This window comes from Schistocerca americana, chromosome X, assembly GCF_021461395.2.
Source record: "Schistocerca americana isolate TAMUIC-IGC-003095 chromosome X, iqSchAmer2.1, whole genome shotgun sequence".
NCBI lineage: Eukaryota > Metazoa > Arthropoda > Insecta > Orthoptera > Acrididae > Schistocerca > Schistocerca americana.
In genome coordinates, this window is record NC_060130.1 from 893,686,798 (window position 1) to 893,975,155 (window position 288,358).

Sequence of the window (288,358 nt, forward strand, 5' to 3'; positions counted from 1 at the left end):
AGGAAGCACTAATGTATTCTTAGTGGTGTGGTTGCCTTCGTGTGTCACACGTTTCCCTTTCTGGCTGTGAACATTCCCTATTAAAGGGTAGACACAGATGGCTCTCTGGTAGCTATATTACTGTGGTATCTGTTGGCGAATGACGTTGAAATCATTATCAGTACATCTACTATCCCCCAGGTGGCATATGCTGTCATCGGATCAACATCAACGTCATCTTTCCAGGTGTACTTATTTTTTTCCGGCAGTGTATACACATACATGTCTCGCAAGCCACCATACGGTGCGTGACGGAATGTACCTTGTATCGCTATTAGTCATTTCCTGTCCTGTTCCACTTACAAATAGAACGAGGGAAAAAGGACTGTCTATATGCCTTCGTGCGAGCCCTAATTTCTTTTATCTTATCTTCTTGGTCCTGACGCGATATGTACGTTGGCGACAGCAGAAGCATTCTGCATTCACCTTCAGATGCCGGTTCTTTAATGTTTATCAACACTGTTTCTCGGAAAGAACGCAGTCTTCACTCCAGGGATTCCCATTTGAGTTCACGAAGCATCTCCGTACGATTCGCGTGTTGATCGAACTTACCGGTAACAAATGTGGCAGCCTGCCTCTCAAATGTTCAGATGTGTGTGAAAACTTATGGGACTTAACTGCTAAGGTCATCAGTACCTAACCTTACACCTTACAATCTCGGATTACCTAAATCTCGACAGCCTCTACCACTTCGAACCCCAGTCATTCCCAATGAGAATACAGTGGCTATGTTGCATTTTGTGACGTTGTTTACTGTAAAAACACGAATACTGTCATCGTCGCCTCCTTCTCTTGGCAATGAAAACTTTCTAAATCTGTGTTGTTTCACATGATTTAGGTCGCTGCTGGTTCTTCGTGTTGCGCAACTGACGCCAGCATGCAGCCAAGGAAATTTCAAATAATCATAGTCGACATTCTTTTAACAACTGAGGTGTTTGGAACATCAATAATGTTATTTTGCACATGTGTGAGACAAAACAACGTTTATAACTTAGCCATATGAATTACATATTTCAGAACAACAAGCAAGTTGCATTTATAGTCGTAATTACAAATTTTATTAATGATCTCCACATGTTGGCACATGTTTAGCACAGCGTGTTTCATACGACCAAGTCAACATCATCGACGATAATAGGCAGCGTATTCTGTTCTATCATAAATATTTGTATTTTCATATCACACAAATAAAGTACATTTAGGTACAATATACTAATACAAATAAATAAATAAATAAGCAGTGATTGTATGAAATACAGATAAGAAGATGACGTCCAAATCAAGAAGGGTTTCAGTCTTTCGAGTGTTTTTCCCTCTACTCTTAAGTCAGGAAATCGCGCCGAGTCTGTCAGGACGGGTTCCAGATATCCTCATGAGGGAAGTCACCACAGCATCATTAGATTTCTTTTAGTCAAATGAAGTCCAATATGATTGCTACTACTGCTCCTCTTGAATACGACAAGATGTACCAGACATTACAGGCTTTAGCAAAATGAGCAATTGTTTACCATCTCTACAAAACCGGTGTCCAGTGGAAGAACTGTTAAGAATTAAGTTAAACTAACTTCACGTCGAAGCAATGAAAGTGTTTGCTGGGATTCTCAAAAGTCACAAACGTGAGTTGTCCAACAGACATTGTTCCTGGGGGCTACCAGCTGTGATCTATAATATCTTTAAAGGAACGGAGGGATTCAGTACTATAAGCTAGTTTCAGTGCAAGATTCTCATTGCCCCTGGCTGTAGGAGCGATGAACCTTAATGTGAAACAGAAAAAATATTTATAACTCATATTATCTTCGAATATTGGTGGTACTGATAAGTGAGAGCAGCTCTCAGGAATTAGGCTGTGTGGCAGATGGCCAGGAACTGTCACTGTTGTCGGTTGAGCTTTCTCGAGAGATGCTTTCATTGTTTGTCACTCAGTTTTGCTGTTACCTTCTGCCTACTTCCTCATATCTCTCCAGACAGCTGGTAAACAGCATTTGTTGTCCTAACAGACTAGGTCGAAGAAACCTGATACTCAAGATTGGACAGAGCCTTCTTTTTCAACGAGGATGTTTTAATGACTACCGATGGTAACAAATCCACGATTATGAAATTCGTATGTAAATTGTCCTTTTTAGGCGAGATCTGCGCATATTATCATTCGCATTTCTTGTGGAAACACTCGAGGCTGCGCTGGAATATTTTCATGTAGCAGTCGAGGATTTCATCGCTGGGCAGCAACGAGCAGGCATCGGCGTCGGTGTAGGATCGACCGAAGCTGCGACGCCGGTTGAGATAGGTGTACATGAAGCCGATCGCAGGAATGCTGATGCCTAGCAGCATGAGAGGCACCAGAAGCGCGTACATGGAGCTGCGGTTCTTCTGCGGGAACATCCCGTCCTCCTTATGAAGGGGCTCGACCAGCTCCAGAACCTCCTTTTGCACTTCGAGCATTTCCTGGTCTGGAGCATAACTGTAGTGCGGCTTCTGGTAGTACTCGCCCGAGGGCGAGTAATGTTGTCTGTAGTAAGGTGTCTTCCTAGCGAAGCTAGGCGTGTAACCCACATCGACGGGCCTCGACGCATACTGGTACCGCTGGAAGCCTCCGGGGAAATGGTCGTCGGACGCTATTTCGTACTTGGGAGACACGACACTTTGTTGCAGCAACTGTGCCGGCGCATACTGCGAGTCGTACTTGAGTGGGCCGGCTGGCTGTCGCAGCGACTGGGGCGAGGCCAGCAGAGGGTTGTATTTGGCCGACACGGCGGGCTGATGCAACAGTTGCCCCGTCGACAGCAATCCGTCGTACTTGGGCGGCAATGCCACCTGGCGCAGTGGCTGTGAGCTGGCCAGCAGAGAATCGTACTTGACCGACCCTGTAGCCTGCCGTATGAGCTGTGGGCGAGACTGAGGCACCCGAGGGTGCTGCGGAAGTTGGGTATGTAGCTGCGCTGGTTCCGTATGTATCTGCGGCGAGGACTGCAGAGACTGATAGCGCAGCTGTCCAGGCAGGGGACGCAGCTTTGCCTGTTGGCCCTGCTGAGGTGCTGGTCGGTATACGGGTCGCGCCTGTTGCGCGTGCACCGCTACGCCTAGCGCCAGCCACACGACGACCGTACCTGAAACATAATAGTGTCCCGTATCATCGCTGCCACCAGAAATTTGCATCTACATCTACAGAAATGTTACGCACGCCCTTGTATAATGCAGGCGGATAATATATTTATTTTTTATTTTTATTTATTTATTTATTGTTCTGTGGGACCAAATTAAGGAGAAGTCTCCATGGTCATGGAACGAGTCAATACATGAAATTATAACACGATAGTAGAAACAGATAAAATGAAATATAAGACACAAATTAAGGCGACAATTCGTAAGTTTAAATAAAGAAAATCAACAATGTAACACTGGAATTTGCTTAATTTTTCAGCTCTTCCAGGAGCTCCTCGACAGAATAGAAGGAGTGAGCCATGAGGAAACTCTTCAGTTTAGACTTAAAAGTGTTTGGGCTACTGCTAAGATTTTTGAGTTCTTGTGGTAGCTTATTGAAAATGGATGCAGCACAATAGTGCACTCCTTTCTGCACAAGAGTCAAGGAAGTGCATTCCACATGCAGATTTGATTTCTGCCTAGTATTAACTGATTGAAAGCTGCTAACTCTTGGGAATAAGCTAATATTGCTAACAACAAACGACATTAAAGAAAATATATACTGTAAGGGCAATTTCAAAATTCCCGGACTATTGCATAGGGGTCGACATCTGTCCAGTATTATTGGTTTTCTCTTCTATTCCATTCGCGGATTGAGCGAAGGAAATATGATTATCTACGTGCATTTACACGTGCTATAATCTCTCTTCCCTTATTCTCATCATCTATTCGCGAGGCGGCCGGGGTGGCCGAGCGGTTATAGGCACTACAGTCTGGAACCGCGCGACCGCTACGGTCGCAGGTTCGAATCTTGCCTCGGGCATGAATGTGTGTGATGTCCTTAGGTTAGTTAGGTTTAAGTAGTTCTAAGTTCTAGGGGACTGATGACCTCAAAAGTTAAGTTCAAAAAATGTGTGTGAAATCTTATGGGACTTAACTGCTAAGGTCATCAGTCCCTAAGCTTACACACTACTTATACTAAATTATCCTAAGGACAAACACACACACACCCATGCCCGAGGGAGGACTCGAACCTCCGCCGGGACCAGCCGCACAGTCCATGACTGCAGCGCCTTAGACAGCTCGGCTAATCCTGCGCGGCCAAAAGTTAAGTCCCATAGTGCTCAGAGCCATTTGAACCATTTTCTCTTCGCGAGATAAACGACGGTAGCAGGATAGTGGTCACACAGACTTCATCGAATACAGATCGTCTAAATTTACTCAAAAGTTTCGTGTGAACTACGTTCCTGCATTTCCTTATGATCGTCCAACGATGATACTTTCCTATATACATCATCATCATCAGCGAACAATCAAATAGTGCTGCCGATGGTTTCTGATAAATCGTTTTGTTACTGAGATCATTAGAGTTACTATTATATTTGCCTGAGGTAGACCAATGTTATTTTGGCATCCTTTATTACCGTCGGTCAGAACAGCCCTGTAACAGCTAAAATGGACTTGGTGAGGCTGCTTCACCACCAGTCACGTAACTTGGTTCTGTTTACGGTTTTATGGCAACGCCTCTGTTGCTGCAATTCTAAGCATAGTCAACAATGGTTTACAGTTGCTGTTTGGTAACCTGTTGCACTTCTTGATTGAAAGCTCCCAATAGCACTGCTGACTGTTGGGATCTTCTCTCGCCTAACGGAATATAGGTGAGTAATGTAGTTGGTGCCTACACCCCCCCCCCCCCCTCCCTCCACCCCTGCTTTCCACAGATCGACGCCTCAACGTCCGTCTACCAAACCATCTTCAAAGACAACCTCTAAAGTTGCAACAGGTTCTTTAGATGAACATAGCATTTTAATGTGTCAGTATTCTGTTTAGCAATAATTCTGGAGACACAATTAAAGAAAAGAGTAACAGCACAATAACAGCAAATTAACAAAATTTCAGGATTATAGGAAGGTAAGAAACGACGATAACAAATTTGAATGGTTCTCAGCGTCGCATTTCTGCCAATTTTATTTTCGCTTCTGCACCACTAGTAACAATATGGATACGAAATCTGAACTGAAATTTTCCAGGAGGGCACTAACGAGGGCGTTTGATAATTTATAGTGACCTGCCTTATTCTCGCGACGAAGGGACGCCAGATGTCCAACAGCCCTCTACAATTGTCAAACAGATTACCGCTGTGATAAAAGATCCAGCTAGAAAACGTTTTATGAAAGAATTAATCGAAGGATGTCCATAAGGCACTATTTGCTTTCCTGTCTTTTAGAACGTTGTCATTGTCCTTGAGCCGTTGCTGGGGGAACTAGAAGCTAAGCGAGAAGCAAGAAGATGCACTGCTTACACAGACAACCTAATACTGAGGCGTAGCGGGATATTCAAGACGCAAATTAGAAGACAACTGCTAACACATTCTACAAAGGCTGCAAGCATAGCGTGCAGAGAATAAACTGGGGATAACCACATACAAGACAGTTTACTTGGTGCTTAAAAGGAAGCTGTCAATAAGCAGAAATCCTACAATAAAACGAAGTTAAGAACAGATAAAAGACAAGAACTCAACAGGTATCTGGAGTTGCTGTTAGACCAGAGATAAAAATTCCCTTCCTACATCCATCATGTCTGCCAAAAAGGACTTTACATAAAGAACAAACTAGTGAATATGGGGCAGAATAGGTTTGGACTCCAATTACAATGTATCAGAATATACTACGAGCTCATTCTGGTACCTGTTACAGGATACAGAACTATCGTTTGGGTTCATAAACTGCAACTGGTGAGACTAGTATAAGCCCTGTAACATTTGCAACAAAACGTGATTATTATTTTGTTTTACGGGAGCATATAGGACTATACGGGCTAGGATTCTACTGATTATCGCCGGCCGCGGTGGTCTCGCGGTTAAGGCGCTCAGTCCGGAACCGCGCGACTGCTACGGTCGCAGGTTCGAATCCTGCCTCGGGCATGGATGTGTGTGATGTCCTTAGGTTAGTTAGGTTTAAGTAGTTCTAAGTTCTAGGGGACTGATGACCACAGATGTTAAGTCCCATAGTTCTCAGAGCCATTTGAACCATTTTTTCTACTGATTATCCTAGGAAGATGGCTAAGTTCGGAAAAAAGATGCAGAATACTGGTTGAAGAAGGGAGAGGTCCAAAGTGCGAAGAAAAACCTAGGGCGTCCTGTGACAACTAAACAAGAAATTGAATCACAGCTCCTGCAGGAATGGTAGCATTCCCGGGACATAACAACAACAACAACAACAGAAGACGTGTTCATAGTTTCTTCCTAGACGTTAACGACTTGCTTGGTTTGAGACACATTGAGGCCTTGACTGGACACGAACCAAACCTGAAAATAATAAACCAAAGGCCTTGCAATTCATGAAAGGCATATGAGTGTGACTGTGAAGTCGCACCGGATCATATGGTGCAGGGACGCAACAGTGGCAGACAGTGACAGGAATTCCTTCCAGTGCACAATTCCCTATGAAATGAGAGAAGAAACGCTGCGAAATAAATTTAACGAAATAACAAATAAAGTTTCGTTGAAGGAGTTAGAAATCCACTAGGAAGAAAGAAGAGATGGAGCTGCCATAATAGAAACCCGGGCAACAGCCTTGTAAGAACAGGTCACAGCAAGATGAACAAAAGCGTGGGGCGACGAAGCAGTGGTGAAACAGCTACGGGGTTGACGTAATAACAAAGGAACACTAACACGAAGAGGTCGTCGCATGAAAAGTTCTGGGAACAAGGTTCTTCTGACCAGCTGCAACGGAGGACTTCTCATGGAAAGTCATAGAGCTGCGGTCACAGTGACCCTGAGCTGCCTGTGTAGGTAAGATAGATGGGACGCGTCCTGGAGTGCTATGTACAGAACCTGACGAAAGGGGAGCCAACACCAGCCACATCACGATAAGCAAGGACATCAGCCCGTCCGTGCATGACTGTCTGCTAAATTCCACTTTCCAATTGCAAGTGTGTACAAGATAATGCGTAAAGACCAAAAAAATTCTAGAAAAGAGCTTTAGTTTTTCTTTAAATGATGGTAATCGTTTAATAGTGGAAGTGTTACTAGTTTTATTTTATTTGAATTTGCTTTACTTATTTATATTTTTAACAATATTTTTCTTTGATTTAAGAACTTGCTAGCTGACAAATCTGGCATTGCCCGGGTATTGAAATAATGAACCGTGTTTGTAGCGAAGTATCGAAAAAACATTGAAAACATTGAAATTATGGAACAGTAGTACAAAGAAATATGCATAATGTACAAATGTATAGGTACAGTATCAAAACTAAGAAACTTTGGCTTTGCTGAGATATTCATCACATAATGGGTATTAAGTGATTAAACAGTCATTCCATTCGGAACTTATGTCCATCATCAACTCCAGTATATGGCGTGCCCTCAACAGGCTTGAATACGCTCTTGCATTCATTCTGACATGGAAGCGAAAATCCTCCGAAAGTCATTCTGGGGAATTTCTTGCTACGCCTGAAACACATCGTGTATCAGTTCACGGAGATTCCTGTCTGCAGACTGGTATGAATCCATATGCCTTCTTATTGCATCTCAGGCTACACTCCACACAACCTTCAGAAAAGAGTTTCTAACACTTATATTTATATTAGACGTTAGCAAATTGGGCCGGCCGGGGTGGCCAAGCGGTTAAAGGCGCTACAGTCTGAAACCGCGCGACCGCTACGGTCCCAGGTTCGAATCCTGCCTCGGGCATGGATGTGTGTGATGTCCTTAGGTTAGTTAGGTTTATGTAGTTCTAAGTTCTAGGGGACTGATGACCTTAGAAGTTAAGTCCCATAGTGCTCAGAGCCATTTTGTTAGCAAATTCCTCTTTACCAGATACGCTTCCGCTGCTATTAACAGTCTGCATTTTATATCCTCCCTATTTCGGCCATCATCAGTTATTTTACTGCCCAAGCTGCAAAAAGTATCTATTCCTTCTAGTCTGTCATTTCCCAACCCGATACTCGCAGCACCGACTGATTTATATAAACTACATTCCATTACCTGCGTTTTACTTTCGTTAATGATCATCTTATAAACTCTTTCCAAGACACTATCCATTCCGTTCAACTGCTGTTCCAAGTTCTTTACCCTCTTTGATAGAATTACAATGTCATCGCAAACGTCAAAGTTTTTATTGCTTCTACCTGAATTTTTATTCATTTTCCAATTTCCTCCTTGGTTTCCTTTACTGTTTGCTCTATGCACAGATTAAATAACATTGAGGATAGGGTACAAATCTGTCTCACTCCTTTCGCCACTGTGGCTTTTTTCTCGTGTCCTTTCTCATAGGCGCTCTCTGTATTTTGTCCCTACTATTTTCGCCATTTTAAAGAGTGCAGGCCTGTCAACACTGTCAAAAGTTTTCTCTAAACCTATAAATCTTACGAACGTAGTTTGCCTTTACATTTCTCGGGAACCGAAACGTATCTTCCCTGAGGTGGACCCCTACCAGTTTTTCCATTCTTTTGCAAATAATTCATCTCAATATTTAGAAACTATGACTTATTAAATTAACGGTTCGGTAGTATTTACACCTGTCAGCAATTGGCATCTTTAGAATTGGGATTATTGGATTCTTCCTTAAATCTGCGGGGGTTTCACCTGGTTAATGTATTTGTCATGCCTGACTCTCCCAAACATCTCACTAATTCTAAGGGAATATCGTCTACTTTAGGGACCTGATTTTTATGAGCTTTGTCAAATGCTTCTATCAGTATTATAGCTCTCGTTTCTCCATAGGTGTCATTAATTTTCAAATAGGTGGGCTCTATCTTTGCCCTAGTTATGCATGCTCCTACAGTCTTGCATTTGTCCTCCAATCATTCCTACTTAGCCATTTTGAACTTTCTGTCAGTCTCAGTTTTTAGACGTCTGTTTTCCCTTTCGCCTGCTTCGTTAGTTGCAGTTTTATGTTTTTTCCATTCGTCATTAAATTCAGTATCTCCTGTGCTATCCAGGGATTTCTGCTGGGCCATGTTCTTTTACATATGTGATCTTCTGCGTCCTTCCCAGTTTCATCTCTGAGAGCTATCCATTCGTCCTCTATTGTATTCCTTCCTGCTGTTTCAGCGCAACGTTGCCTGAAACTCCCAACAACCTCTGGTTCAAATGGTTCAAATGGCTCTGAGCACTATGGGACTCAACTGCTGTGGTCATCAGTCCCCTAGAACTTAGAACTACTTAAACCTAACTAACCTAAGGACATCACATACACCCATGCCCGAAGCAGGATTCGAACCTGCGACCGTAGCAACAGCGCGGCTCCGGACTGGAGCGCCTAGAACCGCACGGCCACCGCGGCCGGCAACAACCTCTGGGTCCTGCAACATATCCACGTCTCATCTCCTTAATATCCTACTTTTTTGCAATAGCTTCGGTTTTAATCTGCAGCTTATAACCAATAAATTATGGTAAGAATTCACACCGGCCTCTGGAAATGTCCTACAGTTTAAAACCTGATTACGAAATCTCTGTCTTACCATACTACAATCAGTCTGACACCTTTCAGTATCTCCAGGTCTCTTCCACATATAAAACCTTCTTTTATGATTGTTAAACCAAGTGTTTCGTGCAAAATTCGACTAGGCGGTTTCGCCTTGCATTCCTTTCCCCCAGTCCACATTCTCTTAAAACTTTTCCTTCTCTCTTTTTTCCTACTATCGAATTACGGTCACACATCACAATTAACATTTGAACTTCATTAACTATCTGAATAACTTCTTTCGTCTTGCTGTGTAATCTTTGAATCTCATCATCTGCGGAGCTAGATGGCATATAAACTTGTACTGCTGTGGTGAATGTTAGCATCGTGTCTATCTCGTCTAGGATATTGCGTTCACTAACCTGCTCGTAGTAGCGCAGCGGCAATCCTACTTCCTAATCCATATTAAGCTATTCCTGAGTCACCCCTATTTGATTTTGTGCTGATACCCTGTGCTGACCTTAATAGAAGTCCTACTTTTCACTAACTTCAGCCTACCCATTTCCCTTTCTAAATTCTCTAACCTCCCTACCCGATTAAGAGCACTGAGTTTCAACGTTCCGACCCGTAGAATGTCAGTTTTGTGTTTCTTGATGGCGGCTGCAGTTTCCCCTTGCTTCCAGCCGTTCGCAGTACCAGCATAAGAAGGCCATGGTGGCTAATGTCACAAGGCCGGCTCAGCCAATCGCCCCTGCAATTACAGAGAAGGCTGGCGCCCCTCTTCAGGAACCATGGGTTAGTCTGGTCTGTCTACATATATCCCTCTGTTCTGGGAGTGCCTACGTTACGGCTATATCGTTCAGGCATGCAAGCCACCCAACTTCGGCAAAGGTCCTTGGTTCATGAGGCCTGTTGGCACTGCTTCCTGCGATTTTTCATCAGGTCATCTAGGGACATATTGCGTCGATCTGGCCACCACAAACAGAAGCGGGACTCACCGATAAATAACACAGATGCCACTCAGTGTCCTAGTTGAGTCTGGCCCACCAGTGTGGAAGTCTCCGTTGTCTGAGTTGTCGTGTCGGCGGTAGACGAAGCATGGCAACTTTATGTCCACGAATCAGCATGGTTTTAGCAAGCATCGGTCGTGCGAAAATCAGCTTGCCCTTTTCTCACATGACCTTGTGGGTAACATCAGAACTTCACTGAGGCTTTTTGCGGATGATGCTGTAGTATATCGAGTGGTTGTAACAATGGAAAATGGTACTGAAGTGCAGGAGGATCCGCAACGAATTGACGCATGGTGCAGGGAATGGCAACTGAATCTCAATGTAGACAAGTGTAATGTGCTGAGAATACATAGAAAGAAAGATCCTTTATCATTTAGCTACAATATAGAAGGTCAGCAACTGGAAGCAGTTAATTCCATAAATTATCTGGGAGTAGGCATTAGGAGTGATCTAAAATGGAATGACCATAGAAAATTAATCGTCTGTAAAGCAGATGCCAGACTGAGATTCATTGGAAGACTCTTAAGGAAATTAAGTCCGAAAACAAAGGAAGTAGGTTACAGTACACTTGTTCGCCCACTGCTTGAATACTGCTCAGCAGTGTGGGATCCGTACCAGATAGGGTTGATAGAAGAGATAGAGAAGACCCAACGGAGAGCTGCGCGCTTCGTTACAGGATCATTTAGTAATCGCGAAAGTGTTACGGAGATGATAGATAGACTCCAGTGGAAGACTCTGCAAGAGAGATGCTCAGTAGGTCGGTACGGGCTTTTGTTGAAGTTTCGAGAATATATCTTCTCCGAGGAGTCAAGCAGTATATTTCTCCCTCCTACGTATATCTCGCGAAGAGATCATGGGGATAAAATCAGAGAGATTAGAGCCCACACAGAGGCATACCGACAATCTTTCTTTCCACGAACTATACGAGACTGGAAGAGAAGGGGGAACCGATAGAGGTACTCAAGATACCCTCCGCCACACACCGTCAGGTGGCTTACGGAGTATAGATATAGATGTAGATATACTGAGAACCATGGATGAAGGGCAACATGCAGATTTCATACTTCCAGATTTCCAGAAAGCATTTAACACGGTGCCCAGGTACGAGAATATGGAGTAAGTTCACAGATATGTCAGTGGGCGAAGACTTCTTAAATAATAGAACACAGTATGTTGTCCTCGACGGCGAAGATATCGTAGGGAGTGCCCCAGGTAAGTGTGATAGGATCGCTGTTGTTCTCTGTATACTTGAATGATTTGGCGGACAGGGGGGCAGCAATCTGCAGTTATTTGTTGATGAGGCTGTGGTGTACGGCACCGTGTCGAAGTTGGGTGACTGTAGGAAGATACAAGATGACTTAGACAAATTTCAGGTTGGTGTGATGAATGCCGGCTAGCCCTAAATGTTGAAAAATGCAAATGGGGATGAGTAGGAAGAAGAAACCTGTAATGTTCGGATACAGTATTACTAGTGTCATGCGTGACACAGTCAAACCGTTTAAATAGCTAGGCGTAACATTGCAAAGCAATATGAGGTGGAACGAGCATGTGAAAACTGTGACAGGGAAGGCAAATGGTCTACTTCGGTTTATTGGAAGAATTTTAGGAAAGAGTGGATCACTTGTAAAAGAGACCGCATATACGACGATGGTGCGACCTATTCTTGAGCGCTGTTCGAATGTTTGGCTCCCGTACCATGCCAGACTGAAGGAAGACATCGAAGCAGTTCAGAGGTGGGGTGCTAGATTTTTTACCGGCAGGTTCGAACAACACGTACGTGTTACGGAGATGCTTTGGGATCTCAAATGGGAATGCTTGGAGGGAAGGCGACGTTCTTTTCGAGAAATACTATCGAGAAAACTTAGCGAACCGGCGTTTGAAGCTGACTGCTGAACGATTCTACTGCCGCCAACATACATCGCACGTAAGAACAACGATGATGAGATACGAGAAATTAGGGCTCATACGGACCTTTCATAATGACCTCTCTAGACTCTGAGAAGCTCATCTACAGAAACCAGCACGGTTTTAGGAAACAGCGGTCATGCAATACACAGCTGGCCCTGTTTTTGTGCATGATATACAACAGGATCTAAATATCGACTCCCAGTCTGATGCCATATTTCTCGACTTTCGAAAGGCGTTCGACTCAGTTCCACACTGTCGCTTGCTCCAAAAACTGCACGCTTACGGTCTATCCGATGACATATGCGGTTGGATAGAAAGTTTTCTAACAGACAGAGAGCAGTATGTCATTCTGAATGTGGTGACTTCAACAGAGACAAGTGTATCTTCAGGTGTGCCCCAGGGCGGCGTAATAGGTCCGCTGCTTTTTACGACTTACATAAACGATCTGGTTGATGGTATTGAAAGCGGCATTAGACTGTTTGTCGATGATGCTGTAGTCTACAGGAAAGTAGTATCACACGAAAGTTGTGAACAAATCAGCGAGGATTTGCAGAAAATAAATGCGTGGTGTTATGACTGGCAGTTGTTTCTCAATATTAGTAAGTGTAACCTACTGCGTATGACAAGGCGAAATCCCCATTAATGTACGAGTACAAAATAAATGCCCAGTCTTTGGAAGCGGTTACATCCGTCAAGTATCTGGGTGTGACTATTCGAAATGATCTCAAATGGAATGATCAGATTACACAAGCAACGGGCAAGTCGAACTCTAGATTGCGGTTTATTGGTAGAATCCTGAAGCGATGCAGTCCTTCAACAAAGGAAATTGCCTACAATAGGTTAGTTCTTCCAGTACTGGTCGTTTGCATGGGGCCCTTACCAGTTGGGTCTGATTCAAGAGATTGAGAAGGTCCAAAGAAGAGTGGCAAGATTCGTGACTGGTACATTTAGCCATCGCGAGAGCGTTACAAATCTCATAGAAAGTTTGAAGTGGGATACACTTGTAGATAGACGACGTGCTAAACGGAAGGGGCTGCTCACTACATTCTCAAATCAGATCTTCGCCGAGGATGTAGAGCATATATTATTACCACCAACTCTGAAATCGCCTGATGATCACCATTCAAAGATAAGGGAAATTAGATCTCGTACTGAGGTGTTCAGACCGTCGTTTTTCCCTCGCGCGATCAGCGAGTGGGACAGAGGGGGGGGGGGGGGGGGGATATGACTTTTGTGCGAATTGTGACCTCAGCCACACACCGCTTGCTGGCTAGCGGAGTATATATGTAGATTTAGATGTATAGACAGTCGTTTTTCCGTCGCTCTATTTGCGAGGAGGGAACAGGAGGGGAAATGACAAGTGGTGATAGAGGGTGCCCTCCGTCACGCACCGTACGGTGGCTTGCGGAGTATCTATGTAGATGTAGATGTAGATGCTATTACAGTGTAGAGGGATTCAAAAGGCGCTGCCCACAGGGCAAATGAACAGTTACTCAATGTAATGGAAAGATACCCGGCCGCTGTGACCGAGCGGCTCTAGGGGCTTCAGTTCGGAACCGTGCTGCTGCTACGGTCGCAGGTTCGAATCCTGCCTCGGGCTCGGATGTGTGTGATGTCCTTAGGTTGGTTATGTTTAAGTAGTTCTAAGTCTAGGGGACTGATGACCTCAGATGTTAAGTCCCATAGTGCTTAGAGCCATTTGAACCATTTTTGAACGGAAAGATATCAGGTGGATTATACTGCGTGTGTCTACTAAGAATCGTTAGGCGCATTTTCTCTGGTCTTTCGCCACATATTTGCCATTTTGTATTTTCAGTGTGTAACTGAGTCCGCTAAAACCAATACTGCTTATCACGCCTTTCATGCGACGCCAAGCTTTACTGGAAAGCGTCGGTTTGTTCCTCATTACAGACAAAATGCTTTTTAAAATTGAATTTTAGGGGCATATTCGACAGAGTGGTCCCAAATTCGTCTGTTGCAATATTAGTTTCACCGGGGCAGTAAACACGAGGAATAATGAGTAGCTTACTTAAACAGGAGGAATTACGAATAGCCTACTCCAGCAGCCACAGCGCCGCCCTGGCCTGCGCTGACTGCTATCGCCCTGCAGAAGTGTGCTGCTCAGTCGCTGCTAGAGTACCGGTTATTCATCTCGTTTTATTGTCCCCGTAAACACATGTCGATAAAACAAATATCGTACTAGACTAATCTGGTAGCGCTCTATCGAATGGCCATGTAAAAAATGTTCAAATGTGTGTGAATTCCTAAGGGACCAATCTGCTGAGGTCATCGGTCCCTATATTTACACGCTACTTAAACTAACTTATGCTAAGAACAATACACACACCCATGCCCGAGGGAGGATTAGAAACACCGGCGAGAGGGGCCGCGCAGTCCGTGACATGGCGCCTCAAGTAAAACTCCGATTTAAAAATCATTTTGGTTGAAGTGGGAAACAATCCGTCGCATTCCGTCGATGCTGGGCGTCGTATGAAAGATGTGATGAGCAGAATTTGTTTGGGCCGACACCAGCTACACATGGCAAAAAACAACCTTGCAAGTATTTGCGGGAACACCAGAGAAAATGCGCCTGGCGACCCATACGGCATAAATTTTCCGGGAGGGGTGGTGTATATTCTTCCTGGGCAAGACCCTTACCCCCAAATTATTATAAGAATTAGGAAGTCCCTCACGGACGCATATGACCGTGGGAGGTCTCCAGAAGTGTGTGAATGGAGTATATAGAGATTCTCATATTGTCGATCTTGAGCAATACATAAAGATTCGGAAATTGGCTGAAATTGATCAGATGTCTACATCCCACAAGGAACTGCAGTGGTATGCATTAAGACGTGACTAGCGGGATGTAGGAGCTGTGGCAGAGGAACCTGAATATACTGGCAACGCTAATGGCATGGAGGTGACAGGAATGTCAATGGGATATCAGAAGCTTTAGGGTCGTCGTCGATGACATTTGTCAAGGACATCTGAAGAACAACTGTATTGCCATACCAGCGCATTCAAAGAGAATCTCAGTTGGATCAAATGACGAGCAGTGAGTGCTTTAGTAGGAGCAGGCCAGAGGTCGGAGTGACAGATAAAAGCCTTCCATTTCCTGTAGTCGGCAGATTCCGAGGGTCAAGGATGATGGGCATGCTGCATCTACAGCCGGGAAACTGTACAGTTCAGTTAGTGGAGCCTGTTCGCTGAATCCGAAAATTTCCTACCGTATCAGTGACACCTAATCAAGAAGTGTGCCTGACAAGTATATCTCTAATACGTACACTATCTTTATCATGTTCCTACTTCTGGTTTTCTTCTTTACATAGATTGGTTGTCATTAGTCTGATATCATGACAGATTTATATATAAATGTAAAGCGTTGAGTGGACTTATTGTAGTTATCTAGTTACATGTTCCGTAAGTCATTTGAACGATTCTTTTATCGAAATGATGAAGAACGGGTCAATTTACAAGATATATATGTATGGTCGGTGTTAACATTGATGATCACATTATTGTTTTAGTCTTTGTTAATAAATAACTCATCTCCTACTAGTAACGATTTTCTTTATTTTATTTTTCGCACGACGCGTTTCGGGAAATGATTCCCATTTTCAAGTGCGTTTTCTGTATTTGTTATGCCATTTCTATGTGATGTTGTCGATGTGTGAGAGTCTGCTTCATTTCGTTGATTTTACTGCAGTATATAAGAAAACACGCGATTTTTTAGTTGGTTGTCGATCTTTTTGTGAAGTTAGTGGCGAAATTTAGAAGAATTTGTACTTACAATTTCCTTATGGTCCATTTGTGCAGAGTCTCACGAGTCTCATACACACTAAACATCACACACAACTTGTGTACTTTTAAACATCGAAAACATTTTACATAAACAAAACAGTTACACAGTTACACTGTAAATTTGATTTTCTCATGTAGATTGTTGAAGTAATTTAGAATGTCTGTGATGTCTTTGGTATCCCCTTTCACTAACAGTATTGTGACATCTACATATCTCCGCCGGCCGGTGTGGCCGAGCGGTTCTAGGCGCTTCAGTCCGGAACCGCGCTGCTGCTACGGTCACAGGTTCGAATCCTGCCACGGGCATGAATGTGTGTGATGTCCTTAGGTTAGTTAGGGTTAAGTAGTTCTAAGTCTAGGGGACTGATGACCTCAGTTGTTAAGCCCCATAGTGCTTAGAGCCATTTGAATCATTTCCAACACATCTCCTATAAAATTCAATTTTCTTTAGGCAAGGTTATTGGCTGTTTAATTTTTGTTCTAAGTGTATTATGTATATGTCAGCTATGGTACCAGATAAACATGAGCCCATTGCTAGGCCATCTGGTTGTTTATACATGTTGCCATTAAAAGTGAAGTAGTTGTAACTTAGGCTTAGTTGACGGAGTTCCATAAATTCAACAATTTCTGTGTATGAATCGTGACTGGTGGGAGATGAGTTATTTATAAACAAATCTATTGTTTTCACAGTTGCAGGCATTCAGAACCATTTATAATGGATCAAATCAGATTGTTTTAATACTGCTCATGAACTACACTTGAAAACAATCCAGCAACATAGCGCCGCATTGTCAAGTTATTTTAAGTGGTGACATAGTTAATTTAACTTGATTCTTTAATTATGCACCCTACGTTTCCTCTGTCTTTTGTTTTGGTATTCTTTTCCCGTGTAATATAATTAATATTGTAGCGACCCTTGCTAGAATATCCCTCAAGTGTGTGGGACGCTTACCAAACCGGACTAACAGGGGATACTGAACGTATACAGAGAAGGACAACGCCAATAGTCAAATATTTGTTTGGCTCGTGGAAGAGTGTCACAGAGATGGTGAGGAAATATACTATAACCCCTTACGAGTCGCTCTCGTAGCGATCACAAGGACTTAACGAAACTAATTAGAGCACTCACGGAGGCATTTAAACAGTCATTCCTCCCGAGATCCACACGTGAATGTAACTCGAAGCCCTAATAACTGGTAAAATGGAACGTACCCTCTGCCATGGACTTCACAGTGGTTTGCAGAGTATAGATGTAGCTGTAGATATAGATAGATGGGAAAATGTAATAATTTAATTACATTTTTCCACAAATAGTTACATCCAGGTATTTTCATGAGTTCTGTATCTACAGCTACAACCTATACTCTGCAAACCAAAGTGAAGTTCATGGCATCACGTAGACTCAATCGTAACTAAAACAAATGTCAAACTTCTGTTCGTTGGCAGGATACCGGTTAAATATAATGAGTCTACCAAGGAGACTGCAAACAAACCACTCTTGCGACCCATACTGGATTACTGCTGAAGTGTATGGAACTCGACCCCCTGCCCGTTCCTTGAACCATGGACTTTGTCGTTGGTGGGGAGGCTTGCGTGTCTCAGCAATACAGATAGCCGTACCGTAGGTGGAACCATAACGGAGAGGTACCTGTTGAGAGGACAAACAAACGTGTGTTTCCTGAAGAGGGGCAGCAGCCTTTTCAGTAGTTGCAGGGGCAACAGTCTGGATGATTGACTGATCTGGCCTTGGAACATTTAACCAAAACAGCCTTGCTGTGCTGGTACAGCGAACGGCTGAAAGCAATGGGAAACTACAGCCGTAATCATTCCCGAGGGCATGCAGTTTTACTGTATGGTTAAATGATGATGGCGTCCTCTTGGGTAAAATATTCCGGAGGTAAAATAGTCCCTCATTCGTATCTCCGGGCGGGGACAGCTCAGAAGGACGTCGTTAACAGCAGAAAGAAAACTGGCGTTCTTCGTATCGGAGCGTGGAATGTCAGATCCCTTAATCGGGCACGAAAGTTAGAAAATTTAAAAAAGGAAATGGATAGGTTAAAGTTAGATATAGGGGGAATTAGTGAAGTTCGGTGGGAGAAGGAACAAGACTTCTGCCATTTGAATACAGGGTTATAAATACAAAATAAAGTGCGGTACTGCAGGAGTAGGTTTAATAATGAATAAAAAAATAGGAGTGCGGGTAACCTACTTCGAAGAGCACAGTGAACGCATTATTGTAGCAAAGATAGACACGACGCCCACGCCTACCACAGTAGTACAAGTTTATATGCCAACTAGCTCCGCAGACGACAAAGTGATTGAGGAAATGTATGATGAGATAAAAGAAATTATTCAGATAGTTAAGCGAGACGAAAATTTAATAGTCATGGGTGACTGGAATTCGACAGTAGGAAAAGGAAGAGAAGCAAAAGTAGTAGGTGAATATGGAATCGAGGTAAGGAATGAAAGAGGAAGCCGCCCGGTAGAATTTTGTACAGAACATAACTTAATCATAGCTGAGACTTGGTTTACGAACTATGAAAGAAGGCTGCATGCGTTTAAGAGACCTGGTGACCCTGGAAGGTTTCAGATAGATTATAGAATGGTAAGACAGAGATTTAGGAACCAGGTTTTAAGCTGAAAGATATTTCTACGGGCAGATGTGGACTCTAACCACAATCTATTGGTTATGAACTGTAGATTCAAACTGAAGAAACTGAAAAAAGGTGGTAATTTAAGGAAATGGGACCTGGATAAACTGAAAGAACCAGAGGTTGTAGAGAGTTTCAGAGAGAGCATTAGGGAACGATTGACAAGAACGGGGGAAAGAAATGCAGTTGCAGAAGAATGGGTAGCTTTGAGAGATGAAATAGTGAAGGCAGCAGAGGATCAAGTAGGTAAATAGACGATGGATAGTAGAAATCCTTGGGTAACAGAAGATATATTGAATTTAACTGATGAAAGAAAAAAGTATGAAAACGCAGTAAATGAAGAAGGCAAAAATGAAAAAAACGTCTAAAAAATGAGATCGACAAGAAGTGCAAAATGACTAAGCAGGGATGGCTAGAGGACATATGTAAGGATGTAGAAGCATATATTACTAAGGGTAAGGTAGATGCTGCCTACAGGAAAATTAAAGAGACCTTTGGAGAAAAGAGTAGGTATGAATACCAAGAGCTCAGATGGAACCCCAGTTCCAAGCAAAGAGGGGAAAGCAGAAAGGTGGAAGGAGTATAGAGAGGGCCTATACAAGGGTGATGTACTTGAGGGCAATATTATGGAAATGGAACAGGACGTAGATAAAGTGAAATGGGAGATATGATACTGAGTGACTAATTTTGCTGAGCACTGAAAGACCTAAGTCGAAACAAGGCCCCGGAAGTAGACAACATTCCACTAGAACTACTGATAACTTCGGTTGAGCCAGCCCTGATATAACTCTACCATCTGGTGAGCAAGATGTATGAGACAGGCGAATACCCTCGCCCTTCAAGAACAACATAATTATTCCAATGCCAAAGAAAGCAGCTGTTGAAAGGAGTGATAACTACCGAATTATCAGTTTCATAAGTTACGTCCGTAAAATACTAACACGAATTCTTTACAGACGAATGGAAAAACTGGTAGAAGCCGACCTCGGGGAAGATCAGTTTGGATTTCGTAGAGATGTTGGAACTCGTGAGACAATACTGACCCTACGACTTATCTTAGAAGATAGGTTAAGGAAAACCAAACGCCGGCCGGCGTGGCCGAGCGGTTCTACGCGCTACAGTCTGGAACCGCGCGACCGCTACGGGCGCAGGTTCGAATCCTGCCTCGGGCATGGATGTGTGTGCTGTCCTTAGGTTAGTTAGGTTAAAGTAGTTCTAAGTTCTAGGGGACTGATGACCTAAGAAGTTAAGTCCCATAGTGCTCAGAGCCATTTTTGAAAGGCAAAACCTACGTTTCTAGCACTTGTAGACTTAGAGAAAGCTTTTGTCAATGTTGACTGGAATACACTATTTCAAATTCTGTAGGTGGCAGGGGTAAAATACAGGGAGCGAAAGGCTATTTACAATTTGTACAGAAACCACATGGCAGTTACAAGAGTCGAGGGGCATGAAAGGGAAGCAGTGGTTGGGAAGGGAGTGAGACAGCGTTGTAGCCTATCCTCGATGTTATTCAATCTGTATATTGAGCAAGTAGTAAAGGAAACAAAAGAAAAATTCGGAGTAGGAATTACAATCTATGGAGAAGAAATAAAAACTTTGAGATATGTCGATGACATTGTAATTCTGTCAGAGACAGCTAAGGACCTGGAAGAGCAGCTGAACGGAATGGACAGTGTCTTGAAAGGAGGGTATAAGATGAACATCAACAAAAGCAAAACGAGGATAATGGAATGTAGTCGAATTGAGTCGGGTGATGCTGAGGGAATTAGATTAGGAAATGAGACACTTAAAGTTGAAGAAGAGTTTTGCTATCTGGAGAGAAAATTAACTGATGATGGCCGAAGTAGAGAGAATATACAATGTAGACTGGCAATGGCAAGGAAAGCGCTTCTGAGGACGAGAAATTTGTTAACATCGAGTGTAGATTTAAGTGTCAGGTAGTCGTTTCTGAAAGTATTTGTATGGAGTGCAGCCATGTATGGAAGTGAAACATGGACAATAAATAGTTTAGACAAGAAGAGAATAGAAGGTTTCGAAATGTGATGCTATAGAAGAATGCTGAAGATTGGATGGGTAGATCACATAACTAATGAGGAGGTACTGAATGGAATTGGGGAGAAGAGAAATCTGTGGCACAACTTGACTAGAAGGAGGGATCGGTTGGTAGGACATTTTATGAGGCATCACGTTATCACAAATTTAGTATTGGAGGACAGCGTGGAGGTTGCCATTGCCAGTCTACATTTTATATTCTCTCTACTTCGACCATCATCAATTATTTCGCTCCCCAAATAGCAAAACTCATCTACTACTTTAAATGTCTCATTGCCTAATCCAATTCCCTCAGCATCACCTAATATAATTCGACTACATTCCATAATCCTCGGTTTGCTTTTGTTGATGTGGATCTTATATCCACCTTTCAAGCACTGTCTATTCCGTTCAATTGCTCTTCCACGTCCTTTGCTGTATCTGACAGTATTACAATGTCATCGGCAAACCTCAAAGTTTTTATATCTTCTCCATGGATTTTACTTCCTACTCCGAAGTTTTCTTTTGTTTTCTTTACTGCTTGCACAATATACAGACTGAATAACATCGGGGATAGGCTTCAACCCTGTCTCACTCCCTTCCCAACCACTGCTTTCCTTTCATGTCCCTCGACTCTTATAACTGCCATCTGGTTTCTGTATATTTGTGAATAGCCTTTCGCTCCATGTATTTGACCCCTGCCACCTTCAGAATATGAAAGAGAGTATTCCAGTCAACATTGTCAAAAGCTTTCTCTAAGTCTACAAAGACTACAAACGCAGGTTTGCTTTCCTTAATCTATGTCCTAAGATTATTCGTCAGTACCACCTCACGTGTTCCAATATTTCTACGGAATCCAAACTGGTCTTCTCCGAGATCGGCTTCTACCAATTTTTCTATTCGTCTGTAAAGAATTCGTGTTAGTATTTTACGGACGTAACTTATTAAACTGATAGTTCGGTAATTTTCACACCTGTCAACACCTGCTTTCTTTGGGATTGGAATAATTATGTTGTTCTTGAAGGGTGAGGGTATTCGCCTGTCTCATACATCTTGCTCACCCGAAGTTATCAGTAGTTCTAGTGGAATGTTGTCTACTTCCGGGGCCTTGTTACGACTTAGGTCTTTCAGTGCTCTGCAAAATTATTCACTCAGTATCATATCTCCCATTTCACTTTATCTACGTCCTGTTCCATTTAAATAATAATGCCCTCAAGTACATCACCCTTGTAGAGACCCTCTCTATACTCCTTCTACTTTTCTGCTTTCCCCTCGTTGCTTGGAACTGGGGTTCCATCTGAGCTCTTGGTATTCATACAAGTGGTTCTCATTTCTCCAAAGGTCTCTTTAATTTTCCTGTAGGCAGTATCTACCTTACCCTTAGTAATATATGCTTCTACATCCTTACATATGTCCTCTAGCCATCCCTGCTTAGTCATTTTGCACTTCCTGTCGATCTCATTTTTTAGACGTTTTTATTCATTTTTGCCTTCTTCATTTACTGCGTTTTCATACTTTTTTCTTTCATCAGTTAAATTCAATATATCTTCTGTTACCCAAGGATTTCTACTATCCATCGTCCTTTTACCTACTTGGTCCTCTGCTGCCTTCACTATTTCATCTCTCAAAGCTACCCATTCTTCTGCAACTGTATTTCTTTCCCCCGTTCTTGTCAATCGTTCCCTAATGCTCTCTCTGAAACTCTCTACAACCTCTGGTTCTTTCAGTTTATCCAGGTCCCATTTCCTTAAATTACCACCTTTTTTCAGTTTCTTCAGTTTGAATCTACAGTTCATAACCAATAGATTGTGGTTAGAGTCCACATCTGCCCGTAGAAATATCTTTCAGCTCAAAACCTGGTTCCTAAATCTTTGTCTTACCATTCTATAATCTATCTGAAACCTTCCAGGGTCACCAGGTCTCTTAAACGCATGCAGCCTTCTTTCATAGTTCGTAAACCAAGTCTTAGCTATGATTAAGTTATGCTCTGTACAAAATTCTACCGGGCGGCTTCCTCTTTCATTCCTTACCTCAATTCCATATTCACCTACTACTTTTGCTTCTCTTCCTTTTCCTACTGTCGAATTCCGGTCACCCATGACTATTAAATTTTCATTTCGCCTAACTATCTGAAATATTTCTTTTATCTCATCATACATTTCATCAATCTCTTTGTCATCTGCGGAGCTAGTTGGCATATAAACTTGTACTACTGTGGTAGGCGTGGGCGTCGTGTCTATCTTGGCTACAACAATGCCTTCACTATGCTGTTCGTAGTAGCTTACCTGCACTCCTAATTTTTTATTCATTATTAAACCTACTCCTGCGTTATCCCTATTTGACTTTGTATTTATAACCATGTATTCACCTGACCAGAAGTCTTGTTCCTTCTGCCACCGAACTTCACTAATTCCTACTATATCTAACTTTAACCTATCCATTTCCCTTCTTAAATTTTCTAACGTATCTATCCGATAAAGATATCTGATATTTCACTCTCCTGTCCGCAGAACGTCAGTTTTCTTTCTCCTGATAACGACGTCCTCCTGAGTAATCCCGCCCGGAGATTCGAATGGGGGACTATTTTACCTCCGGAATATTTTCCCCAGGAGAACGCCATCATCATTTAACCATATAGGAAAGCTGCATGCTCTCGGGAAAAATTACGACTGTAGTTTCGCCTTGCTTTCAGCCGTTCGCTGTACCGGCACAGCAAGGCCGTTTTCGTTCATGTTACAAGGCCAGATCAGTCAATCATCCAGACTGTTGCCCCTGCAACTACTAAAAAGGCTGCTGCCCCTCTTCAGGAACCACGGTACGGCTAGCTGTATCGCTGAGGCACGCAAGCCTCCCCACTAACGGCAAGTTTCATGGTTCATAGGGAGAGGGAAAATATGATTCCTAAATATTGCAGCAGAATATACTAGTATGTATTTATTTGCAGTTATCTCCTGCGTTATAAGCTGAAATACTATCGACGTTCTGACCACTCGTATGTAAGAACTCTGTAATCAAACACGATAAGAAAATACCGGTTTTGTAATCTTATCGAGTAAAATATAGCAGCGACTTTGGATATGGACGCAAAGGTTCACGGTGGTGAAATGTTTGCCCGTAAGGCACGATTTTCGGTATGCTGTTACTTACAATGGCCATCCGTATTGCAGAACAATATATAGAAAGAGATCGCTTTTTGGAATTATTCCTGCAATATTTCATCAACATAGGACAATACTGCAGCAGTCTTTGGCAGATCCAGCTCCTTGTCTGCAAAAGCCATTTTCGTTAATTCTCAGTAACCTGTAACTGCAGACTGAAATTTCCGCTATATGTCTATAAGACTTGGTGTAGACGAGCTATTGCATTACTAAGTGAATAATAATCATTAATGAAGATAAAAAGATGATAGTCATTGTTGTGTTGTGTTTTTGTTGTAGTGGTCTTCAATCCAAAGGCTGCGTTGTTACTCTACCCTGTGCAAGCATCTTCATCTCCGAGAAACTACTGCAACCTACATCCTTCTGAATCTGCTTACTGTATTCATCCCTTGGTCTACGATTTTTACCCCCCCCCCCCTCCCCTCCCCCCGCTTCCCTCCAGTACTAAATTGGTGATCCCCTGATGCCTCGGATTTGTCCTACCAACCGATTCATTCTTCTACTCAGGCTGTACCACAAATTTCCCTTTTCCCCAATTCTACTCAGTACCTCCTCAATAGTTACGTGACTACCCATGTAATCTTCAGTATTCTTCTGTAGCACCACATATCAAAAGCGTCTATTCTCTAGTTGTCTAAGCTGTTAATCGTCCATGTTTCACTTCCATACATGGCTACAATCCATACAAATACTGTCAGAAAGGACTTCATAACACTTAAATCTATACTCGATGTAACAAATTTCTCTTCTTCAGAAGCGCTTTTCTTGCCATGGCTAGTCTACATTTTATATCCTCTCTACTTCGGCCAACATCAGTTATTTTGATTCCCAAATAGCAAAACTCATCTACAACTTTAAGTTTCTCATTTCCTAATCAAATTCCCTCAACATCACTTGATTTAATTCGACCACTTTCCATTATTTTCGTTTTGCTTTTGTTGATGTTCATCTTATACCCTCCTTTCAAGAAACTGCCATTCAACTGTTGTTCCAAGTCGTTTGCTGTCTCTGACAGAATTACAATGTCATCGGTAAACCCCAAAGTTTTTATTTTTTCTCCCTGGACTGGAATTTCTACTCCAAATTTTTCTTTTGTTTCCTTTACTGCTTGCTCAATATACAGATTGAATAACATCGGGGACAGGTTACAACCCTGTCTCACACCCTTCTCAACCACTGCCTCCCTTTCGTGCACCTCGACTATAGTAACTGCCATCGGATTCGTGATATTATTTTGCAACCGCGACTTATTAAGCTGTTAGTTCGGTAATTTTCGCACCTGTCAGCACCTATTTTCTTTGGATCTGGAATTACTATATTCTTCTTGAAGTCTGAGGGTATTTCACCTCATGGGTTTTCTTACGGCTGGCTCTCCCAAGGCTATCTGTAGCTCTAACCGAACGTTGTCTCGACTTAAGTCTTTCAGTGATTTGTCCAATTCTTCACGCAGTATCATTTCTCCTTTCTCATCTTCATCTGCGTTCTCTTCCATTTCCTTAGTATTGCCCTCAAGTACGTCTTTCTTGTATAGACCCTCTACATACTCCTTCCACCTTTCTGCTTTCCCTTCTTTGCTTAGGACTGGTTTTCCATCTGAGCTCTCGATATTGATACAGGTGGTCCTCTTTTCTCCAAAAGTCCCTTTAGTTTTCCTGTAGGCAGTATCTGTCTTAACCCTAGTGATATATGCTTCTACATCCTCACATTTGTCCTCTTGCCATTCCTGCTTAGTCATTTTGCATCTCCTGTTGATCTCTTTTTTTAGACGTTTGTATTCCCTTTCGCCTGCCTTATTTATTGCATTTTTATATGTTCTCCTTCCATCCATTAAATTCAATATCTGTTGTGTTACCCAACGGTTTCTATTAGCCCTCGTCTTTTTACCTATTTGGTCCTTTTCTGCCTTCACTATTTCGTCTCTCAAAGCTACTCATTCTTGTTCTCTTGTTCTACTGTATTCCTTTCCCCTTGGAAATATGGATCAGCTAAATACAAAAATTGTGAAATATACTGGAGCAGAACAAGAAAGGCCCAAATTCGAGTTAGTCAGTCAGGGCGGTAGAAGAATTAGGTCTTGAAATCTCAATTGTGTTCGTCGACATGTATGTCATTAAAGACGGATCAGTAATTTATTTGGAGAAGGATGATGAAGGAAGTCGATCATGATCTTAGTCAATGAACTATCGCGGCATCGATTGAAATTATTGTCGTTGAACGAAAGGAAAACCTAGACATGAATAATTGGGCGGAGACGTAAATTTCGCTCTTCTCCACATGTCCAGTGTCTTAAACACTGTACACGCTCTCTCGGTATTGTGACAGCGGAGAAAGCTCTCTTCAATTCATGGAATCTGCTGATGTCAATACTGTCTGCAACTGAGAACGATGCTCCTTCCATTACCAGTGTGAAACATACCAATGTCAGAAAAAGAAGCGCGAAAGAGCTAAACAGAAATTCTCGAACATTTGACATGTGGTTTAAAAAAACGCCAAAAATAGGAAAGAAATATGAAGTTCCTTTCTATAGAGCACCAAAACGTAGAGGTAAACGGGAAATCCTTCATACAATATTTGCGGATTGGCAAATAGGGTTTAACATACATTATATTTTAGCACATTTTACCCAAGAAGATGTACTTGAATTTAATGTCATAAAAATGAAAGAGGACGTAGATGAAGATGAGATGGGATATACGATAATGCGAAAACAATTTGAAAGAGCACTGAAAGACCTAAGCCGAAACAAGGCGCCTGTAGTAGACGACATTAAGTCAGTACTAACAATAGCCTTGGAAGAACCAGTCATGACAAAACTATTCCATCAGGTTTGAAAGTTGTGTGAGACAGGCGAAATACCCTCAGACTTTAAGAAGAGTATAATAGATGCAGTTCCAAAGAAAGCAGGTGCTGATAGGTGTGAATATTACCGAACTATCAGTTTAATATGTCGAGGTTCCAAAATACTAACACAAATTATGGAAAAACTGGTAGAAGTCAATGTCGGGGAGGACCAGGTTGGATTCCGGAGAAATGTAGGAACACGTGAGGTAATACTGACCCTACGACTTCCATTAGAAGGTAGTTTAAGGAAATGTAAAACTTCTTTTATAGCAATTGTATATTTTGACAAAGTTGACTCGAATACTCTCTTTGAACTTCTGAAGGTAGCAGGTGTAATATACACCGAGACGGCAGTTATAAGAGTCGAGGACACGAAACGGAAGTAGTGGTTGAAAAGTGAGTGAGACAGGGTTGTAGCCTATCTCCGATGTTATTCAATTTGGACACTGAGAAAGCAGTAAAGGAAACCAGACAAAAATGTGTAGGAATTAAAGTTTATGGAGAAGAAATAAACACTTTCGAAGTTTGCCGATGACATTGTAGTTCTGTCAGAGACTGCAAATTAGTTGGAAGAGCAGCTGAACGGAATTGACAGCATCTTGAAAAGAGGATATAAGATGAACATCAACGAAAGCAAAACAAGAATAATGGATGTAGTCGTATTAAATCAGGTGATCCTGAGGGAATTAGGTTAGAAACGAGACACTAAAAGTAGTAGATGAGTTTTGATATTTGGGCAGAAAGATAACTGATGATGGCCGAAGTAGAGAGGATACAAACTGGAGACTGACAATGACAAGGAGAGCGTTTCTGAAGAAGAGAAAATTGTTAACGTCGAATATGGATGTAAATGATAGGAAGTCTTTTCTGAAGGTATTTGTCTGGAATATAACCATGTATGTAAGTGAGACATGGACGATAAACAGTTTAGCATCTACGAGTATCTTTACCCTAGTGAAATGTGCTTCTAAATGCTTACATTTGTCATAGCCATTTCTGCTTAGCAGTTTTGCACTTCCTGTCGACCTATTTTTTAGAAGTTTGTATTTTCTTTCGCCTTATTCATTTCTGCAGTTTTATACTTTCTCCTTTCATCAGTTAAATTCAATATCTCCTGCGATATCCATGGATTTCTATTAGGCCTTGTCTTTTTACTTGTTTGATCCCCTGCTGCCTCCACTATTTCATCTCTCCAACCTACCCGTTCGTCATTTACTGCATTACTTTCCCCTGTTCCAGTCAATCGCTCCACAATGCTCCTTCTGAAACTCTCAAAAACCTCTCGTTCAGTCAACTTATCCAAGTGCCATCTTCTTAATTTCCTACTACTTTGCAATTTCTTCAGTTTTAATTTACAGTTCATATGCAATAAATGGTGTTTTGAAGAGATAAACGGTCTTGGCTGCAAAACAGGCTTTATTATTTTATATTATGCTAGCAACACTTTTCGCCTTATTTAAGGCATCTTCAGATTGGCTGGCACAACGGGTGTTAAACTTGTAGGCCGCCATCTATGCAAGTGTCTTAGCAGGCAAACACCGTTGTCAGCATTTTGAGAAAATTACATATGCCCAGATATAGTGTTGAGTACGCGGAATAAACCATGTAAGAAATGCCATTGTACAAGTTTACATTTTGGGATGCATTTCTGTAGGCCTGATCCTGTTTTTGGTGTCCTTTGGACTGCGCTATATACTCTACAAGAACACTGCGCGAAGTCTCTTAAAACTTGACGGCAACTACCTATTGAGGTCTTTTATGTATTTTAAACGTGACTACTCGTGTGCTCAACATTATTCTATATCAGCGTATCACGCAATGTTCTTAAAATGTTGACAACGGTGTTTGCCTTCTAAGGGATTTGGATGGACGGCATCCTATGTGATTAATACCTGTTGTGCGGGCCAATCTGAAGATGACTTAAACAAGGCGAAACGCGTTATTGGCAAAATATAAAAAAATAATAAAGCTTGTTTTACAGCCAGGACTATATATCATTTCAAAACATTTAGTACTGGTATCATACCACCATGAATTGGAAAAAGCTCAATAAATTGTCATAAGAGTTCAAATGTTCCTCTCAAAATCTGATTCCGAAAACCCAGCCGCACTATGAAGTTAAATTTAAGTAACGTGGTTCAAAATGGTTCAAATGGCTCTGACAAGGGAACCTCCCCATCGCACCCCCCTCAGATTTAGTTATAAGTTGGCACAGTGGATAGGCCTTGATAAACTGAACACAGATCAATTGAGAAAACAGGAAGAAGTTGTGTGGAACTGTGAAAAAATAAGCAAAATATACAAACTGAGTAGTCCATGGGCCACATAGGCAACATCATGCACAATGTGAGCTCAGGAGCGCCGTGGTCCCGTGGTAGCGTGAGCAGCTGCAGAACGAGAGGTCCTTGGTTCAAGTCTTCCCTCGACTGAAAATTTTACTTTCTTTACTTTCGCAAAGTTATGATCTGTCCGTTCGTTCATTGACGTCTCTGTTCACTGTAATAAGTTTAGTGCCTGTGTTTTGCGACCGCATCGCAAAACCGTGCGATTAGTAGACGAAAGGACGTGCCTCTCCAATGGGAACCGAAAACATTTGATCGCAAGGTCATAGGTCAACCGATTCCTCCACAGGAAAACACATCTGATATATTCTATACGACACTGGTGACGGCATGTGCACCACATGACAGGAATATGTTGTCGACCCACCTAACTTGTACACTTGGCGATTCTTCTACCTTTCCCGATTTAGGTTTTCTTGTGGATGTGATAATCACTCCCAAAAAAGTGATGAAAACATAAGAGTTTGTCACATAAACTGAAAATAAAAAATAAAAATTTTCACTCAGTGGAAGATCTGAACCAAGGACCTTTCGTTCCGCAGCTGCTCACGTTACCACGGGACCACGGCGCTCCTGAGCTCACATTGTGCATGATGTTGCCTATGTGGCCCATGGACTACTCAGTTTGTATATTTTGCTTAATTTTTCACAGTTCCACACAACTTCTTCCTGTTTTCTCAATTGATCTGTGTTCAGTTTTTCAAGGCCTATCCACTGTGCCAACTTATAACTAAATCTGAGGGGGGTGCGATGGGGAGGTTCCCTTGTGAACACTATGGGACTTAACATCTATGGTCATCAGTCCCCTAGAACTTAGAACTACTGAAACCTAACTAATCCAAGGACAGCACACAACACCCAGCCATCACGAGGCAGAGAAAATCCCTGACCCCGCCGGGAATCGAACCCGGGAACCCGGGCGTGGGAAGCGAGAACGCTACCGCACGACCACGAGATGCGGGCTAAGTAACGTGTAATTGTATCCCAATAACTTGCTGAAATACACGAAGTTGAAATATGTCTGGTTGTAGATATGGCATCCAAGGGTTCACCTAAGTCATACAGTTGGTTGTGTCACAGTTCTGAATAATATAACTCCTGTGGGGAGCATGGAGTATCCGGTTACCGCTGAGGCATAGAGAGGTACTGGTTTTGTCTTTCCTCTACCGTTCTCGAGTTGGATACGTTACTGAAATCAATCTGGCTTAAATACAGTATTAAATGAGACATACGGTAATAATAACAGAAAACGCAACAATCGGGCAACAAAATAACAATGCTGAAAAAGTTAACAAAACTTCACAAGTATTGTAGCATCATTTCGGTGACTGTGTATAAACCGTTAGCAGTACTGCAGATAACCCACTACGCTATCAATGGGCACATCACGGAAAAATAACCTCTTACTTTGCCTGCAAAAGTACCTAGATACAGGGACAGAAGACAGAGGAATGCTCGCTGCTCGCAAGCAGAGGGAGGCTAAGGACCCTTACGTCGTTCTAAATGAATGTCAGTCCGCCCAAGATGTTTATAAATAGCCAGGAACCCAATCCGGCCACAGAAATGCGGCCAGCGCACGAGGAGAGTCGGTGACACGACCGGTCGGGTTTCCCACCCGGAAGAAACCGTAGTCGGGATTCGGAACCAACAAGCGCGATGTCGCAATGCTAGCGTTCTGAAGGTCGTCCACTCGCAACTACAACCCAAGCTTATCACCTGACACCGCTCAAGGAGACGTTTTTAGATAGCATTTAAGTATCTGAGAACTGTGTAAAAAGTTAGAGCATACCTTCAGAAAAAGAACGCTTCCGTAGATAAGATGCTCTATCGAATTATACCTTGTACCTTCCTTATCAGAGTTACTTGCTTTTATATTAGTGTGGCATCTGTCAGTGCCTACAGGATAACTAATAGTTCTTGTTGTTAAACGTTAAAGCTTCTCGTCTAGCATTGACGATGTTTGTTAAAGATCAGATCATTAAAAAGTATGTATCAAAAAGTCTGCGGAACGCGTCAAATGCATTTTTTTTACTTCAGACTTCGTGAACAATAAACTTGCGCACTGTGTTCATATAAAAACATGCTACCGAACTGAAAGTAAAATTACATGTTGCGTTTGTAATCAGGTAGAATGTCTGGGCCAGGAACAGAAAACCACTTACTCCAACTGGCAATCGATGTCGAGTGCTCCGTGCAAGTGTCCAATCACTTAAGGGCGCGGACGTTTGCTTGGAAGTGCTTTCTAGAGCTACAATAATTCGTTTTACCGAATTTGTATACAGCCCATAATACAGTACTAAAGCATAGGGAAGATACAGTTTTCCTACTTATCAGGCAAACAAAGCCAAGAAAATCAAATAACTCTCCTCCATTAAGTGCAATCTTATAGAATCTACTGTTCTCTGCACCGCCGTATCGATCGCGATACAAGTACGTGCCCAGAAAGTACACTAGACTAAAGGCTAAAACTTTGTTCAATTCGTAAGGAGGCGCAAATTTAGTTGTGTACTACGAAAAAAATCTAGTGCTTAAAGATTGAAATAAAACACTGACTGGCCGTAAAATAGTTATTTTCTGTTTAACGTCTCCGTTGGGAGGTTGTTAGAGACATACACTCCTGGAAATGGAAAAAAGAACACATTGACACCGGTGTGTCAGACCCACCATACTTGCTCAGGACACTGCGAGAGGGCTGTACAAGCAATGATCACACGCACGGCACAGCGGACACACCAGGAACCGCGGTGTTGGCCGTCGAATGGCGCTAGCTGCGCAGCATTTGTGCACCGCCGCCGTCAGTGTCAGCCAGTTTGCCGTGGCATACGGAGCTCCATCGCAGTCTTTAACACTGGTAGCATGCCGCGACAGCGTGGACGTGAACCGTATGTGCAGTTGACGGACTTTGAGCGAGGGCGTATAGTGGGCATGCGGGAGGCCGGGTGGACGTACCGCCTAATTGCTCAACACGTGGGGCGTGAGGTCTCCACAGTACATCGATGTTGTCGCCAGTGGTCGGCGGAAGGTGCACGTGCCCGTCGACCTGGGACTGGACCGCAGCGACGCACGGATGCACGCCAAGACCGTAGGATCCTACGCAGTGCCGTAGGGGACCGCACCGCCACTTCCCAGCAAATTAGGGACACTGTTGCTCCTGGGGTATCGGCGAGGACCATTCGCAACCGTCTCCATGAAGCTGGGCTACGGTCCCGCACACCGTTAGGCCGTCTTCCGCTCACGCCCCAACATCGTGCAGCCCGCCTCTAGTGGTGTCGCGACAGGCGTGAATGGAGGGACGAATGGAGACGTGTCGTCTTCAGCGATGAGAGTCGCTTCTGCCTTGGTGCCAATGATGGTCGTATGCGTGTTTGGCGCCGTGCAGGTGAGCGCCACAATCAGGACTGCATACGACCGAGGCACACAGGGCCAACACCCGGCATCATGGTGTGGGGAGCGATCTCCTACACTGGCCGTACACCACTGGTGATCGTCGAGGGGACACTGAATAGTGCACGGTACATCCAAACCGTCATCGAACCCATCGTTCTACCATTCCTAGACCGGCAAGGGAACTTGCTGTTCCAACAGGACAATGCACGTCCGCATGTATCCCGTGCCACCCAACGTGCTCTAGAAGTTGTAAGTCAACTACCCAGGCCAGCAAGATCTCCGGATCTGTCCCCCATTGAGCATGTTTGGGACTGGATGAAGCGTCGTCTCACGCGGTCTGCACGTCCAGCACGAACGCTGGTCCAACTGAGGCGCCAGGTGGAAATGGCATGGCAAGCAATTCCACAGGACTACATCCAGCATCTCTACGATCGTCTCCATGGGAGAATAGCAGCCTGCATTGCTGCGAAAGGTGGATATACACTGTACTAGTGCCGACATTGTGCATGCTCTGTTGCCTGTGTCTATGTGCCTGTGGTTCTGTCAGTGTGATCATGTGATGTATCTGACCCCAGGAATGTGTCAATAAAGTTTCCCCTTCCTGGGACAATGAATTCACGGTGTTCTTATTTCAATTTCCAGGAGTGTATTATCTCAATTTTAGAGCGGCAGCTGCATGATTTAGTATACGTGTACAAAGCTCAAAGTCCGGGCGTCGATTCCGTTACAAAGAGGGAGGAAGGAGCGTTAGGTTAGAGATCCATCAAAGGTGAATCACTCGTTGTGATTGGATAATAGTGAACTTAGGTGTGGGTTTCTTCATTGACTCATCCGAGCAATTGCCTGAAGTGAGCTACGGAACCTTTCATGGTCGAAAGATTATTTGAAATCGGCTCCTCTATAAATTGAGTCGACTGTCTTAAACATAGAGACATTTAGTTCCGTTATATCCTATAATTCTAGCACGTAACAAAACTTTTACGTGTGACAGTATTCTAGGCATCTTCACTGCTGAGCCAAGGAAACGTACACCTGCAAAATATAGCGTAGGGCTCCCGCGAGCACGCAGAAGTGCCGCAACACGACGTGTCATGGACCCAACTAACGTCTGAAGTAGTGCTGGAGGAAACTGACACTATGAATCCTGCAGGGCGGTCCATAAATCCGTAAGAGTACGAGGGGGTGGAGATCTCTTCTGAACAGCACGTTGCAAGACACCCCAGATATGCTCAATTACGTTCATGTCTGGGGAGTTTGATGACCAGCGGAAGTGTTTAAACTCAGAAGAGTGTTCTGGAGCCGCTCTGTAGCGGTTCTGGACGTGTGGGGTGTCGCATTGTCCTGCTGGAGTTGCCGATATCCGTCGGAATATACAGTGGAAATGAATGGATGCAGGTGATCAGACAGGATGTTTACGTTCGTGTCACCTGTAAGAGGCGTATATAGACATATCAAGGGTCCCATATCATTCCAATTGCACACGCCCTATACCGTTACAGAGCCTCCGCCAGCTTGAACAGTCCCCTGCTGACATGCAGGGTCCATGGATTCATGAGGTTGTCTGCATACCCCTACATGTGCATCCGCTAAATACAATTTGAAATGAGGCTCGTCTGAGCAGGCAACATGTTTCCAGACATCAACAGCCCAGTGTCGGTGTTGACGGGCCCAGGCGTGGTATAAAGCTTTGTGCTGTGCAGTCATCAAGGGGACACGAGTGGGTCTTCAGTTCCGAAAGCCCATATCGATAATGTTTCGCCGCGCGGGATTAGCCAAGCGGTCTAAGGGGCTGCAGTCATGGACTGTGCGGCTGATCCCGGCGGAGGTTCGAGTCCTCCCTCAGGCATGGGTGTGTGTGTTTGTCCTTAGGGTAATTTAGGTTAAGTAGTATGTAAGTTTAGGGACTGATGACCTTAGCATAAGATTTCACACACATTTTTGATAATGTTTCGTTGAATGGTTTGCATGCTGACACTTGTTGATGAACGAGCATTGAAATCTGCGGCAGTTTGCGGAAGGGTTACACTTCTGCCACGTTGAACGATTCTCTACAGTCGTCGTTGGTCCCATTATTGCAGGATCTTTTTTCGGCCTCAGCGATGTCGAAGATTTGATGTTTTACTGTATTCCTGATATTAACAGTACACTCTTGAAGTGGTCGTACGGGAAAATCCCCACTTCATCGCTACCTCGGAGACGCTGTGTCCCATCGCTCGTGCGCCGGCTATAACACCACGTTCAGACTCACTTAAATCTTGATAATCTGCCATTGTAGCAGCAGTAGCCGAGATAGCAATTGCGCCAGACACTTGTTGTCTTATATAGGCGTTGCCGACCGCAGCACCGTATTCTTCCTGTTTACATGTCTCTGTATTTCAGTGAGAATGCCTATACCAGTTTCATTGGCGCTTCAGTGTATATAGCTTACGTGCTTTCCTTTTCAGTATTTTTGCATTTGTTTGATGTTTGCGAGTCTCTGCTTCACTTTTTTGCTCTGATCGGCGTTGATTCTCCATTACAAATTTTGGAAGGGTTTTCGGATGTGAGATCTGCTTGGGGGATAGTGTCGATAGGGTGTATCAAGTGAAACAACGGGGTGACCATCAGTCACATTCATGTTAAACTAGTGAATCATGCTGGGAATTTGAAGTAACAAAATAATGTATATGCCTCACCATTGGTAATTGAAGAGCAGACATGTAGACGAAGATCTAGCAAAAATCTATAAGAAGTTTACAGGTAATACAAGGGAAATGAATGGAGGCCTGTACAACATTAGGTGTGCGCTGTGCAGTCTGATAGGGCATCATGCGCCAAGCAACCAGTCTACGCCCAGCTTTTGTTCGGTATGTAGAAGATACGTGCACCTTGATCTGGACTGCAGGGAATACCCTTGGTTGAATTTGCGACGGAGCGGTTGAATATATCATAAGTAAAACATAACAAGTGTAGGTAGAAAATTTCCATTAGGATGATGTAAGCGTCGCATGTAACTTGAAACCCGCAGTGCCTTGGTGATTTTGAACTGCAGTCATGCACTGTGCGGCTGGTCCCGGCGGAGGTTCGAGTCCTCCCTCGTGCATGGGTGTGTGTGTTTGTCCTTAGGATAATTTAGGTTAAGTAGTGTGTAAGTTTAGGGACTGATGATCTTAGCAGTTAAGTCCCATAAGATTTCACACACATTTTTGAACATTTTTTGCCTTGCTGATTATCGCCAGTGCAAGGTGGCAAGGCCTCCAATAACTCTCGAGGGAGATTGGGATCCATAACTCGCTGGTTTCTTACTTGACTTATTTCGTGGTACTGAACAAAGGCTTCAGTGTTCCAATACAAGGATACATCCTACTGATCATTAGTTACTGAATTTGCGAGTATTTTATCTGTAAAACTCAATGCCGCATCCAGTGGGATGTTCACAAATGCTTTGATCCTACCATTTATTATGTGCGGGCCACTAAGAATCAGATAGGAAGAAGGTAAAATGAATGGTGACTGTGACAAGGGGCATTATACAAGGTAGTTATAGGAAATTTCAGGATGGTCAGCAAGTGCACCCCTATTAGTCATATAACGTACACGAAATTGAAGAGAACAGGACATGTGGAAGTGTGAACGAGAGTGAGGTAGCCCCTCAGAATGTGGGCGCGGACATGTCAAATGGTTCAAATGGCTCTGAGCACTATGGGACTTAACATCTGTGGTCATCAGTCCCCTAGAACTTAGAACTACTTAAACCTAACTAACCTAAGGACATCACACACATCCATGCCCGAGGCAGGATTCGAACCTGCGACCGACGGACATGTCCTCCACAATTTCTGACGCAGAAATCAGTGTTAGGTCCGATTTGGTCACATTTACAGATGCTCAACCGAGCGAATCCGGTACGTCTCCCGACCAATTCGACAGAGGAAAAGACAAGAATGACATACTGAAAAAATGATACAGGACATAAGACAGGAGATTCAAAATAAAGGGACAAGAGAGAGGAAGGCGTCGGAGGAAAAACTGTTAGTAAAGGTAGAATTTCAATTCACCTACCGAGTATAGACTGGGACGACTGTGGACCCACTGTAAGAGGGTTCGGACAGACAGTCTAGTGAAGTACTTTTCAACACGCTTTCCGAAAACTGTCTTGAGCAGCTAGCTCGACAGCCCACACGCAATGGAAATATTTTATATCTTTTAGCTACAAACAGGTCTGACTTTATCGACGGTGTTAGTATAGAGATAGGTATTCATGATCGTGATGTCATCATACAGACGATAGTTACCAAAGTTAATTAATCAACCAAGAAGGCTAGGCGAGTATTTTCGCTGGAAAGAGCCGACAGGCAGGTGTTAGCACCCCACTTAGACAATGAAATGACATCATTAAATTCCAGTATCATTGACGCAGAAGAATTATGGGTAAAGTCTAAACGGGCTGTAAATAGTGTTCTGTGCCTAGTAAGTGGATTAAGGACGGAAAACACCTACTGTGGTTTAACAAAAAAATTTGGAAAATGCTGAGGAAGAAAAGACTGTTGCACTCTCGATTCAAAAGGAAACGCGCAAATGACGACACGCAAAAGTTAATAGAGATTAATGCGTCAATAAAATGATTGATGCGTGAAACATACAACAACTTCCATGGGCATACCTTAGCAAAAGACATTGCTGAGAATCAGAGAAAATTCTAGTCCTACTTGAAATCTCTGGGCAGGTCGAAGGCTTCTGTCCAGTCACTCGTCGACCAGCCTTGGATGGCGATAGATGATAGTAAAAAGAAAGCCGAAGTTTCAAATTTCGTATTCAAGAAATCGTTCACGTAGGAGAATCGTACAAACAAAACGTCGAAACTTCCTGGCAGATTAAAACTGTGTGCCGGACCGAGACTCGCACTCGGGACCTTTTCCTTTCGCGGGCAAGTGCTCTACCAACTGAGCTACCCAAGCACGGCTCACGCTCCGTCCTCACAACTTTACTTCCGCCAGTACCTCGTCTCCTACTTTCCAAACTTCACAGAAGCTCTGCTGCGAACCTTGCAGAACTAGCACTCCTGGAAACATAACGGTGTTTGACCATCCGACAGATTACCATACGCAGGACATAGTAATCGTAATCCATGGCGTAGAGAAACAACTGAAAAAGTCGAAAAAAAGCAAGTCGTCTATTCCGGATGGAGTCCCACTTCGGTTTGATAAAGAGTTCTCTATAGCATTGGCCCCTTACTTAACTTGCATTTACTGCTAATCTCTCGCCCAGTGCTAAGCCACAAGCGATTGGAAAATAGCCCAGGAGACTTCAGATGGCTCTAAGCATTATGGGACTTAACATCTGAGGTCATCAGTCCCGTACACGTAGAACTACGTAAACCTAACTAACCTAAGGACATCACACCCATTCATGCCCGAGGCAGGATTCGAACCTGCGACAGTAGCAGCAGCGCGGTTCCGGACTGAAGCGCCTAGAAACGCTCGGCCACAGCGGTCGGCTTCCCAGGGGACTCCCGTATATAAGAAGGATAAAAGAACGGACATGCAGAGTAATACCTTTAACATCGGTTTGCTGTAGAATTCTTGAACATATTCTGAGTTCGATTATAATAAACTACCTTGAGACGGGAAAGCTTCTGTCCACAAATCATCACGGTTTTAGAAAGCATCACTCGTGCAAAACTCAGGTAGCCCCTTTCTCACATGATATCTTGCGAACTATGGATGGAGGGCAACAGGCAGATTCCATATTCCTAGATTTCCGAAAAACTTTTAATGTGGTGCCTCTCTGCAGACTGTTAACGAAGTTACAAGCATATGCAGTGGGTTCCCAGATATGACTGTGCCTCGGTGAGTTCTTAAGTAATAGAAACCAGTAAGTTGTCCTCGATCGCGAGTGCTCACCAGAGACAAGGGAACTGCCAGGAGCGCCTCCGGGGAAGTGTGATAGGAACGCTAATATTCTCTATAGACGCAAATGATCTGACAGACAAGGTGAGCAGCTATCTGTGGCTGTTTGCTGATGGTGTTGTGATGTACGGGAAGGTGTCGTAATTGAGTGACTGTACGAAGATACAAGACAACTTAGACAATATTACTAGTCGGTTTGATGAATGGCAGCTGGCTCTAAATGTATAAATATGTAAGTTAATGCAAATGAATAGGAAAAACAATCCTGTAATGTTCGAAAACAGCCTTAGTAGTGTGGTGCTTGACACAGTCATGTCGATTAAATATCTTGTCATAACGTTGCAAAGCGACATGAAATGGAATGAGCGTGAAATGATTGTAGTGTGAAAGGAAAAGATCGTATGGCATTGCTGGCCAGGATATCCCATTCGGGTTCGGCCGCCAAGTGCACGTCTTATTTCAGTCGGCGCCACATTGGACGACTTGCCGCCGATGATGAGGAAAATACAACACCCAGTCCACGAGCGGGAATCGAACCTGCGCCCAGTGCATGGGAGGCAAGCACGCTACCCCACAGCTAAGCAAGCGGACACGATTGTAGTGAAGAAGGCGAATGATCGATTTCGATTTATTGCGAAAATTTTAGACTAGTGTGATTCATCTGTATAGGGGACTGCATATGCAACACCAGTGCGACCCAGTCTTGAGAACCACTCGAGTGTTTGGGATCCATAACAGGCCGGATTAAAGGAAGACACCGAAGCAACTCAGAGACAGAGTGGTAGAATTGTTACTGGTGGACGCTAACAACACGTAAGTATTACAGAGATGCTTCGTGAACTCAGATCGGAATCCCTGGAGGGAAGGCAACATTCTTTTCGAGGAACACTAGTGAGAAAATCTAGAGACGCAGCATTTGAAGCTGACTGCAGAACGAGTCTTCTGCCACCAACGTACATTTCGCATAAGGACCATGAAGATAAATAACATAAGAAAACTTAGAGCTAGTACGGAGGCATGTAGACAGTCGTTTCTCCCTCGCTCTACTTGCGAGTGTAACTGAAAAGGAAATGACTAGTGGTGGTACAAGGTACACTCCGCCACGCACCATATAGTGGCTTGCCAACTATGTATCTAGATGTGATGTAGATGTAGGTGAGTGAACTTCACAGGTGCAGTAACAGATTAATGTGGCAGGGCTTCTGGAAGTTGCACTAGAAAGCTGCGTAGAGATTGGTTGGTTGGTTTTGGGGAAAGAGACCAAACAGCGAGGTCATCGGTCTCATCGGATTAGGGAAGGACAGGGAAGGAAGTCGGCCGTGCCCTTTCAGAGGAACCATCCCGGAATTTGCCTGGAGCGATTTAGGGAAATCACGGAAAACCTAAATCAGGATGGCCGGACGCGGGATTGAACCGTCGTCCTCCCGAATGCGAGTCCAGTGTGCTAACCACTGCGCCACAGCTGCGTAGAGAAAGTGGAGAAGTGGATACAGGGGATAGTGGAGAGAATAAGTGGAAAGTCCGGTGAAATTGAATGGAGCTTTATAAATGATAGAGCGCAGCAATCACTCGTCCTTTTTTTTTTTACAGGTTTTATTACGCAAATCCAGATTTCGGCTAGTGCCTAGCCAAAGAACTGTGACTGACGCCTGAACAACAGGGAACTATCGTACATCGAGACTAAAAAATACTACATTGATAATGGCTAGGTACTAGCCGTAATCTGGATTTGCGCAATAACACCTGCAAAAAAGAAAAAAAAGACGACTGATTGCTGCGCTGTATCATTTATAAATTACATAACAGTCGCTGAGTGCACCCACTTTCCTAATGAAAGGTAACCTGATGAATAGTATTTGTGTAAAGTGATAGGACAGTTGTAGATCGGCAGTCAATAAATGGTTCAATGAGAAGTCAGGAAGATGGGGTGGACTGAGATGGGCTTATGCAGGGAACAAAAGGTTCCGCTCTTGTCACTGAAAGACGAGACTTTCGATTATGAGCATCACATATCCGAGTTACAAGATCGTTAGGTATAACGGTAGAAGATAACATCCCAAGACCTAGATTGGAAAGTTTGATCAATCCTTCCCCTCTACATGACCAGAGGGATTTTATGAATGACTATCTCGATCTCGATGCTATAACAAAATGCGATTGACGAGATTATCCTGTGCGTCATACGAGGGGTTTAGGAGTGCGGTTTTGACCTGTTATTGGCCCAAAGAAAAGCAGGAAAGGGTCAGAAAAGAAATACTTGCCATACGCAACATAGGAGAGTATGGATTCTGCAGTCCAGTAAGGTTTTTGGAAGAAATGGTACATGAAAATCAGTTCCTCGATGCCTCCTTTTGTCCCTCTAGTATCATAAGTATATGCTATTAGAAGCTACCCATAAATTATAAGCGAGCTGTTGTGGATCACTGCAAGGATAGCCTCGAGGAATTTAGGGAAATTCAGCAAGAATTATGATGTACAAAGCGCAAGGAAGAAAATAGGAGTGGCATGAGGAGTAATCATCCTCACTGTGTAGGGTGGAGACAAAAAGGGGAAAGAAAGCACGATTTCGAGCGAACTACGGCGTGTGTGGGACGATGTGGCAATAACGGATGAGGACAGCAGGGGAAAGGTTAACCCTAAGCCCTGTTGCTACGTAAGTTGACATAATGGTGTTGGAAGTATTGAGTGTAAATATCTGGTGATCTATGTACATGTAAGTGCGCTTGAGTTTTTCATAATCTGTAGATAAGTTTAGTAAATACTATGAAATGTTTGTGTTATTGTCATAACTTTGTACATTTCCTTTATTTCTCTTCTTCAGTTCCTTGGAATACATTTTTCTTGTGTCTCCTTAGCTGTAAGGTGTATTTGCTTGATGGGAAGGCTGTGCTTAGAGCGAGTAGTCTGTATCGTATATAAGTGTTCATTGGGTTATTGTAAGCTTTTGTTTTCTTCTGTAGAGAAAGGGAGTTGTGAGGTATTTAATGTCCACGACAAATGAAAGATTGAGCCTTTTTATAATGAGTGGGACGTCGAACGTCGAGAGTATGTGTGGACCGTATTTTGAGAATGGCAAAGTAAGAATAGTAATGTCGAGGAGTTCCATTCTCCTTTTGATTGTTTTGATAGTATATGTAGTGGAGTAGGTGTCGCAAGGAAGTAAACGTATGGTTGAAGTTGTGGTTATGACACATTCGTGACGGATGATGAATTATTAGATAGAGAATCTCACGAAAGATGCGATGATTCATTATAGTGTGTGACAGAAACTTGTAATGAAAAGGTGAGAAGAAAGGTAGAGCACTAGACAGATAGTTATGAGTAAGGGACAAATTTTCGTTTGCACGAAGGAGTTTTGGTTCTAGGATCTTGTTCAGTGAGCCCGAAGGTGCATGAAGAGATATAATCAGCAAACAAGTTTCCTGCCTTGAAAATTAGTAGATGGGGATCGCGTACAGGTGAGAAGCGCACTGGAACGAAAGAGTGAAGTGACCAGCAACCGGAAACGGAACAAATTAAGATAACCTGAAGTGTGTACGAGCTTACTACAGATGTTCGATGTTTGTTCTTGTTGAGTAGATCATGGAGAGTACCACCATACTAAGGAGAACCAGACTAGATACGAAGTAAACTGTAAAATTTGGGTGAAAATGCTGTACTAAAGGAGGGAGGGAGAGAGAGAGAGAGAGAGAGAGAGAGAGAGAGAGAGAGAGAAAAGGACAAAGAGGGGCAATGCTACGATGTTCAGAAACCGACCGAAACACATGCCAGAGGTGGCAGAATGGATAAAAAAGGAAGGAAAGGTAATAATCAATCTAGGTATGGTTGAATAAAATTAAGTGGAATCCTAACTTATTTTCATATGGCAATGTATTTCGTGAAATTCCTTGAATGAAGTGTAACAGAAGATACTGTTGTGGATATTGTGCTAATTAAATTTGGTTTCGTTGTTTGTTCGAACTTTTAATTTTTTATTTGTTTATTTTTCGAGAAGCGTTTTGCAGGTTAGAAATAACGTGGAAATGAGAGAAAAGATGATTGTACCAAGGAAAATCCAGGAGAAGGAGAAACTCAGTATAGTATACAGTAAAAATTGGAGCACGATTGGGATACAGAATAATAGAAGCATGAGGAAAGCGATTTTATGGGCATCCGTAGCTCTTAGGAGAAATCTTAGTTGTATTTACGCATGTAGCATATTAGACTGTACGAGGTTGTTAAGGAAATAATACATACAAAGAGTGAAGTGGCCGACCGGTTCTAGGCGCTTCAGTCTGGAACCGCGCGACCGCTACGGTCGCAGGTTCGAATCCTGCCTCGGGCATGGATGTGTGTGATGTCCTTAGGTTAGTTAGGTTAAAGTAGTTCTAAGTTCTAGGGGACTGACGACCTCAGAAGTTAAGTCCCATAGTGCTCAGAGCCATTTGAACCATTTGTTAGGACCCATAGTGCTCAGAGCCATACAAAGAGTGAGGATCTAACACATTTTACTAACCACTAATGATAATAATCAAATAATTTTAAACGAGTTAATAAAAAAGAGCCTTTTTTGGAGTCAGCTTGATGCTAATAGAGCATGAGAGAACATGTATAAAATAATTTGAATACTCATTTTACGAAATGTAAATATGGAAAATAAATGAGGATGTTATGATTAGATTAAGAAATTGATAGTTTTCATTTTTTTTGTTATGAGTATTGAATTAATTAATTGACTAGTTAGAGGATACTACTCTTGTACATAAACAAATAGGACAAAGAACAATGTAACCACCGCTGTAAAATTAGAAGTGGGTAATTTTCGCTTAAGTTTCAAGTATGTTTTTATTGAGATGTATCCAATTTTTCCTTTGGATAATCTAGAGATGTGATAGCAAGTGTTACGATAAGACCCGTGCAGGCAAGACACTCGTGTGTAGCAGACACTAGAGCAGCAGACAACCAGATGACACAGGGAGCTAAAAGGGTCAGCTTCGCCTCAGTGAGCGTCACGAGGGAGCCAGAGAGCTGCTTTGGGTGCAGGCGATAGTAGGGAGCAGAAGGGCACTGAATGGACTTCGACCCCACCCTTCTGCCTTCTAGGAAAGGGCTACTCATGGAGACGTCATGCGATCTACGGGGACTGACCTCGAGACTGGAGTGGGCCGCAGGCGCTCTCCACAGCAAACCTCAGCTGGGGCAGATAAAGTGGCGAGCGCAGGAAGGCCACCACCGTACTGACCGTGAGCAGCAAGAAAAAGAGCAACTGTTTGTAACCATACGTGAGCACAGAATATGAACTGCGGCTCTCTCTGCATGGTATATCTAAGACAACTGTAAGGTGTCAGCCATCACTACAATGTACCATTTTTTCTGACAGCGACACTTTGGCCGTCTACCGCACTTGGTAGGACTGTGCCGGAGACAGTAACATCCCTTTTCTTTTCTATATGAAAAGCACCTAAGCAACTATATTCTCAGCCGTAACTAACGGGTCAGAGACAACCAGACTTTTCCCATAACGTATTGGCAGAATACCACACATGGTAATCCTGTTAACTACTTACTATGCCCCATGTGAGTAAAACAAGCATATCACTGTTGACAATGCAGTTTGAGAAGTAACTCCATATCAGTTGGTGCCAGCACCCGGCCTACCACTAAAGTAGGATCGTGAAGTGGAAAATTTCTTTCTGTGGAGAGACACACAGCTTCACCAATAAAAGAAAAAAAAAACGAAAAATGGTGCAAAATGGAGACTTATGTTCTGCGTGAATCACAATGTCCATGACCCTGCTACAAACTTGAGAGGCAATAACGAGTTATGGGACTCCACAACCTTACGAGAGAGAGAAAATGAACTTTTTGACAGAAACCTCCCGAGGTAGTGGAAGAGGCCACTGTATGAATTGATCTAATTCACTGACGTACCCGGTGGGTCTGTATCTGTAAGTGTCATGCGTGCGTCAGACTAAGGCGTGTAATAATGCAATGTAAATAGGTCTAAAACAAAACTATGAAATTGGTCATAGTGTAACACAATGTTTATTTTGCTGTGCTGTATCTATTATTATATTTTTCAGCAAACATTCACTAATAAAGACAATGGATCGACTGATTTTGTCATTTGCCAATAAAATGTATTTTACTGATTCTCTGTTTTATTAGTGTTATGAAATTTCGTGCTATTTTTATATGTAAGGTTAGATTGCCAGCCAGGTGGGTATTGAACAATGCATTGAAGTATTTGGTGTGGGGAGATGTTAAGAATTAGGTGGGACTGAATTGATGTGATTAAATACAAACAATCACAAAAAAATTGACTACATTTTTGGTTATTCCACATTTCACATTTTTACACTCAGGACCAAAATTCTTCTCTGCGTAAACAATTGTGTTTACTCAAAGGTTACGATTATTTTTCCTATATTCTAAAACATCGAAAAGTTAAATATTTATTATGTGTCATGCCATATGTGTTGTTGCATTGCGTAATCTAGATGTCAAGCAATGTTTCTAACTCTATATAATATTTTGTGATGTGACTTTGGATGAATGTATGAAGGAATGAATGTCAAATATTGTAAAGGTCAAGAAATAAGTGTAATTGGATTACAGGTGACCCATCAGTAGATTGAGTAGATGAGTGTTCCTGACATGTAAGGGTGAGCATTTGTTGCTTCACCAGAGTGAGAGAGATTTAAGATAGGGATCATTGTGACAGAATTTTGGTTGTATAGGTGAATGAAATAGGAGTTGGTTTTGCATTTTGAAATTTGTATATAAAAATGTTATTTAGTTATGCAAGCACGCAGAATGAATAAGCATAATGGTTCCATTTTAGTGTGGATGCTTTTTGCTAAAATACGAACAAAGAAATAAGCCAATCGGCAAATAACGACTTCCCCTACTTCCCTTTTTCCCCCCTTTTCTAATTAAGGGTACAGGAATTAAATTATAAAACTCGTTTGATGAGTGCCACACTATGATCTATCTAAACTGATGAATCAAAACATTATGACCATCTGCTTAATACCTTGTGTGACTGTCTTTGGAACAAAATACGTCACTGATTCTGCGTATCAGGGATCCGACAGTTTGTTGGTAGGTCTGTGGAGGTATGTGGCATTAGATGTCATGCAATTCGCAAAAATAACAGGCCGCTGATTTGCGTACGCGGTGATGGTGCCACATAGAGACCCAGATGGGTTCAATAGTACGTACGTCAAGCGAATTTGGTTGCCGAGAGATCAACGCGAGTTCACTATAATGCTCCTCAAACCACTGCAGCACGGTTCTGGCTCCGAGGCACAGACAATTGTACTGCCAAAAGATGACATCGCCGTCGTGGCAGACATAAAGCTGGTTGTCAGCTGTCAGCGTGTCTTCGATTACTACCACAGGTCCCATGCAGGCGCAGGGGAATATATCCCAAAGCATAGTACTGCTTCCACCAGCCTGCGTGCGTTGTGCCCTGCATTTATCGAGCTGCTGTTCACCTAGATGACGACGTTTATGGAGACGACCATTGACCTACTTAAACCTAACTAACCTAAGGACATCACACACATCCATATTTTACGTTTTAATTTTCTTTTATTTCCGATCACCCGGAATTAATGTTGTGATATTGTCAGACGATGTTTTTGTCCTTCTTTGAGTTTATGACTCTAATAAATTTGGATTACTCTCGACCACTCTTTAATTTCAGTAGCTAGATTAACTCCACTATACCCCCTTATTACTACTGATTGTTGTAAGGGCTATTAATTTTCCGACGTTGCCGTTGCGTGCAACCTTTCACTTCACATTTGAGTCTATGGGGAACTTCTGCATCTCGGTAGAGTTCTGCCGACACAGATCAGAGTGGCACCTACTAACAGGCCACGAGGTCAATGGGACCTTACAAGATCTGCTATACTTTGACTCAGAGTATCTCATAGGTCTTCAGTTGGATTCAGTTCAGGATGCAAACTGGCAATTCTGCAGGGGTGATGCCCTAGTTTTGTTGGTATTCATTCACCAAAACTGTGTGGTCGGATATTAGTATACATCAAGAGGAACTCAGGTTCATACCCACCACGAAAAAGGTGCAGACACCTTTGCAGTCTGTCATCTGCTAGAGATCAAATCCATCACAGGATTCCTAGGAAAAACATGCAGTTTTATATGTTCTTAGAAAACGGTACCGCCCCAGACAGAAACACTGATACCACCTTACTGGTCTCTTTCCAAAATAATGGCAAGGATGTAAAGTGTTCTAAAGGCATACTAGATGGACAGACGGAAAGAGCAGTCTGCAAACTAAACTGCCGCTCATCTGTGAACAGGATACTATCCCACTATTCCTGGATCCACATCCGTGTGGTAAAAATGCGTCTGGCAGGTCAATGAGTCTGCAGAAGTCGATAATACACAGTCTGATTCGTAGTGTGTGATATGCGGGCTGGTGAAAAGTCTCTAGGTAGGTCAGGTGCATTGTTGGTTTGACGTATTTGGGTTGTAATGTAAGATAACGACCCTCGCACTGGATTATAGTACGTAACTGATCTTATCGTTGGTGCCGTTGTATGTTTCCTCCCTTCTAAAATTTTATCCACAGATTGCAAACGATGCTATGAGCACATATCTCGCTGATTGTGGGCAACCTGCAAATGCCAGCGATCCGGCGAGGTGTAGTGTCATTTATGCGTATTCGCTGTGCCATCCTGCTTCCACACGACTCGAATACTGTGTGCCACTTGCCACAACACACACGCAGAATCACCATATCCCAGGTTTTAAGCAATTGCAGGCACACTAATAGTTCTCGTCCTGGAATGATATGTATGTCGTGTGTTTCCATGTTGTTCAGTGTAATCTACATGATGTAATATTTTTCGTGGCTCTCCAAGATAACTCAACTACCGAACATGAGTGTACATGTATATCTGGGCTTACCTGTCATCATAATTTATCATGAAACTCAAGGACCCCTCTCTAGAAACTTGCCTTCCCATCTTCAGGACATTCAAACAGTCTCTTGAGTACTGGGCTACGCTACAGGAACCCTCATCAGTGTATGCAATATGGACAACACATCTTCCTCAAACCCTATTGTGGACATCTGCCCAAAAGGATCTACAAAGTTCAGGCAGAGACACGTCACCATAGTGCTGTGTCTCACAGCCTCCTTCCTGCAGTCAGTGTTTTATCAGTCATCAGCGACCCCAGTGCCCTTACCGGCGAGCAAAGTGCACCTCTTATGGGAAACATAGACACAGGGCCGAAGTGTCTCACTCAATTTTGAAAATGTCAATGAGCTGCGTCCATTTGGATCCCTCAGACATGGGGGCGGACAACCTGGATGAACTGTGCCCATACATAGAATTTATTCAAACGGTGTTACTACACTCTGCAGAAAGTCTCTCTTTAAGTTTGAAAATGAATAATGTGCCCACATTCACGCACGTCAATACGAGGAGTTCGCCACAGTCATTATTGACTGGGAATCATATTATAGTGTTGGATCCCCTTCCTCCATCCCTTTGATACCCCAATGCAAAGTTGGTGCAATAACCTTCTAAAAATTAATGAACAATTCACGGTCAAGTACAGCATCAGTCACATACCATCACAACCAGGGTGTTGGTGGTGGATGCCCCGAGAGCTGTCAGTCTCTTAGGCATGGACCTCTTCAATGCACAGAGGTCAGAAATTCATGTCTCTGTTCCCCACAGTAAACCCTCTGGGTACAAACCTGTACCTCAAAGTTTTTTTTTAATTTTATTTTTTTAAATTCAGCTCTGTATTTTCACAACCCTCTTTGGGTGTTAGAGACTTTAAAATCCACCTGGCCCTCCTTGCACCGGCAACGCCACAGAGTTTCAAGGCTATAAATGTTCCTTTTGTGCTCAGGGATAAGCTTCGGGCGAATAACGGCGCCTAAAAGATAAGAGCATCCTCACTTCGTCCCTAACAGCTAATGGCCTACGTCCATTGTCATTGTTGTAAAACCAAATGGTGCCTTACACGCTTTTGGAGATTTCAAGACGACCATCAATGCCGAATCAGTCATATGTACCCAATACCTAAGGTGGAGGACATCATGACCCATTTAGCAGGCACAAACGTTTTCACAAAAACTGACCAGAGGGATGCATGTCTTGACTTCCACTGGACGAAGAATTCCAAATACCATCGGTATTTCAAAATTAGCTCGAGTATCTTGCTCTTGATGTACTGGGAACAGCAAATTACTTAGACAACATTACCATCATTGCAAATATGCCAAGGACGTGGCCAACAACTTGGACGCTCTATTCAAGGTCATCCAGCTAGCCAATCTAAAATAAAGAAGGGCAAGTATTTTTTTTTATCCTTATGTTGAATATCTGGGACACATTTTCAGTGCTTCTCACATCCACCCAGTGCCTCAGTACTTTGGGGCTCCTATCAATACCAACCAGTTGAAATCAGCATTGGGACAATTGAATTACTACCGACAGTTTATTCCACGTGCAATCGCCATTGCCAAAACACTATACCACTTACAGTGGAAAACCGTCCATTGGCAATGGACCTCAGTGTGTGACAAAGCTTTCAGAGATTTAAAGCAGGCTCATCTCCATTCCTTGCGCCGCACAGCATACGACATTGCCAAACCTCTTATTCTGGTAGTATATGCATCAGACTATGGGTTGGGGGAAGTCCTGTCCCACTGACAGAGGGATGGAAAGCGCAATCGCTATTATGTCCAAACCATCACCACTGCTTAGTGAACTTATAGCCAGATAGAGAAAGAAGCATTAGCCATCATTTTTGACCTTCGAAAGTTCCATGATTATGTGTATGGTAAGCATTTCACATTATTTACTCACCATAAACCTTTGGTTCCTCTTTTCAAGGCTTCATCCAGGATTTCCACCAAAACAGCACACCACCTTCAGTGGTGGGCCCCATTCCTAGCGAATTATAATTATGACATTCAGCATTGCTCTGCCACACAACATGTAAATGCTGATCTCCTTTCCTGCCCACCCATGGGTCATGAACGGCAGTTCACAGGGATCCCGAAGTATGTTTGAACCTGGACATCACTGTGAAAGATGCCATGCCGAACCTCCCACTGAACGCATGCCACACCACGGAGGACCCAACCATCAGTGAGATACTCTGCCTAGTATGCCATGGTTCGCTGGTAGACCGCAAACACATTCGGCAGCCAGATATCCAGGCCTACTGGCACCGTCAGAACAAGCTCTCAACACTATGTGATGTGCTGCTGCTCCAAGGAGAAAACGGCTGCGTCCAGGTGGCAATCCCTGCATCTCTCCAGCAGCGCATTTTGTCACTTCTCCACATCAGGCACTGGAACATGGTGTCCACTAAACGTCTGGCCCACCACAATATCTATTGGAATGGAATGGTCACTGCTGTTACTGAAATGGTGTAGTCTTGCACCACCTGCTAGAGCCGGCCGAAGTGGCCGTGCGGTTAAAGGCGCTGCAGTCTGGAACCGCAAGACCGCTACGGTCGCAGGTTCGAATCCTGCCTCGGGCATGGATGTTTGTGATGTCCTTAGGTTGGTTAGGTTTAACTAGTTCTAAGTTCTAGGGGACTAATGACCTCTGCAGTTGAGTCCCATAGTGCTCAGAGCCATTTGAACCACTCACCACCTGCTAGAGCAAGCACGCCACCCCTCCACACTGTTTTTTCCTTTGGCCAGACCCTTCCAGTCCTTGGCCCAGGTTGCATTTGGATTTTATGGAATCTTTCTTAAGCCATTTGGCTCATTGTAACAGACGCAAGCAGCAGGTTCTTATATGTTTCACACATACCTGCCACATCAACTAGTCAAACTATTCAAACCTTATCTCACATGTTTTCCATTGAAGAGCTTCCTGACGCATTGTCACAGACAATGTTCCCCAATCTGCATCTGCAGAATTTTCCACTTTCTGTGACAAAAGTGGCGTCGCGTTAGTTCACATAGCTCACTTCCACCCTGCCTCAAATGCTCTAGTGCAATATTTCCTCTGCACTTTTAAAAGCCAAGTGTCTGAACTTCAATGTCATCATCCTCTGGACGACGCTCCCACTTTTTTTCTGGCATCTTTCAGGTCATCCTCACAGGACGGATCGCCTCCTGCCGAGAAACTTCGTGACCAATCTCATCGATCCCAGATTTCTATCCTTCACCCCATACCTACTGGGTGGTCTAATTTAGAGATCCAGTGTGGGCCCACGCTCATCATTGGAAAATCTCTTTCCCCCAGATGTTCTTTCGGCTTGCCGATAGCCTGGACTTCCTAGTTTGTGGACGATGTTTATGGTCATCCTTCCAGATCAGTATCATCCACGTAAGAGTGGCCTTTGTCTCTTTGTAGGCACCATTTCACCACGGCTGTCCGCGATGTTACGTTTAGTCCAGATACCGCCAGAATTTCAAGGTGAATCTGTAAACAATTCGGACGCTTTTACCACAAGAAACGTACTGTCCCGATTACGTTCCAAGTACGTTTCCAATTGCCGCGCCATTTCACTCCTACACTGTGATGCACATGTTATCCTAGCAATAGTGTGTTTCCAGGAAACCTGGAATAAGTAGTCTCTTTTGACAATGCGCCACTCCTGTTGCGCAGTGATCTTACCTTGGGATGACATGTGGAACTTACTTTCTGTAATACTTACGTGAAAAAGACTGAATATCACATGTCGGAAAGCTTTTCATCTCTAAGCAACCTTACATAATGGTATCTTCAAGGTAGAGTAATGTCAGTTAATTAATCGGTTAGGAATGGTGTCGTTAATTTTCACTGTATTCTGGAAAACTCTGGCATTGTTTCGGACGTTCGCGTAATTTTGTGACGCCCGTATCAAAAGATAAGCTATCTTTTTTTTAACATGGACGAACGTGTTCCAAATCAGTATTCTGTGATTCTAAAGCATAGTCTTGTAGATTAGAAGCAAGCAAAGGAGATTAGGGTTTAACATCCCGTCGGCGACTAAATCATTACAGAAGAACCACAATCTTGTAATCGGGAGGATGGGGAAACAAATCGGCTGTGTCCAAGGTAGTTTAGGAAAACCACGGAAAAGCAAAATCTGGATGGCTGGAAGGAGATTTTAATCACCGTCCTTCCGAATGTGATCCGATGTCTCCTGAGTATATGTGAAGTGCTACATTATGAAATAATGTGTGTAGTGTGTGCAGCGACTTCAAGTCAGAAATGAATGAAGAGAGTGTAGCATTAGCCTTTTACACTATTGAATAATTTCTTTGCAAAAGACGATTGCACTATATGGATAAAAAGAATGAGATAGCACTGTTTTTAACAGACTGGCCTTCTTTTCGAGAGGATGGAGGTTCATTCTTTATCCGACCATCCTGTTTTAGGTTTTCCGTGGCTCTCCTAAACTCCTTCAAGCAAATGCCAGGATAATTTCCACTTTAAGGCCACGGCCCTGTCATCGGTATGTGCAAACGTATACCACTACTCATCAGTACATTTTACAATGTTTCGAGCGATCAGTGACAGTATCCCCTCATGATACTCTTCCTTCCCCCTTGACATGTAGCTAGAGATTTAAGTCTGTTTTGGCAACTTCTGCTTCCCAGAGGCAAGGTGATTCTACGTGATGTGACTTTTCATAGATTCTACCTGTTCCATATTATTCTGCACTGTGGTCCGTCAACAGGCCAGTTAAAATTTTCAGTATCTACGGCTATCTCTGACATCAATACATTGTTGCCCACGGCCCTTCATTCTTGCGGAGTCAGTTTCGCTAGTATCGAGACACACATGGTACACTCTTATTTGTCGGGATGTGAAAACCCCAGTGCCTGCAAGACATTGGTGACAGAGTGCGCTATGAGTCGGTTATCCACGGTCTGGATGCCACCAAATGTGCTGCTATTGCCTGTCTTGGCCATCTTTTAGATGAATGTCAAGACAATGGTTAATACAATGTTTGACTACATTCCAATTACGCGACACACCGAATTTCGCCATTTCAACTCCAACAAAGTAGGTGTGTATAATTCACTTGTTCATGAGTGGATAAAATGTAAATGTCGTTTTAATAGGGCCCCCCGTCGGGCAGACCGTTCGCCTGGTGCAAATCTTTCGATTTGCCGCCACTTCGGTGACTTGCTCGTCGATGGGGATGAACTGATGATGATTAGGACAACACAACACCCAGTCTCTGAGCGAAGAAAATCTCCAACCCAGTCGGGAATCGAACCCGGGCCCTTGGGGTTGACATTCTGTCGCACTGGCCACTCAGCTACCGGGGGCGGAGCATGAGTCGATTATTTTCATTCACATATTGTGATGATCACTATTCACCGCGGGACAGTACGCCTCCTGGTGGTGTTGAGGGTGCTTGATGCAGTAAAGAACGTATATAAGAGGGGAGGGAAAGAAGGGCAGGTTTTTATAGCATTTATGAAACGGGAAACTGGTCAGCTGTTTGTGTGCTACTGTCGTGAGCACCGTTGGATAGTGGTTGAGGGATAGTGAAACTACGAGTAGGCGAGTAGGTGTTTCACGTCCACATTTCATCATAGAACGTGGAGGTCGGAGCTTGCTCTGTCTGTAAAACAAGACAGGCGGTGATCAGTGGCAGATGTGACAACAGTGTGAAATACTGATGGAGGCACAAGTGTTTTGGAGGACACTGGTCAGAACCGATTTTGAGAATACATCAAATGTATTTGTAATTGCGAATATGGACAACCATCAGCAGTAGAATGGAATGACGGCGATGAAAATTGGTGACGGACCGGGATTCGAAGCCGGATTTCCCGCTTATCGCGAGTGATGTCCTTACCATCTGGCTATCCATGCACGACTCAAGGCCAGACCCAAACTTCCACACGTCATCAAACATGCGTCTACAACCTGTAATCGTACACCCAATACATATCTTCATGCACGTATGCATGTCCAAAGGGACTTTGCATCGTAATTCAGAATAACACAGGCACTGTAATATCGAATTTTGAAAATGGTGCTTACATACGAGGTGCGATAATAAAATAATGAGACTGATTTTCTTTGGAAGATGTGGCAACCCTGCAGGCTTGCGTAGGCACAATATCTTTGACCTTGGTCTATAAGCTGCTTCTAGTCCAAGCAGCACATCGATGCAACTGCTCAGTCGTGAGTTGTGCTGTAATAAGTTAACACGTGTTTGTGTCTCTCGTCACGGATATGGAACCGCATAATATTGCGCAACGGTATGTCATTTTCTTTTTGCGTGAAATTGGGTGAAAACACGACGACAACTTACGGTAAGCTTCAGACGGCTTTTGGAGAGGAGGTTATGTCAAGAACTCAAGTCTTTCGTTGGCATAAAATGTTTAGTGAAGGCAGAACGAATGTTGAAGATGAAGACCGCAGTGTACGACCATCAACCTCACGGTCGGATGTCAACTTCGCCAGAGTGCGTGAAGTCGTACGATCTGATCGAAGATTATCCGTCAAAATGATTGCAGAAGAACTGAACATCAATCGAGAAACGGTTCGTCTAATAATAACTGAAGATTCTGCATCACGATAATGCGCCATCTCAACTACTCTGTCAGTACAGCAATTTTTAACCTCAAAACAAATTTCAGTACTACCACAGCCACATTATTCACCAGATATCGCTCCATGGGACTTTTTTCTATTTCCAAGAGTCAAAACAGCGGTCAAGGAACACCATTTTCAAACAACACAAGATGTCCAAAAAGCTGTGAGGAGGGTCTAGGGCCGGCCGAAATGGCCGTGCGGTTAAAGGCGCTGCAGTCTGGAACCGCAAGACCGCTACGGTTGCAGGTTCGAATCCTGCCTCGGGCATGGATGTTTGTGATGTCCTTAGGTTAGTTAGGTTTAACTAGTTCTAAGTTCTAGGGGACTAATGACCTCAGCAGTTGAGTCCCATAGTGCTCAGAGCCATTTTTGCGGGTCTAGGAGGATATTACAGAAGATGAGTTCCAGAAATGTTACCATCAATGGCAGAAGCGCTGGAAAAAGTGTGTGCAATCAGAAGGGAACTACTTTGAAGGAGACAACACTAAACTCGACTAAAACGGTAAGCAACTTTTTTTTCACATCAGTCACATTACTTCATTGTCGCACCTCGTGTTGCCATGTTGACCCAGTGACGTTATCAGTTACGGTTGCAGTGGCCACAGTATCATAGAGATTGGACTGTGGGTCAATGGAAGCGTGTCGCCTGTTCGGCTGAAACACGTTTCTTTTTACACCAACTCGATGGTAACTTCTGAATAAGCTGTCATCCAGGTGAACGCCTTCCTGACATACACCGTGCCACGGACACAAGTAGATGGGGGCAGTTTTGTGCTATGGAGAATATTCATCTGGGCTCCCATGTGAGCTGTTGCACTAACCAAAGACACTATGACGTCTGTGGACTACGTGAACATTTTTTGCGGACCACCTGCAGTCCTTCACACTTAGCGTCTTCCAGCAGGACAGCTATCCATGTCATAGTGGTATGTTGGACATGATAGTGAACTTATGTTCGTGTCTTCGCCTGACCTGAACACGATGGAGCACATCGGTGGCGCTATCGGGCGCCAGTTCCGCGCACACGAACCAGCAGCTGGTACTTTACAGGAACTCCGTGACCTGTGTGCAGACATCTGGTGTCACATACCTACGGAAATACGAAGAACTTGGCCGGCCGCTGTGGCCGAGCGGTCCTGGGCGCTTCAGTCCGGAACCGCGCGACTGCTACGGTCGCAGGTTAGAATTCTGCCTCGGGCATGGATGTGTGTGATGTCCTTAAGTTAGTTAGGTTTAAGTAGTTCTAAGTTCTAGGGGACTGAGGACCTCAGATGTTAAGTCCCGTAGTGCTCAGAGCCAATTGAACCATTTGAACGAAGAACTTGTCAAACACAAGCAACCCAGAAGGGCTGCTGTAGTGCGGTCAAAAGTGAACCGATAAGCTATTAAGCAGGTGTCATTAATGTTTTGGCTTATCGGTGTACCTCTCACTTAATGACGATAAGAGAATCTTATGTGGAGACGCGTTGACAGTTGTTGTCCTCTCATATCAGCCATTAGCTGATTACTCAGGTGATGAGGGCGGGGTTATATTAACACACCATGTATAATCTACTACACCCTGTGCGGCGGCTTGTCTAATAATTATGTAAATGGAAATACTGTGAAAGCGTTTGGCCTTTGTTAGAAATTTTTATAAAAATGGGCTGCGTGGAGTTGCCGCACGGTTTGAGGCGCCATGTCATGGACTGCGCGGCCCCTCCGCCGGAGGTTCGAGTCGTCCCTCAGGCATGAGTGTGTGTGTGTGTTGTTCTTAGTATAACTTAGTTTAAGTCAGTTAAAGTAGTGTGTAAGTCTAGGGACCGATGACCTCAGCAGTTTGGTCCCTTAGGAATTCACACACATTTGAACATTTTATAAAGAAGTCAGGAGGAATGAGAGTAGCTATAAATTCACCGTAAGACAAAAAAAACAATGCACCAAGGAGGAATTATATGGATTGGACGGAAATCTGTAGATGCGATGTACATGTACAGACAAACAAATGATTACAATTTCAGAAAAATTGAGTGATTTAATCAAGAGAAAGAGCTTCAAAAATTATGCAATTCAATAACGTGTTGGTCCACCTCTGGTCCTTAATGCAAGCAATTATTCGGCTCGGCATTAAATGACAGAGTTGTTGGATGTTCTCCTGAGGGATAACGTGCCAAATTCTGTCTAAATGGTGCATTAGATCGTCAAAGTCACGAGCCGGTTGGAGGGCCCTCCCTACAATGCTCCAAATGTAGTCAACTGGGCTGAGATCCGGCGACCTTGCTGGCCAGAGTAGAATTTGGCAAGCGCAGAGACGAGCAGTAGAAACTCTCGCCGTGTGCGGGCGGGCATTATCTTGCTGAAATGCAAGTCCAGGATGGCATGCCATGAATGGCAACAAAATGGAGCATAGAATATCGTCAACGTATCGTTGTACTGTAAGGCTGCGGCGGATGACAACCAAAGGGGTCCTGATAAGAAAAGAAATGGCACCCCAGACCATCACACCTGGTTTCGAGGCAATATAGAGAGCGATAGTCAGGTTGGCATCCAATCGCTGTTCGGGGCGTCTCCAGACACGTCTTCGCTGGTCATTGGGACTCAATTCGAAGCGGGACTCATCACTGAAGACAATTATACCCAAGTCAATGATTCCAGGCCGAAGACGTTTCTCTATGTACATCACATCTACCGATTTCCGTCCCATTCGGATAATTTCTTCGTGGTGGGTCCTTTTTTTGGGGGAGGGGGTGAGGGGGGGGGTGGCTCACAGTCAAGTGGAACTACTTGGCTTTGAGCTACTGCGGCGGCGGGTTGTACGTCAGTGTCGCCTCTTGTTAACCCAAGCAGTATCTCCTGTTGCTCCAACAGGTTTGGTCATTCCGGTGGCTGACCTCTTTATCCAAGAAAAACCTGGTATGGTCATCGGGTTCCGAGCACGAGACCTTCGCTTCATAAGCAAGAATCAGTAGCCACTAGCTGGCGGAAGCGATGATTGATCACGGCACCAAAAAATGCTAAAGAAATTACAGAATGAATTTTCATTCTGAAACGGAGTGTGCGCTAATTTGAAACTGACTGACTGATTTAAACTGTGTGTCAGACCGAGAATCGAACTCGAGACGTTTGCCTTTGCCAGGCAAATGCTATACCGACTTTTTGTAATTCTAATTTTATTTTTTAATTTAATCGAACTTTTTAATTTTTTGGCCATTTGCATATCGAATAAAGAAAATGAGAAAAGGGGAATTATTAACTGTAACATTTCTCCAGAGAGATAATCAGCCAGTGCATTACTAAGCGAGTGCTTTACCGCTATGTCAACTTCATTTTTTTAAAGATTTTCTTCTAGAGATTTGCAGCTGTATTAAATAAACCGAAAAATAAGGACATAGAATGCACTTTTCCACAGTGCGACTAGAACTGACAACTCACACTAGGCTTGAATCATAAGAGATGTGCCAATGAGGAAACCTTTTCTTTTTTTTTTCGTCGGCGCTGGCACATAGACCATAATTTCCCGAATTATCACTCTTAGAGAAAGAAAATTCGACGCAAAGCAATGTCACATGTTTTTGTCCATGTATGGCTCAAAATGTGTAACCAAACTGAAGTAGTAAACTAAGGTGAAACAAATAACAGACTCCCACCTCCAACGGTGAAAGCTCTTCCTATTGACGTAACTGAAAACAGTCAAAATAGTGGGGTCTTTGGCGGCCCTGGAACATTGGGCTTAATTTCTCGAATTATTACTCGTAAGGAAAATAAAATTCAATGCTAGGCATTGTCACATGTTTGTTATGATGTATGCCTTAAGTTGTAAAACCGAACTGAAGCAGTAAATTGAGGTGAACTAAATAACAGATTTGTCACTTCCAACTGCGAAAGTTCTTCCTATTGACATAACTCAAAACGGTCACAATAGTGACGAATAAAATTATTAAACAAATATTCATTCGAAAATATTTTCACAACTTAAGGTTTTATACGTTGGATGAAATGTGACGCCTATAAGGTAGCTATAAGTTATATTTCTGTCGTCAAATAAAACAAAATTCGTCACCGGAGGAGTTTGCCATATTAGAGCAGTTTTCGTTTCCATACCAACACAACAGAGTTTATTGAGCAATAAGGGAAGAGAAAAGAATAGGAATTGCGGTTCCAAATAGCAAAATTATACAGCTTATGGTAGCCGACATAAGGCAATAGATAAAAATTTTGAAACCAATCCTTATCTCTGTTATTTTTCTGCAACTTAAAATGCTCAAAACATGTACTCTTCTAAGTTCGGCGTTTTGTTTGTTAGCACGTAAAACGCAAACTGTGCCATAAGCCACGAATAATAGTTATTCTTTGTGGACCGGTAATATTTCAAGTCGGGTTGTAAAACTTCAGTTATTGGTATATGACTTTCTGTGGTTCTATTTGTTAGTGATAATTTCTTCCTAGTTCAGTCCCAAATTATGATTTTATTTTCGCATAGGATCATATGCGCTACTGTTTCTACAAGCTGGTATTTGTCACATTATGGGGATGGTCTCAACTTTATTTTATATAGTCGTTCCACTGTGGGTATGTTTTCGTTTACGACGTCATACCACACAGTGCTTACTCTAGTTGGTAGAATTTTATTATTGATATTTTTCCAAATATTCATCCAGCTCCTCGTAGGATATTGTATCTCTATTGGGTTGTGAGGATGATTGCTCGTAACAAAATCATAGACGGTTCTGGTGGTGGACTGTGCCGGAGGAAGTTCTACATAGTACGAGGCCTGTTCAGAAAGTAAGCTCCGATTGATTGCCAAATTGAAACCACAGTGAACATCAGAAATGTTTTACTTGTAACAATTAGCTACACCTTTCAGCTACTTCTCTACGTAGTCGCCGTTCTGACTTAGACTTTTGTCATAGTGTTGTACCAACTTTTCAATAGCCTCATCATAGAAGGCAGCCGCCAGTGCTTTCCGCCAATTCTCCACGCTGGCCTACACCTCGTTGTCTGTGTCAAAATTTTGTCTTCAAAGACAGCGGTTCATGTGACCAGAGATGAAACTCAGGGGGAGACAATTGCGGACTGTATTGTGGGTAATCTCACATTTCCATTTGAAAACGATGCAGGAGCATCTTCATTGCCCCTGCAGAATGCGGCTGAGAATTGTTTTGAAGAAGAAACAGCACGACAGTTATGTAATGTTAGCTGCATAGCTTCAGGCAAAATTTCTCACCAGGCCCTCGTACTTGGCGGCAGACACTATTTTCTAGACATCTTTACGCACTCACTGCGAGCTCAGAAATGAGAAGAGCGACGTGATGCTAACTGGGGTTATACTAGAGACACTACCCAACACATCTGTGCAAAGATTTATCGGATTTTCATAGTCGTTTCCATTTCGCGACCGATCGGAGCTTACTTTCTGAACGCCCCTCGTACCTTCAACGTAATCTAGGCCGGCATATATATATGATATATTAATGGGAGCTGTCCTCAGGATCTAAGGAGACGTATAGAAGTTTCGTAATGCTCACTTTGGTGGAATGTGTTAGTTTGGTAGCACGAGTTAGAAACAGTACGTCACATTTTGATGTGACATCTTTAATCCAAAGCCTCCATTTGTGTGTCAGCAAAGTCGCCGTATGGGAGGATACTTTGAAGATATTTTGTTTCCACGCATACCAATACGCTTCAGCTAGTAATTTTAGCGCAATTATATGCGTTAACGGTAAGACTGCTGCCACACGATATATTTTGTTAAGTGTATATGTATTTATAAAATGGGCTTTCTGTAAACGGCCTAAGGATCGCAAATCATGTTCCTTCAACAAAGGCTCTGATGACATTAAGTTTCCGCTCCTACTTGTTCGTGGCCAAGAGCAAAATCCTGGCTGGATTCCCTCTCCAGTCACATCCAACCAATGCGCACCTTTCGTGCTACTGTAAGGACAGAGATACATCATTTTGGCTAACTGAAGATTTGGTATTGCACCTCAGGATCGCGGATACCTGTGTACCATACGTAGCGCTTCATCAACCTCACGATTCCAACTTGCAAATACGCTTATATAGTCAGCATAACAGGGACAGACTGTCTTGATTCTGAAGATCTGTAGCAGTTTTCGATGCAGTGTCGAAAGCAAGGGTTTTACCACGATCGCATATAATGTCATAGACAGAGGGCATCCTTGGCGTACCGATTGTTGAACTGGAAATATTTAAGTCTATTGTCCATTGACTTTAACCCTTGAAAAAACACCACTTATGCATTTACGGATGACGTTTATGAAGCGGTCGTTGAAACACATTTTCTGCATCGTGCTGAGTAAGAAGCCGTGATTGATCGTATCGAGCGCCTTATCAGAGTCTAAAAACACGAATGAAAAACTGCTGTCACTTATCCAGGTAACATTTATGATGTCCCTCTAATCGCATAAGGTATCTAACATTGATCTTTCTTTTATTGCACTAATTTGGTAAAGGCCTATGACATTATTCAGGAACCCGCCTGCTTAGCTGAGTGGTAACGTGTTTCCCTACCGTGCACAGGGGGCCCGGCTTCGATTCCCGGCCGGGTTGGAGATTTTCTCCGCTAGGGACTGAGTGTTGTGTCGATCTCATCATCACCGACACGCCAGCCCCCCATGTGGCGTCGCCTGAAATATGAAACTTTTCAGGATGGGGCCTCCCAGCCGACAATGCCACACGATCATTTTTCAGGAATCGCTTCATTGTACTATTCAGCCTACGAGTGAGAATTTTAAAGTCAGCGCTGAGTAGAGTGAATGGTCTTAAAACATCAATCCTCTTACTGCTCGGTTTGTTTTATCCTCTTGCTGCTCGGTTTTTTAGGAATGGGTACCATCATTCCTTCTGTGAATTTGGAGGGGGGAATAACACCTGCTTGGTTAAATATCATTATATTTCTCGATGAGTTAATTCCCTAAATGTCCCACATACAGACATGAAATTCCACCGAGTGCCCGTCAGCACAAGCTGACTCTTTCCTCGAAGCGTCTTTAGTTATGGTTTTTATTTCGTCCTGAGTAACGTTTTCGATTAGACTGACATTGTCCTTCTGACGTATTCCCTTTGTAACATGTGCTAAAAGTTCTTCACCGTCCCCCAGCCCGTTTATTAGTCTCTGTTTCACTTTGCGTGTCTCCCTTAATACGTGGAATAACGACGTATGTTCCTGCGTAAGCTCGTCCTTGCCTCGGGCTCGCGTACGCACCCCGTCCGGACGCTGTCGAACTAGAGCGGTTATTTTCCACTTAAAGCGTTTTAGCTTGATTGTGTTAGCCGACAGGTCATTTGGTTGTTTATAAAGGTCTCGCAAGCAGGGGAGTAATATTCCGCTGTTTGTTTGCGCCAGCCTGCCTGGGCCTTTGCATATTGTATAACGCATTTACGAATTAAAGGTTCGGTTCTGCGTGTTCGGTTCACCAAATCATTCTCTCCCGCTACTTGGTTTGTGAGCGTAGGCATTTTTACCAAGATTGCCTCATCTGTTGCTTGAGTTCAGCTTCCTGCAATAACGAGTCGTTAAGTTTCCACACCCAATGGCCGAGAAAAGCTTTTTGTCGGATGTATCTGAATGAGATCATGCAGAATGATCGGAGAAGTTTACAGGCCATATCTCACAATCAGCGACATTGCGCATTAGTTCTTTAGTAACATAGATTCTATCTAATACGCTCGATGACGTGCTGCTAACGTAAGTATAGCCGCTAAGGTGCAGGTGTCTTGTAGTTCTAATCCATTCTCCAATGTTATAGCTCTTGACAATAATTAAAATTAGGTGTCTGACCATCATAGCGTAACACAGTTAAAATCTCCGGCAAGTATGACGACCCTAACGTTCGTTATCAATTCAGCTATCCCATTCCGATAAAAGTTACTTCTATGCCGTCTTTGAGGAAAAGAAGGGTTTAACGTCCCGTCGACATCGAGTTCATTAGAGACGGAGTACAAGCTCGGATTGTGACAAGGATAGGGAAGGAAATCGGCCGTGCCCTTTTAAAGGAACCATCCCCACATTTGCCTGGAGTGAGTAGGGGAAATCATGGGAAACCTAAATGTGGATGGTCGGAGACGGGTTTGAACCGTCGTCTACATCTACATCGATACTCTGCAAATCACATGTAACTGCCTGGTAGAGGGTTCATCGAACCACCTTCACAATTCTCTATTATTCCAATCTCGTATAGCGCGTGGAAAGAACGAACACCTATATCTTTCAGTACGAGCTCTGAGTTCCCTTATCTTATCGTCGTGATTGTTTCTCCCTATGTGGGTCTGTGTGAACCAAATATTTTCGCATTCGGAGGAGAAAGTTGGTGACTGGAATTTTGTGAGAAGATTCCGTCGCAACGAAAAACGCCTTTCTTTTAATGATGTCCAGCCAAATCCTGTATCATTTCTGTGACACTCTCTCCCATATTTCGGGATAATACAAAACGTGCAGCCTTTCTTTGAACTTTTTTGATGTACTCCGTCAGTCCTATCTGGTAAGGATCCCACACTGCGCAGTAGTATTCTAAAAGAGGACCGACAAGCGTAGTGTAGGCAGTCTCTTTAGTAGACCTGTTACATTTTCTAAGTGTCCTGCCAATAAAACGCAGTCTTTGGTTAGCCTTCCCCACAACATTTTCTATGTGTTCTTTCCAATTTAAGTTGTTCCTAATTGTAATTCCTAGGTATTTAGTTAAATGTACGGGCCTTTACATTTGACTGATTTATCGTGTAACCGAATTTTAACGGATTCCTTTTAGCACTCATGAGGATGACCTCACACTTTTCGTTATTTAGGGTCAACTGCCAATTTTAGCACCATTCAGATATCTTTTCTAAATTGTTTGGCAGTTTATTTTGACTTTATTAGTTGTTAAACGACAGCGTCATCTGCGAACAACCTAAGACGGCTGCTCAGATTGTCTCCCAAATCGTTTATATAAATAAGGAACAGCAAAGGGCCTATAACACTACCTTGGCAAACGCCAGAAATTACTTCTGTTTTCCTCGATGACTCTCCGTCAAGTACTACGAACTGTGATCTCTCTGACAGGAAGTCACAAATTCAGTCACATAACTGAGACGATATTCCATAAGCACGCAGTTTCACTACGAGCCGCTTGTGTGGTACAGTGTCAAAAGCCTTCTGGTAATCCAGAAATACAGAATAGATCTGAAATCCCTTGTCAATAGCACTCAACACTGCATGCGAATAAAGAGCTGGTTGTGTTTCACAAGAACGATGTTTTCTAAACCCATGTTAACTGTGTGTCAATAGACCATTTTCATCGAGGTAATTTATAATGTTCTAACACAATATATGTTCCAGAATCCTGCTGCATATCGACGATAATGATATGGGCCTGTAATTAAGTGGATTACTCCTACTACCTTTGAAACGTCCCTTTAGAAAAATTAATGAATTACTGTGCTGATAAACATCTTATGTTATTTGATTTTCAAACAGCTGAGCAAAACTGAACGCACTCAGACATTCACTAAAGCGACACACAATATTTTTAGCGCAACGCAATCTGACTTTCAATAATCCACAGCACAGTCAGTGATTCTCATATAGAGCGCTACGTGGCGTTACCAACATAAAAACCTAAACAGTCTACTTACACCTTTCTTGAACATTGGTGTGACATGTGCAACTTTTCAGTCTTTGAGTACGGATCTTTCGTCGAGCGAACGGTTGTATATGATTGTCAAGTATGGAGCTAACGCATCAGCGTACTCTGAAAGGAACCTAATTGGTATACAGTCTGGACCAGAAGACTTGCTTTTATTAAGTGATTTAAGTTGCTTCACTACTTCGAGGATATTTACTTCTACGTTACTCATGTTGGCAGCTGTTCTTGATTCGAATTATGGAATATTTACTTCGTCTTCTTTTGTGAAGGCATTTCAGAAGGCTGTGTTTAGTAACCCTGCTTTGGCAGCACCGTCTTCGATAGTATCTCCATTGCTATCACGCAGAGAAGGCATTGATTTTTTCTTGCAGCTAACATACTTCACATATGACCAGAATCAATTTGAATTTTCTGCCAGGTTTCGAGACAAAGTTTCCTTGTGGAAACTGTTATAAGCATCTTGCATTGAAGTTCGCGCAAAATTTCGAGCGTCCATAAAAGATCGCCAATCTTGGGGATTTTGCGTCTGTTTACATTTGGCATGTTTGAATCGTTGTTTCTGCAACAGAATTCTGACCCGTCTTGTGTACCAAGGAGGATCAGCTCCGCCGTTTGTTAATTTGTTTGGTATAAATCTCTCAATTGATGCCGATACTATTTCTTTGAATTTAAGCCACATCTGGTCTACACTTATATTGTTAATTTGGAAGGAGTGGAGATTGTCTCTCAGGAAGGCGTCAAGTGAATTTTTATCTGCTTTTTTGAATAGGTATATTTTTCGTTTATTTTTGGAAGATTTAGGGATTACAATATTCAATCTCGCTACGATAACCCTGTGTTCACTAATCCCTGTATCCGTTTTGATGCTCATTATTAACTCAGGATTATCTGTTGCTAAGAGGTCAAGTGTATTTTTGCAACCGTTTGCTATTCGCATGGGCTCATGAACTAACTGCTCGAAATAACTTTCAGAGAATGCGTTTAGCACAATTTCGGATGATGTTTTATGCGTACCTCCGGAATTAAACGTGTATTTTCGCCAACATATAGAGGGTATATTAAAGTCACCGCCAACTATAATCGTATGAATCGGGTACGTGTTTGAAATCAAACTCAAGTTTTCTTTGAACTTTTCAGCGACTGTATCATTTGAACTGGGAGGTCGGTAAAAGGATCCAATTATTATTTTATTCCGGTTGACTTCAAAAATGGTTCAAATGGTTCTGAGCACTATGGGACTTAACATCTGTGGTCATCAGTCCCCTAGAACTTAGAACTACTTAAACCTAACTAACCTAAGGACATCACAAACATCCATGCCCGAGGCAGGATTCGAACCTGCGACCGTAGCAGTCGCGCGGATCTGGACTGAGCGCCTAGAACCGCTAGACCACCGCGGCCGGTGACTCACAGGAACTATCTACTTCAATTTCGCGGCAAGATAAACTACTTCTAACAGCAACAAACACGCCACCTACAACCGTGTTTAGCTTATCCTTTCGGAACACCGTTAGGCTCGTCGCAAAAATTTCGGCTGAGCTTATCTCCAGCTTTAGCCAGCTTTCAGTGTCTATAACGATTTGAGTATCAGTCCTTTCTATTAGCACTTGGAGCTCTGGTACTTTCCCAACACAGCTACAATTTACAACTGTTATACCGATGGATCCTGTATCTATGTTCTTCCTGTGTTCGGCCTGCACTCTTTGTGGCTGAAGCTCTTCTTGCGTTTTCGCGAGACACTCTAACCTAAAAAGCCGCCCAGTCCGCGCCACACAGCCCCTGCTACACGTGTAGCCGCCTCCTGCGTATAGTGTACACCTGATCTGTTCAGCGGAACCCGAAACCCAACCACCCTTTGGCGCAAGTCGAGGAATCTGCAGCCTACACGGTCGCAGAACCGTCTGAGCCTCTGATTCAGGCCCTCCACTCGGCTCTGTATCAGAGGTCCGCAATCGGTCCTGTCGACTATGCAACAAATGGTCAGCTCTGCTTTCATCTTGCAAGCAAGGCCGGTGGCCTTTACCATTTCTGTTAGCCGCTCGAAACCAGAGAAAATCTCTTCTGATCCAAAGTGATACATATCATTGGTACCGAGGTGAGCAACCACCTGCAGTTGGCTGCACCCTATGCTCTTCATGGCATCCGGAAGCACCCGTTCCACATCTGGAATGACTCCACCTGGTATGCATACGGAGTGCACATTGGCTTTCTTTCCCTTCTTGGCATCCATGTCGCCATAACGCGCCTAACGTTGGAGCTCCCAACTATCAATAACCCCACCCTCTGTGATTATCCGGATCTTGCAGGCTGAGAGGTTTCCTCTGAAACAGGACAGGCTACAGCATCTGGCTCAGCGACAGCGTCACCCACAGACAGCGTCTGCAACCTGTTTGTCAGACAAACCGGGGAGGCCTTAAGCCGTCGGCACACGGACCGTGCATCCGAACGTTGAGCGTTGAGCGTGCCAAGTTTCTGACGTCATAGCGTGGAATAGTACTTTCGGGAGTCTTTCCGAACGTGGAGAGCAATATCTGGCATGTCAGATATTCTGAGCGTGCGTCTGAGCGTTGACCAATGAGATGGCACAACGCCATCTACGTCACACGCACGCCGTCTCCCTTCAGTACAGAGTTGTGAGGCGCCATATTGGCATTCATTTCAAGCCTATATGTATATATGCCGTTTCTGAGCACCAGCAAATTGAGAATCACTGGAAAACCAGTTGTTAGGATGCCGGCACGGTAGCTCAGCATGTTCGGTCAGAGGGCTGCGTCCTCTCTGTAATAAAAAAAAACTGAGTTAAGGCATCAACGATCAACTTGAACGGATGTCTTGTGACGTCCGCCCAGATCAAACACAACGAACAATATCGAAAAAAAAAGCACAATGATGTGTTGGGGGCGGTGGTTCGCATCTTAACACTTCCAATTTTTTTCGTAACATTCGCGTTTTTATTAGGTTCTGATTCTCTATTATTAGTTTAATATAAGTATATGGTATAATATTTGATGTTATGTAAATATAAATTCACCTTTTTTTGAACGGTGACTTTGTTCGATTGGCTTAATCTACAGGACAGCTTTGCTCCTTTTTCTTTTACGCTTCGTAATTCACATGTTGAAAAGATTCTGCTACTGGGTAGGAACAGTGATCAAGTAAGACGACCTTGGGGTTTTACTAAAATGTGGGAATGATGAAATAATGTCTATCTTATGCGGAGAAGTATTCCAAATTTGTACCGCACTGTTTGTAATGGAACTTCTATAGGTCTGTGTCCTTACTGATTGGACATGGTACTTTCCTTTTCGTGGACGATGGAGGAAATGTGCGTTTTATTAGAGCTAACATGGGGAATTTTACGCGCGCCCGTTGAGTAAACAGTGTGATTTTACGAACTATTAACATCCCTCAACTGCCGCGGGAGTGCGTTGCGATCGCGTATACCACGTTGGGGCCCACGTACAGTATGCACAAGTCGCATCGTTCCTGAGCGTTCAGCAGCACATTGAACTTGGCACGCTCAACGTTAACGTTGGACAGAGCGGTCCGTGTGCCGACGGCTTTATGTGCGGCCGCCTGGGAAGTCTTTCGCCGCCTGCTACGCCCCGGGGCGACCTCCCACTCGACCACAGGTGAGGGATCAACCTCAGTGCGAGCAGTAACTTGGCTGTCCAATGGTGAGGACCGATCGGAGGACTCGGCTGTGCTGGACGTCCGTTGGATCCCCACGGCCGGCCCACAACAGTGGCGCCCATCCACTGCAGCCTTAAGGTGTGTAACCGAAGACATCACAGCCTGAAGTTGTGTGCGAAGTGCCACAAACTCGGCTCGCATCCGCACACAACAACCGCAGTCCCTATCCATACTAAAAACCGTGGAAAACTAAACTATGCAGATAAACGGATTATCGGCACGTCCTGCGCAACTCTACTGTAGACCCTGACGAAAACGCAAGATTAGTGTCTAATAAATTAGATTTACGCACAGAGATTCAAAAACCTAACTACTGAAGCACTCTGGTGAAACTAAATAATTCGCCCCTGTTTAGAAACTTGTAATATGTCATAAAATCGATTTACTTTCCGACGCAAACGAAAACGCGAGAACTGTGGCTATTCGTTATTAAATAAACACGCAGAAACACAATAAACTGAACTATTAAAGCACACAATGATATTATAAAATTCGCTCCTGGTTTGAACCCTTAAAAGTCACAAAATCGTTTACTCCCCTGTTGCTGCTTGTGTGGCGGACGACCACTACTGCATTCCTCCCGAATGAGAGTCCAGTGTGCTAACCACTGCGCCACCTCGCTCAGTTTATGACGTCTTTAGTTAGTCCCTGACGGCGCATATACGTTATCAGAATGAGGTCATGCAGTTGGACAGTTGTATCTCTACCCGTATCTAGAATAGCTTGAGCTCGACATGGGGTAACCTCTTTGAATAAAACTGCTGTTCCTTCTTTGTTTGCGATGTTGACTAAGGCGCCATAACCTGCTATGTCCGCTACTTTAGTTGTTACAACCTCTTGTAACATAGCAACATCTATATCAGCAGCATAAAGACAGTCTTTCAAACATTGTAACTTTACCGCCGAACTTATCCGAGGGAGGTTTACCGCAACCAGCTTGTAAGTCTGCATATAAATGTTTACTTTTGCTCAGTATCTTCCGACCAAAGCATGTTCGTATCCGGAGTAGACGAGGAAGATGTTACCATGTTTGTGTTTGTCTGATTGTCTAGGTCCATATAGACATCCTCATTCTGAATGGATCCATTACCCTCATTGCATCATCTACTGCCTTTTCGCCTGTCTGAGATTTCTTAAAGATTTCTTTGGTGCGTGTCCTTTCTCTTTCTTATTCCTGTCTCTTCCTAACTTTTTATTCTAATGGGCCGTTTCGTTTGTTTATATGACATTTTTTGAAATGTCTCTACTTGATATTGAATGGCCGACCCTGTCGTTTAATGTTGGGTTTTTTTGGTTTTTGTCCTCGTCAATTAGCAAGTTGCTGCCTACTGGTAACTGTGGAACGTAATCTAGACTGCAGGCTTGTGGTACCTCGGGACGTTTAACAAACATATTAGTTTCCTTTGCAGGTGTCTTGCTACTCTCTACGGTCTGGGTACTAGTCTCTCTTGCAGAGTCCTGGTTTCAACAGTATCGCGAGTGGACCGCTGGATCCCTTTCTTTCGCCAACAAGCTCTTCATTTTCTCCCCGACGTGATATGTCCGGTCCCTACCAATTTCCATTTTCCTGTGACGGGGCTGACAAAGTCTCAACGTACGTCAGTTTTTGGTGATTTCGCCCATGAATCGCGGAGGATAGGGCCTGTTTTTCCTCCGTAAACATTTTACAGGGGTGCTGGTAGCCGTGAGATAATCTGTGGATCTGCATACTATGCAAGTCCTTGGCTGACCATCATAAACAACTAAGGCTTTGAAACCTTGATCCATAACATACAACGGGAGATACTTATGAAGATCAGTTCTAACATTTCTCTCACTATTGTCAACATTGAAATTTTTGGTACCTGCCATTTCTCACCAGTAACCTGCTAAACCATGCTATAAGGCGTTAACGCTTGTTTAATTAGATCAAATTTCAGTTCAAAAGGGAAGTCGACTATGCTCGCAGATCGCAACTCTAAACCAGCGTAGTTAATCACAATTGAACTAGATTCATAACTGGAATGAAGCAAGCTCGCGGAACCGCGTGTTTGTGTGTCATAATCCGGGTACATGTATCAACGTCTCGCACTTTAAACATACACAGCATTACCAATAAAATCACACTGATACTAAACAAACTTCCTGGCAGACTGAAACCTATCGACTGGGCTACACAAGGACGACTCACTACCGCTCCTCAGAGCTATATTTCCGGGAGTACCATGTCTCCCACCCTCCAAACTTCACAGAAGCTGTCTTGCGTACCTTACGGGACTAGCACTACTGGAAGAAGAGATATTGCAGAGCGGTGTCTTAGCTACGACCTGAGGGATGTTTCCAGAGTGAAATGAAGTTTCCAAGGCAGAAGATGAGGTACTGGCAGAAGTAAAGCTCTTAAGAGTAATGGTAAGTCGTGCTTGGACAGCTCAGACGCGAGTCGCGGTCTCGCACACAGTTTTGATCTGAGAGGAAGTTACTAAACCCACTGCTGAAAATTTGATAGATGGTCTTTATTTTTGCCTCTGAAGGAACATGCGCACAAAAGACAAGGTTATGGGTCTTTATTTTTGCTCCTTTTCTAAGTATTATAGAAGAGACACACACAGAAAAATCAACAGTTACATTTGCAGTGGTGTTTCAAATTACCAGAAATGTACAAATAATTTTTCCATCAATTGTATGCTAAATTTAGGCTGCAACGGACGTACTGAGAATGTCCATTAGGATGGTTTTGAAGGGCTGAGCATTTGCTGAGGCTCCCATAATATGACCACACTCGCTTACGCTTCGCGGGTTTTGAGTGGATTACACGTGGCTATCGTTAACATGGGAAAACCGTTGAGCTCTAAAGCGTACTTCATCATCTGTTTTACACATATTTACATTGTTTTACGCATGCTTCTTTCCAAACGAGGAATCTCAAGGATGGGGTGATTTTATATTCAACAGGAATCGGACCCTAATCCCTGCTAGCAGTTCTGATTTTTGTTGTATCCATAAACCACTCAAAGCAAACACTAAGACACTGTAACCAAGGAGGATATGAGATATTCTTTTTCTAAAACAGAACCCCTGGTTATTTATTTATTTATTCGAATAACCCTTTTGGAATTTACGAACAAATCAACTTTGGTTTTGCTTCCATGTATTTAATTTTCGTTGCTTCCAGACTTCCTTCATCCTTTGGGGGTGTCGTTCCTTTTCTTCCTGGGACCACTTTCTTTTTTTGCAGACCTCTTTCGTTCCTGAAATACTGATTTTTGTGTTGTTTCTCTAAAAAGTATTCTGTTATCTGTTATGTGCATTCTAATTCCTGTGTTTTTCATATCTTAGTCAATTTCGGTGAACCATGTGGGTTTATATTTGTAGCTGTTTAGTAAACTGAAGATCTGCTTGGTAAGTCTGTTACTATCCATTCGGTATTCAAGATCCAGAGAATCTTGGTCCTCGCAGTCAGAGATAGAAAAGATTAATATGATTTTAGTAAACTGCAGGATCATCCAAGGCAAGATCCCAGAATTAGTATCGTTTACTGAAGGCAATAATGCACAGATAATATTGGGAACAGAAAGCTGGTTGAAGTCAAACGCCAATGACAACGAAGTTCTGAGTTCAGATCGGAATGTCTATTGTAAGGATATGTTAGTCGCGAATGGTGGTGGCGTGTTTGTTGCAGTAAAAAAATCGATAAAATCTAGCGAGGTTATCAAGGATTCCGAATGTGAATTAATCTGGATGAAACCGAGTATCACAGAACGGTAAAAAATGGTGATCGGATGCTTTTATAGGCCACCTGGGTAAGGATCTGTAGCTGTAGAGCGCTTCAGACAAAACTTGCAGAATATCATTAGTAATTTTCCTGATCATGCTGCTGAAATAGGGGGTCACTTCAACTTGCCAGGTATGGATTGGGAGTGTTGTACCATCAAAACTGGTGCCAGAGACAGGGATTCTGTGGCATTGTTCTGGATGTCTTGTCCGAAAATTACCTTGAACAGATAGTTAGAGAACCAACTCGTGAACCGTCCGCTGTGGCCGAGCGGTTCTAGGCGCTTCAGTCTGGAACCGTGCGACCGCTACGGTCGCAGGTTCGAATCCGGCCTCGGGCATGGATATGTGTGATGTCCTTAGGTTAGTTAGGTTTAAGTAGTTCTAAGTTCTAGGGGACTGATGACCTCAGATATTAAGTCCCATAGTGCTCAAAGCCATTTGAACCACCTCGTGAGGGTAACGTCTTCGACCTCCTGACAACAGACAGACTTGAACTTATCGAATCAGTTAACGTAGAGGAAGGTATCAGTGATCATAAGGCTGTGACAGCATCTATGACGACGAGTCCTACAAGGAATGTTAAGAAAGGTAGGAAGACATATTTGCTTAGCAGGGGTGACAGGATACAAATTTCAGAATATCCCAGCAGTCAGCATTAAATATCCGGTGATGGGAACGAAGATGAGGGGAACAAATGGAAAAAATTTAAAGACATTGTTCAATATGCTCTAAACAAGTACGTTCCGAGTAAGGTTTTAAGGAATGGGAAAGATCTACCTTGATTTAATAGCCGTGTTAGAAAAGCGCTACGTAAACAAAGAGCACTTCATATCAGATTCAACAGAAGTAAAAACCTAGCTGACAAACAAAAGCTGAACGAAGCGAAAATGAGCGTAAGGAGAGCAATGAGCGAAGCTTTCAATGATTTTGAAAGTAAGAAAATCAGTAAGTGGGTCAAAATCATCTGTTCATTCTCTCAGCGACCACACCAAAACCGAAACGGAAGATAACAGAGAGAAGGCCGAAATACTGAATTCGGTCTTCCGAAGTTGTTTCACAACGGAAGATCGTAGCGCTGTCCCTCCTTTCAATCGTCGTACGAACATCGAAATGGCAGATATTGAGATAACCGATCGCGGAAGTGAAAAGCAGCTAGAATCTATTAGTAGTGGAAAGGCATCAGGACCAAATGAGATACCTATTAGATTCTATAAATATTACGCCAAAGAACTTGCTCTCCTTCTAGCAGTAATTTATCGTAGTTCGCTTGAGCAACGAAAGGTACCTAACGATTGGAAAAAAGCGCAGGTCATTCCCGTTTTTAAGAAATAAGACAGATCCACACAATTATAGACCTATATCGTTGACTTCAATCTATTGTAGAATTATGGAACATGTTTTATGCTCAAGAATTACGACGTTTTCAGAAAATGAACATCTCCTCTATAAAAATCAACATGGATTCCGCAAATAGAGATCCTGCGAAACTCAGCTAGCTCTGTTCCTCCATGAAATCCACAGAGAAGTGGACAACGCCGCTCAGGTTGATGCCGTGTTCCTTAATTTCAGTAAGGCATTTGACACCATCCTGCATTGACGTTTAATGAAAAAAAATAGGAGCTTACGGAGTATCGGAGCAGACTTGCGATTGAATTCAAGACTTCCTTGCAGATAGAACTCAACAGTCGCTCTTAACGGAACAAAATCGACCAGGTGATGCAGTTGTGTCTACCAAAGTAGCAACGCCAGAAGATAGTAAGAATTTGCAGACCGGCCTGCAGAGAATTGATGAATGGTGCAGGCTCTGGCAGTTGACTCAGAACGTAAATAAATGTAACATATTGCGCATACATAGGAAAAGAAATCCACTACTGTACAGCTACACTATTGATGACAAACAGCTGGAGGCAGCGTCTACCGTAAAATATTTAGGCGTAACTATCCAGAGCGACCTTAAGTGGAATGACCACATAAAACAAATAGTGGGAAAAGCAGACACCAGACTCAGATTCATAGGAAGAATCTTAAGGAAATGTAACTGATCCACGAAAGAAGTGGCTTATAAGGCGCTTGTTCGCCCGATTCTTGAGTATTGTTGATCTATCTGGGATCCCTATCAAGTAGAATTGACAGAGGAGAAAGAGAAGATCCAAGGAAGAGCGGCACGTTTCGACACGGGATCGTTTAGCTGTCAAGAGAGTGTTACGGAGACGCTAAACGAACTCCACTGGCAGAAGTTACAAGAGAGGCGTTGTGCATCGTGGAGAGATTTACTATTGAAATTTGTGGACAGCACTTTTCGAGAGGAGTCGGACAACATACAGGGTTATTACAAATGATTGAAGCGATTTCACAGCTCTATAATAACTTTATTATTTGAGATATTTTCACAATGCTTTGCACACACACACAAAAACTCAAAAAGTTTTTTTAGGCATTCACAAATGTTCGATATGTGCCCCTTTAGTGATTCGGCAGACATCAAGCCGATAATCAAGTTCCTCCCACACTCGGCGCAGCATGTCCCCATCAATGAGTTCGAAAGCATCGTTGATGCGAGCTCGCAGTTCTGGCACGTTTCTTGGTAGAGGAGGTTTAAACACTGAATCTTTCACATAACCCCACAGAAAGAAATCGCATGGGGTTAAGTCGGGAGAGCGTGGAGGCCATGACATGAATTGCTGATCATGATCTCTATCACGACCGATCCATCGGTTTTCCAATCTCCTGTTTAAGAAATGCCGAACATCATGATGGAAGTGCGGTGGAGCACCATCCTGTTGAAAGATGAAGTCGGCGCTGTCGGTCTCCAGTTGTGGCATGAGCCAATTTTCCAGCATGTCCAGATACACGTGTCCTGTAACGTTTTTTTCGCAGAAGAAAAAGGGGCCGTAAACTTTAAACCGTGAGATTGCACAAAACACGTTAACTTTTGGTGAATTGCGAATTTGCTGCACGAATGCGTGAGGATTCTCTACCGCCCAGATTCGCACATTGTGTCTGTTCACTTCACCATTAAGAAAAAATGTTGCTTCATCACTGAAAACAAGTTTCGCACTGAACGCATCCTCTTCCATGAGCTGTTGCAACCGCGCCGAAAATTAAAAGCGTTTGACTTTGTCATCGGGTGTCAGGGCTTGTAGCAATTGTAAACGGTAAGGCTTCTGCTTTAGCCTTTTCCGTAAGATTTTCCAAACCGTCGGCTGTGGTACGTTTAGCTCCCTGCTTGCTTTATTCGTCGACTTCCGCGGGCTATGCGTGAAACTTGCCCGCACGCGTTCAACCCTTTCTTCGCTCACTGCAGGGCGACCCGTTGATTTCCCCTTACAGAGGCATCCAGAAGCTTTAAACTGCGCATATCATCGCCGAATGGAGTTAGCAGTTGGTGGATCTTTGTTGAACTTCGTCCTGAAGTGTCGTTGCACTGTTATGACTGACTGATGTGAGTGCATTTCAAGCACGACACGCTTTCTCGGCTCCTGTCGCCATTTTGTCTCACTGCGCTCTCGAGCGCTCTGGCTGCAGAAACCTGAAGTGCGGCTTCAGCCGAACAAAACTTTATGAGTTTTTCTACGTATCTGTAGTGTGTCGTGACCATATGTCAATGAATGGAGCTACAGTGAATTTATGACATCGCTTCAATCATTTGTAATAGCCCTGTATTGCTCCCCCCCCCCCCCCCCCTCCACATAAATCTCGCGTAGTGACCATGAGGATAAAATTCGAAAGCCGGCCTCGGTGGCCGTGCGGTTCAAGGCGATTCAGTCCGGAACCGCGTGACTGCTACGGTCGCAGGTTCGAATCCTGCCTCGGGCATGGGTGTGTGTGATGTCCTTAGGTTAGTTAGGTTTAAGTAGTTCTAAGTTATAGGGGACTGATGACCTCAGATGATATGTCCCCTAGTGCTCAGAGCCATTTGAACCATTTTTTTAAAATTCGAGAAATTAGAGCCAATACAGAGTCTCAACCGACAATCATTCTTCCCACGCACTATTCACGAATGGAATGGGGTTGGAGGGATCAGATAGTGATAGCGAAAAAACCCTCCACCAAACACCATTAGGTGGCTTGCGGAGTGTGATGTAAATGTAGATATGTGGCCATAAAACAGTAGTCTTCTTGTCCTCCTTATATCAGTTAGCTTTTCCAGTTTCAAACAGAGCTCTCTGTTTGATTTTAATTTGTATTTAACATTAGTATTACCTCTAGGTTCCAGCATATTCCTTAGAATTCTCCTTCTAACTTTTTCCAGTTTCTCAAGATCTCCAAATCTTATTAGTTTAAGCGTTTCTGCAGCATGCAGTGTTTCAGGCCTTATCACTGTATGATGGTGTCTTAGTTTTCTGTTCCAGGACAATGTTTTTTTATACTTTTTTGTCATTTTGAAAGGCCTTTCCATTTTATGTACTCCATTTTCTATGGCTATTTTTTCTTTTGTGTTGCTTGTTATCCATTCTCCTAGGTTTTTAATACAGTTTGTTTTAGATAGCGTTTTCTTATGAATTTTAAGATTTGGAGGTGCATCACTGATATGTCTAATGAAATATGTTTTTTCAAATGACATTTTTAGTCCTACTTTGTCTACTTCTTTCGGTAGTTCTGTGCTTTGTTCTTAGCCACTAGCAAAGCTAGACAATTTATGATGATTTTATTTTGTTTTCCTTCTAGTCAACACCCTCAGTGTCGACGGATTTTCTCTATTCTCTCACTACCTTCTCTAATGCGCAGTTAAAAAAGTAGGGGTGATAAACCATCTCCCTGTCTTACTCCTGCTTTTATGTCCAAAGGTTTTGATAGTTACTCACAAATTTTACTTTTGATGTTGTGTTTGGTAAAGTTCATTTAATTATTTCTGTTGATTTCTTGTCGAGTCCGGATTCCTTTAAAATGTTGATCAGTCAATTTCTATCAATTGAGTCATATGCTTTTTTCAAAATCTACAAAAGTTATCACATATTTCAAGTTTCTGATTTTCCTCATTTCTATTATGTTCTTTATATTTAGTATTTCCTCTGGACAAGACCTCCCCTTCTTAAATCCTGCTTGATACTCTCCTAGTTGTGGGTCGAGTATTCCTTCAGATCTCTTTAAAAGTGCCATGGACAAGATCTTACGTGTCATTGATAAGAGGGAGATCCCTCTATATTTGTTAGGATCCGTTTTCTTTTCTTTTTTATGTAGTGGATGTATTAATAACGATGTCCATTCTGATGGTAAGCTGTTTGTTGTCCAAATTTCATTAACGATTTCTGTTAGATGTAGAATAATGTTGTCACTAGAGTGTTTCCACAATTCAGCAACTATATTGTCTTCCCTTCATGCTTTGTTATTTTTAAATTGTTTTATGATTCCTTTGATTTCCTCTGTTGTTAGTGGCTTTGAGTCTGGGTGTATTTGGAATACATTATCAAAATGATATTCTTCTTTTCGTGGATCGCAGTTGTGTAATTCTTTGAAGTAGTCTGCAATTATTCTGCAGTTCTCTGTGTTATTACGTGCAGTCTTTTGTATTTTTGGATCTATAAACTGTAAAACTACTAATGTGTACTTCTTTAAACTATTTTCGAATGTTTTATAAATGTTCCTTGTGCTGTACTGCTGAGAGTGTGCCTCGATTGACTTTAGTTGATCTTTTATATGTTGTACTCTGACCTTTTTGGGACCTCTTGATGCATGTTTCCTTGCTTCTATGAAATTTTTCCTGTTCTTATCATTTTTACTTGGGTTCCAAATGTTCGAAGCTCGTTGTTGCTTTTTATTTAACTCATGATAATCATCATTCCACCATGCACGTTTCCATTTCTTTTTAAGAGGGATAGTTTCTTCTTTAATCTTAATAATATCTTTTTGAAGTTGTTCCAACACATTTAGGTATTATTTTTTCCAGCTGCTTTTTGTAATCATTTTCTCTAGGTAACTTTCGTTTGTCGAACTTTCTGGGTTGGTATTGGTTCTTTTTTTCCAAATATTGGGTTAACCTTGAATTTATTGACAGGGAGGTAATGATCTAAATCTAATCCGGCGCTCTTGACAACTGTTAGATTGAGTACCTCCGTTGCAGTGTGTCTGTTTACTGCAAGGTGATCGAGTTGTTTTTTACCACAAATCGGATTTCGTGATACCCATGTAGTTTGTTTCATAGGAAGTTTTTTGAAGAACATAGTTTTCAGTATTATGTTATGCTGCTTGCATAGGTTTACGAGTCTTTCTCAATTTGCGTTGGTTCCTTTATGTGCAGGGAATTTTCCTTACTATTGATCTGTACTGATGTGCTTTGCCAATTTGTGCATTAAAGCCTCCAAGTAGAACACTGTGTTTTTTGATGGAATGTGATCCAGGGTGTTTGACACAGTGTGCTAAAAATTTCCGTTTGCTCTTTCTGTGATCTGTTTTTCTGAGTGGTCAGCGCGGTGGTCTGTCACGCCAAAGGGCCCAGGTTCGATTCCCGGCTGGGTCGGAGATTTTCTCCGCCCAGGGACTGGGTGTTGTGTTGTCCCCATTATCATTTCATCATCATCAGTGGAAGGCAACGGGAAACCACCACTGAAATCACTTCCCTAGACGCTCATGCGGTGGACCTCTCTGACAAGGCTTCCCCCATGACAAGACCTACCGTAAGACAGAACACAAAGTTAAACTTTGTTTGATTATTTAAATATTAGCGTGGAAAGTCTTTCATTAATTGATTTAAATTCTGTTATTGAGCTTAATACGTTTTCGTTTACAATTAAATCTTTTCCAAATTGCGGTACGTTTTTGATAACTCTTTTTCCAAGTTTTCCCTTACATATACTGGATCCTTCTGAATCTAAAGGTTGTTCATCAGTAAATCTTGTTCCTTGCAGTGCTGTTATCATTATAGTTTTTTCCTTTAGAAAGTTTTAAGTTTTCCTGTTTTTAAGAGGGAATTTACATTAGAGTGGCGAGGTAATTTATTGTTTCGTTGTTTGATTTTCTGTGTTTGTTGTTTAAAGCAGTTTTCAGAATGCTCCGACTCATCCTTTGTACTATGTTATAGGCCCCATAATCCGAATGCCTACTATTCATTTCCTTGGAAACAGGAGATTGGGTGCTCCCTGGGATAAAATTCCTTACAAAATGCATCTTCATTGTTAACTGCTTGTTGAGTCCCCTAAAGATACTACTCAGGGTTGTTAGCTCTGAGGAACATGTTTCCAATATATTTTGGATAAATTGCAGCATCCGTCGTTGGTTGACTCTGAGCACTATGGAACTTAATTTCTGAGGTCATCAGTCCCCTAGAACTCCGAACTACTTAAACCTAACTAACCTAAGGACACCACACACATCCATGCCCGAGGCAGGATTCGAACCTGCGACCGTAGCGATCGCGCGGTTCCAGACTGTAGCGCCTAGAACCGCTCGACCACTCCGGCCGGCTCCGTCGTTGGTATTGATAGTATTTGTAGTATCTGATATGCATGCTTTGGATTGTATAGGACACTATGATGCTTATTATTGCAATGCTGAGCTTAGCTGGTTCACTGCGAAAGCTACAAGCTCACTGTACATTGGATCGGCAACTGCTATGGTTAACTGCTAAGTTTACAAGATAGACCCTTCTGTAAATTTAAAAATTATTGTATGCAGTAATAGTGAAGATATCTGTTGGAAGTAGTCAACACAGTACATGTTACACCTCATAGAATATGTTGTCCTATTATGATATGGGCCTACAAGGTTCCAATAATTTGGTATGTACGAGAATCTGTGTATTTGTATATGTTTTTTTCTATTTATTTTTGATGGCGCCTATAAACAGGGCCATATTTGTGTTAAGATCCTCATATCTGTTGGTTCTTGTGTATTTTTAGCACTGAAGATGGTCACACAGTGACCCAAATCGATCAGTAAAATAAAGGGTTTCAATGTTAACGACCGATGCTGCCATTTATCCAAAATATATTGACAAGAATACGGTCGCGGTGCATACGGCTCCCAGTGGAATTAGACATCAAGAACATGTTTCCAGCCGCATCTCTGGTGAAGAGACGCTGACCACTTGTTGCAAGTCAGACGCATTGTGGATTTTTCTCTTGTGCTGCTTCTTCCGCTAGTTCCGCCTTTCCAACAAAATCCATTCTTTTCGCCTTCACTATCGTTGAGGAAATTAGTTTCTGCAATGGTAAAAAAAAACAGGAATTTGTATTTTTGCCGTAATATTTCTTTAATATCCTATATGGGAGGTGTACTTCTTTACTAATGACAAAAAGTCTGACGATACGGCTACATATCAGCTTATTAATTTCGTAATAATTTATTGTACAATAATTATCATTATCATAATCAGTAGTGGATCCCACAAATTTCTGAATTATTGTATCTGGCAAATTATCATTGTATTTCAGCACATCTCTCCTTAAACATTAGGATTTACCTATATTACCACGTTGTTGTTGCGGTCTTCAGTTCGAAGACTGGTTTGATGCAGCTCTCCATAGTACTCTGTCCTGTGCAAGCTTCTTCATCATCGAATAATTGTTTTCGCTTTACAGTTTCACCTTACCTCCACCTCCTGCTACCCTTTCATACCAAACTGGCGGTTTCTTCGTGCCTTATGATGTGTCCTATCAACCGACACTTGGGCAATAAATTCCATTTTTCTCCAGTTTTATTCAATATCTTCATATTAGTTACAATGTACACCACATTTCAAAAGCTTTTATTCTCTCCTAATCTGAACTAATTTTCCCCGCGGTTTCAGTTCAATACAGTGGTACATTCCAGACCCATGTATTCAAAACAACGTTCCTAGCACTTGAATTTATGTGAGATGTTAACAATTTCTTCTTTTTCAGAAATGCTTTTCTTGCTCTTGCCAGTTCCATATAGTGGTACATTCCAGATACATATGTTCAAAAAAGCATTCCTAGCACTTAAATTTATATGAGATATTAACAAATTATTCTTTTTGAGAAATGCTTTTCTTGCTCTTGCCAGTTTGCTTTTAATTTCCCTTATACTTCGGCCATCATCGGTTACATTACTGTCCGAACGGCAAAAATCATCTACAACTTTTACTGTGCTATTTCGTAATCTAATTCCCTCATCATCAACTGATTCAGTTTGACTACGTTCCGTTACCCTTGTTTTACTTTTGTTGATGGTCATCTTATTATTTCTTTCCAAGGTGCTATCCATTCCATTCAACTGCCCTTCTAAGCTCTTTGTCACCTCCGACTGAATTACAATATCATTGTCAAAACTCAACGTTTTTGTTTCTTCTTCCTGAACTTTAATTGCCTCTGCAAATTTCCTCCTTGGTTTTCATTAACGCTTGCTCAGATTGAATAATAATGGAGATAAGCTACAGCCCTCTCTCATTTCCTTGTCAACCTTGGCTTACCTCAGTGTCCTTTGACTCTTATAGTTGACGTCTGTTTTCTGTACAAGTTGTAAATAGCCTTCTCTCCCTGTATTTTATCCCTGATACCTTCAAAGCTTCAAAGTGTGTAGTCGAGTCAACTTTGTCAAAAGCTTTCTCTCAGTCTACAAATGCTACAAAATAGTCTGTCTTTCTTCATCCATCTTCTAGGATAAGTCGTAGAGTCGGTACAGGCTATGTTTCTCCGGAACCAAACTTATCTTCCTGACGGTCGGCTTCAATCAGTTTTTCTTTTTCATTCTTCTGAAGGCAATTCGTGTCAAGATTTTGCAACAATGACTTATTAACGTGATGGTTTGGTACTACTCTCATCTGTCAGCACATGCCTTCTTTGGAATCGTACTTACTACATTCTTTCTGATCCCTCAGGATATTTCACATGTCTCATACGACCTGCACACGAGGTGGAGTTACTTTATCATGGCTGACTCTCCTAGCTCTCTCAAGGAACTCGGTAGTTCTGAGGGAATATCGCTACTCCAGGGGCCTTCTTTCCGCCGAGATCTCTTTGAGTTCTGTCAAAGTCTTCTCGCTGTATCATATCTCCCACCTCGTCTTCACCTACTTCCTCTTCTCCTTCCACAATATTGTCCTCAAATTTGTTGCCTTTATATAGATTCTCTATATATACCTTCCTCATTTCAGCTTACACTTCTGTGTCAGTACTGTCTTGTCATCTGAGTTCTTGATATTTATACAAGAGCTTCTCTTTTCTCCTTAGGTCACCTTAGCTTTCCTATAGGCGGGATATATCTTCCCCTAATTATGCATGTTTCTACAGCCTTGCAGTTGTCCTCCAGTCATTCCTGCTTAACCGGTTTGCACTTTCCGTCAATTTCATCTTTTATTTGTTTGTTTTCCTTTTAGCCTGCTTCATTTACTGCATTTTTATATTTTCGCATTTCTTCTTTAAATTCAGCATCTTCTGTATGAACCAGAGATTTCTACTGGGCCTTGTCCTTTTACCTATGCGATCATGTGCTGCCTTCACTATTTCATCTCCCAAAGCTACGCGTTCTTCTATTGTATTCCTTCCCCCTGATTCAATCTAAGTTTGGCACATAGTCACTCTGAAACTCTCAAAAACCTCTGGTTCCTTCAATTTATCCAGGTCCCATCTCCCTAATTTCCTAACTTTTTATAATTTCTTCAGTTTTGATCTACAGTTCATAGCCAATAAATTTTGAGCAGAATTCACGTCTGTCTTAACATTACACAGTCAATCTGAAACCTTCCAGTACCTCCAGGCCTCTTCCATGTATACAGACTTCTTTCATGAGTCTTAATAGCGCTGATTAAATATTATTCTGTGTTAAATTCTGCCAGTCGACTTTATCCTTCACTCTTTTTCCCTAGTCCATCTTCTCTTAAGATTTTTTTTTTCTCGTCCCTTTTCTACTACTGAATTCCAGTCATCCGTAAGAGCTAAATTTTCATCTCTCTTAACTACCTGAATAATTTCCTTTGTCTCATCATAGATTTTTTTCAGCCTCTTTGTCTTCTACGCAGCTAGTTGACATATAAACTCGTGTTACTGTAGTGGGAAGTGACCTGCATTCGTGTTTCCTTACTCGTTGTTAGACGATCTACTGCGTTATCCCTCTTTGACTTTGTGTGGTAACCCTGTACTGGCCTTGCCAGAAGTGTTATTCCTGCCACCATCCTCACTAGTCCCGTTATATTTAACCTCATCCTCGCCTTTTATCTTTTCAAATTTTTTAACCTACCTGCACGATAAAGGTACCTAACACTTCACATGTCCGAAAGAGCAGAACATATATAATGACGGCCAGTGATCACTTCAGTGCTCGAACTCTTATGGAAATCTGCGGAGTGCCGCGAGTAATGAGAATCATGGGAAACGAACACTATTTCAGTAGTGTGTGGGTAAGTTGAGAATTTGAGTCTGACGGGAGGCGTGCTCGGGTAGCCCGTGCAGCTGCGATGACCACTGAATCCGTATGGAGCAGTGATCGGCGCACCTGCCTAGTAAGCAGGAGACCCCTGTTCGAGTCCCGGTTCGGCACAAATTTTCAACTTTCCCCGTTGATCTAATCAATGCTCAGTAACAGCTAATGTCATTCATTCATTTATGTCTTGCACACAGTTTGGTTGACTATGAAGAGCGTCGTAGTGTCACAGACGTTATGCATCAGGTCATTTTTATACATCTACACATATACTCCGCAAATCGCATAGCGGTGAGCAGCGGATGGTATTTTAGGTACGATTATCACTTTCCCCATTTCCTGTGCCAGTCGCGATTGGTCCTCTGGAAGAACGCCCGTTGGTAGGCCTCCGGGTGAGATCGAATGTCTCTAAATTTACCCTCATATTCATTTTGCGAGGTAAACGTAGGAAAAAGAAATGTATTGATTGACTCTTCTAGGAATGTACGTTCTCGGAATTTTAACAATGCACCACACTGTGATGCAGAGTGCCTCCCTTGCAGTGCACACTGCCTGAGTTGGCTGAGCGTCTCTTTGACGGTTCCGCGGTTAGTAAATGAACCTGTAAAGAAATGCGCTGCTCTTCTTTGGATCTTCTCTATTTCCTCTATCAGCACCGAGTGAGATGGCACAGTGGTTAGCACGCTGGACTTACGTTCGGGAGGACTACGGTTCAAACTCGCGTCCGTCCATCCTGATTTAGGTTTCCCGTGATTTCCCTAAACAGCTTCATTCAAATCTCGGAATGGTTTCTTGGAAAGGTCGCGGCCGACTTCCTTCCCCATCCTTCCCTCGCTGTTTGGTCCCGTCCTTCAAATCAGCCAACTAGCCCACCTCTATGAGTCTTGTCCAGCACGCATCACAGACTGACGAACAATATTCAAGTATTGGTCGAAAAAGTGTTTTGACAGGTACAGTGGATGGACTACACTACCTGCGCACTCTTCCAATGAATCTCAGTCTGGCGTCTGCAGCTAATTTCGGATAAGGCGTTTAGAGCATAGTCAAATAATTCTCTGTACCTACTGCCTGCCTTAATGACACGAGTCTCTTAGTCTATAGCTGGTAATATTATACCATAGCCAGGAAATTTACGTCCGCAGCTCGTGGTCGTGCGGTAGCGTTCTCGCTTCCCACGCCCGGGTTCCCGGGTTCGATTCCCGGCGGGGTCAGGGATTTTCTCTGCCTCGTGATGACTGGGTGTTGTGTGATGTCCTTAGGTTAGTTAGGTTTAAGTAGTTCTACGTTCTAGGGGACTGATGACCATAGATGTTAAGTCCCATAGTCCTCAGAGCCACTTGAACCAGGAAATTTACGCGAAATGTTCTCCAAGTTTCCCCAAATGTTAACAGCTGCAGCCATTTCACAGTGTCTTGAGGTAAGTCGGATGGTAAGTTTGGTTCGGTCGAATCTTCCGCAGTATGAAAAACAATCTGAGCTCTACGTGCTATGAAGTCGTCAATCCAATCGCGTGTCTATTCCGATATCCCACATACACTTATTGTGGTACCTAGGCGGCGGTACGGAACTATATCAAAGACTTTCTGGAAGAGAAAAAACACAGTACCAACCTGAGCTATCGTCTTCTAGGTTTCATGAACGAACAAAACAAACTGGTCGTCTAGTGATTACCGAATAGGACCATAGGTGCTCAGTGCACGAGCCCCTAATCTTCTTCCAACCTACTTTTTGTAACGCAGTACCCAGGTGTGGAGTGCCACTGGAAGGTTTTTGAGAACACGACGAGTAGCCGAAAGGACCAAGTGGATGGCGACAAAAACCATACACACACCAGTAGGACAGACCGAGAGGAATCCAAAACAAAAATCGTCAATAGCATACGAAACCACAATAGCAAACCGACGGAAATAACCAGAGCAAGCAAGTAGCTATATGCGAATAATAACGTCGGCGATTGGAAATCTTCGGATACATGGACACAACTGTATTTGAAATGCAAACTTCTCGATTGAGTCCTAATCTTGTTGGGTTCAAATTACATCCGCGCGCACTTTCCTCCTAGCTCACGGCGCAGGAGGATCTTGCCAACCGACACAAAGTCTACGTCTCCCCCGGTGCTGCCGGGAAACCAAACAACTGTGAACGTCCAACGCTGGTGCGTTCATTTCGATACTGAGGTTCGACTCCGACGACGGTTTTAAATCACTGAATGTTAAACCTAGTGTTGCGCTCTACCAAAACTACGGTTCGTTAGTTTCAGCACAGTACAAAAATGACATAGTAAATGGCAGCATTGCTCGCAATGCTCGTAGCAGTGATAGGGAAAGAAATACGTTGAAGTGCCAAAGAAACCCGTCTAATATAGTGTAGGCCCCCGCGAGCACGCAGAAATGCTGCAACTCGACGTGGCATTGACTCGACTAATGTCTCAAGTAGTGCTGCAGGGAATTGACACCATGAATCCTGCAGGGCTGTCCATAAATCTGTAAGAGCACAATGGATGGAGATCTCTTCTGAAAAGTACGTTGCAAAGCATCTCAGCTACGCTCAATAATGTTCATGTCTGGGGAGTTTGGTGGCCAGCGAAAGTGTTTAAAATCAGAAGAGTGCTCCTGGATCTTCTGGATGTGTGGGGTGTCGCATTGTCCTGCTGGAATTGCCCAAGTCCGTCGGAATACACAATGGACATGAATGGATGCAGGTGATCAGACAGGATGTTTACGTACGTGTCACCTGTCAGAGTCGAACTAGACGTATCAGGAGTCCCATATCACTCCAACTGCACACGCCCCACACCATTACAGAGCCTCCACCAGCTTGAACAGTCCCCTGCTGAATGCAGGGTTCATGGATTGATGAGGTTGTCTCCATACCCGTACACGTCCATCCGCTCTATACAATTTGAAACGAGACTCGTCAGATGAGGCAACACGTTTCCAATCATCAAGAGTCCAATGTAGGTGTTGTTGGGCCCAGGCGCGGCGTAAAAGTTCGTGTAGGCTCCGAAAGCCCATATCGTTAATGTTTCGTTGAATGGTTCGCACAGACAGTGCTGATGGCACAGCATTGAAATCTGCAGCAGTTTGCGGAAGGGTTGCACTTCTGTCACGCTGAACGATTCTCTTCAGTCGTCGTTGGTCCCGTTCCTGCAGGATCTTTTTCCGGCCGCAGCGATGTCGGAGATTTGATGTTTTACCGGATTCCTGATATTCACGGTACACTTGTGAAATGGTCGTACGGGAAAATCTCTGCCTCATCGCTACCTCGGAGATGCTGTGTCCCATCGCTCGTAAGCTGACTATCACACCACGTGCAAACTCACTTAAATCTTGATAACCTGCCTTTGTAGCAGCAGTAACCGATCTCACAACTGCGCCAGACACTTGTCTTGTGCCGGCCGGAGTGGCTGAGCGGTTCTAGGCGCTACAGTCTGGAACCACGCGACCGCTACGGTCGCAGGCTCGAATCCTGCCTTGGGCATTGATGTGTGTGACGTCCTTAGGTTAGTTAGGTTTAAGTAGTTCTACGTTCTAGGGGACTGATGACCTCAGAAGTTAAGTCCCATAGTGCTCAGAGCCATTTGCACTTGTCTTGTATAGGCGTTGCCGACCGCAGCGCCGTATTCTGCCTGTTTAGATATTTCTGTATTTGACTACGCATGCCTATACCAGTTTATTTGGCGCTTCAGTGTATGAGCTTGACGAAGCACTGAAGCGATGCCTGATACGTTTTTGTTTTGCGTTGTTTTTAATTCTACCTTATCTTTTAGCATATTGCGTTTTCTAGTGCTATATGATAAATCTGTATTGTTTTTTATTTTTACTACAACGTATCTGTTTCACATTTCAAGTCGCCAGTTTTCGAATAAAACATGAATTAAGCACTGACAATTTCAATTTTGCTATAAATGTTTATTTTTAAGTAAGGGTGGTGGTGGTGGTTTAACGTCCCGTCGACAACGAGGTCATTAGAGACGGAGCGCAAGCTCGGGTTAGGGAAGGATTGGGAAGGAAATCGGCCGTGCCCTTTCAAAGGAACCATCCCAGCATTTGCCTGAAACGATTTAGGGAAATCACGGAAAACCTAAATCAGGATGGCCGGAGACGGGATTGAAACGTCGAGTAACGGGCAAGTGGATAACAATGTAGAATAAAAATGTTCTGTGAGCTACATGGCCCTTTATATGTCCTCGCTCAGTTTCTAGATGGTTCGCCGCTTCCGGTTTCTGGGGGAATCTAATAAGACACTGAACTCATACGCAAACAAAGCGACCGAAATGAAGTAACGCCCGATGGGTAGGCAACACACCTAACGTACAGGTAAGGCGGTTACGATATTAACTGGCCAAGGCCAGTAGGAAAACAACCGTTTGTTAGTCTACAGTAGCCTGCGGCAGTTTTACAACTATAGCCAAACCCTACAGCTCCCTTCCTTCCTTCCGCAGAAGCGCGTTATCGGATACAAGAAGAATGAATGCCAAGGGTCGCTGCGCCAGCTGTGGCACCGGCGCGCGCCACACAAACGGAGCTTACGTGCTGTGAGTACTGCCATAAGGCGGGCAACTGCGCAGCCGTTGGGCCAGGCTGCAGGCGCCACACCCGCGGCTACGCCACGCGATGGCACGCGTGCCCCGTTACACAAACAGCGTCCTCTGCCAACGCAGTTCAACCTCGCTGCCTCGGCTTGCTAATGACGGGGCCGACTAAGCCGGATTTGAAACTGTGCCGACCGTACCTCAACCCTGCAGGTCGGCAAATGGTCACGTCAGACACGTCAGACAGAACATGACATGTCCTTATACACTACTGGCCATTAAAATTGCTTCATCAAGAAGAAATGCAGATGATAAACGGGTACTCATTGGACAAATATATTATACTACAACTGACATGTGATTACATTTTCACGCAATTTGGGTGCATAGATCCTGAGAAATCAGTACCCAGAACAACCACCTCTGGCCGTAATAACGGCCTTGACACGCCTGGCCCGCATCTCGTGGTCGTGCGGTAGCGTTCTCGCTTCCCACGCCCGGGTTCCCGGGTTCGATTCCCGGCGGGGTCAGGGATTTTCTCTGCCTCGTGATGGCTGGGTGTTGTGTGATGTCCTTAGGTTAGTTAGGTTTAAGTAGTTCTAAGTTCTAGGGGACTGACGACCATAGATGTTAAGTCCCATAGTGCTCAGAGCCATTTGAACCATTTTTTTTTTACACGCCTGGGCATTGAGTCAAACAGAGCATGAATGGCGTGTACAGGTACAGCTGCCCATGCAGCTTCAACACGATACCACAGTTCGTGCAGATGGTTGTTGTCTTGCACACGTCCTCATGTGTTGACTCAGGGATCGAGACGTGGCTGCACGATCCGTTACAGCCATGCCGATAAGATGCCTGTCATCTCGACTGCTAGTGATACGAGGCCGTTGGGATCCAGCACGGCGTTCCGTATTACCCTCCTGAACCCACCGATTCCATATTCTGCTAACAGTCATTGGATCTCGATCATCGCGAGCAGCAATGTCGCGATACGATAAACCACAATCGCTATAGGCTACAATCCGACCTTTATCAAAGTCTGAAACGTGATGGTACGCATTTCTCCTCCTTACACGAGGCATCACAACAACGTTTCACCAGGCAACGCCGGTCAACTGCTGTTTGTGCATGAGAAATCGGTTGGAAACTTTCCTCATGTCAGCACGTTGTAGGTGTCGCCACCGGCGCCAACCTTGTGTGAATGCTCTGAAAAGCTAATCATTTGCGTATCACTGCATCTTCTTCCTGTCTTTTAAATTTCGCGTCTGTAGCACGTCACCTACGTGGCGTAGCAATTTTAATGGCCAGTAGTGTACATGCGTCCTTACAGATGTGTCCGATAGAACGGAAACCACCAATATCTGCAATTCTATGGGCGCGACGCCTATTTGATGAGAGTTTTAGTGCGAATGCACAGCCAACGTCCGAACTCCAACTGGAATCAGGAATCTGCGAGTAGTGCGTTAATGGGTGGATCCTTGCTGTGCGAGGAGCGCGAAGTTGGGATTTTTGGTCTGAGGGGAAGCGTGTACGGTTGGCCGAGGCGTGTTGCCGGCGCGGTAGCTCAGTGTATTCTATAAATAATAATTAAAAAAAGTGAACGAAGCATTCAACATGAACTTGAAGGATTGTCATGTGACGTCCGCCCACACAAAATGGTGGAAACAGGGGGAGGGGGGGCGGTTAAGGCAACCGTTCTTGAGAATCTGAGTGCGTGTCCGAGTCCGGTACTAATTTTCAACTCTCACCGTTGCCTTGTCACAATGCCCTGTGCGGGTGGGAGTCATTATTTCCTTCCTCTTTCCCATCCCGTTTTCTTTCCATTACTTTCATTCCAATTATTCATGTAAATTGTCACACGCCACAGTACTGTACACCAACAATATGATTATTTTCCTTCCGTCGCTTATAGGCACGTCATTGCAATTTGGTTACCAATGCGAGACGTGTCTCTACTTTTGATATCACTAGTTATACAGTGTGTAACATATACAACAGTGAAAACTAGCGCCGGCAAAATTATACGATAATAAAAGCAAAAATAGCAAGTCTCTTGTGGTAGCCATTTTCGTAGCAGTTGTATATAAATTTCAGTAGTTTATTGAAAATGCCTTTGCATACGGCACACTGCTTTTTTTTTATTTAACTTACTTTAACTTACACACTCAGACGCGTTTCACCTTTCTTACAAGCCATCTTCAGTGGGTGTTCTGCAGTATTACACTACTTTTTTGTTTGCACATGTAGATTATCGTTTGCACATATAGGTTATAGATTTAAAACAGTTGATGGAAGTTTTTATAATGAAATGAGAAGTTGCTTACAGATCAGCAACTAATTCATTATATGTAGGCCCAACAGCTTTCACTCATGCAACAAATAGATTGAAAGCTTGCAGTTTTTCTTGTGATCCCTGTTTTAGAAATATAGCACTGTAACTGCCATTTCCTGTGTGGAGTGTCATTCGTTTCTCTAACTGTCGCAACTCTCTCGGGTTTTGCTGTTTACACTGACTGATCATATAACAGACATAAATTTCAAATAGATAATCACAAATCCTATTTCTCTCCTAAGTGAATAAATGAAAAGTGAAACAATAATAATAATAATAATAATAATAATAATAGAAAAATGAATAAATAAATAATATAATAACAAACAAAGTGAGTACATACACACACACAGAACTTACATCCACACACAGATAGCCAAACAAAAAACAAATTAAAGGGAGACCTGAGAAAGTTGACAACACTAAAAGAAACGAATGACACTCTAGACAGAAAGTGGCAGTTACAGTGCTATGGCTTACAATATTCGAGTCGTGTAAGGCTAACCCCCGGCTGTGTGGTAAGAAGGTCTCTGTATCCAACAGTAGTTGTCGACTCATTTTTTTGCACTTTAGCTGAAGAAAATCTCTATAAAGTTTTAGAAATAACAGTGAACATAAGCTTCTGCATCTACCATCGCGGTCACTACGACAGTTACGAGTATATGTTTCGAATTGGTACGCGGGCTGTCGGAGTTTTGAGAATCAGATTTTGTATGCTGTAAAACGCCTTTCCTGTATAACCGAGCTAGGTGGCATAGTGGAAAGACACTGCGCTCGTTTGCTGGAGGACGGTGGTTCGAAGCACCGTCCGTCCATGCAGATTTAGGTTTTCCACGATCTCCCTAAATAACGTAAGGCAAATGCCGGGATGGTTCCTTTGAAAGGGTATGGCCGCTTTCCTTCTCTGTCATTCACCAGTTCTAGCTTGCGCTCCGTCTCTAATGATCTCATCGTCGACGGACGTTAAACCTAATCTTCGCATCCTCCATCCATCTCCCACTTATACTTTTTGACCACATGTGTCACAAAACTTACTGTGTAAAGATTTTATAAGCTATGTCTTTTGCCTGTGTGTGACACTATGTTTATTCCGCTAAATTTTTCTGACATTATCCTCCTTTACGGCATGATTTATTTATTTATTTAGATATTTATTCATACTGGCAAAATTAGGGTGACAACGCCCTGTCTTACATATATCCACGCATGCATCATTCTAGAGCTTTCTGAAAAGTAGTGACGCCAATGTTTTATGTGAAAACTCATCGAGTAATAAATTAAAACAGATATTCTTAACATTTTCTATCTTCTTTCTTCATGTCCTCGTATATGCCGCTGGAGGGCTCCGAATTGTAATGCATAATATGGCGGTGTAACGTAACTGTGTCGGTGAATGGGAAACAGCGTTCTGTAATCGAGTTCCGAATTCGAAGAGTTCTTCCAGACATGGGGCATCCTCTCCTTCAGCATGACATGCAAGACCACACATGAGCGCTGCGACGTCTGTAGCAATCCGATGTCTTGTGTTCATTCTCATCAGTCATCCTCCATACAGTCCCGACTTGGTCCCATCCGATTTTCATCTGTTTCCAAATTTAAAGAACAACTTTCAGGACTTCACTTTCATAGTGATGAAGTGATGCAAGCAGAGGTGAGGTTGTGGTTCTGTCACCAAAGTCAAAATTTTTACACTGAAGGTATCATCAAATTGGTCTCATGTTGGGAGCAATGTTTTCGTCGCCAGGGTGACTATTTTGAGAAATGTAGGCATGAAGAATAAAGATACAGAATGTTAATAACGTTTTTTATTTAAAAATCTTTAAGAGTTTTCACATAAGACATTCGGGGGCTTACTCTTCAGCACAACCCGGGAATTTGACAATACGGACATTATGATATCTACTTTAAAATTGGATTGTAGCATCTCGAAATAGTACTGTCATAAATAGGAAACAATAATAACAGCTATGACAGAAGAAAATCAAAATTTATATTTGCTTGTCAAGCTTAGAATTACACTACTGGCCATTAAAATTGCTACACCACGAAGATGACGTGCTACAGACTCGAAATTTAACCGACAGGAAGAAGATGCTGTGATATGCAAATGATTAGCTTTTCAGAGCTTTCATACAAGGTTGGCGCCGGTGGTGGTGGTGGTGGTGGTGGTTAGTGTTTAACGTCCCGTCGACAACGAGGTCATTAGAGACGGAGCGCAAGCTCGGGTCAGGGAAGGATTGGGAAGGAAATCGGCCGTGCCCTTTCAAAGGAACCATCCCGGCATTTGCCTGAAACGATTTAGGGAAATCACGGAAAACCTAAATCAGGATGGCTGGAGACGGGATTGAACCGTCGTCCTCCCGAATGCGAGTCCAGTGTGCTAACCACTGCGCCACCTCGCTCGGTAGGCGCCGGTGGCGACACCTACAAAGTGCTGACATGAGGAAAGTTTACAACCGACTTCTCATACACAAACAGCAGTTGACCGGCGTTGCCTGGTGAAACGTTGTTGTGATGCCTCGTGTAAGGAGGAGCAAAGCGTACCATCACGTTTCCGACTTTGATAAAGGTCGGATTGTAGCCTATCGCGATTGCGGTTTATCGTATCGCGAATTTGCTGCTCGCGTTGGTCGAGATCCAATGACTGTTAGCAAAATATGGAATCGGTGGGTTCAGGAGGGTAATACGGAACTCCGTGTTGGATCCCAACCGCCTCGTATCACTACAGTCGAGATGACAGGCATCTTATCGGCATGGCTGTAACGGATCGTGCAGCCACGTCTCGATCCCTGCGTCAATAGATGGGGACGTTTGCAAGACAACAACCATCTGCACGAACAGTTCGACGACGTTTGCAGCAGCATGGATTATCATCTCGGAGACCATGGCTGCGGTTACCTTTGACGCTGTATCACAGACAGGAGCGCCTGCGATGGTGTACTCAACGACGAACCTGGGTGCACGAATGGCAAAACGTTATCTTTTCGGATGAATCCAGGTTCTGTTTACAGTATCATGATGGTCGCATCCGTGTTTGGCGACATCGCGGTGAATGCACATTAAAAGCGTGTTTTCGTCATCGTCATACTGGTGTATCATCCGGCGTGATGTGTGGGGTGCCATTGGTTACGCATCTCGGTCACCTCTTGTTCGCATTGACGGCACTTTGAACAGTGGATGTTACATTTCAGATGTGTTACGACCCGTGGCTCTACCCTTCATTCTGTCCCTGTGAAACCCTACATTTCAGCAGGAGAATGCACGACCGCATGTTGCAGGTCCTGTACGGGTTCTTTCAGGATACAGAAAAAGTTCGACTGCTGCCGTGGCCAGCACGTTCTCCAGATCTCTCACCAATTGAAAACGTCTGGTCAATGGCGACCGAGCAACTGGCTCGTCACAATACGCCAGTCACTACTCTTGATGAACTGTGGTACCGTGTTGAAGCTGCATGGGCAGCTGTACCTGTACACGCCATCCAAGCTCTGTTTGACACAATGCCCCGGCGTATCAAGGCCGTTATTACGGCCAGAGGTGGTTGTTCTGGGTACTGATTTCTCAGGATCTATGCACCCAAATTGCGTGAAAATGTAATCACATGTCAGTTGTAGTATAATATATTTGTCCAATGAATACCCGTTTATTATCTGCATTTCCTATTGGTGTAACAATTTTAATGGCCAGTCGTGTATAAAACCACTCCGTCTACAGGCCACAAGTGGCCTATTGGGACCATCCGACCGCAGTGTCATCCTCAGTTGAGAATGCGGATAGGAGGGGCGTGTGGTCAGCACACCGCTCTCTCGGTCGTTATGATGTTATTCGTGACCTAAGCCGCTACTATTCGGTCGGGTAGCTCCTCAATTGACATCACGAGGCTGAGTGTACCCCGAAAAATGGCAACAGCGCATGGCAGCCCGGATGGTCACCCATCCAAGTGTCGACCATGCCCGACAGCCCTCAACTTCGGTGATCTCAGGGGAATCGGTGTAGCCACTGCGGCAAGGCCGTTGCCCCAGTAGTGTATATACTCGTAGAAAATCTGCAGATATAAGGGACACTCAGAAAGTAATGCAGAACTTTTTTTTCTGAAGGCAGGTTGGTTACTTCCCATTCGTTTTGCTACAAAACCCTATTTTTCAACATAATCTCCGTTCAATGCGACAGCCTTATGTCACCTTATTGGCAGGGCCTGTATGCCCGCGTAGTACCACTCTGCTCGTCGACATCGGGGACAACGTCTTGTTGCGTCAATAACCTCCCCATCATTCACGTACTGCTTCCCACGGAGTGCATCCTTCATTGGGCCAAACAGATGGAAGGTGCGAGATCAGGGCTGTAGGGTGGATGAGAATGAGAAGTCCAATGAAGTTCTGTGAGCTCCTCTCGGGTGCACAGACTTGTGTGAGGCCTAGCGTTGTCATGGAGAAGGAGACGTACGTCTGCAATTGTGTGGCGACGAACACGCTGAAATCGTTTCTTCAGTTTCTTGAGGGTAGCACAATATACAGGGTGTTACAAAAAGGTACGGCCAAACTTTCAGGAAACATTCCTCACACACAAAGAAAGAAAATATGTTACGTGGACATGTGTCCCGAAGCGCTTACTTTCCACGTTAGAGCTCATTTTATTACTTCTCTTCAAATCACATTAATCATGGAATGGAAACACACAGTAACAGAACGTACCAGCGTGACTTCAAACACTTTGTTACAGGAAATGTTCAAAATGTCCTCCGTTAGCGAGGATACATGCATCCACCTTCCGTCGCATGGAATTCCTGATGCACTGATGCAGCCCTTGAGAATGGCGTATTGTATCACAGCCGTCCACAATACGAGCACGAAGAGTCTCTACATTTGGTACCGGGGTTGCGTAGACAAGAGCTTTCAAATGCCCCCATGAATGAAAGTCAAGAGGATTGAGGTCAGGAGAGCGTGGAGGCCATGGAATTGGTCCGCCTCTACCAATCCATCGGTCACCGAATCTGTTGTTGAGAAGCGTACGAACACTTCGACTGAAATGTGCAGGAGCTCCATCGTGCATGAACCACTTGTTGTGTCGTACTTGTAAAGGCACATGTTCTAGCAGCACAGGTAGAGTATCCCGTTTGAAATCATGGCGGTGAATCGAGAAAGTACAGTACATACTGACGAAACTAAAATGAGCTCTAACATGGAAATTAAGCGTTTCCGGACACATGTCCAGATAACATCTTTTCTTTATTCGTGTGTGAGGAATGTTTCCTGAAAGTTTGGCCGTACCTTTTTGTAACACGCTGTAGTTCGGAGGTGATCGTTGCACTATGAGGAAAGACATCAGGCAGAATAAACCCCTTCAGAATTCCAGAAGATCGTCACCGTGACTGTACCTGCTGAGGGTGCGGGTTTGGACCTTTTCTTCGGAGGGAAGCTGGTGTGGCGCCACTCCATGTATTTCCATTTTGTTTCCGGTTCGACGTGATGAACCCATGTTTCATCACCTGTAACTAGGTTCGACAAAAATTTTTCACGATCAGCCTCGTTACGTTCAAACAACTCTGCACAAATGGGCCTTCGTTGCTCTTTATGGTCTTCTGTTAGGCGGGGAGGAACACAGCGGGCACATACCTTTTAGCGCCACAAATGGTGAACGTCTGTGTCAGCACTACCAACAGAGACGTCCAGTTGTGCAGCGAGGTGTTTAGTTGTGATCTGTCGATAACCTCGAATGAGAGTGTCTGCACGTTCCAACACTGCAGGAGTTAAGCTGTGTGCGGCCGGCCGGCAGTGGAAGATCGGACAAGTTTGCGTGACTTGTTTCGATGATGACAAACGTCTCGCCCAACGATTAACCGTTCTTTTTTTCACTGCCAGGTATCCGTAGACCATCTGAAAGGGCCCATGAATATCTGCGATACTCTGAATATGTTTTGGCGGAAAACCAATGACAGCTCTCTGGCTGGAACACAAGTCAGTTACAGACGCCATTTTGAAGGCTACGTATAGCGCCGCGACCAATCACAACTTCATGCAACTATAGGGACTGAAACGGGAATTCCTCATTTTTGCAACCGAAACTGGCAGAGAAATAAAGTGTTGCACCACTTACTGAACGCCCATCGTAGATTATACAGACTGGTGAGTGTCGCAGAAATAAATCCGGGGAAAGCGTGGGCCACGGGGATATAGACGAACGTGAGGAGGTGGTGGAATATTGGTTATGAAGAGAGTAGATGAAGCAAGGTGATGTAAGTGACTGAAAAATCGTATTGGAAGAGGAAATGAGAATTTGCTTCCATCTCAGAGCAGAAAATTTCTTGGGATAGGAACTGGCACAGGAAGTGTTTCAACTTTTTCTTGAATGTAGCAGGGTAATGAATATAATGTAGAGCTTCGTGTAGCATATTCCAGAAACGGACAACAACAATGGAGCGGCAGTGTGAGAACGTTTTCATTTTTAGACGAGTGCAGTCAGGATACTAGATAGTTACATCTTTGTTCTGCATTTGTGAAGTAATGAGAAATATTTGATGCCTGAGGCTAAGTACTGGAGGGCGTGCAAATTGAGACACCGAATAAATAGACACAAAATGTGGATGTCACATAACTATCCTCCCCTATCTGTGCTTCAAGGCCACTGACATGATAAACCAAGGTGTTTCAGACCTAACGCACATAGAAATTTACAGTTATGTCCACCACGTAGAGTTTCCTGTAATCGTCTTCTGTTGGATTTACGTTGAGGTTCTCACAAAATCGCTCCGCACAGATACGTGTAGGTACTTGGTGGTTGTAATTCTCTTCTGTGACAGATCAGCGATCGTCTTCTACTACATTTATGTTGATTCATCAGATGGGATGGATAAACTGTATAGTATCTTAGTGTTTTTTCTGAGGATTAAGCCATGTGCAGCCCCGATATATCACTCATTCCTTCCTGAATGTACTTCCATATCTGAGACAGGATACAAACACCAAAGGAAGACAGCGGGAAACTAGTTAAACGAAGATCTTGTTCAGGATGGCTGTGCAGGTTTCTCCCTTTGTCGTCACTTCGTTTTGGTTACGAAAGGTTCCACCTATATCTTTTTAAAAATACACTGTCTGACCAAGTGAAGCACTCAGAAGACACGGTCGGATGTCGGTGTAACTTCCTACATGTACACACCCTTGACGGGTACAGACAATTAGAACTGCAGTTCTCTGTAGCAGGTAGACGGCTACCAGAGTGCATTAGTGTAGTTTAGAGTTGATACCAGGACTGGTAGGCTATATAACAGGCGTGAACAGCATCAGATGTTGAGTGATACGACACCGAGAAGCTTCGTACACTTGTGAGACAGCGTTATCAATACCTGGCAGAGATTGAAAAGGGCCTCATTGTGGCTCTCCATTTGACCAGTCGGGCGAATCGGGCAATATCCAGATTTGTGAGGCATTCGCATGTGACAGTGGCCGGCTGTTGGACTGCGTGGGAACATGAGGACAGACATACTCATCGTAAAGGTTCCGCTCGAACACGTCTGACCACCACAAGGGTGCATCAAGCACATCGTAGCCCCTCCAGACCTGCGCCTGCCGTCCGTGATGAACTCCCTGTAACATTTTGCCTCATCCCACAGCATATAGATTAGTGTATTACCGTTCCATGTATAGGCTGCCTTTAACACCACAACACAAACAGCTTCGTTTGAAGGGGTGTCGTGAGTAGGATGCTCGACAGCTGATGATGCGTTGCATTGTGTTCCGCGATGAATCACTGTGCTGTCCTATACCGGACGACCATCGTCGGAGAGTATGGCGGCGATCTGTGGAGAGGTCTTAGGTCTTTGATGCTTTGGAGAAGGACAACGGAGGTACTCCTGGTACCATGGTGTGGGAAGCCATTAGGTATGATTTCAGGTCCCGTCTGGTAGTGACTGAGGAGACTTTGACGGCGCAACGGTATATCACGGACATTTTGCTTCCTCATGTGTTACCTCTCATGAGACAGTATCGTGGTGTCATTTTCCAACAGGATAGTGTTAATCCACAAATGGCACGTATCCCTATAAATAGCCTGTATGATGTTGAGTCACTCCCGTGTCCATCAGGACGGTCATATCTGTATCCGATAGAGCATCTGTGGGGCCATCTCAGACAACTCCGTTCTGTGTCAGTTCCCAGGATATCAAGGACCATTCGCAACAGTTGTGGATCGAGTTGGCTCAGGAGAGGATAAAATAGCTTTAGGGCACCCTTCAAAACGAAATCATTGTATGCATCCTGGCCAGAGGAAATTCAACACCACACTGATACACTAATGGCCATTAAAATTGCTACACCAAGAAGAAATGCAGATGATAAACGGGTATTCATTAGACAAATATATTATACTACAACTGACATGTGATTACATTTTCACGCAATTTGGGTTCATAGATTCTGAGAAATCAGTACCCAGATCAACCACCTCTGGCCGTAATAACGGCCTTGATACGCCTTGGATGGCGTGTACAGGTACAGCTGTCCATGCAGCTTCAACACGATACCACAGTTCATCAAGAGTAGTGACTGACGTATTGTGACGAGCCAGTTGCTCGGCCACCATTGACCAGACGTTTTCAGTTGGTGAGAGATCTGGAGAACGTGCTGGTCAGGGCAGCAGTCGAACATTTTCTGTATCCAGAAAGGCCCGTACAGTACCTGCAACAGGCGGTCGTGCATTATACTCCTGAAATGTAGGGTTTCGCGGTGATCGAATGAAGGGTAGAGCCACGGGACGTAACACATCTGAAATGTAACGTCCACTGTTCAAAGTGCCGTCAATGCGAAGGAGAGGTGACCGAGACGCGTAACCAATGGCACCTCATACCATCACGCCGGATGATATGCCAGTATGGCGATGACGAAAACACGCTTTTAATGTGCGTTCAGCGCGATGTCGCCAAACACGGATGCGACCATCATGATCCTGTAAACAGAACCTGGATTCATCCGAAAAAATAACGTTTTGCATTCGTGCACCCAGGTTCGTCGTTGAGTACACCATCGCAGGCGCTCCTGTCTGTGATGCAGCGTCAAGGGTAACCGCAGCCATTGTCTCCGAGCTGATAGTCCATGCTGCTGCAAACGTCGTCGAACTGTTCTTGCAGATGGTTGTTGTCTAGCAAACGTCCCCATCTGTCGACTCAGGGATCGAGACGTAGCTGCAAGATCCGTTACAGCCATGCGGATAAGATGCCTGTCAAAATGGTTCAAATGGCTCTGAGCACTATGCGACTTAACTTCTGAGGTCATCAGTCGCCTAGAACTTAGAACTAATTAAACCTAACTAACCTAAGGACATCACACACATCCATGCCCGAGGCAGGATTCGAACCTGCGACCGTAGCTGTCCCGCGGTTCCGGACTGAGCGCCTAGAACCGCTAGACCACCGCGGCCGGCAAGATGCCTGTCATCTCGACTGCTAGTGATACGAGGCCGTTGGGATCCAACACGGCGTTCCGTATTACCCTCCTGAACCCACCGATTCCATATTCTGCTACCAGTCATTGGATCTCGACCAACGCGAGCAGCAATATCGCGATACGATAAACCGCAATCGCGATAGGCTACAATCCGACCTTTATCAAAGTCGGAAACGCGATGGTACGCATTTCTCCTCCTTACACGAGGCATCACAACAACGTTTCACCAGGCAACGCCGGTCAACTGCTGTTTGTGTATGAGAAATTTGTTAGAAACTTTCCTCATGTCAGGACGTTGTGTGAATGCTCTGAAAAGCTAATCATTTGCATGTCACAGCATCTTCTTCCTGTCGGTTAAATTTCGCGTCTGTAGCACGTCACATTCGTGGTGTAGCAATTTTAATGGCCAGTAGTGTAAATAGACTCATAATGCCAAGTTCTCTGTAAATTTGACTCGATTTTGTATTCACTGGAATAATGTCATATAGTCATATACGCTCTGAACTCAGCTCACCCCTTCTGGGCGCCTCATTTTTTTGTCGCGCAGTGTATCTACTTCGTTATTCACATAACACACGTAACGTTCCAGCGTTACGCCGGTTACTTGCATAGCTCTATAATTTGAGTGTTGCATCTTAACTACTAGAGCTTTCGATGTCCGTACAGGAAAGTCGAAACACTTTCAAGCATTTGGGCGTGGTTGTCGTACACGCGAGAGCAGGCGAGCGCCTAAGGCTGCACGCGAGGACTTGCATTTCCGTGACGACCACTGGGCGGCCACCAAGGAAGTTTGTTTACCTCAGGCGATACGCCGCCTGTCACGCCCTTCTGGGCCTCCGTGAGCATATATACGAGAGTGCACACGTGGAGCGGATATACGAGTCTCCGTTTATAGTCTGACCTCTCGTCGACTCTTGCGAGCTACTCGGTTGACCGCGTGCGTTGGGTACTCCATTTCCGGAGAGGGAAAATGTATCTCGGTTCCACTGCTGCATCTAACGTAAAAGTTCAGAGGCGATCCATTAGTGTCACCAATAGATACCTCGTCTTCTCTCCTCGTCCCGTCTCACGCCCTCTGTTCATATACATAATATACACTAATACAGACTTGACAACATCTATAATTATAACAGGATTTCGCTGATACCTGTCACATTTTTTCTAATGCCATATTAAACAGAAGCGAATCCCAAGTAGACACACAACTAGGACAATGCCAGGAAGGATTCAGTGAAGGACACTCTTATACCGAACAAATACTCAACTTGAAGTCAGCGCTACAACAAGAGAAGATGGCTGGTAAGAAGTATCTCGTAATTTTTGTTGATTTTGAGAAAGCGTATGAATAGACTTATGGAACTACTCTGATTTAGATAGTAATGGACCAGAAGGCCCATAATCTTATACAGTCGACATTAAACACCACCAGATCACGAGTAAAGTTCAGAGGAACACATTCAAGAAGTTTTGAAATGAAGGCAGGAGTGAAGTTGAGAGATGGTCTCTTCCCTCTCGTTTTTAACTGTGCGCTGGAAAAGGGGTAGTAAGAGAGTGACTGAATGAGTTAGCTAGACAGGAACATCGAAATGATATCTTTCTGGGGAACAAGATCAGTGGGCTCAATACTGATTGTCTGGCATTTGTTGACGACCTGGCATTTCCATCTAATTCAACTTAATACTGTCTGACAACAAGCACCAAAGGTGGAGCTGAATCTGTCGCTCGAAAGAACGCAATACATCGCGAACATGAGAGCACTTTGCACCTGGAGCAGGGAAAAATTAAGAAAACCAACAAAATGGCTGGAATCCAATCTTTCCGAAAGAGCAGCATTATAAACTCTAGTAATCAAGCTGAAAGTGGCATAGCAACTTACCAAAAGCACCTTTAACACAAAGTGCCTTTCCCGTAGCACAAAAATGAAGCAATATCAGTCATTCGGCCTGAAGCCCTATATGTTACAGAGGGTCTAGTACTCAACAAGAAGCGTCTCACAGACAAATTTGAAATCCCGGAGAGACAGATAATGAGGAACATACTGCGACCAGTCAAGGAAGGTAATGAATATTATAGACGAGAAAACCAGTAGCTCTACAAATACTGTGAAAAATCCCAATCGTGGCTAGGAAGGGACGTCGAGCCTTGTGTGGACATGTCTACAGGATCCAATCTAGCTGGCTGACCACGTAGGTTCTCGCATAATGGCAAAAGAGGATGACCGAGTCACCAAGGTTTATGGAAGTTACGAAACATCAGTGGGAACTGCGAGGTACAGAAGGAGGGGAACAAAGATTGTACCGTGTGATGGACTTGTTGAGCCAAAATGGTCACATAATCCTTGGAAACAACACGATCTTGCAGAGTAACCATGGGGCCCATGGAATATTACGATATGACAGCCCAAATCATCGCCGAACCTATGCCATGTTTCATTCTTGGAACAGGAAGTCGGCCAGAAGTTGGAAACGGTGTGAAACAAGACTCATCCGACCAACCGATTTTCTTCCATAACGCTATAGTTCAAGTTTTATATCATCGGCAGCACGTTTTTTTGTTACGGGCATTTGCATCACTGATGAGTAGCTTTTGGAGTTTCAGCTCGTCCTGCAATTTCCTGATTGTGGAGCTCTCTTCGTGTTGTTTTGGTGCTGACAAGGTTCGCGAGTGCGACATTGTGTTCCGCAGTGACTTTTGCATCCTCTTATTTTTCGTCATAAGCCTCTGCAATGATCATCTGTCAATATTACTCAATACAAACTTTCGTCCGCGTTGTGTCTTAGCGAATGATGTCTCTCCCCTTCCGGAATGAGATTTTCACTCTGCAGCCGAGTGTGCGCTGATATGAAACTTCCTGGCAGATTAAAACTGTGTGCCGGACCGAGACTCGAACTCTGGACCTTTGCCTTTCGCGGGCAAGTGCTCTACCAACTGAGCTACCCAAGCACGACTGCCAGGAAGTTTCATATCAGCGCACACTCCGCTGTAGAGTGAAAATTTCATTCTGGAAACATCCCCTAGGCTATGGCTAAGCCATGTCTCCGCAATATCCTTTCTTTCGGGAGTGCTAGTCCTGCATGGTTCGCAGGAGAGCTTCTGTAAAGTTTGGAAGGTAGGAGACGAGGTACCGGCGGAAGTAAAGCTGTGAGGATCTCTCACCAATTGAAAACGTCTGGTCAATAGTGGCCGAGGAACTGGCTCGTCACAATACGCCAGCCACTACTCTTGATGAACTGTGGTATCGTGTTGAAGCTGCATGGGCAGCTGTACCTATACACGCCATCCAAACTCTGTTTGACTCAATGCCCAGGCGTATCAAGGCCGTTATTACGGCCAGAGGTGGTTGTTCTGGGTACTGATTTCTCAGGATCTATGCACCCAAATTGCGTGAAAACGCAATCACATGTCAGTTCTAGTATAATATATTTGTCCATTGAATACCCGTTTATCATCTGCATTTGTTCTTGGTGTAGCAATTTTAATGACCAGTAGTGCATTTTCAAGCATACATTTCTCGTGGCATTTCCAACACCTGTATAAGTAACTGCCAGAACCACAATTTTGATTCCATCAATTCGATTGGCCTCATTGTTTCTCTTTCGAATGATGTCCTGTTAGTCATTAACCTCCTTTTTCCATTGCACTAGGTCATCGGGATGCGCAGAATGCCTGGTATGTGAGTGAGTCAGCGCGGTGTGTGGGTCGTGAAGCGACAGGGACATCAGTGGCGTCGCGTGCTCGAACGCCCAGCACTTTGTGATATTCACAATAGCATCATATGACCGACATATTTTAAGAAACAACGTATGTACTTAAAAGGTGATCATATGGACATTTCTCAACAGTTTTCTAGGTAAAGCTGTTTGAAACCATCAGGAATGGCAACGATAAGTTGACAGTAAATTAGCATTTAGATCATTATTTTGGTTTACTGTCAGTGTCCATTTGTAATTCATATCAAAAATGCCACCACCAATTTCAATACATTTTGCAGACCGCTAATTGACTTGCTAATCGGTACTAGCGCCTTCATTCACATTTAACGTGTACACAAACGTTAAGAAAGAGAGCAAGGAAGTCCTATTTCACGTTTTTCAATCCTTAACCAACGTTACTAACAATAATCCAGTGAAGAAAGCCAGTATGATATGGGAGGCCATGTATCAACACTATCGCGATAAGCACGTTTAAGCACGAGGGCAAGGCAAAAAGTTTTCGGTCTGGCACGGAGATTGAACTGTTATCGATAAATCTATCGAATTCGATAAGATGAAATGAAAGACTGAAAGGATATTCACTATGCTATCTTTAAACGTTTGTTTATGATATAATGGAAAGTCTTGTACAATAAAGCATATCGAGTGTTCGTTAGCTCTGTGGAATAGCTTTTTCTATATTGATTTTTAAAGTTGTATTGTGTATACCTCATTCGATAAACTGGAATGATTTGCCGTCGTAAAATACTATATCTCGGACGGTTTATCGTCAACAGGATTACAGAAACAATTTCTGACGTTTATAAGGAGTCTTGTCCTTCATTGCCAACAACCAAGAAATGGGCAGCTGATCTGAAATGTAGCGGCACTTCTCTTAAAGGACGTCCCAGAACTGATGACGTTAAGTAAGTGTAAACTGCGGTTTAGAACAATTTTGGGTTCAAATGGCTCTCAGCACTATGGGACTTAACAGCTGTGGTCATCAGTCCCCTAGAACTTAGAACTACTTAAACCTAACTAACCTAAGGACATCACACACATCCATGCCCGAGGCAAGATTCGAACCTGCGACCGTAGCAGTGGCGCGGCTCCAGACTGCGCGCCTAGAACCGCGAGACCACCGCGGCCGGCACAATTTTGGGTCTACATCTACAATGATATTCTGCAAACAACTGTGAAACGTGTGGTAGAGGGTACTTCCTATTGTTCCAAATAGTAAGGTTTCTTTCTGTTCAGCGCACGTACAGAGGCCGGGAAGAAACAGTGTTTAAGTGCCTCCGTGCCTGCTGCAATTAATCTCGTATTGTCCTCACGATCCTTACGGGAGCGATACTTAGGGTGTCGTAGTATATTCCTAGAGTCTTCATTTAAAGCCGGGTCTTGAAACTTTGTACGTAGGCTTTCTCGGCGTAGTTTGCGTCTATATTCAAGAGTTTGCCACTTCAGTTTCTTTAGAATTTCCGTAACGCTCTCCTTGGGTGAAACTAACCAGTGAAGTTCCGTGATGTCCTTCTTTGTATAGTTAAATATCTCTTGAAACTTCCTGGCAGATTAAAACTGTGTGCCCGACCGAGACTCGAACTCGGGACCTTTGCCTTTCGCGGGCAAGTGCTCTATCATCTGAGCTACCGAAGCACGACTCACGCCCGGTCCTCACAGCTTTACTTCTGCCAGTATCTCGTCTCCTACCTTCCAAACTTCACAGAAGCTCTCCTGCGAACCTTGCAGAACTAGCACTCCTGAAAGAAAGGATACTGCGGAGACATGGCTTAGCCCCAGCCTGGGGGATGTTTCCAGAATGAGATCTTCACTCTGCAGCGGAGTGTGCGCTGATATGAAACTTCCTGGCAGATTAAAACTGTGTGCCCCACCGAGACTCGAACTCGGGACCTTTGCCTTTCGCGGGCAAGTGCTCTACCATCTGAGCTACCGAAGCACGACTCACGCCCGGTCCTCACAGCTTTACTTCTGCCAGTATCTCGTCTCCTACCTTTCAAACTTTACAGAAGCTCTCCTGCGAACCTTGCAGAACTAGCACTCCTGAAAGAAAGGATACTGCGGAGACATGGCTTAGCCACAGCCTGGGGGATGTTTCCAGAATGAGATCTTCACTCTGCAGCGGAGTGTGCGCTGATATGAAACTTCCTGGCAGGTTAAAACTGTGTGCCCGACCGAGACTCGAACTCAGGACCTTTGCCTTTCGCGGGCAAGTGCCCGCGAAAGGCAAAGGTCCCGAGTTCGAGTCTCGGTCGGGCACACAGTTTTAACCTGCCAGGAAGTTTCATATCAGCGCACACTCCGCTGCAGAGTGAAGATCTCATTCTAAATATCCCTTGTTGGTCCTATTTGGTATTGATCCCATACACTTGTTATATGGGTCGCACTAGTGTTTCGTGCTGATGCTGAGAGTTTAAGGAGACCAAACAGATGGGGCCACCAGTCTCCTATTCGACTCAGGACAGAAGCAATGAGCCCAATCTGTTCGCGTATACAAGGTGTTTCCGTAAGAGCGTGAAAAAATGTAAGACTGAACAGTCTGAGGTAGGAAACCTGGGGTCGGAGAAGCCAGCTTAAGTAGGTATGGAAGTAATCTTATCTACTGCTTTGTCTAGCATTACTGCTTTCCAGCTTATTTACAACTAACATGCATACTAGTTTACACGTACTGTGCTGTTTACGTATACATTCCTTGTCTCCTGCAAGGTGACTCTATTGTATCGTATTTACATTGTACAATGACAGAACATGCTATGAATCAGCGACAGGCCCATTCATTACTGAGTGCTGTTCAGAGACGTACAGAGTAATACGATCGAGCGGTACCGGTACAGTTTTGTAGAAGAACGTTCGTTGCAATTCTCTCCCTGCTGAAAGGCTGTACAGGGAATGATTTTCTAACAGGCATCATGCGTCACGACGAGTTTTTATTTCTCTCGATCGACGAATGCGGGAGAGTGGTTCATTGGAAAAAAGAAACGAGAGACATGGCGCCATGAGGACCACTCACACGCCCGATTTTGAAGAGGAGGTGCTGAAACGTGTTGCAGCGGACCCCACAACAAGTACTCCGTATTGCACGCGAAATGGGCGCTGCACATACTAGCGTGTGGTGGGTACTCCACGAACAATTACACTGATATCGCTCACAACGAATCCATGCAATGCTTGCGACTGACTTTGCACCAAGGGTTGCATTGTGTCAGTGGTTGCTCCAACAGTGGATTCGTCGACCAGATTTCCTCCAAGTCGTGCTGCTTACTGACGAGGCCTCACTTGACTGCGATGGTATTTCGAACAGCAGGATCAGCCATGTGTGGAATGAGGGAAACCCTCACGCTGTAGTTGAGTCACGCCATCAAGTAGGTTTTTTCTGTGAATATCTGGGCCAGCATTGTAAGCGAAAATCTCATTGGGTCATATCTTCTACCAGGCCGTCTGAATGGCTACCTGTTCTTGAGCTTCGTGCAAAGAGTTCTACCTGAGTTGTTGGAGAACGTATTCTTGGCTGTTCGTGAGAGGATGTGGATACAACATATTGGTGCACCGCCTCACTTCAGTGTGGATATCCACAACCATCTCAATGGTGTATTTCCTAGTTACTGGTTTGGAAGGGGAGGTCGTATTCAATGGCCAGCGAGGTCACCTGACCTGAATCCCCTTGATTATTTCCCATGGCAATATCTAAAGTCACTTGTGTATGAAACCCCAGTGGATACGGAAATGGAATTAGTTACCATAAATATAGCTGCCTGTGATATGATTCGAAACACACCGGCTGGTCCCGGCGGAGGTTCGAGTTCTCCCTCGGGCATGGGTGTGTGTGTTTGTCCTTAGGATAATTTAGGATAAGTAGTGTGTAAGCTTAGGGACTGATGACCTTAGCCGTTAAGTCCCATTAGATTTCACACACATGTGAACATTATTTTGAAACACACTAGGGATATTTGTTAGGGTGCGTCAGAATTTTGTTTGCCGATGTCATGCTTGCACTGAGGTTCATGGCCGTCAGTTACAGCACATTTTGTAAGACACAGTACAAATGGTACGTCCATTGTGTCAATGATGGTATTTGTACTTAACTGCAACTAATGTAAATAAGAAAGTACACAGTAATGTGGTATTATTCCTATTATCTCCTTAAGCTGGCTTCTCCGATCTCAGGCTCCCTATCTCAAATTGTTCAGTGGAGCATCCTCTATGTCTTGTTAAATTTTTGCACGCTCTTACAGAAACACCCTGTAGATCAAATTCTTTGTGCAAGTGTGAGAAATTGTTTTAAATGTTTGCGTAGCCTGTATCTGAGGCCCGGTATTAACCTAATGGAATGTGGGAAACCGCCGAAAAACGACACGCAGGCTTGCCAGCTCATCGACCCATTGTCGTTAATCTGCCGGGTGGGATTCAAAAATGGTTCAAATGGCTCTGAGCACTATGGGACTCAACTGCTGCAGTCATAAGTCCCCTAGAACTTAGAACTACTTAAACCTAACTAACCTAAGGACATCACACACATCCATGCCCGAGGCAGGATTCGAACCTGCGATCGCAGCGGTCGTGCGGTTCCAGACTGTAGCGCCTTTAACCGCTCGGCCACTCCGGCCGGCGGGTGGGATTCGATCCGGGGCTATATAATTCTTCATCCCAGCCGTTGCAGCTTTAAAGGCTACACGGGAGGGAGTAGTGTTTTGTAATCAATCTCGTTTATAGACTCATTGCATTATCTCAGTATCCTACAATGACCCCAAGTCCACCACCTGTTTTAGCTACGATGAAGTCTATGTGCTCATTACAGTCTATGTTCCCAGCACTTGTTATTTGTATAAGTTAAATGATACTATTGTGACAGCCGGCCGGAGTGGCCAAGCGGTTAGGCGCTACCATCTGGAACCGCGCGACCGCTACGGTCGCAGGTTCGAATCCTGCCTCGGGCATGGATGAGTGTGATGTCCTTAGGTTAGTTAGGTTTAAGTAGTTCTAAGTTCTAGGGGACTGATGACCTCAGAAGTTAAGTCCCATAGCGCTCAGAGCCATTTGAAGCATTTTGAACTATTGTGACAAGCTGACACTGTAGCCAAAGGATGCGACACTTTTACGTTTTATGAAGAGTAAAAACTTACATTTCTGAATATTTAAAGCAAGTTGGGAATCTTTGCACCACTCTGAAATCTTAGCAAGCTTTGACTGATTATTGGCGCAGCTATTAAAGGCGCATTAAATAGCTGGTACCGTATGCGTATCACAAGAAGGCGTACGGTACATTTTCCAAGAAGAATTAACAATAAGAAAGCTTTACACCGTGGCGCAAAAGTCATGGGATAGCGATATGCACATATACAGATGGCGGTAATATCACGTACAGGAAGTATAAAAGGCAAGTGCTTTGGAGGAGCTGTTACTTGTACTCAGGTGATTCATTTGAAAAGGTTTCCGAAGTGATTATGGCCGCACGACGGAAATTAACAGATTTTGAATGGTAGTTGGAGCTAGATTTCGTCAGTCGTTAGGAAATTCAGTACTCCGAGACCCACAATGTCAAGAGTGTGCCGAGAATACCAGATTTCGGGCATTAACTCTCACCACAGACAACGCAGTGGTGATGACCTTCACTTAACGACCGAGAGCAGCGGCGTTAGAATAGAGTTGTCACTGCTAACAGACAAGCAAAACTGCGTTAAATAGCCGCAGAAATCAATGTGGGACGTACGGCGAAAGTATCCGTTAGAACAGTGCGGCGAAATTTGGCGTTAATGGGCTATGGCAGCAGACGACCGAAGCGAGTGGCATTGCTAACAGCAAAACATCGCCTTCAGCACCCCTCCTGTGCTTGTGACCATATCGCTTGGACCCTAGACGATTGGAAAACCGTGGTCTCCTCAGATGATCAATTTCAGTTGATAAGAACTGATGGTAGTGTTCGAGTGTGGAACAGAACTCCACGAGTCCATGGATCCAGGTTGTCAAGCTGACACTGTGCAAATTTGTGGTAGCTACATAATGGTGTGGGCTCTGTTTACATGGAATGTTCTGAGCCCTCTGATTCATCTGAACCGATCTTCGATTGGAAATGATTACGTTCGGTTACTTGTTGAGCATTTGTTTCCAAGTAATGATGGAATTTGTATGAATGACAATGCGCCATGTCACCGGGCCACAATTATTCGCGATTGGTTTGAAGAACATTGTGTAAAATTCGAGCGAATGATTTGACCACCCAGATCGCCTGACATGAATCCCATCGAACAATTATGGGACATAATCGAGAGTTCACCCGTGCACAAAATCCTGCACCGGCAATACTTTCGCAGTTATGTACAGCTCTAGAGTCAGCTTGGCTCATTATTTCTGCAGGGGACTTCCATCGACTTGTTGAGTCCATGTCACATTGAATTGTTGGACTACGCTGGGCAAAAGGAGGTCTGTCACGAAATTAGGAGGTATTCCTCTACTTTTGTCACCTCAATATATGCTAAATGGGTACAACTTCGGTTTAAGACTAATCAATATGACATGTGAAAACGAATATATCTGTATATTGTAAAGCATTTAAAAAGGAATCTGCCTGATTTTGAGCGCCAACTAGCTACTGTAAACAGTATTTAGGTCCACCATTTCGTAGCAGAACGAAACAGTAATCAAACCACACAGTGAATCCCGACAGGGCTGTATAAAAACGAGGAAGTGACTTGTGTAGCGGAAAGATTATGGCCAGTTTTCATACGGTACAAAAGAACCCATATTTTTTTACCTTAACAAGACGAAAACCAGAAGTGGTAAACATTAACTCCCGAAAAAGCTGGATGGAAAATAAAAGTTAAAATGTGTGTGAGCTCCTAAGGGACCAAACTGCTGAGGTCATCGGTCCCTAGACTTACACACTACTTAAACTAACTTATGCTAAGAACGACACACACACCCATGCTCGAGGGAGGACTCGAACCTCCGGCGGGAGAGGCCGCGCAATCCGTGACGTGGCGCCTCTAACCGCGCGGCCACTCTGAGCGGCCAGTTCGTTTCCATAAGAGCTACTGAGCATAGCAAGTAGACATACGACGATCCTCATCATTTTCGGAAACACATTCCCAACCGGCGGGTAACCATAACGCATAAGTGATTAGGCTCCTGAACCAGTAATTTCCCTTGTTCTTTATATCATTTCTAGAGGATCAGTGGATTTACACTAAGGTGACAGAAGTCCAGGAATAGCTCCTAATATCGTGTTGGACCTCTTTTTGCCAGGTGTAGTGCAGCAACTCGACACGCCATGGACTCAACAGCTCATTGGGAGTTCCCTGCAAAAATATTGAGCCACGTTGCCTCTGTAAACTAAAACTCTGTCCGAACAGGCCTGGGAAGGCCCAACAGTACCGACCGGCCGCCGTGTCATCCTCTCAGCCGAGGGGCGGCACTGGATGAGGATACGGAGGGGTACGTGGTCAGCACACCGCTCTCCCGGCCGTCGTCAGTTTTCGTGACCGCAGCCGCTACTTCTCAGTCAAGTAGCTCCTCAGTTTGGCTCACAAGGGCTGAGCGCACCCCGCTTGCCAACAGCGCTCGGCAGACTGGACGGTCACCTATCCAAGTGCTGCCCAGCCCGACAGCGCTTAGCTTTGTAACTTCGGTGATCTGACGGGAACCGGTGTTACCACTGCGGCAAGGCAGTTGCCCATGTTGCCTCTACATCTGTCCACAATTGCGAAAGTGTTGCTGGTGCAAGATTTTGTGCACTAATGACCTCTCGATTTGTCCCATAAATGTTCGATGGGATTAATGTCGGGCGTTCTGGGTGGCCAAATCATTCGCTCGAATTGTCCAGAATGTCGTTCAAACCAACGGTGAACAAGTATGGCCCAGTGACATGGCATTACCATGGGGACATGAAGGCCATGAATGACTGCAAATGGTCTCCTAGTAACCAAAAATAACCATTTCCAGTCAATGATTGGTTCATTTGGACCTGAGGACCCAGTCCATCCCATGTAAACACAGCCCTCACCATTATGGAGCCACCACCAGCTTGCACGGTTTCTTTTTGACAACTTGGACCCATGACTCCGTGGGGTCTGCTCCACACTCTAACCCTGCCATTAGCTCTTAGCAACTGAAATCAGGACTCATCTTACGCTGCCATCGTCTATTCACTAGATCAGGAGAGGCGCTGCAGGCGGTGTCATGCTATTAGCAAAGTTACACTCACGTCGGTCGTCTGCTGCCATAGCCCATTAACGCCAAATTTCGCCGCACTGCCCTAACGTATACTTTCGTCGTACGTCCCATATTGATTCCTGCGGTTATTTCACTCAGTGTTGCTTGTCTGTTAACACTGACAACTCTACGCAAACGCCGATGCTATCTGTCGTTAAGTTAATGCACTCTCTTGACACTGTGGATCTCGGAATATTTAATTTCCTAACTATTGCCGAAATCTAGCTCCAACTACCATTCCCCCCCCCCCCCCCCCCTTTCAAAGTCTGTTAATTTCCGTCGTGCGGACATAATCACTTCGGAAACCGTTTCAAACGAATCACCTGAGTACAAAAAACGGCTCCGACAACGCACTGCGCTTTGATACCTTGTGTGCGCGATTCTATCGCCATGTGTATATGTGCATATCGCTATTCGATGACTTTTTGTTACTTTATTGTACACTAGGTAAGACTGAGTTTAGATCAGCATCTGGCCATCCAGATTTATGTTTAGCTTAAGGCAAATCTGGGGTAGTTCTTTGGATAGGATTCTGCCGGAGTTCTTCTTTGTACTTATCCTATTTTAGCTTATGGTTGGCGTTTAATGATCTCGTCATCGACAAGACGCTAAATTCTAGTGGCCAGCCCTCTTCCCTATACAGAGTATGTTCCTAAATTTCCCTTATGAACTCCTAAGACGTTCAGAGGGAATGGAGAATATAATGTTTTGAACAGAAACATACATTAGAAACAGACCATTTCTACTTTACAGAAACAAACCAAAGAGAAATATACTAATTTATTGTGACACCCGCGATTACTATATTTGTAACCAAATGTTCAAATGCGTGTGTTATCTTATGGGACTTAACTGCTAAGGTCATCAATCCTTAAGCTTACACACTACTTAACCTAAATTATCCTAAGAAGAAACACAGACACCCATGCCCGAGGGAGGACTCGAACCTCCGCCGGGACCAGCCGCACAGTCCATGACTGCAGCGCCCCAGACCGCTCGGCTAATCCCGCGCGGCATTTGTAACCGAGTACCAAGTATTGCAATAATGCTTCTAGAAACAAAGTAACTGATATCGTAATAAACCTTCTAAGTGGAACGGTATGCTGAGCATCAGTGGCGTAAGAGCACCGAGTGTGCAATTTGACACGCGAATACTCTGTTTCGTGTATACCTTAGAACCGGATATTGATACAGGGTTAGTTAGGTTGTTACACTTTAGTAATTATCAGAGTTACGCCAGCTTACTATTAGTCTTTCAATTAGCAGTCACGAAAGAGTGGAACACATTGTTTTACGTGACTGTTTTTTCCCGTAACACCGAAACTGTTTATCTCACGACATGGCTTCCTTGCAGATAATTATGTACATGCACCCTCATGATCCATGCGTTCTCATGCCGATAGTAATAACTGATCATAAACTTCAATCTGATCAGAATATTGCAGGACTCAGTCACTTGAGGCAGCTGAGTAACATGCAATTTCATCTAGCTTTTTTAAAAACAGTTAACGAGTATGATAATTCAGTGGTCAAATTGGAAGTGAAGAAGAGAGTTTTCAAGTTACATGCAAATTTAAACTTATAAGAGTGATAACTTGCATTACGAGCGCATACCTTAGCTGTGTTTCCCTTTGTAAAAATATGTACAGAGCCCTACGAAAATATTGTGTGTAATACAAAATTTGCATAGAACATTTTTAGCAGTTAAGGTCAATTCTCTTTTGGAGCGCTCTACACTAAAATTCTTTCTTCAGCTCCAACTAACTGGTATCATGCTTCCAAAATGAGAGCACTTGCCCTCGAAATGCAAAGGTACCGAGTTTGAATTTCAGTCTGGAGCACAGTTTTACTCTGTCAATAAATTCAACTGGCAACATGGTTCAGCATTTTCAGTCTTAACCTAGACTGGTAAGCATTTGGAAGGATGGCAGTTCATAATCCCGTCCAGCCTTCCAGATGTAGGTTTTTCGTTGTTACCCCTTAGTCGCTTAAAGCAAATTGCCAGATGGCTAATTTGAAAAGGGCTTCTTCGTCGTTTCCCTATCGGGGGCGGAAAAGGAAATGCCTCCATGTGCGTAGAATATTTTACATTTTCCTTGCGATGGTAGATACAGCACCGGTTTAAGAACAGCAACCACAGTCTGGAAGACATAGATTTAAACATCGTAAAGGTTTTATTATCTCTATGAAGCCAGTATATTTATTTATTTATTTATTTAATCTGATCAGATTAGGGCCATCAGGCCCTCTCTTACATGGGACCAGTGTTCCACACATGCAGCATTTCACACATCAGAGTAACATCATGAACATAGTTTAAATGAGAAAATTAGCTTACTCTAGTGACAATATGAATAAAGGCTAGTGACTAAGACCTAATAAAGTAAATGCGGAAGTATTTTTACAACAGTTGCTATACATACAGATTATGATAAAAGCAATAATAATAACAGTAAAACAAAAAATCAAATAATAATGATAAATATGACTAAGACCTAATAAAGTAAATGCTGGCAGTATTTTTACATCAGGTGCTATACATACAGATTATGGTGAAAGCAATAATAATAACAGTAAAAAAAATCAAATAATAATGACAAACATGAGAAAGATTCGCAATAGTAATGAAGGTTTGTGCAGATGTACATTAATATTTTGGTGTGTAAAGTAGATGTTTACTAGTATAGCGAGTTTTGGGTAAGGGAGGTTTAAGGAGGGGGAGAGAGGGAAGTAATGAGGTGAAGTGCACTCATGTACAGAGGAAGGCATTACTGTTGCTTAAGTAGATACGTCATTAACTGTTTTTTGAAGCCGGTCATGTTTTTAAGTTCTCTAACATAACGAGGGAGGTTATTCCAGAGTCGGGTTCCCGCTACTGTAAAGGACTTGGAGAAGGTGACTGAGCGATGCAGTGGAACGGAGAGGATTTTATTATGATGGGAACGTGTGTTTCTGTCATGTTGTTCCGACATGAGTATTAGGGACGAGGAGAGATATGAGGGACAGTGTACATTTATAAGGCAGTAGATGAGACAGAGTGTATGGAAATCTCTGCGTTTGTCTGCACGCAGCCAGGACAATTTTGCATATGCTGGTGAAATGTGATCAAAAAGTCGAACGTCACAGATATATCGGACGCAGGCATTCGTGACCAGTTCTAGACGTCGGGAATTTTCCTGAGAGAGGCCTTGTAGGATAATATCGCTGTAGTCAATGATTGGGAGTATAAGCGTTTGTACTAATTTCTTTTTCAGATCGAAAGGGAAGAGTTTTTTATATTTTTGTAGGACATGAAGGGATGCTGATGCTTTTTTGCACACTGCAGTTACGTGCTCTGTCCAATTTAGATTCTCATCTATTATTACTCCCAAACTCTTTGCTGAGGGCGAGAAGTTAATAATTGTTCCATTTAGGATAAGAGGTCGTACGGATTCCCGGACCTTTATTTGCACATTTAACAGTTGCATTACATTCATTAAAAAATTACACTTACGTTCATTGTTGATAATTGCATTGCCCTGCCTGAACGAAGACACTTAGCGAGGAGCAGTTGTTAGCACGCTCTACTCGCACTCGGGAGGACGACGGTTCAAACCTGCGTCCGACCATCCAGATTTAGGTTTTCCGAGGTTTCTCTAAATCGCTCCAGGCAAATGCCGGGATGGTTCCTTTGAAAGGGCACGGTTGATTTCCTTCCCCATCCTTGACACAATCCGAGCTTGTGCTCCGTCTCTAATGACCTCGATGTCGACGGGACGTTAAGCCCAATCTTCCTTCCTTCCTTGCTGAACGAAGACATGTTAGAGGCAACTCTGTCAAAAACAGCCGAACATTTTCCTACTCACTTTAAAGACGTCATGGACAAATAGGATGCATGTTGTTCATTCTGGCGGTTCTAGGCGCTTCAGTCTGGAATCGCGCGACCGCTACGGTCACAGGTTCGAATCCTGCCTCGGGCATGGACGTGTGTGATGTCCTTAGGTTAGTTAGGTTTAAGTAGTTCTAAGTTATAGGGGACTCGTGACCACAGATGTTAAGTCCCATAGTGCTCAGAGCCAATTTTTTGTTCATTTTTTTGCAGGAACTCAAACCATTTAACGTAAGCCTTATAACCTGCTCCTTCTTTTTAATTAAAAATTCTTGCAGTAATTTGGCCTTCTCAAATTCGCAAGCAATGGACTTGTCGGTTCTCACAGCATATGAGAGCGAACTTACACCCAAGGTAAGATGCCGGATCATGAGAAATCCTGACCGTGAGCCTACTGACACGGGTCCTATCTATCTCTCCCTTAGAACTGTTCATTATTCCCCACTACAATATTAGCATTAAATGTTTTTTGGAACCTTACGCTTATAAAAACAGCGATTGGTAAAATTATATTAAAATTATTTCAATAAAACAGTCCTGTTCATATGTACGTTGTATATATCTCGTTTGGTGACCGGATTCGGTCTTTTATAAGACGATAATCATACCATATTTTTACACCTTGATGACAGTAAAAGCCGGCGGGGTGGAGCACGTCGCTCTCAAGGCGTGCTGAGCACTGCGGAAATTATTTTCTTCTAGCGTAAATCGGTTCTGCATTAACACATTAGAATATCTACCAAGTTTCGCTGTCATACGGTAATTACAACCCATACTGGACCTCTATAAGTAGTTGCACTTTAATTATAACCACCCGGTGTGTGTTATTCGTATGCCAACGTTTATCTTACATGTGTCAATATTTTTAAACATATGTTGTCGCTCTTCGAACTTTAATATTTGGACTCGGGCTAATAATTCGAGGGTATTATATATGAAAAGAGATATACCGTGACAGACAGGGGCCGTTATTTAATACGAATTTAAAACTATGAGGTTGGAAAAATATTTACTTTCAATTGGAGTTACCCACACAGCTGCCTGGATTCTCCTGTGAGTATAGAGAGTCGCACAATGTTTTTATAGCATTTTGGTCTTTTTTGAATGCTTGTGTCGTCCGCCTGGAAAACATACATTTCACGTGGAAAGTGGAATACTTCTTTCCTTTTGCTCATTGTCGTTATCACCAACGTGCCCATCGTTTCGTTTCATACGAGACGCGAATTAAAAGACACGAAAATCCTAGCATATGTGAGTTGGGGTATACGTATCTTGTCTTACGTTCAGTATCCTAAATTTTACAAAACGTACGCTGCAGTTGATTCAGCTTCCTTTCAGAATTTTCAGGAAGGGTTAAGAAATTCAAAACTCCGGTGATCATGGTAACAAAGTCTTCGTTTTCTTTTGCTTTGTGAATAGAAATTGGTCCAACATCTAGTTGCCTAAAATGAACGATTGTTAAGGAAATGATTTAAAAACTTGAAGAAGGAAGAGAAGTAGCAACTTGTATTCTAAATTACAATTAGAAGTCGTTTACACCATATAGTAATCCATCAAAATACAACTCATGCATGTGGCACGGCAGTCCTAATTCGATATGGAAAGTGTTAATTAAGTCTAAGATTACACCTCTCTTTTACAAGGCTATTGAACACGCTCTTGTAATTTAAGAGAAACAAAAAGAAAGTAATTCATACATGCAGACATTTACAGACTAGCAGGTATCTTATGACAAGAATGGGACAGGTAGTCGATTATGGCCTTATAGTAGGAACCATCCCGGTATTTGCCCGTAATAATTTATGGAAAACACGGGGAACCAAAATCAGGATGGCTGGATGAAGATTGGAGACTCTACCCTCCCGAATAGAAGGCCACTCTGTTAAAACAGTGGGGTGGCCGAGCGGTTCTAGGCGCTACAGTTTGGAACCGCGCGACCGCTACGGTCGCAGGTTCGAATCCTGCCTCGAGCATGGATGTGTGTGATGTCCTTAAGTTAGTTAGGTTTAAGTAGTTCTAAGTTCTAGGGGACTGATGACCTCAGAAGTTAAGTCCCCTAGTGCTCTGATCCATTTGAACCATTTTTTTGTTAAAACAGTGCTACCTCATCCAGTTTGACCCTAGTGTACAATAATGTTTTAAAAATAAGTTATTTAATAATAAAAAAGGTTAATACTATACAGTTCATTCATTCCTTACTCCCAGTCACTACCAACACTACACGCACTATGCACTCATTGTTTCATAACGCTACACGCCTAAAAATTAACGACAATAATAATTTACTTACAGAAACAGGAATTAATTACTACAAAGACACACAGTGTAGAGAATAAAGGGAGAGTAGAAGCTTATGAACTAATAGTTCCTAAATAAGGAATTTGCAGTCTGTGTAGCTAGCCAGTGTGCAGGACATAATGACGAAAGTAACTTTCGCGTGATGTGTCACTACCAAGAAACAAAGGTCAATGAAGATTGGACCATACAGAGAAAGAACTGCTACAGTATAGTACAGAAGTAACTGAAAGAAATACACCATGAGACGATCAGAAATGATATTCTTATTCACAGACAATAATTACAGACAATAATTACACCGAAGCCACCACGAATCGTGGTGGTCACCAGAACATTACAAAAGGCGGGACATGGTTCGTAATAGTGTATGTGATCCCCACAGACGACAGTACACGCTTCGCAACGTGCTCCCATGATGGCCTCCGAGGTTACTAAGGAATTCTCGTGGCAGGGCGTTCCATTCCCCCATCAGCGCAGTTGAGAACTGCTGGTGCATGTGGACGTGCTGAAATTCGTCTCTCCAATGCTTTCCACACGTGCTCAATCAGATTTAAGTCGGGGAACGGGCAGGGCAGTCCATTCGCCGAATTTATTCTCGTTCCAAAAGCTCCTCCACCTGAACTGTTCGAAGAGGTCACGCCTTTTCATGCATAAAAAAATGAAGTCAGGGCCGAATTAACCACTCAAAAGACGCATATAGGGAAGAAGTGCAGTGTCACTATAACGTCCACCGGTGACTGTACCGTGCTAGAAGATTTAGATGTGAGAACGCTCATGCAACATTATGCCTCCCAGCACCATAACATCTGCACCATCAAAAGGATCATTTGACAGCGGTGGACGTACCCTCACATGGCAAGAGTTGGGAGTACGTAATTCAAACAGGAATATTGTCGAACACGATCGGGCTGAAGTTTTGCACACCAATGTGGTTAGGCTCATGAATGGGTGTCGCTTATGGAATAGCGAGGGCTTTCTTGTTAATTACAAAGTGCATACTTTACCTGAGTCCGTGTGTACAGGAAGGCCTTGTACCATTCTAGCTACAGCAATGAAAAGTAATCAGTATTAGGACGAACTCAATTTTGAATTGCACTTTCCTCCAAGGAAACGAAATGAACAAAGTCTGACGACATGGGTGACCAGGAAAAGAACAGATGGCAGAGGAAGCCTTAAGTTTTTTCAAGCATTCCAAAAACTACAATGAAGCAAGGTGTTTCACCAACTGGGCTTGAGGTGCGAAACCGTCGTGGATAAAATGAAAGTTTAATTGGTACTTAGATTCGATTCAATTAATTCTCTAAAGTTGCAGATGCCCTGTGTCTTCATGTCGATTATGTCGAACATACTGGATAAGAAAAATCGAGGTATGTTTATTAGATGCAATTTCACTTTTACTTCCTCTGTTTATTCTCGCTGAAAATATGAGGTAAACTAAAATATAGTATCAGAAGCACAGCTTTGGAGGCAAGATGCGTAGCCAGCGCTCGGCCAAGTTCCACACGCGTCCTCCGAGTACGAAAGTGACGCGAGATTGGCGTGGGTGCCAGAACGTTCACTTTCTGTTATTGGCTGGAAAGTCACTTTTATTCTGACTATATTTGCCTTAATTTATCACTTAGTGGCGTCTTTTTGCACGCACGCATCCATGCAAGCGCGGGCGCGGGCGCGCGCGCTCACACACACACACACACACACACACACACACACACATACACACACACACACACACACACACACACACACAATATTATTAATGATAATGTACTAGTATACGAGTGTCATCCTGAAAGTCATGAACAATCCGTTGTCACGTATGTTAATTTTTATTCTTTAGACACACCATGTGTAAAATGTTAATGTACATACTTTTAGGGAACTTTTAAGTAAAATCCCCATTTTTCGCAGGTTCTCCCACCTTTCTGTAAAACTGGAAATTTCCTTGCGGTACATGTCCATTTGGGTATCCCAAATACGATAACAGATGTCCTCCAGCGTGTCGTAGCGTTGAGATCGCAACTGATCGTTGACAGAACAGAAAAGATGGTAGAAGTGGAGTTCCAGTTCGGAAGGGTGTGGAAGTCTTTCCCACACAGATGTTCTAATTTTCTCTACAATGACAAGAGCAGTATGAGGTACGCGTTATCCTGCTGTAGGATGAGCTTCTTCCTAGGGCTTTTGTCGCGAAATGTACGACGGAGCTTCCAAAGTGTCGAGATGTAGCGGGCAGTATTTATGATATGCCCATGCTCAAGAAAAGCAACCAGAATGTAACCATCGGTATCGCAGAAGACGCTAGCCAATCGAATTGTCATAGATTTCTTTTCGATGGCGAATCCAAACGATGCCATTCCATACTCTAGGATATTGTTTCATGTTAATAATACTGGGATTAGCTTTATCGCCTGTCACAATACTCTTCAAAACGGCGTCTCATTTATTTCAAAATCTCTTAAGAGGACGTTGTGTAACAGTTCTTTTCTGAAGTTAGTGGTCGTCGGTCAATAAACGTAGAACCCAATGGGCACAAAATCTTCTGTAACCCAGACACTGAGCCATTTCCTGTAGTGTACATATATCCTATCGCAAATTTTGTTTGCAATTTCATTCACAATGACACGTTTGTCTTCTCTAATGATGTTGTCTGGGTGTTCGTGTTATCATATTTGAAGTGTTTCACTTGACTCCTAACACTGCTGGAGCCCATTCAAACATTCATATTCCGTATGCACACTGAATTTCATCAGCAGAGTTTACCAGGAATGAAATGACAGCACGTTGTCGAAAGGAAACATCGAGTGTCATTTTGAGTACCATCGGTTTTATTACACTGATGGGATTGCTGTTGCAAGAAAGGATTGCTCACAACTTTCTGTTTGACTCTCATAACAAACTGACACCAAGAAGAAGTACAACGTTTTCGGTTTCTAAACCAGTCGTAAAGCTATCGAATAAACTATTAGACAGAAAAAATTACACTACACAAAGTGATTTAGCGGTTGCAAAATAGTTGAAATGCTTATATGATCACAGGACAATCTTAAATGATTTTAATGTGATATCAATGAAGTCTCTGTTCCAGAGAAGCCGCTTCCTACATTGCCTAAGTAGACTACTGGCAATTCTGGGCGTACTGAGAATCGACTTAATATTGTCGTCGTCTAGCTGCGGAAGCAGCTCGGGTTATATGAACTTCATGTGTTTGGAATAGATCATATATTGCGTCCAGGTTCTAGTGTGTGTAGAGCAACATCTCATGTTGACTACGGTCCGAGCGTGAATGGTTCAAATGGCTCTGAGCACCATGGGACTTAACATCTGAGGTCATCGGTCCCCTAGAACTTAGAACTACTTAAATCTAACTAACCTAAGGACATCACACACATCCACGCCCAAGGCAGGATTCGAACCTGCGACCGTAGCGAGCGCGAATGGCACGATCTTTTACAGTACGGACTGACGAAGACTGTACAGCACGCTAGGAACTTCCTGGTGCCTATCATCAGACTACAGATGATGGAGACAAACACATTAGATGATGTGGTGCCACTTACCGTCAGCTCTATCGTATCAGATTCTACGGTCCCTGAGGTCAGTATTGATACAGTTACTGTTACGTGGCACAGTCCATGGCAACTTAATGAAGTTAGATTAAAAGCACAGAATCCTTTGAACATATTTCATCATCGAGTCTGATTTGGTGTGTCAACAGACCACTGGGAATATGAATTACGTAGCACTGCAATCTCATACGAGTCACGCATCAAAATGAGGGATACTCAAGTACTTGGTCTCGAGATTCTTAGCGTAATAATGAGGTCCACACTACATCACATAGTGTTACTAAACCTGGAGCTATGGTGTGGGCAGCAGTAACTGTTGACTGTTGGATCCCAACTGTTACGTACACGAAATGCTATCAGTTCACTTTTGCTATTTCTTGTACGCTTCTATTAGAATTCTGCTGCAAAGTAACATTAAAGCCGACAATTCAACCGTGGTACAACATGTTTTGTAGGTCAGTAACATATTCCACTGACCTGCACATGTGCTGAGAGAAATTGGGACAACGTGTACTTCACTGGCCACGTCTAGCAATCAGGTATTGCCGTCATTTGTAGAAAAACATTCGGGAAGATTGGAGAAATACGTTTTAGGATAACTGCGGCTTCATGATGGTACAACGCATAACAAACTCCTTGCACGTATGTACACTCGTGACGGCCCACACCATGCGCTAGAGGTTGTATTTGGGACTTCCATTACTGTTTAGAGTCCCTTCTTATCATTTACCCTTAGCGTTGCGTAGATTGTGTAATCATTTTCATAGTTATGCAGTTATCAAGGAATAAATTACTTCTGAAAAATATTTAACTTCTTTTGTTCCATAGTATACCTGAGGATTCGACAAGCGAGCGAAGCATGACATACTTATTTTTGGCTCATCGGGTCTTTTTATTATTACACAGAAAAGTGACAGTTTGGTTCTCTATTGTTTTTATTGATGTACTTCTATGTAATGGTGTTAGCAATGACGTATGAGAAGTCCAAGCGCCAGTATTTCGTTTTCAACTTCAGAGGATCGCTCTCTCTGCTACGTGGATTCAGAGTGATACGTGGTCACTCGAATAGTGATCGTCAACACCTACCATCTGAGCAGCATCTGGTCAGATGGGTAGTTTAAAACCATCATGAAGTTATGATGATTTATTGTAAGCGTCCATTATTGAGGAAATTTAAAGCTACATGCTGAATGAGACTCTCAACCACTATAGCCCATGGGATAGCAAAAGAGAAGCCCCACAATATATTACATGAACTTAACATTCCACTGACACAGAAAAGGTCTGCGAGATTTTGCCGGTGAGGCTATTGAAACTTTAAATGTGAAACCGAATTTCTGGTGTAAAGAAGATAGAACACATCTTTGCCCCGCACTGGAGAAATGCCACCACTGGTACTGTAGTTAGCTGGTGGCGATGGAGGTAAAGGCTGTACGACATTTATTAATGGGGAAGACAACCATACCCAGCTTCACATATTTACTAAGATGTCGTTTAACTGCAGTGAGGCACCCTAGTTTTGTGATTTGCACTGGATTCGAAAAAAAGTCTTGAATTATGTGGCATAGCCTGATGTCACGAATTTTGACACTGTCGTACAACAATGACCAGCGAAGCATCCATCGTATCCATTCAAGTGCTAAGCAAACGAAACGTAATGGTGGTAACTGTTGCAGTCGCACCCTGGAAGTGGGTTGTGAGTACTAAAACATGGGAAAATTCCTTCAGTAAGCGACAAAAATTTCAGGTTTTGAACAAGGTTTGTTGTAAACTACTCTACATTATTTTAAGTGAGCACTCTCCTGCGGCTCTATAAGTTTGCGGCTCACATAAAACCCCTTGGAAAGTATAAGGGTCGATCAAAAAGTTTCCATTCGGAGGCCGTGCAGTCCACAATCGCTATGCCAACTGGGCAAAATCGCCGTGAGCACTGAGGGAATCATTCCGCCGGCGCTCCAGGTTGAAGATGCCCGTTTGGTAAAACACAGTGTCGTTCTGAGTGAGGAAGTCTGTAACTGCCCGCTGCACACCCTCGTCCCACAGGAATCGTCGGTCCTCGAAGGCCTTTTTTAAGGGACTGAAGGCGTGATAATTGCACGGGGAGAGACCAGGAATACAGGGCGAGTGCTCAAGTGTCCCCCACTTGAGTTGGCATAATTTCTGTCTTACGACATTAACGATATGGGGACGTGCATTATCGTGAAGCAGCACCCTTTCTCGCACCATTCTACAACGGTGGTTTTCGACGAACGTGCTGCCCCAAACATATTCTTCATTCTCTGATGGACATCTGCCAGTGTTTGTCTTTCGGCAGCCACGATGGTTGTGTTTGGACGCATTTGGTAATAATGTTGCCACAATTCACGTTTCCGAATTTACCGCACGCATGTCAAAAAGATTCGAATGCCACACTGTTCCCTTATCTACATGTCGGTGCCTATATACACGCATCGGAGGCGCGCTACGGCAAATACGCTGCAGTAACGCCCTCAAACGGAAAATTTTTGATCTCTACTTACAAATAGTGATGCGGAATTGGGGACTGTTCCTTGAACATTTAAGTGACCATCGGAAACCGCCCAGAAATCACAAGCGTCGAGATTAACACTTCAACAGCTTATGAGTACAAACGGATTAACACTGCAATTCTCCAATGTGGACTGACGCGCGTAACCGAAGTTTTAAACTCACGCTAGTGCAAATAGTTCGAATCATGTTGGCGGAAGAATTTGTTATCTACCTGCATCTATAGCTACATGATTTCTCCTCAATTCACATTTAAGTGTTTTGGAGAAAGTTCATAGAATTTGGGTAAATGTGGGAAAGAGGTGTTATTGTATAGCGCTTGATGACCAACTGTGCACCAGTGCCTGTGTTAACAATAAATTGCCTCGACATTCAGCAGCGGAGTGAATGCGTGTGACACTCAGAGATCCATTTGTCAGATGGTGACGGTAAGTTCGATGGTCCTATTGGCGTAATTGCGAACGAGTGTGCTGCATGTGGCACCTGGTTTCATCCTCCCCTGATTCAACAAAAGCTTTACACTCTACACGCCTTCATCACATTCACCAACAATAATCATTCAAAAGTGGCTGGTGGGCTAAGTCGGTGGGTGTCAGACTATAATGGTTCAAATGGCTCTGAGTTCTATGGGACTTTACTTCTGAGGTCATCAGTCCGCTAGAGCTGAGAACTACTTAAACCTAACTAACCTAAGGACATCACACACATCTATGTCCGAGGCAGGATTCGAACCCGCTACCGTGGCGGTCGCGCAGTTTCCAGACTGTAGCGCCTAGTACCGCTCGGCCACCCAGGCAGGCGTCAGACTATAAATCCAAAGACCACGTGCTCAGTGCTCAGTCGGGTCTAGAAAATTTTCCGTTATATATCGCATTTTTCACTTGTGGCAATGATTTGCGTAAATGAAAAATTATAAACTACACTGTGGTTCCTAGTTCACGTTTAACTGTAGCTCTCTATATCACAGGCAAGTCAGATCAAAAGCCAGAGAAGGAAAGGGCCATGCTCACTAAAGCACCACAGCGTGCAAACTAACCAAGCTAACATTTGGGTCTGACAGCTTTACTTTTAAACACATAAACGTAATCTACAACTCTTTCTCTCTCTCTCTCTCTCTCTCTCTCTCTCTCTCTCTATTTCTCTCTCTCTCTCTCTCTCTCTCTCTCTCTCTCTGTCTCACACACACACACACACACACACACACTCACACACACACACCAAGAAGCGAAGGTGTCAGGTAAAAATTATGTTCAACTAGGCGGCAGAGCGAGCTGACAAGCATCATCTTCCTGCTGTATAAATCAAATACAACACTTCGGATGTGAAGCCCGCCTAGTACGACTCAGAGCACCAAAGCCTCCAGATCTCCCGATTGAGCGGAGTGGTGGTGTTATTCATGATAAACAAATACTTGTATGCTATGCGTGTGATGATAAATAACGCGTTACGGGCTCAAGGCAGTTATGGACACTGCAGTATCTGACTAGATATGGTCCAAACAGAGGTAAATAAACGAAGTGTTACAGAGGTTAAGAAAATGGAGTCACTCTCAACACAGGAGACTTCAAATTGCCTTACGGCCTTTCTGATTTAGGTTTTCCGTTATTTCTATAAATCACAGGCTGCTTCAAAACGACGACACTCGATTCCTTCTCCTGCTCTCATCCGATAGTAAACGCAATATTAATATAGATTCTATCTTTTCTTAACTTTAATGACGTTGAAATTCGTCAAGGGAAATGGAAAGTGTTCAGTTAATTTTCTAAGAGACTTTAATCTTTTATTTAAGAACAACAGAGACACTTCGATGTAACTTTTTTAACTTGTTGTAGTTGCATTTAATATCTAGAGGGTTGAAGGAACGACTAAGATTAAAGGAAGAAATCAGCGCCCAGATTCTTGCCTAGGTTTGCACTGTCGTTGGCTTAGGCTTAGTTGAGAACCTAGGTGCGTTTTGTGTCACTTTGTGTCACATAACAGCTATCCCATCAACGGGATTCCAAAAGAGGTAAGGGCTAGGGCAGTGAACTCATGTGTACCTGCAACAAACTGCCACGAGAGTCATCTCTGGAGTTGCGTTTGGAGCCGTCGTGTCTTTACATGTGCTATACCTTTGTAACGTACTGCAGACACGTCCGACATGCCTCAAGGAAATGCAACCAGCTGGCGTAACTAATTTCCGTGTTCATAGCGCACAACTAACGAGGACGCGCAAGCTCCTCACCTTTCTATAACTCATTATTCTTCCATTTTCAAGTTTCTGCTCCTCACCGTACTCTTATGAGTAATGTAAGTGATTCTTCGTACGGTTGGAAGTAAGAAGGAAGCCTAAATGCAACGTCCTGGCGACATTGTGGTCATTAGGGACCGTGCAGCAAGTCACATTGGTTAAGCATGCGGGGAGCAATCGGTCGTAACTTTATCATAGATACCATTGCACTGTTCACCGTAAGTAATTTAAATACTAGACAACTGATTCGTATTCGTAAAGAGTGTTGGCTAAAATCTTCGACACACGTCTTGCTTTAGCCGTCCTGTGGTTTTCCTAAGCACTTCAGGAGAACTGGGATGATTTCTGTAAAAGTTTATAATCAATTCTTTCTCTTACGTTATCCGACTGAGTTCCTCAGACTTGACTAGATATTAAACTCTAGTCTTTCTTCTAAGATCCTTGCAATGACTTAGGCAAACTACGGACAATCTACATCAGGATGAGCGGATGACGATTTGAACCCATCTCCTTACTCAAGCGAGTGTTATGTCTAAACCCACTGCACCACTGTGCTCCTAGTTGTGTTTGCATTAAGTGCTCGCTTATATTCCGTTCTTAATTGTGTTGTTCTCATTACATTGTTTATATTGTCCAACCACTGTTCCAGAATGAGAATGTACGTGGTCAGGTATTAAACCAATCCATGGTAGTCAAAATAAAAAAAAAAAAAATAGGACACACACAATGATAGCTACTCATTAAGTTCATTATTGTCGTGCTAATTCATAAAGAAAGCTATTTGTGTATTGTTTCATGTGTACAAGATGTCACATTTTCCTACTTTTTTTACGTCAACGAATTTATAATTTTTTAAAAAGTATTGTTATTACATTAAATGAGTTACTAAGTCCAAGCAAATCCGCTTCGGGAGCATGTAAGGTTTGCGGAAGATCTTACTTTGGTAAACATCGTTCGATTGGATAATTGATTTTTATATATTTCCCGTTACCTCACTGAACACATACACAAATAAATTAAGCTCGTCATGAACGATATTTGCAACTATGACATCAATCATTAATTGACTGCCTTCTGTAAAACAACTAGGCCTGTTATCGCTGGACAAAGACAGCGTCGAATCTATCTCAGATACTGAATGTGTGGCTTAGTGGTTTAGACAGTAGACTCGCCTGCGGGAGGAAGTCTCTTTCGTCCATTCAGGTTTAGATTTTCCGTGGTTGCTCCAACATCCCCTGGCCTAAATGCCGGATGGTTTCTTTCAAAAGGACACGGTCAATTTCATTTGGGACTCTGAGCTTGTGTTACGTCAGTACCGACAACGCCGTCGACGGGGCGTTATATGCTGATCTTCCATCGTTCCTTTCGCATTCGGGTGTTTACCAGCTATCGGAATTACATTTTTTTACCGTGATAACGGTGGTGTCACGGCAATGATTAGCGAATTTGCTTCTCGGGTCATGTCACCCGTTCAAGGAGGCACGGTACTGTAAGTATATAAATACAATTTAAACATAATTCAGAATGTTACATGGGCATGCGATTACTTACAGGTATTTTATAAAGGTCTTAAATTCTCTTTGTTAGGAAATCATCAACACATTGCATAGAATGGAAAAATCACGACTGGAAACAAAAAGATAATGAGATAATTTATCTATGTAAAAAGTTTAATGTTTGTTGTTGCGACAGAATATCACACTCGATTTTGTGATGCAGAGCGGGCGACTTTTGATATACGTTTGGTACGGCACATCTTAGATGTACTGACGTTTTAAGTCGCACGGCGTTAATTATCAGTGATTTTTCTATCCAGGTTTGTGATTTCTCACTGCGTATTTCGGTCGACCGGCTACGTGCATCTGATTCCGTTGTCCACAGTTTACGTCACTAAATCGACCATGTGGTTGGTTGAGGACGACGATTTCATAAGTGCCTAAAGATAGCAGCCGTTGAGATCGTCGCATTCATCACGAAAATTCTGCAAAGCGGCTTAGAACTCCAAGCAATACAGCTTGTTTAAGGGATACAACTTGTTTAAGGGATTATTTTAGAAGAGGTACAGAGTAGAAATTCCACACGCGAACAAGCGGTAATTCAGAGGAGAATGCTACTGGTATAGTGTTAACCGCTTCACGTTTCTATGAATCTGGTCTTTATATCGGAAATGCGGGAATACAAGCGAGAAATGAGAAGACTATTTAGTATTACACCGAGTCAATACGATTAAATTAAACACAAGACGTATTTAAAATGAACGTCTGACGTGGCTGTATTTATTGTGGTAAGTTACTATGGGACCAAACTGCTGAGTTCATCGGTCCCCAGGCTTACACACTACTTAATATAACTTAAACTACCTTACGGAAAGAACAACACACACACCCATGCCCGAGGGAGGACTCGAACCTCCGACTGGGGGAGCAGCGCGAACCGTGGCAAGGGGCCCAAGACCGCGTGACTATCCCGCGCGGCGACGTGGTTGTTTGAAGCCTATTATTCATTTATTTTCTTGCATCAGTTTACGTCTTCAAGGGTCCATGGAATTAATTCGTTCCAAGATTTTAGATTATTCCAGCATGGAGCTAGACAATTAAAGGCACATTTGTACGATATCCAGTGTTAATCTGAAGTTGTTACGTAGCTAGTTCTCCATGGTGAGACACAAAAGAAGTCACGGTCACTGCTGCTGCTAAGTAGTTTACGATTTGACGTCCCGTCGGCTACGAGGCCGTTAGAGAAGGAACATAAACTCTAACTTGCCGAGAATGTGGAAACAAAACGGTCGCGTCTATTAAAAGAATAATTCCGCGATTTGTTTTCGGTGATTTAAGGAAATCACAGGAATCTTAAAACTGGATGGCCGAACGATGATGCCTCGATCATGCTTATCCCGAACGTGAGTCTAGTGATACAAGGACGACGCTACGTCGCTCGCCGATTGATACTTTGGGTATAATGAATATGTTGGAACGTCATAAGGATTTCATAGAGCACTAATGCAGTGAATAGAGATAGTGTAATATATCCATTGACAGAAGAGTCAATACATTCCTTCCCGCTTCCCCCTCCCCCCGTCTCCCCTGCCCTGAGCCAAAAAATTACATTACTTTGAAAGACAGTATGACAAGAAAAATGTCACAGTAGTGTAGCGAGAATTAACAACAGGAAGTCTGGCACGATGCTGATCTTAGCATGAGTCAGATACGATAAAGGTGAACTCCTTTTTTGCCTAGCTCGACGAGAAAAATAAAAAGTGGAAGGCTTGCAACGGCGAGCTCACTGCGATGGCTCTCGGGACATGAGCTGCGGGCGGAGCAGCTGCCAGAGGAAAGTGGTGCCACTGACACACATACTCCTTGTTTATTTGTGTAAACAAGTTTTTGCTGCCCACGCTGCACCTACTTTCAACGGAAGTAATATGCTACGATACTAAACGTGCCGAGATTTGTCTGTTATCCGCACATAACAGACATTGCATTTATTTGTTGCTTATCTGACTTACAATTATTCCTGACAGCGACGTAAGTACGGAAAGATTAATTTAAAATTAATTTATGGCTAGAATTTACACCTCGAAATACTCGTGATACTTACTAAAGATAAATTGTTTTATGTACGGGTTTCAAGGTATCTGAGTTAAGATTAGAGATTCTAGATCGAAATAAAATTAATGCTTTATAAATGCAGTGCTGCAGGGAAACAAGAAAGAAAGAGGAGCTAGATGTCTGCGATCCGTTGATATCAAGGTCATTACACACAAGAACACGGATGGAAATTGGCTATGACTTTGTTTGAGGATTCATACTGGTATTCGCTTCAAGTCATTTATGACAACTAGGATAACCTGTATCCGACAGTCAGGCACAATACTGAATACGACACCTTCAATATCGCAACCTATGCGCCGACTCATAAGGCTTATGACGAAAGGAATACGATTAGACTGGATCCTACGATAAAGAACGATAAAGTCACAAACACGAATTGTTATTCTTCGCAACCAATGATTGCAGATTAAGTGTCTGACCACATCCACACGAACACTAAACAAGATTATTAACCAATTTCAGTCTAATGGGTTCAAATGATGGCTCTGAGCATTATGAGACTTAACTTATGAGGTCATCAGTCCCCTAGAACTTAGAACTACTTAAACCTTACTAACCTAAGGACATCACACACACCCATGCCCGAGGCAGGATTTCATACTGTAGCTCCTAGAACCGCTCGGCCACCCCGGCCGGCTTAATGGGTAACAGGTTCAAGTATGTCTTCACGGATCTACTTATCAGTTGTTAACGGTGGCATCTGATGACTTCCTTCTAAATCTACATCCATATATATACTCAACAAGTCACATTAAGGTGTGTGGCGGAGGGTACTTCGTGTACCACTGTCACTTCCCTTCATTTCCTCTTCCATTGGCGAATAGTTAGCTGCAAGGACGATTGTTGGTAAGCATCCGTGCGTGCACCGAGCCCGAATCTCTCAAAATTTACCTTCATGATCTTTTCACATACTTAGGAGGAAGCATTATATTGGTTGATTCATCTAGGAACGTACGCTCTAGGAACATTAACAGTAAATCACGCCGTGATGCAGAACGCCTCTCTTGCAGCGCCTGCCACCGGAGTTTTCTCAATAACTGTCTGACGCTTTCGTGCTTACTAAATGAAGGTGGAATATTGAAAACGGTTTTCCCTCAGAGCTGCGCTGATAGCTGATTAAACACCTATGCGTGGTAACATCTGTGAACCAGAATTGAGTCTGCTCTCATTATTTTCCCTAGGTTCAAATAGCTCGGAGCACTATGGGACTTAACATCTGTGGTCATCAGTCCCCTAGAACTTAGAACTACTTAAACCTAATTAACGTAAGGACATCACACACAACCATGCCCGAGGCAGGATTCGAACCTGCGACCGTAGCGGTCACAAGGTTCCAGACTGAAGCGCCTGTAACAGCACGGCCACACCGGACGGCATTTCCCTAGGCACATCGCGTGCTACAACATACAGCTTGTCGAATTCACTCGCAGGGAACACTTTCTTTCTTTGCGTTTCGAAGGCGTCAACGTCACTTCTCGTAAGATAAAATAAGGAGAAGGAACTTCCTGGCAGATTAAAACTGTGTGCCCGACCGAGACTCGAACTCGGGACCTTTGCCTTTCGCGGGCAAGTGCTCTACCATCTGAGCTACCGAAGCACGACTCACGCCCGGTATTCACAGCTTTACTTCTGCCAGTATCTCGTCTCCTACCTTCCAAACTTTACAGAAGCTCTCCTGCGAACCTTGCAGGGAACACTTTCTTTCTTTGCGTTTCGAAGGCGTCAACGTCACTTCTCGTAACCTTGCAGAACTAGTTCTGCAAGGTTCGCAGGAAAGCTTCTGTAAAGTTTGGAAGGTAGGAGACGAGATACTGGCAAAAGTAAAGCTGTGAATACCGTGCCTGAGTCGTGCTTCGGTAGCTCAGATGGTAGAGCACTTGCCCGCGAAAGGCAAAGGTCCCGAGTTCGAGTCTCAGTCGGGCACACAGTTTTAATCTGCCAGGAAGTTTCATATCAGCGCACACTCCGCTGCAGAGTGAAAATCTCATTAAGGAGAAGGAGTTTGGAGAAAACAAATACCACATCTATGATGTTACGAAAGGTAGAAGCCGATACAGCGCAGTGTTTTACGTTGTAAATTTGTTACCTGTGGTGCAACCACTTTCTACAGTTGCCACAATCACCATCTTTTTCCTTAACCGACAGGATCATTGCTGTTCTCTTCGTTCTCATCGCTCCTGATATTATGGAACTGTTCAAGTTTGGTGAAGCAGTAATAAGAGCCTGTACTCATAACCAGAAGTTCAATGATTCTAAACGCTCCTAAAATTACTTCAGACAAATATTAAGTGGCATTATATGCAAGCACACTGTCAGTTTCTTCACTGATGCCATCTGTCTCACCTGGTAATACGTTTTTACCGACTGCGTCATCTAAGACAAGTATGTCCTGAAAAAGCAAGTATATATCGAGAATGATAGTCTGAAAGTAATTTTGGGCCACATTTGACATCGTCATTACAGCCTAGTTACCTTGCGAAACAACATATTGCCGTAGACAGCTATCCTAATCACGCGAAAAAACCAGGAAGTCTCAAACTCGCGCTGCTTTCAGTATCTTTAGCGAGGAGCTGCGTGCGATCTGAGTAACAAAAACCGATTAGGTAGAGAGGAAGGAATGTCATGAGCTCAGATCAAGTGAGAAATGGAATGTAAAACCACAGATATAACCACTTTTGACAGAATTTTGTTAACAGTGAATCTAGTGTGATACAAAAGGTTTTCTTCGGTGTCAGTATTGCATAATTGCAACAAATCGGCTTTCGCAGTGTCTGAGACAGTGTCATCTGGTAAGAAGCCTTTTTTCTGTAACCCTTTCCTGAGTTCATGCAACGCCACAACAAGCGCCAGTTCAGAGTGACACTCAAACGGAGGTTGACTGCTTAGATTTTTGGTGGTCGTACGGATTTCTTCGCCCACATAGTGCAGATGGCTCAGGAAATATTAGGGCAAGCTGATTTCAATAAGTAAACTAGGACTCCGGGTTGCATATAGTATGTTAAAACACTTCGCAGTGTCTTACTGAGTGGCAGCGTAAGTCAGTTTTTGCCATGTTTCGTACACAAAATACTGAGATACACATTCTCAGTTCACCTCTGCTCCTTGACTGGTGCAAGCTACATGTTTGTCTGCCACATCCATCATCAGTATTATTTTCATCATACTACACGCACAACGGACAAAAATGGTTCAAATGGCTCTGAGCACTAAGGGACTTAACTTCTGAGGTGATCAGTGCCCTAGGACTTAGAACTACTTAAACCTAACTAACCTAAGGACATCACACACATCCATGCCCGAGGCAGGATTCGAACCTGCAACCGTAGCGGTCGCGCGTTTCCAGACTAGCACGTAGAACGACCTTTTTTTTTTTTTAAACTCATTTTGTTCGTTGCATCTGCTCGGGGCGGACGGCGTAAGACATCCGTTTAAGTTCGTTGTTGATCGATTAACTCAGTATTTTTTTATTACAGAGGGCAGCTAACCCACTGACCGAACACGCTGAGCTATCGTGCCGGCTAGCCACTCGGCCGCTCCGGCCGGCTCTCAACGGACACAATGTAGTCAGTTACATACTGAAGTTGGATAAAGATTCAGAGATTAACTCATAAGTTGAAGCAGAACATCTTTGAACGAATAATCAAAACAATCTACTAGTCAAGAGACGTCTTATCTCCGGATTACGCTTGTTCCTGTGTTACTCTGAAGCCTCACGTGGGCGTGATTCAGTTCTGCTGATTTTAGTGACTATTAAATAACGATTATGGCCAGACATTCAGAAACAAAAGATCAAATGCTGTCCGTCATGTTACGAAGGTGGATGTGGCATCACCACTCTTATATTCCACAGTTCACACAGCTGAACGCGAACGAAGACTCTGGGGCTGAAAAGAATACTGGCTTCCAGCTTATTTACATGTCCATCTCTTTCCTTCGGAGAGCTGACACCTGCCGTCGAACATCTCGCGCTAAAGCTACACTGGGAGATGACCCGTGTTTTGTGGGAGCCAGAGATAAACGTACACGCGGCGAGCCCACGGTGCCTACCTGGTCGCTCGCGCCGGCTGCGGACTCACCTGGCGCGAGAGGCATGTTGCGGCGGCTCGGCGGCGACTGGCGTCTGCCGCTGCCGACCATCACCTTCTCCCGGCTGACCCACTGGCCGCCACAGCGAGGCGCGCATTCCCGGAACAAGGCCGGCCGCGGGTTCACTGCCCGCCCTCCCCCTCTTTCTCCTACCGCTCTTGGGCCGTTGTCGATTTCCATCGGGCACCGTCGAATCCCGCTACGTACTTCTGGGAGGGCCTGACGAAAACAATCTGAGGAGATACCATTCACTAGTGTTATGGAGGAATGAGGTTCAAATCGCCGTCCGAATACACTAGATATCGCTTCAGTTCACACACGTTGAAGTTACACTACTGGCCATTAAAACTGCTACACCGCGAAGATGGCGTGCTACAGACGCGAAATTTAACCGACAGGAATAAGATGCTGTGATATGCTAATGATTAGCTTTTCAGAGCATTCACACAAGGTGGCGACACCTACAACGTGCTGACATGAGGAAAGTTTCCAACCGATTTCTCATACACAAACAGCCGTTGATCGGCGTTGCCTGGTGAAACGTTGTTGTGATGCCTCGTGTAAGGAGGAGAAATGCGTACCATCACGTTTCCGACTTCGATAAAGATCGGATTGTAGCCTATCGCGATTGCGGTTTATCTTATCGCAACATTGCTGCTCGCGTTGATCGAGATCCAATGAATTACCAGAATATGGAATCGGTGGGTTCAGGAGGGTGATACGGAACGCCGTGCCGGATCCCAACGGCCTCGTATCACTAGCAGTCGAGATGACAGGCATCTTATCTGCATGGCTGTAACTGATCGTGCAGCCACGTCTCGATCCATGAGTAACCAGGTCGGGACGTTTGCAAGACAACAACCATCTGCACGAACAGTTCGACGACGTTTGCAGCAGCATGGACTATCAGCTCGGAGACCGTGGCTGCGGTTACCCTTGACGCTGCATCACAGGCAGGAGCGCCTGCGATGGTGTATTCAACGACGAACCTGGGTGCACGAATGGCAAAACATCATTTTTTCGGATGAATCCAAGTTCTGTTTACAGCATCATGATGGTTGCATCCGTGTTTGGCGACATCGCGGTGAACGCACATTGGATGCGTGTATTCGTCATCGCCATACTGGCGTATCACCCGGCGTGATGGTATGGGGTGCCATTGGTTACACGTCTCGGTCACCTCTTGTTCGCATTTGAACAGTGGACGTTACATTTCAGATGTGTTACGACCCGTCGCTCTACCCTTCATTCGATCCCTGCGAAACCCTACATTTCAGCAGGATAACGCACGACCGCATGTTGCAGGTCCTGTACGGGGCTTTGTGGATACGGGAAATGTTCGACTGCTGCCCTAGGTAGCACATTCTCCAGATCTCTCACCAATTGAAAACGTCCGGTCAATGGTGGCCGAGCAACTGGCTCGTCACAATACGCCAGTCACTACTCTTGATGAACTGTGGTATCGTGTTGAAGCTGCATGGGCAGCTGTACCTGTACGCGCCATCCACGCTCTGTTTGACACAATGCCCAGGCGTATGAAGGCCGTTATTAGGGCCAGAGGTGGTTGTTCTGGGTACTGATTTTTCAGGATCCATGCACTCAAATTGCGTGAAAATGTAATCACGTTACAACTTGTACAGAAACCAAACTATATTAATAATAGACGAAGCACATGGAATGGAAGCATTAGGCTCTGTTCGACCAATGAGACAACGTTGAGGGCTGGTCCCGGCGGAGGTTCGAGTCCTCCCTCGGGCACGGGTGTGTGTGTTTGTCCTTAGGATAATGTAGGTTAAGTAGTGTGTAAGCTTAGGGACTGATGACCTTAGCAGTAAAGTTCCATAAGATTTCACACACATTTTTTGGAGAGCGTTGAGAAGACGCAGAAAAACCGGAATTGGCAGACACTCGAAGATAGGCGCAGACTTCGCGGCCGGGTCACATTAAAAGGACCACCGGTTATGTTCGACGTCAACTTGCGATAATCACTCAAAGACGGCATGTGGAAGTACTACCAGAAGAGGGTGTATAAAGCATGTCAAGGGGACGCGGAAAACAGTGCAGTTGTTGTCGTAATGCGGAAACGGAGTGATTTACACTATGTGATCAAAAGTATCCGTACACCTGGCTGAAAATGACTTACAAGTTCGTGGCGCCCTCCATCGGTAATGCTGGAATTCAGTATGGTGTTGGTCCACCCTTAGACTTGATGACAGCTTCCACTCCCGCAGGCATACGTTCAGTCAGGCGCTTGGAGGTTTCTTGGGGAATGGCAGCCCATTATTCACGGAGTGATGCACTGAGGAGAGGTATAGATGTCGGTCGGTGAGGCCTGCACGAAGTAGACGTTCCAAAACATCCCAAAGGTGTTCTACAGGATTCAGGTCAGGACTCTGTGCAGGCCATTCCACTGCAGGGATGTTATTGTCATGTAACCACTCCGCCACAGGCCGTCAATTATGAACAGGTGCTCGATCATGTTGAAAAATGCAGTTGCCATCCCCGAATTGCTCTTCAGCAGTGGGAAGCAAGAAGGTGCTTAAAACATCAACGTAGGCCTGTGCTGTGATAGTGCCATGCAAAACAACAAGGGGTGCAAGCCTCCTCCGTGAAAAACATGACCACACTATAACACCACCGCCTCCGAATTTTACTGCTGGCACTACACTCGCTGGTAGATGACTTTCACCGGACATTCGCCATACCCACACCCTGCCATCGGATCGCCACATTGTGTGCCATGATTCGTCGCTCCACACAACGTTTTTCCACTGTTAAGTCGTCCAATATTTACGCTCCTTACACCAAGCGAAGCGTCGTTTGGCATTTACCGGCGTGATGTGTGGCTTATGAGCAGCCGCTCGACCATGAAATCCTAGTTTTTTCACCTCCCGCCTAACTGTCATAGTACTTGCAGTGGATTCTGTTGCAGTTTGTAATTCCTGTGTGATGGTCTGTATAGATGTCTGCCTATTACACATTACGACCCTCTTCAACCGTCGGTGGTCTCTGTCAGTCAACAGACGAGGTCGGCCTGCACGCTTTTGTGCTGTACGTGTCCCTTCACGTTTCCACTTCACTATCACATCGGAAACAGTGGACCTAGGGATGTTTAGGAGTGTGGAAATCTCGCATACAGACGTGTGTCACAAGTGACATCCAATCACCTGACCACGTTCGAAGTCCGTGAGTTTCGTGATGCGCGCCATTCTGCTCTCTCACGATGTCTAATGACTACTGAGGTCGCTGATATTGAGTACCTGGCAGTAGGTGGCAGCAAAAGGCACCTAATATGAAAAACGTATGTTTTTGGGGTTGTCCGGATACTTTTGACCACATAACGTATCTGACGTTCAAAAGGGCACGATCATTGCCTTCACACAGGAAGGGGAGGCATTTTCGAAACGGCCAAGTTTGTAAACTGTTCGTGTGAGACCGTGGTTTAAGTATACCGTGCTAGCGTGCGTGAGAAAATAGCGCTATCCAAAGCAGGCGCCGATGCAACTGTGGTGCGCCATAGGCTACCTACATAACAGACGTAAACGACGACTGAGGAGATGCGTACAGGCGAACAGACATAAAACTGTTGATCAGCTTACTGCCAAGATGATCGAAGGAGCTACCAATAGTGTCTCCTCGACCACAGTTCGGTGAACGTCGCTGTGGGGGCCTCCGCAGCAGGTGCCTGGTTCATGCGCCCATGCTGTTCATCGGCGACGAAGGCTGGAATTTACAAGCCAATACCGCAGCTGGTCGTCCACTGAGTGCTGACGTGTGTAGGTGTCCTTTTCAGATAAATCACGTTTTTGCTCCATCGGGAGTGAAACGTCTCAAAGCAAACGCTCTGCAACAATCTTCGGAAGGATCCAGATCAGAGAAGGGAGCATTATGGTCTAGGGAATGTTTTCGTGGCATTCCCTGAATGATCTCATGATTATGGAGGGCACAATTGATCGACACAAGTATGTGCCTATCCTTGGGGACCAAGTCCATAACTACATGAAGTTTTTTTTTTTCGGCACGAAAGCATCTACACTACTGACCATTAAAATTGCTACACCAACAAGAAGTGCAGATGATAAACGGGTATTCATTGGACAAATATATTATACTAGAACTGACATGTGATTACATTTTCACGAAATCAGTACCCAGAACAACCACCTCTGGCCGTAATACCGGCCTTCATACGCCTGGGCATTTAGTCAACACAGCTTGGATGGCGTGTACAGGTACAGTTGCCCATGCAGCTTCAACACGATACCACAGTTCATCAAGATTAGTGACTGGCGTATTGTGAGGAGCCAGTTGCTCGTCCACCATTGACCAGACGTTTTCAATTGGTGAGAGATCTGGAGAATGTGCTGGCCAGGGCAACAGTCGAACATTTTATGTATCCAGAAAGGCCCGTACAGGACCTGCAACACACGGTCGTGCGTTATCCTGATGAAATGTAGGGTTTCGCAGGGATCGAATGAAGGGTAGAGCCACGGGTCGTAACACATCTGAAATGTAACGTCAACTGTTCAAAGTGCCGTCAATGCGATGAAAGGTGACCGAGACGTATAACCAATGGCACCCCATACCATCACGCCGGGTGATACGCCAGTATGGCGGTGACGAATACGCGCTTCCAATGTGCGTACACCGCGATGTCGCTAAACACGGATGCGACCATCATGATGCTGTAAACAGAACCTGGATTCATCCAAAAAAATGACGTTTTGCCATTCGTGCACCCAGGTTCGTCGTTGAGTTCAAATGGCTCTGAGCACTATGCGACATAATTGCTGAGGTCATCAGTTGCCTAGAACTTAGAACTAATTAAACCTAACTAACCTAAGGACATCACACACATCCATGCCCGAGGCAGGACTCGAACCTGCGACCGCAGCGGTCGCTCTGCTCCAGACTGTAACGCCTAAAACCGCAAGGCCACTCCGGCCGGCCGTCGTTGAGTACACCATCGCAGGCGTTCCTGTCTGTGATCCAGCATCACGGGTAACCGCAGCCATGGTCTCCGAGATGATAGTCCATGCTGCTGCAAACGTCGTCTAACTGTTCGTGTAGATCGATGTTGTCTTGCAAACGTCCGTATCTGTTGACTCAGGGATCGAGACGTGGCTGCACGATCCGTTACAGCCATGCGGACAAGATGCCTGTCATCTCGACTGCTAGTTGATATGAGGCCGTTGGGATCCAGCACCCACCGATTCCATATTCTGATAACAGTCATTGGATCTCGATCAACGCGAGCAGCAATTTCGGGATACGATAAACCGTAATGGCGATAGGCCACAATCCGACCTTTATCAAAGTCGGAAACGTGATCGTACGCATTTCTCCTCCTGACACGAGGCATCACAACAACGTTTCGCCAGGCAACGCCGGTCAACTGCTGTTTGTGTATGGAAAATCTGTTGGAAACTTTCCTCATGTCAGCACGTTGTAGGTGTTGCCATCGACGCCAACGTTATGTGAATGCTCTGAAAAGCTAATCATCTGCATATCACAGCATCTTCTTCCTGTCGGTTAAATTTCGCGTCTGTAGCACGTCATCTTCGTGGTGTAGCAATTTTAATGGCCAGTAGTGTACCTGCAGTAAAATGCAAAGTGTTCAAAAATGGTTCAAATGGCTCTGAGCATTATAGGACCTAACATCTCAAGTCATCAGAAGTTAGAACTACTTAAATCTAACTAACCTAAGGACATCACACACATCCATGCCCGAGGTAGGATTCGAACCTGCGAGCGCCTAGAACCGCTCGGTCACAGCGGACGGCAATGCAAAGTGTCACACAGCTCACAGAGTACGTGCGTGATTTGAAGAGCACCAGAATGTGTTTACTGTAGTCCTTTGGCTACCAAACGTCCTGCAGTTAAACCCAGTGGAGAATCTGTGTAACCACCTCGTTCAGACTGTTCGCGCCACGGTTCCTCGCCAGAGAAATATAGAGCAGCTGGCCGCGGCTCTGGAGTCGGCGTCGTTCCTCTTCCCTGTCGGTACCTTCCAGAACATCACTGCTTGCTTTCCTGCACATTTCACACCAATTCGCAATGCAAAAGATGGTTATCCAGGCTTTTCACAGGTGATCACATTAACGTGATTGGCCGTATATCTTGTGATAGCCTACTTACAAAGTTTCAAGAACCGCCATTAAGTTGGGAATGTAAAAATATACTACAACCCACTGTAGCTACCACTCCCATAGGGATCACGAAGACAAAGTTAGACTAATTACTGCGTGCACAGAAGCAATTACGCAATCTTCCAGGGGGTAACCTCTGCCATGCTCGTCACAGTGGTTTCCAACATATACAGGGTGGTCCATTGATAGTGACCGGGCAAAATATCTCACGAAATAGGCATTAAAAAAAAACTACAAAGAAGGAAAATCGTCTAGCTTGAAGGGGGAAACCAGATGGCGCTGTGGTTGGCCCGCTAGATGGCGCTGCCATAGGTCAAATGGATATCAGCTCCTTTTTTTTAAAAGTAGGAACCCCAATTTTTTATTACATATTCGTGTAGTACGTAAAGAAATATGAATGTTTTAGTTGGACCACTTTTTTCTCTTTGTGATAGATGGCGTTGTAATAATCACAAACGCATAAGTACATGGTATCACGTAACGTTCCGCCAGTGCCGACGGTATATGCTTCGTAATACATCACCCGTGTTAAAATGGACCGTTTACCAATTGCGGAAAAGGTCGATATCGTGTTGATGTATGGCTATTGTGATCAAAATGCCCAACGGGCTTGCGCTATGTATGCTGCTCGGTATCTTGGACGACATCATCCAAGTGTCCGGACCATTCGCCGGATAGTTACATTATTTAAGGAAACAGGAAGTGTTCAGCCACATTTGAAACGTCAACCACGACCTGCATCAAATGATGATGCCCAAGTAGGTGTTTGAGCTGCTGTAGCGGCTAATTCGCACGTCAATAGCAGACAAATTGAGCGAGAATCGGGAATCTCAAAAACGACGGTGTTGAGAATGCTATATCAACATCGATTACACCCGTACAATATTTCTATGCACCAGGAATTGCGTGGCGACGACATTGAACGTCGAGTACAGTTCTGGCACTGGGCACAAGAGAAATTACGGGACTAAGACAGATTTTTTGCACGCGTTCTATTTAGCGACGAAGCGTCATTCACCAGCAGCGGTAACGTAAACCGGCATAATATGCGCTTTTGGGCAACGGAAAAACCACGATGGCTGCGACAAGTGGAACATCAGCGACCTTGGCAAGTTAATGTGTGGTGCGGCCCCAGTTTATCGATGGCAATCTAAATGGTGCAATGTATGCTGATTTCGTACGTAATGTTCTGCCGATGTTACTACAAGATGTTTCACTGAATGACAGAATGGCGATGTACTCCCAACATGATGGATGCCCGGTACATAGCTCGCGTGCGGCTGAAGCGGTATTGATTAGCGTATTTCATGACAGGTGGATTGGTCGTCGAAGCATCATACCATGGCCCGCACGTTCACCGGATCTGACGTCCCCGGATTTCTTTCTGTGGGGAAAGTTGAAGGATATTTGCTATCGTGATCCACCGACAACGCCTGACAACATGCATCAGCGCATTGTCAATGCATGTGTGAACATTACGGAATGCGAACTACTGGCTGTTGAGAGGAATGTCGTTACATGCATTGCCAAATGCATTGAGGTTGACGGACATCATTTTGAGCATTTATTGCATTAATGTGGTATTTACAGGTAATCACGCTGTAACAGCATGCGTTCTCAGAAATGATAAGTTCACAATGGTTCATGTATCATATTGAAACAACTGAAATAAAATGTTCAAACGTACCTACGTTCTGTATTTTAATTAATAAAACCTACCTGTTACCAACTGTTGGTCTAAAATTATGAGCCATATGTTTGTGACTATTACAGCGCCATCTATCACAAAGCGAAAAAAGTGGTCTAACTAAAACATTCATATTTCTTTACGTACTAAACGAATATGTAACAAAAAATTTGAGTTCCTATTTTAAAAAAACGCAGTTGATATCCGTTTGACCTATGGCAGCGCCATCTAGCGAGCCAAACATAGCGCCATCTGGTTTCCCTCTTCAAGCTAGACAAGTTTCGTTCTTTCTAGTTTTTTAGTTTGACGCTTATTTCGTGAGATATTTAGCCCGGTCACTATCAATGGACCATCCTGTAGAAATAGATGTACAGGGGGTGGACGAAAATATGGAAACACCAAAAACACAACACATTTATATGACTAATACGGTGTAGGAAAGCAGTTGGCATTCAAAAGGGCTTCTAGTTGTCTCGGAGTGGATAAATACCGGTCTTGTGTGGTTTTTATGGAAATCTTATCTACTATTCTTCCTGCAAAACGTGGAAAGTTTAAATAACGATGATGGAGGTGGATAGCAATCACACACCCTTCTCTCCAGACTAGAACACAAAGGCTCAGTCACACTGAGGTCTGGTGACTGTAGTGACCAGTGGAGATGCCCAGTTCATTCTCGTGCCCACAAACTGAGTCCTTGTCCATGGGAGCTGTGTGAAGAGAACCGGCCATTGTGGCCGAGCGGTTCTAGGCGCTTCAGTAGGGAACCGCGCTGCCGCTACGGTCGCAGGTTCGAATCCTGCCTCGGGCATGGATGTGTGTGATGTCCTTAGCTTAGTTAGATTTAAGTATATCTAAGTTCTAGGGCACTGATGACCTCAGATGTCAAGTCTCATAGTGATCAGAGCCATTTGAACCATTTTGTGTGAACAGAGGCCCTGTTCTCTTGGAAGACAGCATCACCATTGAATAATGACCACTGCACTATGAAATGTGTCTGATCAGCCAAAATCATCACATAATCCTTGGCAGTAATGCAGCCTTGCATCGTAACATTGGAGCCCAAATCCTCACCGAATCCATGCCATGTTTCACTTTCCGGACGTAAACTTGGTCTAAAGTTAGAAACACTGTGAAACAAGACTCATCCGACTAAATGACATACTTCCATTGCTCCATAGCCCAGATTTTATGGTTTGGCCACCACGTTTTGCAGTTGCGGGCATTTGCGTCACTTATTCCAACTCGCACATCAATTCCCTCCTTTTTCGTGTTGTTTTGACGCTGATAGAATTCGCGAGTGCGACATTCAATTCTGCAGTAGGTTTGCAACTGCCGTCCGCTCATTTTTCGTCACAGACCTCTTCAATGACTGTCCGTCGTGATCATTCAGTTCACACTTTCGTCCAAGTTGTAACTTAGCGGATGATGTTTTCCCGGTTTCCCTGTGTTCTGGGATCAGGCAGGGGTACTGGTTGGTTGGTTCAGTTGGAGGATGGGACCAAATAGCGAGGTCATCGGTCCCATCGGATTAGGAAATTGTTCAAATGGCTCTGAGCACTATGAGACTTAACATCTGTGGTCATCAGTCCCCTAGAACTTAGAACTCCTTAAACCTAACTAACGTAAGGACACCACACACATCCATGCCCGAGGCAGGATTCGAACCTGCGATCGTAGCGGTCGCGCGGTTCCAGACTGAAGCGCCTAGAAGCGCTCGGCCACACCGGCCGGTTCGGATTACGAAATGATGGCGAAGGAAATCGGCCGTGCCCTTTCAATGGAACCATCCCGGCATTTGCCTGAAGCGATTTAGGGAAATTACGGACAACCTAAATCAGGATGGCCGGACGCGGGTTTGATCCGTCGTCCTCCCGAATGCTCGTCCAGTGTACTAACCACTGCGCCACCACGCTCGGTCCGTTTTCCCTGTATGCGGTATAAATCTTCGATACGTTGCCTCTTGAAAACTCCAAACACTTCGGCTGTCTTCTTTACGGAAGCGCCCACGATACGAACAGCAACAATTTGTCCACATTCGAATTCACCTAGCTCCGACGTAATTCACACATAACTACACAGAACATTATTCTGAGCACGACTGATACGTGCAACGTATTGAGGACACTGCTCAGTCACCGTCCGTGGTCAAATACAACAGCCGGCGGTGTGCGGTTCTAGGCGCTTCAGTCTGGAACCGCGTGACCGCTACGGTCGCAGGTTCGAATCCTGCCTCGGGCATGGCTGTGTGTGATGTCCTTACGTTAGTGAGGTTTAAGTAGTTCTAAGTTCTAGGGGACTGATGACCTCAGATGTTAAGTTCCATAGTGCTCAGAGCCATTTTTTTTCAAATACAACAGCGCAACATGCTGGCTGGGCTAGCATCTGCATTAATGTTCACGCATGTATTTCTTGCGGTTTTTCCACATTTTTGACTAACCCACTTAGCTGTTACTAAATACAGTTTTCTGAAATGCCTTCACCAAAGAAAACGAAATAAATATTCCAGAATTCGAATCGAGAACAGCTGCCAACATGAGTAACGTAGAAATAAATATCCTCGGAGTAGTGAAGCAACTCAAATCACTTAATTAAATCAAGTCTTCTGGTCCAGACTGTACACCAATTAGGTTCCTTTCGGGGTATGCTGATGCATTAGCTCCATACTTAACAATCATATACAACCGTTTGCTCGGCGAAAGATCCGTACCCAAAGACTGGAAAGTTGCACAGGTCACACCAATATTCAAGAAAGGTAGAAGGAGTAATCCACTACATTACAGGCCCATATCGTTCACGTCGATATGCAGCAGGATTCTAGAACATATATTGTGTTGGAACATTATGAATGACCTCGAAGAAAACGGTCTATTGACACACAGTCAGCACGGGTTTAGGGAACATCGTTCCTGTGAAACACAACTAGCTCTTTATTCACACGAAGTGTTAAGTTCTATTGGCAAGGGATTTCAGATCGATTCCGTATTTCTGGATTTCCGGAAGGCTTTTGACACTGTACCACAAAAGCGGCTCGTAGTGAAATTGCGTGCTTATGGAATATCGTCACAGTTGTAAGTAGGCTGTTTAGGTTTTTATGTTGGTGACGCCACGTAGCGCTCTGTATGAAAATCACTGACTGTGCTGTGTGCAGTCTGTGGCTGATTTGCATTGTTGGAATATTTGCTATTGTAGTGTTGGGCAGTTGGATGTGAACAGCGCGTAGCGTTGAGCAGTTGGAGGTGAGCCGCCAGCAGTGGTGGATGTGGTGAGAGAGATGGCAGAGTTTTGAGAGCGGACGATCTGGACGTGTGTCCGTCAGAAAAACGAAATTTGATTTGTAAGACTGGATGTCATGAACTGATGTGTATATATATATATATATATATATATATATATATATATATATATATATACACTCCTGGAAATGGAAAAAAGAACACATTGACACCGGTGTGTCAGACCCACCATACTTGCTCCGGACACTGCGAGAGGGCTGTACAAGCAATGATCACACGCACGGCACAGCGGACACACCAGGAACCGCGGTGTTGGCCGTCGAATGGCGCTAGCTGCGCAGCATTTGTGCACCGCCGCCGTCAGTGTCAGCCAGTTTGCCGTGGCATACGGAGCTCCATCGCAGTCTTTAACACTGGTAGCATGCCGCGACAGCGTGGACGTGACCCGTATGTGCAGTTGACGGACTTTGAGCGAGGGCGTATAGTGGGCATGCGGGAGGCCGGGTGGACGTACCGCCGAATTGCTCAACACGTGGGGCGTGAGGTCTCCACAGTACATCGATGTTGTCGCCAGTGGTCGGCGGAAGGTGCACGTGCCCGTCGACCTGGGATCGGACCGCAGCGACGCACGGATGCACGCCAACACCGTAGGATCCTACGCAGTGCCGTAGGGGACCGCACCGCCACTTCCCAGCAAATTAGGGACACTGTTGCTCCTGGGGTATCGGCGAGGACCATTCGCAACCGTCTCCATGAAGCTGGGCTACGGTCCCGCACACCGTTAGGCCGTCTTCCGCTCACGCCCCAACATCGTGCAGCCCGCCTCCAGTGGTGTCGCGACAGGCGTGAATGGAGGGACGAATGGAGACGTGTCGTCTTCAGCGATGAGAGTCGCTCTGCCTTGGTGCCAATGATGGTCGTATGCGTGTTTGGCGCCGTGCAGGTGAGCGCCACAATCAGGACTGCGTACGACCGAGGCACACAGGGCCTACACCCGGCATCATGGTGTGGGGAGCGATCTCCTACACTGGCCGTACACCACTGGTGATCGTCGAGGGGACACTGAATAGTGCACGGTACATCCAAACCGTCATCGAACCCATCGTTCTACCATTCCTAGACCGGCAAGGGAACTTGCTGTTCCAACAGGACAACGCACGTCCGCATGTATCCCGTGCCACCAACGTGCTCTAGAAGGTGTAAGTCAACTACCCTGGGCAGCAAGATCTCCGGATCTGTCCCCCATTGAGCATGTTTGGGACTGGATGAAGCGTCGTCTCACGCGGTCTGCACGTCCAGCACGAACGCTGGTCCAACTGAGGCGCCATGTGGAAATGGCATGGCAAGCCGTTCCACAGGACTACATCCAGCATCTCTACGATCGTCTCCATGGGAGAATAGCAGCCTGCATTGCTGCGAAAGGTGGATATACACTGTACTAGTGCCGACATTGTGCATGCTCTGTTGCCTGTGTCTATGTGCCTGTGGTTCTGTCAGTGTGATCATGTGATGTATCTGACCCCAGGAATGTGTCAATAAAGTTTCCCCTTCCTGGGACAATGAATTCACGGTGTTCTTATTTCAATTTCCAGGAGTGTACGTTCCAGTAATATGCAGCCGAAATTGCAGGACAGATTCTTTATCATGAATATGCATTCTGTCATTTACAATTAGTTATCTGCGGGAGTATACAGACCAATGCTTCGTTACACGTGGCAGAACGCTGGCTACGATATTGGTGAACCAGTGAACAGCTTCAAAAGTGTCATTGGCGTGGCGTTCAACACTGATATTATAGAATGTGTAAATACGCCATGCGATCAACTTGCATTTCTTCACTGTGCGTTTTGCTGTCATTCGTATTGCTCGGAGCATTTTATTGACATTCCGCATTTACATTTATAGTTAAGATTGCTGCATTGCGTATGGCGTCTACAATTACATCTACAGTGTTATCTAGAGCATGACTGCAGAGTTTTGCAGAAAAACGACACCCACCAGCACATTCAGAGGTACATAATGGTCCTGTTACCAAACGTTCATACAGATCTGTTTGTACGAGCCCAAGTACTTTCCTGGTAAGAGAAGGGATTGGTTTATGGGACACAGCCTGAGGCATCAAGGAGTCGTCAATTCGGTAATAGAGGGAAGCGTGCGTGTGTGAGTAAGGGGAGGGGATAAAAATTGAATAGGGAGACCCAAGCTTTATTACAGTTAACAGATTAAGGTCGATGTAGGTTGCAAACTTTATACAAGGATAAAGAGTTTTTCGCATGATGGACTAGTGTGGAAAGTTACTTCAAACCAGTCTAGAGACAGAGGGCTAAAAAAAAATGGCTCTGAGCACTATGGGACTTAACTTCTGAGGTCATCAGTCCCCTAGAACTTAGAACTACTTAAACCTAACTAACCTAAGGACATCACATACATCCATGCTCGAGGCAGGATTCGAACCTGCGACCGTAGCGGTCACGCAGTTCCAGACTGAAGCGCCTAGAACCGCTTGCCACACCAGCTGGCTATACACGCTTCCAATGTGCGTTCACCGCGATGTCGCCAAACGCGGATGCGACCATCATGATGCTGTAAACAGAACCTGGATTCGTCCGAAAAAATGTCGTTTTGCCATTCGTGCGCCCAGGTTCGTCGTTGAGTATACCATCGCAAGCGCTCCTGTTTCTGATACAGCGTCAAGGGTAACCGGAGCCATGGTCTCCGAGCTGGTAGTCCATGCTACTGCAAACGTCGTCGAACTGTTCGTGCAGATGGTTGATGTCTTTCAAACGTCCTCATCTGTTGACTCAGGGATCGAGAAGCGGCTGCACGATCCGTTACAGCCATGCCCTGTCAGTATCAGTCCAACACGAAGGGAGCTCCATAAGCAGGGAAGTGCAGGGCGAGCTGGAACTCCAGAACCATTCTTCAGTGATGCAAATGCCCGTAACAGGAAAACGTGGTGCAGAAGTCATACAACTTGGACTATGGAACACTGGAAGAATGCCGTTTGGTGTGATGAGTCTTGTTCCATAGTGTTTCCAACTTCTTTCCGGGTTTATGTTCCAAGAGTGAAACACGGTGGGGGTTCGGCGATGATTTGAGCAATCATACCGTGGTATGAAGCTATATCTCTAACGTCGATCAGTTGTAGAATTTTGGAACACGTATTATGTTCGAGTATAATGACTTTTCTGGAGACTAGAAATCTGCTCTGTAGGAATCAGCATGGGTTTCGGAAAAGACGATCGTGTGAAACCCAGCTCGCGCTATTCGTCGACGAGACTCAGAGGGCCATAGACACGGGTTCCCAGGTAGATGCCGTGTTTCTTGACTTCCGCAAAGCGTTCGATACAGTTCCCCACAGTCGTTTAATGAACAAAGTAAGAGCATATGGACTATCAGACCAATTGTGTGATTGGATTGGAGAGTTCTTAGATAACAGAACGCAGCTTGTCATTCTCAATGGAGAGAAGTCTTCTGAAGTAAGAGTGATTTCAGGTGTGCCACAGGGGAGTGTCGTAGAACCGTTGCTATTCACAATATACATAAATGACCTTGTGGATAACATCGGAAGTTCACTAAGGCTTTTTGCGGATGATGCTGTGGTATATCGAGAGGTTGTAACAATGGAAAATTGTACTGAAATGCAGGAGGATCTGCAGCGAATTGACGCATGGTACAGGGAATCGCAATTGAATCTCAATGTAGACAAGTGTAATGTGCTGCGAATACATAGAAAGAAAGATCCCTTATCATTTAGCAACAATACAGCAGGTCAGCAACTGGAAGCAGTTAATTCCATAAATTATCTGGGAGTAGGCATTGGGAGTGATTTAAAGTGGAATGATCATATAAAGTTGATCGTCGGTAAAGCAGATGCCAGACAGATTCATTGAAAGAATCCTAAGGAAATGCAATCCGAAAACAAAGGAAGTAGGTTACAGTACGCTTGTTCGCCCACTGCTTGAGTATTGCTCACCAGTGTGGGATCCGTACCAGATGGGGTTGATAGAAGAGATAGAGAAGATCCAACGGAGTGCAGCGCGCTTCGTTACAGGATCATTTAGTAATCGCGAAAGCGTTACGGAGATGATAGATAAACTGTAGTGGAAGACTCTGCAGAAGAGACGCTCAGTAGCTCGGTACGGGCTTTCGTTGAAGTTCCGAGAACATACCTTCACCGAGGAGTCAAGCAGTACATTGCTCCCTCCTATGTATATCTCGCGAAGAGACAATGGGGATAAAATCAGAGAGATTAGAGCCCACACAGAGGCATACCGACAATCTTTCTTTCCACGAACAATACGAGACTGGAATAGAATGGAGAACCGATAGAGGTAATCAAAGTACCCTCCGCCACACACCTTCAGGTGGCTTGCGGAGTATGGATGTAGATGTAGATGTAGATTCCATGCGCGTCATAGTTACTCTGCAAGGTCGCATTGCTGCCGAGGATTATTTGACCGTTTTGGCTGGTCAGGTTCTACATCTACATCTACATCTACATTGATACTCCGCAAGCCACCCAACGGTGTGTGGCGGAGGGCACTTTACGTGCCACTGTCATTACCTCCCTTTCCTGTTCCAGTCGCGTATGGTTCGCGGGAAGAACGACTGTCTGAAAGCCTCCGTGCGCGCTCTAATCTCTCTAATTTTACATTCGTGATCTCCTCGGGAGGTATAAGTAGGGGGAAGCAATATATTCGATACCTCATCCAGAAACGCACCCTCTCGAAACCTGGCGAGCAAGCTACACCGCGATGCAGAGCGCCTCTCTTGCAGAGTCTGCCACTTGAGTTTATTAAACATCTCCGTAACGCTATCACGGTTACCAAATAACCCAGTGACGAAACGCTCCACTCTTCTTTGGATCTTCTCTATCTCCTCCGTCAACCCGACCTGGTACGGATCCCACACTGATGAGCAATACTCAAGTATAGGTCGAACGAGTGTTTTGTAAGCCACCTCCTTTGTTGATGGACTACATTTTCTAAGCACTCTCCCAATGAATCTCAACCTGGTACCCGCCTTACCAACAATTAGTTTTATATGATCATTCCACTTCAAATCGTTCCGTACGCATACTCCCAGATATTTTACAGAAGTAACTGCTACCAGTGTTTGTTCCGCTATCATATAATCATACAATAAAGGATCCTTCTTTCTATGTATTCGCAATACATTACATTTGTCTATGTTAAGGGTCAGTTGCCACTCCCTGCACCAAGTGCCTATCCGCTGCAGATCTTCCTGTATTTCGCTACAATTTTCTAATGCAGCAACTTCTCTGTATACTACAGCATCATCCGCGAAAAGCCGCATGGAACTTCCGACACTATCTACTAAGTCATTTATATATATTGTGAAAAGCAATGGTCCCATAACACTCCCCTGTGGCACGCCAGAGGTTACTTTAACGTCTGTAGACGTCTCTCCATTGATAACAACATGCTGTGTTCTGTTTGCTAAAAACTCTTCAATCCAGCCACACAGCTGGTCTGATATTCCGTAGGCTCTTACTTTGTTTATCAGGCGACAGTGCGGAACTGTATCGAACGCCTTCCGGAAGTCAAGAAAAATAGCATCTACCTGGGAGCCTGTATCTAATATTTTCTGGGTCTCATGAACAAATAAGGCGAGTTGGGTCTCACACGATCGCTGTTTCCGGAATCCATGTTGATTCCTACATAGTAGATTCTGGGTTTCCAGAAATGACATGATACGCGAGCAAAAAACATGTTCTAAAATTCTACAAGAGATCGACGTAAGAGATATAGGTCTATAGTTTTGCGCATCTGCTCGACGACCCTTCTTGAAGACTGGGACTATCTGTGCTCTTTTCCAATCATTTGGAACCCTCCGTTCCTCTAGAGACTTGCGGTACACGGCTGTTAGAAGGGGGGCAAGTTCTTTCGCGTACTCTGTGTAGAATCGAATTGGTATCCCGTCAGGTCCAGTGGACTTTCCTCTATTGAGTGATTCCAGTTGCTTTTCTATTCCTTGGACACTTATTTCGATGTCAGCCATTTTTTCGATTGTGCGAGGATTTAGAGAAGGAACTGCAGTGCGGTCTTCCTCTGTGAAACAGCTTTGGAAAAAGGTGTTTAGTATTTCAGCTTTACGCGTGTCATCCTCTGTTTCAATGCCATCATCATCCCGTAGTGTCTGGATATGCTGTTTCGAGCCACTTACTGATTTAACGTAAGACCAGAACTTCCTAGGATTTTCTGTCAAGTCGGTACATAGAATTTTACTTTCGAATTCAATGAACGCTTCACGCATAGCCCTCCTTACGCTAACTTTGACATCGTTTAGCTTCTGTTTGTCTGAGAGGTTTTGGCTGCGTTTAAACTTGGAGTGGAGCTCTCTTTGCTTTCGCAGTAGTTTCCTAACTTTGTTGTTGTACCACGGTGGGTTTTTCCCGTCCCTCACAGTTTTACTCGGCACGTACCTGTCTAAAACGCATTTTACGATTGCCTTGAACTTTTTCCATAAACACTCAACATTGTCAGTGTCGGAACAGAAATTTTCGTTTTGATCTGTTAGGTAGTCTGAAATCTGCCTTCTATTACTCTTGCTAAACAGATAAACCTTCCTCCCTTTTTTAATATTCCTATTAACTTCCATATTCAGGGATGCTGCAACGGCCTTATGATCACTGATTCCCTGTTCTGTACATACAGATTCGAAAAGTTCGGGTCTGTTTGTTATCAGTAGGTCCAATATGTTATCTCCACGAGTCGGTTCTCTGTTTAATTGCTCGAGGTAATTTTCGGATAGTGCACTCAGTATAATGTCACTCGATGCTCTGTCCCTACCACCCGTCCTAAACATCTGAGTGTCCCAGTCTATATCTGGTAAATTGAAATCTCCACCTAAGACTATAACATGCTGAGAAAATTTATGTGAAATGTATTCCAAATTTTCTCTCAGTTGTTCCGCCACTAATGCTGTTGAGTCGGGAGGTCGGTAAAAGGAGCCAATTATTAACCTAGTTCGGTTGTTTAGTGTAACCTCCACCCATAATAATTCACAGGAACTATCCACTTCTACTTCACTACAGGATAAACTACTACTAACAGCGACGAACACTCCACCACCGGTTGCATGCAATCTATCCTTTCTAAACACCGTCTGTACCTTTGTAAAAATTTCGGCAGAATTTATCTCTGGCTTAAGCCAGCTTTCTGTACCTATAACGATTTCAGCTTCGGTGCTTTCTATCAGCGCTTGAAGTTCCGGTACTTTACCAACGCAGCTTCGACAGTTGACAATTACAATACCGATTGCTGCTTGGTCCCCGCATGTCCTGACTTTGCCCCGCACCCGTTGAGGCTGTTGCCCTTTCTGTACTTGCCCAAGGCCATCTAACCTAAAAAACCGCCCAGCCCACGCCACACAACCCCTGCTACCCGTGTTAATCATATGGTACAACGTTTGGTCTCCAATTGTGATGCTGAGTTCCAAGACGACACGTCCTTTGTTCACAGAGGTTGCATCCCCCAGACCTGGTTTTTTAGGGACGAGGATGAACTGTCACATCTCCCCTGGCCGCCATAGTCACCAGATCTCAATATTATTGAGCCTTTTTGTCTAATTTGGAGGAAAAAGGTGGGTGATAGCTATCCACCTCCATCATCGTTATCTGAACGTGTTTCTGTTTTGCAAGAAAAACGTTACAAAATTCTGTTCAAAACCACACTGGACCTGTATTTATGCATTTATCCATTCCGAGACGACTGGATGCTATTATGGATGTACCGTATTAAGGTAATTTGTTGTGTTTTTGGTGTCTTCCTTTTTTTGCTCACCACTGTTCCTCGATACAGAGGGTTTTCGACTGTTGTCCTACCCAGCACTTTCTCCATATCTCTCACCCTCTGAAAACATGTACATCTACATCATGCTCTGCAAGCGACCTAATGACGTGTGGCAGAGTGTACGTCTGGTACCACTAACTGATTCCCTTCCCTTTTCCACTCGCGAATGACGCGTGGGAAGGATGATTGTCGATAAGCCTCTGTATTGGCTCTGATTCCTGGAATTTTCTCGTCGTGGTCGTGGGTTATCGAGGGGTTGGCACGACACTACTCGCCAGCTACCACGGTTGGTGCGAAAAGTAGCAATTGGCACTAAACATAGAAAAGTGCGAGGTCATCCACATGGGTACTAAAAGAAATTCGATAAATTTTCGGTATACGATAAATCGCACAAATCTAAGGGCTGTCAATTCGACTAAATACATAGGAATTACAATTACGAGCAACTCAAATTGGAAAGACCACATAGATAATATTGTGGTAAGGCGAAACAAACGTTGCGCTTTGTTGGGAGAACATTTTGAAGATGCGATAAACCCACTAAAGAGACAGCCTAGGCGCTACGGTCTGGAGCCGCACAACCGCTACGGTCGCAGGTTCGAATCCTGCCTCGGGCATGGATGTGTGTGATGTCCTTAGGTTAGCTAGGTTTAAGTAGTTCTAAGTTCTAGGGGGCTGATGACCTCAGAAGTTAAGTAACATAGTGCTCAGAGCCATTTGAACCATTTTTGAGACAGCCTACATTACACTCGTCCGTACTCTGCTGGAATATTGCTGCGCGGCGTGGGATCCTTACCAGGTAGGATTGACGGAGGACATCGACAAAGTGCAAAGAAGGGCAGCTCGTTTCGTGTTATCGCTCAATAGGGGTGAGAGTGTCACTGATATGATACGCGTGTTGGGGTCGCAGTCACTGAAACAAAGGCGGTTTTCTTTGCGGCGAGATCTATTTACGAAATTTCAATCACCAAATTTCTCTTCCGACTGCAAAAATATTTTGTTGACACCCACTTACGTAGGGAGAAATGATCATCATAATAGAATAAGAGAAATCAGAGCTCGAACGGAAATATTTAGGTGTTCCTTTTTCCCACGCGCCATTCGAGAGTGGAATGGTAGAGAAGTAGTATGAAAATGGTTCCATGAACCCTCTGTCAGGCACTTAAGTGGGAATTGCAGAGTAATCATGTAGATGTAGACAGCGTAGAGTTTAATCGACATGGAATAATGTACCTGTGTCTGTCATCTCTGTCCATCCGAGTTACAGCCGTTGTTTCTGCTAGAGGTAGCAGCTCCGTGTAGTAAATTTCGCTCTCTGCCCACCGTCAAATCACCCAACAATATAATCATGTAATTTGTTACTATATTGCATAGATGCAATAAGTAAAACGTCATTATTCGCCATTTCAATGGCGAACACTGTAAATAAACAGCGTGACGCCGACGCCCTTGTAGGAGTTCAGCCTGCTTGCCGACCGCAGCTACATCCTCTCTCTATCTCGTCATTCGGCGGCAGTACTGGAGGGGCATGAGGTCAGTATCCCGCTTTCCCGGCTGGTAATCACGCCTTTCGAAACCAGAGCCGCTACTTGTTCCTCACGAAGCTGCGTAGTTCCAGTCCCAGTCCTCACACTAGGGAACAGTCGCCTGTGGTAGCTGGCATCGAATCCATGTTCTCCGTGTGGTAGCCAAACACACTGGCCCCACACCGACGAAGCCAAATAGCGTAAAAGAAGTTAAATTTGTAATCGAGATAGCGCCTAGGTACTGTAACATCCCCAGTCGTCACTGTGTACCGTTCACGAAAATCCCGCAGGAAATGACGCTGCGTGTTAAACGCATGACTGGTATGGCAGGACCAGGTGTCAAATTCTCGTCTTGCTACCTCACTATAGGTTCTGCGAGGATACCCTAAACCACTTGAGTCCAATGCCGGGACGTTTTTTTTTTCTCCAAAGCTGTGGCTAGTTTTTATTTTTCAACTCTGGTCGACTCAGCTAGTGCTTCATCTTTCACGAACATTATGTCGGTAAGACATTAATCCTTCCGTCTGACACTGCCCGTAAGATTTGTGAATTAGTTAACTGGGTCCGATGTGACCACAAATCCTGGAAGAGAGGAACTTTAAGATATTTATTTACGTTACTGCTTAGTTTTCCTATGTGAAAAGTATGACGCTTGCTTTTAAGCAGTAGTCTAAGCTAATGTTGGCGAATGCTGATCCACTTCATCATTGTGGGCGAAAGATAAACGCGATTTCACTTTCATGTGATTGAAAGAAAAATGGTAGTACTCTTTCTTTCCCGTTAAAGACAAAATAACAGTACAATTTTTGCCTATGTAACTAGCTACCCACTTCATCATTGTGGGCGAAAGATAAACGCGATTTCACTTTCATGTGATTGAAAGAAAAATGGTAATACTCTTTCTTGCTCGTTAAAAACAAAAGAATAGTAGAATTTTTGCCTATGTAACTAGCTACCAAGCGAGGTGACTCAGTGGTTAAAGCACTGGACTCGCATTCGGAAGTAACCGAGTTAAAATTCACAGCCGGCTATAGCGATTTAGGTTTTTCGTGGATTACGCAAATCAGTTAAACCGCATTATTCCTTTGAAAAGGATACGCCCGATTTCTTTCCTCGTGCAATGCTGCTCCCCATCTCTAGTATGACCCCGCAGTCGACGGGAGTTCAGAGGTTCATCTTCTTTCCTTCCTTAAATTTGTACTCAGTGGGCACCATCATCATCCATGTACCAAGACGAAAATGTAGCGAGTGAACGTGGTAAGGTAGTTTATATAACGTGCAACTGTGCCTGAAAGTTGCCTACGATTGTAGAAACATTATTATTCATTGACTCTAACGACTTCCTAACGACTACGGCCGAGATCGTTTAATCACATATATAAATGTTTGCTATTTACTGTTAAGAGATTTGAATCTCGTAACATTAAGGCGTCTTATATAGATCCTGCTATAGACCGTTGGAGTGTTTTACTTGCTGTGTACTTTGTAATCTAAGTAGTGTAGACAGACCTCATATATAGTGAAAAATATCGAACCAAGTTTTCAGCAAGATATTGTTTAACGGGAGAATTATTTTGTTGTTAGCTTACCACTCGTAACTTAATTATCTTTCAAGTTTGAAGCAACATCTCATTCTCTTTGATGGAACGATTTAGTTTTTCTCAGCATTTGATTGCTCGTGCAGAAAGGAGTTCAGTGATTAAGTAATTACCTAAGTTTCGGCCTTGTTATCTATTGTTTTCATTGTGGTGGACGTATAACTACACCGATACAATTCACTTAACTGTCAAATTTAGCTCATTAAATTAACTAACTATCGAGAAGAGCACTGTTTCCAATGACGCTATAATAACCTCCATCCTCTCCCCCCCCAAACACACACACACACACACAGCACACAAACAGGACTCGGACCGCTTCATAGGAGCTGCACAGCGATCAATAACGCGGAAAGTACTGATTTCAATAGGTGATTATTGCTTATTCTGCGGAACAAATACAGAAAATTACTGCGTTGCAACTGTAAACTAATTTTTGTCTCCAATTCGCACAATTACGTGTCGTTCAGAATTTTTAAAATCACTGATTTTTCGTTAGCAGCCCGTCAAATTCAATCTTTATAGTAGAATTCTCATCTGGTTGTTCACTTTAGAGAAATATGTAGTTACTCCATCATGTTCTTCTCGAAGTACATAAAACCAGTATTTTAGTACAACTTTCCATGATAAATTCGCGTCTTTGTGAGTATTCATTTATGACCGTCCCTACACTTCAGACATAGAGAAACTGACAACTGAACACACGCAGCACCCAAACCCCAAGCAGAATTTTTTTTTCCTTGAATTTACCACGAATGCTACAAGGTAATGGATAATGAAGATGGAGTGAGTTTTACGAGTACAGCTTTATCCCAGATCACTGATGACTCTGTTGTAAATAAAACGCGATGCATGTCTTTCTTAAATATTCGTTGCGAGTTTCAGCTTCACGGCAGACAATAATATCAGCACAACGAAATATTATATGTTTAAACGAGAGCCAAAAAATTCAGACATACGTAACTATTTTAAATAAATTAAATTACTTGGATAGCAGTTCCGCATTGCAGTAGAGCCATAGGAATGCCCTGCTCTCGAAGGGCGTAGAATGATTTCAAAATGACTTCACTCAGCGACTTTCTACTACCGATGCCTCAGTACGTATTCTGGGTGCTGGAAACAATCAAAGTAATTTTAATGATTTCGATACCTGTCGCATGTGGCATACTACAGTTTTGCAGTCTCGCGTACTAAATAACTACAAAATTACTAACAGACGTTCTGATGCCTCGTTTATGGATCTTCTGGAGGTGTACGAATTCCGTTAGCATTGAAATTTCTTGGGTTTATATGTATTAATAAACAGTTTTGTGTGCGGCATATAGCGTTCATTACACTGTAGCGTACATCACTGCTCATATGGTGGTTTAGAAAAAAGAAGAAAGAAAGATTAGAGTTAAAAGTATCGTCTAGATCGAGATGAGTAGAAATGAAACAGTTTACAGTATATACACTGTTGTTCTGACTGTTTCCCTTTTATGTTTAGAGTTAGGATGAATCTCTCGCCAGTTAACGAGAAATATACACTGAGCAGATACTAGGGTACAAACACCTAAGATGCGATTATAAGTTCGGGCTGAAGGCGAAATCTGTAAGTGGGATTCGTTTGACTAGGTACTTGTTCTCTCTATTGAGAAGACTTGTACAATGGGCTCGGAAGAGCCAGTGTGGGTGAAATGGACCTAACGAAAGTGAAGATCTGCAGTAGCGTTCGTTAAGGGCAGATTCGATTTGCGGTTTGCTATCACAACATTCAGTAAGAAAAACACATGAAAAACTTAAATCGAAACGTCTTGTGAACCACTTGTTGTAGGGACGTAGAAAGACTTCTACGGGACTGATGACCTCAGATGTTAAGTCCCATAGTGCTCAGAGGCATTTTTCTAATGACGTCAGTGACGATGGGACGTTCAATCCCAGTCTTCCTTCTTTATTTCCTCTCCTAGACACTTAGTTGTGAATTGCAGAGTAGTCATGTAGGTGTAGATGTAGATTAATAGCGAGGCTGATGAGGTTAAGCGAGGCTGGTAACGGCGGATTCAGTGTAGAAAGTGATGCCGGATTCGAAGCATACACCTCTCAAGTGTACTTCTTCCATAGTTCTGTTATCATTTTTATCAGTGCAAATGCAGCATCTGGAAACAGGAGCTATGTTGAGATGTTGAAAGAAATAGTCAGTGAGTAAAATAATATGGCCCTGGAAATCACATAAATTTCCAAACACTATTTTCAAACTATATTCCTGCAGAGTTCTCTACTAAGCAAATCAATTAATCCTATGTTCCAGGATATCTCAGACTTTAAATTTATGTCTGAAGCAAAAGGAAGGAAAGTCAGTCTTTAGCGTCACTACCAGCAGTAGTAATTAAGGATGGGAAACATAAGCTCGAATAATATAGATAACGGTATATGATGCAGTGGCTTTGTTGAACGAACCATGTAGCTACGTCTCTAAAGTGTTTTAGCTGATTTGCATAAGTCCTAAACCAGGATGGCTAGACGCGGATCAGGGCCCTACTCCTAAAAAATACGAGTTCAACCTCTTAGTCATTGTGCTGCCTTCCTCACTTCATTTCATGTGCAGCATAGAATGTAGAATCTAATAAGTGTTATTCACCTATCATAAATTGGGTGTGACACGAAGAAGAAGGAAAAAATCAATATATGGATAGAAATTTTCATGATTCTGTTCGCTATCAAAAAATGCAAATGGCTCTGAGCACTATGGGACTTAACTGCTGTGGTCATCAGTCCCCTAGAACTTGGAACTACTTAAACCTAACTAACCTAAGGACATCACACACACCCATGCCCGAGGCAGGATTCGAACCTGCGACCGTAGCAGCAGCGCGGCTCCGGACTGGAGCGCCTAGAACCGCACGGCCACCGCGGCCGGCTGTTCGCTATCGTTTTGTATAAAGCACTGCCGGCAATATTCAGTCATTACTGGAATAAGACCGTTACGTCTGCAGAAACAGTCAGAAAAAATGGCTAGACTTTTTTATTTGTATTGACGGCGTGAAGATGCTGATTCACGGATGAACGTAAGTTAGCGGACCGCTGTCGCGGCTCGTTGCCCCCGGGGCAGTCGCTGTAGCGGTACCTATGCGGGACCTCAATTTGGACAGACAGTTTTATGTTGCGGCACCTAAATTCCAGTCATCGTACTCTTTGTCTAAAGTGATCTCTTATGTCTGTTTCTGACTGTACACCAGGTATTATCGCAGGAATTACGTGGGGAAGATTACGCAGAGAAGTGCAGCTTAATGTCTTCGTAACTGACTTCCCTCGTTAACTTCAAGACGATCTTCCAGAGTCTCCGCCGCTGGCCTTCCGAGCCACCTTATCTGATGCATACAATATTATGATGAGATCGAGTCGCAACCTCTACACAATGTGTGCCCATTAAAATCAGTTTTAAGTATTCCAATTACTTCAAGCTTCACTCTGAAGACTTGCATTTTAACGGCATGGACAGTTGCTTTCACCTCTGACCGCAGGTTTGACATATTCCCTTCTGTAGTACTATCTATTTTCAATCAACTGCACGGCAATCAGTAGTCAGTTCGAGATCGTAATTAATTGACTTGTGCGATCATTAGCATCTTTCCTACCAGCCCACCATATCAGATATCCCAAGTTTCTTGTTAGATTAATAATGTCACAGGTTGCATTTGTTTATCTGCAGTTTTGTTGTGAGAAGATTAATGTTTCCACGGCTTGCCATTTGTTTGACGATAATTTTATTGGAATAAATCAGATTCATTGTAAACTGTGTCTCATTTAATAGTCATAAGTTTCCCCGTTCATTAGTTTGGACGGTACTCTTGCATATTTTATTTACGCCTGCCAGAGTTAAATTCACTAACCTGGAGCGTAAACCCACGATATATATAAAACAACAACCATCGCCAGAACTGTTATTGCTGAATTCACGCATCGCATGGTGACTGAGGTTCTACTTTCAATTGCCGACAACACTAGGCCAGAGGCCTGCTACAGTGACTTCATAACCGTGATTTACATCTAAATCTACATATATATGCTGCAAACGGAGCGTATTTTGTGTACTACTGCCTTATCCTTGGTTCACGGCGAGAACAATTATTGTTAAGTCACCATGGCAGCTCGATTTTCTCTAGTATTACCTTCATGAACTTTTTCGCGAGATATGCGTAGGAGCAAGCAAATTGTTGTGTGACTACACGGGAAGTACGCTCTCGGAGCTTTAAAAGTAAACCACATGGCAGCTCGATTTTCTCTAGTATTACGTTCATGAACTTTTTCGCGAGATATGCGTAGGAGCAAGCAAATTGTTGTTTGACTACAAGGGAAGTACACTCTCGGAGCTTTAACAGTAAACCACACTCTGATACAGAACGCCTGTCTTGCACCGCAGACGTTAAATCCTAACTTTCCTTCCTTCTCTTGTACCGTGTACCTCTGGAGTTTGCTGTGAAGCTTTCGCGCTTGCTAAATGAACCTGTAACGAAACGTCCTCCTCTTGTTTACATCTTCTCTATTTTCTCCATCAACACTGTCTGGTTTGGATCCCAGACTGAGACGAAATATTAAAGTGTTCGTCGAACGAGGGTTTTTTAAGCTACCCTCTTTGTGGGTGAACTACTTTTCCTGAGTAGTCTCCCAATGACTTTCAGTCTGGCAGCTGCCCTACCTGCAAATTAATTTTGTGTCGTCGTTCTACTTTAGGACGATCCGTATCCATATTCCTATATATTTTATGGAGATGACTGCTTCCAGTGATTGTTCTATAATAGTGTAATCATACAATGATGGGTCTTTATACCTAATCATGCACAATACGTTACATTTGTTAATGATGAGGGTCAATTGCGAATCCCTGCACCAAGCGTCGATCCTCAGCAGGTCCTCTACATCTACATCTGCACAGATGCTCCCCAGCCCACGACAAGGTGCGTGGTGGATGGTACCCTGTACCAATGCTTGTCATTTCCACTCCTCTTTCACTCGCAAATAGAGCGACGGAAAAACCACTGTCTATATGCCTCCGAATGAGCCCTAATTTCTCGTATCTTATCTTCATGGTCCTTACGAACGATGTATGTTGGCGAGAGGAGAATCGTTCGGCAGTCAGTTTCAAATAGTGGTTCTCTAAATTTTCTTAATAGTGTTTCCCTAAAAGATCGCCGCCTTTCCTACAGGGATTCCCATTTGAGTTCCCGAAGCATCTCCGTAACACTTACGTTTTGTTCGAACCTATCGGTAGCAAATTGCTGAATTGCTTCGATCTTTTCCTTCAATCCGACATGGTACGGATCCGAAACACTTGAGCAGTTGTTTCCTAAAATTCTCCCAGTAAACCGAAGTCGACCATTTGCCTTCCCTACCATAGTTTTCACATGCTCGTTCCACCTCATATCGCTGTGCAACGTTAATCCCAGATATTTAAACGACTTGACTGTGTCAAGCTGGACACTAGTAAGACTGTATCCGAACATTACAGGTTTGTTCTTCCTACTGACTCGCATTAACTTACATTTTTCCACATTTAGGGCTAGCTGCCATTCATCACGCCAACTGGAAATTCTGTCTAAGTCACTCACCTTCGACATCTTACCACGACATCATCAGCAAGCAACCGTAGACTGCTGCCCACCTTGTGTGCCAAATCATTTATATATATAGAGAACAACAGCGATCCTGTCACACTTCCATGGGGCACTCCTGGCGATATCGTTGTCTCTGTGATGAACACTCACCGTCGAGGATAACATATTGGGTTCTATTATTTAAGAAGTCTTCGAGCCACTCATATGAGTTCTGTGAACTTGTTCCATATGCTCCTACCTTCGTTAATAGCCTGCAACAGGGCACCGTGCCCAAAGCTTTCCGGAAATCTAGAAGTATGGAGTCTGCCTGTTGCCCTTCATCCATAGTTCTCAGTATATCATGTGAGCAAAGGACAAGCTGAGTTTAGCACGAACGATGCTTTCTAAAACCATGCTGATTCGTGAACATAAGCTGCTTAGCCTCAAGAAATTTTATTATATTCGAATTGAGAATCTGTTCAAGGATTCAACAGGAAACGGAAGTAAGGGATTTTGATCTGTAATTTTGCGGGTTCGATCTTTTACCTTTCTTATATGCTGAAGTCACCTGCACTTTTTTCCAGTCACTTGGGACTTTGTGCTGGACGAGAGATTCAAGATAAATACAAGCTAGGTAAGGGGCCAATGCCGTAGAGTACTCTTTGTAAAATCGAACTGGGATTCCATCCAGACCTGGTGATTTATTTGTTTTCAAATCTTTAAGTTGCCTCTCTACGCCAGGTATGCTTATTTCTATGTCGTCCGTAACGGAGTCTGTCCGATGGTCAAATGACGGTATATTTGTACGGTTCTCCTGCGTGGACGATTTCTTGAACATGAAATTTAAAACTTCGGTTTTCGTTTTGCTATCTTCAACTGCCACACTAGGCTGGTCAACAAGAGACTGAATGGAAGCCTTAAGACTCACTTACTGATTTTACACAGGACCAGAATTTTGTAGGGTTCTCTGTCAGATCTTTTTGTGACGGTGGTAGTTGTATGCTTCGCGCATAGATATGTTCACAGACGCACGAATCTCTACTAACCTTCGCTTGTCGTCGTTTGTGCGTTCCCCTTTTGAACCTAGAGTGCAACAGCCTCTGCGTCCTCAGCATCGTACGAATTTCGTTATTAAACCGTGGCGGGTCTTTGCCATCCTTTATCCACTTACTAGGCATGTAGCTCTCCAGACCAAGATTTACAGTCTGGTTAAACTTTGCCCATAATGCCTCTACATCCATCTTACTGGTACTAAGAGATGCAAATTCACTGTCTAAGTAAGATATGAATAACTGCTTATCTGCTCTGTCTAGCAAAAACACTCTCCTACCATTCTTGACTGATTTATTAACTTTCGTAATCATAGTTGCCATACTGACATTGTGATCGCTAATCCCTGTTTCTATACTGTCATTGTCGGCAAGTTCAGGACTATTTGTAGCTACAAGGTCTAAGATATTTCCATTCCGTGTGGGCTGCCGACCTAGCTGCTCAGAAAATTTTCAGAGAACGTGTTCAAAAGTATTTCTTCCTACGTTTCGCTACAATTTTCTACCGTAGCGACTTCTCTGTATACAACAGCATCATCCGCGAAAAGCTTCGTGGAACTCCCGTCGTTATAACAAGGGCACTTATATATAATATGAAAAGTTATGGTCCTATAACACTCCATTTAGGTACGCCTGAATATAATTTTACGTCTAAAGATTTTTCTGCGTTGAGGTAGACATGATGCGACCTTCTTGCTAGAAAATCTTCATTTCAGTCACACAGATAGTCTTATATTACGTACGCTCATATTTTATTCATTAGGTGGCAGTGTGAAATTGTAGCGAACGCCTCTCGGAAGACAAGGAACATTGCATCGACGTGGACGCCGGTATCTATTGCTTCCTGGGTCTCGTGGAATAACAGATCGTGTTTCACACAATCGTTGTTTCCAGAACTCATGTTGATGCCCATGGACATTTTCAGTTTCCAAATATATCATAATATGCCAGCACAAAAAACGTTCCTAAATTTTACAACAGAACGACGCCAGAGATATGTGTCCATAGTTATGTGCATCTGTTAGACAACCCCTCTTGAAAAAGAGAATGAGCTGCATTTTTTTCCAATTATCAGGAACGCTTCGCTCCTCCAGCGACCTACGGCACACTGCTGTTAGAAGAGGAGCAAGTTCTTTCGCATACTCTACGTACAATCGTTGTGGTATCCCATCAGGCAGGTTCAAATGGCTCTGAGCACTATGTGACTTAACATCGGAGGTCATCAGTCCCCTAGAACTTAGAACTACTTAAACCTAACTAACCTAAGGACATCACACACATCCATGACCGAGGCAGGATTCGAGCCTGCGACCGTAGCGGTCCCGCGGTTCCAGACTGAAGCTCCTAGAACCGCTCGGCCACAACGGCCGGTATCAAATCAGGTCCAGTGGTCTTTCTCCTGATGAGCGATTTCAGTCCCTTTCCTTCCCCATGGTCACTCACTTGGATATCTGCAATTCTGACGTTCGTACGACGATTTGAAGAAAGAGCTACAGTGCGATCTTTCTCAGTGAAACAGTTTGGGAAAAAAGATGTTTAGTATTTCGACCATCCTCTGTTTCTATGCCATTATGGTCACAGAGTGCCTGGACGGATGGCTTCGACCAGTTTACTGATTTAACATAAGACTAAAACTTTTTAGGATTTTCTGTCAAGTCGCTACATAGAACTTTACTTTCGAATTTGCTGAACGCCTGGCACGTGGCTCAATTTGGTTTCGTTCAGTATTTGTTTGTCTGTGAAGCTTTGGATACGTTCAAATTTGAAGTGAAGCAATCTCTGCTTTCATAGCAGCTTTCTAACACGACTGTCGAACCACGGTGGGTCTACCCTATCCCTCACAATTTTTTCTCGGCACGTGCCTGCCTAATGGGCATTGAACAATACTCTTGAACTTCGTCCATTGATGTTCAACATTTTCGATCCTAGATATGAATTTTTCGTCTTGACCGCTCAGCTAATATAAAATTTGTTTTTGTCGCCCTTGATGAGTGGAAATTTTTTACATTCTTACTTTCAGCTGTAGTGAGTGATGCTGTAAGTGCCTTAAGACCTGTATTCCCTGTACTTCGCTGAGTCGATAAGTTAGCGGCTGTCGGTGATCAGAAGCTCTAATATTTTATTTTCACCATTAGATTCTCTGTTTGCCTGCTCTATATAATTTTCGGATAAGGTATTTAGAACAGTTTCACATGGTTCCCTGCCACTGTCACTGCTCCTCAGGCATGGGTTTTATAAAAGTATCCGAGAACCATATTTAATCCACCTTTAACACTTAATTTCCCCAAATGATATCGCATGCGGAATCTGTGTTAACCTCACTAGATATTATCGTATTTTTACGGCTATAAACACGCTCTCACCACCGGCGTTCGATATATCTTTGCGATATACGTTGCAATCGGAATTTAGAATTACATTACTTTTCACATCTGGTTTCAGCCACTTTTCTATCCCTAGTACTACATGAGCATGGTGAACGAATTCTTATATAGCACATTTGCAATATTACTGCCAGAAGGCAAATCATAAATCGTAATGAAAATGTGTGACTCATCCGTGTATATCATGTTCCATCTATCTCCGCCTGGGTACCAAGAACTTGTAATCTTCTTCCCGATCAGTTTACGTTCGTTTGATTAGTCTGATCCATTAACAAAGACAGAAGGGAAATAAAATGTTATTGTCGGGCAGTCTTTTTCCTTTAGACATGCCTAAAGCTTGAATTTCGCGAATAAAAATGGGCGAACCAGCAAACAGACTTCATAAAACCGTACTGTACTATGCTGTAAGCAGGTCAACAAGCATACAGATTATTCTAAACCTACGTGCCCATTGACCAGTTTCTACGGCATCATATTACACAGTAATGAGAACCAAGCAATCGCTCATTCGCTCGAACATTGTATGGTTCGCTGTAGACGATAGGGTGTACATATGAAAACAGGGAAGCCCTAAAGGATGGGGGAAAAAAACAATGTATAGTCGCAACAGCAATGCGCCAAGCGGAAAACATGCCTAATAACGGTACCAGCATTCTTTAACGATACGGCGTGGCGGCACGGTTTCGAAACTTGCCTAGCTCTGCTGCCTCGTGCACAACCCAGCGCTCGGCGAAGCGGAGCTGTTGGACAGGACTAATCCGTTAATGCGAGGGTAATGCCATGTTCTCTAGTATTACACAGCTAAAGATCTTTCTGCAAGCTGTAAGCTATCGCAGCGACAGATGATGCTCGAAGGAGAACTTATTTACGTGTCACACCAACAGCAACTTCTTCGGAAAAAAAGTATTAACAGTGGAGTCAGTAAGAACGATTTGCAAAGAACAAAAGTGGGCGTAGTAACGAAATCATAGAACTTGGCGGAGATCCAACAGGAAAAACAAAGACAGGGCCCGATCTAAGCAAAACAGTATAAAACAGTTTATGTCAATGTTCGAGAAACAGGGATAACAGATACTCGGGAACGTAATAAGACGAATGTAACAGCAAATATCTCGGCAGATGACCAAACGGTAGTGGTGTAGGAAGGAAAAAATAAAAATTCCTTGATTGGGTGGCGAGATAATAAAGGACTCCATTGGCGATTACATCTTCTAACAGGACCGCAGGCTTTGCTCAGATAGCTCACGTGGTAAAAACATTGCTCATAAAAGATAAGCGTCTGAGATAGAGTCTCGATCTGGCTAACAGTTTTAATCTTTTGGAAGTTTCATTAAAGGACTCGTGAGTCGATGAATATCAGTATCACGACGTGAAAAGACATGGGGAAATTTGGCTGGAATATGCTTGTTTACAAAAGAACTGAATGAAGAGATAAACCATCTGTAGTAACCGCTTAGTTTTATAAGCTGTGCATCGAATCTCTCTGCTGGTTTTTTTTCATTCATTCCCATGTGATTATAACAACAATTATGCATGGTACGCCATGAAATTGTGTGATAACCGAGAGTCGTTTATGAGTGTAAACCACGCTTGTTTTGCAATAGTCACAATGAAAAAACAATGCACACGCAAAACTTCGGCGTTCATTACAAGTGCTGTATGATCCAGTAATTATTGTTTTCCATGTTTCTGTGATCAGTAGCATTATGATTCGTTCAGAGCTCCGTAGGTTACACATTATACTTGCCTCAAATGTAGATACAATAATGTAAATAAAATGACTGTAATGCTTTGATGGAAAGTTGAAGAGTATCCTTTTTTATTTCCAGTCTCCTTACGAAAATCCTGATTTTTCAGGATAAAGATTATGAAAACAATAAATGGATCATTAAATACTGACAATCTGCACCGTCATAATAAATTTGTTGTTAGAATTACGCGGGAACGAAAAAAAGAAGGGCTGGCAGGAAATTTCGATCCAAGGACCCCGCGCTTTTGAGACTAAGCGCTCACTCGCTCTGCTGCGAACTGTTTGAATACGTCGACCATACAAAGTATATAAGCATGCATAAAATTTTCAAACTCTATTTTTTCGAAAACCATTGCGTCTTCCTGTTTACATTATGTTGAAGTCCTAGTCGTGTCTTCCACATGGTGTCAGTATGAATCAAATCGGTGAGGGGAGTTTCGTGGGCTGTTCAATGTTGGAAGTTCCCCTCGCCGATTTGATGCATATTGACAGTGTGTGTAGAACAGGACTGGAACTTCAACTTACGTAAACAGGAGGTCGCAACTCTCAACCGTTCCCGAGAAAATCGAGTATCAAACTTTTACGCGATCTTACATACTTCGTATGATCGCTAGTATTCAAGGATGCCCCAGAAGAGCGAGTAACCGCCTAGTTTTGTAAGCTGTTGATCGAATCTCGCTGCTGTTTCTTTTTTTTTTTCTTTTTCATTCCCACGTGATTCTAACAACAGATATGCGGGGTACGCAATGAAATTGTGTGATGACTGAGAGTTTCTGTGAGCTGCGAGCTATTTCCGCAGCGGAGGTAACCACATCTCAGTACCTTTACATCTGAGAATCGTTGCATAACTCTGTTTTGTGTTGTAATTTTTGACGATTGCCAGTTAGAGGCTTGTTCTCTGCTGGGAAGGTATTTGGCTCTGGTTCAAATGGCTCTGAGCACTATGCGACTTAACTGCTGAGGTCATCAGTCGCCTAGAACTTAGAACTAATTAAACCCAACTAACCTAAGGGCATCATACACATCCATGCCCGAGGCAGGATTCGAACCTGCCACCGTAGCGGTCGCTCGGTTCCAGACTGTAGCGCCCAGAACCGCACGGCCACTCCGGCCGGCGGAAGATACTTACACAGAAGAACATGTAGTAAGTGAATAAACCGAATAAATCATAATTCCATTATTACTCTGTAACGAGCCACCGAAGGCCACGGATTCCTTGTACAAAAATATTCAGAAAATACCCTTGTTGCCTGAGCTTCAGGTTCACCCTGTGAGAACGTCAGCAGCGTCGACAAACCACCAGCCGGAAATTTACGGGTATTGCGTGAGCTGTCCGTAGACATCTGGTGCCACGTTACTCCGGAAATCTACCGTCACTTGTCGAATCCGCGACACCAAAATTGCTGCTGTACTGAGTTCCAAAGGTGGACTAATACGCTATAATGCTAGTGCTAGTAACGTTATACAGGAAGATCAGAAACAGTTTGTAAAGCTTGTAAGGGTATTGAAGAATAGTTTGTGCTGTGAAATAATGTTAAAAAAATAATTCCATACATTGCACCGTTTCCAAGCTAGCAGATCAAGCCGCTGCGCGCGAAAATTCAAGCGTCCCGGCAGATACAATTAGTAAAGGTTTTTTTTTAAATTACAGCTACCAGTCACAAACTTTGTCAACTATTGTATTACTTATTTATTTAACGACACGTTTCGGGGGTTAAACCTCGTCTTCAAGCTAAATGGCATTACAAAAACAACTTTACAATAAGGTCATACTGATGTTACATAGTCTTTTCGTAAATGTTGTGGTCATCCTGTGGAAGAAGAGAAAACTTAGTAAGAGGTGATGTCACTCTGTAAGCTGCACTGATGTTTGCACGAAAACGTTTTGTAATGGCCACTCAGTTTGTTCTTCTGCTGTGGCAGCTTTGTTGTGACCCATTGCGGTGTTTCCGTATCCGTGCCTCTCTTGGTCACTGTTCATAAATTGTCACTAACATAGTACGAGATTTTAAACATGGCTGAAACAGCAACTGTTGAAATTCTTCACGATAAAGGATGACCGCCAAAACAGTTGCAGGATAAAAATTTATTCAAATTCTTGACCAAGGTTTCGGTATATATAAATACACCTTCATCAGAAGCCTTTGGCACAATTGTTTTATTAATCTCCATTGCATGATGTAATTTTAATGAGTAACTAAACGATTTTGTGCCTGTATTACTCTGGTAATTTCACTGTTACTTAAGTTTTAGTGTTTCTCATTTCCGATGCTAAGGTTTTTCTAATGAAAGTGTCTTCCTGTTCAGGATTGTTTACTTCTGATGAAGGTATATTTATATATACCGAAACCTTGGTCAAGAATTTTAATAAATTTTTATCCTGCAAATGTTTTGGCTGTCAGCCTTTATCGTGAAGACTAACATAGTAGTAACTTGGAGGAAACACTATCACAAACAGTTCTGTAGTGCAGTGAACAAGAAGGCGGTCGAAATACAGCTGGTTTCGATTTGACTATCGATTTGTCGATCTATATGGTGTCAGATGTTTACATGTCTTCTGCACGTCTTGTTATCGTATTATTCGTTAACCTACATCTGTAATAAAGTAACAAGCCGTGCAGAAGACATGTAAGCGTCTGATACCACATATATCGACAAATCGATAGTCAAATCGAAAGCAGCTGTATTTCGATCGCCATCTTGTCCAGTGCACTACAGAACTGTTTGTGACAGTGTTTCCTCCAAGTTACTACTATGTTAGTGACAATTTATGAACAGTGACCAAGAGAGACACGGAAATGGAAACACCGCAACGGGTCACAACAAGACTGCCACGCCATAAGAACAAAGTGAGTGACCATTACAAAACATTTTCGTGCAAACATCAATCCAGCTTCCAAAGTGACATCGCCTATTACTAAGTTTTCTCTTCTTCCACAGGATGAACACAACAGTTACGAAAAGACTATATAACATCAGTATGACCTTATTGTAAAGTTGTTTTTGTAATGCCATTTAGCCTGAAGATGAGGTTTAACCCTCGAAACATGTCGCTAAATAAATAAGTAATACAATAGTTAACAAGGTTTGTGACTGGTAGCGGTAATTTAAAAAAACTTTTACATATTTCGTGAGACAGTCACGGTCGAGAAATAGTCAAAATGACTTCGAATAGTCAATAGGATACTATTAGTGTCAGCTGTTTTCATAGCGTAGGTGATAGCGCACGAGATTACACAGCCTTTAGCTAGGTTTCAGTCCTTACTACCGTCCGATGTCTAATATATCGCTCCCTTGTTTAAGGAACTAAATGAAGGACACGTTTGGCGACACACTCTGGAGCGCCGCTTGAAGTGGCGTGCGCAGTGGCCTGATTGACTAACTTCAAAGCTGATTAACTCGGAAACGGCGCAACGTATCGAATTTTTTCTTAACGATAGTTTCTCAGGAAAACATACCTTGCAATACCCTTATAAGCATAAATGTTTATTTAACACTACAACAGTGAAGTCATAGTCTCATTACATAATTTTTTTTCTTTAAAAATGGGGTTCCATTACCGGTTTCAACGAACTACGTCCGTCATTTTCAAATATAAAACATCAGTTGGAGAATATATAATGGGAATTATGACCATAAATCTTACAAAAATTGCGAGAAGTAATGGGACCAGGCAACCGAGGCAATGGTAGCACAACCAAGTCACTACAAATTATACTCATGCTTGCCCAAACGTTCATTCCATGTTCTAATCTAATGCAGAATAGATAAAAGCTACAGCAGGGCAAAAATAGCCAAGAATTCTTGCAAAGTGTCGTGCTGTGACACAACGATCGTATGACTCATATAAATTCACAAGTCTTAAGTGCATCAAACACAGCAAGCTTCCTTATGGAATACAGTATGTAATTTTACTATGTTCCGGAAATGGTTCAAATGGCTCTGAGCACTATGGGATTTAACTTACAAGGTCATCAGTCCCCTAGAACTTAGAACTACTTAAACCTAACTAACCTAAGGACATCACACACATCCATGCCCGAGGCAGGATTCGAACCTACGACCGTAGTGGTCGCGCTGTCCCAGACCGTAGCGCCTAGAACCACTCGGCCACTCCGGTTGGCGTTCCGGAAAAATAATCTCAAAACACACTGTACTTTCATGTATGAATGACATACTCTACATGAAAGTAAAGTGTGTTTTTGAGATTCTTTTTTAGAAACATAGAAAAATTATGTGCTGCATTCCATATGAAAGCTTGCTGTGCTTGATACACTTACGACTTGTGAATTTATATGAGCCATACGATCGTTGTGTCACAGCAGGACACATTGCAAGAATTCTGGGCCATTTTTACCCTGCTGTAGTTTTTGTCTATTCTACATTAGGGCATGGAAAGAACGTTTGGGCAAGCATGGGCATAACTTGTAGTGACTTGGTTGTGCCACCATTGCCTCGGTTCCCTGGTCCCATTATTTCTCGCAGTTTTTGCAAGATTTATGGTCATAATTCCCATTATATGTTCTCCAACTGATGTTCTACGTTTGAAAATGACGGACGTAGTTCGTTGAAACCGGCAATGGAACCCCTTTTTTTAAAGAAAAAAATTATTTAATGTGTCAAATAAACATTTGAGTTATATTTTGGTCACATTCCTTATGACAATTATGTCGGAATATAGAACCCTTAAAAGCATCTCAGACTCTGTCCACCGTGTATAGCAACAGACTGGGATTTACAGTCACAGCTATAAACCACTCACGATTTACCCACGTGGGTATGACCGACTAAAGACATTTTTTGCGGAATGTTAACACATTCTTTCACAAAGTTGACTATAAAAATGTAGGAAGATGAAGGAATATAGTTCTCGGATCTTTTAGACCAGCTGAAACCTAGCAGCTCCTTACTATGTGACTTCTATTATTTACAGAAACCGACACAAATAAACATTTACATAAAAAATGTATTTTCAGTTGTCATCATTTGTCATAGAGAAGCAGCGTTTGAAGACCACCGTGGTCCATAAAGTATTCGCCTCTCGGCCCAAGGGGGCGATCCAGCGAAAATTCATCGGCCCCAACAGTTTTCGTGAATAATGGATTATGAGCCACCACTGCGAACGTGTGAACGTGTTATCCAACCGGTTACAGCATAGCAACGAAGGCAGCCAGAGCCAAGGAAACAGTAGGTGAATGCCAACTTACTTCACGGTGTGCAGCCTCAGTGAAACTCAAGGTTGTCACATGGGTGTGATATGTATTTGTCCAAGTGAAAAAAATCACTAGCCATTTCATAACGCTAAGGGAAACGTTGCGCTGTGAAAATCAGAGATTGCTGTATTTAATACCGTTATAAAATTTAAAACACGGCACTGGAACAGCTGAAGCTGAGCTAAGAGAATTGACATTGTACTCGTCCTAGATAAAGTTCATTTTGCAATATTGTTACGAATGCTGTCAGGCTGTGCAACCTACGGCTACATGTTTACGCTGTAAATCATAGTTATGTGTTTGGCACATGATTCACTTAACTACTTTCAGACCTTCTTACAGCCAGACCAATATACTTAACATGTCTTTGTTGCAGAATTCTTGAACATATTCTCATTTAGAATATAATAAATTTCTTGGAGACGGGAAAGCTTCTGTTCACAAGCCAACATGGATTTAGAAAGCATCACTCGTGCGAACCTCAGCTTGCCCTTTTCTCGCACGATTTCCTGCAAACCAACGTTGAAGAGCAAGAGGCAGATTCCATATTCCTAGATTTCCGGAAAGCATTTGACACGGTGCCCCACTGCAGACTGTTAACGATGATATGAGCATACGGATTAGGCTCCCAGATATGTGAGTGACTCGAAGAGTTCTTAAGTACCAAAACACAGTACGTTGTCCTCGACGGCGAGTGTTTATCAGAGGCAGGGGTGGTGTCAGGAGTGCCCCAGAGAAGTGTGATAGGACCGCTATGATTCTCTACCTACATAAATCATCTGACGGACAGGGTAATCAGCAATCTACGATTGTTTTATGGTGACACTGTGGTGTACAGGAAGGTGTCGTCTTTGAGTAATTATAGAAGTAAACAGAATAACGAATGACAGCTTGCTATAAGTGTAGAAAAATGTAAGTTAATATAGATAAGTAGGAAAAATAACCCTATAGTGTTCTAATAAGGCATTAATAGTGTGCTGTTTGACACATTCGCGTCGATTAAATATCTACGCGTAATGTTCCAAAGTGATATGAAATGGAACAAGCACCCAACGACGATTGTAGGGAATGCGAGTGGTTGAGTTCGGTTTATTGGGAGAATTTGAGTACGGTGTGGTTCGTCTGTAAACGAGACCACGTATAGAACACTAGTACGACCCATTCTTGGGCACTGCACGCATGTTTGTAATTCCCACTAAGTCGCATTACAGAAAGACATCGAAGCAATTCAGACGCAGGTTGCTAGATTTGTTATCGGCAGATTTGATTAACATACGAGTATTACAGAGATGCTTCGTGAACTGAAATGGGAATGCCTGGAGAGGAGACGTTCTTTTCGAGCCACTGTTGAGAAAATTTAAAGACCGGCATTTGAAGGTGACTGCATGACGATTCTGTTGCCATTAACGTAAATTTCGCATGAGGACTACGAACCACACGGCGGGTTGCGGAGTATATATGTGGATATAGATGTAGATTTCTCAACCATTCCACTCTCGAATGGTATTTGGGAGAAATGAATCCCAAATCTTTCCATGCAAGCTTGATTTCTCTTATTTAATCACGATGGTGGTTATTCTCAAAGTATGTGGGAGTCTACAGAATGTTTCATAATTCGGAGGAGAAAGTTCACGTACTGTTTGCGATAGTACAAAATGAACTGACCTTTTCTACAGGAAAAAAATATATATGTGTTAGAATTCGAGAATATACCGTCTTTGTATTTATCGAAAAACTGACTGAAAAAATAGGTGATTTTAATTTAATTTTTAAGTTAAAAAATTAGATTAGATACTATGAGAACTGTACCAAACAAATACTAAGAAATATTTGTTTTCTGTGTGTAAGTGCATATGCATAAATCATCAAGAAATTTAAGCTTGTTTTCTTATTCGCTCCCCCGTCCCTTCCTCCCCCTGAAAAAAGTCAGAAGTATTGAAGTATCTCATTTTTGTGTATCTTTGGAATACTACTGAGAAAAACTAGGCAAAGCTTAGTAGTTGAATGTACAACAACCCTCGTTTCTAAGAAGCAGTCGACAGTGAGTAGATGAAAGCATTAAGTTCCCTGATTGTTAGCTATACGAAAGGCAATCTATATGCCGTAGATACAGAAAAGATGTAATGATAACAATGACTGAAATTGGAATCTAGATGTTATAGACAATTATGACAATGAAAATGTAATTGTAACATGGTGGTTATAGATGTGAAAGTGATGCAATCGATGTCTAAAGAAAATGTCCTGAAAAACTTTCATAATATATTATGAACTACAAATCTCAATGTTTTTCTTGTGATCTATACCTGGCATGCCCATTTCAACCTTCGTAGCAGACAGAATTTTCCAGCTCCTTCATTCGTGTATAAAATTACCCTGATTATATCACATATAGCTTTCAGAGAGTGCTTGCACAAAAAGTTGTCTGCATGCTGACAAGCGAAGTGTATTCCTGTTCCAACCTGTAAGGCAGATAATTGGGCCATTTCCATCACCACTGGATGAGAATGATTTTATGCCCTGATCAGCCTCATCATAGCAAGCTCTCTGACAGTTGTTTTAATTTTATGGCAGTAAAATACTGAGCTGTGATAGCTAGGGTAACACAAATGACTCAGAAGTTCTCTGATTGACTTGTTTCCAAGAAAGGGACGTGGGTTAAGAAGGAGTTGAAGAGTATGATTGAAAAGTAAAATACTGAGCTCTGATTGGGAGTGCTCAGTATGTATGTGTTGGCTTAGAAGCTGTCTGTTTGGTCTATTTTCAAGAAAGGGTTACAGATAAGGACAAGGGAAAGGTATGGCTTGGGAGTGGGGAGAAAGGGGGAGGTAAATGAAGAGAGAGGGATGAGGGAAAGGGGTGGGCATGGGGGCACGGAGAGGAGGAGGGAAGGGTAGGGGTATTGGTGGGGAAAAGGAGTGGCAGGGGATGGAGAGAGGAGGGAGAGCGATGGGGTTATGGTTACTGAAGGGGTGGGGTACAGAGGATGGAAGGCCTTCATAGAAGGTCATAGGTCAAGTATCAGATCTGATCTGGAAGTGGCAATGTATTCCTGACGAGCAATACTCCAAGCAGTCTTTCTACATCTACATCTATACAACGCAAGCCAACTTGCAGTGTGTGGCAGAGAGTACTTTGTGTAGGGTAAGTCCAGGAGAGTTCGGTCACATTCTTCTTTAGCATAAAATTTGTGTGTTCTAATTTTTTTACTTCTAGCAGCATGTGTCTTATGGCGTGTCGTATAAACCTAAGTACAATAGATTATTACGGCACTGCCAGTTAAAATACAAGAGATATGATACAATGAAAATATACATGAGTGGTCCATCTCATCCACAGGTGAATGGGTGATCTGCAATAGCGTATTGGGAGAGATAGACAATATAAGGATGGCTATACATGGAGAGAAGAGCCAATCAAAATTTCATATTTTTGCGATGACTACAGAATTATACTCTTAAGTATTTTAGCCCAAAACAATTTTGTAAGTTTATTATAAATCTTGAGTGAACATTGACTTTTCTGAGTTGCTGGGTTTGCTCAAGCATTACTCTGTGGAAGTAACCATAGCAGTTAGGCTTATTACCAAATGTTGACCATCGTGAACAGACAAAACACTGAATCCAATCTTAATTTTTATTAGTTTTGTAATAGATTTCATCACAGCCAACACATTCATCTGTATCTCATTCATCAAAGTTATTTCCGTAATCCACTACAACGTCTGCGTCTGATGAACACTGTGAACTACTTGTAGTATTTTTCTCATTGAGCTTATTCAGTCTGTTTTTCTCTTCACTATTATTTCTCTTTGATGATCTTTATATACTTTTTCTGTTTCCCTTCTTTTCCTATACCTCTTGTTCTTTACAGTTTCAATATTTTCAGCAGAGTTTAGTCCTTTTGATACATCTACTACGTTCCTCTTAAAATCCATGGCTTTATCAATTGTAGAAACAGGTGATATTTATTCCAAAAGATTTGTCTGTTTTGGCTTAGGAGTAATCAGTTTTGAGGTGGTAATCTTGAAAGTTTCAGGTTTAGTAGGAGTGGAGTCCCAAGTCGTATCAGTGAAGGAATTTGACTTGTTCAGATAGCTCTGCTCTTTTGCTGTTCTTGTAATCAGTAGGTCATTTGATGAGCTTTGAAGTGGTTGGTTGGTCTGTATAGAAGTTTCTAATTTGTTGATTGTTGCACATGCCTTGAAGGTAAATTTAATTGTACTCCATCTGGCCCACATGGAAAAAAGTAGTCTATCTCTCCCTATTGTCTGGGAGGGATGGACTAACCCCGCTTCTGTCTGTAGGCGGCGAACTCGGTGGGTATTTTAGGTTACTTTCATGCCTACACATACGTGAAGCTCGAAGTAAAAAAACTGCATCAGTTTTGTGGGAACTAAGCCATAACACTAAAATTATGCAAGTACTCAATAAAACCCTACGGCTTATCAAAACAGAGAATGTAATTTTTCTCCAGAACTAACATGAAAGTGACAGCAACACTTTTGCACCTTCACAAAAGATCTTCCTTGCAAGTAGCAGGGAGCTGCTCTCCCGCGTCACATTTGTGAAATATGCCACTGGTCTCGCTCACCTAGTGCTTCAACTCTCCCAGACTTACCCCATCATTGTCATTTCCACCCATTCCTGTTCAAGTTGCCCATTAGTTCGCGGGAAAAAAGAATGCCGGTTAGCCTCAATGTGGGCTCGAATCTCTCTGATTGTATAGTATGCTTTACTTGTGAAAAATGATTTGGTGCCTTTTGAAACAGATGTATTTTTAATAACCTTTTTCATCTTCTTGGGCTACACTGAAGAGCCAAAGAAACTGGTAGACCTGCCTAATATCGTGTAGGGCCACCGCGAGCACGCAGAAGTGCCGCAACACGACGTGACGTGGACTCGACTAATGTCTGAAGTAGTGCTGGAGGGACCTGACACCATGAATCCGGCAGGGCTGTCCATAAATGCGTAAGAGTACGAGGACTGGAGATCTCTTCTGAATAGGACGTTGAAAGGCATCCCAGATATGCTCAATAATGTTCATTTCTGGAGAGTTTGGTGGCCAGCGGTAGTGCTTAAACTTAGAAGAGTGTTCCTGGAGCCACTCTGTAGCTATTCTGGACGTGTGGGGTGTCGCATTGTCTTTCTGGTATTGCCCAAGTCCGTCGAAATGCACAATGGACGTGAATGGATGCAGGTGATCACACAGGTTGCTTTACGTACGCGTCGCCTCAGAGTCGTATCTAGACTATCAAGCGTCCCATATCACCTCAACTGTCCTGCTGATATGCAGGGTCCATGGATTCATGAGGTTGTCTCCATACCCGTACACGTCCATCCGCTCTATAAAACTTGAAACGAGACTCGTCCGATCAGGCAACATGTTTCCACCCATCAAAAGTCCAATGTCGTTGTTGACCGGTCCAGTCGAGGCGCAAGTCTTTGTGTCACGCAGTCGTGAAGGGTATACAAGTGAGCCTTCGACTCCGAAAGCGCATAACTATGATATTTCGTTGAATAGTTCGCACGCTTACACTAGCTGATGGCCTAGCATTGAAATCTGCAGTAATTTGCGGAAGGGTTGCACTTCTGTCACGTTGAACGATTCTCTTGAGTCGTAGTTAGTGGCGTAAGAACGGGATTCCGGCCTCAGCGATGTGGGAGATTTGATGTTTTACTGGATTCCTGATATTCACGGTACACTCGTGAAAAGATCGTACGGGAAAATTCCCACTTCATAGCTACCTCTGAGGTGCTGTGTCCTATAGCTCGTGCGCCGACTATAACACCACGTTCAAGCTCATTTAAATCTTGAAAACCAATCTAACAACTGTGTCAGACACTTGTCTTACATAGGCGTTGCCGACCGCAGCGCCGTATTCTGTCTGTTTACATACCTCTGTATTCGAATACGCATGCCTATACCAGTTTCTTTGTCGCTTCAGCGTATAATTTCATTATCTGATACCGAGCGAAGTGGCACAGTGTTTCGCACACTGGTGTCGCTTTCGGGAGGATGACGGTTCAAATCCACGTCCCGTGTTTTACCTAAATCGTTTCATGCAAATGCCAGGATGGTTCTTTTGAAAGGGCACAGCCGACTTCCTTCCCCATCCTTCCCTAATCCAATGGGACCGATGACCTCGCTGTTTGGTCCCGTCCCCTGAATCCACCAACCAAACAACCAACCAATCAACCAACTAACCACTGTCTGATAGAATATGCTGCTCTGAGTTTTTCGTTTGTTTTTCCTCGGTAAATGAAAGTCCAAAGTATATCTAGTTGCATGTTTAAATGAGGGACTGTTGTTGGAATAGCACGTTTTCCCTTATTTGCGCAACAGATTGGTAGATGCACTTACTCTGTGCAGTAAGTAAACCCATTTTTTAAAATAGCTCTTGTGAATGAGCCCGACTACTGTTTCTTCTTATTCTTCTTACGGCTCTTTTCTGTAGTTTAAAAACTATGTCAACCTATTGTGCCCTCGAACACCAGAAACGAATCCCACGCTAAGAATAGAGTGCATGTAGGCACAGTATGTCACCACAAGACATTGACTGTTACAATTTTATGCTAAAACCCTAAGCGCATAACATACTGAGTTCATCTTTTTTGTCATTATCTTTGTGTGCTAATTACATGCTTGCTGATAGTCAATTTTCATATCTGAAAGCTTTGTGTTTGTTGCAAAATCTATGGATTTATCATCTATGCTTAATGCCACGCAGTTGTTTTCTGTCTTTATACTGAAGAGCATACTGTTTGCTTTTTTTATGGTCAGTCTTAATTTGCCGGCCGGTGTAGCCGAGCGGCTCTAGGCGTTTCAGTCTGGAACCGCGCGACCGCTGCGATCACCGGTTTGAATCTTGTCTCGGGCATGGATGTGTGTGATGTCCTTCGGTTAGTTAGATTTATGTAGTTCCAAGTTCTAGGGGACTGATGACGTCAGATGTTAAGTTCCATAGTTCTCAGAGCCATTTGAACCATTTTTTAGCCTCAATTTATTACATACTGCCGAATAGTAAACATTCTTGAGTGTTTATTTTGCTTTCTCTCATAGTAGTTCTGCTTTTTAATCAATGACAATGTTGTTGCTGTCATCGGCAAACAGAACTTTCTCTCCACGTCTTATAGTGTCTGGGAAGGCATTGGTATAAATTAAGAACAGGATTGGAGCCTATACATTACCCTGAGGGACATATATGTTTATAAGCTTCTTGTCTGACCACTGTTTTACTAAAAATTCATCATTAGCAGGTATGTTAACTATCTCTATCTTTTGTACCCTGTTTTCCAGGTAAGACTGGAAACACTCTTTTGCTGTTCCTCTTACACATAATGCTTCTAGCTTGTTTAGTAATATTTTACGATAAGCTGCGTCAAAAGCTTGGACCAGTGTAAAAATTTTCCTGTAACACAGCCATCCTTGCGAAGAGCTTCACATACCATATTTGTGAACACTGTAATGACTGATTTCGTACTTCTCCCACTTCGGATATCAGACCGTTGTTCATTAAAAAAGTTGTTCCGTTGCAGGTCCTCGATCAAATTCTTGTCCTCAATAGCGTGTTCAAGTTGCCCTCCCGTTCATAGCGAATAGAAAGTACATTAGATGAAACTGAAACTAAAGTGAGTCACAATGCGTCCTCCTCTTACCTATTCATGGCTGTGTGTTCTACCTGGCGACCCTTTGGTTTATAGATAACTTAATAATACCATTATTCAAGCAGGAAAACGCGCTGCATTCTCTGATGAAAGCTGTCTATCGCATAACGCAAGATGTCTCGCGAAAGCATGCACGTTTTCACTCATTTCACAAATTAATTGATTTTGACCTTGCAAGCTAGTGTCTAAAGCATTTATTTGTCCCGTAATGTCCAGTAACAATGCAACGTCGGCAGCTCACTCTGGATCTTCTAATTTAGGGTCATGCCTTCTTTTGTTATTTAAAAACTCGTTTATTAGCATTCTCGACTCAAAAAAATCCGTTCAGTGCTTTGCCGCGGCTAAGTCACCGGACTTCGTTGTGACATGGGATGGTACAGGACTCGGCCCCAAATTCAACTAAAAGTACATGGAACTCTTAGTGTGTTAAACCACGGAAAATCAAATAACTGACTGCTTGAATATCCACTTGCATGACGTAATCTAATTTTGCCGCTTTTGCACAGAGTACCTCTTGGTGCAAAGTGCAATGAATGCTGTACAATGATTCTTCTGTGCGCCACAGATTCTTTCCAAGCTATCCAGCAAATCTCATTTGCTCTCCTTTCATTGCATGTGCTCAGTCTGTTGTCACCAAATATTCCCAGTGTAAACCAACAGAAGATAGCTTCTTCGATGGCCTTTACGCTGAAGTGTCAAAGAAACTGGTATAGGCATGCGTATTCAAATACACAGATACGCCAACAGGCAGAATATGGCGTTGCCGTCAGAAACTCCTATATAAGACAAGTGTCTGGCGCAGTTAGAACGGTTACTCCTGCTGCAATGGCAGGTTATCAAGATTTAAATGAGTTTGAACTTGTAGTCGGCGCACGAGCGATGGGACACAGCATCTCCAAGTTAGCGATGAAGTGGAGATTTTCCCGTACGACCATTTCACGAGTGTGCCGTGAATATCAGGAATCCTGTAAAATATCAAGTCTCCAACATCGCTGCGGCCGGAAAAAGAGCCTGCAAGAACGGGTCCAACGAAGACTGAAGAGAATCATTCAACATGACTTAAGTACAACCCTTCCGCATATTGCTGCAGATTTCAATGCTGAGCCATCAACAAGTGTCAGTGTGCGAACCATTCAACGAAACATCATCGATATGGGCTTTCGGAGCCGAAGGCCCACTCGTGTACCCTTGATAACTGCACGACAAAAAGCCTTATGCCCCACCTGGCTTGGCAACAACGACATTGCATTGTTGATGACTGGAAACATGTTGCTTGGTCGAACTAGTCTCGTTTAAAATTGTATCGAGAGGATGGACGTGTACGGGTATGGAGACGACCTCATGAATCCATGGATCCTGTATGTCAGCAGGGGACTGTTCAAGCTGGTGGAGGCTCTGGAATGGTGTGGGGTGTGTGCAGTTGAAGTGATATGGGATCCCTGATACATCCAGATACGTCTCTGAGGCGACACGTATGTAAGCATCCTGTCTGCTCACCTTCATCCATTCATGTCCATTGTGTATTCCGACGGACTTGGGCAATTCCAGCAGGACAATGCGATACCCCACACGTCGAGAATTTCTACAGAGTTGCTCCTGGAACACTCTTCTGAGTTTAAACACTTCCGCTGACCACCAGACTCAGCAGACATGAACATTATTGGGCATATCTGGGATTCCTTGAAACGTGCTGCTCAGAAGTGATTTCCAGCCCCTCGTACTGTTACGGATGTATGGACAGCCCTGCCGGATTCATGGTGTCAGTTCCCTACAGCACTACTTCAGGCGTTAGTCGAGTCCATGCCACGTCGTGCTGCGACACTTCTGCGAGCTCGCGGGGCCCCTACACGATATTAGACAGATGCACCAGTTTCTTTGGCTCTTCACTGTACGATGTACGCGATAGTGGTAGTACCCTTTAAAGCTATCATGTCAAAAAAAGTCCCCAGTTATGTGCAGATCAGCGTCCATGCCTCAGACATAATTGCGTAGGGTCTGACACGTCTGTGGATTTTTTATTTCTGCTGTGTTTTTTGTGGCTGGCTGCCGAATTTCTTATTGTCTGTTGGTGTTCGTAAGTTAGCGAAAGGCTATCCCTGTCACGTTGAGGCGGACGTTTTATGATTTTTTGTTTTTCTCTTTCCTTGTTATTGTTTACGTGATGCAACTTTACAGTGATACTCTTTGAACAAAAATGTATATAAACGTGAACGAGGAAATCATAATATTTGAATTTAATAAGAAAATTAGAAGATGACATGGTAGGGTAGAGAGGAAAGGTTTGTCCCACCACAGTAGGAGTCCGGGCGTGAAAGTCTCGGTATTGTTCCTCGAACCATTGACTTCCGGACGCCTTTCATATTCTTAATTTTTATAATCCCGACGATAAATTTTAAGTTGTACTTGTTCTGGCTATGTTATGTTTCTTGCTTGTTAAATGTATGTGCTATTGTAATTATTATAAAACTATTTATCTTTGAACAGATTTAAGGTGGTACTTTGCCGTGCAATCAGTTGCAATTATCTAAATTTATTATTTATGCCCTTTATATGTTTGAGACTATTACTAGGCTTATTTTACAGTTGTTTGTTATATCTACGAGGGGCGTTCAGAAAGTAAGCTCCGAACGGTCGCGAGATGGAAACGACTATGAAAATCCGATAAAGCTTTGCACAGATGTGTTGGGTAGTGTCTCTAGTATAACCCCAGTTAGCATCACGTCGCTCTTCTCATTTCTGAGCTCGCAGTGAGTGCGTAAAGATGTCTAGAAAATAGTGTCTGCCGCCAAGTACGAGGGCCTGGTGAGAGATTTCGCCTGAAGCTATGCAGCTAACATTACATAACTGTCGTGCTGTTTCTTCTTCAAGACAATTCTCAGCCGCATTCTGCAGGGGCAATGAAGATGCTCCTGCATCGTTTTCAAATGGAAATGTGAGATTACCCACAATACAGTCCGCAATTGTCTCCCCCTGAGTTTCATCTCTGGTCACATGAACCGCTGTCTTTGAAGACAACATTTTGACACAGACAACGAGGTGTAGGCCAGCGTGGAGAATTGGCGGAAAGCACTGGCGGCTGCCTTCTATGATGAGGCTATTGAAAAGTTGGTACAACGCTATGACAAAAGTCTAAGTCAGAACGGCGACTACGTAGAGAAGTAGCTGAAAGGTGTAGCTAATTGTTACAAGTAAAACATTTCTGATGTTCACTGTGGTTTCAATTTGGCAATCAATCGGAGCTTACTTTCTGAACAGGCCTCGTATTTGTATGTTAGTAGTGTGTATTTGCTTGTCTCCATTACGTTTCATGTGCGTATTGACTTTTGTGCATTCGTCTTTTGTCATCGTTTTTCTACCCCATGAAATCTGTTTTTGTGTTGTATATTTTGTAATCGGTGAATAGGTCGTCTGGTTAGGTACTGAGCGTAGAGTGCTGAAGAGATTGTGTCGTCTAAAGTGTTAAGTGAGTTTGACGCGTCTTCGTTATGCCCTAGGTTGCGTGTGGTGTCCTGTTTTAATGCGTTTCTGTGTTGTCCTGTTTACCCTAGATTAGTGAACAGCCTACAGGTCAGGTCGGTGTGTTCAGAGTTTCAAATTGCCCAGCGTGTACAGTTTGCGGCGTTACTGTGTAATGCGGGGTAAGTGCATGGGATAAGGGCCGTGTCCGGTCAGAAAGTGAACCATGCCACGATTGGGATTGGCGTAGTTCATCTTCAGCTGCTCCTGTATATCAATGAATGGTGCATACACGGTGCTCCTTACCACTAACGTCCCATTCTTGTTTTCAAGTCTCCATCCGCCAGAGTTTGAACTGAAGCTTGTTGTGAATTGGTACTCCATTGTCCTGTCAGGTCTGTCCATTTTGAAACAGTATGATGCTGGGCGACGTCCGATCGTTATGTCGGCTGGGTACATTCCTAGCACCAAATGCAGTGCTTCCGCTGATGCGGTACCAAACGCTGCAGATATTCTTATTAGCACATTCCTCTGCCTTCGCCTGACAGCTGTTTTGTTCATGGCGGGTTTTAGCTGATGTGCCCATGCATTCGAAGTAAAGCTCAGTACTAATTTGAAGGGTGCACAGTGGTACGTTCGTGTCAGTGTGGTGGATAATCTATAATTGGCCGAGTTGATTCGAGCTAGTTTGTGTAGTATTTTTCCTGCTTTATCTGTTGTCAGTTTTATATGTTCGTACAAACTATGCCTCTGGTCCAGGTCTATCCAAAAATATATTGCTATTATTTTACGTTTAATGACTGTGTTGACAAGTTTAATGCAGGGATTCGTTTTCGGTGATACTTTGATTAGAATGTATGTACTTCCATTGTTTGCGACTGTTAGCCAGTTCGTGTTGCACCACTATGTAACTGTGTGAAGCTTTCCACTTCTAGAGGGTCTCTGTTGTCACCTGATTCGACTACTTCACCCGCTCTCGTGTCTCTTTTCAGTACATGAAGGAAGGGTTCAGTGAAGATATTCCAGAAATTGGGCTCACAGATCGATCCTTTCGGACAATCCCTTGGTTATTTTCTTAATAATTTTGCGACTGCTCGAGCGCCATTCTAAGTCCATGTCCGACAGTAGTCTAGGAAGCTGTGCTACAGCGTCTCAAATACCTCCAGTTCTTTAAGTCTCATGAACATTTCAGGCCATCAGAGATTGTCAACGGCACCTATGGTAATTGCAGTTAAGTAGCTGAAATGGTTCAATTGGCTCTAAGTACTATGGGACTTAACATCTGAGGTCATCAGTCCCATAGACTTAGAACTACTTAACCTAACTAACCTAAGGACATCACACACATCCAAGCCCGAGGATTCGAACCTGCGACCGTAGCAGCAACGCGGTTCCGGACTGAAGCCCCTAGAACCGCTCGGTCACAGCCGCCGGCTAAGTAGTTACGTGTGGTTTCTGAGACTACTGTGAGTGCTCTGTTTATAGCATCATCGAATGGTTCGCCTTCTCCGAATCCTATTTACTGTGAGCTAAGGCCGTATTGGGCCTGCTTGCAGGCGGTCACGTAGGAGTCTCTCTTGAACCTCAGCTAATGTTTCCAGAACGAGATTTTCACTCTGCAGCGGAGTGTGCGCTGATATGAAACTTCCTGGCATATTAAAACTGTGCCGAACCGAGACTCGAACTCGGGAGCTTTGCTTTTCGCGGGCAAATGCTCTACCACTCACGACTCGTCCTCACGGCTTCAATTCTGAGAGGTGCCGAGTTCGAGTCTCGGTCCGGCACACAGTTTTAACCTGCCAGGAAGTTTCTTATCTAATGTGTTTATTAGACATATGGGTCTGTAAAGTCTGTCGACTCATTAAATGCGACAGAAAATGCTATGAAATCCTGGATTTTACTTATTACAGTGAAATGAATACCCCTAGCTGCATACAGGGCGTTGATATAAGTCAACGGGGACAGTTGAAAATGTGTGCCCCGGCCGGGACTCGAACCCGGGATCTCCTGCTTTACTTATTAATTGTCGATAAACGTCACCAGACGTAGCACTTAGGCGGCGACGTATAGCCCGCGGTGAAAGGCTGGTTGCTCCAGACGATTTACATTCAGTGGGCACAAAAGATCTGCAGCGTCATTGATGAGATCTGCAGCATCATTGATGCTCTATTTATGGACTCCACGTCAGCAAATGGTTTTCCAGCTCTTGCTATATTAGGTACAATCTTGTAACTTGCACGTACCGCTGGGCTGTCATTACTGTCGCCCTGAGATATTGAAGATACTGCTGCATAAAATACTACAGCAGTTAGATGAGAAACATGCCGAAAGAAAATTGTAGACTTCTCGTGACAAAAACAGCTTAAGTCAGATTCGCCAGGTTTCGTCTTTTTAAGATTAGTTAATTTTCCCATCCGTTCAGGATCTTAAATTAAGCTGTTCTCACCCTTTTGAAACATAATGACCTTCTATACCAAACTTCAGCTGACCAACGAGTATAGAGCCACATGTTAAACATATCGAATTTTCATTATTTCGCACAAAGAAAAGCTGATACTACCATCACATTTTAAACGACACCAGATATCCACTTCTCCGTTTCTTTTATTGGCAGTGTATTTTCTATTGATTGTAATGTAACGTACACTGTCAAGCGATCGCTTCTCATCATCTTCGGCATCATCCATCTCGGGTCAGCGCGGCGTATTGCTAACCGACGGGACCCAGGTACGAGTCCCAGCCGAGTCGGAGATTTTTTCCTCTCGGGGACTGGTGTTGTGTTGTCCTCTCGCTCGTGTCGTCAATACTGACATTCTACTATTGAGATGGCTGCATTGACACGTCCCGAAAGTCAATATTTTTTTTAAAAAATCTTCGCCATTTAAGAAAGGTATTACATTGCCGTTACCTGAGAGCTGTCCCCGTACCTCGGGGCCTGCCGTAGTCTACGCGAACGACGCGCACGTACATCGTTGTGTATTCACGAACCCAGGTGATCCCAACTGCGCGCAGACCCGAAATTTTACTTAGTCCTAAAGTGATCAACTGTGCGCGAGGTAGCTTTTCGAAATAGATCAACTGCGCGTGGTGATCACTTTTAATCAACTGCACGCGAAGGAAAACACAAGTTGGCATTACAGCATTTTCCTTCTCATTTTAAGAGGTTTATGACTGCCACCGCTACGCTAGACCAGTCATATGTATGATCTCTCACATAATTCACTAATAGCCTTCCATTTTGCACTATTGTAAGTTGTTTGTCTATTTAAGTAGCAATGTTTTCATTGTTATGACTGCTTCATTTGTATATAGAATGTGGGTTGAAGAATCGTTTAAGTAAACACGTGACTTGTTTTTACTGTGCACCTGCATGCTACTGCACGTTGTGTTTCTCTATCTTTCCGAAATTTCTTGCTTCCAACAACGATCAACTTATGGCCTCTTTCACTTGTCATATGCTTCAAAGGAATGTTGCAATCCATTTCTAACCTGCTGGTTACATACGAGGACTAGGAACTGGCACACACAGCTCGGCCTTTTTACCCACTCGGAGGAAGTGACTAATGATAACAGTTCAATGCAGACATTACAAAGTGGCAAATAAAACACTCGTGCGCAGTCGACCTGTTTATAACATACCTCAACGCGCGCTGTCGACCTGTTTGCTGAGGTAATGCTGAACCCGCTCGCTCACAGTTGGGCAAAAAGTAAATCTTTTAGCTTGCAACCGTGTACCCACCCCACGAGGCACGTGCAACGTTTGTCCGCCCTTGCCTTAGAAGAAGCGCCACACTCAATCATATCCGACAGCAGCTCACTTTCCTTTTGTGAAAAAAATCACCACTCCTTTCCATCTTGAGTCCTCCCCGGTAGCTGAGTGGTCAGCGCGGCAATCTGTCACGCCAAGGAGCCCGGGTTTGATTCCCAGCTGGGTCGGAGATTTTCTCCGCTCAGGGACTCGGTGTTATGTTTTCCTCATTATCATTTCATCATTAGCAGTGGAAGGCAACGGGACACCACCACTAGAATCACTTCCCTAGACGCTCATGTGGTGGACCTCTCTGACGAGGCTTCCCCCATGACAAGACCTGCCGTAAGGCAGAACACAAAGTTAAAGTTTCCACCTTGAGTTAAATCTAGAAGCTGAATGGTTGGTAAGAACATTCAAGGCTCAAACGGGCAAATGGACTCGCACCTACTACCATACACCGGGATGGATTCGAGGTGTCATATATCGTCACTACTCACAGAGATGTCAAAGATATGAATTGTTTTGAAGTAGGCGCGGGACAAGGGCACCTTGTGCGTCATCGTAAGCAACTCTGGCCGCCACAACTGATTGATATTAAGTAAAATAAATTCGTGTGACGTGAATGTCTGGGAGACACCGAAGGGTAGGTTCAGTCACTTAATTGGAAAGGTTTTCCATATTCTTCGCGTCCGCAGGTACCTTTCCTTCACGAAGTATAAGAGCTGTGTACTTAAGTGTATCTGTTGAGTGTAGGTGACTGTAATGGGTAGGTGTGTGTGCACGTGTATGTTGTGTTGGTCATGATGAGAGAGGGGAGAGGGTGAATCTCGGTCTCGGCACATAATCTACTCTCGAAGAGCGCCAAGTGGGTGGCCGAGCTTAACCTCCCCATCCGACGAACGAATCACCATCAACAGGATAGCATGACTTCGCGTCATGAAACACTGCGTAAGGATTTGGAGTTGAAACCAGGACATTTAGCGCAAAGATTGGTGATCACGGACTCCACGCCGCCGCACCTCCTGGCTCCTCTACCTCAGAGACAAAGGAGAAAGTGTCACCAGCGCGGCGCATCTGGACGGCCACCCATCCAAGTACTGGCCAGGTGATCTGACGGGAACCTCGGAACGACCGTTGACGCGCTGAGTGATGTTACGTCCCTGGTTTGATCTTGTCAAGACTCAAATAATCACTTGAGACTGCCATCAGTTCCGGCTATACCTCCCATCAGGCCCATGTCCACACTACCGCCATCCACACTTATGTACTCCTTATCTCCACCCTCGGAGAGGTATTAGCACAACCTCCGCACTCACTTTATGACCACTATGCCAGAACCACAACGAGCCATGGGCTATCGCAGCTTTTGGAAAATCGGAATGCGGCTAGCCGGATAAGATTTGAACCTTGATCTTTCAGAATGGAAGTCCAGTCTCTTAGAACATTTTCGGCAATTATTTATCATGGTAAGAACGGGCATGTGACTCTTATTACGAGATCGTAGCTGCTCTGCACGAGCTTATTCCTAGATTGCTGGCTGAAGGCTGCAAAAATTTATACGTAAGAGTGTTTAATGCTGGACTGAATAGCTGCATGTCCGGATCTTATCGTTTTCGAGGTCAAGATTCAAAATGAGTTGCAGTCGTTTCACCAAACCGAAGAAAATCTGCAGAATAACCGTGGAGAAATGAAGCATTCGAGGGCCGGCCGCGGTGGTCTAGCGGTTCTAGGCGCTCAGTCCGGAACCGCAGGACTGCTACGGTCGCAGGTTCGAATCCTGCCTCGGGCATGGATGTGTGTGATGTCCTTAGGTTAGTTAGGTTTAAGTAGTTCTAAGTTCTAGGGGACTGATGACCACAGATGTTAAGTCCCATAGTGCTCAGAGCCATTTGAACCATTTTGAAGCGTTCGAGGAAAGTGGTGACTATCTCAGCTTTCTTACAGGGTTGAAATGTACAGATGAAGACAAAAAGGTTTCGGAACCATGCTCAACTAGTGTTGAAATGTTATCTCATCCGTTACTCAGAGCTTCCGTAGCGTCACACCTAATTCCACTTGCAGCCGCGACCAAAAGCCCCGCAATGCAAATCACGCGACGAATTTCGCCGCAGATTCATTTGGGAACGTTTATTGGCGGACTCCGATTAATTTTCTACTCTGCTATGATGCCAATCATACTAAGTTAGGGTCGCCAGTCTCACTTTGAACCTCGAGATAGGGTTAAACTTCTCACAGCTCCGAAGTCAATAACTAAAAACCCTGTAGCAATTCAACTAATGTCAGAAATATCCCGAAATCGACCACTGCCAACAGTTCATACACCACCTCCAACTGTCCACCGGCAACGCCCACCTAAAATCAAAACAACAATAAAATAGGAATACATTTCACAGCCAGTAGGGAATGAGTCATACAAAACCATCACTCTCCAATTTGCATCGAAACAAATGAAATTTATTTGATTCGAGGAAAACCTCGCCTCCAATAGCTATTGGCTCCACGCTGTCCTCTGAGTCCTCTTTCTACCGAACACTACCACACTCACTAACGCAATACTCACCGAGAGCAGGAAAGTGCTTAATTCGAAATCCGCGCACGGGAGTGCACTTTAGAATATTTTTTAGGCAGTCCGTATCGAAAACGCAGCCTCATTGATCAAGAAAGATCACTAACTCCATATTTCGGAAATTAAAGCCCCTTTAAGACCCCAGCTCGCGTCAGAGAGCCCTATTGCTCCAATACGTCTGCGCCGTCTGCAGGTCATACAAACAAGGTACGAGTCATAAGCAATGATCTAAGATGAGCACGTATCGCTGGCTCGCCACACGACTGCACAAGAACTCTTGACACTCCAACTGCCCCTTCATATTGAATCTGGTGAACTACGATCACAATCATAGGTGGAAGCACAACTGCCCAAAAAACTTTTCCTTGGAGTTAAGCACACAAAGAATGCAATATCGGCGAACCTCTGTATTACAGCAAACCTGACTGGCACAGCCAGCTGTACTCATACAGCCAAGTAGCAAGCACGAACAGGGATGCCGAACACACAGGCCCTCACGACTCTACACAACGTGGCACTTTTTTCTCCTCTGCCCTTAAAATCGCTACCCTTCAACCGATTCTGTCTACTATCTCGTCCATGAGACAGTGCTAGTGAGAGATCGCACCCAGACGTTTGGACAACATCACAATCCCGCATACTCCTCGATTCGAGTACTAACCTTTTCGTCGAGATGACAGTAGAACATTCTGTGTTGGTCACTATGCTAGTGGCCGGCGGGAGTGGCCGTGCGGTTCTAGGCGCTACAGTCTGGGGCCGAGCGACCGCTACGGTCGCAGGTTCGAATCCTGCCTCGGGCATGGATGTGTGTGATGTCCTTAGGTTAGTTAGGTTTAATTAGTTCTAAGTTCTAGGCGACTGGTGACCTCAGAAGTTAAGTCGCATAGTGCTCAGAGCCATTTGAACCATTTGAACTATGCTAGTGCAGATATGGAGGGGATCCACCTCTCTGGTCCAGAGGGCCCACAACTTTCCATCTCTACTCCACGAGGGCTGCCGAAACTCCACGAGAAATTATTGAATCTATAGGCCTTCCAGCTAATCAAAAAAAATGGTTCAAATGGCTCTGAGCACTATGGGACAAATGGCTCTGAGCACTATGGGACTCAACTGCTGTGGTCATCAGTCCCCTAGAACTTAGAACTACTTAAACCTAACTAACCTAAGGACATCACACACATCCATGCCCGAGGCAGGATTCGAACCTGCGACCGTAGCAGTCGCATGGTTCCGGACTGCGCGCCTAGAACCGCGAGACCACCGCGGCCGGCTCCAGCTAATCGAAATCACGAGCAGAATTTAGGCATTTTTAAAGGCCACTTCCTGTACTTCTGCAACGTACTACTTCCTAGCAGAACCTTCAAAATTCACACTACAACGAGCTTTGGAAAACACTGGCTGTCTTGAGTAAATATCTCGCCTTGAAATCAGCCTATCTAGTTCCAACCACCGTCCATTTAGGAGGATTAGGGAAAGACTGGTTTTCCATACTGAGGCCAAACAAAACCTCTTCCTATTGCAGCAGGAAACTGGCCGAGGCGACTGCAACTACAATAGCAGCCAGAGTTAGCACACAGGGGTGGCCAGGAAATGATATGTTACACTGCTTTTCTTGCACATAAAGAGATATTCTCTGATTTTAATTACAGAGAAGTGAAAACCTAAATGAATTCCCATGAAATATGCAATTATTAAAGAATAATCTGGGAGAACTTATTTGTTACTACAGTTTGTGGGGCTGAAATATTTTGATGAGTAAAATTGTGTGGCAGATGATGACCTGTAAACATACATTTCGTGTGCTACATCTTCTCCAAATATGTTATTCGTTCACGACCGACCTTATATGATCCTCTCAGTGCCCTTTCATGCAGGAAACACTATTTCTCACCCTACAGTCTTCCAGGTTCATACAAACACCTCTCTGAAATGAAATTTTAAAGAAATACGTCAATGTACATACGAAGGCTATTATAGTAAAACTAAATGATGTGGTTTATATTTTCGCAGTATCTAATAGACAAAACACAAGCAATTACGTAGTCACTCCGCGAAATACAAATTGTGATATCAGATACTTGTTAATACAGTGAGTGTGGCAAAAACGTGTCTCGTGCCTCGAGAAATATTCTTTTATATGAATAAGAAGTACTGAACGAGACTACAATCAGATGATTTTACTCGAGAATGACGAAAGTGATAGAGATGCTCGTGACATAACTGCTGCTTGAAACACCTTTGTGCTGTCGCCCTGTAGGACACTGGTCTGCTGACCAACTGCTGCCTTATACTCTGCTTAACCCTGTAAGTCCCACCAGCTTGAAAAAAACAAAATTTTAAAATTTTTCACTTAATTAACCTTTATAATCCTAGTAAGCAACGAATGCGAGAAGAAATTAGTGAAAAGTAAACAAGCAATTGCTTTAATGAGGTGTTTTCAATTTGGAACCGCTAGTATACAGAGTTTTCAACCACCCATCATTTCATGTGATATATTTGAAGGTAAATTCGCATTTTCCTTGACAGAATCCCACATCTCGAAACTTCCATGAACTCATAGTGCCCAAAAGAAATTATAGTCCTAAATAACAAGCAAAAATGGACCTAAAATTTAATAAATTTTGTATAAAAACTATATACTTCCCCAGTGATTTCGTTTCGAAACGGCTTATAAAAGCAATAGTACAGACTCAAATTTACGTTGCAACAACTTGAGACATATTAACTTTCACTGTCAATGAACTCCTACATTCACATAGCACGATCTCCGCGCCGACTGTTGCTTTGAACGCAGAAAGTAACTGCTACAATGCACTGCATTCGTAAAAGTACCTCAGTGTACCGCTGGACGTCTCTGTCTAGCAACAGCATCGGTGGTTTCATGTTAAAGCAATGGTACATAGTAGAGGCATGTAATCTCGCGGCCGTTAATATGGATTTAGATATGGCGACCGCTGCTTAACGGCTAAATCCTTAGTCATCCTCACGTAGCAGAACGGGAGCCGCTAGTTAACTAGCACGTAGGTCCATAGTCGTCCTCACGTAGGAAATGTAGTCCATACCACTCATATTACTGAGGAAGTTCGTTTGCGGTACTGGGGATAAAATGAGGATTGTCAGACATTCTGTTCGCTCAGTCTCTAAGACACCTAATGTTGCGGATCAGACATGGTTTCTGCTTATATGTTACGAAAAACTCAATTTTCTAGATGTATAGCGAAATTATTAGTCCAGTGTGTGTATTGTAATTTGACTGCTCCTCGTTTCCTCATTGGTAAGTACGTCGACGAGTCGTTAAATTCTAATACTCATTTCAGCCTTTCACTTAAAATTAGTCTGCAGTAAAGTCAGACATCTACTTTTCCTTTGGGAATTCCGGGACTCTTAAAAGAGAAAAAAAGCAGTTCTTATGGTCGAAGTTCACCACTAAATTCATCTGCCAGACGTCCGCAAGACAACCAGGATATCTTAGCGTTATTGATCGTACGAAGCGTGGCAGGGTTACGCCAGCCGGAGCCATAAATAGCCGTTATTGCGGCTTGGGGTACAAAATGGAAATGATTTCGTCACGATATGCCTCTCAGCTCTAAGGAAAGCAAGACACGGCAAAGCGCACGTGCGACGTCGTTTACCGCGTTCAAGTTCCTGCAGTGGTGTGCAAAACGTAAGGACGAAAGTAACTTTCGCATGATCTGTCACTGCAAAGTAACATAGCTCGATGAAATTTGGGCCATACTTAGAAAAAACTACTACAGTATAGCACAGCAGGTAACTGAAAGAATACGCAATGTGACGAACAGAAATGACACTTTTATTTCAAAATAACAATTCCACTGATTGGAATACTCTCTTTCAAACTCTGAAGCTGGCAGGGGTAAAATACAGGGAACGAAAGGCTATTTACAATTTGTGCAGAAACCAGATGGCAGTTATAAGAGTCGAGGGGCATGAAAGAGAAGCAGTGGTTGGGAAGGGAGTGAGACAGGGTTGTAACATATCCCCAATGTTATTCAATCTGTATATTGAGCAAGCAGTAAAGGAAACAAAAGAAAAATTTGGAGTAGGAATTAAAATCCATGGAGAAGAAATAAAAACTTTGAGGTTCGCCGATGACATTGTAATTCTGTCAGAGACAGCAAAGGACCTGGAAGAGCAGCTGAACGGAATGGACAGTGTCTTGAAAGGAGGATATAAGTTGAACATCAACAAAAGCAAAACGAGGATAATCGAATGTGGTCAAATTAAATCGGGTGGTGCTGCGGGAATTAGATTAGGAAATGAGACGCTTAAAGTAGTAAAGGAGTTTTGCTATTTGAGGAACAAAATAACTGATGATGGTCGAAGTAGAGAGGATATAAAATGTAGACATGCAATGGCAAGGAAAGTGTTTCTGAAAGTATTTGTATGGAGTGTATGAAACGTGGAAGATAAATAGTTTAGACAAGAAGAGAATAGAAGCTTCCGAAATGTGGTGCTACAGAAGAATGCTGAAGATTAGATGGGTAGATCACATAACTAAAGAGGAGGTATTCAATAGAATTGGGGAGAAGAGAAATTTGTGGGACAACTTGACTAGAAGAAGGGATCGGTTGGTGGGACATATTCTGAGGCATCAAGGGATCACCAATTTAGTATTGGAGGGCAGTGTGGAGGGTAAAGATCGTAGAGGGAGACCAAGAGATGAATACACTAAACAGATTCAGAAGGATGTAGGTTGCAGTAGGCACTGGGAGATGAAGAAGCTTACACAGGATAGAGTAGCATGGAGAGCCGCATCAAACCAGTCTCTGGACTGAAGACCACAACAACAACAAATTACACTGATGTCATCATGATTTATGATGATTCGTTGGACTTGGGTCTTAATTGGGTGTATGATTACCATGGACGGTAACGCATTCTCTGCAATGTGATCCCAAGCTGGTGACAAGTTTGGTAAGGACATTCCACTCCTACGCCATCGTTGCTGAGAACTGCTGGCTTGTCTTTGGTGCATGTGAATATGCTGTAATACATCTACCCAACTTAAACTAGGGAAACGAGCAGGCCAGTCAATCCGCGGAATATCCTCTCGTTCCAGTCACTCCTCCATCTACGCTGTTCGATGCGGTCGTGTATTGTCATCCACAAATGGTTCAAATGGCTCTGAGCACTATGGGACTCAACATCTGTGGTCATCAGTCCCCTAACTAACCTAAGGACATCATACACATCCATGCCCGAGGCAGGATTCGAACCTGCGACCGTAGCGGTCACGTGGTTCCAGACTGACGCGCCTAGAACCGCACGGCCACACCGGCCGGCTGTCATCCACAGAAATGAAGTCAATGTTAAATGCACGCATGAAAAGACGCACATGGTGAAGGAGTAAAGTGTCACAGTAACGTTGATAGGTGATTGTACCATGTTCAAAGATCTGGAGGTCAGTACACCGATGCAACATTATGCCTCCCCACACCATAACACATGGACCACCAAAACGATCATGTTCGACAATGTTCCTGGCTGCGTTACGCGTTCCCACCTCTCGCCATATGAGGGAACGTCTCAAGTATGTGAAACGTGATCGCTTTGGTGGTCCAGGTGTTATAGTGTGGAGATACACAATGTTGCATGTGCATACTGACCTCCAAATCTTTGAACACTGGACACTCATCGGTCAACGTCTTCGTGACACTGTACTCCTTCCCATGTGCGTCTTTTCAGGGTTGTATACGGCCATGACCTCATTTTTTTGGATGACAATGTGCGACCACATCGAATGCGGAGACGGAGAAGCTCTTGGAATGAGAGAATATTCGGGAAATGGACTGGCCTGCCTGTTCCAGAGGCTTACATTCCATCGAGTACGTATGGGGTGGACGAGGAGAGTGTTGCAGCACGTCCGTCTGCACCAACCACCATCCAGGAGTTGTCAACAGCGCTGGTGGAGTTCTTACCAACCTTGTGGCCAACATGGGTGCGCGTTACAGAGCATGCTCTGTTCCCCCCCCCCCCCCCCCCCTCCCCCCGTAGTGATCGCACACCATACTAACAAGGGAACCTCCCCATCGCACCCCGCACAGATTTAGTTATAGGTTGGCACAGTGGATAGGCCTTGAAAAACTGAACACAGATCAATCGAGAAAACAGGAAGAAATTGTGTAGAACTATGAAAAAAATAAGCAGAATATACAAACTGAGTAGTCCATGCGCAAGATAGGCAACATCAAGGATAATGTGAGCTCAGGAGCGCCGTGGTCCCGTGGTTAGCGTGAGCAGCTACGGAACGAGAGGTCCTAGGTGCAAGTCTTCCCTCGAGTGAAAACATTACATTCTCTATTTTCGCAAAGTTATGATCTGTCCGTTCGTTCATTGACGTCTCTGTTCACTGTAATAAGTTTAGTGTCTGTGTTTTGCTACCGCACCGCAAAACCGTGCGATTAGTAGACGAAAGGACGTGCCCCTCCAATGAGAACCAAAACATTTGATTGCAAGGTCATAGGTCAACCGATTCCTCCCCAGGAAAACACGTCTGATATATTCTATACGGCACTGGCGACGGCATGTGCGTCACATGACAGGAATATGTTGTCGACCCATCTAACTTGTACACTTGGCGAATGGGTAAAAATATGCTTCTACCTTGCCTGATTTAGGTTTTCTTGTGGATGTGATAATCACTCCCGAAAAAGTGATGAAGACATAAGAGTTTGTCACATAAACTGCAACAAATGAATGCAACAGTTTCACAGTCACACAGTTTTCCCTGTGCTCTGTCAAAACATGTTTTTAACGTTTTCAAATTTTTCCGTGTGTAGACCGTCAAATCCTGCATATGTCCAATCAAATCTGAACATGTCCGGGAATTTTGGAGAGCGAAGTTTATTATGTGTGAGTGCTTGATCTTTGATAATTGTCTGAAATTAAAAAATTAAAACTTTTTACTCGAGGGAAGACTTGAGCTAAGGACCTCTCGTTCCCCAGCTGCTCACGCTAACCACGGGGCCATGGCTACCCTGAACTGTCACTATCCTTGATGTTGCATATGTTGCGCATGGACTACCCAGTTTGTATATTTTGCTTATTTTTTTCATAGCTCCAAACAACTTCTTCCTGTTTTCTTGATTGATCTGTGTTCAGTGTTTCAAGGCCTATCCACTGTGCCAACTTATAACTAAATCTGAGAGGGTGCGATGAGGAGGTTCTCTTGTAAGAACCGTGTCCCGCCTTTTGTAATGTCCAGGGGACCATCATAAACGAGGCGACTTCAGTGTAACTGTTGTCTTTGAATGAAAGTAGTTTCTGTTCGTCTCATTAATTATTTCTTTCAGTTACCTTCTGTACTGTCCTGTAGCTTTTCTTTCTATGTATTGTCCAAGTTTCACCGTGCTCTGTTACTTCGCAGTGACAAATCATGCGTAAATTTCTTTCGTCCTTAAGTTTTGCACACCAGTGTAGTATGAGATCACAGAAACACTAGTTTTGTTGTCAACATGTCTTGTCCACACAGTTGGTAGCATTTCCGATACATTTTTGAATTTATAACAAGTAACAAACGTTATCATTAAATAATAGCTTACAAACAAAGGTATTCTATTTGATCGAAATTGCAATTCTCTATTTTTTTTCTTTTTAGTATGATCTTATGCCCCTCGTCTTAAGAATCCGACCTGTTGTACATATCTGACACACACACGCTCTCTCTCTCTCTCTCTCTCTCTCTCTCTCTCTCACACACACACACACACACACACACACACACACACACAAATAGAGAGAGAGAGAGAGAGAGAGAGAGAGAGAGAGAGCTAGGGAGTAGTCATATTTTTGTGTAGGCAGCCACATCCAGAATGATACAGGACGACACAAAATGTGGGTTGCGGCATCAACATTTTAACAACACTATAGCAGACCAAGTTAGCTGTTAGTGTGTTACAAAACACAATAATTGATCTTTGTGGTTTTGCTGTCGGTTCCGCACCATGGTAAAGACATCTATGAACTGAAGCGATGTATGTTTAATGTGACGCATGAGAGAAATGTGAGAGGTATAAGTTTTTGTGCCCCTATAGCAACTTACTCTCAGTCTAGTTTTTTAACGAATTTGAAATCGACATTTCGATTATATAAGACGGTATCAGTTTATTATTGTATGAGTTTGTCTCGCTTGAGTGTCAGTACTTTAAGTACTGCCTACACCTGGCATTTAATTTATATTTTTGCCCGAAAAACTTTTGAAGATAGATAGATGTAAATAAGACTGAAAATTATTTCTTCTAAAAAATGATAACTGAAGTTCATATATGAACGATATTTTAAGTTATTTTTGCACGTCTGCTGAAAGTACAGCGTGAAAACATATAATTTATTGACTTTCGTAACGTGCCCATACACTCATCTCAGCACTGGAAATGGTAAGCGACAGTTTGTTTTGACAGTTCGGAGTGTACATTGGCTTAAGTAATATCTTGGTACGATGCTACATAGGATTAACAAAGATCGAATTTCGGTAGAAAACTAGTTTTACGTCCACAACATACTGAAACTAGTAAAATATTAACATTAATTGTCTAGTGGGAAGCAGTGTTTCCTATCCATAGTGAAAAAGAAAAACGTTGTGTTATTGCCGGATGGTAGCTGTTTTTATACAACGTAACTTCAAATGTTTTGTCCCATTATAAACAAAAAGATCTTTCTTGAGGCAAAGTTCGTCACAAACTTTAGAAACAGGCATACAGTACTGCGCAGCGCAGTTTCCTAATATGTGTCACAGCCTTTATTTACACGTTAAAACATGAACTGTAGTTTCATTCCTGTTCGCAGTTTAAATCTAATATGTGGGAAATTCTTTTAGAAGTTGTTATCGTTTGACAAAGTTTTCGAGCAGAAATGTGAATAATAGATACAATGTGATTAGTTTGTTAAAAGCTTAACTCGTCATCGAAATGAGACATTTGAAGTTGAATTTACAGCATTTATATTTTCAAAAGCGACTAAAGAGAAGAAAGTTTTACTGGCGAAACAGTAAAGATAAGATAAATAATGCGTATAGTTTGATCTCCAAACGAACAAGTTGAACTCGTACTGTCCTGTGGAAATAAATATACAACTCCAAACGAGTGGGAAGAACGTGCTAGGGAACTCTGACGGTAAATGAGGTTCACCATGTCTATTATCTCGCGCGCGATAATCTCGTGTTGTGAGCTCAGAGTTAACAGAGATTCAGTGGTGACGGAAGAAGCTGGTCTGACGGTACACAGATATTCTGGGACTGCTCTAGCGGACCCGGGGTGGGTGCTAGACTGTACTGGATCAATGTTCAGAGATAAGGAGCTTAACTTAGGACTCGCCGTACCGCCAAGTGCTGCGAGAAAATATTGCGTAACACTTTGGGCGCTGTCATTTCTCGTCCGTCAGCCACACCCGTGTTGGTAAAGCGCAAGGGTATCTCAATCATAACATAAGAGATGCTTTACGAGGATCATCCGTTATCATCGATTTAGCGTTGCAAGTGATAAGCAAAGTGGCGCAGCCACGTCAGGAAGCTGCAGAACTCTCCGGTTTTGCTCGAGACTTCACATGCTGTGTCCTGGTGACTCATCACAGACGACTTGCCTGAATGTTGCACTCCGGGGAAATATTGAGAGCGAAATAAAATATGAATAAAACTTACATGTGCGAATCATGTTAGACATGTGATTCTAAGGCGTTACTGATAATACTGAAGGAACATATACGCTGCCTGATCAAAAGTATCTGGACCATTATCACAGGACCCTACTGTAGGGTGTGTCCACTCTTCGTCTTTATGACTGCTTCAAATCTGCTGGGGACACTTTCATTGAGGTGTTTGAATGTCTGCGAAGGAATGGTAGCCCATGCTTCTTCAGAATCAGAAACCAGAGAAGTCGACAGTTTAATTCATCCTAGAGTTGTTCCATTGGGTTCAGGTCGGGACTCTTGGCAGGTCAGTCCATTTCAGGAATGTTATTGTCGAAGAGTAGGTTTAATTATGAACAAAAAACAGGAGCGCGGGTAAGCTACTGCGAACAGCATAGCGACCGCATTATTGTAGCCAATATAGACGCCTAGCTCAAGCCTACCACAGTAGTACAAATTTATATGCCAACCAGCTCCGCAGATGATCAAGAGATTGAAGAAATGTATGATGAGATAAAAGGAATTATTCAGATAGTGAAGGGAGATGAAAATTTAATAGTCATGGGGGACTGGAATTCGATAGTAGGAAAAGGAAGAGAAGGAAAAGTAGTAGATGAATATGGAATGGAGATAAGGAATGAAAGAGGAAGCTGCCCGTTACAAATTTGACAGAACGTAACTTAAGAATAGCTAACACTTGGTTTAAGAATCATGAAAGAAGTTTGTGTACGTGGAAGAGGCCTGGAGACACTGGAATGGTAAGACAGAGATTTAGGAACCAGGTTTTAAATTGTAAGATATTTCCAGGAGCAGATGTGGACTCTGACCACAATTTATTGGTTATGAACTGTAGACTAAAACTGAAGAAACTGAAAAAAGGTGGGAATTTAAGAAGATGTGACCTGGATAAACTGAAAATACCAGATGTTGTGGAGAGAGAGCATTAGAGAATGATTTACAAGAACGGGGGAAAAAAATACAGTAGCAGAAGAATGGTTAGCTTTGAGATATGAAATAGTGAAGGCAGCAGAGGATAAAGTAGGTAAAAGGACGAGGGCTAGTAGAAACCCTTGGGTAACGAAGAGATACTGAATTTAATTGATGAAAGAAGAAAATATAAAAATACAGAAAAGGAATACAAACCTCTCAAAAATGAGACCGACAGGGAGTGCAAAATGGGTAAACAAGGATGGATAGAGGGCAAATGTAAAGATGTAGAGGCGTATATCACTAGGGGTAAGATAGATACTGCCTTCCGGAAAATTAAAGAGACCTTTGGAGAGAAGAAAATCAGCTGTATGAATGTCAAGAGTTCAGATGGAAAACCAGTCCTAAGCAAAGAAGGGAAAGCAGAAAGATGGAAGGAGTATATAGAGGGTCTATACAAGGGCGATGTACTTGAGTGCAAAATATTATGGAAATGGAAGAGGACGTATATGAAGATTAGATGGGAGATATGATACTATGTGAATAATTTGACAGAGCACTAAAAGACCTAAGTCGAAACAAGGCCCCAGGAGTAGACAACATTCCATTAGAATTACTGATAGCTTTGGGAGAGCCAGCCTTGACAAAACTCTACCATCTGGTGAGCAAGATGTATGAGACAAGCGAAATACCCTCATACTTCAAGAAAAATGTAATAATTCCAGTCCAAGAAAGCAGGTGTTAACAGGTGTGAAAATTACCGAACTATCAGTTTAATAAGTCACGGCTGTAAAGTAATAACACGAATTTTTTACAGACGAATGGAAAAAACTGGTAGAAGCCAACCTCGGATAAGATCAGTTTGGATTCCGTAAGAATGTTGGAACATGTGAGGCAATACTGATCCTACGACTTATTTTAGAAGATAGATTAAGGAAAGGCAAACCTACGTTTCTAGCATTTGTAGACTAACAGAAAGCTTTTGACAATGTTGACTGGAATACTCTCTTTCAAATTCTGAAGGTGGCAGGGGCCAATACGGGGAGCGAAAGGCTATTTACAATTTGTACAGAAACAAGATGACAGCTATAAGAGTCGAGGCGTACGAAAGGAAGCAGTGGTTGAGAAGGGAGTGAGACAGGGTTGTAGCCTATCCCCGATGTTATTCGATCTGTGCACTGAGCAAGCAGTAAAGGAAACAAAAGGAAAATTTGGAGTAGGAATTAAAATCCATGGAGAAGAGATAAAAACCTTGAGGTTTGCCTACGAAGGTGTAATTCTGCAGAGACGGCAAATGACTTGGAAGAGAAGTTGAACGGAATACACAGTGTCTTGAAAGGAGTATATAAGATGAACATCAACAAAAGCAAAACGAGGGTAATGGAATGCAATCGAATTAAATCAGATGATGCTGAGGGAATTGGATTAGGAAATGAGACACTTAAAGTAGTAGATGAGTTTTGCTATTCGGGGAGCAAAATAACTGATCATGGTTGAAGTAAGGAGGATATAAAATGTCGACTGGCAATTGCAAGGAAAGCGTTTCTGAAGAAGAGAAATTTGTTAACATCGAGTATAGCTTTAAGTGTCAGGAAGTCCTTTCTAAGAGTATTTTATGGAGTTTAGCCACGTATGGAAGTGAAACATGGGCGATAAATAGTTGAGAAGAGAGCAGAAGCTGTCGAAATGTGGTGCTACAGAAGAATGCTGAAGATTAGATGGGTAGATCACATACCTAATGAGGAAGTATTGAATAGAATTAAGGAGAAGAGGAATTTACGGCAAAGCTTGACTAGAAGAAAGGATCGGTTGGTAGGACACGTTCTGAGGCATCAAGGGATAACCAGTTTAGTATTGGTGGGAAGCATGGAGGGTAAAATTCGTAGAGGGAGACCAAGAGATGAATACACTAAGCAAATTCAGAAGGATGTAGGTTGCAGTAGTTATTCGGAGATGAAGAAGCTTGCACAGGATGGAGTAGCATGGAGAACAGCTTCAAACCACTCTCTGGACTGAAGACCACAACTACAACGTTGTCCAAGAACCATTGCCTCAAAGATGGTGCTTTACGACAGGGTGCATTATCATGCTGATACACATACCGTTTCCGAACTGTTCCTCCATCGTACGCAGTACATACGGCTGTAAAATGTGTTCATATGCTTCCGCATGTTGTGTTTTCTTAAGCGCTATAAGGGAACCATACCCTAACCACGAAAATCACCGCCATACCTAACGCTACATCCTCCGTATTTCACTGTCGGCACTACACGCGATAGAAGGTAACTCTCTCCACTCATTCGCCAAGCACAGCCCTTCCATCGGACTGCCACAAAGTATAGCGTGATTCATCACTCCAAATCATTTGCTTCCAGTCATCCACCATCTAGTGTCGTCGGTCTTTACCATGTCTCAGGTGACGCTTAGCACAGAGTACAGTAATGTGTGGCTTACATGGAGCTGTTCGACCATGGTACCTCATTCTTCTTACCTCCGTATGCACTGTCTTTGTGCTCTCTGGACTGCTAGTAGAGTTTGGAAATCAACAGTGATTGCTTCTATCGACTTAATACGATTTTTACTGCCACCTCCGCAATGCTTGACGGTTCCTGCCCATCAGTACATGAAGTCTACCTGGTCTTGGTTCAGATGTAATTAGAATTATATATTAATATCTTCAACTGCCGGAACCGCGCTGCTGCTACGGTCGCAGGTTCGAATCCTGCTTCGGGCATGGATGTGTGTGATGTCCTTAGGTTAGTTAGGTTTAAGTAGTTCTAAGTCTAGGGGACTGATGACCTCGGATGTTAAGTCCCATAGTGCTCAGAGCCATTTGAACCATTTTGAACCTTCAACTGCTGACGGGCGTTGATATATACCAACGGGGACAGGTGAAAATGTGTACCCCACTCCGGACTCGAACCCGGGATTTCCTGCTTACATGGCAGACGCTCTATCCATCTGAGCCACCCAGGGCACAGAGGATAGTGCGAATGCAGGGATTATCTCGCGCACGCCTCCCGTGGGACCCACATTCTCATCTTATATGTCCACACACTACATTCGTAGTGTCCGTACCCAACACACTCATTACTCGTGGAAGACATTCTTACCAAGTACCGTAAGAGTTCGGGTAATATGTGTGCATGCGCACAGAAGAGGAACGTCATGGCCGGTATTGCCTGAACTATATACACTCCTGGAAATGGAAAAAAGAACACATTGACACCGGTGTGTCAGACCCACCATACTTGCTCCGGACACTGCGAGAGGGCTGTACAAGCAATGATCACACGCACGGCACAGCGGACACACCAGGAACCGCGGTGTTGGCCGTCGAATGGCGCTAGCTGCGCAGCATTTGTGCACCGCCGCCGTCAGTGTCAGCCAGTTTGCCGTGGCATACGGAGCTCCATCGCAGTCTTTAACACTGGTAGCATGCCGCGACAGCGTGGACGTGAACCGTATGTGCAGTTGACGGACTTTGAGCGAGGGCGTATAGTGGGCATGCGGGAGGCCGGGTGGACGTACCGCCGAATTGCTCAACACGTGGGGCGTGAGGTCTCCACAGTACATCGATGTTGTCGCCAGTGGTCGGCGGAAGGCGCACGTGCCCGTCGACCTGGGACCGGACCGCAGCGACGCACGGATGCACGCCAAGACCGTAGGATCCTACGCAGTGCCGTAGGGGACCGCACCGCCACTTCCCAGCAAATTAGGGACACTGTTGCTCCTGGGGTATCGGCGAGGACCATTCGCAACCGTCTCCATGAAGCTGGGCTACGTTCCCGCACACCGTTAGGCCGTCTTCCGCTCACGCCCCAACATCGTGCAGCCCGCCTCCAGTGGTGTCGCGACAGGCGTGAATGGAGGGACGAATGGAGACGTGTCGTGTTCAGCGATGAGAGTCGCTTCTGCCTTGGTGCCAATGATGGTCGTATGCGTGTTTGGCGCCGTGCAGGTGAGCGCCACAATCAGGACTGCATACGACCGAGGCACACAGGGCCAACACCCGGCATCATGGTGTGGGGAGCGATCTCCTACACTGGCCGTACACCACTGGTGATCGTCGAGGGGACACTGAATAGTGCACGGTACATCCAAACCGTCATCGAACCCATCGTTCTACCATTCCTAGACCGGCAAGGGAACTTGATGTTCCAACAGGACAATGCACGACCGCATGTATCCCGTGCCACCCAACGTGCTCTAGAAGGTGTAAGTCAACTACCCCGGCCAGCAAGATCTCCGGATCTGTCCCCCATTGAGCATGTTTGGGACTGGATGAAGCGTCGTCTCACGCGGTCTGCACGTCCAGCACGAACGCTGGTCCAACTGAGGCGCCAGGTGGAAATGGCATGGCCAGCCGTTCCACAGGACTACATCCAGCATCTGTACGATCGTCTCCATGGGAGAATAGCAGCCTGCATTGCTGCGAAAGGTGGATATACACTGTACTAGTGCCGACATTGTGCGTGCTCTGTTGCCTGTGTCTATGTGCCTGTGGTTCTGTCAGTGTGATCATGTGATGTATCTGACCCCAGGAATGTGTCAATAAAGTTTCCTCTTCCTGGGACAATGAATTCACGGTGTTCTTATTTCAATTTCCAGGAGTGTACTTATAACAGACACCATATCCATATAAGTATATGGTTTAGATGTGGTTGTTCTTTGCGTTTCCACTTTACAATTACATCACCAACAGCCGACTTGGAGAGGTTTAGAAGGTTTCAAATGTCCCTGATGGATGTGCTGCTCGGGTGACATCCAATGACTAGTCCACGTTCGAAGTCACTGAGCTCTCCTACCGACCCGTTTCACTGTTACTGCATCTCTACTGACAACACAATACTCCCCGCCTCCTTTTATAGCGGCAGCTGTGGCTCTCGTGACATCTAACAGTTACGTCAGCGTTACGTAGCGATGTCCGGATACTTTTGATCAATAGTGTCTTCCCAAGTGTCCATCCTGATTTGCAACTCCTCGGTTCTACGATGACAGTCTTACTTGTCTTCGTCAGATTCTGGGAGCGATGTTACTAGACGTGTGTTCCGTCTCGCCAATTTTTTTAAATTTTATTTTCTGCCGTTTAAAGTTGACCTGTCACCTAGTGGCTAAGGCAGGTTGTGTTTTCACAATATTAAATTGTACATGTACTTAAAATCAAGCTTATTTGTTCTCTCAGTGTTTTAACACATTTGCAGCTGCATATACTTGCAAACTTAAAACTAATTAGGATAATGAAATGTTTAAAATTAACAAGTTATGTGTTAAGAAGATAGGAAGCTAGGAAGATAGGAGAGTCTTTAGATTTGTAGAATGCCGTCACCGGTACTGTCCAGGAGCTAGTATTTCAAAGAGACATTGAGCCTGCAGTTCCTGGATAGCGAAGCACTGCTTTCATCTGGAGTTCCAAGTGATATGCGTCAAAGTCTTTGTTCCGCAAGACTTACACACGATTGTAATTTCACTGCACACAACCGACTTATTTGATTTTAAAGGTATTGCTGAAATATTGTTGTCAATACAGGCGTGTAAAACCTCCAAATACAGTATGATCAAAGTGTCTCATACTAATCCATCTCAGATAGATACTAAAAATTCCTAATCTGAAACAGAATAATGGAAAAAATATCCTAGTGTATTCAAAAGGGGAAAGACCACCGTTGACGTGTGCCATGCTGCACTTCATACGAAATATCAACCACGTTTATCAGTTGCAAAACAGAAAGACCTGTTGAAGATGTTGGCGTTTCTTCCTTACATGAAAAGAAGTTCTGCAACAAACTTGGCAACATCTGATCGCAAGAATGGAGTTGTGTTAGAAACAGAAATTAATACTGCGAGAATTTTTCTTGAATATAATGTTGTTATTCTCTTGTAAAAAAAGCAACAGGTATTAGAAATGGTTTTTAATGGATACAGCTTTGCTAGTTGAAATTTAACTGCAATATTTCTGTACTTGTATCGACAGAAATAAACCGTAGTGACTCAGGATTAATGGCACTTGAAAGAGAAAACATTCTTATTGGCACTTAGAACCAGTCAGTTGCCTGGAGTGTCAGCCAATACATTCTTAGCACATTACTTACATTACAATGTGTCTCGTTAGTTTTTACAGTGAGGAGGTGAGGAGCGCAATTCTCTGCTACCAGAATAACTTCTCAGTTGTTTGGATACAAGTAAGTTATGTACAAAGAGATATACATTGCTTTTTATTCTCCTTACAAACGTGAGATTTGGCAAATAAAACGTTTGATGTCTCCACCCTTCATTTATAAATTATACACAAAAACCCTCCTCGTGAATCAGTCTATATATTGGTGAAAACCGAATCAAAACCGTTGCAGTATCTCCTGGTTTAGTCTTCACACACAGACAGAAAAATGCGACGGAGACTAATTTCGTAAAAGCATCTCAACAAATCGCGGTATTTATTTATTTTTCGTGCTTCATGTTTTATTTACCCTAATGATAATTCGGTTTGTAAGTAGCCTGTTTATGTGTTTGTATGTTGGCAGCGCTATAGACTGCATTAATATTGCTGAGAGAACTGTGTGCTCTCGGTAAGAGGCTCCGTGGTTGGACGAACTAGCAGTTAGCAGTTAGCGAGCGAACGGCTTGGACATGTGTCCTTGGTGGAGACTTAGTGTTGGTAGGACATGCATTGTAAAATAAGGATGGATGTAGTTGGAAACGTTTGGGTAGAGGAATTATTGACAACTATATAATTTTTGGAACTGGATGTCACATATACAGGGCTATTACAAATGATTGAAGCGATTTCATAAATTCACTGTAGCTCCATTCATTGATATATGGTCACGACACACTACAGATACGTAGAAAAACTCATAAAGTTTTGTTCGGCTGAAGCCGCACTTCAGGTTTCTGCCGCCAGAGCGCTCGAGAGCGCAGTGAGACAAAATGGCGACAGGAGCCGAGGAAACGTATGTCGTGCTTGAAATGCACTCACATCAGTCAGTCATAACAGTGCAACGACACTTCAGGACGAAGTTCAACAAAGATCCACCAACTGCTAACTCCATTCGGCGATGGTATGCGCAGTTTAAAGCTTCTGGATGCCTCTGTAAGGGGAAATCAACGGGTCGGCCTGCAGTGAGCGAAGAAACGATTGAACGCGTGCGGGCAAGTTTCACGCGTAGCCCGCGGAAGTCGACGAATAAAGCAAGCAGGGAGCTAAACGTACCACAGCCGACGGTTTGGAAAATCTTACGGAAAAGGCTAAAGCAGAAGCCTTACCGTTTACAATTGCTACAAGCCCTGACACCCGATGACAAAGTCAAACGATTTGAATTTTCGGCGCGGTTGCAACAGCTCATGGAAGAGGATGCGTTCAGTGCGAAACTTGTTTTCAGTGATGAAGCAACATTTTTTCTTAATGGTGAAGTGAACAGACACAATGTGCGAATCTGGGCGATAGAGAATCCTCACGCATTCGTGCAGCAAATTCGCAATTCACCAAAAGTTAACGTGTTTTGTGCAATCTCACGGTTTAAAGTTTACGGCCCCTTTTTCTTCTGCGAAAAAAACGTTACAGGACACGTGTATCTGGACATGCTGGAAAATTGGCTCATGCCACAACTGGAGACCGACAGCGCCGACTTCATCTTTCAACAGGATGGTGCTCCACCGCACTTCCATCAAGATGTTCGGCATTTCTTAAACAGGAGATTGGAAAACCGATGGATCGGTCGTGGTGGAGATCATGATCAGCAATTCATGTCATGGCCTCCACGCTCTCCCGACTTAACCCCATGCGATTTCTTTCTGTGGGGTTATGTGAAAGATTCAGTGTTTAAACCTCCACTACCAAGAAACGTGCCAGAACTGCGAGCTCGCATCAACGATGCTTTTGAACTCATTGATGTGGACATGCTGCGCCGAGTGTGGGAGGGACTTGATTATCGGCTTGATGTCTGCCGAATCACTAAAGGGGCACATATCGAACATTTGTGAATGTCTAAAAAAACTTTTTGAGTTTTTGTATGTGTGTGCAAAGCATTGTGAAAATATCTCAAATAATAAAGTTATTGTAGAGCTGTGAAATCGCTTCAATCATTTGTAATAACCCTGTATATAAGGTAAAATCTGCTAAATACATTGTTTGCTCTTCAACAAAATCTATCTTTTGCTAACCATATGCCTCCTAGTAGTTAGAGCCTACAGTAGTTACAATCATTTTATTTAGTGGCTGTAGTTGATGCTTGCTGCAATTGCTGTAGTTCGTGTTATAAAGAATTTCTGTGAGGTAAGTGACTTATGAAAAGTATGGGTTATTGTTAGGATTTCTTCCAATTCAGGGCCATTCTTTTGTGTTAATTAATGGAAGCCATGTTGTCATTGTATAGCAGTCAGATTGCGTTGGGCTTGTATATTGTGGGTAATAAATGAATAGGTTAATTCTGAGTTGTCATTGTCAGGGAAAATTCCGTAGTTCAGTGTTGAAATGATAAAAATAAATAAACACTTAAAAGCTTCACCTGCAACGGATGGCTGCTGGCCATCTGTACGAGGACTACAGTGGGTCTGCACCTTTGGTGGCCCGTTAGTACCATAATCTCTACAAGGACTACAGTAGATCTGCACCTTTGGTGGCACATTACTACCATAACCTCTACAAAGACTACAGTGGGTCTGAACCTTTGGTGGCCTGTTACTGCCATAATCTTTACAAGGACTACAGTGGGTCTGCACCTTTGGTGGCCTGTTACTGCCATAATCTTTACAAGGACTACAGTGGGACTGCACCTTTGTTGGGCCGTTACTACCATAATCTCTACAAGGACTACTGTGGGTCTGCTCTGTGGTGACCCACCAATTCTAACAATATTCTTCAAGACTTCGACTGATTCTGCTGAGAGTCTGCTCTGCTGTGGCCCATTACCAGTCTTATGATATTAACTGAAATCTTTATGTCAAATGAGTACTGTGTTTCCCTGGGGAGGACAACACTACTTCTTCAAGACTGCATGGTTGTCCACTACTTACATGTGCATTTTCATATACTGCTCAGCCTTTGTGCATATAATTTCCGTAGACTTATTTTCTGCTGTATAGAACTGTCTGTAGGGACTGTGAGGAGAATTTTCACTTTATTGATCGACAGCATATTACTTAACCTTTGTACGCATCTGATCTATTTGATATTGTTAATATAAAAAAATTTAACAACTTTGTCTTGGCCACTGCCTAAAACACTTTGTAAAATTTTTTGAGGGGATCAGGGGGGCTATGTCAGTAGCTTGCTTACATGTTGGCAGCGCCCTCTGTAAGAGACTCCGTGGTTGGACGGACTAGCAGTTAGCAGTTAATTGTTTGAAGCCATGTTACATTGCATAGCAGTCAGATCGCGTTGGGCTTGTATAATGTTGGTAATAAATGAATAGGTTAGGTTTGAGTTGTCATTTTCAGGGAAAATTTCGTAGTTCAGTGTTGAAATTATAAAAATAAGTAGACACTAAGAAGTTTCACCCACTCAGTTATTTCAGTGGACACACACAAACAAGTTTCAGGTTTCCTTACGTCTTACAGAAAGAGCTACGGTCTTGTTGGTACTGGTGAATTAAGCACATAAGGAACCGATGTATGTCTTACATTGTTTCATCGAGACGTCGCAGTGGTATTTTTGTCTGCTCATAGGTTGGAGGAAAAGGTACAAACCTCCATGACGCTTCCGCTGTTTCGGTTTTGAGGAGTCGTCTTGAATTATTCCACACAAACCCTACGACTGTTCCTTCAAAGATTATATGGTCGATACTTCCGGCTGTACCTGTCAGCGCTGGCAATGACTGCTATTTAGTGACCCTACTGTCGGTATAGCTTCATCTACATCTGTGGTTCCCAACCTTTATGAGACTGTTTCCCCTGATTGCAATCAGATATTGTCTAGTACCCCCACCAACCATCAACAACATTAACGCCTAACCGAACTTTAGAATGAAAAAGAATCTTCTTTGAAAGCTTTTACTTTTTAAATGATATTTAGTTTTCGTAGGTGTCTTATTAAACCCCGAAATAATGATTGATGAATAATTGGTACCGCTTAATTCTAACAACATTCTTTTTTTTATATTTGTAGAAAGATGAAGTAATTCTCAGTGCATCGCGAGTGTTACCTACAACTCTTCTGCAGAAAAGAAAGCTAATTATCCACATTGATGGTAAATACTTATTACACAACGTGCTTCCTCTGCACCACTGTTGTTCGTAGTGACACTTGCTTTACTCACACCCTGCAACCTCATTTCATTTTAAAATCAATCAACTATACCTACTGCTTGTGTACTACTAGATTCCTGGACTCCTTACCCCCGAAATGGTAGAAATTGGAAGACTTTAGGCTGCCAATGCTTGGCGTCTGACCACTGCCGCACAGTAGTAGCCATTAAATAATTACAGCTGTACCGAGCGAGGTGGCGCGGTGGTTAGCACACTGGATTCGCATTCAGGAGAACCACGGTTGAAACCCGCGTCCGGCCATCCTGATTTAGGTATTTCATGCTTTTCCCAAATCGCTTCAGGCAAATGCCGGCTTTGTTCCTTTGAAATGGCACGGCTGACTTCCTTCCCCAACCTTCCCTAATCCGATGAGGCCGATGACCTCGCTATTTGGTCCACTCCCCCAAATTAGCCAACCAACCAGCCAATTACTGCTATGCTGAGATTTCAGTTAGCTCGTTTATTGTAGCGAAGTGAATAATGAAGCAGTTTCTGGTCCATTGTGGGAATTACATACATTTCAGAGAAGGTATATTCATGAGATATTTAAGCATTTGTGTATCAGTTTTTCTGTCACAGATGGATGATTCAAAGTATACGTGCCGCAGGTGGACTATGTGAGGAACAAGGAAGTTGATGTTCATACATTCGTTTCACAAGCTGTAACCCCCACCACATTGCCTCACCCATTAATGCTAGCAATACTGGAGTATCACGAAATTGTGATGATAATAATAATGTCTTTTTGAAAATAGTTGAGTTTCGAAACCCAAAAATTACTGATTTTTTTTGACCTCTTAGAAAATTTAATTTCACCCCTCCGGGGGTAATTACCCCCAGGTTGGGAACCACTGCCTTACGTTATTTGACTGTAATGTGATTCAGATTTATTCTCTTAACTCAGCTAAATACAAATAAAATTATTGCTTTTTTCTTGTGTTATTTAATGGGACGACAGTCTCTGGTTTTACGTTTACATTTAACGGTTTCACACATGTTCTACAGCCATCTTCAGACCACTGTTACAACGTATGTAGCCTCGTAACCCAGATCTGGAGATGGCTGTAGATCATAGCTAAAACTGATAACTGTAAAAGTAAAACCAGTGACTGTCATCCGGTTAAATAATAGAAGGAAAGTAGTTATTTTATCATTAGAAGCGTTCTGCAAAATGACAATTATGCCGTATTTCGCAAAATAAATAAAATTGATTTGTATCATGTATGTAACTTCTTTCAACAGCTCTATATTACGGTTTTCTTCATTATGCACTAAATTTGAAAGAATTGAAACGTTTGTGGAGAACTGAATGACTTTTATCTTCGAGTGAAGTGAAACACATAACAACGACATCTTACAATCTAGTTGTTTAAATTAATTTAAGAAAAGATGAAAACAAATGCTTTAAATTCTGGTGGGTAGGCCCTCGTTCTACAAAGTAAATTACCACTTGGCAGAAACGTGTGAATGTTTTTGTTTCCTAGTAGTAAGAGTGAACTAAAAAAAGGACTTTGTCAAAATGTTTCCAAACACTATGCACATTTACAAAACTATAGTTTTTTACTGCAGGGTGCGGCAAAAATACCTATAAGTGACGGAAGGCCGAAACTCCGACGAGAGAGGATTAGATAAACAAGATCTCGGTTACGAAAATGTTTTGAAGTCTTATCGTTTGTTGGTCAGATAATTAATCCTGCGCCGATAACGATACTGTGATGGAGTTTCCAAAACGTTGTCTAACTCCAGGTGAACTGAGCAGTTGTCTTCCAATTTCTTGGCGTGATGAAAGTAGTACGAAAGTAAAAAATAGGAAGGAAGATCAGCGTTGATCATCCCGTAGAAACCGAATTAATTAGGCACGGAGTACAAGATCGGATTTGGGAAGGTAGGGAAAGAAATCTACAGTGTCATTTTCAAGGGAAACATTCCAACATTTGTCTAAAGAGATTTAAGGAAAGCACGAGAAACCTAAATCTGAATGGCCAGGTGCAAAACTGAACCGCATTTCTCCCGGATGCGAGTTAAGTGTTTTAGCGATTGCGCCATCTCGATCGCTAAAGTAGCCAGATATATGTAATTATCGCTATTGTGAGAGTCATGATGGTCACCACCTGCACCGTTAGTACAGTGATGCGCATTAAAACTGCAACACCATGAAAATAGCATGCAACACGCACCAGATTATCACGAAGTGTGCAATATGTTTGGATATACAAATGATCAGTATTTCATAGCAACCACAGACAGTAAATAAAGAGTAAGCTTATCTACAGGGTGTTTCAAAAATGACCGGTATATTTGAAACGGCAATACAAACTAAACGAGCTGCGATAGAAATACACCGTTTGTTGCAATATGCTTGGGACAACAGTACATTTTCAGGCAGACAAACTTTCGAAATTACAGTAGTCACAATTTTCAACAACAGATGGCGCTGCGGTCTGGGAAACTCTATAGTACGATATTTTCCACATATCCACCATGCATAGCAATAATATGGCGTAGTCTCTGAATGAAATTACCCGAAACCTTTGACAACGTGTCTGGCGGAATGGCTTCACATGCAGATGAGATGTACTGCTTCAGCTGTTCAATTGTTTCTGGATTCTGGCGGTACACCTGGTCTTTCAAGTGTCCCCACAGAAAGAACTCACAGGGGTTGATGTCTGGCGAATAGGGAGGCCAATCCACGCCGCCTCCTGTATGTTTCGGATAGCCCAAAGCAATCACACGATCATCGAAATATTCATTCAGGAAATTAAAGACGTCGGCCGTGCGATGTGGCCGGGCACCATCTTGCATAAACCACGAGGTGTTCGCAGTGTCGTCTAAGGCAATTTGTACCGCCACAAATTCACGAAGAATGTCCAGATAGCGTGATGCAGTAATCGTTTCGGATCTGAAAAATGGGCCAATGATTCCTTTGGAAGAAATGGCGGCCCAGACCAGTACTTTTGAGGATGCAGGGACGATGGGACTGCAACATGGGGCTTTTCGGTTCCCCATATGCGCCAGTTCTGTTTATTGACGAAGCCGTCCAGGTAAAAATAAGCTTCATCAGTAAACCAAATGCTGCCCACATGCATATCGCCGTCATCAATCCTGTGCACTATATCGTTAGCGAATGTCTCTCGTGCAGCAATGGTAGCGGCGCTGAGGGGTTGCCGCGTTTGAATTTTGTATGGATAGAGGTGTAAACTCTGGCGCATGAGACGATACGTGGACGTTGGCTTCATTTGGACTGCAGCTGCAACACGGCGAACGGAAACCCGAGGCCGCTGTTGGATCACCTGCTGCACTAGCTGCGCGTTGCCCTCTGTGGTTGCCATACGTGGTCGCCCTACCTTTCCAGCATGTTCATCCGTCACGTTCCCAGTCCGTTGAAATTTTTCAAACAGATCCTTTATTGTATCGCTTTTCGGTCCTTTGGTTACATTAAACCTCCGTTGAAAACTTCGTGCCGGCCGAAGTGGCCGTGCGGTTAAAGGCGCTGCAGCCTGGAACCGCAAGACCGCTACGGTCGCAGTTTCGAATCCTGCCTCGGGCATGGATGTTTGTGATGTCCTTAGGTTAGTTAGGTTTAACTAGTTCTAAGCTCTAGGGGACTAATGACCTCAGCAGTTGAGTCCCATAGTGCTCAGAGCCATTTGAACCATTTTTTGAAAACTTCGTCGTGTTGCAACAACACTGTGTTCTAGGCGGTGGAATTCCAACACCAGAAAAATCCTCTGTTCTAATGAATAAACCATGTTGTCTACAGCACACTTGCACGTTGTGAACAGCACACGCTTACAGCAGAAAGACGACGTACAGAATGGCGCACTCACAGACTGCGTTGTCTTCTATATCTTTCACATCACTTGCAGCGCCATCTGTTGTTGAAAATTGTAACTACTGTAATTTCGAAAGTTTGTCCGCCTGAAAATGTACTGTTGTCCCAAGCATATTGCAACAAACGGTGTATTTCTATCGCTGCTCGTTTAGTTTTTATTGCCGTTTCAAATATACCGGTCATTTTTGAAACACCCTGTACATTTTGTACATAAAGAAACATTATGCACCAAGTTTATCATTCAGAAACGGCGTTTGACAGCCTAGTGCCCCAACCTCGATTAAAAGTTAATCGCGGTTAAATCGGATCTAATTCTGTGTCAACACAAGATTCTGGTGCACCGACCTTAGTTTAAGTTAAACGAGGGAGTTGACCGCCGTTAAATTTGACCGTAGCTTACTCCCGGTTTCCGCGAGACGACCAGGATTTTATAAGTGGACGGTATTAAGATGGCGGCGCGTTTCGATGTACTGAGACAGACTCAAAACATCGCACACCGTACCTTATACGTAAGATGAACCTAGAAAGTTTATTACTTCATGAATCAAATTTACCAGGAGTAGAATTAAATTGTCCCTTCATATGTGAACCCCAAGAAATAATGAGCAGATGGGAAGAATATATAGAATGGCTATACGCTGCAAGCAGCCGACCAAGTGAAGAAGACCTTTGGATAGAAGAAGAAGATAAAGTTACAGGTGATGACAAAGGAAATGCAATACTAACTAGTGAGATTGAAGAATCTATGAAGGAGATGAAAAATGGAAAGGCAATGGGAATTGATGAGATTCTTGCGGAACTGTTAAAGCTATTGGAGAAAGAAGGGAAAAGGGAGTTGATTGAATTGTGTAATCAAATATAGATGACAGGAAAATGGCCAAAGGACTTTACAGAAAGTGCCTTAATACCTATAGAAAAGAAAAAGAACAGCATAAAGTGTGAGGAACATAGAACAGTGAGTCTGATATCGCATGCAGCCAAAATCTTGCTGAGGACGCTTAACAGAAGGTTATATGGAAAGCTGAATTGGGAAATAGGAGATGAACAATTTGGTTTCAGGTGAGAAGTGGGAACTAGAGATGCCACTGGGCTTCTGAGAGTGATAGGGGAGAGGTACATGAAGAAGAAAAGGAAGGTGTATGTTGTGTTCATTGATCTTGAAAAGGCTTTTCACTGTGTCAGATGGGACAAACTGATGGAAATCCTAAGGAAACATGGAGTTGACTGGAGGGATAGACGGCTAATTAGAAATTTATATTTGAATCAGAGAGCAAGAGGAAGAATAGAGGTTGTGATGAGTGGAGAAATAGAACTCGAAAGAGGTGCAAGAGGCTTAACCCATTACAAGACCTGCCGTAAGGCAGAATACCATACTGGTACTAATCTTATGTGACCACACTGCCCATTTTTCTGTGACAAGGGGACCACACTACAATCGGATTTTTGTACTTTTTTATATTTATGGTACGCGAAGTTCAAAAGTCAAATGTACCTCTTCCGAAGTACTCCGATTTAACTCTCAAAAATTCTCAATAAGATCGATTTCTAAGATTTTCACCTAAAATAAAGCAGATTCTTTTGGACAAGCAGTGTGGCTCTGTGGTATTGAAAACATCGATCATGTGAACTTGCACTTTTCTCACATTACACACTGAATGCTTTGGATCAAGGCAATCAGGTAGATGCAGTATTTCTTGGTTACCGAAAAGCATTTGGCTCAGTACAACATCTAAACTTATTGTCAAAAGTTCGATCATATGGGATATGAAGTCAATTTTGTGACGGGATTGAGGATTTTTTGGTAGGGAAGAGACAGCATGTTATCTTGGATGGAGATTTATCGTCAGGTGTAGAAACAGACAATATTAATAGTAAGATCTGGATTTTGCAGATGATGCATTTATTTGTAATGAAGTACTGTCTGAAAGAGGCTGCATGAATATTCAGTCAGATCTTGATAAGGTTTCAATGTGGTGCAGAGATTACAACTTGCTTTAAATGTTCAGAAATGTAAAACTGTGCACTTCACAAAACGAAAAAGCATACTATCCTATGACTATAATATCAATGAGTCAGTGTTGGAATCGGTCAACTCTTACAAATACCTGGGTGTAACACGCTGTATTTGTAGGGATATGAAATGGAGTGATCACATAGGCTCATTCGTGGGTAAAGCAGATGGTAGACTTCAGTTTATTGGTAGAATACTGGGGAAGTGCAATCAGTTTACGAAGAAGATCGCTTAAAAAGTCGCTCATGTGACTCATCCTAGAATATTGCTCAAGTGTGTAGGACCCGTACCAAATAGGACAAACAGGAGATACTGAACATACATTGAGAAGGGGAGCACAAATGGTCACAGATTTGTTTAATCCGTGGGAGAGTGTCACCGAGATACTGAAGGAACTGAACAGAAAGACTCTTGAAGACAGCAGTAAACTATCCCGAGAGAGTCTATTAACAAAGTATCAAGAACCGGCTTTAAATGGTGACTCTAATATACTACAGTCCCTACGAATCGCTCACGTAGGAATCGTGAGAATAAGATTAGAATAATTACTGGACGCACAGAGACATTCAAACCATCATTCTTCCCACGATCCATACGTGAACGGAACAGGAAGAGACCCTAATAACTGGTACAATGGGATGTACCCTCTGACACGCACCACACGGTGGTTTTTAGAGTAGAGATGTGGATGCAGATGTTAGCCTCCTGTCGTGACCTAACTCGATGCAGAGTGTGTTTAAGTGTCGCCTGGGCCAGCGCATTCTTCAGATCTCCCAAAAAAAAAAAAAAAAAAAGTGTGAAATCTTATGGGGCTTAACTGCTAAGGTCATCAGTCCCTAAGCTTACACACTACTTAACCTAAATTATCCTAAGGACAAACACACACACCCATGCCCGAGGGAGGACTCGAACCTCCGCTGGGACCTTCTCCCACCAGTCGAAAACATCTGGTCATGAGTTGCTGACAGACTGGTACGCCATCTCTTGCCCGCCACTAAGACTGATTAATTCTGGCATAGGTATGAAGTAGCATGGTATGATGTTACCATATATGTCATACGGGCTCAGCTCACGTTGATGCCCAGCCGGATTAGAGGCACTTTTACTACCAGAGGTGGCAGCTCCGAGCACTAAATCACACACTCTGTATACTCCCAAACCAGTTAAACATTACTTATACTGTTCTCGGATATCCAGCCGGGTGCAGTCGTTTTCGTAGCACGATATTTCGACAGCGCGCTTTTTTCCAGTTGCTAGGCACCCTTCGTTGCTCCAGCGACCTATGATAAACTGTTGTTAGAAGGGGAGAAGATCTTCCGCATAATCTTTGAGGAATCTTACACGTATCTCGTCTGGTCCTGATGCCTTTCCACTACTGAGCGATTGTAGCATCATTTCTATTCCACTCGGTTATCTCAATATCTGCCATTTAGACGTTCGTACGATGATTGAAAGGAAGTACCCTGTTACGATCTTCCGCGGTGAAACAAGTTCGGAAGACCAAATTTAGTTTTTCGGCCTTCTCTCTGTTATCTACCGTTTCGATGCATTTATAGTCATTGAGTGACTGAATACCTGATATCGAACCACTTAGTAATTTTGCGTAAGACCAATACCTCTTAGGCTTTTTACTCAGGTCGGTTGATAAAATTTTATTTTCAAAATCACTTAACGTTTCTCTCATTGCTCTCCTCACTCTCATTTTCTCTTCGTTCAGCTTTTGTTTGTCTGCTAGGTTTTGACTTCTCTTGAATCTGTGATGAAGCTCTCTTTGTTTACTTAGCAGTTTTCTAACACGGCCATTAAGCCACGGTAGGTCTTTCGAATCCCTTGAGAACTTGCTCAGAACGTACTTGTCTAAGGCAAACTGAACGACGCTTTTGAATTATTTCATTTTTTTGTACTCCTCATCTTCGTTCTCAGCACTGAATATTTGATGTCAATTACTTAGATACTCTTCAGTTTTTATCCTGTCACTTTTGCTAAGCCAAACAATATTTTGGCGTTCCAAGCTTTCATAAAATTCCTTGTAATACCCGTGGAGTTGCTATCGCAGCCTTATGGTCACGGATAACTTCCTCTACGTTAATTGATTCGATAAGTTCAAGTCTGTTCGTTGCTATGAGATCTAAGACGTTACTTCTCGAAATGGTTCTCGGAGTAATTTTCAAACAAGGCTTTCAGAATAATGTCACACGAACCTCTGTCTCTGGCACCAGAGGAAAAATGCTAACATGACTCTCCCAATCTAAGCCTGACAAGTCGAAGTCATCCCGTATTACAGTGGAGTGATCAGGAAGGCCATTAACGATATTCTGCAAGTTTTCTCTGAAGCGCTCTACCACTATAGCTCCTCACCCAGGCAGTCTACCAAAACATCCCATTACCATTTTTGAACGACCTTTGATGCTTAACTTCACCCAGATTAATTCACACTCGGAATCCGTGGTAACCTCGCTAGATACTATCGTATTATTTACTGCAATAAATACAATCCTACCATTGGCGATTGACGTATCTTTACGACAAATATTCCAATCTGAATTTAGTATTTTGTTATTATTCTCATCAGGTCTCAACCAGCCTTCTGTTGCTAATATTATCTTGACATTATAAGCGTCAATATGCGATACTAATTTTGGGACCTTTCCTTGGATGCTCCTGCGGTTTTTAATATGATATTAATCTTTTCTATATCTGATCTGCGAGGACGAGCATTCTCTCATAACGTTATGGCTGATGTGTCTTCAATTTTTGCAGGCAATTCGATTCTGATCCAAAGCAGGGGTTCCTCTGAGTTAAAAAACCGCATGTGCACGCCACACATACTACACTGCTCTAGTAGCCACTGTCTGTGTTTACTGCACTTCTGATATACACTCCTGGAAATGGAAAAAAGAACACAATGACACCGGTGTGTCAGACCCACCATACTTGCTCCGGACACTGCGAGAGGGCTGTACAAGCAATGATCACACGCACGGCACAGCGGACACACCAGGAACCGCGGTGTTGGCCGTCGAATGGCGCTAGCTGCGCAGCATTTGTGCACCGCCGCCGTCAGTGTCAGCCAGTTTGCCGTGGCATACGGAGCTCCATCGCAGTCTTTAACACTGGTAGCATGCCGCGACAGCGTGGACGTGAACCGTATGTGCAGTTGACGGACTTTGAGCGAGGGCGTATAGTGGGCATGCGGGAGGCCGGGTGGACGTACCGCCGAATTGCTCAACACGTGGGGCGTGAGGTCTCCACAGTACATCGATGTTGTCGCCAGTGGTCGGCGGAAGGTGCACGTGCCCGTCGACCTGGGACCGGACCGCAGCGACGCACGGATGCACGCCAAGACCGTAGGATCCTACGCAGTGCCGTAGGGGACCGCACCGCCACTTCCCAGCAAATTAGGGACACTGTTGCTCCTGGGGTATCGGCGAGGACCATTCGCAACCGTCTCCATGAAGCTGGGCTACGGTCCCGCACACCGTTAGGCCGTCTTCCGCTCACGCCCCAACATCGTGCAGCCCGCCTCCAGTGGTGTCGCGACAGGCGTGAATGGAGGGACGAATGGAGACGTGTCGTGTTCAGCGATGAGAGTCGCTTCTGCCTTGGTGCCAATGATGGTCGTATGCGTGTTTGGCGCCGTGCAGGTGAGCGCCACAATCAGGACTGCATACGACCGAGGCACACAGGGCCAACACCCGGCATCATGGTGTGGGGAGCGATCTCCTACACTGGCCGTACACCACTGGTGATCGTCGAGGGGACACTGAATAGTGCACGGTACATCCAAACCGTCATCGAACCCATCGTTCTACCATTCCTAGACCGGCAAGGGAACTTGATGTTCCAACAGGACAATGCACGTCCGCATGTATCCCGTGCCACCCAACGTGCTCTAGAAGGTGTAAGTCAACTACCCTGGCCAGCAAGATCTCCGGATCTATCCCCCATTGAGCATGTTTGGGACTGGATGAAGCGTCGTCTCACGCGGTCTGCACGTCCAGCACGAACGCTGGTCCAACTGAGGCGCCAGGTGGAAATGGCATGGCAAGCCGTTCCACAGGACTACATCCAGCATCTCTACGATCGTCTCCATGGGAGAATAGCAGCCTGCATTGCTGCGAAAGGTGGATATACACTGTACTAGTGGCGACATTGTGCATGCTCTGTTGCCTGTGTCTATGTGCCTGTGGTTCTGTCAGTGTGATCATGTGATGTATCTGACCCCAGGAATGTGTCAATAAAGTTTCCCCTTCCTGGGACAATGAATTCACGGTGTTCTTATTTCAGTTTCCAGGAGTGTATTAAGAGGAACTCTGCAGTTCTCCACCAAATGGCGGAGGTCGAGAAATTCGCACCCGATAGCGTCGCAGAGTCTTCTGAGCCTCTGGTTTAGACCTTCCACTGTGCTCCAGACCAGTGGACCACAATCGAGCCTGAGTGCGATTCTACAAACGGTGAGCTCAGCCTGCAACCTGCGTGTGATTCTAGCTGTCTTCATCAAATCGGCCATTCGCCGAAAGGAACTGAGGATGCCCTCAGAACCCAAGTGGCAGGCGTCATTCGTGTTGATAAGTGCCACTATTTGCAGTCGATTGCACCCAGTGCTCTTGATAGCCGTCTGCAAGATCCCCTCCACGTCTTGGACGAGACCCCTGGCAAACAGTATCATAGTTTAAAACCTCATGTGGGTGCGGGTAGAAGGAACATATTGTTCACCAATGACGCACTTCCACTGATACAGCGACTGCTTGTGGATTGCTAGTGACAGGGAGATGCGAGAAGTTGGAGGCGTTGTTTACGAAAGTACCCTACTCCTCCTTTAGATATCTCTTTATTAACATCACATTTTTTAGAGGACGTAGCCTCATCTGATCGCTTAAAATACGGCTCTTGGATGATGATGTTGGTTTGTGATGCGCTCAACACCGTAGCCATCAGCGCCCACCGATTTTCCTCCCATCCGGATAATTGCTTCGTGGTGCGGGATTTTTTCTTAGAGTGTATTTACTTCTCGATAAAATTTATTGTAAATAAGTGTATTTATTTCAGGCAATTGCTCATTTCAAAAATTCAGTAATAGTAATAAGAACACTCTGCATGAATACTTAAAGTCACTTATTTTAGTCCAGTATGGTATCCATTTTTGACGAACATACATTTTCAGTAACTTGTCACAGGCCATAAATAGTTTAGCTACTAATAAAATACAGTTCCAGAACAGCCTTTACGACTTATTGGGACCAACTGCTTTCATTACATCTAGGAGTACTTTATAAGGAGATCCAATTGATTATTATTTACCATATCATATAATGAGAAGAAAATGCAGTAACCGACTTCTTCTCATCTAAAGTACATTAATATGACTGGATTAGTAAATATTTTTTATTGTTGTCATTCAACAATGCTTGGTTAATATCCTAGAAATTGTATTGTGTACTTTAAATTTGATATATACATGACAGCTATTGTATTACTTTGTAAATAAAAATCAATTTGAATTTTTTTGACAATTTCGGAGTCACGAGGACGTCCTCACCATAGGACCTACGTCTATGGAACGAACAACATATCTCATCTAAGGCGAACGGAATGGCTCTTCAGAGCTCAGAAATCACTGCAGCGTGCAAAAACATAAAATGGTCTCGCTAAAGGTAGTTAACCTTATCACACGTTCATACACTCCTGGAAATTGAAATAAGAACACCGTGAATTCATTGTCCCAGGAAGGGGAAACTTTATTGACACATTCCTGGGGTCAGATACATCACATGATCACACTGACAGAACCACAGGCACATAGACACAGGCAACAGAGCATGCACAATGTCGGCACTAGTACAGTGTATATCCACCTTTCGCAGCAATGCAGGCTGCTATTCTCCCATGGAGACGATCGTAGAGATGCTGGATGTAGTCCTGTGGAACGGCTTGCCATGTCATTTCCACCTGGCGCCTCAGTTGGACCAGCGTTCGTGCTGGACGTGCAGACCGCGTGAGACGACGCTTCATCCAGTCCCAAACATGCTCAATGGGGGACAGATCCGGAGATCTTGCTGGCCAGGGTAGTTGACTTACACCTTCTAGAGCACGTTGGGTGGCACGGGATACATGCGGACGTGCATTGTCCTGTTGGAACAGCAAGTTCCCTTGCCGGTCTAGGAATGGTAGAACGATGGGTTCGATGACGGTTTGGATGTACCGTGCACTATTCAGTGTCCCCTCGACGATCACCAGTGGTGTACGGCCAGTGTAGGAGATCGCTCCCCGCACCATGATGCCGGGTGTTGGCCCTGTGTGCCTCGGTCGTATGCAGTCCTGATTGTGGCGCTCACCTGCACGGCGCCAAACACGCATACGACCATCATTGGCACCAAGGCAGAAGCGACTCTCATCGCTGAAGACGACACGTCTCCATTCGTCCCTCCATTCACGCCTGTCGCGACACCACTGGAGGCGGGCTGCACGATGTTGGGGCGTGAGCGGAAGACGGCCTAACGGTGTGCGGGACCGTAGCCCAGCTTCATGGAGACGGTTGCGAATGGTCCTCGCCGATACCCCAGGAGCAACAGTGTCCCTAATTTGCTGGGGAGTGGCGGTGCGGTCCCCTACGGCACTGCGTAGGATCCTACGGTGTTGGCGTGCATCCGTGCGTCGCTGCGGTCCGGTCCCAGGTCGACGGGCACGTGCACCTTCCGCCGACCACTGGCGACAACATCGATGTACTGTGGAGACCTCACGCCCCACGTGTTGAGCAATTCGGCGGTACGTCCACCCGGCCTCCCGCATGCCCACTATACGCCCTCGCTCAAAGTCCGTCAACTGCACATACGGTTCACGTCCACGCTGTCGCGGCATGCTACCAGTGTTAAAGACTGCGATGGAGCTCCGTATGCCACGGCAAACTGGCTGACACTGACGGCGGCGGTGCACAAATGCTGCGCAGCTAGCGCCATTCGACGGCCAACACCGCGGTTCCTGGTGTGTCCGCTGTGCCGTGCGTGTGATCATTGCTTGTACAGCCCTCTCGCAGTGTCCGGAGCAAGTATGGTGGGTCTGACACACCGGTATCAATGTGTTCTTTTTTCCATTTCCAGGAGTGTATCTTCATGCATCACTGTAAGTAATTCGTGTTGCAGTGGCAGGGAGCATTAAGGGACCGGTGTAACCAGCCACAGAGATGCGAAGTGACAGGGTCTGATAGACATCAGAAGGTTTATCACGCCTGATTAGAGGAACTTAGGTTTATATTTTTTCTGATGGAAAATATGTTTAGTAAGGATTACGTAACGAACAACATTGCCTTCAACCATTTGTTGGTTTGTACAGTATATCCAGTGTGTTTTCATCTGCATTATGGAAGGATGTCTGATTCTCGCCGCTTCCTTCAGTTGTTATATAGCTTGTCTGAACAGAAATAGTCAGTATTCAGTGAGGTGACAGGAACGATATTTTGAAGCAAAAAAGTCTGATAAACATGGGCTCTAAAATGCATACCTTAAGAGCTATGAGCACTTAATCATCTTCGATACGGTGAAACAATTCTTTTCCATTATAAGCCCTTTGCTTTTCATATTTTGAGATGTCATCGTATGGGCACACACAAAGAAAATATGTCCAATAAACATAGGGCCTAAAGGAAGATACCTTAAGAGATACGAGCACTTGTTTAGTAGAAGAGATGTGTTTCACAGTAGTGAAGAGGGACAAGTCAGGTATGAATCTCAGAGCTCATGTCTACTAGACTTTTTTGCTTCGAATGGTCGTTCGCTGAATATTGACCATTCCTCCTGGAACAGCCTGTATACTGTACGGCCAACAGTCTCCAGACATCTGCTATTATACGTTCAAAAGATGTTACTCATGTAACTAATAGCATGTAGAGCTTCTTCTTGCCACCATTAGACCGTTTAATATCTCAGCAAGGCATTATACTAAGTTCTGAAACAGTGAAGGCTGTGGCTAAGCCATGTCTCCGCAATATCCTTTCTTTCAGGAGTGCTAGTTCTGTAAGGTTCGCAGAAGAGCTTCTGTGAAGTTTGGAAGGTAGGAGACGAGGTACTGGCGGAATTAAAGTTGTGAGGACGGGTCATGAGTCGTGCATGGGTAGCTCAGTTGGTAGAGCACTTGCCGGCGAAAGTCAAAGGTCCCGAGTTCGAGTCTCAGTCCGGCACACAGTTTTAATCAGCGCACACTCCGCTGCAGAGTGAAAATATCATTCTGGAATGAAGGAGTACTTTGTTCCCGTGTAACTACTGCTTTGAGAACTGAAGCATTGCCTTTCGGATACTGAAAAGATCAGAATCGAATATGTTAGCTTATAGTGGGAAGGATGCTTCTCTAGTACTTATATTCTCTTTAGAATGCGAGATATCGACCACCTTACGCGCTCTGGTTCCACTGGCGATACTTTTCTGTCTGAATACGGAGAACAATAGTTCCGAGAGAAGTGAACTGTGTTAAACAGGGAATTGATGTAAATAATTTTCAACAAAGGGGATTGATGTAAATAATTTTCAATTTCTTACTGATCCTATGGAGTATACTATGAGCTCTTTCGGCTGAGTGTGTACTATTCTAGTAGCGCGCTGTCCTTTTGCAAGTTCAAAATTTTAACTGTGACTTATCTGTTACATCCTAATTCAGATAATATCACGATTTTCTGTCCATCCTTTTTCTGATCAGTAAATGAATATTATATCAAGTACAGGACTCACAAGCAAAGCACACACGGGAGTGGCTAAAATCATTCTCAGATAGGTCGTGAGCCACACAATTTTGCGATGGTCCTTTGTATCTCTGACACAGGTGATGGGACGGCTTGCCGCCTGAAAAGCCAATAGTAGCCATAGAGAAGGTAATGTGAGTGAGCAGATTACTTTCATACAGGGCAACTGAAATGTATACTCACTCATTGATTGTCTATAGTTCACTGAAAATATTCTACCTTTACTCGTATAAGAAACTCGAAATATGAGTGAAGATCTTTGTGTGACGAAGCTCTAAGGAAAGTTAATATGTGCTAAAGTGTCACTGAAATTAAGAGAACTCAACTCAAGTGCGTTTTGGACAACAGTTTTAAAAAGATGCATCAAAATTTTTGTCGGCAATAACTTAAAAGCATGTACAGATTCTTAAGGTTTCCAGAAAGAGTGTTCTGTGAAACAACTGTCATCTAAAAGTGGCGCAAGGGTACATCTTCTGATCAGCCTCTTTCAATTGCCAAGGGAATCTTTATCGTAAGCGGCTAATCAAAAGGGGATTCAAAACAAACAACATTTAAAAAAACGCGAGGCACAATTTCAGTTAAATCTCACAGTGAAGTGACACTTCTACATCTACTGGGCTCCTCAGAATTATTCCGATGTTACTGTGAGAACTACCATGCGACGCAGTGTGGTTTGATAGAAGACTATTTGGTCTTTTTGGTAAATGGAGAAGAGCGTATGGTATCGTTGGCCGGGAGGCCCCATCTGCGGAAATTCGGCCGCCAAGTGCGATTCTTATTTCATTCGACGCCATGTTGGGCGACTTGCGTGCCGGTGATGAGGATGAAATGATGATGAGGATAACACTACACCCAGTCCACGAGCGGAGAAAATCTCCAACCTGGCCGGGAATCGAACCCGGGCCCGCTTGCATTGGAGGGAAGCACGCTACTATCCAGCTAAACAGGCGGACTGGCCTTTTGGTGTTTCTTCATGACAGCGTCACTGGTGTGACGAACCTGAATGTGCCTCAGGAATTCGTTAGGTAGTGGGTTCACGAAGTGTCTTGACTTGACGATATTTACTTACAGCAAAACTGAATCTGATCTACCTATCTCCGTAGCCAAGGCCGCTAACACACACCTGTGCAGTGGTGCCCGAATCGGTGGTACCCGTTTCGAATCCGGGTTGCGGAAGAAATTTTCACCACCAGTATTTGGCACTGAAGGCGAGGAAAGGTAATGGTGTAAAGTTTCTGATCACCAGTTATGTATTCAATGCCCTGGGTTATATTCCAATTACCTCCGCCGTTTCTCCAAAGTGAAGGCACTAGACATTGCTGATGGTGATCCATTCGTCGGATGGGGACGTTATCTGCTGAAATACGTAAGCTGAACGCAGCAGAGCATCTCTGGAATGGGCTAGAACGTCGGAAGCGTGTATGATCAATTCACTCAAATATACGGCTACAGATTTTCGTCGTTCTTCGTAAGAATGAGATCAAATTCCATCTTGGCCGTAACTGAACTTGGTGAAAGGCTTCTTTCGGAGTCCAGAAGCTGCTGTTAATACTTACTTGGCTGGCGTCCCTAGAACGAATAGCAACAAGTTGGTTGGTTGGTTGAAAAGAGGGGGAAGGGACCAAACGGCATGCTCATCGATCCCTAGCAACAAGTGTTTAAAGGATTACGGACCCATGGTGTGTTGTACATAAGCATTCGTGTTGTACGTATCAATCAAAGTGCCGGAACATTTTCTTTCTTTTTTTTTTTTTTTTTTTTTTTTTTTTTTGAGAATCCTGTACATTCATTTTTCTAATGGTGAAACTCCGTGTGTAAATTCAGAATAACAGCTAACGGCCACTTGAAATTATGTATATTTTTATTTGCTGTAACATTACCGATTCCGTCTGGATCCAGCTCATATTTGAATGGAAAAGTCGAGTTGATTTAAATGAAGTCTTTCCCTGTGTAATTTGAAATAAAAACCAGCATTCACAGGAAAAAGGCCTTTTTTAATGAAATTTTTAGCAGTTGCGCATCAATATATAAGAAGACTAAAACATATTATTTTATTTAGTTGTTTGTTGCTACATAGAGGCTTACAGTCCGAAGAATGGTTTCATGCAGCTCTTCACACTGGTCTATCTTGAGCACCTCTGTTCATCTTGGCAGGAACTATTGCAACCTGCATCCACTTTTACTCGCTTACAGTAGTCAAGCCTTAGTTTTCTTCTTTAACTTTTACTGCCCACACTTCCCTCAGGTTCCAACTTGACGATTTTTTGCTACTTTAAAATACGTCCAAGAAACCGATCCTTCCTTTCAGTTAAGTTGTGCCAATATACTTCCTGATTAAAGGAAGGGATCGATTCTTAAGATTCATGAAGAGGCATTACTTATTAATGTATTTATTTTAGTTGGCAATATTAGGACCTGTAGCCAATCTCTTAAATTTTTAACACATATTACGTTCAATTTGGCTCTGAAACTTCTACTATTGCTTACTACGAAATAGTTAGATGACGTTAGTAGTCTTTTGCTACACTGAAATATTTTGGTGAAACGCAATTTGATTGTTATAGAAGTGACAAGGCCTTACATGGGCAGCGCTCTGCGCTGAGGCGACAAAAGTCATTGGATAGCTATATGCTCATATACAGATGTGTATCGCGTACGCAAGGTACAGAAGTACAGTGCATTGTTGGAGCTGGGCGGCGCAGTGATTAGCGCACTGGAGTCACAATCGGGAGGACTGCGGTTCAATCTCGAGTCCGGCCATCCTGATAAAGGTTTTCCGTGATTTCCTTAAATCGGATCAGGCAAATGCCGGGATAGATCCTTTGAAAGGGAACGGCCGATTTGCTTTCCCATCCCACCCTAATCCAATGGGACCGATGATCTCGCTGTTTGGTCCCCTCCCCCAAATAATCGGAGCTGTCATTTGTACTACGGTGATTCATTTGAATGGGTTTTCAACGTGATCATGACCGCACGACGGGAAGTGATAGACTTTGAACGTGGAATGGTAGTTGGATCGAGATGCGTGGGACATTCCATTTCGGAAAACGTTATGGAATTCAATAATCCGAGATTCACAGCGTCAAGAGTGTGCCGAAAATACCAAAATTCAGACATTACCTCTCACCACGGACAATTCAATGACCGATGGCCTTCTCTTAACGACCGAGAGCAGTAGCGTTTGCTTAGAGTTGTCAGTACTAACAGACAAGCAACACTGTCAGAAATAACCGCAGAAATTAATGTGGGGCGTAAGACAAACGTATCCGGTAGGGTAGTGCGGCGAAATCTGGCAGTAATGGGCTACGGCAGCTAACGACAAACGCGAGTGCCTTTGCTAACAGGTCAACGTCGCCTGCAGCGCCTCTCCTGGGCTCATGACCATATCGGTTGGACCCTAGAAGACTGGAAAATCGCGGCCGGGTCAGATGACTACCGATTCCAGTTGGTAAGAACCGATGGTAGGGTTCGAGTGTGGCGCAGACCCCACGAAGCCATGGACCCGGATTGTCAACCAGACACTATACAAGCTAGTGGTGGCTCCATAGTAGTGTGGGCTGTGTTTACGTGGAATGGACTGGCTCCTCTATTCCAAATGAACCGACCATTGACTGAAAATGGTTTTTTTTTGGCTACTTGGAGGCAATCTGCAGCCATTAATGGACTTCAAGTTCTCGAACAACGATAGGCTTTTCACCGGCCATAATTCTTCACCATTTGTGTGAAGAACATTCTGGGCAATTCGAGCGAATGATTTGGCCACCCAGATAGCACGCCATGAATCCCATCGAACATTTCTGGGACCTAATCGCGAGTTCAGTTCGTGCACAAAACCCCACACCGGCAACACTTTCGCAATGATGGAAGCTATAGAAGCACCATAGTTCAGTATTTTTTCAGGGGACGTCCATCGATTTGTTGAGTCCATACCACGTTGAGTTGCTGCTCTACGACTGCGAAAAGAGGTCTAACACGATAGTAGGAGGTATCCCATGACTTTTGTCACCTCATTGTAGGTCGGCAACAATGTGCTTTTCCTGCAGGCGAATCCATTGGTAGTATACATTGCAAACAAGGCATGTGCTGTGCTACAAGGACGGTTGCGATAATTATAGTGACATCCTCTCTCATTTCACACTGCACCAATCAACCATAAGGTGAGGGCGTGCCGCCAAGTAGCACTTTCTTAATATTCCACAGTACTCTGTTGTGCTCCGTCAGAAAGTTAGTGCCGCATGTGAGATGATATTTAAAACGATGGTACTGATGTACATGGATTATTCAATCTAAGTTTTCACTTTAGCTCATTGTTTATAACGTTTTTAAGGTGGCTATAATTTCGTACCTTACAAGCACCCATCCACATACTTTGCCGTGACCTACAAACACAATTAGGTATCATGTGATAGGTCGTACATCGTATATATGAATATATAAAGGAGACAGACGTTGTCACGTATACCTTATAAATAATTGCTAACGTTTATTGCATGAAAGGTGACGGTGTGTCTTTATTATCATACTAGTAGAGGTTGGAACGACAGTGGAAATGAAACGGTAGGCGGAACTCAGGCCCTGGGTGGAAGGCCCACACAGGTGTGTTGGTCCTGCTTAAACACAGGAAGTAGCAAGACGGACGTTGGGACAGCTGAGCGCTGGGGCACAATATAGTCGTGATCGGCCGGCTGGTAGCCGGACGGGAAGGATTATACTTCGGAAACTACGAAAATCTTGGATGCAGCTGAGAGGAACGAGGAAGCATCGCCTCGGAAACCACGCGGGCTGGGCTATTTCCAAGGATTTTTACTCAGAAGCGTCCCATTGTATGAGTATAGGTTTTTCCTTGCAAACTTTCCGCGCTGGACGACAAAAGACTAAAATTGGTTGGTCAGCTTTCGGAAGAATCTGTAGAGAAGGAGAATATTCTATGGTTTCGAGAATATGATTCGTTTTCGGAATTACGAGGGTGGGGAGCCGAGCCTTGCTGGGAGGCCAGTGGTGGAGAGACGAGGTCTTCTGCTGTGAGTGCCCGTGTGTGATGGTCACTCGATATCAGCTTTGTTGGTACGGATGGACTCGCTGTCTTTGCTCTCAGGAGAGTTTATAAAAAATGGCTCTAAGCACTATGGCACTTAACACCAGAGGTCATCAGTCCCCTAGACTTAGAACTACTTAAACCTAACTAACCTAAGGACATCACACACATCCATGCCCGAGGCAAGATTCGAATTGCGACCATCGCAGGAGCGCGGATCCGGACTGAAGCACCTAGAACCGCTCGGCCACAGAGGCCGGCAGATTTTATAGTTAGAACAGTTAGGCACTGTACTGTTGCGAACCTATACGATTCTGGAATTCACCTCCGGGTTGTAAGTCGTCATTGGGTACGCAGCGTTCAGTAATTGAGAGCACTTACTTTGTCTATGCTTACGTTGAGACGTTATCTGAACTCCGTCCTTGTGGCTGGGAGTTCGCGTTTCTCGTCTGTAGAACACACTGAAGAGACGACAGTATTAGAGTATATTAGTCAGAGGACCGCCTTCTGCCGTCCTAGTGTTTGAAAGAGTTTATTTTTGGCTGGAGTTCTTCCTTCGTCGCAGACGAGTACGAGAACCATCACTTCGACGCACCGGACGCAGTACATACGGTGATATCGCAAATTGCTACCGCTTATTAGAGCTATAGGAGCTAAACAGCTGTGATCACGTTAGTTTATTTCCACTGAGGTTCCACACCACCGTAGATCATCTTTGAAAGTAGTGTCTTCTAGTGTTTGGTACATAGATGATGTCAGTCATTTATTGATATTAGACCGCACAGTCATAATAAGGGGCAGAGTTGGGCAATTGATTAGTAATTTTGCTTAGGAAATATAAACTTTGTAATATAAAGGTTTTTTTTTCAATCTACAATAAATATATAAGCAGGAACAAGGTTTATCATTTAGTAGGATTAGTTGCCTTCATCATTCTTTTATGTTTAGATTATAATTTATAGTATTAAAGAGATCCTAAGATATGCTTCAGGGAGTAGTCAGACAGGGCCAAATCTTCATTTTAGCGTTTATTATTTTCCGTTGCGCACATTCATTTTACACTCGCTTGGAGTAGCATATTGGGCGTTTACCACTGCTGGAGTATCTTGCAGCTGCAGTACAAGCACAGTTTCGACTTTAGACATGAAGACATGTAAGATATCGTAAAGTTTATCATATTCAAATTGCATATTACTAAATTTTACAACTTCCCTAAAATTTACATTTACCGGTACCGTACTTCCAAATATCCCTCTTTCTAACTGGTAAAGACAGATGTCACCATCCTTATGAGCATCTCAGTCTGAAGATGAGTCAGATCATCTTGCCACAGGTAACGGATCAAAAATAAAAACAACTAACGCAAGGTAACAGGCTGATGTTACCTTCTGTACGTACTGCGTAGCACTTTCGAAGTATAGATAATTTGATGCACAGTTTCGGCAGGATTACAGGGTACGGGTCACTTAACGTAAACCAGTATATTTCGTTCCTCAGCTTTATGCATAGATTATAGAACAGGCTCATAGCCTTTAGTCAGAATATCTCTTTTTCTAGGCAGCATTCCCTGTTAGGAAAGAACGTCATTGGCATGGGGTTTCAGAGATCGGTATTACTATAACATCAGGCCAAATCACCAGGTCATACTAATGCTCCGACAGTTCAAAGAAGAATCTACAGAAAAAGATCGAGAATTCAGATCAACCAAATGAGCCTAGTGTAACCTCCGCGTGACACAGTACTCGTTAAAGCCTGTGCTATGGTAAGTGAGCGGGGTTCATCTTATGAGAAAGGATTTTCGTATAGATATCGACCGCGTGTACCTGAATGGTGGCTAATCAGACTTACACCCACTCTGTAATAATGATACGTCAAGTAAGTTCGAAATGCAATTACACGTCAGGATGGACCAAAAGCAACTCTGAAGATGCTATCAATTTCTTAATAATACGGTCGCCAGCCTAATTAGGCATTAACTGAGTTTCTTCCCTGTACAAGTTGGTATATATTCATGCAAAACAACAAGTAGTAACACTGCATAATATAGTAGAATTTTAGAACCAGAAAATCTATTGAACTGATAGTCTCACGTCCTGTACTGATATGGAAAAACCATGAATACGTAACACTACACTACAATACATACTACAAAACTTTATACTGTCTATTAATCTGATTAAAATCGGGCATAGGTTACCCTAGGAATAGCACTTTCGAGCCACACACAAAATGTTAATTTTGATAAAGATAAAACACTTATAAATTTTGACTTTAACTTTTGCTCGTCAAACCAATTTAGAACACTTCAGAATTCAAGTGGGGGGGGGGGGGAACCTTGAAACTGTTATGATCGCTGTATTTAAAAAAAAAATTACTGAATTTATTATGCGTTCAAGATTTCCAGTATATAAGTTACTACTCTTTTCATCTTATTTACTGCTCATTTAAATACCTTTATATCTGTCTCGAAATAATAAACTTCATTACTATATCAATATTAAAGTTATCTTTCATCTTCGTTAGACCTTCGTTATTCATTTACTGGTTCATTAACAAAACATTTCTTTAAACACCATTCTAACATAGCTAGTTCTACAAATAATTATTATTAACACAAAATTTAATTTTTCATTTCGGGACACTCGGATTGCACAATAATTGGAAAGGACCCTGTCTAGGTTAGTTGTGAGGATCATTAAATGATGGGAAAGTTCTGGTAAAATTTAGGTTATTATTGCACAGTTCACTCTCTGATCCATACGAATACAGTACTAAAAGTTTCAACCTGCTAGTATCGATGCGGCGGTTGGCGGGCGGCGAGATGATTAGGCACAGAGCACACATACAACCACAGCTATGGCTCTTGATGTATCGGCACTTTAATTCTTCTTAGCGTCGCAATACTTTTCCATTTAGTGCCTATGGAATTTTGCCATGCTGTGTGGTCGTTGGAACAGCATACCCGAGGCTCAGTGAAGCTATGTCTTCCAGGATAGCCTCCTCGCTCCAGAAGGTGTTGCTCAAACCAGTGCCAAACTCCAACTACTATTGCTGAGCCCGTTGTACCGTGCAGTGCCCGTGCGCATTTTCCCGCGCTCGCCTGCCGTCCACCTTTTACCGCTCCCTGATAAACCGGGTATTCACCCGAGGTTTTGCATTCTACATATCCTAACACATTGCCTACGTATGGACCAGACGCACAGTTACAATTTTAAACATCTTAAGACAGTTTCAACATTAGTTGCATTTCAATTCTATTACAATATTGCTTGACATTTGACATAAACATTACTATTCACATTGAAACTTATTTACAGTTCTCTTAACATAATGACATGAAACAAAAAAGAAATGAAATCAGAACATCAATTACACAAGTTTATCGAAAAATCAGAAGAAAAAAATTACTAATATGTACAATAGTGCAGCTTCGTTGTTGTTACACTAGTACTAAAGCAAATAAACATTCTACTTAATTTATGCCAACTCACAGACGTCTCAATGGTTTTATATCGCTATTAGGTCATGAATTATTGTACACACATTTATGACTCACGGGTTCTTTCAATCCTGTCTCATTAAAGGAGGTTGTTTTTACTGCGTATATGCTATGAACTCTTCAGCTTCTATAATTAACATACCGCAGTCGATCTCGTTGCCAATGAGTGTCCCTGTTTGCAGACAGTTGTTGACGAACTCCAGCAGAAAAGTTCTGCGATAAGTCTTCTACGTTATAAATAAAGAATAAAACAGATTCTCTAACAGATTTCGCTTCACTTTAGAATCAAGTAATGTCAGTGTATTCCTCAAATACTAATTTGATCACAAATTGGCAGAGAAAATGCTGAGAGAATTAAGCAGTGAACTAACAATTAGAAAGTTCATTTTGGCGAGTAGAAAGAGCGGATAACTGGTAGCAGTTCCCCCACTAACTATCGTAAGGGCTCTTAGTCTCAGTCAATATTGCGGCTTTTAAGACAAGATTTAATTTGGTATAGTCAAAATACAGAAATATTTTTGGCCATGGTTCGTTATGCAGAGTGCCCACTATTTGACCCGAAACTATGCACTATATGGTCATGCTACATAAATCGCAGATAAGCCCATGATAACTGAGGCCAATAAGAGAAACCTCTAAGGAAACGACCCACTGACATATAGTCAGCAAATGGTTCAAATGGCTCTGAGCACTATGGGACTTAACATCTATGGTCATCAGACCCCTAGAACTTAGAACTACTTAAACCTAACTAACCTAAGGACAGCGCACAACACCCAGCCATCACGAGGCAGAGAAAATCCCTGACCCCGCCGGGAATCGAACCCGGGAACCCGGGCGTGGGAAACGAGAACGCTACCGCACGACCACGAGATGCGGGCTGTAGTCAGCACGCGTAAGGAAAATATCGTTCTTGTGAAACACACTAGCTCTCTGTTTAAACCAAGTAATGGAGTGCTATTGACAGGGGAGCTCGAATAGATTCCTTATTTCTAGATTTACAGAAGGATTTTGACACCGTTTCTCACAAGTGGCTTCTAATGAAATTGCGTGCATTTGGAGTATCGTCGCAGCCCTGCGACTGGATTCATGATTTCCAGTCAGAAAGATCGCAGTTCGTAGGAACCGACGGAAAGGAAATTGGAAATTTGTGGTAAGTTCGTATGGGACCAAACTACTGAGGTCATCGGTCGCTAGGCTTACACCCTACTTAATCTAACTTAAACTAACTTACGCTAAGGACAACACACACACACACACCCATGCCCGAGAGAGGACTCGAACCTCCGACGGAGGGAGCCGCGCGAACCGTTGCAAGGCGCCTAGACCGCGCCGCTACACCCTGCGGCCCCAAGGAAAGTTATCGAGTAAAACAGAAATGATATCTGGCGTTCCCCAAAGAAATGTTATAGGCTCTCCGCTGTTTCTAATCTACATAACCTGTTTAAGAGACAACCTGGGCAGCCCTCTTAGATTATTTGCAATGATACAGTCTTTTAGCGTCTTGCAAAGTATCAGAAGATCAAAACCAACTGCAAAAGGATTTAGACAAGATATCTATATGGTGAGAAAAGTGGCAATTGACACTAAATAATACAAAGCGTGAGGTGATCCACATGAATGCTAAAGGGAATCCGTTAAATTACGGGATAGATCACACAAATCGGAAAGCTTCCCACTCAATTAAATACCTAGGATTACAATTACGAACAACCTAAACTGGAACGATAACATAAAAGAAAATGTTGTATAGAAGGTGAACCAAAATTGCCTTTTATTGGCAAAACACGTAGATGATGCAACAGATCTGCTAAAGAGATTTTGCTGTCTTCCTCTGGAGTATTGCTGCGCGGTTTGGGTTCCTTACAAAATAGTACTGGCGGGGGACATCGAAAAATTTCAAAGACGGACAGCTCGTTTTGTACTATTGCGAAATGGAGGAGAGAGTCTCACGGATATGATACTCGAGTTGGGGTGTCAAGCATTAAAGCAATGGCGTTTTTCGTTGTGACGAGATGTTCTGACGAAATTTCGATTACCAACTCCGTCCAACGAATGCGAAATAATTTTGTTGGCGCCTGCCTACATAGAAGCCCGCATGAAAAGATTTAAGTGTTAATTTTACCGTGCGGTGTTCGGTAGTGGAAGGGTAGATAAGTACATCAGTGCAATGGCTGTATTTGACAGTGTCTGTAAAGATCGATGCATGCATGTCCGAAGGAACATTGCATCGATCTTTACAGATACTATCAAATACAGACACTGTAATAATATATTTCATACCAAAGCCGAGACAATCTGACGAGGAAATTACACTGATGAGCCAAAGAAACTGGTACACCTCCCTAATATCGTGTAGGGCCGCCGCAGAAGTACCGCAACATGACGTGGCATGGACTCCATTAATGTCTGAAGTAGTGCTGGAGGGAATTGACAGCATGAACCCCGCAGAGCTGTCCATAAATCCGTAAGAGTACGAGGGGATGGCGATCACTTCTGAACAGCACGTTGCAAGGCTCAATAATGTTCGTGTCTGGGGAGTTTAGTGGCAAGAGAAAATGTTTAAAATCAGAAAAGTGTTTCTGAAACCACTCTGTAGCAATTCTGGACGTGTGGGTTCTCGCATTGTCTTTCTGGAATTGCCCAAGACAATTGGAATGCGCAATGGACATGAATGGATGCAGGTGGTCAAACAGGGTGCTTACGTACGTGTCGTCTGTCAGAGCCGTATCTAGACGTATCAGGGCCCCATATCACTCCAACTGCACACGCCTTACACCATTACAGAGCCTCCACCAGCTTGAACAGTCCCCTGCTGACACGCAGGGGCCATGGATTCAAGAGGTTATCTACATATCCCTACACGTCCATCCGCTCGATAGAATTTGAAACGAGACTCGTTCGACCAGGCAACATGTTACCAGTCATCAACAATCTAATGTCGGTGTTGACGCGCCAAGGTGAGACGTAAAGCTTTGTGTCGTGCAGTCATCAAGGGTACACGAGTGGGCCTTCGTCTCCGAAAGCCCATATCAATGATATTTCGTTGAATGGTTCGCACGCAGACACTTCTTGATGGCCCAGCATTTTTTTCAGTCGTCGTTGGTCCCGTTCTTACAGGATCTTTTTCCGGCCGCAACGATGTCGGTGATTTGATGTTTTACGGGATTCCTGATATTCACGGTACATTCGTGAAATGGTCGTACCGGAAAATCCCCACTTCATCACTACCTCGGAGATGCTGTATCTCATCTCTCGTGCGCCGCCCATAACACCACATTCAAACTCACTTAAATCTTGATAATCTCCCATTGTAGCAGCAGTAACCGATCCAACAACTGCGCCAGACACTTGTTGTCTTATACAGGCGTTGCTGACCGCGGCGCCGTATTCTGTCTGTTTACATTTCTCTGTCTTTTGTTGCTTCAGTGTATGTCAGTCTAGCGCTACAGTCTGGAACTGCGCGACCGCTACGGTCGTAGGTTCGAATCCTGCCTCGGGCATGGATGTGTGTGATGTCCTTAGGTTAGTTAGGTTTAAGTAGTTCTGAGTTCTAGGGGACTGATGACCTCAGCAGTTAAGTCCCATAGTGCTCAGAGCCATTTGAACCATTTGTATGTCAGTCTCTCCCTGTGCGGGAATCACATAAATGTGCGAGCACTATGGGTAACAGCAGACACTGGGACATATGGAAGTTTGGGTCTGTCCGTGAAGCTTGCTCAGATTGCCGATTCGATTAAGCGACCACTCGCGTAGATTGGGAAATCCTGGTTCGAGTCCTAGTCCGACACAACTTTTCATTTGCTTCCATTAAATTGTATAGCCGTGAGGGTGCTGCATTTGCAATCTGTGAATACATTTAATGGTCGAGAAATAGTGTTAAGCTGGTTCGATGAAACCTCTGCCAGGCACTTCCGTGTGAACTGAAGAATAGGTATACAAATGTAAATGTAGAAACATGTGAGTTCAGATAAAAATTAAATTATATTGTATGTATTTTTGTGACATGTGAATGAGGCATGACACGGGAACAGGCATAGTACTCACCTAGTTGGAGATCTTTCTCGGCTTAATCAGCTGCGGGCCCAACACGTATTTCCAGTATCAGCGGAGTTCTATCTGCAAAGAAATGATCTGTTCCTCAGTATAGACATTGTTAATCAATGGATTTCGCAAAATGGCGGCCCTGAGTTCTAGTACACATTCTTTTCTAGCAATGTAACCACGATTTTGTACTTTTCTCATGTCAAAAATATGATTCCGTTGTTTATTTTTGTAATATATTTACGATCATGGAACTGAGTGAGCCAAACAATGACCTAAGGTGTCCTGACAAATGAAAATTTATTCCAAATCGAGATGCGAAATGTTATCATCTGGTTATCTTGAGCAGTCTCTTCAAATATTAAAGGAATTCAAGTAGTCCTTCAGCACTTCAGTTTTCCTCGTATTTACTCGAACAAACAACCAGGGAAAATTAGTGGGAAATTTAAGCAGTGTACCGTAATGACATGAGAATGCTTGCCATTGGTGGTCAATAGTCATACCGACTGAACTACCCGAGAATGATACACAAGTCCTCCTCACAGTTTCAGTTATGTCAGTAACGATCTCCTTTTTAAGAAGGAGAAGCTCTTCTGCTTATCTTGATGGACTAGCACTTCTGGATGATACGAATCACGAAAAACAGGCCGCACTTCAGCTTGGGGTTTGTTTTCTGAATGAATCATTCACTCTGCAGCAGAGTGTGTGCTCTTTTGAAACTTCCTCACAGATTAAAAGTGTGAGCCGACTCGGGACTCGAACCCGCTAGTGCCGCAAGTTATTCGAGAAAGCTTCTGTGGAGGTTGAAGAAAAATAGAAGGAAGGAAAATTAATGTTTACGTGCTGTCGATGTCGAGGTCATTAGAGACGGAGCACAAAGTCGGGTTAAGCAAGGATGGGGAAGGAAAACGGCCGTATCTCGTCAAAGGAACCATTCCGGTATTTACCTTGAGCGATTTAGGGAAATCACTGAAAACCAAAACCAGGATATTCGGACGGGCGTGCGCGTTTTCTGTTTTCCATTGTAACAAAGAGCGATATTTTGACAAATTTAACAAATTGAAATACGATGCTTTTTTGAGGATTGCTTGCTTATGAACCAAACCACGAAACGTAAATTGACATTTATGATTATAATAAGATAATGGTACTATAACGTATAACGTGGAGTTTCATTTTCGCTGGTGACCTCTTGGGATGCGTCCCCTAGTATGTTAAGTTGGCAAGAAGAGCGCGCAGGTCCGCATTGCACCTTATTGATCCGTGGTGGCAGTCTTAGGGAACGAGGTTATTTACGGAAATTATGTAAAATTTAAGTAGCGTTCATCGTCTCCGGCATCGATCGTGCAGGGGTGGGAACAGATTTGCGGCAGATGGGAGCTCTGTCGCCTGCGCCCGGGAGAAGCACGAACCCTTTTTCTAGCCTACTTCCGTCGCAGTCAACTCCAGTCATTTCATTTCAAGTAACTGTTCTATACATTACATCATTCTCCACGAGAGGAGTGCATCTTCCACCTTTTGACAAGGACCAGAGTAAATATCGCCTGTGATCGTTCTGTCGCAATGGTGGAGGCGGTGCAGTGAGTGAGTCTGCCAAAGCACCAGTCTAGATATCTCTCTGAGTACAAGCCCAGTGCAGCCTCTCTCTGTTCGTCACTGTTAATAAGAGCACAGGTGTTTTAACCTCGTTGTTTTTTCTTGTCGTTCAGTATGTGTAACCTGATTGTATTTATTAAAGATTGTACTTCTCCTGAGAAAAAATCGGTTATTGGTTTTAACAATACTGTAATATTCAGACACAGTAGAAGCCATTCGATTGTTAAGAAACATTACTCTTCGTGCCGGTAGGTCAGCGTGACAGTGAAAATACATTAAACTGATGATAAGAATGGATACAGAGTTTGCAGATATTGCCAACTCAATAATAATGCAGGAATGATTTTAGAAAGGGACATTTTTTTGGCAAGTGTGGTTTTCTGTTTGTATGGAAAACCAAGGTGTGATGCAAGAGCAACGAATGTTGTTAACAACTGATTCTGGTAGCAGGATGAAGAATCTGATCTGGTCTATCAAATTTAAGGACGCCAGGAGAGAGAGGAACTTGTCCTCTTATAGTGACAGCCTTCGTTGCTAGGCCTGATGTGACGCGCTTTCAACATGTGCTGGGATGTTGTCCATAAGGTGTTCAGCAAATGTGGAATGACAGCTGTTATTTTAACATTTGGTGAACACCTTATGGACAATAAACATAGGCCAACAGACAATAACTTTGAAAATTTTCAAATGCAGCAACAACCCCCTACAAAATCTAATAATTGAAGAAAATTACCAAATACAAAACGCCATAGTTGAACGAAAGCAAGTAATAAATGAACACACAGCTCTCTGCAATGGAACTCTGTTCTGTGCCCTCAAAGAATTGTTAGATAATACCAACCTATAGAACTTCCCCCCCCCCCCCCCTCACACGTACACACAGACACATACATACATATACACACATACACAAATAAAATTATATATATATATATATATATATATATATATATATATATATATATATATAATAATGCTAAATCCTCAAAGCTACTCTCTACCTCTCTCTCTCTCTCTCTCTACCTATTTCTTTTCACACAAAAAAAAGTGGTTCAAATGGCTCTGATGACTATGGGACTTAACAGCGGAGGTCATCATTCCCCTGGAACTTAGAACTACTTAAACCTAACTAACCTAAGGACATCACACACATCCATGTCCGAGGCAGGATTCGAACCTGCGACCGTAGCGGTCGCGCGGTTCCAGACTGTAGCGCCTAGAACCGCTCGTCCACTGCGGCCGGCTACACACACACACGTACGCACAAACAACCTTTAACATGAATAATTAATCGTAGGCGTAGCCATAACCGTTTAGAAATCGTAATTTTTACGTAAATGTTTAGCTTACATTAAGTTGTATATAGTTGACAAACTGTAAAGATAAACAGTCACTGTAAAAACGTAACACAGCAGGAAAACCACACCATGTGGCAAGAAGGTAGAAATACACAATTTTATGTGCATTTCAAAAACCTGTAGTTACGTTTTAGAAACTAATATTTATATGTATTTAAACAGTAAAGAACATTCCTTATGTTTAACAGCCATAATAATAATAAACCCACTGATGATACTGCAACTGCAGTGAAACATGTCTGGGACAAAAAATAAAATTGTGTTTTGCTAAAGGCGGACCCCACTCAGAAACATATGTTGTTGTTAAAGCAAACACAGACAAAAGAGCTTCAACATCAAGATGATTATCACATTTTAGCAGTTTGAGACTACATTCTAACGAGAGGGCAGCAGAAAATTTGAGCGTAGACCTGTCCTCTATTTTAGCTGATGATGAAGCGCGTGTGGTACAGATTTTAAAATTTTGTGAACTGTCCAACTGGCGGTTTTACTGTTTTATACAGTGTCTGGCGCGTCCTTTTTTTTGTTTAGTGATCAGCTAACCCTTATATCTGTGTTAGTCTCCTCATACTTTCTTCCGGAGCTCTGTTTCTTGCTTTTATTCTTTTTTTAAGAGCTGACATATGACAAGGTTTTATAGTATTTTTTCAGTTGTGTGTGTGTGTGTGTGTGTGTGTGTGTGTGTGTGTGTGTGTGTGTGTGTGTGTGTGTTTTTCCACAAGAGAGGTTTTAGCAAACATTTTATCTTTTTATTCTGCAATGTTTATTCGTTTTAGCTACATTCGTCTTGACAGGCTTTAGTAGAGACGCTAAATAGTTCCATCATTCATCCAGTCTGTCTTTTATTTGTCTCAATGTAATTAATACCATCCAAGAAAGTGACATGACAAAAATTATTGACACAATGGGCGTATATTACTTTTTTAAAATCTTAGAGTGGGATGGAAAGATACTCTTTCAGAACAAATTTTGTAAAGGGTAACTGCAATCAATTTACCTATGGTACAGAATAAGACAAATTTAAAGGAAATGAAAGCAATTTTATTATGCATTAATTACATTCTTGCAGTTGGCATATCTAATCCTTTCATTTGCAACAGATTGCAAATGCCACACTCAAGCGTTATTGCTATATTTGATAGTTAAGAACTGAAATTAACAGAAATGAGCTTCTCAAGCTGAAGAGTGTAATAAATCCATCACAACATAAATTAACTTCCAGAGTGGATGTAACAAAAGCATCACTACGTAAAACAACTGTCCAGTGTAGAGTGGTAAAAAAAAAAAACAAAACAGCGCTACAAATGGTTTAACCACCGAGTCACCTCCATCGATACATTCCCTAGGGGAAAAGTGAACTTATTTGTCAATTATTTCATCCCTGAATTACTTAGACATATAAAATATGCTCTGTCTCGATGACGCGTAGTATCAGTCACTTTTCTTCTTCAGCTAGCTTGCAGAAAGATAATTTTGTGTCGATGGGTGGCAATTATGAGGCTGTCAAATGATAACTGAAATAACACGTTATATATACAGAAGACCATTCCCAAAACCCAGCAGTTTATTCGCCCTGAAGAGGACCCCGGCAAAGACGATAGAAACGTCCGCTTTATATTATTTTAGTGTTTCATGATGACACGATGTAAAACCCAAAAGGATTTATGCAATTTCAGTCTTTCTCGGCGTATTCCACTGATGAATTCTTCTCGCCAGAAGATGATGGGTGCGAAACTCATTAAAACGTTGCGACAAGACGACGCCACCATTCGGCTGATAACCCGAAAAGAATTCATCAACACAAAAGGATTTTATTCGAATCTGTCAGAATGATCTAACAAAAACTCCATGGATAAAATGGGGATTGTGTGGGTGCCTTGACCACTTGACATCATTCCTAATGAGAACAATGGTTCAAATGGCTCTGAGCACTATGGGACTCAACTTCTGAGGTCATTGGTCCCCTAGAACTTAGAACTAGTTATACCTAACTAACCTAAGGACATCACAAACATCCATGCCCGAGGCAGGATTCGAACCTGCGACCGTAGCGGTCTTGCGGTTCCAGACTGCAGCGCCTTTAACCGCACGGCCACTTCGGCCGGCTAATGTGTGTGTGTGTGTGTGTGTGTGTGTGTGTGTGTGTGTGTGTGTGTGGAGTCGTGAATTCCGGGATGCTTACATGGGATGAATGGGGTCTCTGGTATATTTTTATTTATGTACACGTCAAGTTCCGTAGGACCAAATTGAGGAGCAAATCTCCAAGGTCATCCAACGTGTCAGTACATGAAATTACAACATAAAAGTAATAACAGACAAAAATAAAATGTTTATGAACCCGAAAAAAGTCAAGCCATAAGATTAAGTAGACGCAATCAACAATACAACAAGGATCAGCTTAATTTTTCAAGGAACTCCTCGACAGAATTGGAGTGACCCATGAGGAAACTCTACAGTTTCGATTTGAAAGCGCGTGGATTGCTGTTAAGATGTTTCAATTATAGTGGTAGCTTATTGAAAATGGATGCAGCAGTATACGGCACACCTTTCTGAACAACAGTTAAGGAGGTCCGATCGAAATGCAGGTTTGATTTCTGCCGAGTATTAACTGAGTGAAACCTGACAGTAACGAATATATATATTGTGAGGACAATTTCAAAATACCCAGACTCGTGAACATGGGTCGACAAGAGATTCGTGAACTTAAACCACTTATTTCCCGAAACCCCAGTTTCTGAGCCAAAAACATCCCAAAACATAATACCATACGACACGAGCGAGTGAAAAAAAGCAAAGTAGACTAATTTTCGTGTAGAACGATAACTCACTTCAGATACCGTTCGAATAGTAAAAATGACAGAATTAAGTGTTTGAACAAGATCCTGAATGTGGGCTTTCCACGACAGTTTACTATGTATCTGAACATCTAGAAATTTGAACTATTCAGTTTCACTAATCATATGGCCATTCTCTGAAATTAAAACGTCAGGTTTTGTTGAATTGTGTGTTAGAAACTGTAAAAATTGAGTATTACTCTGGTTTAGCGTTAGTTTATTTTCTAAAAGCCATGAACTTAGGTCATGAACTGCACACAATATCCTTTAGTACAAAGCTAGTGTCATCAGCAAACAGAAATATTTTGGAATTACCTTTAATACTAGAGAGCATATCATTTGCAAAATAAGGAACAGCAGTGGCCCAAACACTGATCCTTGGGCACTCTCCACTTGCCCGTACCCCACTCAGACCCTTCATCACAGCCATTCTCAACACTGTGAATAATGACCTCTTGCTGTCTCTTGCTGAAGTAAGAGGTGAACCAATTGTGAGCTACACCCCGTATTCCGTAATGGTCTAACTTCTGGAGCCATATTTCGTGATCAACACAATCAAATACCTTAGTTAAATCAAAAAATATGCCTAGCGTTCGAAACCTTTTGTTTAACACATCCAGTACCTCACAGAGAAAAGTGAAAATAGCATTTTCAGTTGTTAAAGGACTTCTAAAGCCGAACTGTACATTTGATAGCAAATCATGTGATATAAAGTATTCAATTATCCTTACATAGACAGCCTTTCAATAACTTTAGCAAACACTGAAGGCATAGAAATACGTATAAAATTGTCTATATTATTCCTTTCTCCCTTTTTATGAATCGGTTTTACTACTGAGTACTTTAATCGTTCAGGAAACGGACCATTCCTAAAGGAAAAATTATAAATTTGGCTAATTACAGGGCTATCATGTGCTGCTCAGTACTTTAATATTCCGCTAGGCACTCCACCGTATCCATGAGAGTCCATAGGCTTCAGTGATTTAATTATTGACTCAATCTCACCCTTGTCTGTATCACAGAGGAGCTTTTCAGACATCAATCTCGGAAAGGCATTTTCCAAGAGAGTTATATGATTCCCTGTAGAAACTAAATTGTTATCTAATTCCCCAGCAATGCTCAGAAAATTATTGTTAAATACTGTACATATATCTGATTTATCAGTAACAGAAATACTTTTACTATGAACTGACTTTATATCGTCGACCTTGTGCTGCTAACCAGACACTTCCTTCACAAGTGACCATATGGTTTTAATTTTACCCTGTGAATTAGCTGTTCTATTTGCGTACCACATACTCTTTGCCTTCCTAATAATATTTTTAAGCAATTTCAATACTGTTTGTAAGGGGCTACTGTAGCTTGATTGTGACTACTTCTAACCATTTGAAATAATTCCCGCTTTTTTCTACATGATATCTTTATTGCACTAATCAGCCACCCAGGCTGCCTATTACTGCTAGTACCTCGTTCAAAAGTTCTAATGGAAAGCAACTCTCAAAGAGCATGAGAAATGTGTTAAGGAAGGCGTTATATTTATCATCTATGTTATCGGCACTATAAACATCCCGCCACTCTTGCTCCTAGACATGGTTTAAAAAAACTCTCTATTGCTGTTGGATTAAGTTTCCTACATAGTTTGTAATTATATGTGACATTTGTTTGAGTGCAAGAGCCTTTTAGTGGTAAAATTTGTGCATCACCCTTTTACTAACAGAATGCCCATCTGCCCATCACTGTCTCTCAATGACGAACGACATAGGACTCTAATGAAAATTACTGGCAGATTCAAACTGTGTGCCGGACCGAGACTCGAACTCGGGACCTTTGCCTTTCGCGGGCAAGTGCTCTACCAACTGAGCTACCCAAAAACGACTCACGGCCCGTCCTCTTAGCTTTACTTCTGCCAGTACCTCGTCTCCTACCTTCCAAACTTAACAGAAGCTCTCCTGCGAACCTTGCAGAACAAGCACTCCTGAAAGAAAGGATATTGCGGAGACATGGCTTAGCCACAGCCTGGGGGATGTTTCCAGAATGAGGTTTTCACTCTGCAGCGGGGTGTGCGCTGATATGAAACTTCCTGGCTGATTAAAATTGTGTGCCGGACCGAGGTTCGCATGAGAGCTTCTGTTAAGTTTGGAAGGTAGGAGACGAGGTACTGGCAGAAGTAAAGCTGTGAGGACGGGGCGTGAGTCGTGCTTGGGTAGCTCAGTTGGTAGAACACTTGCCCGCGTAAGGTAAAGGTCCCGAGTTCGAGTCTCGGTCCGCCACACAGTTTTAATATGCCAGGAAGTTTCACATCAGCGCACACCCCGCTGCAGAGTGAAAATCTCATTCTGGATAGGACTCTAATATCTGCTCGAAGATGTGTCCAAAGCACACACACATCGCTCGGTAGCGCCAGTGTCCATGTGTTGTGGGCGGCGGTTAAGCAGTTACAGGTCGGGAAGACTCCTTCGTGGTTTTGGTGTCTCGAGGAGTTCCTGCTGCGACATGTCATTGCTCTCACGAAGGTGAAACGGGGCTCTAAACGCTCATACGTAGATTTCTCTAATTCAATTACTCCTGAGGATATTAACAATAGGAAACCTAATATTCAGAAAACTATCGTGAGCACTTAGTCAAACAAATCACTCGCGACGGAAACTAGCAGATATTTTAGCGACAAACAGGCCCTCACTTCCTGACAAAATGAACGTAAAGGTAGAAATTAACGGACACAAGTCTACTGTAGCTTCGTTGACCACGGTTGTGGAACGGCGATATGTCTTCTGAAATGTAGGATTTCGACTCAAGTGCACGTTCTAGATTGGTAGGTGTTATGCAAGCCAGTGAGGGATGAGAAGAATCCACCAATAGTATCAGAATCGTAATGCGAAATCAGTAGTAGCTATATACCAGATTTACATGAAACCTAGTCATTGTTGTGAATTAAAAGCTGAAAAAGTTAAAAACATATTGACAATTATGCAAGAAGCAATCACAATATTGAAAGCGTTATCATGCTTGTAGAGTTGTCAAATTATCCAAAATCATTTTAGTGTTATGTAGAATCTGCCAAGCGCTTTTCAGAATTATTTCAAAATCGCGAAAGGTTGACTGATTCTCGTCGGTTTTGGAAATAAACGAAGTCGTCTACTACTTTTCTGCCTCTCACAGTTATTAATTTAAAGGTATTGTTCAGACTAAAGATCTGTTGGGTACGTGACCCTAGCATCCGCGTTATTAGGCTATTCGCCTGTTTTATCGAATTGAATGTGGCCACGGAAAGTACTTCGTAAGAAACAGTCACTGGGGAATTCATTGATATTACTTAGGGTCACTTCGGCTTCCCTCTTTATTCGATTAATACGTGAGGGCGCAATCCATCTCTCTGGAGATTTTTCTTTTCAGAGATATTACAGATCAGGTTACGTAACTTTTCTGCTTCGTTTTCCCTTGAAATTTTCTACGTTCTACTATTACCCCATCTACTCGTAACGATTTACTGTATTCAAGATATTATACCTTTTTCTGAAGACTCCGGTTGGTTGAATAAAAGCTTAGTTCATGTTGTTCCTTGAAATACAATGTTTCTGATTGCTCTTCTTGCCTTACAGGGGCTTCGAAATGTCTGAACTTGAGATAAAAGCTCCCATTGTTAGTGACAGTTTTCTGAACAATAAAACCGAGGCTTGAAAGCTAGTGTTTCTTCTATCTTGCTCCGAAATTCCTTCTAAATTCCTCGGTGGAACTGTATGTTTATAAAGCCTGCTTACGGACTTTACAAACTGTTTTTCATACATTTTAATTTCTTCGCAAATACTTTTAGCTCATTAAATGCTTTCAGTTTGTTAGGAATACCGTACCTTCCAGTTCTTAAGTCTCGCAAGAGTATCATATCAGGCCTTATTTTCCTATCACTACTTCCTTTATTTCCTGTGTCCTCTTTGTCTGCTAATGGTCAAGTGGTCTTTGACCGTCAATGTAAATGTTTTTTTTTCCGTTCCTCTGTGTTTAGGTGCTTTCATTAATAATTCTTATGATTTGATCCAGGTTGTCCATCATTATTTTTGAATACGTATCCATGTTTATCTGATGACTAATGTAGGTTTCATGGTGACTTTGATTTAATTTGTATGAAGTTGAATATTTTCTTAAATTTCAGGAAGTGGAGAGTATCTGTTTCTTCACTCTTGTTGGCGCGACTATACGTAAACGAGAAGAAATGTGTACACACTAGATTGCCTAAAATCTTCATTGAATTCAGTTTTCTTTTTTTTTTCTGAAGGCGTACCAAACGGCTAAGTGCCGGCCGCGGTGGTCTCGCGGTTCTAGGCGCGCAGTCCGGAACCGTGCGACTGCTACGGTCGCAGGTTCGAATCCTGCCTCGGGCATGGATGTGTGTGATGTCCTTAGGTTAGTTAGGTTTAAGTAGTTCTAAGTTCTAGGGGACTGATGACCACAGCAGTTGAGTCCCATAGTGCTCAGAGCCATTTGAACCAAACGGCTAAGTACATTGTTGTTCTGGAAGGTGTTATCATAATATTAAGGTTAATTTACGCGAGAGCTGGCTGAAACCCGAAGTAGAAAGTTCCGAAGTATTTAGCAAATCACGGAACGTATCTCGAAAAGACAGATTAGACGTCGTAGGAAGGGGAGTATTCTTTGCAGTCTACAAAAATATTGTGCCTGTCAAGGCTGAAATTGAGTCTAACTGTGGCGTTTCTACACGCAACTAACAGGCTAGGTGAACTCAGGTTAATTTTTGGATGTTTTTCCCGGCCACCTGATTTCGCCATGATAGTTTTAGAGTCATCTGAAGCAAGTCTACTCCCAGTAGTGCGGATGTACCTAAAGCATGTAACATAGGTAGGAGGCGACTTTAGCCCACCGAGTGTCGGCTGGGACGTCTATGGATAAGTTGACGGTGGTACTGACAGATAGTGCTGTAAAGTAGTTCTGAACACGTCTTCCGAAAACTGCCTTGAGCAGCTAGCTCGACAACCCGTACGAAACAGATAAATTTTAGACCTTGTAGCTACTTATCGACAATGTCATTACAGACACAGATTACTGGTCATGGGGTCATCATGGCCATAATGTTTACTGAAGTTAATAAATCCATCAAGAAGGCGAGTACTTATCCTGGAAAGAGCATACAAGCAGCTGTTAGCATCTTACCTAGACAGTGAATAGACATAATTTAGTTCCAATAAGACGGACATAGATGAATTATGGGCAAAGTTTAAACTGTTTGTAAATTACACTCTGGAGAAATATGTAAGGAGTAAGTGGATTAAGGATGATAAAAACCAGCGTATTAACAAAAGTCGGAAAATAGCTGAGGAAGCAGAGATTGTCCCACACTCTGTTCAAAAGAGAACCTGCAAACGAGGGGAGGCAAATGTTAGCAGAAAGTGCGCTTGTAAAAAGATCAATGCGCGAAGCGTATAAAACCTTCAACCGTCACATCCTAGCAAAAGATGTGGCCGAGAACCTGAGAAAATTCTGGTCCTACGTAAAACCCCTAAGTGGGTCCAAGGCTTGAACTCAGTCACTAGTTGATCAGTCTGGTATGGAAACAGACCACAAAAAAAGGAATGCTGAAGTTTTAAATTTCGCGTTTAAGAAATTATTCGCGCAGGAGGATCGTAAAAATTTATCATCGTTTGACCATCGCACAGACTCACGTGTGGAGAACATAGTAATAATCATCCCTGGCGTAGAGAAGCAACTGAAAGTGCTGAAAAATAAATAAGTCGCCACGTCCGTATGGAATCCCAATTCGGTTTTACAAAGAGCACTCTACGGCACTGACCCCTTACTTAGCCCTTACTTAGCTTGTATTTATCGCGAATCTTTCGCCCGCCGCAAAGTCCCATGCGATTGGAAAAAAGCGCAGGTGACTCCTGTATATATGAAGGATAAAGGAATGGACCCGCAAAATTACAGACCACATTTCCTCTTCAAATCCAGATTGTTCGGAGCTGAAAACAAGTTCCTTATTGAGTAATGGGGTAAGTTTGTGTATTTTATCTACAAATTTTCGGACGATTCCGCACTTTGCTGTGCATCGTCAAGTTGACGCTTTGTTTCAAATTTCGTTATCTTACATCTTCTTATTCTGTAGCACTGAATGCAGTTATGCAGCCATCCACGGCTTCCTTTGCAATCACTGTAATCAGTGCCGCGCGCAGTTTAATGTGCATAACGTAGTGGGCCACTCTCATGTACATCCTGTAAATTGTATCGAGCATCCTTGAAATGTGCAAACACCAGTTTCTGTAGCAAGTACGCCTTGTCCACCCTTGACTATCCGTACGCGGTCATACTTCTGTGGACGTAATCGAAGCTTTTTCATAATTGTTATCTTTACTATGCTGCGGATCTACATCTACATCTACATCCATACTCCGCAAGTCACCTGACGGTGTGTGGCGGAGGGTACCCTGAGTACCTCTATCGGTTCTCCCTTCTATTCTAGTCTCGTATTGTTCGTGGGGCTCTAATCTCTCTGATTTTATCCTCATGGTCTCTCGTCCATGTACGTAATTATGTTTAGTACCCGCTTCTTGGACAACGATTATCCCTTACAACGTTTCACTGGAGACAGGATTTGTGGTTCCCTGTCACACAGGGATGATGAACTACATGGGTCGACACCTATTTCAATACCAGTTTCACTTAAGAAGCATGTATCGTCCTCGTTGTACTCGTCCTATACATTGTCCGCACAATCGCCCGAATACGACACCACCTATTAGACTGACTCATCTTGCAGAAACGCTGATATTTCATCTGCAACTTCTTTCTCACTCTGCCAAATTCCTTGGGTTTCTTTGTGACAAAATGTCAACTTCGCCTACTGTTGTTGTAGATATAATGCAATGTTTGCTTTTTATACCGTTGCCATTGCTCTGCTTTGTATCAACACCACTAGCACTGTGGCACTGTTGTGAGTTACTCGTCGACCAAGCAGTTCAATTACGCTTCATAGCCTCATGCTGTGATCACCATTGGATACCTCCAGCCCCTCCCCTGCTGCCATTAGCAGCCCATATTGCGGTTGCATGGTAGACAATACGTGGGGCGTCGAATGCCGTAGACGTCATTGGCCTTTTGCGAACTCTCACTCAAGGGGTTCCTTGGTTCAAATGGCTCTGAGCACTATGGGACTAAACTTCTGATGTCATCAGTCCCCTAGAACTTAGAACTACTTAAACCTAACTAACCTAAGGACATCACACACATCCATGCCCGAGGCAGGATTCGAACCTGCGACCGTAGCGGTCGCGCGGTTCCAGACTGTAGCGCCTATCCAGATGGATAGAGCGTCTGCCATGTAAGCAGGAGATCCCAGGTTCGAGTCCCGGTCGGGGCACACATTTTCAGCTGTCCACATCGAGGTATATCAACAACACCTGTCAGCAGCTGAGGTTTTCAGTTAGTCATCACTTAGTCCAGGGAAAAGTTGCACGGTCATCAACAGTAACTGTTCTTTCAAGAAAAAGTTACTGTCTTCGTATATATGAATGTTTTAGTTGGACCACTATTTTCGCTTTGTGATAGATGGCGCTATAATAGTCACAAACGTGTAAGTACGTGGTATCACGTAACATTCAGCCAGTATGGACGGTATTTGCTTCGTGATACATTAGCCGTGTTAAAATGGACCGCTTACCAATTGCGGAAAAGGTCGATATCGTGTTGATGTATGGCTATTGTGATTAAAATGCGTGTGCTATGTATGCTGCTCGGTATCCTGGACGACATCATCCAAGTGTCCGGACCGTTCGCCGGATAGGTACGTTATTTAAGGTAGCAGGATGCGTTCAGCCACATGTGAAACGTCAACCACGATCTGCAACAAATGTGTTTTAGCTGCTGTCGCTGCTAATCCGCACATAAGTAGCAGACAAACTGCGCGAGAATCGGGAATCTCAAAAACGTCGGTGTTGAGAATGCTACATCAACATCGATTGCACCCGTACCATATTTCTATGCACCAGGAATTGCGTGGCGACGACTTTGAACGTCGTGTACAGTTCTGCCACTGGGCACAAGAGAAATTAGGGGACGATGACAGATATTTTGCACGCGTTCTATTCAGCGACGAAGCATCATTCACCAAGAGCGGTAACGTAAACCGGCATGATATGCACTATTGGGCAACGGAAAATCCACGATGGCTGCGACAAGTGGAACATCAGCGACCTTGGCGAGTTAATGTATGGTGCGGCGTTATGGGAGGAAGGATAATTAGCCCCCAGTTTATCGATGGCAATCTAAATGGTGCAATGTATGCTGATTTCCTACGTAATGTTCTACCGATGTTACTACAAGACGTTTCACTGCGTGACAGAATGGCGATGTACTTCCAACATGATGGATGTCCGGCACATAGCTCGCGTGCGGTTGCAGCGGTATTGAATAGCATATCTCATAACAGGTGGATTGGTAGTTCACCGGATATGACGTCCCCAGATTACTTTCTGTGGAGAAAGTTGAAGGATATTTGCTATCGTGATCCACCGACAACGCCTGACGACATGCGTCAGCGCATTGTCAATGCATGTGCGAACATTACGGAAGGCGAACTATTCGCTGTTGAGAGGGATGTCGTTACACGTATTGCCAAATGCATTGAGGTTGACGGACATCATTTTGAGCATTTATTGCATTAATATGGTATTTACAGGTAATCACGCTGTAACAGCATGCGTTCTCAGAAACGATAAGTTCACAAAGGTACATATATCACATTGGAACAACCGAAATAAAATGTGCAAACGTATCTTCGTAATGTATTTTAATTTAAAAAACCTACCTGTTACCAACTGTTGGTCTAAAATTGTGAGCCATATGTTTGTGACTATTACAGCGCCATCTACCACAAAACGAAAAAAGTGTTCCAACTAAAACATTCATATTTCTTTACGTACTACACGAATATGTAATAAAAAATGTGGGTTGCTATTTAAAAAAACGCAGTTGATATCCGTTTGACCTATGGCAGCACCATCTGGCGGGCCAACCACAGCGCCATCTGGTTTCCCCCTTCAAGCTAGACAAGTTTCGTTCTTTGTAGTTTTTTCGTTTGACGCTTATTTCGTGAGGTATTTGGCCCGGTCACGATCAATGGACCACCCTGTATACCTGCATAGGAGTCACGCTACGTTGCATATACGGTGGAGCAACGCCCTCGAAAGGATACTTTTTGATCGTCCCTTATGCATTAGTTTCTCTTTCTGATTGTTAAATTTGCAGATAAATTGTAACTAAAAACTTCTACATAAAGAGTAAGAACGCCACATCTGTGTAAGTGTTGCAAGAGGTTGCTAATAAAATAGCTGAGCACGATTCCCTGTTTATCAATATTGCTACTTGCAAAAAGCATACGACCAGGAACGTCGCACAACTAATACGGATTTCCTAACTGGAATGCGGGTGTAAACAAGCCCGCGGTGTGGTAACACTATCTTATTGCTGTTCATCGCTTATAGCTGGATGGTCCAGTAAGTTTCGTAACACCTTTACTGACTAGTCTTCCTTGTCGGATCGCAACGTCGCTCCCAGAGCCACGGGAGTTATACGCCACGTTCAGGGATAACGTAGCTGGTTTAGGTGGCTGTAAAAACTAGACAGTCGTCTACTTCCTACAACAGAGACAGGCTTAGCTTGCGCCAGAGCCCACAGGAGTGTGCTCCCCTGACCCATTGCGTCAGCGGAAATGTATGCCGCCGTCCCGGATGTTGAACGGGACCTCCGGTAGCGGCGCAGCCCTGCTCCTCACAGATTAGCTGATCGCCGACGCTCACCCGTGGGCCGCTGCGACACGCCTTCTTTTCCTTCCTGTCTGGCCAACGGCGCCGGGCGAGTTGGAGAAGTGGCTTGTACACTGCATTCGCATTCAGTGGATTACCGGTTCAAATCGGCGTCTAGCCATGCAGATTTAGATTTTCCACAGTTTCCCTAAATACAGAGGGGTCCAAAAAATATATCCACTGTTTAAAAGTCCATAACTGGCAAACTAATTGACGGAGTTGTCTCACCTTTGGTAGTGTAATAGTTTGTAGTTCCGGCAATCGCAATTGCGTTGTTTTGTTTTGTCGGATGACGGTCGCCAGATAGTCAGTGTTTCGTTCTTAGTTGCACCTAATTACTCGAGTAAACATGGCTGGCGCAATGCTTACATTCGATGAAAGGAAGTCAGTTTTGAAGTGGTATTTTAAGTGCGAAAACATTAATGAGGTTCAATGGCAATGGCGAAATGAGTATCAAACAGAGCCACCGACACGTTTCACGATTCGTCGCATTCGAGACAAATTTGAAGCCGAAGGCTGTGTTTAAGATGTACAGAAACAACGATCTGGACGACCTGTAACAGTAACAAGTCCAGCTAACTCCCGTCCTGTGTTACAGCAATTCACTCGCTCACCACAGAAGTCTGTGAGAAAGTGCGCCCGTGAAACTGGAGTGAGTCGCTCAAGTGTTCGGCGAATTTTGAAGACAGCAAAGTGGAACTGCTACATCCCACGATTGCTACACGCAATGAACGATGACGACCCAGATCTTAGAATGGAGTACTGCGAGTGGTTTACTAACATGGTGCGCAACGATGAAGAGTTTGCAGAGATGATTGTGTGGTCTGATGAGGCACAGTTCAAACTCAATGGTTCAGTAAATCACCGCAATTGCATCTACTGGGCCACAGAAAATCCGAACGTCCATGTAGACAAAGCCGTGAATTTGCCAGGAGTAAATGTGTGGTGTGGGTTATCTTACCGGGGCTTGATTGGGCCATTCTTCTTTGACGGCACAGTTACCGGTGATGTGTGCCTTCAGAAGCTTCAGACATCCATTTTACCTGCCATCCGAGACTTGTATGGAGACGGAAGAGTTTACTTTCAACAATATGGTGCCCCAGGCCACTACCAAAATCGTGTTAGGGTGTATCTCGACGAAAATATACCAGGAAGATGGAAAGGCCGTAGAGGTGCAGTGGAGTATCCACCACGTTCCTCAGATCTAACTTCTCTGGACTTTTACCTGTGGGGAACACTAAAAGACGTCGTTTATCGACAAAAGCCACGCACATTGGATGAACTTCGAGAATCCATCGTACATTCATGTGCAAATGTCCAACTGAACACGTTGCAGTCAGAAGTTCGTGCTGCAGTTCGACGGCATCGTTTGTGTGTGGATGTCAACGGTGACCATTTCGAACACCTACTGTGATATCTTTGAGTTGGACTTTCACCAGAAATGAGACAACTCCGTCAATTAGTTTGCAAGTTATGGACTTTTAAACAGTGGATACATTTTTTTGGACCCCTCTGTAGATTAAGTACGAGTCTCAAAGAGTCTATTGAAAACGACACGGCTGATTTTCTTTGCAGTCCTTCCCGAAATCCGACCTTACGCTCGGTGTACGGTGACAGGACATTAAACCCTATCCTTCTTCAATTTTTTAAAAATTTGTCCAACGGCTGGTCTAAAGTGGTGCAATACACGAAGCGGGGGAATGAGACTAAATTCGGTTGTTTCACCTCGTCTGTGACTTTCGAAAGAATCTTTCATTTTGTATGAGAGTGGGTGTACTGTTTTGAAACTTCCTGGGAGATTAAAAGTCTGCACCGGACCCAGATTCCAACCGAGAGCTGAGCTCACGACACTGGACTATAGCTTTACTTCCACCAATGCCCTGTCTCCTACCTTCCAAACTTCGCAGATGTTCAAGGGCATACATAGCGGGAACAGCGTCCCTGTAGAAATGGCTTAACCAAAGCCTAGGGGATTGTTTCCAGAACAGATATCCATTCTGCAGTGGAGTGTGCGCTGTTCTGAAAGTTCGTGTTAGAGTAAAACAGTGTACCGAGGGAAGCTGTGAGGGCGGGTCGTGGATCTTGCCCCGATTGCTCAGTCGGTAAGGCAAGGGTCCGGGTTGTAGACCTGGTCTGCTATAAATTTTTAATATGAATGAAATTTCAACTGTGATTGGTTTGCGTATCGTTCGGATGTTAACCCCCACAGTTATGACATACCAATGAAGAATCATAACACATTACATATGCTTAGAGCGACAGCAGCAACGCTGTGAATGCCAAGCCAAAACAAACAAGAAACGACCTTAACGAGACATTAGCCAATAAAGAGTATAAAGCACGATTTTGGTCACATGCAGCATTTATTTAAAATTACAAGTAAGGTTCAAATGGCTCTGAGCACTATGGGACTTAACATCTGAGGTCATCAGTCCCCTAGAACTTAGAACTACTTAAACCTAACCTGAGACCGTAACATGCGCGCGGTTCTGGACTGAAGCGCCTAGAACCGCTCGGTCACCGCGCCCGGCTACATGTAAGGACCATTATTAATTACTTGCTCGACAGGAAAATTCATACTTCAGTGAACACTTCACATTAGACTCGTAATTTATGGATGGCTTTTTAACATAATGTTGCGCGTCTTTATTGCGACACATGTTACACGTTTTGTTCTGAAATATTTGTCTATTCACATGGATAAAGTCGACGAGGGGATGCTTCCCCTCAACCACTTTCGGTGACCTGTGCTGCTGAAGAAAGCCATAGATCGCTTACGCGGATGTCAAACACATACAGTCGATGCCCTAGTCTTACCTATCACGTCTAGCAATTAATTAGAAACAGAAAATGTTAAGCTATTAAATTAGTTTCCGTGGCACATATCGAAACACTGGGGTAAAATCTGCCTTATTAACTGAACGTGATGTTTCGAATGTACACTCCTGGAAATTGAAATAAGAACACCGTGAATTCATTGTCCCAGGAAGAGGAAACTTTATTGACACATTCCTGGGGTCAGATACATCACATGATCACACTGATAGAACCACAGGCATATAGACACAGGCAACAGAGCATGCACAATGTCGCCACTAGTACAGTGTATATCCACCTTTCGCAGCAATGCAGGCTGCTATTCTCCCATGGAGACGATCGTAGAGATGCTGGATGTAGTCCTGTGGAACGGCTTGCCATGCCATTTCCACCTGGCGCCTCAGTTGGACCAGCATTCGTGCTGGACGTGCAGACCGCGTGAGACGACGCTTCATCCAGTCCCAAACATGCTCAATGGGGGACAGACTCGGAGATCTTGCTGGCCAGGGTAGTTGACTTACACCTTCTAGAGCACGTTGGGTGGCACGGGATACATGCGGACGTGCATTGTCCTGTTGGAACAGCAAGTTCCCTTGCCGGTCTAGGAATGGTAGAACGATGGGTTCGATGACGGTTTGGATGTACCGTGCACTATTCAGTGTCCCCTCGACGATCACCAGTGGTGTACGGCCAGTGTAGGAGATCGCTCCCCACACCATGATGCCGGGTGTTGGCCCTGTGTGCCTCGGTCGTATGCAGTCCTGATTGTGGCGCTCACCTGCACGGCGCCAAACACGCATACGACCATCATTGGCACCAAGGCAGAAGCGACTCTCATCGCTGAAGACGACACGTCTCCATTCGTCCCTCCATTCACGCCTGTCGCGACACCACTGGAGGCGGGCTGCACGATGTTGGGGCGTGAGCGGAAGACGGCCTAACTGTGTGCGGGACCGTAGCCCAGCTTCATGGAGACGGTTGCGAATGGTCCTCGCCGATACCCCAGGAGCAACAGTGTCCCTAATTTGCTGGGAAGTGGCGGTGCGGTCCCCTACGGCACTGCGTAGGATCCTACGGTGTTGGCGTGCATCCGTGCGTCGCTGCGGTCCGGTCCCAGGTCGACGGGCACGTGCACCTTCCGCCGACCACTGGCGACAACATCGATGTACTGTGGAGACCTCACGCCCCACGTGTTGAGCAATTCGGCGGTACGTCCACCCGGCCTCCCGCATGCCCACTATACGCCCTCGCTCAAAGTCCTTCAACTGCACATACGGTTCACGTCCACGCTGTCGCGGCATGCTACCAGTGTTAAAGACTGCGATGGAGCTCCGTATGCCACGGCAAACTGGCTGACACTGACGGCGGCGGTGCACAAATGCTGCGCAGCTAGCGCCATTCGACGGCCAACACCGCGGTTCCTGGTGTGTCCGCTGTGCCGTGCGTGTGATCATTGCTTGTACAGCCCTCTCGCAGTGTCCGGAGCAAGTATGGTGGGTCTGACACACCGGTGTCAATGTGTTCTTTTTTCCATTTCCAGGAGTGTATATCTATGTCGTGTGGATGAGTTTAACGTGTTCATGTTAAATGTGATGGAAATGACACTAAGGGATTCGATGAAGTTCGGTGGCAGTACATAGTTCAACCGATGGACGTTCGCTAACAGTATCACAGGCTCTCAATCTGAGACTAAACATGTAGATGTGGTATTATCCAGGAAAGCTGCCCAGAGTAGAGTGGTATGGCACTGTAGTCCACCACTTTTCCTCTTTTTGACGTCCAAATCAGATACTTAGACTCTCTACAACTACCAGGATTTGAAAATCTACGTCAGGGTGGAGTGCTATTGCGCTGCACTATCGTGCTACGGAGGCTGGCGTAGAGCCATACAGATAATCAGAATTGTAAACAATTCGTATAGTTCCGATGGGACTTCGAAAAGTAAGTTGCACATTATTATTGCAGACCAAGTAACTTTTGTATATATATGTGGTGTGAGCTCTTTCGTACGTGTGACATGTTCAAAAGAACAGACACCATTTTGATCCAGCAGCCGCTATGAATGAGAGACAAAGGAATTACAGACATTTGCTACGAGGGGGCGTGATTGAAATCAAAGTGGAAACATTTTTTAATTAAAACATTTATTTTTGAAGAACCTTCCTGGCACCCAAATGGAGGAGTTGGGGCAAAGTGGGCAGGGATCGTAACTCGAGACCTCGCCACCGTGACCCGTTCCCCCCCTCCCCTCCCTCTTCCCCCCCTTCCACACTGCCCAGGGACCAAGAAAAATGGGAACGTAGAGTATACATAGAACATCAATAATTAATTTATTTAGTAATTTCCTTTTTTAAATTGTTTTTATTATTGCATTTTTGTTTTCTTAAATTATTATTAATACCACCGAAAATGCGAGGAAATCGGTGTGGCGAGAAGGAGAGAGCGGCAGGGCGCCAGACTCCGCGATACAATCGACGCATAGTTTTTCGGAGAACATTCCAGTGAGCACAGAATAACCGGTTCTAAGAGTGGAAAAGGTGTGGATCAACTCCTCATTGAAGATGCACCTCAGCCCTGGGGTGGGTTAAGATAGACACTAAAAAGGAAACTGGAAAAAAATTGTCTGTAATTGGTTCAAATGGCTCTGAGCACTATGGGACTCAACTGCTGAGGTCATTAGTCCCCTAGAACTTAGAACTAGTTAAACCTAACTAACCTAAGGACATCACAAACATCCATGCCCGAGGCAGGATTCGAACCTGCGACCGTAGCGGTCTTGCGGTTCCAGACTGCAGCGCCTTTAACCGCACGGCCACTTCGGCCGGCTGTCTGTATTTGGGTTTTCTGACAACGGCACAATGGCATTCATTAAGGAAGTGCCAAAAGTCAAGGATAATTTTCTCGCCGTCAGCAAACAAGTAGTTAACTACGTGTCCACAAAGCCACTTCGTGGAGTTCGTCTTAGCTTGCGGGAAGTATCCCGAGTCCGGAAAGAGGAGTAGGTGAAGAGGCATCTGATGAGGAGTCGTAAGTGTAATTAGGGCCAGTATCTGTCGCACCAAAAACCAGTCACCTATCGCCGATCTGTTCAACGGGCGGTACTCGTCCGTGTCCAAAACATCACAGGCGACACACAGTTGGGTGTCTGCAAGGTGAATCCCGTGAAGGTGTGACTGGCATAGTTGCCTCCCATTGGCCATTAGGTACCATGCAGACTGGACATCAGTATCAAGATAAGGAGCGCATACCGATCGGCAGACTACACGACAGTCGACTAGGGGATGCTACCCGTCAACCACATACGGTGACCTGTGCTGCTGAAGAAAGCCATAGATCGCCTTCGCGGATGTCAAGCACATTGGCGTATTACAGTATGTACGTAGCTTAGTTCAAGGAAAAATTGTCGGAAGTAAAAGAAGGGCAGCGGGACGTCTGAAACCTGGGTAGGTGCTGAGACAGAGTGTGGTGCAATGGCCTCCAGCGACAGGCTGGTAAGGAACGTAGGACAACGGCGCCGCAGCGCCATATGAGAGCTGACGAGAAGGGCTGTTGCTGTGTCAGGGACATGATACAGACCTAAACCGCGGGAAGGTGAGGGTCTCGTACCTTACCTTGAACAGCAAGCCCTGGCAAACATATCAACCCAATGCCGCTAGTATGCGGCGGATCATGGACGCCGGAGTAGGATTTGTCTCTGCCACGTGGGGGATACGTGACGCCAAATATAAATTTACATACTGTGTCTGATGCAGAAGATCGAGGATTCGTAAACGAGGATCTAGTAGTCCAGCCTGTAGTTGAGACAGTAGGCGCTGGTAATTGAGGGCAATCGTGCACAGCAGATCACTTGTGAAACACAGTCCCAAGCCCCAGATAGTGGCAGCTACACGCAATGGAGCAGCGCTGTTCGCAGGAAGCCCCGCACCTATAACACTCGATTTTCGGACGTTAAGGCAGCTACCAGAAGCTTCACTACAGGTGGTAACCCATGCCACTGACTCGCTGAGCTCAGCACCACTACGAAGAACAATTACGAGATCGTCCGTATAAGTAGTGCAGTTGAGCACATGGTCCCTGGGAGACATCCCAGACAGACGTTGACGGAGTCTGTAGAGCAACGGTTCCATGGCGAAGGCATAAAACAGCGCAGAGAGCGGGTAGCCTTGACGCACCGATCGGTGGATCCCGATGGGAGGAATGAGATGACCATTGTAGAGTACATGGGACGTAGCTCCATGAAGGAGACGCATTACGACGAAGACGGTAGTATCAGGGTATCCCACATTGCGGAACGCCCCTTCCAGATAGTTATCGACTCGATCGAATGGCTGGCTGAAGTCAATAGCTGCCAAGAGTCCTAGCACATGACGAGCGTGAGCAAGAGTGGTTATGTCCCGCTGGCGACAGCGGGCAATGCGGATGTTATTGTCACCTCCCAAAGAAGTTTGATCAGGTGAAACCACATACCAGGCCATCTGTTTAAGCTGTTCAGCCAACAGCCAGGAAATTATCTTTGTGTCACTGTTGAGCAACGTCAGGGGGTGGAAATCGCATATCCGTGAGATACCCAGTGGCTTGTGGATGGGAATGTTGAGACCATCGAGGAAATCGTTTGGGATCTGCATGAGAGGTGATATAAGGTCCCGATAAATTTCCGTCCACACCGGCGCCAATAGGAAGCGAAATATGTGATAAAACTCCAGTAGGAGGCCATCAGGGCCAGGAGACTTGTTTGTAGAACCCACGCGGATAGCATCATGGACTTCATCCTACGTGACGTCAGCAAGCAGATCCAACCTTGCATTCCCAGGAACTGAGCCAAACGAGAGTCGGGAAGCTCCCATAATGTTGGCAGGGTGGTGACATTTTGCAGAGTACATCATAACATAATGTGCATTGGAGGAAGATCCTACGTTGCGTTGGGTATGTAAGCGCCGCCCATCATCAGTCATGAGAACATTAATCAAAGTCCTCCGACGGTGGCGCCGTTCCACTATCACAAGATACACAGATGGACGCTCCTGCAGTAATCCGTCATGTGAGCAGGCCGTGACCATAACTCCTTCAAGGTGGCGGCGGGAGATCGATGTGAGCTGTGTCTTTGCACGAATCACCATCGTCTGGCGCTCTATCGAATACGGCATTACGGTACATTCCCGGAGAATGGTGAAACAGAAATCCTGGGTTCGTCGCCGCCACGCCGCGACCTCCCTTCCATAACCAGTCAACGCCTTGTGGAGGGCAGGCTTTTTGCAGAGCATACACCACGACAGGCAGACTGATAGGCATCACAGCGTCGACGACAAAGTGTCCACGTGGTCTCGATGAGCTGCCGGCATTCGGGTGAAGATGACTCGTGTTCAGTTTCCATGGTCCCTGGCCAAGCCACACCCTTTGGCTACAGAGATTGATGGCACAGGTATATGCGTCATGGTTAAAGAATGCAATGGGCCAGACTTCATCAGCCCGCACCCCATTGGCAATATCGCGGGAGATATAAACACGATTACGACAGCTGGAAGAATAGCTAGTGAAATGCCTAGACCCCAGACGATCACCATGAACATGCTTCCAATAATCCACAAGGTTGAGGTGCTGGAGAACTGCCGCGGCGCACGGAGAGTGACGCGGCAGTTGGTCTTTGGGCGCCTAGATGGAGTTGAAATCGTCTGCCATGATCATTGCATACTGGCGACCCAGGGAGAGAGGCTCGATTGCCTCGGAGAAGAAAGTGGAACGTTCGCGGCGGCGACCCGCACCAGATGGCGCACAGACGTTGGTGACCCTGACGCCACTAGACGTGAGAGCATCAGGGAGATAGGCACCTGTATCAGTGAGGATACCATCACATAGAAGGATCGCCACCTCATTACCAGTATGGGATGCATGGGAGACACATGTTGTAAAACAATAGAGAGCAAAACAGATTATAACATGCACCTCCTGGAGCAGGGCAACATCAACGTCCGCAGCATACAGCATTTCATGGAGTAAAGCCAATTGGCGGGGTGCACAATTGATATTGACATTGACTGTGGCTGTGTGATAAGTCTGAAAAGCTGCCATTCCCAGGAGAACGGGCGATTCAACCTCGGGGGAAGCAGAGGGAGCTCCCTGTTATGTCCCCGTGGAAGGGCATATCACTGTGACTGGGAGAGAGCCGACCCCACCAAAGGGGAGTCCATCGCACTGAACACCTCCAGAAAGTCCATCCTCAGCATCGACGTCGTCTGCCCAGGAGACAGACGTCTCAGGAGGCTGGTTCAGTGGAACACTATCAAAGGTGCACCCATAGGGAGCGTCAGACACAGAAAGGGATGGAAGGTCGGTGCTGTCCGTAGGTGGATGCTCACTGGAGACGAGGGGATGGGGGGAGGGGGGTGGCAGGAGGGGAAAGACATTGCGTCGTCAGCTGCCAGGGCGTCAGAGGACAGCGCACCAACAGGTGGAGGATCGTCATCCTGTGCACTCATCCGATGAAGGCAATCATCAGAAGGGATACGGCGTTGTCTCTTCCGTTCCCTCGGCGACCGCTACTTTCTAATAAGTTGTTCTGTATCGGTTGCGGGTGGCTGTCGTCCGGCATGTGGCCACACGGCAGAAAAGCGTAGGTCTGTACAACACCACGATAAACATCCATGGGGTCGAAACAGGAGGCTTGCATCTGCTGACAGCCATCGTCCGTTGGTACTTACTCCGGCGGCAATGCAGGAGAGACAGGCAAAACGTCCGTCGCGTTGTCGAGAGGACTCGATGCCGGTGCCAAGTGATTCAAAGTGGGCGCAGCAGGGAGCCCCGCAGCGGACGCGTAAGATAGAGTTAACCCAGTGGGCGCCGCAGGGAGAGCGAAGTCTCGGATCGGCATCTGAACCAGCCTACGTCGGAGGCATTCAGAACAGACGTGGGCTTCCTGGCCACAATATGAACAGGTGCGCGGCTGGCCACCGTACATGACGACAGCCCTGCAGCCGGAAATTACCAATTGGGAAGGCACGTGCTTCCGCAGTTTAATTTTTATCTGACGGACACCACTGAGAACACAGTACGTTCCGAACGCCTTCCACGTTTCAGCAACGTCACTAACGACGTTGCCTAAAACGTCCATCACAACATCCAAGCCGGCCGGAGTGGCCGAGCGGTTCTAGGCGCTACAGTCTGGAGTCGAGCCACCGCTACGGTCGCAGGTTCGAATCCTGCCTCGGGCATGGATGTGTGTGATGTCATTAGGTTAGTTAGGTTTAAGTAGTTCTCAGTTCTAGGGGACTGATGACCTCAGAAGTTAAGTCCCATAGTGCTCAGAGCCATTTGAACCATTTTGAACATCCAGCGACACCTAAAACGGGAGTTCGAAAACCCGCAACGTTCGGAGGCCAAAACCAGCGTGATCATACAGTCCCTGTATGGCAGGGTATCGGAATGAGATCGTCAGCATGGCGGCACACAACACTTCATTCTTTAGCTTTATATACAAACTGGTACTAAGGATCAGGGAAAATGGATTTCGAGAACATATTGCGGCGGGGGACGCATTTCGTCCCGTATAAATCGTTCATCTTCATATGCTTTTGGTCGCTCATGACCCAAACGAAACATTAATTTAATCGTGGCTTGGCGATAGGAAAAAGCCATGATGGTTCGTGAATTCGGACACGAAGACAGCCATTACTCGGAAGGGAACAAACGCGCGCTCGCTCGCAGGCAGCACAAAAGGCGTGCTCGCCTCACCACTGCCGAAAGCAGACGGAGCCATGCGGTGACAGTGGTCGTTGCAACTGCACGGACTAACATACTTCCCGTCGGACCCAAATTCTCAACTTATCCACTTACTACTAATATAGTGCCCCTTGCCCATTATCCTTATTACTCGCGCCACGAAAGAATAGACATCACAAATGTAACACAGGTCTGCGACATAAAAAGTGGCCGGCCAAAGTGGCCGAGCGGTTCTAGGCGCTTCAGTCCGGAACCGCGCGACTGCTACGGTCGCAGGTTCGAATCCTGCCTCGGGCATGGATGTGTGTGGTGTCCTTCGGTTAGTTAGGTTTAAGTAGTTCTAAGTTCTAGGGGACTGATGACCTAAGATGTTAAGTCCCATAGTTATCAGAGCCATTTGAACCATAAAAAGTGTTTCAAATTTATAAAGTGATTTTCATAGTGTTTTCAACGCTGAATTAGGGAAAAATAGCGAAAAAATTCCATCACGTACAGTTATTTCACAAACTGTTTGTCTAGTTTTAATTTGTTTCGATATTTCAGTACTGTAGTGAGTTTGAATTTTGGTTTTTAGGATCTCCGTAAACTGTTATTTAGCCGTTTTTGTACTAGACATCCGTAAAATAAAGAGTAATTAGGAGAAACCAGCAGTATTTTCATGTCAGTGCCTGTCTGTCGCGCTGCCTCTTCCCCCGCCACTAAGTAGTGGGCTTCTGCTACTGTCCTTCAATTCACAGTGCCTCTTAACTCTGTGCTGTTAACGTGTTGTTGTTACTAGTGCTTTAAAGTAGTGACTGTTTTCTTGTGTTGCGAAGTTGTTTTATGGACAATGGGTACCAGAGTATGTATACACTCGCCAGATGGCTTCTGCTACGTTTGTGGTAACTATACCGTTAAAAAGCAACAAAGAATCATTTCCGATTTTGTTGAAATAGTATATTTCTCCAATTTTGGTATAAAGTTAGGCGATTAAGATAAGCGTTGGGCCCTACACAAAGTTTGTTCAGTGTGTGTTGAAGAACTGAGGCAATGGTTTCAACGTAAAAAACAATCCTTACGTTTTGGAGAACCAATGGTTTGGAGGGAGCCCAAAAAACATAGTGATGACTGCTAGTTTTGTTCTTACAACGTACGAGGTTACAATTTGAAAAACAAAAAGGATATTTCTTACCCTAACATTCAATCAGCCATTCGCCCTGTTCCTCATGGACCTGAAGTACCAATACAATCTCCTCCAGATTCTTTGGTTGATATAGATGATCACGAGCCATTGGTTTAGCAAGGTGATAGTGAAGAAGACAGAGATTGCTACGATCGTGGCACAACCGATCCCATTCCATTCTCACAATCTGAACTGAACAGTTTGGTTAGAGACCTAGGCCTTTCTAAAGAATCGGCAGAGGTTTTAGGATCTAGATTGAAAGATAAACATATGTCGGCTCCGGGTACATCCTTTTCTTGGTGTTGATCGAGGGGAAAAGGAGTTTGTATCTTTCTTCTCTCAAGAAGATGACCTGGTGTTTTGCATTGATGTTCCTGGACTTGTGGCACGTTTCAGAATAGAATATGCTCATGATGAGTGGAGACTTTTTATTGATTCTTCGAAAAGAAGCCTTAAAGCAGTACTTCTACACAATGGCAATAAGTATGCTTCTATACCAGTTGGACTCTCGGTTCACTTAAGGGAATGTTACGAAAACCTTGAACTGGTTTTAAGCAAACTCTGCTATTCAGACCACAAATGGACACTATGTGGTGATTTAAAATTGATTTCAATTCTGCTTGGTCAACAAAGTGGCTATACAAAGTTTCCTTGCTTTCTCTGTGAATGAGACAGTAGAGACAGTAAGCAACACTACATAAAAAAAGCTTGGCCCTTGAGAAAAACCTTACAGGTAGGGGTTAAAAATGTTGAGGGGAAAAGCCTTGTGGATTCCAAAAAGATGTTACTTCCACCACTTCACATTAAGTTGGGGCTGCTGAAACAATTTGTTAAGGTTCAAAAATGGTTCAAATGGCTCTGAGCACTATGGGACTTAACTGCTGAGGTCATCAGTCCCCTAGAACTTAGAACTACTTAAACCTAACTAACATAAGGACATCACATACATCCATCCCCGAGGCAGGATTCGAACCTGCGACCGTAGCTGTCGCGCAGTTCCAGACTGTAGCGCCTAGAACCGATCGGCCAGCCCGGCCGGCATTTGTTAAGGCATTACCAAAAGAAGGGGAGCGTTTCAGATATCTTTGTGGACAGTTTCTTGGTTTATCCGAGGCAAAGCTAAAGGAAGGAATCTTTGTCGGACCAGGCATTAGAAAACTAATGACAGATGCCAACTTTATGGACAACATGAAAGCAAAAGAAAAGGCAGCATGGACATCTTTTAAATTAGTTGTTACCGGTTTCCTAGGAAACAAAAGAGATCCAAACTACAAGACAATCGTCGCAGACATGCTCGACAACTTTAAGAAGCTGAGCTGTAAATGAGCATTAAAGTTCATTTTCTCCACTCATATCTTGAATACTTCCCTGCAAACCTTGGTGATGTAAGTGAAGAGCAGTGCGAAAGATTCCACCAAGAAATCAAAGAAATGGAAATAAGATATCAAGCAAGATGGAACGTCAACATGAAAACGGACTACTGCTGGATGATAGAAAGAGATGATCCTCAACGAGCCCACAGACGGAAAAGCAATAAAAGAAGCTTCGGCTGAAAGCGAAAGCGTTATTATAAGGATTATGAGCTTAAAGAGAAATGGAAGTGTACTGGAAATGTAGTTAAGAACATGATTTATAAAGAAAATATAATTTTATAACGTTGGAAAAAAATGTGATAAATTGCTTAAATTTTTTTATTATACTCAAAAATACTTCCTTTTTTGTGAGAAAACCTGACATGATAGAAAAAATGGATTGCATTTTTGAAATCAGCGCTGAAGAGTACATAAAAGTCAGTTATCAAATTCCAAAAACCTTCAAAAAATAATTTTTGCAGACTTGTGTAATTAACTTGAGGCTGGCCGACGATCCCCTCTGTGCAGATGCACACTACGCTCGGACTCTTACAGAAATCGACGAAATACCGAGGATAATGGGCAAAGGACACTACATTAGTAGTGTTGGATACGTTGAGAATTTGGGTCTGACCGGAGGCGTGCTAGGGTAGTCCGTGCAGTTGCGATGAGCACTGTGTCCGGATGCTTTAGTGGAGCCGTTACGGTAGCTCAACGTGTTCGGTCAGGGGGTTATGTGCCCTCTGGAACACAAAAAGAAGATAAAAAACTTAGTGAATAGATCAACGATTAACTTGAATGCGTCGAACGGGACGTCCATCCCAAACAAATGCAACGAACAATGACGAACAAAATGAGATTAAAGAAAAGTGGTCAGAGCATCTGCCTAGTAAGCAGCAGACCTGGGTTCGAATCCCGGTCCGTCACAAATATTCAACTTTGCTTATTGATTTCAATCAATGCCCGCTCGCAGCCGTTGTCTGTAATTCCTTTGTCTCAGGTAACTTTTACTGAATGCTGCACTGCACCTCAAATACATGGCATTATTTTTCGAAATATTACCAAGCCCTTGTAAACAACGGACGGAACGCTCTACCAGTCGATATAAATCGGCTCCTCGATCAGGGAGCCATACTGATGGCATAGAAATAGGTCTAATATTGTCTACATTATCCTTTTTCTCCCTTTTTATAAAGCGGCTTTACTACTGAGTACTTTAATCGTTCAGGAAACTGACCATTCCTAAAGGAAAAATTGCAAATATAGCTAAATACAGGACTAACATGTGCAGCACAGTAGTTTAATATTCTGCTAGGCACTCCATCATATCCATGAGAGTCCTTAGTCTTCAGTGATTTAATTATTGACTAAGTCTCCCCATTGTCTGTATCATAGAGGAGTATTTCAGACATCAATCTCGGAAAGGCATTTCCTATGAAAGTTATATGATTCCCTGGAGAAACTAAATTTTTGTTTAATTCACCAGCAATGCCCAGAAAATGATTGTTAAGGGCTGTACATATATCTGATTCATCAGTAATAGAAATATTTTTACTACGAACTGACTTTATATCGTCGACCTTGTGCTACTGACCAGACACTTCCTTCACAAGTGACCATATGGTTTTAATTTTATCCTGTGAATTAGCTCTTCTATTTGCATACCACTTACTCTTTGCCTTCCTAATAACATTTTAAGCGTCTTACAATACTGTTTGTAAGGGCTACTGCAGCTTGATTGTGACTACTTCTAACATTTTGAAATAATTCCCGCTTTGTTATACATGATATCCTTATCGCACTAATCAGCCACACAGGCTGCCTATTACTGCTAGTACCTCGTTTATAAGTTCTAATGGAAAGCAACTCTCAAAGAGCATGAGAAATGTGTTAAGGAAGGCGTTATATTTATCATCTATGTTATCAGCATTATACACATCCTGCCACTCTTGTTCCTTGACAAGGTTTAAAAAACTCTCTGTTGTTGTTGGATTAACGTTCCTACATGTGACATTTGTTCGAGTACAAAACAATTTTAATGCTAAAATTTGTGCATCATGGCCTGAGAGGCCATTCACCCTTTTAGTAACAGAATGCCCATCTAGTAATGAAGACTGAATAAAAATATTGTCTATGCCTGTGCTGCTGTTCCCCTGCACCCTAGTTGGAAAAAAAACACTCTCTGTATCACATCATATGAATTTAGGAGATCTAGCAACATCCTTTTTCTTGTACCATCATATACAAGAGTTATACTGAAGTCACCACATACAACTAATTTCTGGTACTTCCTACAAAGTGAATCAAGAACCCTCTCTTGCTTGAGCAGAAATGCTCTGAAGTCAGAGTTAGGGGACCTATAAACAACAACAATTAGAAGTTTAGTTTCACTAAATTCAACTGCCCCTGCACAACATTCAACTATCTGTTCAGTGCGGTTCCTGTCTGCGGGAAACCTGGAACATTTTCTCTCTTCTGACAAATCGTCACTTTGGATGCACTATAGCCTTAGCGTGGGATGATGTGTATAACTTACTTTTCGACGTCGTCTCACAGTACGTATTTAACCAAGTTTTTGTTCAGTACCTCTAACTAGACTTACTGTATCTACAGAAAATATATTACTTTATCTTGCTTGTATACTGTGAACATAATGTTTAAGGTGTCGGCATTTTCTGAAAGCATATCTGAAATAATGGGAAATAAAAGTAATATGTTTTCACACACACTGTGAAAAACGATAACCAGGAGCATTTACACTACTGGCCATTAAAATTGTTACACCACGAAAATGACGTGCTACAGACGCGAAATTTAACCAACAGGAAGAAGATGCTGTGATATGCAAATGATTTGCTATTCAGAGCATTCACACACGGTTGGCGCCGATGGCGACACCTACAACGTGCCGACATGAGGAAAGTTTCCAACCGATTTCTCATACACAAACAGCAGTTGACCGGCGTTGCCTGGTGAAATGTCGTTGCGATGCCTCGTGTAAGGAGGATAAATGCGTACCATCAAGTTTCCGACTTTGATAAAGGTCGGATTGTAGCCTATCGCGATTGCGGTTTATCGTATCGCGACATTGCTGCTAGCGTTGGCCGAGATCCAATGACTGTTAGCAGAATATGGAATCGGTGGGCTCAGGAGGGTAATACGGAACGCCGTACTGGATCCCAATGGCCTCGTATCACTAGCAGTCGAGATGACAGGCATCTTATGCGCATGGCTGTAACGGATCGTGCAGCCACGCCTCGATCTTTGAATCAACAGATGCGGACGTTTGCAAGACAACAACCATCTGCACGAACAGTTCGATGACGTTTGCAGCAGCATGGACTATCAGCTCGGAGACCATGGCTGCGGTTACCCTTGACGCTGCATCACAGACAGGAGCGCCTGCGATGGTGTACTCAATGACGAACACGGGTACACGAATGGCAGAACATCATTTTTTCGGATGAATCCAGGTTCTGTTTACAGCATCATGATGGTCGCATCCGTCGTGTTTGGCGACATCGCGGTAAACGCACATTGGAAGCGTGTATTCGTCATCGCCATACTGGCGTATCACCCGGCGCGATGGTATGGGGTGCCATTGGTTACACGTCACGGTCACCTCTTGTTCGCATTGACGGCGCTTTGAACAGTGGACGTCACATTTCAGATGTGTTACGACCCGTGGCTCTACCCTTTATTCGATCCCTGCGAAACCCTACATTTCAGTAGGATAATGCACGACCGCATGTTCCAGGTCCCGTACGGGCCTTTCTGGATACAGAAATGTTCGACTGCTGCCCTGGCCAGCACATTCTCCAAATCTCTCACCAATTGAAAACGTCTGGTCAATGGTGGCCGAGCAACTGGTTCGTCACAATACGCCAGTCACTACTCTTGATAAACTGTGGAATCGTGTTGAAGCTGCATGGGCAGCTGTACCTGTACACGCCATCCAAGCTCTGTTTGACTCAATGCCCAGGCGTATCAAGGCCGTTATTACGGTCAGAGGTGGTTGTTCTGGGTACTGATTTCTCAGGATCTATGCACCCAAATTGCGTGAAAATGTAATCACATGTCAGTTCTAGTATAATAGATTTGACCAATGAATACCCGTTTCTTATCTGCTTTTATTCTTGGTGTAGCAATTTTGATGGCCAGTAGTGTATGAGAAAGCACGAACCGGAAATGAAGTCGCCACAATTTGCATCTTCACCTTGTTATTCAGAAATCTGCTTGTAATAACTCTGTAGTGAGCTTGATAAATGACAAAGGACAATTTGAACTTCAGAGGACGCTAAGTCCCTCCCATCTGACCATACCATGGTTACAGACACAAATGTTTGTGTACAATTGTGACAGTAAAAATTATATATGTGATATATGGGCTTCACAGCACAGTTTGCGTACAAGTTAAAGCACAAATGAATTACAGAATAGCATTTGAATAATGAATTTCGGATATTCATTTGGTGAGAAGCAGTACGTGATGGAGTGACAGTTTCTAAACGTCGCACACTGAAATCAAAGAGGATGTGTAAATGTTTGTGGGGATTCCGTTCCACATGACGCGAACGCCAATCCACATCACGTTAACAATGGTACCTGGATCACAGTGACGTATAAGCTGCCGGCATACTGTACCCGAGACACGTTCGATGATCTACAAGGGAAGACCACCCAACCTGCGCCTGCCTGGGAGAGAGCTAATGGGCACCCGGCATTGCCCGTCCCCTAAGGGGCAACGTTCAGCCGCCTGATATGCATGTTAGGCTAACATGCAGTTGTCTTTACACAAAGATGGCTTACACAGTCGTCACCATAGATGCCTAACATCCATTTCACAGGAGTTTTTCTTGTTTTGGATGTCTGGAATGGTGCTCGTAGGGTTTGATGTGCTTAGACACGCGCACGCAGTCTCGCTAGAGAAGCTGCGCTGCACAGAGATGAGTTAGCAGTGAACTTTGCTCTGCGATGATGCCCACCAGATTTATCTGTTAATCGTGAGGGGAGGAGAGAAGACACAGTTGAGCTTTGGTGTTAGATATAAACAACTGAATTTTGTTTTAATAGCAGTAAACAGCAAATAATGAAGAATTCTGAGAATTACGTTATGGAATAATGCAAGATTTATTACGGAGGGAAAAAAATTGATGTTTACTTGGCTTCGATTACACTCTTTGTGAAGAATGGATTACAGGCAATCATTAAGTTTGTTTTATATGCGTCAGCGCTTTGATAATGTGGAATTCTTGGTTCGTCAGACATCCATACTAGGAATATTTTTGCTTTTCATTTCTTTGTTAGAATTTATCGATCATTGTGAGAGAACTGTATTCAAAAATAATTTTGTTTCAGAAAAGCTAATACATGTGAATTTTAATTTTTTTAATTCTTGGATTATAGTTGCGTGATTTCATAGGAAGCTTAAACAATAGCACCGACCACCTTAAACGGCAATCGATACTAACGGTAAACCTGTGCGAGGAATTTTTGAGAAAGTTGTGCCGTGATATAACCTAATGGAAACAGAACAATCAAACTGGGATTCGTTTCCGAAGCACTCCAGCAGAGTATAACCAATAGTAAACAGGTGGGTCAGGAACAGACGTTCTCCCAGTACAAAAGTAAGTTGTAACATTACATATTAATATTGGTCGCCAGCCTAATTAAACCTTCTTGTGTCAAGCAATATCATAAAGCTGAAGGCAGTGCTAACGCTAGCCTAACCTTCCTTGACACACACACGCACACACACACACACACACACACACACACACACACACACACACACGCCTCTCAACAACACGTACCTTAAATGAACTAGATGCAGCAGTTTATAGAACCAATCACCAATACACATGAAAATAGTAGCAATACTAACCAGGGAAGAGCATGAAATGATTCCGATTTAAATCAGGGGGTCGTTTAATGATCATCTTCTATAACATCATTGCTTAGTACAGGGTCTCTATGCCTGTGCATTAACAAACTTGCATTAGAATAGCTAACACAGCAAATATTTTTTTCTAAAGTTCGGTTTGAAGCAATTAAACATAATGCAAATCTAACTATACGGGCTCTGAAGAAGCCTTTGCTTTGCTTCATTAACTCACTAGCTTAATACATGAGGGCCCTTAAACTTTCATGATTTGAAGAAACATGCTCATTAACAAAACTACAGAAGTATGTATGAGAAATGGTAAGTATTCTCATAAATAATTACTAATTAAGTAGATCACAACAAAGTATAACTCTTTAAATAACAAATGTGTTTTGATAAGCAGCCTTTTAACCAACTCAAAATTTAGTTGGCTGTCCAAATGTCAACAAAATATCTCTCATGAAATGAAGATTGATAAAACTTTGTAATTCTGATCAAAGTGCATAAATGCAACAATTAATAATCTTTAAGATCAACTTTATTATTTTCAGGCAGCTTTTCAGGTAAGGCAGATTATTTAAGAAAATGACTGAAGATTGGTTTAAAATTGCACTGGATTTGGAGTATTTCTCAAACTGTAAAACTGAACTTTAAACACTAAAACTCCACATACTGAAAAACAGTCACAGTTATATTTACAGTTGCCGAATACTTCTTTCCATAATAAATTAGGACACTGGGAATTACATTCACTAGGACAGGCTTCCTATCCGGGTTTGTGATTTGGGATAATCATGGGTGTAAGATAATTTTTAGCAACACCGCGATTATTATTAAAATCAACCACATTTCACAAATACCTGATCAATTTACAGAGTGCAAAATATAAAAAATTTAGAGGAAGGTTGGTGGCACTGGTGGCGTAATTTGCAGTGGTTGTTAACATGGCGGCGATACAGTCGTGGTAGTACTGTTGGCCTCGCTCTGTTACAGATCTTCTTGGCGTCGGAATTATATTTTTACAGGGCCAAAAACTATGCCATGGTAATAGTATCACCAAAAACAGCATCCAAAACCCATAAATACTGCCCTTAAGGTCCTCTGGCCTCAAAACTCCAAGAATATGAGCCACAACGATCCGCTACTGCTAGCGAGATGTTAATTAAAGCACTGCTCAGCTCAGATCCTTATCCGTCACGAAGGACAAGTTGCTACTAGCGCGCCAACCATACCTTTTCCACTCCGCCAGGCTACTTTCGTAACTGCGGCGCTTCCCTACATCTTTTACATTCAACCCTACGTTCCCTAACTATGGACCAAGTCATTTACAGTACATGATATAACTATCATTCCATTAGTTATTTAAATCCATAAGCACAATTTAAACAACATCGTTCAAAAGTGCACATAACTGAAATATGTATACATAGTCAAAGATTTAAATGACAAATACAACACTCTACATAAGCAACACTACAAATTGACATAGAAACATCGATAAAGATACGAAATAGGTCGAAAATAGGTGTTACAAGCTTAGCTATGTTGAAGTTTCATTAAATGTTTTTAAGTAAAATGATTTGTGATTGCTACTGAGTTTATTTAAACCAGTCATTGTCCATTTCCCAACAGTCAACTAATTTTAAATTTATTTAAAACCATTATCAAAAATTATGAACCAAGAATGATAGCAATGTTTTTAGAGAATGCACTGCACCTTTCCATAATCTCAGTAGTTAGATTTTGCATCTCTGTTATCGAGACGCGCTGTAGTTACGACAGCAGTTTGCACGGAGTTATCCAGTACAATCCAGGTAAGCCAAATAGTGTAGAAGACAGATTCTTTCTTAGATTTAATTTCACAGGGACCTACTTTAGTTTTAAAGTAATCAGTTTTTCATCAAAGTTCATAGTCAAATTTTGAGATATCAAAAAGTTTCAGACAGGGCATGCTTTTTCTTAGAATTCTCGCAGTTAGAGTTCTCTATGGGTTCTCGCAGTTGAATTTCGTCACCAACAGTTACCGTTATGCAAGTTATCAGCTTCGATGTTTGGTATGCGCACAATTCAAAAGAAGCCCAATGTTTAGCATATAACAGACAATATAACATTAAAAACACAATCAACATGACAGATCCACTTTCACTAAAACAAATTTAAACAAAGAACGCTCACTTGGCGACATTCCTTGTAGGTTCGGGAATCGGAGAATTTTCTGAGAGGTTTTTCTTTCTTTTTTTTTTTTTTTTTTTTTTCAAGTAGTCAGATAAAGTGCATTGCCCTCGGTCGCTAGTTGCTTGTAGTTTTGTTTTGCTGCTGCGTTATTTACAGATCAGTTGTGTCTTCTTGCAGCACATTGGAATGATTTCTGAAAATTTCTTTGTTTATATTGAATATTTTTCTTTGCTATCATAATTGCCACGTCTTTCAACAGAGTAAACAGCAAGTCGCACAGTACTCAGTCTCAGACAGACGATGTCCAAAATTCAAGTCACAACAATACTTACTTTCTGATGAGTCACTTATTAATGCTGCAGAGGCTAATTCAGAACAACAATGCTTGAGGTAGATGCTTCCCTCCCAGTCAGGTTACGAGGTATATGCATAATACACAGAATTCAGATGGCAACATTTTTGCTATCTCAAATATTTCTTTTGATGATGAAATGCGATACTCGAGATTAAAAGTTTTAGATTCTGCACAGTCTGACGGTATCACCATACAGACAACGCAAAATTTTTCGAAAAAACAGAGGTGAATGAAAACATAGACGAACAATCGGTTCATCACACAACAGTTAGCACGGATTCTTCGCTTTAAAACGAACTTGCACTTATGCTTCAGCACTTATTACAACAAAGTAACAAAACACTAGCAAATCAGTTATCAATACACCTTGAAACAAAATTACAAGAAAACAACAAGATAATTGTAACAAGATTACAAGGAATCAACAAAATAATTGAAACAATACAAGAAGAAAGCAATGATTCATTTGTAAAGAATGTAACGACAGGCATGAAAAAAGAATAAGGCAAAATCTCTACAAGAATAGCAGAAATTGCAAAAATACAGACCCAAATGGATCAAATGGCTCTGAGCACTATGGGACTCAACTGCTGAGGTCATTAGACCCCTAGAACTTAGAACTAGTTAAACCGAACTAACCTAAGGACATCACAAACATCCATGCCCGAGGCAGGATTCGAACCTGCGACCGTAGCGGTCTTGCGGTTCCAGACTGCAGCGCCTTTAACCGCACGGCCACTTCGGCCGGCAATACAGACCCAATTACAACGCCAGTTTTCTCAGAGTGTGGAAGGAGTTGACAGAAAATTTACAGAAATAACAGATACATAAAGAAAACAAAGCTTCATTTACTAAAAAAAATTAATAAAGTAATTCGTAGTGCCGTGGTCGCAAAATTGCAGTGCAAATCAGAAAAACATTCCGAGAGGATACAGAATTTAGAACCAGAAACAAATGAAAGTGACACCGGAGCAAAAGAACACTTTGAAACACTGAAAGGACAGATCAATGAACTTCCCAACAAAGTTGAGCAAATCTAAGTAAGAACAGACTATCACTTAGCAGACACACAACCAATATAAGTTAGGGAGACGAAGAATTTAAATCTATAGAGCGTTTTAAAGAAGGACAGTAGCTGACACTGAAAAGCATTCGACCCAAGAACAAGATACAGTGAGAGCTCTCACGGACGAGAAAAAGTTGCAAGAAGAACATTTTGGCCGACTTAGATGTGAAAGAGACTTTTAAAATAAACACGAAGATTCACAAGCCTATTTGAGCCGAAAGAACTTTAACGACTTGACAAAACACGACGGATATGACTACAAACATTTTTATCGGTTAGAAAGTTTAATGTTTCTCGCAATGACACTAATGATTTACAGCCTTTAGATTGGATTCAACAGTTCAGCTTTTCTTTACGACGAGATTGGTTAGTGACACAGAGTAATTCCTTGGGCATTTTTATTTATTTATTTGTTAGTCAGTACACATTTCTTAGCATCACCATGTTGTGATCATGTGATTTTTTTCATTGATGGGTGGATTGTTGTAAATATGTAGAAGTAAAGTCATGAGCCACTTCGTTTTATGTATGCGTAGAACGTAATTTTTTTTCTCTTACATAAGGTAGAAGAGGCTGACCATTTCTTGGTCTTTCTTTTATTTTATATATTTTTGTTGATATAACGCACTTTGCTGTTACAGATAGAAATTGCAATGGCACCAATAATGAATCTTTTTGGCGGTATGTCTAAGCATTCTAAGGAGTCTAGCAAAACTACATTGAAAAAAGGATGCAGCATCGTTTAGTCGAGTATAAATGCGTAATGGCAGGAAACTATGTATGTTCTATGGTAACGTCGGATACTGCGTGAAGCAATGAAATTTTTCTTACAGGCTGACACACTGAATTATTCAACAATTGGACGGTATTTGGCAAGTATTGTACAGTACGCAATTGTGGAACAGGTAGATAATTTTTGGATGGATTTAACATCTTTTCTTACTAATCGGAGATAGTTTCTTATTTTCAGCATACAAAACTGAATCCAGAGTAAGAACCATGAGTACAGCGTCATATGAGGTTCTTTGAGTAATACCATATATCGTATGTGACAGAAGTAATTATGAGTTTATAACGATTATTGGATGACATGATGAAGATGCTGATTTTGTGGATTTATGAGTTATGCATTTGAGGAGATATGTTTTAAGAGTTCAGGAGATAGGCACTGAGGTTAGGGACTGTTAGGGACTACGTGATGATTTGCTTGTAGCTTTGAGCCGTTGTGCTTTAGTGATTTTTGTGTGGGGTAGGAGATTTCTTACGAATGGAGACGAGATGTAGTGGGAAATTTGCTACTTTATTTGATACACTGTAAAGAGAACTTTCTGGCCTGTAAGAATTTTAATGTCTGATATTTATGAGAGACGACACTTCTGTTCATGTGTTTGATTTGACAACTGTTTGGTTTTGCTTGTCCTAACAACTTTTCTGTGTCGCTTAACAAGTTAATCATATTTTTTACTTTTTCAGCTCAGCTTAGCAGATTTAAATACATTTACTAACCATTTAGCACAATTACTCTATATCGTATTTGTATAGCTGTAAGGCTACACGTAAATATACTTTGCTTTTCTTGCACTGGACGTATGCCAAGCATTTTTTTACATGATAATGATTAGTTAGCACGTGCGCTTAATTAGCATCTGTGGCCACATTTTCACTCTGATTATGTTTTGTGACGGACTGACAGTTGACGCTTTAATGTAATTATTTTCTTTTGACATGTACAACAATAATTTTGTGCAAAACAATTATTTCTTTCCTTCATCGACTTCCCTTCTGTGTAGTTACTCGAGCTAGAAATTTTTGTCGGATGTAGTATGTTTTCTGATTACTGTACACTGCAAGTAAGAAAACCTTAAGGAAGCTTTTACTTTTGCAACAGTACTTTGACAGATATTTGTACGACAATGCTACGATTTTTATTCTCAGTTCATGTCTTGTATGCATACAATGTTTTACTTATGTTTGACTGTACTGTACCGAGAACACTGTGTAACAGTGATGTAAAAAATGTCATTTATACGTTACTGTGGAACGTTTATGGTAATTTGTCAACTTTAGCTATTTATTGTGCATTGGTCTTGAATACCACCACCAAAATCAATCTCTTATGGAAACTTACTTTAGGTATTTGTTTGCTTAATAATATGGTAACAAACACACATTTCAATTTTTATTCTAGTTTATGTATTTACTCATTTGTAACAATGATTGTCTATTATGTATTATGCTGAGTCAGAACGTTCATGGAAATATTTAAGCATACTCTTATGCGCCATGAGACACTTACGAACGAATGGACGTTTTTTTACAACGATACGTTAGGTCACTTAAATTGGGTTTATGGAATTATTTCACTGACACTTGGTGAACTAACGCTACGTTTCCGCCTTACTGTGGATCTTTACTGTAATGTTGTGAGAGACATGGGCACTGAGTTGTCAGTGGAATATTTATGGACCAATACTGCATCTTCTGAGACTGCTTTTAGCCTCCTCACAAATAAACCAATACAATGATGCACGCCATACCAATGTTTATGCCCTGAGTCTTCGACAAAACGTGTTTACTTCAAGACACACTTCGATGAGTTTTCTTTAGTGGCGTACTGGGTACACTTAACGACGATTTTGCAATGACATAAAAGATAAGTGACATTTCAGTGAAATTTTGTTTTCATCCTTATCACGCAACAAATTTCTTAACAGTGGACTCACACGCTATGGGCAGAATAAAACAGTCAGCTGGTTACCATGAATGATATTATCACATCTGTTTTTTTCACTGAACTTCTGAGCACGCTATTGTTTATGGGACCGTTGGTGCGTCTGTGCACAATGATTTAAAACAATTTGTCATGGACTTGTTTGTGCTCCTGTGCATAATGATTTAAACCAATTTGTCATGGAGTCGTTTGTGCGCCTATGCACAATGATTTAAAGCAATTTGTCATGGACTATTAGTGCACCTGTGTATGACAATTGAAAACAATTTGTAAATGCTATGAATCATGTTCTTTTTTATACCGTTATCATTCATTTATTGAAACCCATGTACCTGGTATTTTAACTTCGTTTGCCGAATTTTGCAGTATAATCTTTGTTAATTAAAAATCTAATCCTGAAAAATTCTGGCCTGAGAGGCCGAGGGATTGTGAAATGTGTGTGTAAACTTTCGTAGAAACATTTCTTGTTCTGAACGTCTTGAACCACGCTCGTAAGGTTTGAATTGCTTAAACACGAGGGCAGCCTAGGCAGGACAGCTGTGCCGCACAGAGATGAGTTAAAGGCGATCTTTACTCTGAGAATATGCCCGCCAGGCTTATTTGTTGATCTAGAGGAGAGGAGACACACGTTAAGCATTGGTGTTCGATGTGAACAGTCGAATTTTGTTTTAGTAGCAGTAGGTAGCAAACAATGGAGAATTTTGGGAATTATATTATGGAATAAAGGAAGATTTATTCTGGAGAGAAAAAAGGATCAACTTTTACACTGATACGATAATACACTTTGTGAAGAATGAATTAGAGATAATTATTAAGTCTGTTTTATTTGCGCCAGCATTCCTGGTTCGTCAGACATCCAGATTAGGAATGTTTTTAATTTTCTTTTTAGGATTTATCTATCATTGTGAGAGGAATGGATTTAAAAATTAGATTTTGAAATAATGTTCAAGGAAAGTTTATACATGTGAAGTCTAATTTTTGTAATTCTCGGGATATGTTACGTGATTTTAAAGAACGTTTCTTTAAACGTTTCTGAGTAAAGTGATGTGATTGCTATTGAGTTCATTTAACCCAGAGTCACTGTCCACATCACAAAGGTCAATTACTTTTCAATTTATTTAAAACCAAGAATGATATCAAAGTTTTTAGGGAATGCATTGCACCTCTGAATATCTCAGTAGTTAGACTTTGCAACTCTGTTATCGAGACGCACTGTATCTACGAGAGCAGTTTTCACGGAGTTATCCATTGTGACCCAGGTATGCCAAATAGTATAGAAAACAAATTCTTTCTTTAATTAAATTTCACAGGGACCAACTTTAGTTTCAAAGTTATCAGTTTTTCATCAAAGTTAATAGTCAGATTTTGTGATAACAATAAGTTTCAGACAGGACATGATTATTCTTAGAATTATCGCAGTTAGATTTCTCTATACATTCTCGCAGTTGAATTTTGTCACTAAAAGTTAACATTAAGCAAGTTATCAGCTTTAAGATCTATTATGCGCACCACTCAAAACAGGAAGCCCAATGGTTAGCATCTAGCAGGCAATATAACATTAAAACACAATCAACATCACAGATCACATAAAATTAAAATAAATTTAAACATATAACTTTCAAGTTGAACGAAGTATGGTATGGAGATGGCTGGAAGAGGGGGCGTACACTGGTGTGGAAATCATTAGGACGAAAGTGTCTTTCGCGTGCTGTATCACTGCAAAGTAATACAGCTTGATGATACTTGAAACATACACTCCTGGAAATTGAAATAAGAACGCCGTGAATTCATTGTCCCAGGAATGGGAAACTTTATTGACACATTCCTGGGGTCAGATACATCACATGATCACACTGACAGAACCACAGGCACATAGACACAGGCAACAGAGCGTGCACAATGTCGGCACTAGTACAGTGTATATCCACCTTTCGCAGCAATGCAGGCTGCTATTCTCCCATGGAGACGATCGTAGAGATGCTGGATGTAGTCCTGTGGAACGGCTTGCCATGCCATTTCCACCTGGCGCCTCAGTTGGACCAGCGTTCGTGCTGGACGTGCAGACCGCGTGAGACGACGCTTCATCCAGTCCCAAACATGCTCAATGGGGGACAGATCCGGAGATCTTGCTGGCCAGGGTAGTTGACTTACACCTTCTAGAGCACGTTGGGTGGCACGGGATACATGCGGACGTGCGTTGTCCTGTTGGAACAGCAAGTTCCCTTGCCGGTCTAGGAATGGTAGAACGATGGGTTCGATGACGGTTTGGATGTACCGTGCACTATTCAGTGTCCCCTCGACGATCACCAGTGGTGTACGGCCAGTGTAGGAGATCGCTCCCCACACCATGATGCCGGGTGTTGGCCCTGTGTGCCTCGGTCGGGTCGTATGCAGTCCTGATTGTGGCGCTCACCTGCACGGCGCCAAACACGCATACGACCATCATTGGCACCAAGGCAGAAGCGACTCTCATCGCTGAAGACGACACGTCTCCATTCGTCCCTCCATTCACGCCTGTCGCGACACCACTGGAGGCGGGCTGCACGATGTTGGGGCGTGAGCGGAAGACGGCCTAACGGTGTGCGGGACCGTAGCCCAGCTTCATGGAGACGGTTGCGAATGGTCCTCGCCGATACCCCAGGAGCAACAGTGTCCCTAATTTGCTGGGAAGTGGCGGTGCGGTCCCCTACGGCACTGCGTAGGATCCTACGGTCTTGGCGTGCATCCGTGCGTCGCTGCGGTCCGGTCCCAGGTCGACGGGCACGTGCACCTTCCGCCGACCACTGGCGACAACATCGATGTACTGTGGAGACCTCACGCCCCACGTGTTGAGCAATTCGGCGGTACGTCCACCCGGCCTCCCGCATGCCCACTATACGCCCTCGCTCAAAGTCCGTCAACTGCACATACGGTTCACGTCCACGCTGTCGCGGCATGCTACCAGTGTTAAAGACTGCGATGGAGCTCCGTATGCCACGGCAAACTGGCTGACACTGACGGCGGCGGTGCACAAATGCTGCGCAGCTAGCGCCATTCGACGGCCAACACCGCGGTTCCTGGTGTGTCCGCTGTGCCGTGCGTGTGATCATTGCTTGTACAGCCCTCTCGCAGTGTCCGGAGCAAGTATGATGGGTCTGACACACCGGTGTCAATGTGTTCTTTTTTCCATTTCCAGGAGTGTACATAGAAAGAACTGCTACACTGTAGTACAGAAGGTAACTAAAAGAATCCACAATCAGACGAACAGATATGCACTTGTATTCAAAGACAATCATTACCGCCTCCGGTAGCTGAATGGTCAGCGTGACGGATTGTCAATCCTCTGGGCCCCGGTTCGATTCTCGACAGAGTCGGGGAATTTTCTCCTCCCAGGGACTAGGTGTTGTGCTGTCATAATCATCCTATCATCCTCATCGACTGCAGGTCGCCGAAGTGGCGTCAAATTGAAAGACCGGCACTCGGCGAACGGTCTGCCCGACGGGGGGCCCCAGCCATACGATTAAATAAATAAACAGAGGCCACCGCAATGTATGATGAACCCCTGGATATTACAAAAGGCGGGAAATGGTTCGTAACGGGCGTGTGGTAACCACGAATGCAATGCACTGCACTGCAATGTGCTTCCATGCTGGCCAAAACGTTGATATGGTGTTTTTGTGGTACGGCGTTCCATTCCTCCACTAGCGCCATCAATAACTGCTGGACGGTCAGTGGTGGATGTGGATGTCGTGCAGTACGTCTCCCCAACACATCCCACACGTTCTCGATGGGATTTATGTAGGGGAACGGCAGGCCAGTCCATTCGCCGAATATCCTCTCATTCCAACTCCTCCAGCTTCGCAGTGGAATGTGGTCGTTCATTGTCATCCATAAAAATGAAATCAGGGCCGAATACATGCCTGAAAAAACGCACATGAGGAAGGAGTACAGCGACACAGTGTCTTAATAATGATACGTATATTGCAGTTGTTTCAAAGAAAATGCCTTTTTTGCATGCTGCACATCGAAATTTTTATTTATGCACCCAGACGTGTTTCGCCTTTTTTACAAGGATCTTCAGTGGGTGCCTTGAAATATTACTGATTTTTACACATAGGTTATGGTTTCACATCTAGGCTATAGATTTAAAAACAGTTCCTTAGCGTTTTTTATGAAATGGAAAGGTACTTACAGGTAACTTCTAATTCATTGCATCTAAGCAAACTGCTTTTTCTCATCTGGCAACCAGGTGGACATCTTACAGTTCACTTTCAGTTCACTGTTTACGTTACAAATCACTGTAACTGCCATCTTTTTAATACAGAGTTTCATTTGTTTTTCTAAGTGTTACCAACATTATCACTTCCGCCGGCTGCCTGTATTTACTGAAGATGGCCTGAGAACCCATGTGACTGTGAATTGAATTTTACTTTACCACTGTGAGAAGCTACCTTATTGCGTATAAATTACTTCATAGCACTGGTAATGGTGTTTGCTGTGCAGAGCTTGAGCAGGTTGACTATTTTTTATGTTGTATTTTACTTTTAATTTACAGCTTGATTCCCTTTTAAAATAAATATGGTATCAAAAACTCATGAGGACGGTAAAACACTTTTAGAGCAATTTATTTCAGAAGGAACTAGGTTGACATTTCGGTTTGACCAACACGATTTGGGTTTCCTATGGACTGTTTAAAACACTTTAGGCTAATTCCGAAATAAGTAATTTAAGTAAGTCGTAGCCAGTCTATTTGAGATAATTCTCTAGCTCTGCCTACCTTGTAGGAGATGGGTTATTGTAGCCCCATAAAAGCAATGTTTTAACAACAGGTGGTCCGGCACACAGTTTAATCTGCCAGGAAGTTTCAAATCATCGCAAAATTTGCTAGAGACTGAAAATTCATTCTGAAAACAATCCCTAGGCTGTTGTTAAGCCACTGCTTGACAGTTTCGTTTCTGGCAGAAGTGCTAGTCTCTTACCCGAAAGCAACCTGGAGATCCAGAATATGGGCAGGGAACCTACATTCAGGAACGTGACAAGAAGTAATTGTCATATCTTTTGGGACAATTCTAATGGGCCGCTATGTCAAACAATGAAATGCGGTGTCGGAACCATCCTTATCTGGCCAGATGTATATTAAGTTCGAGGTTGAAGTGGGTGTTAAACAGACCAGTGACGCAGTGACGTCTGCCATTATATTTAGAAAACTACCTAATCCAAGAGGAACTTTGAGGAAGAAGGGTAGTGACTATACAAGGACAGCAAGTGAGATGCTTGGTGTGCTTGCCATTACTCACTTCCCTCAATGCTCTCTGACAGGTAATACAGACCAGGAGTCAGTCTCGGAGAGACACTGGTTTAGGTCTGGAGAACAGGGAGGCCACTCCATTCGCCTGATATCTTCTGTTTCAAGGTACTCCTCCACGATGACACCTCGGTGGGACGGTGCGTTATCATCCATCAGGAGGAAGGTGGGACCCACTGCACTCCTGAAAAGGCGGACATACTGGTGCAAACTGAGAATCTGCCTCTGAATGAGTTGATTTTTAAAACATTTCGGAAGGCGGTAAAAACGTTTCAGCTGTTCTAATCACTAGGCCCGGATGGAATCCTTCCAGTTCTACTGCAACATGCAGGAGGGAGCTTAATTAGACTCCTATGTAGAACGTTTGGAATGAGCCTAGCACCAGGAATCAGTCATAATGTTTCGAGGACAGTGAAAACAATTTTCATTCCGAAACCAGAGAGAGTTGATCATACCAAGCCCAAGGATATGAGACCGACATTAAGAAACTACACTCATGCTCATAAATTAAGGAGAATTGCAGAGTGTGGTGACACACAACGTGGCACTACACAAAACTGGCGCTAATAGCATAGACACATAGGGAACACACACGACACACGGTACTGGTGATGAGTTGAGAAAACCGTCCCGAAACACATGTGCTACAAAACGCCACTGGTTCCTGTGCATGTACCCCCCATCAATATGGGATATGATCACCATTCACACGTAAACAGGCCGCACAACGGGTTGGCATACTCTGGATCAGGTGGTCAAGCAGCTGCTGGGGTATAGACTTCCATTCTTGCACCAGTGCCTGTCGGAGCTCCTGAAGTGTCGTAGGGGTTTGAAGACGTGCAGCGATACGCCGACCGAGAGCATCCCAGACGTGCTCGATGAGGTTTAGGTCTGGAGAACAGAGAGGCCACTCCATTCGCCTGATATCTTCTGTTTCAAGGTACTCCTCCACGATGACACCTCGGTGGGGCGGTGCGTTATCATCCATCAGGAGGAAAGTGGGACCCACTGCACTCCTGAGAAGGCGGACATACTGGTGCAAAATGACGTCCCGATACACCTGATCTGTTACAGTTCCTTTGTCAAAGACATGTAGAGGTGTACGGGCACCAATCATAATCCCACCCCACACCATCAAACCACGACCTCCACACAGGTCTCTTTTAAGGACATTAAGGGGTTGGTGTCTGGTTCCTGGTTCACGCCGGATGAGAACCAGGCGTGAATCCCTGTTCAGACTATACCTGGACTCATCGGTGAACATAATGCTCCAATGACCATGTACTGTGTTCTTGACACCAGGCTTTACGGGCTCTCCTGTGACCAGGGGTCAGTGGAATGCACCTTGCAGGTCTCCGGGCGAATAATCTATGTCTGTTTAGTCGTCTGTAGACTGTGTGTGTCTATAAACAACTGTTCCAGTGGCTGCGGTAAGGTCCCAAGCAAGGCTACCTGCAGTACTCCGTGGCCGTCTGCGGGCACTGATGGTGAGATATCGGTGTTCTTGTGGTGTTGTACACTGTGGACGTCACGTACTGTAGCGCCTGGACACGTTTCCGGTCTGCTGGAATCGTTGCCATAATCTTGAGCTCACACTCTGTGGCACACAGAGGGCCCGTGCTACGACCTGCTGTGTTTGACCAGCCTCCAGTCGCCCTAGTACTCTACCCCTCATAACATCATCAATAAGTGTTCTTTGAGACATTTTCAACACACAGTCACCATTAGCATGTCTGATAACGTCTGCACACTTACTCGCTGTACTGTACTCTGACATGCACCAACACACCTCTGCGTAAGTGGACCGCTGCCAGCGCCACCTAGCGACGACCGCGGGTCAAATGCACCGCATGATCATACCCCGAGGTGATTTAAACTCGCAAACCACCCACCAGAGTGTTGCTTCACCATGTATCAGCATTGTCCTTAATTTATGAACATGGGTGTAGTTAACGTGCACGTTATGGAAAAGAAGTTAACAGAGGTTTCTCTACACTTAAACCAACACGCATATCAGTCAGGAAAATCGTGTGATACAGCAATTCACCATCTTGTTGGGAAAATGGGAACAGCACTACACTTTCAGAAAACTTCTCTCTGCATCTTCCTCGCTGTCGAGGGGGCTTTTAGCAATACGACCTTTGAATCCATGATTCCAGCCGCAGAAGAGCATGGCACTGAGACCACCATATGTGATTAGATTAAGACTATGCTGAGCAGAAGAAAGGTAGAAGTCACCATGCTGAATGAGGAAATGGCGACCAACACTACCAGAGGGAGCCCACAAAATGGTTCACATGGCTCTGAGCACTATGGGACTCAACTGCTGAGGTCATAAGTCCCCTAAGAACTACTTAAACCTAACTAACCTAAGGACAACACACACATCCATGCCCGAGGCAGGAATCGAACGTGCGACCGTAGCGGTCGCGCGGTTCCAGACTGTAGCGCCAGAACCGCTCGGCCACCACGGCCGGCGGGAGCCCACAAGGAGGGATTTTGTCCGCACGACTGCGGAGCCTAGTGTTGAATAAACTCACTGAAGAGCTGTATACTAGAGGCTACTTTTGTCAAGTGCAAGCAGACGACTTAGTTACAGTAATACTTGGCTAATTTGCTAGTAATGTTAGGACAATGGCACAATGTGCACTGAACACAGTGCAAAACTGATGCAAGGCACAGGAGATCATGGTCAACCCCAAGAAAACTGTTGTTGTACCATTTACGAGGAAGCATATCCAGCACTATTACTGGAATCTTGAACTTCTCGATTAAACTCTACATGTAGAGGGGTCAGTGAACTATTTACGAGTAACCCTGGATGCGAAGCTATCGTGAACCCCTCACATAAGGAATATATGTCCCAAGGTGAAAGGTACTCTTACGAGCACTAGAACAGACTGTGGAAAAATCTGGGGTCTAAACCCCAAGAGGATATACTGGCAGTACATCATTGCAGTAAGACCTACGCCGCGCGGGATAGCAGCATGGTCTAGGGCGCCTTGTCACGGTCCTTGCGACTCCCCCCGTTGCAGGTTAGAGTCCTCCCTCGGGCAAGTGTGTGTGTGTGTGTTGTCCATTGCATAAGTTAGTTTAAGTTAGATTAAGTAGTGTGTAGGATTAGGGACCGATGACCTCAGCAGTTTGGTCCCGTAACACCTTACCACAAATTTCCAAATTTTCTAAGACCTACGATAATTTGTGGGGATACGATGTGTTGGAACAAAATAGAGCAGAAGGTGGCTGCTAAGGGGCTTCGGAAGGTGAGGATACTGGCCTGCTTAGCCATAACTGGCGGAATCAGCATCACACCCACTGCTAGGATGGAGACCATGTTGGACATGCCTCCTTTACAACTGTTCGTCAAAATCGAGGCAGCAGCAGGAACATACAGGCTAAAAAGTACAAATAACTGGATACCTTTAAGGTATGCAAAATCCCGTACCAAAATAAGGAATGTGGTAAATATAGGAATAGTCGGGGAAATTCCAGCAGCTTCCAAAATACACTACTGACCATTAAAATTGCTACACCAAGAAGAAATGCAGATGATAAATGGGTATTCATTGGACAAATATGTTATACTAGAAATGACATGTGATTACATTTTCACGCAATTTGAGTGCATAGATCATGAGAAATCAGTACCCAGAAAAACAACCTCTGGCTGTAATAACGGCCTTGATACGCTTGGGCATTGAGTCAAACAGAACTTGGATGGCGCGAACAGGTACAGCTGCCCATGCAGCTACAACACGATACCACAGTTCATCATGAGTAGTGACTGGCGTATTGTGACGAGCCAGTTGCTCGACTACCATCGACCAGACGTTTTCAATTGGTGAGAGATCTGGAGAATGTGCTGGCCAGGGCAGCAGTCGAACATTTTCTGTATCCAGAAAAGCCCGTACAGGACCTGCAACATGCGGTCGCGCATTATCCTGCTGAAATGTAGGCTTTCGCAGGGATCGAATGAAGGGTACAGCCACGGGTCGTAATACATCTGAAATGTAACGTCCACTGTTCAAAGTGCCGTCAATGCGAACAAGAGGTGACCGTGATGTGTAACCAATGGCACCCCATACCATCGCGGCGGGTGATACGCCAGTATGGCGAAGACGAATACACGCTTCCAATTAGCGTTCACCGCAATGTCGCCAAACACGGATGCGACCATCATGATGCTGTAAACAGAACCTGGATTCGTCCAAAAAAAAAATGACGTTTTGCCATTCGTGCACCCAGGTTCGTCATTGAGTACACCATCGCAGGCGTTCCTGTCAGTGATGCAGCGTCAAGGGTAACCGCAGCCATGGTCTCCGAGCTGATAGTCCATGCTGCTGCAAACGTCGTGGAACTGTTCGTGCAGATGGCTGTTGTCTTGCAAACGTCCCCATCTGTTGACTCATGGATCGAGACGTGGCTGCACGATCCGTTACAGCCATGCGCATAAGATGCCTGTCATCTCGACTGCTAGTGATACGAGGCCGTTGAGATCGAGCACGGCGTTCCGTATTACCCTACTGAACCCACCGATTCCATATTCTGCTAACAGTCACTGGATCTCGACCAACGCGAGCAGCAATGTCGCGATGCGATAAGCCGCAATCGTGATAGGCTACAATCCGACCTTTATCAAAGTTGGAAACGCGATAGTACGCATTTATCCTCCTTACACGAAGCATCACAACAACGTTTCACCAGGCAACGCCGGTCAACTGCTGTTTGTGTATGAGAAATCGGTTGGAAACGTTCCTCATGTCAGCACGTTGTAGGTGTCGCCACCGGCGCCAACCTTGTGTGAATGCTCTGAAATGCTAATCATTTGCATATCACAGCATCTTCTTCCTGTCGGTTAAATTTCGCGCCTATAGCACGTCATCTTCTTGGTGAAGTAATTTTAATGGCCAGTAGTCTAAGGTCCAGTTGCTTCAATAAATCTTTCAGCGTAACAATTGGTAGTAGGGAACAACGGAAGAACGATTCATGGCATCATGCAGGATACGTAGTCTGGTTTACTGACGGTCGAAAACAGATGCTCTGTGACCGGGGTGTACGGAATAGAGCCTAATATAGAGAACGCAGTCTTCCTAGGCAAGCTGGCCGGGGTATTCCAGGCGGAAATATCCGCTATGAGGTTGTGAGCGGAGGAAAATTTGCGTAGGCACAAGAAAGACAGTAGTACATACATTTCAACAGAAAGCTAAGCATCTCTGAAATCCATGTCAACGAGATCTAAGATCGTTGCACAATGCCGCAAAGCCCTTGTGAGACCAGGCGAAAGCAACAGGGTAAACCTACTGTGGATTCGTAGTCACTAAGGAATCAGTGGCAATAAACAAACTGATAGGACTGCTGGGACACGTGCGACGACTCCAGTTATCAGACCGGAACCTTTCCTAACCACACCAAGGCGATGGTACTCCCCCCTCCCCCGTGGGCAAGGTCACCAGCGCACGCTTTTGCTGTGCGGCTCGACCTGGGGTAATCCGGTTCTTCGAATCCTCGGGGTGGAAAAAAGTTTCACTGCCAGTATCTGGCGGGCAAGGGGAGGAGATGTGGTGGAGTGAAGTTCGTGATCACCGGACTTTGTGCCAATGTCGTGATTTAAACACAAAATCTCTCCGTCGTGTCTCATGAAGTGCGGGCATGTGACACTGTTGATGGTGTTCCGTCCGTCGGATGAGGACATTAAGCTTCGCGACCGCCTTGATGCTATTCACGAGGAGTAGGCACTGGGTTTCACCCACTCCCTTCTCTCATGATACAACACAAACATTACACACACACACACACACACACACACACACACACACAGAACACATACAATTAGTACTGCAAATGTTGTAATGGAATACACTGCAAGTAAATAAACAAAGTATGTGAAGTATGTAAGCGAGGACGGATGTATGAAAACAGCGCCCAGTGAAATT

The 288,358-nt window shown here is 43.6% G+C and overlaps 1 protein-coding gene across 1 annotated transcript; it reads right to left on the reverse strand.

The window, feature by feature from the left end:
• Nucleotides 1-1,124: 1,124 nt before the first annotated feature.
• LOC124556589 lies at nucleotides 1,125-132,928 on the reverse strand. The gene is made up of 2 exons (XM_047130557.1): nucleotides 132,907-132,928; nucleotides 1,125-3,143 (listed from the first exon to the last, which is right to left on the reverse strand). Exons 1-2 carry the CDS (start codon nucleotides 132,920-132,922, stop codon nucleotides 2,182-2,184), a joined length of 978 nt encoding a protein of 325 aa, XP_046986513.1. The 5' UTR covers nucleotides 132,923-132,928; the 3' UTR covers nucleotides 1,125-2,181.
• Nucleotides 132,929-288,358: the final 155,430 nt, after the last annotated feature.